Source organism: Microcaecilia unicolor, chromosome 4, assembly GCF_901765095.1.
Source record: "Microcaecilia unicolor chromosome 4, aMicUni1.1, whole genome shotgun sequence".
NCBI classification, from domain to species: Eukaryota; Metazoa; Chordata; class Amphibia; order Gymnophiona; family Siphonopidae; genus Microcaecilia; species Microcaecilia unicolor.
The window spans coordinates 113,948,068-114,236,425 of NC_044034.1; positions in this window are offsets into that span (position 1 = coordinate 113,948,068).

Here is a 288,358-nt window from a genome sequence, read left to right on the forward strand (position 1 = left end):
TGTTTTGGACAACCAGACAGGTGTATAATTGGGTTATGTTGGCAATTCTCTGATCTGGATTTAGTATTGTAGTTTCCACAAAGCTTGGGCCCTGAAAGATTGTGCCTCCCCTTGTCTATCTTTCTCCCTCCCAAATCCAGCAAAAAGACGCAGGAATATGGAGAGAATATAACCTATAAACCTTCTTCCTGACCCAGTGTTCATAAGAAAGGGCACCCCAGGGTTACATTGATGGAAAATTGATTTTTCATGTTTTAAGTGCAGATTCATGAAGATATGAAGACTGCATGGTACTCTTCTGCCCTTGCAACTGCGATATATGTACAGGGTGGGGCAAAGAAAAGTAACACCCTAGAGTTTAGTTTTCAGCAACTGCTTAGAATTTTAATGTGAAATTTTACAGCTTTATTTGTTGTTACTATCTGCATTTATGTACTGAATGGAATTAGATCATCTTTAAGCATGATGAAGTTACAGACTTTTTAGCAAGACCACCCAGCGATTTCCGCACATTGAAAAATGTTGACACTGTAAAACTACCATTATTTGAAGAACCCCCCCCCAGGGTACCAGTTTACTGTTAATGACATCACAGTGATGTAGACCAGCGCTTTTCAACCAGTGTGCTGTGGCACATTGGTGTTCCGCAGTGGGCCGCAGGAGTTGAGGGTCATTAGTAGGCCAGCTTCATTTGTGCTGGAACAAAGTATACCTTTTAAAAGTTTCGTTGTCTCTAGCAGTTGGTGCCAGCGAGCAGCGATTCATACAGCCTGCTTGCGTCAACCCAGGAGTCTTATCTCTGATGTAACTTAATGCTTCTACATATGTAGTAAGTTACATCAGAGAGACGGCTCCGGGGTTGGCATGAACAGGCTGTATGAATCGTTTGTCTGAGGAGCAATCTTGGAGGCCTATCATATTCTCCACTCAAATCCGCAAACAATCATCAAACTCAAGGAATAGCTGCAGATGATCTGGGACAGCCTGCCACAGGGACCGATGGACAAGGCTATTAAGAACTTCCCAAAGTGACAGAAGGCCTATGTTAAAGCCGAGGGTGGACACTTTAAGCATTTACAGTGACTGAAATTCTGACACATTGTTAATTGTATTGTTTGAATGACCATACCTTAGGTTTATTTCTTTCACACCTCTGACTAGACGCACTACCAGCAGTTCATTTTTTGGGGAGGTCTAGGGGTGGACTGAGGGGCTGTGCATTTCCTCCCCTCCCCCCATTGCCACCATACCTTTGCCAAAGCCCTGCCAGCCAAAGAGATCTGCTACCCAAGCAGTCCCCTGCCCCTTGTGCAATCTCAGGAGTGAGGAAGTCAGCAGTGTGCTTTCCATCCATTGGCACCGGCACTCCCTGCACATGTTCAGTGACTGGATATAAGATTTTAAAGGAGTAAAGCGCTGCTGAAATACAGAAGAACTTTTGCTACATTTATTGTTCTGTTTGCCACACGTTAATTGTCTTTGTCACAGTTGAAGTTATAACTGACTTTAAAAGACATTTAGGAATTCGTGGTTCTGAACACCGTCTTTGGAGTAAAATTATTTATTACATGTAGAGTTATAAAAGTCTGAACTGATTATTTGGCTTCCTAGAGTAAGCCATTCCCAGCCTTGGTCCCACTAAAGTATCAAATTTGTGTATCCAGTTCTCACTCCATGGGACAAACATTAGGCAGCCACCTGTGTAGGACAGTTGATCCTGGAGTTGCAGTGGCTTGAACAAAACGTCTTTAAAATGTTCAACTATGTTGTTGTATTTTCAAAAACTGTCAAACCTTTATAAAATGTCTTTTGTCGTACCTCTTCATCCAGCTTCCATCCAAAGTCACCATATGTACATTGGCGTTGGCTTCTTTGAGAATCACCTCATCCAAAATATTTAAATATTTTAAAAATGTGTGGTGTCTTTTATAAATGACGGTGTCAAAATTACAAAAGGTTTCAAAAAGTAATCCACAAATAAGGACAAAGGTTCCCTTAAAGATCCTCTTAAAGACAAAAGTGGACGCCCAGGGGGTCGTTCCAGACTCTTGTGTATTTTATGGAGAACATACAAGACTGGAGTTCTAGGGTGTTTTAAATTCAAAAACAACCATTCTTTTTTAGTCAAAAAACCCAGTTCTAGTCCCTCAGACGTCACAGCTTTTATAATGTCTTGCAATTCTTCCATCGGATCACAGGCTATTTTCAAGTAGACATCAGTAGCCGATAATTCTGTCAACACTTCCTCCAGGTATAAATCTTTGTCAAGCACCACAATCGCTCCACCTTTGTCGGCTTTCTTTATAACAATGGATTCATCAACTGCGAAACTATGTAAAGACCTGCGTTCTTCTTTAGACAAATTTTCCTTCATCCACCCCTGAATACGGAATGATGTAGTGATTTCTCTCAGCAGAACATCCTTAAATATTTTGACAATGGGGTCCAAGGGTCCAGGAGGGGTCTCCGACCGTATTATCGAAATGAAAGATGGACGCCCATCTTGTTTTGATAATACGGGTTTCCCCGCCCCTTCGCTGGGACGTCCTGTGAGGACGTACTCAAGAAAACTTGGGCGCACCTTTCGATTATGCCCCCCCCACATAACCCAGCTTAAATGCAGCCTTTGTAGAAAGGGACTTTTCAACATGTGTCCTTTTAAGTGTCCTTTCTTTTTCCTTGTTTGTTTTTCCATCTTTGGAAGGTTCCCCTTTCTTGGCTCTAGCTTTGCAATAACTCCCCCCCTCCAAAATATTCTGCAGACCAGTATATTAACTTGGACATCTGGTACTAGTGGAAGGTCCAGTGTCATTCCCAGTATTCTTAATGAGTTTTCAAATGAATAAATCAACTCTATTAATAACTATTTTCTTCTTATTATTCACTTCCTTGTGTGAAATACCTAACATTAATAATTTGGTTTGATCTTTATATTTTTCTGATAAGTGAATAGAGGCCCATTGTTCTACTATATTAAAGCATTCTTGAACAATGGAAGGTAGGCTTGTTTGATGGAGTGATTGGTATCAACAGATTTAAGTCATCAGCAAAACAATAAAAGCTAACCCTGAATTTAGACAAGCCTGTACAAAATTTACTTATTAAAAATATTTGAAAGAATTTGGGATACTGGTGACCCTTGGGGGACTCCACATTTTGACTTTCTATGCATAAGTAAAAGTACTGTTTACTTTATAGGTTTTGTTAAACCCAATTTACTTAATTTCAGCAGTAGAAGAGAATGGTCCACCAAATCAAATGGGGAAGGCAAGTCAGATATCAAGATAATTGCCTTTTGTCTTTTACTTCTCAAGGATCTTATATCTGAACCAAAGGGACTCTGTACTAAACCCACTCCTAAACCCAGATTGAGATGAATAGAGAGTATCATACTGCATTAAGTAATCTGCCAATTGTTATGCTACAGTAGACTGGTTTATGGACTTGTTCTTGAAAGGTGCTGCCTGTGTGCCAAGGGGATTTCCGTACATGTGATCTTTACTCAGGGGTGCGCTGCTAAATTTTTAACAATGGGCTGTCTGGGCATAGCCAGCCCTGCAATTTTGGGGGGGCAAGGGTGGACTGGGTGGCGGCTAACACATGCTTCTTTCTCTCTCACCTTTGTGGGCAGGCATACCATTGCTGGCGGGGATTCCAATCCATACCAGCCTATAAATGGACTGCCACCACTTCCCGCTGCTTGTTTCCGGCTCTGAGCAGCATGCTAGGACATCTCACAGATTCACAAGAAGTGTCAGCCTGCTGCTCAGAGCTGGAAACAAGGAGTGGAGAGCAGCAGTAGCCTATTTACTTGGCTCAGCATCCCCACTAGCAAAGTAAAAGAGAATTCAGGAGGGGGCCTGAGCCCATATTTTGGGAGCCAGTTGTTAAAGTAACCATTGGGGGCCTACTTTAACAAACAGCTCCCAAAATTCTTAAAAACTTAATAGACGGCTCTCGTGAGCCCATGAGAGCCCACTCCAGCACACCACTGTCTTTACTCTTCTTCAGGCTCACTGCAAGTCCACCTCTTTTGCATATGCCCATATTTGGAAACTGCTGAAGACCTGTTGTTCAGGGCAGCAGCATTCTCCCTAGTCAGAGGAGGTTAGAGCAGGAGTTAGCCCTCAGTTCTCTTAAGGCACAGGTGGCAGCTTTCTCCTGGTATTGCATAAGATTCCTGATTTTTTTTTTTTTAATTAAAGTTTTAGAATATGCATGTTCAAATACAAACATGAAGCAATCACAAAATAAAAAGTCCTCTAATTGAGGTAGGCAATAAGAATACAAAAAAAAAAAAGAAAATAATTTTAGCCCACATCAATGGGGGAATAAAGAACAGATTAAATTAAAAATAAAAATACAAAAATAGGAAAATCAAGAATACAATCTTTACCAATGAAACTAGATAAACTATATAAACTCTTTATACCTCCACACTTGATTATTTAGAACTATGTTCCTGCAAGAACTTCTTATGATGTGACATATCAAAAAATACATACTGGACTCCCCTGTAAGTGATGCAACACCTACAAAGGAAATCATAAGAAAAAAAGAAGCCCCTAGGGCCAAAACCTTGCTTTCCAGGGCTAAAAAAAAGTCTTCCTCTGAAGTTGAGTGGTATGTGACACATCTGGAAATATCTGAATAGTTTTACCGCAGAACAACATAGATTTCTTCTTGAAGTACATTTTTAGAACAGAAGCTTTATTCCCTTTGTGTAAGAATGTAATCAGAGGTTGATTTTGCTGTGATTAAATAACTGGAATCCTCCAGAAAAGCAGTTAAATCTGCCCTCTCTGCTGAACCCAATTCTGCAAGGTCACCCTGCTGATCTTCCAAGGCTATCTTCTCAGTAGGTATATAATAACATTTAACCAGAACTAAGGAATCTGCATTTGGTAATTCCAGCATTTCTTTAAAATATTTCCTTGCAAGTATCTCTGCTGAGAGGTAATACGTTACCGGGAAATTAAGGAACCGCAAGTTCCTATTCCTTGCAAAATTTTCCATTAACGCTATCTTGCGATGCAAGAAGACTATCTTTAATAGCAGAGACACTAGTATTTTGCAATGAAAAAACCTTACCCTCCAAACTTTTAACCTGATAAGTAACAGTTTCTAATTTAGCATCCATTTATTTAGATTTAGCAATAGATGCAGAGGTAACTTTACATAGCTGAGGCACTTCATTTTTCAGAAGTGTCTCAGTACGAGTAACTACCACCCAAATATATTTTAACATTATATCTTTTGAGGCAACAGAAACAACTGAATACAAATCAGATGAATACGATACCTCCTTGGGGGAAAAAAAACACGCCAGCCACTTCAGATCTTTTGACCTCCAGAATTTGATCTTTGTGGCTAGATGGGGAATATGTCCAACCAGGCTGAGGAGAAGGAGTTCTATCAGAGAACTAAAAGAAGCTTCTTCCAGTGGAGATGTTTCAGATGATAACTCAGTTCTAATTCCTGGAACAACATGCTTATCCATGGGTCCCTTAATAACTGGAGTTGAAATCCCAGCAATCTTCATCTTTTTACCCATCATGAAGCAAATAAAGGCAACCTCAAAAACAAATAAAAAAAGAGAAGAGGCTCACGTCAGCAGTATCCAAAATTGGTCTGTCTGTTACCCCTGTCATGGCGGAGAATGCCCCTTTGGCCACACTCTGTGGCTGTGCCACAGCAGCAGCAGTTCTTTTAAAGGGAGAGATAAGTTGGAGCCTAAAAGATGATATCAGACGCCAGGAACCTCAGCACCCATCAGAAGGGAGTAGATGGCAAGGCTGCTCCAAGATTTCACCTTCCAATGTGAGTCTCCATGTCTCTATCCCCGCCCTCTCTTCAGCAGCAGCAGATATTTTAAAGGGAGAGACAAGTCAGTGCCTAAAAGATGACATCAGATGCTGGAAACCTCATCACTAGTCAGAAGGGAGCAGATGGCAAGAGTGCGCTAAGATTCCACCTCCCGATGTGAGTCTCCGTGTCTCTATCGCCGAGCCATAAGGTTGTTGAAGTTTCAGGTACTCTCTTGAAGGGGTCCATACCTGTCCTTCTTGGAGGACATGGTGTTACTCCAGACAGTTCCCCCCTTTATCACTAAGGTGGCATTTTCTTTCCACTTCAACCAGGTGATGGCCTTTCTAGAAAGATGTGAACCCAAGGAGGGCAAGAGGTTTTATATTCTTTTCTCAGATTGGATAAACTGTTTGTCCTCTTTCAGTGCCACTGACAGGATGACATGGCCTCCAAGTCCATTGGATTAAGGCAGACATTGAAGTGGTCTACATTATCAGGGAGAGAGAGAGAGAGAGAGAGAGACTTTATAGGATTGCTCTGGGAGGTGAGATTTTGCATTAAAGATGATTTGTGAGTTTATTACCATAATCTCAAATATAAAGGACTAAAAAGATTTTTGGGGGGAGGGGGGGGTGGGAAGGCTGAAGGTTTCCCTAGGGTTTCTAATTCTGTTGCACTTGGCTGTGATTCTGGTCTACCGTCTACTTCTTTCCCTCTCACTTCCTTAAATTCTGTTTCTTTTGGCTTCCATTTCCCACTTCTTACACTTTTCAGTCTCCAATTCTTTTTTCACTACCTCTGTCCTCCACCTTTCCCTCTGTCCCACTCCCCCTAGCCTTCATCTGTCTTCTGTTACCCACCTCCACAACTTGAAGCAATTGTTGTTTATTCCATGGGGCTACTGAGAAGAAGATTGCCCATTTTCAAAAGAGGAAAATGTCCAAAAAGTGTCAAAGAGTAGCGTTTGGATGAACTTCGTCTCAAAATGGCCAAGTCGGTATTTTCTAAACCTATTTTGCAGATGTTTATCTATGCAATTCATCTGCAGTGCATTCAAATCACAAGAGGGCATGTTGGGGGGGGGGGCATTTTAGGGTAGGCTTAGGGCATTCCTAACTCTTGGATATTTTATAGCCATATTGGACCAAAATGAAAACATCTAGGACTAAAACCACAAAGTTTTCATCTTTACCTGTTTTTAGAACAAATAAGGCACAACAAGGTGCCCTAAATGACCTGATGACCACTGGAGGGAATTGGGGATGACCCATCCCTTACTCCCCCAGAGGTCACTGATGCCCTCCCACCCCCTAAAATGTGAATAAAAATAGTACTTACCAGTCTCCATGACAGCTTCAGATGTTATAGCCAGTTCTATTAGAGCAGCAAGCAGGTCCTTGAAGTAGTGTAGGGGTTGGTGCAGTGCATATCTCACTCTACCTGTCACACTTATGGTAGAAACTGTGAACTCTCCAAAACTCACCAAAAACCTACTGTACCCACATATAGGTGACCCCTTCAACCATAAGGGCTATTGTAGTGGTGTACAGTTGGGAACAGTAGGTTTTTGGTGGGTTTTTGAGGGCTCAGCATACAGTATAAGGGGGGGGTGATTGGTGAGATGTGTACCGAGGAGCTTTTATATGAAGTCCATAGCAGTGCTCACTAGGATGCACCATTGTTTTCCTGGGATGTCGTGTGTGGCCAGCCTACTAAGGTTGCTGGCTCCACCTACATCCCGATGGCTTGATTTTGTGTGTTTTGCACTTGGACATTTTTTTTTCAAGAATGGACCAAAAAGATAAACACACAGGGCACAAAAACCACTAGCATGAGGCCATTAAAAAAAAAAAAGACAGACCTGTTGCTATTTCAGAAATAGTCAGTGCTTTTTTTGTAGAAAAAAAGGTGCCAGTACTCATTATGGGCGGGGTCACCACATATGGCTCCACCCCTATGATAGCCACACCCACATTAACCACACCCCCTACACCAGCCATGGCGCATATAAACAGACATCATTGAAAATATTACAGTACTATAGGAGAAAAAAAATAACGTGATTTTTTTCATTATAAATAATCTCTGTAAGCTCTTACAGCTCCAGTATACCCAGTGCAAAATAAGACAGCCAATGTAAATTCTCAAATTGGACATATTACAAACACTAAAATGAAAATAAAATGATTTTTTTTCTACCTTTGTTGTCTGGTGACTGTTTCTTTCCATATTGGTCCCAGTCTGTGATTCTGCTTTCCTTTGTTTTCGCTTAACTCTTCTATGCCATTTGTCATTTTTGTCTCCTTTTTCTTTGCTTTCTTCAATATTTTTCAGGCTCTCTCTGTCCAGATTTAATTCATTCTTACTATCCATTCTTTAATTTCCTTCATCTACCTGTGGCTTTTCATCTTTTCCTCACCCTTGTTCTCCCCATGCCCTTCCTCTTATTCTTCAGTCTTTCTCTATTCCCCTTTTCCATCCAGCAGCTCTGCTTTCTCTCCCCATCCTTCCAGTGTCTCCCCTATTTCTTTCTGCATTCTTCCATCCAGCGTCTTCCCTCTCTCCCCATCTTTCCATTTTCCCTCTCTCTCTCCCCATCCTTCCATCTGTTTTCCCCCTCTCTTTCCCCATCCTTCCATCTGTTTTCCCTCTCTCTTTCCCCATCCTTCCATCTGTTTTCCCTCTCTCTTTCCCCATCCTTCCATCTGTTTTCCCCTCTCTCCCCAATCCTTCCATCTGTTTCCCTCTCTCTCCCCAATCCTTCCCTCTGTTGGTTTCCCTCTTTTTCTCTCTCCCCAATCCTTCCCTCTGTTGGTTTCCCTCTTTCTCTCTCTCCCCAATCCTTCCCTCTGTTGTTTTCCCTCTTTCCTCTCTCTCCCCACTCTTTCCCTTTGTTGTTTTCCCTCTTTCTCTCTCTCCCCATCCTTCCATCTGTTTTTCCCTCTCTCTCCCATCCTTCCATCTGTTTTTCCCTCTCTCTCCCCAATCCTTCCATCTGTTTTCCCCTCTCTCTCCCCAATCCTTCCCTCTGTTGTTTTCCCTCTCTCTCTCTCTCCCCACTCTTTCCCTTTGTTGTTTTCCCTCTTTCTCTCTCTCCCCAATCCTTCCCTCTGTTGGTTTCCCTCTTTCTCTCTCTCCCCAATCCTTCCCTCTGTTGTTTTCCCTCTTTCTCTCTCTCCCCACTCTTTCCCTCTGTTGGTTTCCCTCTTTCTCTCTTTCCCCAATCCTTCCCTCTTTCTCTCTCTCCCCAATCCTTCCCTCTGTTGGTTTCCCTCTTTCTCTCTCTCCCCAATCCTTCCCTCTGTTGTTTTCCCTCTTTCTCTCTCTCCCCCCAATCCTTCCCTCTGTTGGTTTCCCTCTCCCTGCCAAGTTTCCCGCGAACGGCGCGAAGTCGCGACGCACGCGGCACCAGCCCCTATTTCCGGCCGCTGCTGCTTCTCTTGTTGAGCAGCAGCGGCCGCTACACAAAGAAAAAGTTTTTAAAAATTCAAACCTGGCTGAAATGCGGCACCCCGACACTGTAGACAGCCATTAGGCATTGGCTGTTGCCCCGCAGCTGCTCCTCCTCTTGCCTCTACGTCACTGCCCCTGGAGGAAGACCCCGGAGGAGCGCAGTGACGTAGAGGCAAGAGGAGGAGCGGCTGCGGGGCAACAGCCAATGCCTAATGGCTGTCTACAGTGTCGGGGTGCCGCATTTCAGCCAGGTTTGAATTTTTCAAAAAAATCTTTTTCTTTGTGTAGCGGCCGCTGCTGCTCAACAAGAGAAGCAGCAGCGGCCGGAAATAGGGGCTGGCACTGCGTGCGGGACATGGACTCACGGGGCGGGGGGAGCAAAAAAAAAAGGTGCCGGTATGCCGTACCGTTGCGTACCGGCACAAAAAAAGCACTGGAAATAGTTATAGTTCCTATTCGGATTTGAGACGTTTAGCACAAAACATCCAAAGTCTGAATTAGACATCATATAGAAAATGCCCCTCCATGTCAGCTTCTCTACAGTTTTTGCAAAGCATGCTCATGATTTTGAAATTAGCAGTGCATGCCAAAATTTGGGAAATAAAAAAACTGACAGCAAAGATATTGTGCATATACTCTCTCACCATCTTCACAGTGTTTGCTACATCTATTATAATTTTAGGGTTTGGGAAGGATAAGGAAGAGGGACAGGTTGCACTTTCTATCTAAAGACTTTTGGGCTCGTTTTCGAAAGAGAAGGATGCCCAACTTTTGACATAAATTGGAAGATGGGCATCCTTCTCACAGGGTCTTCCAAATCGGTATAATCGAAAGCCAATTTTGGACGTCCCCAACTGCACTCCGTTGCAGGGATGGCCAAAGTTCAAGGGAGCGTATCAGAGGCGTAGCGAAGGTAGGACTTGGGCGTGCCTAACTCTAGGACGTCCTCGACCCATAATCGAAAGAAACAAGGACATCCCTGACAAAAACTTGGAGACTTTAACTGGCCCTGTTTTTCTTATGACCAAGGCACAGAAAGGTGCCCGAACTGACCAGATGACCACCAGAGAGAATTGGAGATAACCTCCCCTTACTCCCCCAGTGGTCACTAACCCCCTCCCACCCTCAAAAAACATCTTTCAAAATATTGCTTGCCAGCCTCAGATGTCTTACTCAGGTCCATCACAGTAGTATGCAGGTACCTGGAGCACTTTTAGTGGGTGCAGTGTACTTCAGACAGGTGGGCTCAGGCCCCCCCCCCACCTGTTATGTTTATGGAGGAAACAGCGAGCCCTCCAAAACCCACCAGAAACCCACTGTACCCATATCTAGGTGCCCCCTTCACCCATAAGGGCTATGGTAATAGTGACAGTTGTGGGTAGTGGGTTTGGGGGGGGCTCAGCAACCAAGGTAAGGGAGCTATGTACCTGGGAGCAATTTATGAATTGCCCTGCAGTGCCCCCTAGGGTGCCCGGTTGGTGTCCTGGCAAGTCTGTGGGACCATTGCGCTACAAATGATGGCTCCTCCCATGACCAAATGGCTTGCATTTGGTTGTTTCTGAGATGGACGTCCTTGGTTTTCATTATCGCTGACAATCAGAAACGACCAAGTCTAGGGACGACCATCTCTAAGGATGACCAAATTACAGGATTTGGGCGCCCCTGACCTTATTATTGAAACGAAAGATGGACATCCATCTTGTTTTGAAAATATGGGTTTCCCCACCCCTGGATGGGGACGTTATACGAAGATGTCCTCATCAAAACTTGGACGTCCCTTTCAATTGTGCCCCTCCACATCTTTAGTGTTTGAGCCAAGAAATCCTTCAGTATATCCTGAAGACAGGAGGGGAAATAGATAGCCTAATGATCTCCTGGATAATCCAGAATGATTGGACTTCTTGCACCACTGGCCCTCTTGCTAATCTGATAGGGTATATATTGTATGGAGATAGGATGAGGTGGTGAGTCAGGAATAGATGTGAGGAAGTTGTTCAGTGTTATGGGGTGGGGTTCCATTCATGTGAGAGATGGAGAGAGGTGCAAATGAGTCTGGAGCTTAGCAAATAGAATCATGTCACTGATTATAAGCAGGCAGAGAAGAATTTTTCATGGCACACACAAGAATATAGCTGCTTAAGTCCCAGAGCTCTTATAAGCAGGTGTTTATCACAGTTACATAATGGCATGAAAATACACATTTTAGTTTCTCTGCCTTATGCTGGTAATATCAGGAGGATAGTACTGCATAGTGACTGCAGTAATGAAAGTCATGCATACTGGAATACATCTGAAAATGTGTTGCATGAGTCATCATGGAGGGCCTTCGAAAAATGTGCATAAAGATTAGCTCACAGGGCTTTTCCAAGATGAGCAACACCTCTGAATTGTACTTGATAAACATAGGATAGAATTACTTTAATTTACCAAAAGCAACAAATAATCTCCCAGATGCTATGTATCATGCCTAGTGTTCTGTGCTAAAATCCAAATGTATTCTATAACAATGCGCATAACTTAATTGGCTTAGCAAGCTAATCAGAGTTGACAACAGGTCTTAATGAGCAATAATGAGCACAACAATTAGAATTTATGCACACAACTCGCTAAGCGTATTCTGTAACACACTGTGCCTAAATTGTAACATGTGCAGCCAAAAAGGGGCATAGTTATGGGCGGGAAAATGAGCATTTCGTGGACATTCCTTTAATTTACGTGCACTGTTATAGAATATGCCCCTTCACGCCTAAATCTATGCGCTGGCACCACATTTCCCTTGGTGTAAATGGATGCACGTAGTTTTAGGTGCTGTGATATCAACAATTCTATATACCGCGTCTAAATCTAGGTGCTGTTTATGGAATGCGTTTAGGTGGAAATTTATTCTGCATAGATTTTTCAGGCACCATATGTAGAATCTGGCCCAATGTGCTTAAATATTTCTCAGTTAGTATTTTGGGGAAATCCACCCTGTACTCTCTGAATCCCTCCTGTAATAATTATTTTAGCAAATCTGAAAACTACAGCTGAAAAAGGAAAATCAGTAATGCTAGTCTCTTGTGTATGCTGGTAATTGTAGCCCATTCATTTTTCCTACAGAATCTTTTCTCTCTAGGGAAAACAATGCATACCAGTGATTGTAATATAACTAGGCATACTGCAAGTCATGTTTTGATGCAGGGTAGTAAGTAACATAGTAGATGATAGCAGAAGAAGACCAGTCAGCCTATTCAATCTGTCCTATAATTCTTGCTGCAAGATATCTTTATTCAAAGTTGTTAAATTGCAAGTGTATTATGAGAAATTGCAGGAAGACCATGGCAAGCTGGAAGACTAGAGGGCAACAAAGAGAGCGGAAGAGGAACCAAAATAGACCAGATAAAAACCATAGAGAGTAAGAGCACCAAAGAAGTTTATTAGGACCCTACACGGTCCGTGTTTCGGCCAACCGGCCTTCCTCAGGGGTCTTCAAATTGACGTATGTAGATGTGCCTCCAGGATTCTCATGGAGTGAAAGGCATAAATGCTGGTGCTATCTAGAATCAAACATAAGCGCATATTACAGATTTTGGTGGTCAGACATGTTAAAGGAAAGGGTGAGGTGTGGGACGTAATTGAGGATCCTGTATTTTCACCTATCACATATCTGCAGAATACTGTACAAAGGAAAGAGGCAACAAAAGCTGCCTTGAATAAGGAGAGATATATTACAAAAGATCACTTTCTATGGCTAGGGTTGAAATCTTCTGTTCAGTGGACTGTGGCCAAAAACAAAGCAAATTGAATGTTAGGAATTACTAGGAAGGGAATAGAGAATAAAATGAGAATATTGTAATGCCTTTTTATCGCTCTGTGGTGAGACTGCACCTTGAATATTTTGTGCAATTCTGGTCATGGCATCTTAAAAAACATACAGTGGAAATAAAAAAGGTTTGAAAAGGGCAACCAAAATGAGTAAGGGATGGACGCAATCTCAACATGAGGAAAGGCTAAAGAGGTTAAGGGTCTTCAGCTTGAAGAAGAGACATGTGGGTGCAAATGCAATAGCAGAAAATCACTCTTGTGAATAATGAATCTGGACTTGTTTTGCAAGGTGTATGACTGCACCTAAGGTATCCCTAAGATACTAGTAGCAAATATGGCAAGCAAGTTACAAAAATATACTGAGGATTACACACACATACACACACACACACACGGCTCTAGCTATTCAGTGAACCCCAGTTAGTATCAGGTATAGTCCAATGAGTCCTTGCCCTGCACCAGCAGCTAGGTTCTCGAACCGTTAGAAGCCATAAATAATCAGCTCCTTAATCCTTCCTTGTGCTGAACTTAACACAGAAAGATACAATTCATAGGCGATACTGACAATTCATTCCCTCTCCTCAGAGAGATGCATATGCCGTCAGGTTTTCTTCTCTTCTTCCTCTCCCATCCAAAACTCTCTCCCCAGCCCAGTGTTGGCTCTGCCCCAATGGTCCACAGGTAACAATCTGGGATCAATCAGGAACCATATACATCTGTTCAGTAAGTGATATACATGTAATAGGGGGTTAAAAATAGGGAAAAAAAAATATATATATATATTTTTTTGTACTCACCTCGGGCTCCGGGATGTTGGGGCTGCTCGGGGGCCTGAAAGTGAGGAGGAGCGCTGCAGGGAGCAGCGTTGAGTTTTTTTAAAACCCGGGGACAGTTCAGCACGTCCCCGGGTGGAGGAATTTGGGGCCGGTTGGGGCCGTTCGTTAAAGTGCAGCACTTTAGGAGCGCTGCAGGGAGGGCTCCGTCATTTTTTAGCTCCCGGGGATGTTTGGGCACGTCCCCGGGTCAGATGGGGTGAGCGGGCTGTCCTTCTCCTGGGGGCGCCGTTGTTCAGCATGCCCGGGAGCGCCGAAGAGCGAAGGAGGACTGTTCTGAGGCCCGAAGATTAAAAGAAGATGGCTGACGGGAGAACGCGATGGGCGCGCGTATGCATGAGGCGGCGAGCCTCATGCATCGATCGGGAACGCGCGCCGGACTGGAGCTCCGTTTAGGCCCAAGCCGGGGGCCTAAATTTTTGGACGGAGCTCCAAGGGTTTTTCCGTTTTTTCATTTTTTGGTTCCGTTTTCGGACGGGGACCAGCGGGACCGGAATCGATGGCAGGCGTTTGGTGAGGGAAAAATCCTGAAAAAGGCAAGGGGTCTTTTGACTCAGAATTTCAATTTATTTATTTTTAAAATGTGTAAATTGCGTTTTTTATTTTTAAAAATTCGGGGTTTTGAGTTTTTTAAATTTGGTTTTCAGTTTTGGGGTCAGGGAATTTTGGGGGATTTTTGTGGCGGGTTAGATTTTGAATTTGGATATTTTTAGTGGGGGGTTTTGGTAGGGTGCTGTTTAAAGGGGTTCTGAAAGAGTTAATTTTTTTTATTCGACGGGGTAGGTTTAGAGGGGGGAGTTTGAATTTTTGGGATATTTTTTTAATTTTTGGGGGATTTTTAAAAGGGGTTTTGGGGGAAAATAGTGAGGTATGGGTTAAAAAGGGTTAAATTTAAATTTTGAAATTACAGCTAGGTAGGAAATAAAAGTGTTATTGAGTATGGGAATTTTGGGGTAGATTGAAAAATGTTTAATTGGGTTTTTATTTTAATTATTGATTTCCCCATTATTTTCTATGGGAAATCAGTAATTAAAATGGGGATTTAGCACTGCTGGCCAAGATTCTGCCGGTCAGCAGTGAAGCTCGGAATGTTGAGGGAGATGGCTGATTGGTTGGGAAGGGCTTGGAATGTCACCGAAAGCTCCTTATCCTTGGTTACGGAGTCATTGGTGGTTGGCAGAAGGAGTTGGGACAGCGAAGAGAGCAGATGTGTGTTGGTGGAGTGGATTTTGTGTGAGGTAGAGGAAAGATAGCTATATTAAATTAGACTTGGGAAGGGGGTGATTAGTAAAAAGGGAGTTCAGTGGAAAATTATATTAAGCAAAGGAGTGATTGTGTTATCATTTAAGAGTTTAGGGGAATTTTAGGAAAGTTAGGATTTAAGTTAGAATTGGAAATAGAATTGTTGGGGTGGAGATTATTGGGAATTAATTGAATGAGTGATTTAAAGTGTTGGAATTTATATATTGAATGTTTTGAATGATATGATATAGGTTATGTGTTATCTGATAAGTTTATAAATTAAGAAGTGATTGACTGCATTGGAGTGTGATTGGAAAAAGAATTTATGTTCCTGAAAACTTGTGTCCCTCCTTCAGTAGTATAGGACATAAAAAAAAAAATAGCATAGGGGATCTAGAATAGGAAAATTGAATTATTTTGATTTTAAAGCTAGTTTTGGCCCAGTCTTTCTAAATAAAGAGATCCCTTTAGTAAGGAAAAGAAATCCTGAAATATATGTAAGGAGCTAGGGTTTTTCTCCCATTTAAGTCATTTAAGATAGGTTTAGGAAGAAGATACAGAAGACGCTGCATCATCTAAAAAAAAAAACAACGGGCCCTCACGCAAGAAAGACCTTTGGTGTGAAGCAAGAAGTGGGACTGAGCTACGCACTGAAAGGGAAGTGACTTTCAAAAAGAAAGAAAGAGGGTAGAAAAGAGGGGTACTTACCTGGATCCGTCGGGAGGGTTAAGGGTAATTCTGAAAAACAAAAGGAAGTTGACACAAAGTATCAATTCTTGAAAACTTGGAGAATTTGAGAGAACATTATTCCACATTTCTTTTAGAAAGTAAGAGTTAATCTGATAATACTTATCTGATATCTTGTAGCTGGGAGGTGAAGGGTTAACCTGTTGACAACCAAAGCACAAGTTAAAATGAATCTGACATTGCTGTATAATAATAGCCTGATATTGTAGCATAAATAAGAGGTCTTAATTTAGGGTTTTAAAGAGTTATATTTCACTGTTTTGTTTAACTTTTAAACTGAATAAAACAAATTTATTTTAAACACCGAGGCTTGCTTCTTTCAAATCTGACCGAGCCCAACAAATTAGTTTTTTTCCTCCCATCTCTAGCATAGACTTGGGACGAGGATAGTGAACTGTGTCCTGTCCCTTTGCTCCAGGGTGGGTGACATTCTCTTGGCTCGACTACAGGAAAAAAGGGAACTCTGTCACCTAAAAACTAAAGAGCAAGCTTCCCGGAGCAGGGGGTCCGGATTACATACAGTCACAAAATAATGAGGGACCATTGGGCTTCTAGATGGTTCACCTTATCAAGAGTGCTACAGGATGCCTCACTAATGTGGTATTTAATGAGGATTACCTCATTTCTGTGTTTCTGTGAAACTCTTTCTTCCACAGCTTCACACGAGATAGACTGGAGGGCTTGTGCAGGTGGACAGTATATCCTTGAATGATGTCAGCTAGCACAGTGCTTCCAGGAAGCCATGTAAAATCCATGATGGTTTTGTTCAGAAAAGATAGTTCATAGCCTATCTAGGCCTCAGGCTGACAAAATGTGAGATACCAGGGATACCCCTTCAGATGACTGAGGGAAGATATGATAGAGGTCTATAAAATCCTTAATGGAGTTAAAAAGCAGATCAATTGTTTACACTTTCAAAAAGAACAAAGACTAGGTGAAATGCCATGAAGTTTAAAAGGCATAGAAGAAAATACTTTTTCACTCAAAGTATGGTTGCTGGAGAAAGTGATAAAGGTGCTTTTTTTTTTTTTTTAACTAAAGTGCCCTAAAATTTGCAATTAGTGTGTTTTAACATGAGATTTTACCATGAAGTACCTACAAATTTTATGTAGCACTTCTTAACATTATTTATGCATTTTTATTTTCCAGGTTGTAAGCTAATGTCACTAGCAAGCAGTATCTGCCTTGAGTTAATGCAGGAGCACTTACCACTTCTGATTTAGGAGTCGCTAAATGCTCCTGCATTGTCTGTGATAGCCAGTTAGTGTATGATAAGTATAATGTGCTAGCTGGCTAATGTGTCCACATCCACTCTCTGCCCATGACTCACCCCCTCTAAAAATATTAGTGTACACAAACAGGGATGCCATACAGTAAAAAAGGGTCCGAAAAAATCAGTTAATGTAGCAGGGTTTAAAAAAGGTTTGGACAAATTCCTGGAGGTAAAGTCCATATATTGTTAAAAATGTACCTGGTGAAAGCTATAGCTTATTTTAGGATTAAGAGGCATGGGATCTTGTTACATTTTGGGACTCTACCAGGTACTTGCGAACTGGACTGCTCACTGTTAGAAACAGGATACTGGGCTAGATGCACACTTGTTCTGGCCCATTAGGGCAACTCTTATATTTTTTGTCTTTTTTATGTCTTCCTCTTGTAACAGGACACCAAAACCTTCCCTGATTTGTTAGAATGAGGGAACCTCTGCTCTGAAACTGTTATAGCCTGGTTTTAAAACATCATTATCCCGCATATTCTATATAATGCGACTTAAGTTGCATGCACAAATCCGGTTGTATTCTGCATTTGTGTGCACAACTTAATTATCTAAGAAGCTAATCAATGCCAATAGTTACCAATTAAGCAATTATTGACACTAATTGGCATTTATGAGAATTTATACACACAGTTGTCTAAGTGTATTCTATAAAGTAATGCACATAAATTCTAAGGCGCATAGTTCAAAAAGGGGTATGGCCATGGGTGTGGAATAGGTGGGTTGTGGGCATTTCTAAAAACAATGTGCATTGTTATAGAATATACTCGGTCCACACGTAATTTAGGCATTTACATCAAGTTTTACTTGGCATAACTACCTGTGACTAAATTTAATCATGCGGACAGGTGCTAGGCGTATTCTATAAACTGAGCCTAAATTTAGGCATACTTTATAGAATATGCCTAGGCGTATTTATTTTTGGCGCCAATTTTTTAGGTGTGATATATAGAATCTAGCCCTAAATGTGTATTGATTTTGTGATGTTTTGTTTTATCTTGGTTTTTATTATGTATGTCTTTTGTTAGATGCCTAGATTTGGAGATATTATGGGTTACACTATAAAATATATTTGCTAATATGATGTAATGGAGAATTTGGGAGAGAACTATAACAAGTCCTACATGTAGGAGCTTAGGAATTTCTTTTGTGGATATGTGGTAACAACAGCTTCTTAGCACAGTGGTGTGCTAGAGGGAGGCTGGGGGCTCCAGAGGCTTTGGAGCCTCTCTGATGTCCAACTAGACCTAACCCAAGAAGAAGGAGAGTAGAAGAAACTGGCAGAATATAGGAAGGGTTTGGAGTAAATAAGCCAGCTGTGAGAGATTGTTGAAAGCAGGAAGACATGGGACTCAGCCCTAGTATGCTGAAGGAATCAGACTGCAAAAAGAAACTTTCAGTATCCCTCAAGGGGTGAGTGAGACCTAAAGGAATAGGTACATTCCATCTCAAACCCTGTGAAGTCCAGTTCTGTTTGTGATGAACCCATAGGCGCCCGGTATAAGAGGCTTGGACAGGCTAAGCCTCCCCTGCTGTGCTCTGAGAGGTTTAAATTGTTGATTTACCTCCATCCTCACAGCAGGAGCTGCAGTGAAAGCCCTCTAGCCTTGTGTAACCAATTGTAGAAATTGGTTTATGGTTTGTTTACCTTACTGCTGGGAGAGCAGGGGGAGGGGGTTGGCTGGGTTGCCAGGGAGATATTTAACCAGGATGACTTCCTGACCTGCACTGAGAACAGATAGCAGCAGAATCGGACAACCAGACAACAAAGGTAGAAAAGATCATTTTATTGTCATTATAGTGTTTGGAATATGTCCACTTTGAGAATCAGGTGCTCAACATTAAAAGTTTATATTTATTTACTTATTTATGGCATTTTATCCCACATTAAACATGAATTAGGGTGTTTTGTGGCTCTACATGAGAATTGTGATGATATGATCCCTTGTTTCATATTGTTGACGGTCTGCATTTTCCGTATGGGTGGTATATTGGTGTATTAGGTTCTGCCCAGTGTAATATTTATGGTACAGTAAGGTTCTGAGTGTGTTTTTGCACAAAGTTGTGCATAGTGTTTTGCAGTTGAGCGATTGTGCTTAGAATATGCTTTGAGCAACCACTTTATTCTTTGACATATGATACATATCAAATATCTAAATGTAATAAAAGGTATTAATTGTGACATTTATTTTTATTTATTTATTTTTTTCTGTGTGTTATCAGACAATTATGGATTTAAGCTCCACCCCTGGCCCCACCCCTAACCCCGCCCCCTTTAGCCTCCCCAAACAGTTGGGCCACCGACCACCTATGGATGAACCAGTAGCCCTGGTGCATCCAATAACTCAGATAACACTGACTTTATGAATAACTGTGTTGAGAAATTCCTAGTTTTTCATTTTGAGCGGAGGCATTTTCACTTATTTATATATATTCCCATAGCAGATATTTTATGTAATATGTAGGGGAATAATCGAACAGTGCCGGTGAAATACATGGCCAGCAATGTATTTTGGCGGTGCCGCAAACAGCTGGCCAGACACGTATTTTTGAAAAAGATGGCCGACCATCTTTTGTTTCGATAATAAGGTTCTGGCCAGCCAAATGCCTTGGATTTGGCCAGGGTTTGAGATGGGCGGCTTCGTTTTTTAGCGATAATGGAAAGTTATGTCGGCCATCTCAAACCCCGGCCAAATCCAAGGCATTTGGCCGTGGGAGGAGCCAGCATTTTTAGTGCACTGGCCCCCCTGACATGCCAGGACACCAACAGGGCTCCCTAGAGGTCACTGCGGTGGACTTCAGAAAAGCTCCCACGTGCATAGCTCACTTACTTTGGGAGCTAAGCCCCCCACACCACCCCCAAAACCCACTACCCACAAATGTACTGCACCCACTAAAACTGCTCCAGGGACCTGCATACAGCCTCTAGGACTTATTGCTGCTGTATAACTTTGCACACCAGTTGACACCTGAAGACTAATCTCTTTGAAAAAGTCCTTTATTTGAATAAGCACGTTTACTCACAGTTAACTGCAGATCAGAGGTTATGCCCCACTGGCAAAGAATCCCCTGGTACTAAGATTAGCAGTAGGTCAGAGCTGGCACAATGGTGTACAATGCCCTCTTTCAGCACCATTCGAGGTAAGAACTACGTTCTCTAACATGGGTAACACAGGAAAGGGAACTAAAACTGGCTTACAAAAATGGCCACTACCGCATGGACTACAACAGGAAACAAAACAGGGTACACTCTGACCCAGTAAGCAGGGGGAAAGCACCAGGGGAGTAGAGCCTACCAACTACCAATACCTACACCCACCACAATGCATTGCTGATGTGACTCTGCAGTGCAAATAACAGAAAACGTGTCACACTCACCCCAGAGCCACATCACAAGCAGGAAAAGGCTGTCAGAGGACAGAACACATTCTGCTGTCATGGAGGTGGGTACGGCATTTGAGGCTGGCATACAGGCTGGAAAAAAAGTGTTTAAAGTGGGGTTTGTTTGGTGGGAGGGGGTTAGTGACCACTGGGGGAGTACGGGGAGGTCATCTCCGCTTCCTTCCGGTGGTCATGTGGTCAGTTTGGGCACCTTTTTGAGGCTTGGTCGTGAAAATAAAAGGACCAAGTAAACCCGGCGAAATACTGCATAACGCCGTATTGTTTTTCCATTATCGGCGAAAGCCGGCTATCTGGTAGCCATGCCCATACCCGCCCATGTCCCGCCTTCGCTTCGCCGCCGACACGCCCCTTTGAACTTTCGCCGGTGAGGCGATGGGAAAGCGGCGATGCTGTCAAAAAAAGGAGCTTTCGATTATACCGATTTCGCTGCTTTTGCGAGATTGCCGGCCATCTCCCGATTTGTGTTGGGAAATGGCCGGCGATCACTTTCAATTATGAGCTGGATGATTTTGGATATTTCCATTTTGAGAGTTCCGATGTACTGATACTAAATGAACTTGATCTGAGTTCTAAGGAGGTATTATAGTTTTGGAGGACATTGAGGAATCTAGGGTATCTAGCTTCAGACCCTGATGGGAGAAGAAGAGAGGAGTCCAACCAGGGCCCAGGGAGAAGATTCTACAGGAGGAAGTGTGCAAAGAGCCTACTGACGACCCAGGAACTTCAGATAAGAAACTTTGCTCATTGCTTTTGACTTGTTTTTGTCCTCTACCTGCTCTATTTTTGGAGAATACATCAAATAAAGATGTTTTTATCTGTTTTACATTTATGTTTCTATGAGAGGTACCCTGAGTTACACCTTGGACATTTCTTTCATGGCTTTTGGTGTTTTTTTAAAATTCTGTGTGTGATTCCAGTGAAGGCTTTGAGGCATTCTGTATCTCCTGTCCTTCAGAACCCTTAAATTGTATTTTTTTTTTAAATATTTTGTGCACCCCTCTGGGGCTACCCTCACCTCAGCATGGGATGACCACTAAACTCCTTTGTACTCTTTTTCAGATAGTTAAACATACAAAATCCCGAGTCACTTCCCTCTGGCATCCCACCTTTCCATGTGGAACATAATGTGTAAAAAATTAAAAATAGCCAGAAATGTTAGCATGTTTTGAACTTCCTGCCTTGTAGGTTTAGATTATGCCTTTTTTCAGTTGTACATCAAGATGAGTCATATTTAGGTACGGCAGGTAATTTTCCTGCCCCCCTGGAAATCTTACAGTCTAAGGGCCCTGTTTACTAAAGTGCACTAGCATTTTTAGCGCATACTAACTGTTTAGAACCAAATATTATGGGCATCTACACGGTTAGCGCGTGTTAATGCTTAGCGTGCGCTAAAAACGCTAACACACCTTTAGCACGGCTTAGTAAACAGGGCCTTCAGGTTGTACCTTAGTCAGTGGAGGGTTAAATTACTTGCCCATGTTCACAAGGAGACATTTTGGCATTTGAACTTGGTTTCCCTCGTTTTCAGCCCACTGTTCTAGCTGTTAGTCTACTCTTAGATCTTGCTTTTCATAAAACGTCCAAAATTGGATTCAGATGCCACATTGACAATGCCTCTCCACACGTGTCATGGCATGATCGGAGTAGTAGTGTTCATGTGCAGTAATACAACATACAGGACATACAGGCTCCGCTACAGTAAGTATTTTCACTGACCTTGCAAGTGAGCATTTTCAGACTTCATGAGCCATTTGTGCTGACTTCATGATATGTAACTTCAGCAGCTGGACTTGAGTTTGTTCAAAAATGACCATTTGTGGTATTAGCGATGTGTGGGTGAGAGAAGTGGTGTGTGTACAGTGGCAGGTCTGAGTTGTGTAAATGAGGGGGTGGAATCTATATAAGGATGTATCATGCAAGATACCCCCTCACCCTCTGGTGGTAGCCTGATTGTGCTTGGTGATCATTCTCCTCCCGAGGTATAATTTACCAGAGAAGGGCATCTGGGGAAATAATTTGGAAGAATGGAATCCTGCAGGATGTGAATGTGCACCTGGCTGACAGATGAGTTATTCATGCCTGTCAGGAGAGGAAATGTGCTGGCTGGAGGTTCATAGAACTTTGCTATCAAATCAGCCTTGGAGTGCATTTAGCCATACAAATAATTTAACAAGGGGTGAGAGGATGGTGCTTAGATATTCAGAGGAGGGTGAAGCAGATACAACTGCAGCAGGTGTTTGAATCACAGGAGAGCTCAAAGCATGGAATGAGCGATGCACCAGCAGAGGAGACTTGCTGAATAATTCATTGCTGTCTTACGCACGTCTGCTGCCATACTGTTATTTAGGAGAGAATATTAGATGGTTATTGATTATAGCACTCGCTGATACATTTCATTTGCTGGGAGGTGCATGTGTGGTTTGCATTTCTGACGTTCATAGCAGCTGCAAGCGAAGTTTAAATTGGAGATCAATTAAATTTTAAGAGGCAGTGAGTGTCCTCGTTGATGGCCGGCAGCACTCCAGATGGAGAAAAAAAGACTGTCCAAAGTTTAAGAAGAGTAATAAGCTGTCGTCCTCCTGTCTGCCTCCTCCCCCCCCCCCCCCCACACATATTCGGATTATATATATATATTTTTAGATGATTTGAAAATAGAGTGGCTGAACAAATGAAAGGAAGGAGTTTTCTACTACCCTGAAGACTAAATGCCGACCTGAAGCATTGCTTAAATGCTTTGAAACAGGCCCATTTGTGTGAAAGAAAAAGCCTTCAGTGTGACTGTGATCAGAGTGCCATCCGCTTCCTAGCCTTTCCCCAGAGATGCCCTTTGCAATCACTAATATGAATGGAATTGAATCTTGGAACGGGGTGGCAAGGCAGTCGTTTGGAAGGGACAGCTGAGCCAATATGTGTGACTCTTGAGAGTCTAGCTTCTACACATGCTCCTCTTTGAAAATGATTTCAAAGAGCAGACGGCTTATTCTCTAGACCTCAGCTTTGTGGGTTCTGACTGTCATGCTCTGAAGCATTTCCAGTAGGTATAATTCTCTACAGTTTAAAGAGGAACTGTGGAAACTGTTTTCGTCTTGTAATGTGATGTTGAAAACCAAGAACCATGTAGAGCTTGTGGGTGAAAAATTGAAACATTGAGCTTTTAGAGAAATCATTTCATCAATAGTTTCAAATGAATATTAAAAAATATAAAAAAACTGAATAACCTTGATATTTTAAAAGGCACAGTATGGGGCACTGTTGGAATTCATAAATGAGTATTACTTGTTTTGCTTTTTTTTTTTTCTTTCCTGTGTGTATGTTTTACTGCCGTGGTAAAACAGCAAATTAATGCAATCTCATTCAAGTGCATCTGAACAAGAAAAGGCTCAAAAGAAAAGGCCGGTTGTCTTCCTTAAGTGTCTAAGGGGTCCTTTTACGAAGGCATGCTAAAAGGTAGCTGGCAGTAGTTGCAGCAAGTGATTTTCCCACGTACTCCGGCCACCTCAGCGTAGCTGCAAAAAAGCTGATTTTTCCATTTGTGGCAGTAATAGCCAGGCGCTAATTTCTAAATCAGTGCCTGGCCATTTACTGCGTGAGACCTTACCACCTCCTATTTAGTAGGCAGTAAGAGCTTATGTGCTAACCTGGTGGTAATCGGGCAGCCAAATTTGGTCACATCCATTTAGACCATGTTTTACTTGGCGTAAATCCCCGATGCCTAAATAAGGTGCAGAGTGGGTGTATTCTATAATAACACACATAAAAATGCCCACGCCCCATACATGGCCACACACCCTTTTCAACTATGCGACTTAGTATTGAGATGCACCATGTTACAGAATACACGTAACGAGTTGTGCGTGTAAATTTCAATTAATGCCAACTAGTGCTGATAATTGCTTGTTAACATCCAATTAACAGTGCTGATTAGCTAGTTAAACAATTAAGTTACGCGCATTGTTATAGAATACGCTTCGATTCCCGCATGGAAATTAAGACATGATATAAAGATTTCCATGGATTGTAAAATGAATTGAGCAGAAACATGGAACAGAAACCCCCCCCCTCTCTACACAGATGATGTTTAAGAAATGCTGTAGGACTATCAGAGTTTTAAAAAGATGTATCACTTGTGTCTTTCATCCTCTTTTCTGATGTGCCAAATCTTATATTCCAAAATGAAGCAAACTAAGCATAGAGTGTAATGGCAACAGTTGGCTGCTACTGGTTTCATGCAACTTGATAGACTGACACTCCTCCTCTGCTCCCCTATTAAGGAACTTACTTGTAAAGCCAGTGTTAGTTGAGGAACTCATTTGTAAAGAGGTGATATAGAACTTAGTACTGACAAATGGAGACAATGTCACAGAGCATATGGTAGGGGACAGTTTTCAGCATAAGGTGGTGTGGGTCAAAATAAACATTGGTTCAGAAACATTTTATACTAGAACAGGGGTGGTCAATCCAGTCATTAGGACACACCAGTAACCAATGTTTGCAATGTAAACCCTGGTTCATATATCAGTTAGACGGTTACCTAAAGTATACCCTGCGGAATAGTGATGAGGTAGACAATCACACTTTTTGGTTGAGGGCCAGGGCCAGGATGGTTTGCACTAGGAGGCTGAATAAGCAGTTCAAATGTTTATATACTTCTCCACACAATTACTCAGCTGACTCCAATTTCTTTATCTGAACCAAAACTTTTATTGAAACTTTCTTTAAGTTCACAGCAACAGTGAATACAACAAGTATCACAACAGGATCTCTCAGCTGGGGTTTAACTTTATACACAGTTACTCTTTTACCCTCCTGTAGTATTAAGCTGTTACACTTTATTTCTGAAGTCTTTCTTAAGCTTTATCTATGCAGTATAGCTGACAGTTCACTTAGGAGATGATTATCAGTGCTGTTTACACTTATTCTTTCACCAGACATCAGGTTTAGTGATGGCACCAGTTCATGAGGTGTTAAGCAAGCTCTGTAAGGTGCTGCAATAATTTCTGCTGGGTGATGACTGCAAATGTCCATCAGCCTTTGTAGTGTTTTCTTTTCCCTGGACTGCCAGAAGGCAGTCAGGATGACTAAGGTGTTGCAGCACACGTATATCAGAACCTTTGGGTTTTGTTGCTTCCTCAAGGGTAGAAGGGATTCAGAGGGCTCCCCAAGCCCTTTTAATAAATCCAGGAGGAAAGGCTTGCTGATTCCTGCACATTTCTTTCTCAAATTGCCGGTCTCTCACTTGAAGCTGAAGGGAACACAAGAGGGCTCTCCAAACCCCCTATAACTCCACACTTCTCACTAATAACTATGCCCTTTATTACAGACTTTGGGTGGCTCAGTAAGGCTAAGAGTATCTTTGCAGATTCTACAATAGTTCAGGCAGGCTGGATGGCACTGGTCAAAGGGAGAGATTAGACCTGTTTCTGGGCAGGGGGGATGGGGTGACTCTGCTGCCACCAGAGCCTTCTCACATCCCATATTCTACCAGCTTTTTGAGCTATCTATCCCTTTCTGGAAAACACTATTCCCAGGACACAGAGAGTCCAGCCAAAGAATATAGACTTTCTGACTGCAGGAAATGTCAGTCAGTATGCACTACTCTAATGTACATTATTGACAGCACTGAGGATTCAGTAATAGTCATTAATGCTGAATTTCTCAGTCTGTTACAGCAAGATATTTACAATGAATATACGTAAGATACATTTGCACGTAATACCTCCACTGTATGCAAATCTATTTCATGCATATTTATTATGGGTATACTGAAAACCTCACTGGCTAGGTGTTTCCAAGGACTGGCTTGAGAACCTCTGGCTTAAGCTGAACACATAGATCAAGTTGGTTTGTCAAAATCACACTGAGGGAAAAGGGGATCTTTGACAGCAAGTGCATCTCATCTTTGTATATGACACTTATTTTCAAAAGAGAAAACATCTCAAAAGTGGTACAACATCTAAATCGTAATTTTCAAAAAGGCAGAATTGAAACGATTTTCACTGGGTTGTTGAAATTTATTTATTTATATCATTTATACCCCACAGTTTCCCACCGCTGGCAGGCTCAATGTGGCTTACAAATAGCAAGGGGGGGGGGGTGGTGTTGGAGGTGTGTTTTGGGCAGGACTTGGGTGGGCTTACAATTTGGACATTTTCCTGCAATAATGGAATAGAAAAAAGGTCCAGGGCAGAAAAGAAGTACATTTTTATCTAGATCTGTTTCAGTCATGACTAAGTTAGAAAAGGGTACCCTAACTGACCAGCTGACCAATGGAGGGATGAAGTCATGATACCCCCTTAATCTCTCAGTGGTCACTGACCCCCTCCCACCCCTCAAAGATGTGATAGTGACAGTAGATATCAGACTCAATGACAGCTCCAGATATTATGGCCATTCCTAAGAAAGTAGCAAGCAAGTGGATGGAGTTGAATGATGGTCACTGCAATAGATAGTGAACAATGGTACCCATGTTCAATTCTCATTATAACTTTTTCATTTCAGTACAAATATGTGGGGGCCCTCCTGAAACTACTGCTACTACTTATCATTTCTATAGTGCAACTAGGCGTACGTAGCACTGTACACTAAACATGTAAGAAACAGTCCCTGCTTGAAAGAGATTACAATCTAATCAAAACAGACAAACAGGGCAAATAAGGAATTAGGGAATTACTTATGGTGGGAATGAGAAAACAGAGATGGGTACTGAACAAGTAAATTGGAGTTAGGAGTTAAAAACAGCCTCAAAAAGGTGGGCTTTTAGTCTAGATTTGAATACAGCCAGAGATGGAGCTTGGCATACTGACTCAGGAAGTCTATTCCAGTCATACAGTGCATCAAAATAAAAGGAATGGAGTCGGAGTTGGCAGCAGAGGAGAAGGGTACAGAAGAGAGAGAGAGAGATTTACTCGATGAACAGAGTTCGTGGGGAGGAGTGTAGGGAGAGATAAGAGTGGCGAAGTACTGAGGAGCTACAGAATGAATGCACTTGTAAGTCAATAAGAGGAATTTGAACTGTATGCGGAAATGGATATGGAGCCAATGAATTGACTCGAGGAGAAGACTAATATGAGTATACCTAAATATAAAGTGACCTGCAAGCCTGAGGGCTATTGTAGTGGTGGACTTTTAGGTACAGTAAGTTTTCTCTGTTCCTGGAGGGATCATCAGCATACAATATGAAATGGTTTAGGTGGGATTTGTACATGGGTCCCTTTATGTGAAGTCCACTGCACTGACCACTAGGCTGCTGCTCTGCTCTGCTGGGATGTCTGTGTGGCTAGTTCACTAGGAATGCTGCCAGACAGAAATTGGTACTTATAGCTTGACGTGTTCAGCCTGAAAACGTCTAGCTGAAAGCCATAACTGAGCCAGAAATGTTAACCTTTTTTGGTTTGATTATGGCAGTGTGGATTGAGACATTGCTTTGAGATGTTTTCAGCAAAATGCCTCAATTTGGATTTAGACGTCATATCAAAAATGCTCCTCCATATGCCTGCACAGTACTGCACACATTAGATATTAATTCCTCATTACCTGTAGTTCTTTTTGCTCTCTGCATGTCCAGCTGTGTGTGATCATCACATCTGAAGTAAATATATCGCCAAAGGGAATTATATCTCTTTGAACATTTGTTTTAATTTTTGACTCTCAAACTACCAGAATTGCGAGGACACGGCGAAGGAACTGTCATTGTGCACCAGGGACTCCTTTGATGACGCAAGTCCTGACTGGGTAAGTGCAGGGACTTCTCATCCAGTAGGCTGCCCAGTGTAGGCTTTGTAGGCCTTGTCAATTGAGGCAGTGATTTACTTTGTGAGCCCTAGCTGGAGAGAGGAAAATGAAACATAGGTAGTGTACGAATGCTGGTTGGCAGGGAAAGAGGCAGGGTACAGTTTGATCAGCCTTCTGGTGCGGGAATGTGCCATCCGCGATAGGTGGCCCTGTTCGTGGAGCTGACATCCAATCAAAAGGGAAAAGATCAAACAGTAGTGTTGAAGAGGGTCCTGGGTGTTCCCTCCTGCCCTTTGTTGTTGTCTGCCTATTATTTGGAGCTCATACCTCCTGGGAGAGGGGGGGAGGGTCTGTGGTGCATATGAATGGTGGGCTCTTACCAGGTAGCAGTTTGCAAATGTGTTGTGCAACACACTGGAGGCAGTCGAGGCATCAGTCTAGGGAGTTTTGCACACATTCCTTCTGCAATGGTGTGGCGAGAAGTGCAGATACTGCGGGTTTGGGAGGGGGGATGCAATTAAGACTATTGACAGATGGTCCTCTAGAGGGTTCAAGAGTTATGTAAGAAGAAATTCTATCTCTCAAGGCTAATTAAAAAAAATTAAGTGAGAAACAAGAAAGGCTGAGGCTGAGGGGTCGGCATGTTGGGGAACATGTTGTTTGTTGTTGTGCATGCCTGTTGGTGGTGAGATGCTCTCCATTTCTTGTCCTACGAGCCAGTTACTTGTCTCCCAGTTCTGGCATGCCTTTTCTTTGCCTGATGTGGCATGGTGTTGTGCTTCTGTTATTGATCACCTCCTAATTTTCAGGGGTTAAAGGAATGGGTTGGTGGGATGGAGGGGGGGGGGGGGCAAGTTAATGGATAGAGAAAGGAAAGGTGGGATCTCCATCCAATTAACAACCAAGTGTTCCTTCTATAGCCCTGTAATCATGGGCCCTACACCTGACCAGTAGGTGTTGCTGTTGCACAGGGGCTTGGGCTCCCTTCCTCCTGGGACTGTAATCACTGTCTCTGCACTGGCCTCTACCTGGTCAGCACAAGGAACAGAAGACATGATCCAAGAATCAAATCCAGCTCTTCTGCATGGCAGTGCCTGGCTACTGAACCATGAGGCTGGTCCTAGGAGTGCTTTTTAAAAACATGACAAAGCATTGTTCTTAATTTGGAAACTACAGAACTATTTAGAAAAAAATCCATTCTATTTCTGTGTTTCAAAGTTTCAAGATCAGCCATCCATCCATCCAGACCAGCCAGTCCTTGGAGGTGACTCCTAATGTGGAACCAAACATTATCCAGTGATATTCAAAGCGATTTAACCGGGGGGGGGGGGGGGGGGGGGGGGAAGGGGCCATGAATGAGGGGTTGGAGAGCAAGGGGAGATGCTGGATTGTGATGGGGAGGGGTAAGATCTTGAGCCACCCCGGGTGGGGTGGGGTGGCAAGGTGCACAGTTAGTTTGTCTAGGGTGTCAGATATCATTGGCAGCACTGCTCAATTTATTCCTCTTCCCAATTCAAACAAGTATCTATCCTGTCTGCTTCCGCAGTGTGTCTGAATAAAAATATACTGACATTTGTCATGCTGTCCAAGTAAACAGCACACTGAATTACAGTAGATAAATCTGGTGATTAAGTGCAGATTCGTAAATGATTTGGGACCTATATTATTCAAAGATACAGTCCTCTGACAAGATTTTCACTTTGACATTGAAAAATTAAGAGACTGTGAAGTAGCAATCACTGGGCTGGAACAAATAATTTTATTTGTGCTGAACGGCAGTCCACTCTGGTAGTAGGTTAGTCATCCTCTTATTGCCTCCAACTGAAAGTGTGTGTGTGGGGGGGGGGGGGGGGGAGCAGGACTGGAACCCCTTGAAGATTTTGCTTGCCATGCCCTGAGTATGCAGGAGTAGCACTGTATGCCTCATAAATCGGATTCTTGCATACTTATCATTACACTCTCACAGGCTAGGTCACAGTTTCTAAAAAAAGCCCTTAAACCAGCGTTTCCCAAATGTGCGCTGCAGCAAACTCACAGGGGTGCCACGATGGGAGATGTATAATAAGTGCATGCTGATTGGTCTTCTGATCCTGTGTGCCGGGACCCAGGTTATCGTATGTTAATATGTTAACTCTGTTCTGCTGCTGGCCAGGGGTCGGGTCCTTCTTCCTGTCATAGGAGCAGAGTTAATGCGTTAACATGCAATAACCCGGGTCCTGGCACACAGGAGCAGGAGACAGACTGAGGGAGCACATGAGAAGCAGTAAACTACTGGCACCAGGCCACAGCAACAGCTGAACAAGCCAGCAGCAGACATCAGTGAGAACCAGGCAGCTTTTTCTATGTATAGGGGATTAAAGGCACACTCCCCTATGCAATCTTTTTTCCCCAGAATACCTTTTTTTCGGGGGGGGGGGGGGGGTGCCATGAAAAATTGCATGGACACTAAGGGCACCATGAACCGAAAAACTTTGGGAACCATTACCTTAAACAAAAGCAGAAAAGGTATGTATGCCCTTTCCCTTTCCTCTTTGTGTCTGAAGAGGTCAGCATAGCTCTACTGAGCTCAGTCCTTTATTCTTACTTAGCCCCTCAAGTCTGTGGTCCCTCCCCAAATGTGCTCTGTGGAGAGACCTGAAGCACATATTCCATATCATCAAGCTGATCAATCCATAGACTGGTGGGTTGTGTCCATCTACCAGCAGGTGGAGATAGAGAGCAAACTTTTGCCTCTCTATATGTGGTCATGTGCTGCCGGAAACTCCCCAGTATGTTCTCTATCTCAGCAGGTGGTGGTCACACACAGCAGCAGCTCTGGCTAGGCCTCCAAGCCTAATTTTTAGGTTTTGTTGAGTGCCTGGGGTTGAGGGCTCTTTTGAGCAAGTGCAAACCTGGTGGTGCCAGGTCCCTCCTTTTCTCCCCCCTCCCGCTGGCTCCGTTAAAAAAAAAAAAAAAAAATTTTTGAACGTCCTTAAAGGCGTTTATTTCGACGTTTATTTAAGCGTCTATTGCAGCTACTCACTGGGACACCAGGTCGTTACAACTCGGAGCGGACAGCAGGTAATTTTTTACCTTTTTATAGCGGGCAGGGGGTTCCCCGATTCTTCTCCTCGTGGCATATGGCGTCGGAGGGCGAGGGCGCAAAGGGTCGCTCCCCGGGTCGCTTGAGCGCTTCTAGAGGGGATGCGGGGGTCTTAAAGCCTGATTCGCCCTTGTTGGGTGACAGTTTCGTGACCGATGAATGTCCCGGTCCTTCCTCCAGCGTGGCGGTTTTTCCCGCCATAAACGCCCATCCCCCGCTCCTCGCCTCCGCCATCTTGGCCGGCCACGCGGCTCGGACGGCTTCTTCTTGGGCCGCCCTTGAGGTTGGAGACATTAATGCCATGAACGCCCTTAATTTGGGCGACGGCACAGAAGCGGCTAAAGTTAAGAGCCGTTCTTCCCGCGCGGCTCCTTCGCGGAGTTTCGCGCCGGACGCCATTTTGGATGCGCAGCATGTCTTTCCCCCGCTATTGCGAGCGCCGGTTGAGGGTGCGTCTAGGGCTGTTGCCCAGGCTGCGGAAGTGCACAGTCTGGGGGGTTTCTCCCCCGAGTTTGTTTTGCTGCTGCATCAGGCCTTCCTCATGCACAACGCTGCCCCTGCTCCCTCGTCTGGTAAAGAGGTTGAGGTTCCCAGAGGTAAACGCCCTCGGGTTGATTTCCAGGCCTTGGAGGAATTTGTCTCCTCCGATGTAGATGAGGGCAGCGTGTCTGAGGTCTCCCAACGGTCCTTTGCGGATTCCTTGGAGGAGACGGATCCCCGCTCAGATGGAGCGGATGACCCCTCTGCAGCGCGGCTTTTTAGCCCAGAGGATTTGCCCAACCTGTTGTTACAGGCCATGGACACTTTGAAGATTTCCTCTCCGGAGGACGTCTCTCCCTCAGCCCCTGTTGGCTCTGCCATTATGCTGGGGACGAAGCGCCCGCCTAGAACCTTCCACGTGCATGATGCCATGCACACCTTAATTTCGGCTCAATGGGATGTCCCAGAAGCGAGCCTTAAAGTGGCTAGGGCTATGTCCCGCCTCTATCCTTTGGCTGTGAGTGAACGTGAGGCCTATCTGTGGCCTACCGTGGATTCTTTAATCACTGCGGTGACTAAGAAAACGGCGTTGCCGGTGGAAGGTGGCACGGCCCTAAAGGACGCCCAAGACAGAAGATTGGAGGCGGCCTTAAGGTCGTCCTTTGAGGCGGCTGCTTTAAGTTTGCAGGCCTCAGTTTGCGGCTCCTATGTGGCCAGGGCGTGCCTGACTATGGTGCAGCGGGCTTCCCCCTCGGATCATTCCTTGAGGGCTGATTGGCCGGCCCTGGAATCGGGCTTAGCCTATTTGGCAGACTTGCTGTATGATGTCTTGAGGGCCTCAGCGAAAGGCATGGCTCAGACAATCTCTGCGCGGCGGTGGCTTTGGCTGAAACATTGGTCTGCTGACCACGCCACTAAAACCCGCCTGGCTAGGTTGCCTTTTAAAGGCAAGCTGCTCTTTGGGGTCGAGCTGGACAAAATCGTGACCGATCTCGGCACGTCTAAGGGCAAGAAATTACCAGAGGTCAGGGCTCGGGCTAGTACTCGTCCCGGTACCTCCAGAGGACGGTTGCAGGAAGCCCGTCGGTACCGCCCGGGCAAGTCGGGTTCCTCTGCCCCCTCTTCCTTCAAGAGGAATTTCTCCCCCAAGCAGCATTCCTTTCGCAGAGACCGCCATCCCGGAGGTACTCCCTCTGGTCCTCCCCCAGGGTCTCGTACCCAATGACGGGGTCTTGGTCCACGCCCCAGTGCAGATTGGAGGACGGCTGTCCTCGTTTCTGGGCGAGTGGACCACAATAACTTCAGACGCGTGGGTGCTGGAAGTCATCAGAGACGGCTACAAACTAGAGTTCTGCCGACCCTTAAAAGACGGGTTTGTACTCTCTCCCTGCAAGTCTCCGGTCAAAGCTGTGGCAGTGCAGCAGACCTTGGACAATCTGATCCGCCTGGGCGCGGTCGTTCCGGTGCCAGAAAGTCAGCTTGGCAAGGGACGTTACTCCATTTACTTTGTGGTACCAAAGAAAGGAGGTTCTGTCCGGCCTATCCTCGACCTCAAAGGGGTCAATCGGGCCTTGAAAGTGCGGCACTTTCGCATGGAGACTCTCCGCTCTGTTATAGCGGCAGTGAAGGCAGGAGAGTTCCTGGCATCCTTGGACATCAAGGAAGCGTACCTGCATATTCCCATCTGGCCTCCTCATCAACGCTTTCTGCGTTTTGCAGTCCTGGGACGACACTTCCAGTTCAGAGCCCTCCCTTTCGGGTTGGCTACTGCTCCGCGGACCTTTTCCAAAGTAATGGTGGTCATCGCGGCCTTCCTACGAAAGGAAGGGGTACAAGTCCATCCTTATCTGGACGACTGGTTGATCCGAGCCCCCTCTTATGCAGAGTGCGGCAAAGCTGTGGACCGGGTAGTTGCTCTTTTGAGCTCCCTGGGATGGATCATCAACTGGGAGAAGAGCCAGCTGCGCCCGACTCAGTCCCTGGAGTACCTGGGAGTTCGATTCGACACCCAAGTGGGCAGAGTGTTCCTGCCAGACAATCGGATTGTCAAACTTCAGGCTCAGGTGGACCAGTTCCTAGTAGCCTCTCCCCTTCGGGCTTGGGACTATGTGCAGCTGTTGGGCTCTATGACGGCCACGATGGAAGTTGTGCCCTGGGCCAGGGCTCATATGAGACCACTTCAACACTCTTTGCTGCAGCGCTGGACTCCGATGTCGGAGGATTATGCTGTGCGCCTTCCCTTGGACCCAGCAGTGCGCAAGGCGCTGAGCTGGTGGATGCAGACAGACAAGTTGTCTGCGGGGAATGCCTCTGGTGACCCCAGAGTGGATTGTCGTCACGACGGACGCCTCGTTGTCGGGCTGGGGAGCCCACTGCTTGGGAAGGACAGCGCAGGGGCTCTGGTCTCCTGCAGAGGCAAAGTGGTCTATCAACCTCCTGGAACTCAGAGCCATTCGGTTGGCGCTTTTGGAGTTCATCCCGGTACTGGTGTTGAAGCCTGTACGGGTCCTGTCGGACAATGCCACGGCTGTGGCCTATGTCAACCGCCAGGGAGGTACCAAGAGCGCCCCTCTAGCCAAGGAGGCTATGAATCTTTGCCAGTGGGCGGAAGCGAACCTGGAGCAGCTTTCAGCGGCCCACATTGCCGGAGTCATGAATGTCAAGGCGGACTTTCTCAGTCGCCATACCTTGGAGCCCGGAGAGTGGCAGCTATCTGCTCAGGCGTTCTTGGACATCACGAAGCGCTGGGGCCAGCCGAGCCTAGATCTGATGGCGTCATCGGCCAATTGCCAAGTGCCGCGCTTTTTCAGCAGAGGACGGGACCCTCGATCCCTGGGAGTAGATGCTCTTCTCCAACAGTGGCCGACACAAGAGCTTCTCTATGTGTTCCCGCCCTGGCCCATGTTGGGCAGGGTGCTAGACCGGGTGGCAAAGCATCCCGGCAGGGTAATCCTGGTGGGTCCGGATTGGCCCAGGCGTCCCTGGTATGCGGACTTGATCAGGCACTCAGTCGACGATCCTCTGCGGGTGCCAGTGGAGCAGGGCCTGTTACATCAGGGTCCCGTGGTGATGGAGGATCCCTCCCCCTTTGGTCTTACGGCCTGGCTATTGAGCGGCAGCGTCTGAGGAAGAAGGGCTTCTCAGACAAGGTCATCGCCACTATGCTGAGAGCGAGGAAGCGCTCTACTTCTACTGCTTACGCCAGGGTTTGGCGTATCTTTGCAGCGTGGTGTGAAGCAGGCTCACTTTCTCCCTTCACTGCTCCAATTTCTTCAGTGTTGGCGTTCCTGCAAGAAGGTCTGGAGAAAGGCCTGTCGCTCAGTTCCCTTAAAGTCCAGGTAGCGGCTCTGGCTTGCTTCAGGGGCCGCCTGAAGGGTGCTTCCCTGGCTTCGCAGCCAGATGTGGTGCGCTTTCTCAAGGGAGTTAATCACCTGCGCCCTCCTCTGCACTCAGTGGTGCCTGCGTGGAATCTCAACCTGGTACTAAGAGCATTGCAGAAGCCGCCTTTTGAACCCTTGTCGAGGGCATCTCTGAAAGACCTGACGTTGAAAGCAGTCTTTTTGGTGGCTATCACTTCAGCCAGAAGAGTTTCCGAGCTCCAGGCGCTCTCATGTCGAGAGCCTTTTCTGCAGTTCACTGAGGCAGGAGTGACTATTCGCACAGTGCCTTCCTTCCTGCCCAAGATTGTTTCTCGCTTCCATGTGAATCAGCAGCTCTGTCTCCCTTCCTTTCGTAGGGAGGACTACCCAGAGGAGTACTCTGCTCTTAAATATCTGGATGTGAGACGAGTCATCATCAGATACTTGGAAGTGACCAATGATTTCCGGAAATCGGATCATCTGTTTGTCCTGTTTGCAGGTCCTCGTAAGGGTCTGCAGGCTGCTAAGCCTACAGTGGCAAGATGGGTCAAGGAAGCCATTGCAGCGGCTTATGTGGCCGCGGGGAAGGTGCCGCCTATCCAGCTGAAGGCTCACTCCACGAGAGCTCAGGCAGCCTCGATGGCAGAGGCCGGATCCGTCTCCTTGGAAGAGATATGCAAGGCGGCAACTTGGGCTTCGGCTCATACATTCTCCAAGCATTACCGTTTGACTGTGGCTGCACGGGCGGAGGCCCGGTTTGGAGCTTCAGTGTTGAGGTCAGGGATTTCAATGTCCCGCCCTGGGTGAGTACTGCTTCGGTACATCCCACCAGTCTATGGATTGATCAGCTTGATGATATGGAAGGTAAAATTATGTATAATCATACCTGATAATTTTCTTTCCATTAATCATAGCTGATCAATCCATAGCCCCTCCCAGATATCTGTACTGTTTTTATTCTGGTTGCATTTCAGGTTCAAGTTTAGTCTTCAGTTACTTCAGAAAGACTTCGTGTTCAAGTTTTTTCACTTGGATTCTTCAAGAGTTAAGACGAGTTTGTGTTACAGTGAGCTGCTGCATTCCTCTCCCCTCCGTTTTACGGGGCTGGATTGAGACTTAAAATTCTGCCGGCACTCCCTCCCGCTTCGTGCGGCTGTAGGGCAGCTTTGTACCCCTCCCGCTTCGGCGGTGTTAGGGTCAGTCAGCTCCTCCCGCGGTTGCGGTTGCAGGATAAGCCAGATCCCCCCGCATCGGCGGGTGTGGTGTCCCTCCCCCGCTCCGCGGGGATGAGCTGGACGGATTCCCCTCCCCCACTTGTGTGGGGATGAGCTGGGTTAATTCCCCTCCCCCGTTTCGGTGGTGGTGAGCTGGGCAGAGTGTCCCTTCGTGGGTGTAATTCTCTAAGTGCTGAGTCCTGCGGATGGAGCTTTGATATCGACATACTGAGGAGTTTCCGGCAGCACATGACCACATATAGAGAGGCAAAAGTTTGCTCTCTATCTCCACCTGCTGGTAGATGGACACAACCCACCAGTCTATGGATTGATCAGCTATGATTAATGGAAAGAAAATTATCAGGTATGATTATACATAATTTTACCTTTGAGGGGGGGAGTACTTTTTTAAGGGTAGTCCCTTGTGTATGATGGGATATTATATGGAGGGACCATTAATAAACAAATTTGGACAAGGGCCGGGACTGACAGATGCCAGGAGGTCATAAACAGTTATTCCACATAGTCAGTAAGGCAGACCTCTCCAAGACCAGTTTTCTGAACAACATATTCACTTGAAGTATTTTACATATAAATTTGGATAATAATAGTTGCAGAGACAGTAACTACAGCAGAAGCAGAATGTAAACTATATTCGTAAAGATTTGTATTCTTCTCAACCCTTCTCTTTATTAGAATATGTGAATATTCTCTCCTTAGCTTTCTTAAATATCAATAGTTCGAGTATGTTTCAAAGAAGATTATCACTTACTGTTTTAGAGGTGCAGAGAGACTGAGAGGGGCATAATCGAACAAAAACGTCTATCTCCATGGGCGTTTATCTCCAAGAACGGGTCCGTGAAGAGGCGGACCGAACCGTATTTTCGCAAAAAATAGACGTCCATGTTTTATTCGACAATTTGCGAAAGACAGTTTTTGTCTTTCAGCGATAATGGAAAATGAAAGCGCCCAGCTCAAAAACGAATAAATCCAAGGCATTTGTTCGTGGGAGGGGCCAGGATTCATAGTGCACTGGTCCCCCTCACATGCCAGGACACCAACCGGGCACCCTAGGGGGCACTTTTACAAAAACAAAACAAAAAAAAGGTAAAAGAGCTCCCAGGTGCATAGCACCCTTCCCTTGTGTGTTGAGCCCCCCAAATCCCCCTCAAAACCCACTGCCCACAAGTCTACACCATTATTATAGCCCTAAGGGGTGAAGGGGGGCACCTACATGTGGGTACAGTGGGTTTGGGGGGTTGGGCGACTAATAAGCATTAAGCAGCACAATTGTAACAGGTAGGGGGGATGGGCCTGGGTCCACCTGCCTGAAGTCCACTGCACCCCCTAACAACTGCTCCAGGGACCTGCATACTGCTGCCAGGAAGGTGGGTATGACATTTGATGGTGAAAATAAAAAGTTGTGAAACATCATTTTTTTGTGGTGGGAGGGGTTAGTGACCACTGGGGGAGTCAGGGGAGGTCATCCCCGATTCCCTCCGATGGTCATCTGGTCATTTAGAGCACTTTTTTGGGACCTGTTCGTGTGAAAAAAGGGTCCAACAAAAGTGTCCTAAATTTTCGCTAAAAACGCCATTATTTTTTTGATTATCGCCCTAACGTGTACATCTCTCCTCGGCCGATAACCACGCCCCAGTTCCACCTTCGCCACACCTCTGACACGCCCCCATCAACTTTTTCCGCATCCGCGACGGAGTGCAGTTGAAAACGTCCAAAATCGGCTTTCGATTATACCAATTTATTCGTTTTTGTGAGATAAACGTCTATCTCCCGATTTGGGTCAAAATCTAGGCGTTTTTCTCTTTCGATTATAAGGTGGTGAGGCTCTTAATCTGTGTTTTAGGTAGCTTCGTCCTGATTGCATGGCTCCTATAGAACCTGTAGCTGTAAGTGGTTCATGTTTCTTCAGCCTCTAGAGCTGTTCTGAGAACCTGTGTAGAAGAAAAGTGGTCCTGTTTGCCCTGTTGGGAATTCACAACTCTGTCCACTCTTTCCTTGATTCTAAGAATAGTTGCAACAGGTTCACCATCCCCACTGACCTAGTTACAGTGCAGAGCTTAAGCAACTGCTAGATTCTTCTAGGTTTCTCTTTATAGATAGTCCTGGCTGTACTTGCTTGGGATCAGTTGGGTAAGTTCTTGGGCCAGGTTCATTTTCCCTTCACATGCAGGTTATTGGCCATGTAGGCAAGGAGCCAAAGACACAGATTTGAACTGAACACTGGGTTTTATTCCCCTAGACTGGTTCTTCCAAATTAAATCCCCCCTCATTATAATACCGGTTAAAGGGAAACCTCTTTTTTTCTTTCAACCAGGGATGCAATAGTGAAATCAAAAATATATTGCTGTAGTAGAACCACTAGAGTATGATATCGCATCTCAACACTTTCTTTGCTAGAATAACCACCTGAGCATGCAGGGATAGGAGCAGTACAGCTGGGAAGCCAGTGCCATATGGGATCATTCTTTCCACTGGCATTCCATTTTCAAAAAGTATCCAGTCTAGGTTTTATTATGAATCATTTAAAGTTAATCAGAAGTCTTTAAAGAGATGAGACAAGTGGAAATTTCTAACTGGCCGATATTCAAAACACGTTAACCAGCCGGGAATGTCTGCTGACTGTTTAACTTGCTTATCGGTGGCTATCCGGTCATTTTCTGTGCCACTTAACCAGTTATCTTTGCTAAAAATCAAGTGCAAGCCAGCTAAGTCGAGGGTGTTCTGGGAGCATTTTGGGAGTGGAGTCCAGTTAGCTTCTGATGTTCAGAGATAACTGGTCAGTGTTGGAGCATAACCAAGAATAAATAGCAGTCCTGTCTTTATGCACTAAGAAATGTGGCGGTTACTGGCAGTTACTGCGAATATCGGGTTACCTAGGCATTTGCTAGCCGGCTTTTAAAAAATGGATATTCAATGTAGGCAACTGGATATGGCCCAATACTGAGTATGTAGGTTAAACGCCAGCAGCAGACATTAACAGTACTGCCCAGCTGAACATCGGTTGGGGGGGGGGGGGGGGAGTAATAGTTCTCAGAGTATGAAATAGTAAAGTCACTGTTCAGGTTTACATTTTTTCTCTGTTCTTAGGTTGAACAATTCCTCCTCTCCTTGGAATTCTTCACAAGCAAAGGAAAATTTAGTCTCTTCTAAACACCGGTCAAATAACTTTGCATTACTGGGGACTGGACAAAAGCTCAGCCAACAAGCATCTGTTCCTGGGCTCTTCTGGATCCAACTCCTAGGATTTTCCTCTGACCTTTCTTTCTCATCCAAGACCAGGGAACCCATAGCTCTTCTTTGCCCTGCATCTTCCTTCAGCCTTCTCATTATAATTATTTGTTTATAGTGGTGTTTTGGCGTAGTGAGCCAAAGACACAAAACTGCCCTTGGGCTGTAATATTTAAACCCTTCAGATTTCCATCCAATTCTAGGAACTCTTACTACCATTACCTTGCTAGTGAGGAAACCATTCCAGTACTGGAAATATCTGAATTTTGTAAAATCTCTCCTCCTATGCCCAGTACAGTCCGTAGATGTCTTTATAGCAGGGCTGTCCTGACCAGCCTATGGCATACCTTTGACAGGCTCTCTCTCTTTCTCTTCATAGGCATGAAAAATTATTTCTCCTTCACAGCTCTCCAAGGCCTCAGGCTTTTACCTTAATTCAAGCTCTTCTGTTGCAGACTATTAGTGTTAACATGGTCACCCTAACAACAGCAGTGTTGGTGGGGTGACCATATTAACAATAACAGTGTCCCCCCAATCAAAGAGAATGGCAGTGTTCTCTTTGATTGGGGGACACTTGTCCATGTCTCTCATTTCCCCTAAAATTACTTTTTCACATCCTTCATATCTGCATCCTCAAATCTTGATGAGTCCAGAGAGTTGTTCTGACTCTTCCTCTTTTAGTTTTGTTTCCTTTTTGACATCTTCTCACTTCACAGTTTGTTTGTAGTGACTTTCCCATGCTGCTTTGCTGGTGTACTAGACTGGATGTTTGAGTTTTTCTGATCCTACAGTTTTTCTGTGGGCAACAGACAGCATATCATACTGACACAAGTGCAAATTTGTAAGCATTTGCGACAGTGGTATGATATAGTAAAAGGAGGCATAGGAAATTTAAATGGAGGAGTAGACTAATGTTTAGAGCAGCAGGCTAAGGTTCATATCTCAGTGCAGCCCCTTGTAATCTTGAGCAAGTCACTTAAACCTCCTCTGCCTCTGGTACAAACTTATGAGCCCTTCAGGGACAGAAAAATACGCACTGTACCTGAACGTAATCCACTCTTTGAGCTGAAACTGAAAAAGGCATGGGCAAAATCCAAAATCCCTTGTCTTAAGTTATCCAGGTTTCATTTGCAGCAATGATTTTTCTGTTAACATTATCCCTGCATTATTGCATTCTTCCTCTGGAGTCACCCAGTTCTTTTTCAACTTACATACATCATGTAAGGCTCATTATCTTTATGTGGTCTTGGTCACTGCCAACTTAATGGTGTCTTCTTGTCTAAAGACCTGAGAGAGCCTTCCAAAAGAGGAATACATTCTGTACCCCTCATTAAACGAAAACACTTTCCTCATGCAGCACCACTGCCTTCTCTTTTGTTCTTTTGTTGTTCTTAAAAGAAAGGAAATGTTCATACTGCCGCCAGGAGAATAGGCCCTCTTTGGTTTCGCTTGTGCATGGCAAAGCTCAGCATGCAATGGCGATATCATCAATCATTTTAGATCTGGATATGTTTCTTGAGAATGCTTTGGTCTTTGATATCCAAGCAAACTTACTGTAATCACAAGTTTAAGGGAATATTCCCTTATCTGCAGAGACCCTGATTTTGATCAATTTTATGTTGTCACTAAAATGAGAGGAGGAATCGAGCCTGTGCATGTTAGCCAGAGAGAAAGCGAATTTTGCTGTATGGTGAATGTCAGAGCAGAACACATACTACAGCAATTTTTTTTTCTGTTCAAGGCAAGTGTCACATATTGGCTTAGTATACAGACAGGTTCTTGAGAACAGTTGGTTGCTATTTTTGTAAACTTAAATAGAACAGGGTTAAGCAGAGAGTTGTACCAGATAGCAATCCATTACTGCATGACTAGGAAGCAAGCTGTGTCACATCACCAGTAAGGCAGGATGTTTTGTACTCTTGATGCAAGACTGCAGTTATAATTCCAAAGGGCACGAAAAAGACACTGTTGGACCTCCATAATAGGCCAATTACATAACCTTTGAAATTAATGCAGTGGGATCTGACAAAAATACAGTTTAATGAAAAAATATAAAGCTGAAAGTACATGCATACTTTCATTGAAAACTATGGGGGGGGGGGGGGGGCAGGGTAGTTATTAAAATGCAGTAGAAGTCAGGCTTTTAACACAGTAGCTCAGTACCACAGGTTAGTCAATCCAGCAGCATATGAACAGCACTTTTAGTGATCAACCTCCTAAGCAGCGTTATTCAAACAACCTGGGAGCATGTACTAAGCCATAGCCTGATGCTCCTGGACTGTTTCTTTTAAGAGGCTAGCCAAAGAATCAGTGCCCCCCATCAAATTCCCTTTTCTGATGCCCTCTGAAATCACAACCTACCTTTTGAGCCCCTTCGATCACAACCCCCTTCCTGATGTCCCCCAATCACATCCCCAATACTCCAATTAATGTTCCTCCATCCTGAAATCTCCCAGTGAATTTTCCTCCTTCTCTAGACCTCCCAATTAATTTCCCCCTGCTCTGAAGACCCCTCCCTTTCTCCAAAAGCTTCTTACTCTCCTGTAAGGCCTCCCCAAGCCTACCTTGCAAAACCCCAAGTGTGTAAGGATCTGGGCAGATGCAATCCCCAGTCGCTCCTGCCATTTGCTGGTGCTTGGTTTATAATGGCTTTGTTGACTCGTAGTGGTACTCTTTTGGTACTGCCACTAGGGGTAAAGCTGCCATATACATCTTTACCCCTAGTTCTAGTACTGTCAGACTAGAGCTATGGGTCACTGGTGCCATTTTGAACCTGGCGTCACTAAGGGGAGGAATGATTACCTGCTCAGACCCTACTAGAAACCAGGGAATTTGCAAGGTCATTAGGGGAGGCTTTTGAGAAAAAGGGGACATAAGTGAGGGGCAAAATGAGCACCCTGTATGATTTAAGGAATTTTGCATTCCATGAAATCAACTTCAGCAGAACCTTAGATTGTTCAATTTATTTTGAATTTGCAACCCTGGGAGGCAAGTTGGACACATTTCTGTGCAGTTTGGATGAAAATTGTAATTTTGGAAACTCTACCCTGTGAGAGTGAAAACCTGGAAGTTTGGTTAGTTCAATAAATAATATGTTGCATGTTAGACCCTCTAACTGGTGTAGAGTACTATTTTCTGTGGAGGAAACTTCATCTATCCTTTTCAGTACTTTCCAAGAGGCGGAAAAGGACTGGGAGAACCAGAAACATGTCCTTTATGGGCAGAGATATTTAGAAGAGAGTACTGTAGGGAGGATAGTAAAAGACCCCTCCAGGAGAGCAACTGATCCATGAGCACTGTTAGGGGCCAAGGCCCTTCTATGAGGGTGATCATCAGGACCTGGATTATTGTGAGAACACCCTATGGGGGTATGATAGTGTGTAGTCCAGAAGATATCTATCTATCTATCTATCTATCTATCTATCTATCTATCTATCTATCTATCTATCTATCTATCTATCTATCTATCTATCTATCTATCTATCTATCTATCTATCTATCTATCTATCTATCTATCTATCTGTCTATCTACCCTTATACCAGCAATATTGAGCCACTAGTCATATAGCTAAGTAATTTAATTTAGGACTGCCATTTTGCAGGTTTAAATTGAACCTCTTTTCTAGAAATATAGTGGCTTTTTTATTGCCAGCTATCCTTATAGGTGGGCAGATTGCCAGCTTTCCACTCTCAGTCTGCCCTAGCACTATCAAGTACTGGGGCAGTCTGCAAGAATTTTTAGTGGCACTATAAGTTTAGTGCTGCTGAAAATACATGGATAAGACACTTATATGTTTTATGGTCATTGTTGATGCCTGGACATGAACTGGCATTCAATATCTGGGTCTAATTCAGCCTTTGGCTCTCAGTAGCATTAAAACCACTGGCCACTGCAGGCTGAATATATTGTCCTGTTGGTCTTTTTAGCTGCATTTCACCCAAACAATGTCTCCATCCCTCTGTCTTTCTCCATCTGTATACATAGGCTTAATGACACACACAAAGGCGTACATATAAAGACAAATGCACACAGACACAAACACACATATAGACACACAAAGACTCCAAAACACACATACAGATATCCAAAACACATACATAAACACAATACGTATAGAAACATACACATACACACAAAGACACCATAGATATCACACACAAACACACAAAAACACCCACACATGTGGACACACAAAGACAAAGGCACGCGCACATGTACACAGGGACACACGTACGCACAAAAAGACACATGATTTATACAGCCCCTGTCATCCTAACGAGACACACTTTATCATATCTTTTCACACTCAATTCCCAAACAGACATGCATGAGTTTGGAAATGGAGAAAGAGAAAACACAACATTCTGTTATACTATAAGGGGTCAATTCTATAAATGCCATCTGTGTGCCCAGATTCCCTTATAGAATTAAATTGGTATTTTCGTGCCAGCATTTAGGAATGTCAACCTACACCACGTCAATAAATGTGATAACTTAGCACATAACTTACAACATTCTGTAAGCTACGTGCATAAATGTGGGGCCCGCCCATGTCCTGCCCAGGCCACACATGTTACATAACACTATTGAGCATGCAGCTAGCACTTATGCATATAACTGTAACACTCACACATGTACCATATATGCTCAAATATAAATCCATCCAAATATAAACCAAGATAACATTTTTCTCCAAAAAAAGGGGGGTGGGGTGGGAGAGGATGTTAACTTGAATATAAATCGATGGTTATATTTAAGTAATCCTTTCCCTCCTTCCCTGTGTAATCCAGCATTCCTGCCTTCCCTCCTTTTTCTGAGGTGTCCTGCCATGGTCAGCTTTACCCCCAGCCCCCATCCCCAATTGGAATCTCCCATTGCTCACGCCTTCCATTGTAAAGAGGACATCCCTGCTTTCGAACCCACCGTAGGTCATCTCCAGGCAGGGGCGTAGCCACGGGTGGGCCTGGACGGGCCCAGGCCCACCCATTTTCCCTCCAGGCCCGCCCATCCGCATTGCTGTCTCTATCCCTTTTGTCCCACGGAGGCAGCGCTTCCTTCCTGCCCTGTCTTCTCCAGAAGCTCCGCTGCATCGATCCCTCCCTGCAAGTAGAATCCTCCTTCGCCGGTCGCGCTGCGCTGCCATGCAATTGCACACGCAGCTACGCTCCTCCCCCTGCCGCGTCTATCTGGCCCTCTGTGATGCACTTCCTGTTTAGGGCCGGATGAACGCGGCAGGGGGAGGAGCGAAGCTCCATGTGCATGGCAGCGCAGCGCAACCGGCGAAGGAGGATTCTACTTGCAGGGAGGGACCGAGGCAGCGGAGCTTCGGGAGAAGACAGGGCAGGAAGGAAGCGCTGCCTCCGTGGGACAAAAGGGATAGAGACAGCGCGAAGGATGCGGATGGGCGGACCAGGAGGAAAAATGGCTGAGCTGCTGGGACATGGGAGGGAGAGGAGGAAGGGGCTGGAGGGAAGGGAGAGAGTTGCTGGGACATAGGAGGGAGAGGAAGAAGGGACTGGAAGGAAGGGAGAGAGTTGCTGGGACATGGGAGGGAGAGGAAGAAGGGACTGGAAGGAAGGGAGAGAGCTACTGGATATGGGAGGGAGAGGAAGAAGGGACTGGAGGGAAGGGAGAGAGCTACTGGATATGGGAGGGAGAGGAAGAAGGGACTGGAGGGAAGGGAGAGAGCTGCTGGATATGGGAGGGAGAGGAAGAAGGGACTGGAGGGAAGGGAGAGAGCTGCTGGGACATGGGAGGGAGAGGAAGAAGGGACAGGAGGGAAGGGAGAGAGCCGCTGGACATGGGAGGATGGGGAGAGAAAGAGGGGAGATGGATGGAAGGATGCAGAGAGAAAGGGGAGAGACTGGAAGGATGTGGAGAGAGAGAGAGGGGGGAGACTGAACAGAAAAGGGTAGAGAGATAGAGACACTAGATGGAAGGATCAGGAGAAAGGGTAGATGGGTGGAAGGATGAGGAGAGAAAGAGGGAAGACACTGGATGGAAGGGTAGGGAGAAAAAGGAGACGCTGGATGCAAAAGAAAGAGGGGAGCTGCTGGATGGAAAGAGGGAGAGGACAGAGTAGGGAAAGACTGGAGAATAAGAGGAAGGGGCATGTGGAGAACAATGGTGAGGAAAAGATGAAAAGCCATAGGTGGTGAATGGACAGGAAACCCTGGCAAGAGAAAGACGAAGGAAAGCAGAATCTAGAGACTGGGAGCAACACAATGAGAAAAAGCAAATGGCCATACAACAAAGGTAAAGAAAATAATTTTATTTTAATTTAGGATAAAGTAATATGGTACCTGTGTTAATAAAGTTTCAGAGACCAATACTTCCTTCCTTAGGTCAGGAGAGGATACCATAACTGCGTTATGCTGACCTGAGGCAGGAGGTTTTGGCCTCTGAAAGCTCATTGAAAAGGGTGTTAGGCTTTTAAATAAATTTTCTGAAACCTGATGCACTGAAAAGCAGCACTTTACCCCTATGTGACAAATGCATCTGATTAGTGTGACTAAATTTTGCTGGGGAAGGGGGAATAGAGAGAAAATTTTGTGCCCACCCACTTTAGGTTCAGGCCCATCCAAAATTGGCAGTCTGGCTACGCCACTGTCTCCAGGTCTACCTTACAGCTCTGGTGTTCCAGTGGTGAGTTGGGACAGGTGCGATCCTCCTATGCTCCTGCCTCTGCAGTCTCCATACTGAAAATGGCTGCTACCAGTTTCAACAGCAGTCTTGCAAGATTGCTGTGGGAACTCACCACAGCCATTTTCGGTATGGAGACTGCATGGGTGGGTGTGCAGGAGGATTGTTCTTGTCCCAGCTCACCACTGGATCACCAGGGCTGTAAGGTAAGCCTAGGAAGGGGGGGGGGGGGGGGTAGACTTCTTTTCAACAGAGTGAGCACTGGGAGTTTCCAGTTGGGGAGGGGGGATGGGGTAGAGCCAACTGTGATAGGACACCTTGGGGAATGGAGGGAACAGTGGATGCTTTGGGATAGTAGTGCCAGTTATTAGGTGCAGGGCCGCCGAGAGACTGGTCCGGGCCTGGGGCAAGGCTGCCCCTGCCGCTCCCCCCTCCACCGGGCCGGGCCCCCTGCATTGAAATCACAGTGCCTTTCACCTTCATGTGAAAGCGCTGCAGACAGCAGGGCAGCAGATCACTTCCCTTCAGGCCTCCTTCCCTCCCTGTGTCCTGCCCTCATGGAAGTTACATCAGACGAGGGCAGGACACAGGGAGGGAAGGAGGCCCGAAGGGAGGCGATCTGCTGCCCTGCTGCCTGCAGCGCTTTAACAAGGAGGTAAGAGGTGCTGTAATTTCAATGCAGGGGGCCTGGCCCGGTGGCAGATGGTCGACGACGGAGGGTGGGTGGGACTGCGGCACCGGGCCCCCTTTGGAGGCCTGGGTCCGGGGAGTTTTGTCCCCCCTGCCCCCCCCCCCCACTCGGCAGCCCTGATTGGGTGGGGAAGGGAGGACAAAAGTGCTGGTTATTGGGTGGGGACTCAAATATAAACTAAGATCCCCATTTTTGGGCCATTTTTTATTATATATTTGAGTATATACAATAAATTTTATAACATATGTGTGCAATTGGTGTGTAACTTTAGGCAACCTGTTACAGAATGAGGGAGTAAGTGTGCACTTTGTATCTTGTATAAGTTTACAAAGTTTGTGCAAATTAAAGCTAGTTAGAATCAGCTTTAGGAACTGTGTTTTCCATTTTTATTCTGCCTGTTGTATCAGCCTCACTCCCCTTCTTGTGCATGCTTTACCAGTGATTTGTTTCCTTCAGAAAAATACTGAAGAACATTGGAAGTCCATGCAGCAAGAATGGTTAGGCCTCCTGATCTATCCCTTCACTGCTTGATGAGGTTTGACAGGATGAAATGATAGTGAATTCATTTCTTCAGCTAATAGTGGGGAGGACTATGAATACGATACTTACAGCATGCTGATAAAAAGTGACTGAACAAAGCTGCCTCCTTGATACACTAGAATAAGCTGGACTTTGATTGATTTAACAATAACTCTTTGAATACTGCAAAGTAAAACTCTCAGGTTGAGGAGAAGGTGAATAAGCTGTCCCTTTAACATTATCGCAAAAAATATATGGTCCAATATTCAAAAGCACTTATTCGTAGGCTATCCCCCTCATTCTATAATCTTGCACACAAATGTATACACCTTAGGCATGCATTTGTGTGCATAAATTAACTGCCTAATTAGGTGCAAATTGGAACTAGCAACCAAAAATGGGCAATAACTGGAGTTAATTGACAGTAATTAACACTAATTTGCAGTTATGTGCATAACTATACCTAAGAACCATTCTATAACGTTAGCGCCTAAATTCTATAGTGTGTAACTGTGAGAGGGGTGTGGATATGGGAAGGGCATGGGTGTGGCAGGGGCATACCAAACAGTTACCTACTAACCCCCAGATTCTATGTAGCACAACCTAAGTTGGGCACACAAATCTAGTTGTATTCTGGATTTGCGCGTGCAACTTAGTTAACAAGCCAATCTGCGTTGATAGTGGCCACTTAACAATCAATTATTGACACTAATTGGCATTCATTAGAATTTGCACACAGAACTGTCTAAGCATATTTTATAATGTGATGTGTGTAAATTCTAAGTCGCATAGTTGAAAAGGGGATGTGGAATGGGCAGGTCATTTACGTTTCTAAAATCTATGCACGTGGTTATAGAATACACCCGGTCTGTGCATAATTTAGGCTTCTGCATTTACACCAAGTTTTACTTGGCGTAGCTGACAGCAACTTAATTTAGTCGTGTGGACAAGTGCTCAGCATCTACTATAATAAAAAGCATCTCCAGCGTTCTGAAGCTGACTCCGTGTCAGTGAAGGGTTTGAAGTATTCCTGCTGCCAGTAAGTCTGTACCCATCTCCTGTGCTGACGTTAGCATGCTTCCTGGTTCTTCACAAGCAGCACTGACCAACCACATGAGGGGACACTGCAGAGTTGCCAGGCAAAGGAACGCGACGGGGGGCCAGGGGAGAGAGGAGAATCGCTGGGTGACTGGAGGGGGGGCAGGGGAGAGAGGAGATCACACACACTCTCTCTCTCACAGATACACTCGCACCTAGTCTCACTCTCTCTCTGCCACACACACACACATTCGCACGGTGCTGCCAACCACACAGAAGGGGGAGGGGCAGGGGGTCCTGAGACCAGAGGGGAGGGGAACGCAGAGGGGAAAGGGAGGGGGAGGGGATCCTGAGACCAGAGGGGAGGGGGTCCTGGGAGGGAGGTCCTGAGACCAGAGGGGAGGGGAGGGGGTCCTGAGACCTGAGAGGAGTGAGGGAAGGAGGAGGAGGGGGAGGGGAAGGGGGGTCCTGAGCCCAGAGAGGGAGGGGGAGGGGGTCCTGAGACCAGAGAGGGAGGGGGGAGGTATCTCTGTCACACACACACTCTCTCTCTCTCACACACACTCTCTCTCTCACTCTCACAGTCAGTGTCTTTCTCTCTCTGTCTCTCACACACTCTATGTCTCACACTGTATCACATTCACTCTCTATGTGTCACACAGTCACTCTCACACACTCTCGGTCTCACAGAGTCTTTGTGTCGCACACATACTCTCTCACACTGTCTCTATCTCACACACAATCACTCTCTCTCTCTCTCTCTCTCACACACACACTGTATCTGTGTGAATCACACTCTCTCACACTCACTGTGTCTCACATACGCATTCACACACACTCTCATTCTCACACACACACTCTCACACACACACTCTCTCTCTCACAGACACACTCGCACCCAGACTCACTCTCTCTCTGTCACATAGATACACTCGCACATTCACTCTCTCCCTCTCTCACACAGTCACTCTCACACACACTCTCTCAAACATAGACACTCCGAGGAAAACCTTGCTAGCGCCCGTTTCATTGGTTTCAGAAACAGGTCTTTTTTCCTAGTATTCTATAAACTGCATGGAAATTTAGGCTTAGGGCCTTATTCTATAAAGGTTATGCTCCTAAATTTACACTCCTAAAATTTATGCTCCTAAATTTATGAGCCTAAATTTACGCTCCTAAGTTACGAATGTAATCTATTCTGGAGCATAGATTAGGCTTGTCATTTAGGAGTATAAATTATGCTCTATAGTTAGGTGTACTTTATAGCATATGATATTTTGTTTTGGCGCTGATTATTTAGTCGTGATATATAGAATCTAGTCCTAAGCTTTTAGAATAATGTCATTTCTGCATGTAACTGCCGCATTTAGGCACAGAGCTACTGTTACTGCTCACAACTAAAATTCCTAACTCAGACTCACTCTAATATTCTATAAAGGCAATTATGTGCTTAATTGCTGTTATAAAATACATACTTAGTGCACACACTTTAGGTGCCTAAGTTTAGGTGACCTGTAGAGAATTACCGCTTAACCCCCAATTCAATACATTTGTGCGTGCAATTTTATGCTTAGTGCACAGAGTTCTGTATGCAAGGTATGGAGTAATTTTACTTGTACATATAACATAATAGCATAAGTACCTGCTAATTGACATTAACAACCAATTATTGGCTATAATTGGACTTAATAGGTGATAATTGGCACTAATTAGCCAGTGTGCGCAGAACTGCTGTTAGATTATATTCTATAAATTGTGCACACAAAATTCAGAGCATGCAAATGTAAGGGGGTGTTGACCTGGGAGGGGCATGGGTGGATCAGTGCATACCTAGCACTTATGTGGGTTAAAAAATACTAGCATTTGTTCGGATATCTATGCAAGCATTTATGTCAGCTATTGAGCTAGCATAAGTGCTCATGCCTAAAGTTAGATGCATAAATATGAATTTACACTAGTACTCTATAATAAAGATGTAATTTGCTGCCCCTATAAGTAGCAACTGGAAAAGAGTCAGAGCTTCAGGTGGATGAGAGAAGTCCAGCCTGGAAGTAGGACCGGGACAGGGGAAGCCTGTCTAAGGCCGGAGTACAGCCCAGCAAGGTGCGCTGCTGGAAGGAGGACAGACTACAGTGTCTGTGCCTGAAGGAGTTGGATTGATATCAAATGCAGGAGGAGCAGTTTGGGGTTATTGCTGGCACAACAGGATTAGTAAAGGACAGGAGTTGGTGTAAGTATGTACAGCTATGAACTACCTTCAGAGGGAAGAAGAGGGGTCAAGATTACCACAAATGGTCTTAAAAGGAACTGTGTACAAAAAGAGTATGTAGTGTTGACTGCTGTTTGCAAAAATTCCAGTAAAGTTGGTTTGCATTCTATCAAACTCCTGGAGTGCAGAGTGATTTTTGTGGAGAGAGTGAGAATGTTTTTTCTTGGGCTGAGAGTAAAGCTACACTACAGAGTTCTTCTCAAGCTCCCAAGACCCCGGATCTCTATTCCGGACCATTTATCCACACCCAGGTTCAACTTCAGGCGAATTGGGACTTCAAGTGCTGTATTTTTGTGATCCCCTGTGACCCGGATCTGGATTGCTTCAGACCTGAGTTAGTAAAGGGCAAAACCTGGGTTATATAAGGAATTGATTTAAATGCTGTGGCCTGTGTCCTGACTGCAGTGTTTGAGCAGATAAATCAGTTTTAATCATCAACAGGTGTTCTAAAATCTAAGCTAAAAGCCTACCTTTTTGATGCTGCTTTTAACTCCTAACCCTTGTTCACTTGTTCAGAACCCTTATTTTATCATCCTCACTTTAATATTCTCTTAGCTCTTGTTTGTCCTGTTTGTCTGGCCTAATTAGATTGTAAGCTCTGTCGAGCAGGGATTGTCTCTTCATGTTCAAGTGTACAGTGCTGCGTACGTCTAGTAGCGCTTTAGAAATGATAAGTAGTAGTTGTAGTGGTTTCTTAAGAGTGCTTTCCCTCAACGTATTGTCAGTAGTAAGATCTCCAGTTTTATAAGGAATTTATCTTACCTTTAGCTACTAGAGTTCTGTATTATTAGCATTTGCAGGGAAGAAGAAGTAAAGGAAGAATGAGAAAAGAGAACAAGAAAAGTGGGTGTTAGGGAACAGAGAAATGGAGTTTACCTTTCTTCAAAGGTACATGGAGGTGCTGATTGATCTTGTGGTGTGGGTAATTTTCTTTAATTAGCATATTGATTTTTCTTTTTAAATTTTTTTTAATTGAGAAAAATAGCTGGCTTGGCCCCAGAAGGGACTGTCAGAGCTGTAGTCACCTGTAACATATCAGCATTTAAGCATTAAAGAAACATTGCATTTGCTTGCAGTCACATTTTACACATGCAGAACATTTCTTCCTCAGGAGAGGAAACACTGCACCTAAGCTGCATCAATTCATAGGAATATGAAAATCCTCTAATTGGTCCCTAACCGTTTAGAAAATGAGATGTCTCCTGCCTGGAGACTAACATAGCCATGCAACATCTTGTTATGAGTTGCTTTTGCTCCTATGGATGTAAGGAAGCTGGATAAGAGATAAACAAGAAGTCAAGCTGTAAAATTAATAAAAATGAAGAATGATAAAACCAAATGAAGGAGATATGTATTTAAGGGCTTGTAGACCTGTGCATCGTGTTTATAAATCCCACAAGTCATTGAGAGTCACAAGCTCACATTTGAAAAGATAGAGCTGCATTTCAGTTCTGAGCTCAACTTTCCACTAGGGACCACTAAAAAGTCTTTCAGGAGAAAAGGCCAGGATCAGCAAAACACAAAATCATTATAGCTGCAGACCTTTTAGCCCTACTTTGCATTGCCAACCTTAAAAAAGAAGTAGAAAAGGACATATGATGAAAGATACAATGAATTTAACCTGCTTGTTTGTTGTGTGAGAGCACCGGTGTTCGAACAGTGAGTTTGCTGAGCACAGAATAGTACAAGACTTGGCCTGCCCCTGAGAAGTTATCTGAAATTGAGCGTTGCAGTTCTGAGAGTATCAAGCAAGTTGCAAATACCTCACTTATTATCTTTGTTGAGGGCTGGTCAAACCATTAGGTAGGACTAGGTGATCACCTAAGGCAGCAGCTTCTGGGCTGGGCGGGACGGGGGGGGGGGGGGGGGGGGGGTGGGAGCAATGGGGCAGCTGGAGTCAACACAAAACAATAGGTCCTGACAACCACACAAACTCAAAGAAACAACAGGGGTTACTTTTACCAGCAAGGATGGTGGGCAGTTTTGAAATGACTCATGGGCAGATGATCAAAAGCGCTTTAAAAATAGTGCTGGAACAGTGCGGGGCTTTACCGGCCCTATGATCAGAGATAATAGCATGCAAATTTAAGCACGCTATTATTTCTGATCATAGTGTAAAGTGCGGGAGGATTCTGCCTGAGTATGCGCTCAGGCACAATCCTCCTACACTTGTTTGACAGGTCTGGGCCCTGAAGGTCCATGGGACCACCAGACCCCAAACAGCATGGCCCTGGTGGCCTAGTACCCCCACCCCAAACCAAGCGACACCTCCCCCACAAGTTCAGGGAGGGCTGCAGATCTGGTGGGTCTCCAGCCCCCTAACTCCCCTAGCATCCCCTCAAATAGAGCCCTGGTGACTCAATGGGCTGTGAGTCAATCCTCCCCCGGGCTGGAGATCCAGTGGGTCTTCAGCCCCCCTACCCCCAGCATCCACTCAAATAGAGCCCTGGTGGCCCAGTGGACCTCAAATCAATCACCCATGACCTGGTGGTCTAGTGGCCCTTCCCTACCCCTTACCTTCATTAGAGGAGGAAGGTGGCATCCCTTCTCTTCCATCAGCGCTGCCTCGAAAATGGAAGTGCCCGCACAGCCCTGCCCAGTGCATCCCATTTTTGTGATGTGCCGATGGAAGAGGAGGGAGGCCACCTCCCTCCTCCAATGAAGGTAGGGGGTGGGGAAGGGCTGCTAGACCACCAGGTCAGGGGGTTGACTTGCAGCCCACTGGGCCACCAGGACTCCATTTGAGGGGATGCTAGGGGGGCTGGAGACCCACTGGATCTCCAGCCCCCCTGGTCATGTGTCGGGGGGGGGGGGTTGGGGATACTGGAGGTCCACCAGACCTCCAGCTCTCATGTTGCTGGGGGGGGGGGTCAGGTTGGGGTTCCTGCTCCTGCATGGGGGACTGCTGTATTGGGGGGAATGGGGGGGGGGCCTGCTAGCATGCAAATGCATGCTGGATAGGGCTCACCATTCCTCTCCAATGGTCTGCAAGCCCTAATGCCAGCTCCGAGCTGGCATAGGGTTTGCCGAGGACAGTGCACCAATGTGTGGCACACTGCTTGCTGATCATTGGGGAGAAATACATTTAGCATGCATTTGCATGCTACTTGCGCAAAGAACCCTGTTTTGCATGCATTTGCATGCTAGTTGTGTTCAGAGCCCATGAGCGTGTTGTTTCACATGTTCAGGGGCTGCGCTAGTATGGCGTTAACAGCCTCTTGCGCCTGCGTTTGCTTCTGATCATCAGCCCATCTTTTAACCAGATTGCCAGGATTAGGATGATCATGATTATTGGAGGGGTCAAGGAACATAAATTTAATTGGAGGGGATTAAATTGAAGGTTTGCCTAGGACGCCTAATACCTTTACACCTCTGTTATACTGAAAAGAAGGCATGAGGCACTCTGATTAGTTTCTCCAGTTCTAGGCATGGAGCAGCTTTTCAGTATGTTACATCCTGAGAAAAGGGAGGTTTTCATTACTTCCTTGTTTTCTTTTTATAAATCAGTGGTTCCCAAACCTGGTCCTGGAGGCACTCCAACCAGTCAGATTTTCGGGATATCCGCAATGAATATTCATAATAGATATTTGAATATGCATTGCCTCTACTGCATGCAAATCTCTCTCATGAATATTCACTGTGGATATCCTGAGAACCTGATTGGCTGGGAATCACTGCTATAAGTACTTGTGCATCTTAGCATAGTCCTTTATGACAGTGCTTGTCAACCCAGTCCTCGGGGCACACACAGTCAGTCAGATGTTGAGGATATCACCAATGAATATGAATGAGATAGGTTTACATACCAAGGAAGCAGTACATGAAAATCTAACTCATGCATATTCACTGGGGATATCCTGAAAACCCAACTAGCTGGGTGTGTCCTGAGGACTGGATTGAGGTAAATTCTATGTGGTGCCTATTCTATAATGTCCCATTGGTGCCTACTTTCCTTTATAGATTACATGCTTATGATTTAGGTGTGAGCACTTACATCAGCCATTCTATAATTCTGTCCGCCTAATATTCAGACCGCAGGAAATAGCCGGGCTGTCTCCTGCAGTCTGTGCAAAATGTGGATATTCAATTCTGGGCCGTTTCCGGTGACTGGCATTGAATATCTGGTTTAACTTTGGCCAGGTCAACTTTAACCAGACAAGCTGCTATTGAGCTTTGAGCGCTAACCGGTTAAAGTCAGACTGGCCAAAGTTATTCTACCTATTGTTGCTGCCAAATATGTCCACCAAACTTGGCCAGTCTGCCTTTAAAAATTGGTGGAGAGCTGGTTGTATCGTGTGATATAACTTGCTATCTTTAAGCGACTAACCAGCAATATTCAGTGCCAGCCAGATGGCTATCCAGCACTGAATATCGACAGATAGCCACCTAAATGACGTTTTAGTGGCCATTTAAAAAAAAAATATTGGGCGGGTCATGCCTAAATTGTCTCGTGTGCAACTCAAAAGGGGCCATGGCCATGGGAGGGACATGGGCAGGTTGAGGCATTCCAAAATATTTTGTGCTGTGCTATAGAATACTGGGATTATGACCCAACTTGCTCACCAGGATTTACATCAGGCTTCAGCAGGCACAAATCCTCATACCCAAAGTTGGGCACGGGAATCCAAACTAAAGGCAAGATTCAGTAAATGGCACCCAGTGCTATTCTCTAAAGGGTGCTGTGGAATGAGCGCTCTTTATAGAATAGCATTGGACACTGAATTTTGTGCCCAACTTTGGGCGTGAGGACTTACACCAACTGAAACCTGGTGTAAATCTTGGCATGCAAGTTGGTCATGCATCTGATATTTTATAATTCTGCACTCAATTTTCTGAAATGCCTCTCTCTTAAGTGTGGATACACTTAGGCGCTATCCTATAACTGGGTGTGTAAGTGTATTTCCATGCCGAGCTAGTGTTTCAGTTTCAATTCAGCACCTTGCATCTGCTGGAATGCATTTCCTTGTGGAAGTAGCATGTAACTTTAGCCTCCATTTATAGAATTCCCCTCAGTGCTATTCCATAACGGGCACTCAATCCGGAGTGCCCTTTATGGAATAGTACTTGCCTCCAGGGCCGCCGAGAGACTAGGCCGGGCCCGGGGCAAGGCCGCCCCGCCTCCATCCCCCTGCCGCCGCTGCTCCCCATCGCTCCCCCTGCCTTTGCCACCCCCTGTCGCTCCCCCCGCCGCTGCCACTCCCCATTGCACCCCCACCGCTGCAGTCCCCGGTCTCACCTGCCTGCCGCCACGGCTCCAGGCCCCCTGCATTCAAAGCGGCAGTCGCAGATTGCCTCTCTTCCGGCCTTCCCTCCCTGTGTCCCGCCCTCGTCTGATGTAACTTCCGGTTTCCGCGAGGCCGGGACACAGGGAGGGAAGGCCCGAAGGGAGGTGATCTGTGACTGCCGCTTCGAATGCAGGGGGCCTGGAGCCGAGGAGGCAGGCAGGTGAGACCGGGAACTGCAGCGCCAGTGGCCTGACCCCGGTGCCGGGCTCCCCTTGGAGGCCCGGGCCCGGGGAATTTTGACCCCCTGCCCCCCCCCCCCCTCTCGGCTGCCCATCTTGCCTCAGATGTTTCCCAGTGCCTGAATTTGAGTGCCATTTCCTCAGTCTGCAAGTAAATGTTAGTGCATACTTTATAGAATTACCTCTCACATTTTTGACATAATGGCTTTATTATCTGACTCCTCTGAGTTTTGATTCCTGTGAAACGTCCAAAAAGGTAACCATATTATAAATGCAACATAAGGGTCTATCTGCCTTTAAAAAAATAGATTCATGCTGTGCACCCTTACTAGTACTAGGAAACAGACAAACTCTTAGCTCTATTGTTCTTCGAATCTCCATCAACATTTGACAAATTAGTCACACAGCTAGTAGAGGTATTGCATTCTCACTGCTGAGTTTGATGGTGATAATCTACGTACATAATTGAGCATTCTACCTATTGTCATCCTGAACTGCACCTCTGTGCATACCCACTGGCAGAGTACAAACCAACATACTCCAAAGTGGTCTTATGGTTTTAGTCCTGAATATATGTGCCCACTTAGAGAATTACCTGCATAATATTCAGTGGAAATATATGATGTGGAATTCCCTGATGTAGATGATCATAGATCACTCTGATCTTTTCTATATTCTTAGAAAGCTTATACATATCTATTTTATAGAAAATATGGAATGTGTAGGGGGACAGTATTGGATAGAATTTACCCTGAGAGAGGGATTTCTCCTAAGGGACCAATAGTTTTTCATTATTGAATGAATGTGAAAGCCTGCATTAGCCATTTATACATGTGCAGAAGCACCCGGCAGAATATTAGAGAGTGATGTGTATTCATGCATATGCATTAATTTACATTGTAATAGATTCCATTCTCATAGTCAGGGCCATCAGAATGGTAGAGTGAGATAGACATCTGTCTGAGCTGCCATGCTGGGGGAGGGGCACTGACATGTTTGCACAGGGGGTAGAGTGCCCGCATACCAGGCAGCTGCTGAGGTTCAAGAGGTAAACTTGATTCTAATTATGGCATTATATGCATGTTATTTTTAAAAAAAGAGATGTTAAATTAATGTCTTATATTCTAGATTCAGACTGTAATGGTTTGCCTTTGAATTGTTATTAGGCACAACTTGATTGATCTGAAATTTTCTTGGCTACCGTTGAAATCCAACCCAAGAGCAATGAAAGAAATGGATACTGTAAATATTTATTATTATTATTATTATTATTATTATTATTTATGTATGATAACTATGGAACTCAAGTGTGTTGTGCTGTATATACACTGCCCCCTGGATTCTATATACGGCGCCCAAATATGGACACAGTGTCAATATATATGTTCAGATAAATTGGTTAATGGCTCTTAACCATCACTAATTGGGTGCTAATGACCAATTGTTCATGTTAATTGGCAGTCATTAAAATTTGCATGTAATTAAAATTTAAATCCGATTGCTCTGTTCTATAAGGAGGGTGCCTTAACACACATAGTACCAATCCCAAAATGGGATGTGACCATGGGCGAGGCATGGGTATGTCAGGGGCATTCTGAAAAGTTATGGGCCAGATTCTATATATGCTGCCTAGAAAATCCGCATGGAAAACATTTCCGCCCAAGTGTATTCTATAAGCAGTGCCTAGATTTAGGCACGGTATATTGAATACACTTAGTTGATATCCTAGCGCCTAAAACTACGTGACTCCATTTACACCAACGAAAATGTGGCATAAATCCCGGCACAAAGATTTTGGCGTAGAGAGTAATATTCTATAACAAGGCGCATAAATTTTGGAAAGCCCATGAAAAATACCCGTTTAACCATGCCCCCTTTTGTCTGCATGCATTAAAAGTTAGTCATGGTGCATTAAGAATACATTTAGGGAGTTGTGCACGTAAATTCTAATTATTGCCAATTTGTGCTCAATATTGTTTGTTAAGTGCTGTTAACAATTCTGAATGGCTTGTTAAGCCGATTAAGTTACGTGCATTATTACAGAATAGGCTTGGATTTCAGCGTGGACCACTAGGAGCGCTATACAGAATCTGTGGACATGTGCATAATAATAGAATACTGCCTCAGCATGTCTAATTTAGGCACCAGGCAAAAGTATGGCGCCCAAAGTTAGGCACAGAAATCAGCGCTATGTGCGATTCTACTTAGCACCAATTGTTTTCTGGCACCCAGTTTTGAATTTTATGTATACATTTCCCCCCTTACGCCTACATATACGTATATATATATATATATATATATATATATATATATATATATATATATATATATATATATATAATTTTTTTTTTTTGAGAGGAAGATTATACACATATATAAAGTAGGATAAAAGAAGCAGAGTCTATCATTACAGTTAATAGAAGGTTTTTAAGGGGGCAGTGTTAAAGCGATATGCTTATATGTCAAATCTATGGATTTACCTCAGTTTTTAAAGGGAAAATTTTCCCTTTGCAAACTGACTGAGGAAAGTACATGTACAGATGTGATCCCATTATTTGCGTGGGTACTATTCGAATGAAAATGCATGTGCATACTTTTGGAAATCCAATTATTTGCCAGAAAATGCAGTGTCTGCCCTCAGCCCTGCCTCCAGAAACACCTTCCTGTTGTCAAGATACAGTTGTGTGCCTATTGTAAATACGTGCAGAATTGTATCCATGTACGTGGCATGCAGTTCTGTGCTCTGTATATACGGTTTGGTACAAAAAAATATTAAAGGATAATGTAGTGTGTTAGGAATGTGCTGCCACCTGTAACCTGCTGGTCCTATAGCAATCAGTTATACCAATGTTATTACACTGTGAGCAAAAAAGAAGAAAAAGTGATGCACTAAGGGGGTCTTTTACTAAAGCTTAGCTCGTTATGTGCAGCAGGGCCCATTTTATTCCTATCGGCCTTGCTGCAGATAGCTCGAGCTAAGCTTTAGTAAAAGACCTCCTAGAACAAATACTGTAAAATGCAGAAAAAAGATTTTAAAATATGTCTCAAATCCACTCATTGAGAGGACATGGTTGTGGTTTGGCAACTATGCCTGTGTCAGGAGTCTTTCAACCTTCAAAATGAACCAGGGTTGTAAACCATCCTAGTGTAAACTAAAGATATTAAGCCCAGAATCTACAAATCAATGAACTCAGCAAAAGCACAACCCAACTGCTGCAAAATGAGCAGCATCTCTAAAAGACAGTCACAAACACAAGGAAAAATACTCTACTGAAAAGGGGGCACCAAAAAATATATAGAAGAGTACAGCAACGAAACTTCTCACAGCTGATGTTCAAACCAAAAATGTATTCAGACCCATGACCCATGGAACATGACCCATGTTTGGTTTGAATATCAGCTGTGAGAAGTTTTGTTGCTCTACTCTTCTATATATTTTTGGCATCTCTAAAAGAGACATAGCCATGTCAAGTACTCTCAACACTTGGATTTCAGACCATTTATTAAAAAAAAAAAATTTCTGCATTTTATATTGTTTGGTCTTGCATGTTTTGGTGCCTCAGTTTTTTTTTTTTTTTGCAGCTGTAGACTCATGAGCATCTCCTCTTTTTTTTTGGCATTACACCGTGAGCCCCATCTTGCATAGGACATCAAGGGAAGAGTTGAGCTCAGGATGTGCTCAGTTATTCCAGTATTTTACAAAAGGCTGCAATGCCTAGTGCCTTTTGTAAAGTACCTAATTTGTTGGCAAATATAAGGGTACTTACAGGCATACTCAGAAGAAGCAGCAATTTAAAAAAGCTGTACATGGGTGAAAAAAGAGTGTTATGCTACTACCTCTATGACATTCTGTAGCTTTTTATTGCTCTGCTTCTGAAACAAGGAAACCCCACCACTTCCTTGAATCCCTATTCCCAAGAGCAAGGTATCTGTGTCACCCCTCCTCCACCCAAACAGCATCTCAATCCTCTACTTTGTCCAATCCCACCCTACCAATGTGTTCCCTGGTAGCTAGTGGTAGCGGCAGGAATAATCTCCGGACACTCCTTCTCTATAAGTATAAGGGTTCAAAATGGCACTAGTCAGCTTTAATGGTAGTGACCATTCACTAGACACCAGTGAAACCTCCCATATGTATCGTGGTGGTATCGGTGGACATATGTGCTTTCCAGGGCAAATAAGGGGGTGTCAATATTGTTGGAGGGGTGCTGCAAGATGGAGGGAGTAAATTTTGTTTTGCCCTACCCTTTGGCATTTGTGTGGGTTTGGGGGTAGGTGGAAAAGCCAACAGGAAATATTTATTTGTTACATTTGTATCCCACATTTTCCCACCTATTTGCAGGCTCAATGTGGCTTACATAAAATATTTTTAAATAGACATATTAAATATAGTAAATGACGGCAGATAAAGACCTTTTCCATCATCCATGGGGCCTTGTACATATAGGACTAGATTCAGTTAATGGCAATCAAAAATGCCGCTGGAAAAAATCCGCACGGAGCACTGTTCTATAAATAGCACTCTGAGCTGGATGCTGTTTATGGAAGAACAATTAGAGCTGCTGTTCTAGAAGTTGTGTGTGACAATTCCATCATGCACAATTTCTAGGGGTGTGAATGTGGGAGGGGTATGGGTGGGTTGGGGGTGTGCCCAGGAGCTAGGTACACAGGTTATTGAATATAAGTAGATATGGCAGGATTCTATATATGGCGCCTAAAAAATCCATGCGGAAGACAGTTCTACCTAAGCATATTCTATAAGCAGTGCCTAGATTAAGGTGTGGTATATAGAATATGCTTAGTTGATATCACAGTGCCTAAAACTACATACATCCGTTTATGCCAATGAAAACATGGTATAAATCCCAGCACGTAGATTTAGGCGTAGAGGGCCATATTCTATAACAACACACGTAAATTTCAGAACATTCACGAAATGCTCATTTCCCTGCCCAAAGCCATGTCCCTTTTTGCCTGTGTGCATTAGAACGTAGGCACACTGCGTTATAGAATACACTTAACAAGTTGTGCACGTAAATTCTAATTATTGCTAATTAGGGCTTATTAGTCATTAAGTGCTGTTATCAATGCTATTTTGCTTGTTAAGCAGTTACATTATGTGCGTTGTTATAGAATATATCTGGATTTTATCACGGATCTCTAGGCGCGATATATAGAATAGGGGATATGCGACTAACTGCCAATGGTTAGGTGCAAACACTTAGATCAGCCTTTGACATGTCATAACTGTTCATGCCTAAAGTTAGGCACAAACTGCAGACTTATGTTACTATTGTATAATTGCACTTTTGCACGGAATTGCTCTTATCATGTTTGACATGCATCATCCTGGCACCTAAATGTTGGCGCTTTTTCTATAATCTACTCCATTGTGCTCTGTGTAGAGCAAAAGAGATGAGGTGAAGGCATTCCAGAGACATTGCCACAAATTCATGTGGCAGTGGTAGATATAGGTGCTGATATTCATCCTCATATGTACAGATTATTTGTTTCGCTCACCAGGCATAGCTAGCGCCATCTGAGTCAAACATATAATTTATCTGTTGAGTGACAATAGTTGGGGTCTTATACATATATCTTATATATAGAGGCCTGAATATTCAGATATTCAAAATGTATTTATATGGTAACCAAGAAAATAATGGCAGATAAAGACCCATATGGTCCAATCAGTCTGCTCAACAAGGTGGACAGAGGTTCATCTGCCACTCTGTGTGGGACACAGCCATCCATACTTAAACAGTGGTTGGCAAATCTCCACCATGCCAACCACATATAGGCAGCCAAACATGATGAAGTCTTGGTTACAACCATATATAATCCCCAAGTATTGCTGACAGTATTCAACTTTCTGGTCAAGATGTCTTTCCCTCTCTCCTAACCTGCACAGCACCCTCACTCACCCCATGTATCTACAAAGTGATCTACAACACTGGAGTTGCCAAATCTTCATCAATCTTTTGTCATTTGCAGGACACAGATCTTAGAAGTCTTCTGGTTTCAGCCTTAGTTCCCACTACTTTTGCCTAATATAACACCTCAACCACCATTTTGTGTTTATATGTATATTTACTTTAAGAATTTATACTTGCATATTTAGCAGTGCTAGCAAAATATGCAGGTCTCAGTTCAATAAAGGGCACTAAGGGGGTCTTGTACTAAAGCTTAGCTTGAGTTATCTGCAGCAGGGCCAATAGGAATAATATGGGCCCAACTGCACAAACAAAGCTTTAGTAAAAGACCTCCTAAAATGTAGACACCAAAAATCTGGCACTAACCGCCAATTCTATATTGACAATATTGCACATAGTTTCCATCATAGGATACTAGCGTATGCCTGCATTGTGCTGCCTAACTGTAGACCCAAGCACTTATGTCTTGTCAATGGCAATCCCAATAAATAAATAAATAAATGTACATGCCCAAATACTAACAGTTACCCTTTTCAATGGGTGTTATAAGTGTTCACGTCCAAATACTTAGTTAAAAACAGTGTGAAATGGACTACAGCTATCCAAGGACTAGCAGAGACATCTTTGGTATTTCAAAATGAGCGTTTATTGATGACTGAAGACTGGACTCGATACAGTACTGTACTTCATCCAAGAAGGCCTGCCTCAGGAGTCTCAACACTGTATTTGGTGGCAATATGTCCAAAGATTTTGATGTAGTGTTGGACATCAAGAGGATATTAGATAATTGGTCTTGAAAAAAAACAGTAAATCTAAAAGATGTAGCGATTCTCTCCTGCTAGTGCCAAAATGCCGTCTGAGAGAACATTCTGCCCAAACACAGTCAGTTACCCATGTAACTGTCCTACCTGTGCCCCTCCCATATCCATGCCCCCTTGGAGGGGCATGCCATAGAAATTAGGTGCTATGTTTATAGAATGGAGGCGTATGTTATTTATGCATGTAATGACAAATTAGTGCAAACTAGTGTTTGTTGAAGCCAATTATTGGTACTTAATACCAAATTAGCACATCAGCTTATTTATATATATATATAAATGACCCCTACGTGTCCAATTGCGCTCTTAATTTTTAGTGCTCCTTACAGAATTTGGGGGATAGTACTTCTGAGTACAGAAATAATTTTAAACGTCTAGATTAGGTATTTCCAGTCATTCCCTTGATATTTTACTGACAATTGACTGGTATTTCTCCCAGGGATCTATACACACAAATAGTGGCTTTATACTTAAGTGCTGTCTACACTTGTAAATGTTGCTGTTTACATATGTAGATCCTTCTAAGATGAGAGATTAGGGTATCCACGTTTTGGTTTACTCACTGTGTGCAGAATGCCAAAGTGATTGTCCAGTGAAGCTGTATATTTTCTATTCATCACAATCCATGGGAAGCTAGCAGAGGATGCAAACCACCAATGAAACCTACCCAGGAGTCATTAAAGAGAGCTAGGGAAGGTGGCCTGTAGACAATGGAGGGAGCTGTGATGCAATTAGGCTAGCAAAGATTATACTTACCTGTCTACAAAAGAGAGTTAGGTGTGATATAGGTATGCGGATGATTGGGGAGCTGGAGGAGAGAGAGTATTGTGTTGTACAGTACATCTGCAGTATTTTTCATTAATGCTCTTGTCACTTGTTTTTTCATTTTTTTTATTACTAAAGTCTAATTGTAAAAGCATCCGATGTGATATAAATAATGATGAGTGGATACAGAACTACAAGTTGTGCGTCTTAATGACTTATGTGAGTAAAATCTACTGTGGACATTTTTTGTAAATAAGAACATTAGCTCATTTTTATGATGCGGTACTGCAGAATGGCATATCGTCAACACATTCCTAGTCTGGAGAAGAATGGCTCTTCCACGTCTTCATGAAACTTTTGTTAGGAAGGCATCGGAAAGATTTTTTGCTGCAATTATGATAAACACAGGTGGCTCTGTCTCTAAGACTGTTCTGACAGCTGTTAGAGTACTACAGCCAAGACAGCATACAGCCAAAGAAGTGCATCTATTTACCATGTGATTCCTTCTTCAATTACCAGCTTTGTAACACCTGTACAATGAAGAAAACTATAGATACCTTCATAGTGTTGGTGCTGCTTTGAAATCAGTTTTCTTCTTGATTGTCTCATCCTCAGTTCTGCTGTGATTCTTCTGACAAATATGTTTAGAATACTAGCATATATGCATATATATGGACACATCTCTCTATATAAAAAGCAACACCAATGTTCTATGAAGCCTCCAGCCGGAAGTGTGAAGGGGGCGAGATATCCGGTTTCCCTATGAGTGTCTGCCCCGCCCTCTCTGTAACACAGTCAGAGAAGGAAAACAGCAGAGCACGAAATCAAATCGCTGGCTCTGTAATAGTGAAGGACTCAGAGGGGGGAGGGGAGAGAGGCCAGAGGGCAGGGACACACACACTCCCACATGCACACAGAAGAAAACATTGCTAGCCCCCGTTTTATTTGCATCAGAAACGGGGCTTTTTTACTAGTCTTCATATAAATGGTGAAAAGCCGCCTATGCGTTATTCTGTAAATATGCACATATATTGTATATTGTTTGCTTTATGGATAGGTGTACACATAGGCAGAGTGTGGGCAGAGCATGGGAGAAATAACACTCATTTGGAACAATATAAGTTATCCCCTTAATTCTATAAAAGTTGCCAAAAATTGTACATGAAAGTTTGGGCATTACCCAATTTGCGTGCACAATTTAATTGAATAATGAGCCCATTAGTTCTAATAATTGGCTTTTAAAACAATTATTGGTGCTAATTGAAATCAATTAAGATGTACGCATGTAAATTTAGGTGTGTGATCTGTGCCTAAATTTTAAGCACATCCCTGAAAAGGGGGCACAGAAATGGGAGGGTCATGGGTGTTTTGGGGTAAAACATGGGCATAGATGCCAGTTACGCGAGCAATTATACAATAAGGAGGTTCTGTGCATAAATTTAGGCAGGGGCATTTGCACCACATTTTTGTTGGTATAAATGGACATGCCTAAAGTTACACGCGACCCTTGAGCTTAAGCATTATTCTATAAACTGTGTTTAACTTTAGGTGTGGCTTATAGAATAGTGCTTAAGCATTTTTTTCCCACTGATTTTTTTGGTGTGATTTATAGAACTCATCCCTATATGTGTATCTCTGACAATTAGGTGCTCTATGACTGGTGTAAGTGCTCACACTTATATGCCCAGTTATGCTAATATCCTATAAAGGAACATAGGTGTCTATTCTCCTTTGTAGAATATGCTTCTATCAGGCACCTTCTAGGCACCTACTGTATATGTAGTCACAAAGTTATACAATTATCCTCTATAGGCTGTTATTTTGAAGAATACACTTGTGCAACTATTATAAGATTCATAGAAAGTGGAGTGGATTTTCAAAGTTCACAAGTGGCTAAGTCTTGATACTTAAAATCTTTCCATGTAGGCATGTAAGAATTTGAACAACCAAAAGAAAATTTAATTTTCAAATTCCTAGGTGCTTAAATGTTAAGCATCTTCATGAATGAACTTATACATACAGGTCCTTAAATGAGTATATTTCCTAGCCAATGTAAATCTTGAGTAAAACTTTGTTAAGGTGACTAAACAAGCCATGCAAAATTAGGCAAGGCTTAGTAAGCACTGAGTCTTATAAAAGACATTTAGCTAAATGGTGACACATACAACTGGAAGGATTATTTCACAAATGTACATGTTCAACATAAACAGCAGCACAAGAGGAACATCTGCATATGGATTATAGATGTATATGTGAGGAGTTTACTGCATATAGTTGCATGTGCTGGCAGATTTTGTAAACCTGCAAGTACAAGAACAGTCAGTAAGTGAGCTACCCAAACCTAACTTTGTCATTATATAATACAGAATACATGTATACTGTGAAGAACTGTCAAGAATAGGCCCAAAACACACCTAGAGGTTGCGGCAGACATTTTAATCAGCAAACAAGTGGGTATAATTTCCCCTAGACCACCAGGGACCCACAAAAGTAGGCCTGGAGAGATGCCTGTGGGGATGGGGGATGGGTGTGAGGGCAGATCTTAAGAGGGAAACTCATGTTCTGGGGTGTGGGGGGATTGGGAGGGCAATTGGAAGTTGCCAAAATTTTTTATGCAGCTACTAGCCGATATTCAGATGGATCTCACATTAGTGTTTTATGCAGGTCCTGGCTGAATATTGGCCAGGATCCAAATAAGACAGTTAGCCCCAGAGTTAGCAGCCAATTATTGGCTTGAAGCCAATGTGCACAATTTCTATTGTGCGCAACTTTCAGGGGGCATGGTTGTTGGAGGGACACGGGCAAGTCAGGAGTGTTTCTATGAATTACACACACAGGTTATAGTATACTAGAGGTTATGGGCATTATTCTAGTCTCATAAATTTAGGAGTGTAATTTATGCTGCTAAATGTATGAGCATAAATTTAGGAGCATAAATTTAAGAGTGTAAATTTAGGAGCATAAACGTTATAGAATAAGGTCCTATCCCCAGATTCTATATAGCGTGCCTAGAGATCCGCAATGAAATCGGTGCAGATTCTATAACAATGCGTGTAACTTAACAAGCCTAACAAGCTAATGAGTGCTGATATCAGCACTTAAGCAATAATGAACACTATCAGGCTTATTTTTGAAAGAGAAGGACGCCCATCTTTTGACACAAATCAGAAGATGGGCGTCCTTCTCACAGGGTCACCCAAATTGGTATAATCAAAAGCCGATTTTGGGCATCCCCAACTGCTTTCCGTCGCGGCGATGACCAAAGTTCATGGGGGTGTGTCGGAGGCGTAGCAAAGGCGGGACTTGGCCGTGCCTAACACATGGGCATCCTCGACCCATAATGGAAAAAAAGGGCGTCCCTGACGAGCACTTGGACGACTACCTGGTCCTGTTTTTCTTGTGACAAAGGCACAAAAAGGTGCCCAAACTGACCAGATGACCACCGGAGAGAATCGGGGATGACCTCCCCTTACTCCCCCAGTGGTCATTAAACCCCTCCCACCCTCAAAAAACATCTTTCAAAATATTTTGTGCCAGCCTCTATGCCAGCCTCAAATGCCATACTCAGGTCCATCACAGCAGTATGCAGGTCCCTTGAGAAGTTTTAGTGGGTGCAGTGCACTTCTGGCTGGTGGACCCAGGCCCATCCCCCCTACCTGTTACATTTGTGGTGGTAAATGTGAGTCCTCCAAAACCCACCAGAAACCCACTGTACCCACATCTAGGTGCCCCCCCTTCACCCATAAGGGCTATGGTAGTGGTGTACAGTTGTGGGTAGTGGGTTTTGGGGGGGTTGGGGGGCTCATCACACAAGGTAAGGGAGCTATGTACCTGGGAGCAATTTCTGAAGTCCACTGCAGTGCCCCCTAGGGTGCCTGGTTGGTGTCCTGGCATGTCAGGGGGACCAGTGCACTACGAATGCTAGCTCCTCCCATGACCAAAGGGCTTGCATTTGGTCGTTTCTGAGATGGGCGTCCTTCGTTTCCCTTATCGCTGAAAGTCAGAAATGACCAAGTCTAGGGACGACCATCTCTAAGGACAACCTAAATTTCAAGATTTGGGTGTCCCCGACTGTATTATCGAAACGAAAGATGGACGTCCATCTTGTTTTGATAATAGGGGTTTCTCCACCCCTGGATGGGAACGTTTTGCAAGGACGTCCTCAGCAAAACTTGGGCGTTCTTTTCGATTATGCCCCTCTAACTGCCACTGATTAGAATTGAGGTGCACAACTTGGTAATGTGCGCAAGCATAAAGCGGCATGGTTATGGGTGGGGTAATGGGCATTTCGTGGGTGTTCCGAAATTTACACACATAGAGAATATGGCTCAGTATGCCTAAATCTATGTGCAGGGATTTACGCCAAATTTTCATTGGTGTGAATGGATGCGCGTAGATTTAGGCACTGATATATCAACTAAATATATTCTATATACTGCATCTAAATATAGGCACTGATTATAGAATATGTTTGATTTTTTTATACGCTATATATAGAATCTCCCCATATGTGCTTAATTGCCAACAGTTAAGCATGAGCACTCACAGCAGCCTTTCAAATGGTGTAAATGCTCATGCCCAACATTAGGTGTGAAACTGCTGGTATTCTATCATGGCAGCTCCACACAGAGCTGCCATTATAGAATCTGAATTCATCGGGTATCATCCCAATGCCTACATTTCAACACCATTTATTAAATTTGCCCCTTTATGACTAAATCTGGTTCATAGGCATTTCATGTTAGTGCAGAGGTAAGATGTGGGAGTTGTAGTACGTTCTAGGTGAGGAAGTGAAAGAAGAATGGAGGTTTACAAGAAAGGATAAAACTGTTTTATGGGTCAAAGAGCAATGTGGGAAGATGTGGATGGGGACAGAAGGGAGCCATTAAGATAGAGACCTAGGGAGAAATCCGACTGTTTTGCTGCATTTTTTTTTCAATGCGATCTGCGGTATATCAAAACTTTGCAAATAAAATAAAAATAAATTAGAAATGAACTAGAATTTGACCTTTCTTCCCTCTGCCACAATCCTTTAGTTTAAGCATCACAGTAGTTGCACCACAGAGTTTGCTGCTACCTCAAAGCTGACAGACATGACCTCTGTTCTCAAACCACAAATTTTGCTCAGCTGATAAAATTTTCTGAAAGACTGCTTTTTAGCCTTAAGCTTCTGAATGCCTAAAGTGATCTTTGGCTACACAAGCAGTCAATAACAATAATGACTTTTGCCCGCTGGGAACCTATTACTTTGAAATACATTTTTCATGTAAAGAAAAAAGAAGAAAAAAAAAAGGTATGTGTCAGTGGGTCACCCCCTTTTCTATCTGTCATTTTCTACCTTCCCTCAAAGTTTTCCCTCTCTCCCTCATGGGAGACACCTTATATTTGTGACTAGCCAAGGGATGCTGTTCAGGATGAAATTTCTGAGTTTCTGAATGTCTGCAAATTTGGTGGCCAGACTAATCACAGCAATTGTGATTGCCTGTCAAGAAATGCCTGATTACTGATTTGAAACCATTTTGAATTTGCTTGCTTTTTCCTATTGTAGTGGAAGGTGGAGGGTACCACTGGCTTCAATCTGTTACTTTTTTTTTTGTTTAAGAAAATTACCATTGAGCAATGTTCCTAAGAATTGTGAAATTTGAAATGTGGAGCATTACTTGAAGAGGCTTTGTGATGTGTCATTGCTTTGTTAGGAATGATTTATATTTTTGTACAAAAATATGCATTTGTGTAAGAATTTGTTTTTTAAAAAATGTGTTTTAGTTATGTTTTCTTTGGACAAAGAGAAGCGTGGTCAAGTTTATTCATTCCCAAGAGAGTATCTGCATAATATTTAGCCCGTGGCGGTAAGCTGTGTCTGAGCCCTTCACAGCCATGAGCTGAACTCACCCCGGATATTTAATGCCAGGGCATATATGGTGCCCTGCATTGAATACCTGGGTATCAGCGGTCACCTGGAAGTTAACTGGATACTGACCGAAATTCAGACCAGTGCCCAGTTAACTTTAGCATATAAAGTTAGGACAACCTTTTTCTGTCCTAACTTTATTTGGTTACTTAGCTGGTTAGCAGATTGAAAATTGCCACTAATCAGCTAAGTAGGATCTCTGCCCATGCTCTGCCCTATCCCATTCATAATCTAACTGGTCAGAAGATGGCTGATTAGCAGCAATATTCAGAGGCACTAACCAGTTAAGTGCCACTGAATATCATGTACTGGGTAGCTCAATGCAGTTTAACTGGGTAGGAGCCTCTTCTGCCTGGTTAAACCCTTTTGGAATATCAGGCGGTATGGGTACTAGGGGAAGTTGAATAGCTTTTTTGTGGTGGTGGAAGTGAGGTCAAACAAACCAGCCTCTACCTTTGACCCCTTCCTCAAACACCCTAGTTATTTGGCATTGTATTTTGTAAATTGTTGGATTTTTATTTTTATTTATTTGCTGCATTTGTATCCCACATTTTCCCACCTATTTGCAGGCTCAATGTGACTTACATTATATAGCAATGGCATCACCATTAACAGAGTAAGAGTAAGGTGGCCCACATCTTGAGGTCTAGGTGTATTTTTAATAAATCTTGCATAAAACATCTTTTGACGTTTACCTTGGGTTACTTGGATGAGCAAGTCCACCCTACTTCTTGGTTTGTCTGGATGAGCCACATCTCCAGTGGCCCAACTTGATGTGCTGCCTAGGATAGATGCAGTTGTACAGGAAGATCTACTGTCTATGGCCTTTATCTTTCAGACCGTCTCAAGAGTATGTTCAGTTTGGTGTGTTCATGCTATTAGCTTGCCCTCATTAAGTAAAATGCTCATATTAGAGCAATGTAACTGTAAGGATGGAAGATATCAATGTGGACTACTGTTAAGTTGGGCTATTTTACCACAGGTTGGGCTATTTTATGCAATGAGCCTCTGTGGTCAAACAACCCAACTTGTAGAAACATAGCTCAACTTAACAGTAGCCCATGTTGATAATACCCCAACTCCCTAAACCCTTACAGGTATTAAATACCATCAGGTTAACAATCTCTCACTAGATAGTGTGGAGGGTGATTGTGCCATGCCCTCCCATATTCAGTGCTATTTAATTGGTCAGCAATGGCCACTGACAGCTTAAATAGAGTTTATCAGGCTAACTGCAAATATTTAGCGGAAGATAACCAGTTATCTCTGCTGAATATTCATGGTTAGCACAAACCTGGGGATTCTATATAGCATACCTAGAGATCCGCTCCAAAATCCAAGCAGATTCTATAATTGCATAACTTAACAAGCTTAACAAGCTAATGGGTGCTGATATGCATCCAGCTTCTCCTACATAAGCACGCAACTATGGAATGCACTACCAATCGTCTTGAAAACAATGCACGAACTAATAAACTTCTGGAAATCATTAAAAACCAACTTGTTCAATAAGGCATGCCAAAACGATCCAACCTAAACACCTGAACCCTGCAATACAACAAAACTTATACCAGAACTGGACAAAACTTGACTCTTCCTCTTTGACTACCTAATTTACTTTGTCACTCTTGAACTGTAACGCAATACCACTCTGTATTTCTCATACCGGAATCGGCGATCGCCATCACGGTATTATGTAAGCCACATTGAGCCTGCAAATAGGTGGGGGAAATATGGGATACAAATGCAACAAATCAAACATATAAACGGCAAGTGACCGACTCACCTGCAAATGCGCAGTAGAGTCGGAACGCTGAGAGTGTAGAAGTCCAAGCCCCGCCTCCACCAGCAGTACAGCCCAATAGGGAGAAGGGCTTGGATATGGGCGTGGAAATCAGAGGAGGAGGGAGCAGGGAGGGAAGGAGGGGGTGGAACTGAGGGAAACAGATGCTGGAGGGAGGGCAGGGGAGAGAGCAGGGTTGGTGGACGGGGGGAGGCCATAGGAAAACAAAAAACTAGCCCGTTTTTACGGGCTTAACGGCTAGTAAATAAATAAATGATAGCACTTAAGCAATAATGAGCACTAATTGACTCTGATTAGAATTTAGGCACACAACTCGCTAAGTGTATTCAGTAACAATGTGCGCTGACCTTCTAACATACGCAGGCAAAATGGGGTGTGGTTATAGGCGGGGGAATGGGCCTTTTATGGTGTTCCAAATTTGCATGTGTAGTTATAAAATATGGCCCAGTGTGCGTAAATCTATGCATCAGGATTTATGCCACATTTTCATTGGTGTAAATAGATGTGCATAGTTTTAGGCGCTGAAATATTAACTAATTGTATTCTATAATCAGCACTTAAATCTAGGTGCCAATTATAGAATTTTTTAAGGGACCATATATAGAATCTCCCCATAACAGCTAACTGGCTATATCACGTGATATAGCTGGTTAGCGCCGATATTCAGCACTGGGTCAGGCGGTTAGCTTAGCGGAGTTTAAAAAAGGTTTGGACGGCTTCCTAAAGGAAAAGTCCATAGACCATTATTAAATGGACTTGGGAAAATCCACTATTTCTGAAATAAGCAGTATAGAATGTTTTGTTCTTTTTTAGGATCTTGCCAGGTATTTATGACCTGGATTGGCCACTGTTGGAAACAGGATGCTGGGCTTGATGGACCTTTGGTCTTTCCCAGTATGGCAATACTTATGTAATTATGTACTTATGGGTTGCGCAGTTAAATAGGACCGCATAAATAGCAGGAATTTAACCGCTAGGAATTTAACCAGTTAACACTGAATATCGGCTAAACCAGTTTTGTTTCGGCAGCTAAAAATGAAACCAGATATTCAATGCTGATCCCCAGAAATGGCCTAGCATTGAATATCCAGGGTCAGCACCAGCTTATGTGAACTGCCTCGCACTGGCTGAGCCCCATGCTATTTAGTGTGAGCTCAGTAACTCTCTATTTTGCATATTTGGACTTGTGCTTATGTTAATATCCTTTAGGCTATCTTTAGTGAGCACAATAAGACCTTCTTCACTATTTTTTTGTTTCACCAGGATCCTTAGCATGCACACTCAGATTTATTGCATAGACCTCCATATAAGAATAATTTTATAACAGGCTGCCTAGGTTTGCAGGGCAAGAAGCCACCTATTTTTAGGATGTTTTGTCCTCTGAGGGCAAGCAAAAAGAAGCAGCAGTCAAAATGCAAGAATAGATTTTGACAGTCACACTAACTCAAAGAACCATAAGCATATTCTTTTATCTGCAGAAAGGATGAGCACTTTTCTATTGTATTGTTTACCTTATTGCACATGTGCTCACACACACAGATATGCATACTTTTTATTTATTTTATTTTTATTTATTCATGCTTCTATCCCACAATTATCCAAAAATGAGTTTTGGTTCAATGTGGCTTACATTTAACAGCTGTTAGAGATTACATTGATTCAATTACATTTACAAGGTTGTATGAGATTGTGTTTTACAGTGGATAACTTTTACTGCATATGGAATAGTCAGAGGGTTTCTTGAGAAGATATGTCTTAGTTCATTTCTTAAATGAAAAGATACATTACAGTTAGAGGTTGTGTTGTATATTGTTGTTCTAGAATGATTAGTAAATATTTTCCTCATTGAATTTCCTGAAGAGGTAGGTCTTTTCTGAACTGGAGGTAGTTTTGCAGTTGGGCAGGTGAAGTAGTAGATAACCTCTGGTTCCTGGGTTTGTATTTCTTGATTATAGTTTGATCATGTCTAGCATGTAGTCCACTGACATGCCAAACATTATTTTGAAGATGATTGTGCTGGTTTTGAAAAATAGTCTGGCCTTGATTGGGAGCCAGTGTAGCATTATGTGTGCAAACCTTCTTGTCACCACACCCCTTGGTAATTTTATAAAGCACTTTTACACACATAAAAAGGGCTTTATACACAAAAATTCTATATAAACCCTATATTAATCAAGGATTTTTTTGACATTTTCAATAAAATTCCTGTCACTTAATTCTCCAATGTCTCAGGTACAAACTTACATGTCCTTTTACTAAGCAGTGGTAAGCACTACCTCATTCTTCCTGTATGCCAAAATTCACTATTGTAGGCATGCTCAGGCGTCCTGCGGTAGTTCATGCATTTGCATATACTTCTCCAGCACTAAAAACTACTTTTTAGGCATGCCCAGTGCTAATTGGTTAGCGCAGCTACATTGCTGCACTAAAAGTGGTCTCAGCATACAGTGGTGGAAATAAGTATTTGATCCCTTGCTGATTTTGTAAGTTTGCCCACTGACAAAGACATGAGCAGCCCATAATTGAAGGGTAGGTTATTGGTAACAGTGAGAGATAGCACATCACAAATTAAATCCGGAAAATCACATTGTGGAAAGTATATGAATTTATTTGCATTCTGCAGAGGGAAATAAGTATTTAATCCCTCTGGCAAACAAGACCCAATACTTGGTGGCAAAACCCTTGTTGGCAAGCACAGCGGTCAGACGTCTTCTGTAGTTGATGATGAGGTTTGCACACATGTCAGGAGGAATTTTGGTCCACTCCTCTTTGCAGATCATCTCTAAATCATTAAGAGTTCTGGGCTGTCGCTTGGCAACTCGCAGCTTCAGCTCCCTCCATAAGTTTTCAATGGGATTAAGGTCTGGTGACTGGCTAGGCCACTCCATGACCCTAATGTGCTTCTTCCTGAGCCACTCCTTTGTTGCCTTGGCTGTATGTTTTGGGTCATTGTCGTGCTGGAAGACCCAGCCACGACCCATTTTTAAGGCCCTGGCGGAGGGAAGGAGGTTGTCACTCAGAATTGTACGGTACATGGCCCCATCCATTCTCCCATTGATGCGGTGAAGTAGTCCTGTGCCCTTAGCAGAGAAACACCCCCAAAACATAACATTTCCACCTCCATGCTTGACAGTGGGGACGGTGTTCTTTGGGTCATAGGCAGCATTTCTCTTCCTCCAAACACGGCGAGTTGAGTTCATGCCAAAGAGCTCAATTTTTGTCTCATCTGACCACAGCACCTTCTCCCAATCACTCTCGGCATCATCCAGGTGTTCACTGGCAAACTTCAGACGGGCCGTCACATGTGCCTTCCGGAGCAGGGGGACCTTGCGGGCACTGCAGGATTGCAATCCGTTATGTCGTAATGTGTTACCAATGGTTTTCATGGTGACAGTGGTCCCAGCTGCCTTGAGATCATTGACAAGTTCCCCCCTTGTAGTTGTAGGCTGATTTCTAACCTTCCTCATGATCAAGGATACCAAACGAGGTGAGATTTTGCGTGGAGCCCCAGATCTTTGTCGATTGACAGTCATTTTGTACTTCTTCCATTTTCTTACTATGGCACCAACAGTTGTCTCCTTCTCGCCCAGCGTCTTACTGATGGTTTTGTAGCCCATTCCAGCCTTGTGCAGGTGTATGATCTTGTCCCTGACATCCTTAGACAGCTCCTTGCTATTGGCCATTTTGTAGAGGTTAGAGTCTGACTGATTCACTGAGTCTGTGGACAGGTGTCTTTCATACAGGTGACCATTGCCGACAGCTGTCTGTCATGCAGGTAACGAGTTGATTTGGAGCATCTACCTGGTCTGTAGGGGCCAGATCTCTTACTGGTTGGTGGGGGATCAAATACTTATTTCCCTCTGCAGAATGCAAATAAATTCATATACTTTCCACAATGTGATTTTCCGGATTTAATTTGTGATGTGCTATCTCTCACTGTTACCAATAACCTACCCTTCAATTATGGGCTGCTCATGTCTTTGTCAGTGGGCAAACTTACAAAATCAGCAAGGGATCAAATACTTATTTCCACCACTGTACATGGAAACCCATGCACTAATCATAGTGCATTGCTACTTTTAACGTAGCTTATTAAAAGAGCCTCTTAGGGGTATGTTTACTAAGGTGCATTAGCGTTTTTAACGTGCCTATAAATTTAAGGCACATTAAACGCTAACGTGCCTATACATTTCTATGGGCACATTAGCGTTTAACTTGCGTAAACCATGTACGTGCATTAAAAATGCTAATGCGCCCAGCGCACCGCTTAGTAAACATAGGCATTAGATTGTAAGCCCTCTGAGGACAGGAAAATACCTACTGTACTTGAATGTAATTTGCTTTCAGTTACAAATGAAATAAGCATGGGCTAAATCCAAAAGCCCTTCTCATCCCTCCTGCTCCCCATTGTCTTGTGATTCCTACTCCTCTTGGATTCAGTAAGAATAAATTCCTTTTCACATTTTTACTCGCACTCATCACTGAAGTCACAGCAAGTTCTCTTTTCTTTTTGAACTTATGTTTGAACACTAGCCCTGCTCTTTTCTTTATTTCCTGCATCCTTAACACTGACTCTAAGTCCAATCTCTCCATACACATTGATTTACTCACAGTTTAGCAGATACATTCTCTCTTCAATGTACTTGGATCCCATCTGGCACATTCATTCTCTTTACACTTATAGGTCTCTTGGGTCTCAGATTCACACACAACCTCAGCCTGAGGCATCACCTCCCTCACTTGGCTGGCCTTCTCCTCTTAATATTTCAGCTCTCTGAAGTTGATACTCTATTTCTCCCTTAGGGGCACCACTCTCTTGTCCCTTTCTGAGTATCCACCTTTTAGGATGCTCTTTTTTCTTATTCCCCATGTGTCTAGAGTGCAGAAAAATAGAAAGAGACAAATCTTTTTCTTCCCTTAGTGCTTGTATTAAGGCTTGATTAGTGCTCAAGATCCTACTTTATTTCTATTATCCAAGGCCTTTTTCAGTACCAAGGACCCCACTGACTCAGGAACTCTATGCTCCATCTTGCCAGCCTGTTTATTTGCTTGGAGTATATCTCTTTTTCATTTTCTCCATGACTGGTTTAGTCCTTAGGGGTCCACCCTCCATAGGGCTTGAGGCTCCTGGCTGCTGAGCTCCAAGCCTATTCCCAAGAGGCAGAAAAAAAGTGTAAAAGACCCTTTTCCTCCAAAATTCTGGTTGACCTAGGAATCATCAAAACCTTTGCAGCTGAAGGTGAATTTTCTCCTTCATGCCCTTTCAGGGATGGAACTATGCTGGATAGACCATATGGGATTAAAAGCCTAGAATTGTTCTGGCTGGGTCCCCAAGTGACATGTGCTCAGGGCAGGAGTTTGGTTGGTTCCTTAGATTATTCAAGGCCCAAGCTGGAGTGTCTTCAAAGAAGGTACGCTACCACATTCAGTTGCTCCAAAGCAGTTCAGTAAAGTTGGATTTTCAGTTACGCAGCAGAATGTGAAGTAGATTTACTTCTTATCCATCTTCTCATCAAGGATTGGAAGACAGCAGAAAAATGGACCCTGAAAGGGTAAATATATAACACGATGCCTATATTTAGGTGTCTGGAGAACGCCTTTACTTTCCTTTATAGAATGTAACTGTGTATATATGCCTATATGCGGTTAGGTCAAACAGGATAGCCTTTATGGTAGTATAAATAGCACATAATTGCTGCTGTTAGCATATCAATGTTAGCGTCTATGTTACAAAATTGCCTCTTGAGTGGGTATTTCTGTAGGGCCTTGGAGAAGGGTCTCCCCCTTGTACTCTTGACTTATGAATATATACATTTGCTCTCTCACCAAACAAATCAGACTCTGAATGGGGGGGAGGGGTCACTGGGGCCCCGCTACACTAGCTTTTATGACCTTTGGGACATTTTAGCCCATTCCCTGGTTTCTGCTTTGAAGGAAACCAGCTGGGAAATTTCTAGGGGTATATGCATCTATGCTGCTAGCAGAACAGATGCTAGCCATAAATTATTATCCAAAAAAAGTATCCTGTTGCTAGGGCCATTAATGACACCAAGGATACATATATAAACAAGATAATTTTTGAGTAAAACATCTGGAGACTAATTTAAAATTATTCCTATATTCAATGAATAGAGCTGGTAAGGGGATCAAGTTATTCCCCTCACCCTAACCTTAAACATCAGTCATTCACTGTACCCTCCAACATGACCCTCCTGCCATCAAGCATACCTCTTTCTCACCCTCTCCAAAATGCCCCAGCTCTTAACAGGGGTGTCCCTGGTCTCCCTGGTATCTAGTGGGGGATAGTTGACTTGCCAAAAAACCTGAATTGCCTCATCCCTTCTGTCTAAGAGATGGATTAATTTAAAAATCCACATATGCTTGCTTATCTTTGCCCTGCAACAGCAAATTTATTGCAATAGCTCACCACTATAAAGAAAGTTGTAAGCAAACATACTGGCTGAATGTCCCCTGTGACCTAAAACTGCTGAGAAATTATCTGTACTAAGTAGGGAAGTAAAAATGTTACTCACCCTAATTGCTTTTCGATCTTATGGTTTATGATGTCACCAAGATCCCTCAGCAGTGATACTGTCTTATTTCAAGGTTTCTTTACATTTTATTCATTACGATATATAGTCACATATTTACTGGTACATTATAGTACTATAGCCAGTGTTATGATACTGAATTTCACAAGTTTAGCATGAGGATAGCTAATAATGTTGATGTAAGTAATTAGTTTGCGCTGAAAATGACTTAAATCTTACTTGATAAGTATAGCCTTTCTTTTCATGTTATTAATGTTCTTAAACACATTTTGTTTTAATTAGTTTTAAGTCTTTTCTGTGATAATTGATGTCTCGAAACCCTTCCATCATCCCCATCATGTGAAGACATCCTAAGGGACCGGCTCATAGTTTGTATTGTCCATCAGTAAGGTATGGGAAGCAACGTGCCTTAGAGATTATCTGCATTCAAGAGCCTCGGTGGGAAACTGAAATGGTACAAGGAGGTCAGGATGTCTGTGGAGTACCCAGACTCACCATGTTAAGGACAAAAGCCTCAAAATTTAGAATTGGAAGGCAACTGGTTATGAACATCAGGCTCAGTGATTATTTTTCTGTCTGTACTTTCAAGTTCTGAGTATACTAGTCATTTACAGTATGTACATATGTGAACATATACATGCATAAATAACAATAATCCAACCTCACACTATTCTGTAACTACATGCATATCTTGAACAGCAAGTAGTTTGCAGTTGAGCATGAATATGGGTGGAGTCTGGGCAGTGCTCACACTTAAGCTTTGTACATTATAGAATACTATGCATATCTCCTGAATCTAGGTTTCAGATCTAAAACTGGCATCAGTGCTTGCGCCTAAACACATACCTGGAATGTCCTCCCATGAGAGGTTGTGGAGATGAAAATGGTAATGGAATTAAAATATGCATGGGATAAGCACAAAGGAATCCTGTTTAGAAGGAATAGCTCCAAGGAAGCTTAGCGGTGATTAAGTGACAACACCAGTAATTGGGAAGTAAAGCCAGTGTTGGACAGACTTCTACAGTCTGTGTCCTGATCTTGGCTGAATAGATTTAGATGGGCTTGAGTGGGGCTTTTGAAAGGCTTTGATGATAACTTCAGAAGTTTTAGAACAAGGACAGTGCCAGGAAAACTTCTATGGTCTATGCATGGAAAATGGCAAGGACAAATCAAGACCAGGTGTATAAATGAAGTATCGCATCATACCTTGTTGAACCTTTTCTTGTTGAGCAGATTGGATAGACCATATAGGTCTTTATCTGTCATCATCTACTATGCTACTATACCCCTCGATATTCAGCGCTAACTAGTTATTTCCTGCTGAATATCTCAGTTAGCGGTTAGCTATATTGTGCAATACAGCCAGTTAGGCATGGATATTCAGTGCCAAATCAGCTATGTTGAGCAGTCAAAATAGGACACTTAAATAGCAGGCTTATCTGACTGCTAAAAAATTAACTGGCTAGTGCTGAATGTCAGCATCGCCGGCTAAATTTTTAACGGCCAAATTAAAACCAGATATTCAATCTTGGTCATCAGACATGGCCCGGCATTGAATACCCAGGTGTAATACTGGCAGTGGACAGCAAATGTGCTTCCCACCGCCAGCTGAATATCAGACCCATTTGGTTTAAAATTCTTTATTTCACTCATAAAACCTGTCATTTAGGCACTCCGCTCTACCTTTTATCAGTAGGAATTCCTTATACACTACTTCAATCACTTTGATCCATGGATGTTAACCAACTTGTTTTACTCTCCTCTAAGTTTGCATGTTATGAGTAAAACCAGAAATTCTACCTTTTTTAAAATGGTGTCTACATCATGGAATAGTCTTCTTCCTGCCAATTAGATTTGAACCTTCTTTTTGCAAATTTAAAATTCTCTTAAAAACTCATTTTTAAAAAAACTAGCTTTTAGGGTCAGTTACCAACTTAAGAGGCCCTTTTACTAAGCTGCAGTAAAAAGGGCCCTGCACTAGTGGCGGGGGCTGTTTTTGCCACACACTGAGGCCCTTTTACAAAAGCAGTTTAGAAGGCCGAAAAAGACATGGCAATACGAAAGATTGCTCTTACCGCATGGCCATGCAGGGATGAGCACTTACCACCACCCATTCAGGTGGTGGTAAGGGCTCCTGCGCTAACCTGGCAGTAAACGGGTAGTGCACGGCGCTGACTGATTACCACCAGGTAACCCTCTGCAGAAATATTTTTTGAATATTTCTGCTAGCAACAGAAATGCCATGCGCTCGGGGTGGAACTACCGCTAGCACCCGCATTGAGCCGGTGGTAGCTCCAGATTGGCGCATGACAAGCCTGCGGTGGTCTTACCATCACTTAGTAAAAGGGCTCCTAAGTTTCTTTGCCTGTGCCATGGCCATGAGTTCCACATTTGTTCTGTTAGGACTTTTACTGAATGTATTCTTTCTAAGGTATAGACGTTATCTGTCCTGTAAGATATTGGCATTCCCTTTAATTTTCTCATATTAGTTTTCATTGCTTTTTGTAAAGCGCTATGATCTGTGTGTCAGAAACAGCAGTATATAAAAAAATGTTAACATATGCACATGTGAAGAAACAATGTGTTTTAAGTCTGTAAAATGTATTGGATATTTTCCTGCCTAAATTAATTCTGAAAGGTATTTCTCTAGTTTGGCCAGCAGATGGTGCATGTTTCTGCTTAAAGTTGTTACAGAGGACTGACTTCTCTTTGTTTTAGTTAGTACACAGATAATGGGAAGTGCCTGTAGTGATGTAACAAGTTTTTATCTCAAACTTGACTGTTCAGGGGTCTGATTGCCCTGGAGTTTGAAATTACCCAGTAGATGCTGGCTGTTGCTTCAGTCTTAGCCCAGGAGGAAAGAGAGACAAATCTCTTTGCTAAGGCTTGGTGAATTCGAAATTCAAACATGTGTGGGATAAACATAAAGGAATCCTGTTCAGAAGGAATGGATCCTCAGAAGCTTAGCCGAGATTGGGAGGCGGGGCTGGTGTTTGGGAGGTGGGGCTAGTGCTGGGCAAGACTTCTACGGTCTGTGCCCTGAAAATGGCAGATACAAATCAAGGTAAGGTATACACAAAAAGTAGCACATTTGAGTTTATCTTGTTGGGCAGACTGGATGGACCGTGCAGGCCTTTTTCTGCCGTCATCTACTATGTTACTATCAGGCTTATTTTCAAAAGTGATCGCCGGCCATCTTCCGACATAAATTGGGAGATGGCAGGCGATCTCTCAAAAGCGGCGAAATCAGTATAATCGAAAGCGGCTTTTTTGACACCATCGCCGCTTTCCCGTTGCCGCGCCTGCGAAAGTTCAAGGGGGCATGTCAGCAGCGTAGCAAAGGCGGGACATGGGCGTGCATGGACGTGGCTACCAGATGGCTGGCTTTCATGGATAATGGAAAAAAAAAAGCGGCGTTAAGCAGTATTTCGCCGGTTTTACTTGGTCCTTTTATTTTCACGACCAAGCCTCAAAAAGGTGCCCGAACTGACCAGATGACCACTGGAGGGAATGGGGGATAACCTCCCCGTAGTCCCCCAGTGGTCACCAACCCCCTCCCACACTAAAAACATAAAAATAAAAACCATTTTTACCAGCCTGTATGCCAGCCTCAAATGTGATACCCAGCTCCCTGACAGCAGTATGCAAGTCCCTGGAGCAGTTTTTAGTGGGTGCATTGTACTTCAGGCAGGCAGACCCAGGTCCATCCCCCCCTACCTGTTACACTTGTGGTGCTATGTGTTGAGCCCTCCAACCCCCCCCAAAAAACCCACTGTACCCACATCTAGGTGCCCCCCTTCAGCCATAAGGGCTATGGTAATGGTGTAGAGTTGTGGGGAGTGGGTTTGGGGGGGATTTGGGGGGCTCAGCACCCAAGGTAAGGGAGCTATGCACCTGGGAGCTATTTGTGTATTTTTTAAACATTTTTAGAAGTGCCCCCTAGGGTGCCCGGTTGGTGTCCTGGCATGTCAGGGGGACCAGTGCACTACAAATGCTGGCTCCTCCCATGGCCAAACGCCTTGGATTTTGCCGGGTTTGAGATGGCCGGCATTTTTTCCATTATCGCTGAAAAACAAAACCTGCGATCTCAAACCCGGCAAACTCTGGCATTTGGCTGGGCTAAAGTATTATGTAAAAAAAAGATAGCCAGCCATTTTTTTCGATAATATGGTTCCGGCCAGCTGTTGCGCCGCCGCCGCCAAAATAGATCGCCGGTGACGTTCGATTATGCCCCTCCATGTTTACTATATGTCCTGATCTTCTCAGGTACTGTTTAGACAGTATATAGATGTTATATACAGTTAGTGTTATAATTGATCCATATTTCAGTTACCTGTTATTATTTGCTGATTGCACACTTTTTGTTCATTGTTCCAGTGTGACAATAATCTGTTTGGTTTGTTGACTCTGCAGAGTGCTGGTGGTTTGTGTATTGAGTCTGTGAGTGCTTTCTGGGGATTGTGGGACCATTGGGAGTGTGGCCCCAGTAACCTAGAAATCACTGAGGATAATTTGCGAGTGAGAGACTTGCTCAGATGCAGTTGTGACCCAGTCAGTGGGAGTAGGGTACAAGTGTAGAGCACAAGCAGCAGGTGCAGGCAGACCTGAGCTGTTCTGGGGATAGCCCCTCTGGCTGTGGGGTAACCCTAGGTGGGTGACTGGGTGTTTTGTGACAGCACATATACAACCAGCTACACTAATATTGTATAAAGGAAGGTAGACACCTACTTTCCTTTTGTACAATAAGCTTCGCATAGGTGCCCCTTTTATAGAATTGCCCTCCAGTGGATACCTGAAGCAAAATGGGATCCATTGAGTCTCTAAGGTTCACAATGGGTGTTAGTGGAAGAAGAAAGTTTGAGCACTCTTATCTTGTTTTTCTGTAGGCCACTCCTAGTCTAATCTAAAGCTCCCTGCTGCAGTGTAAGCCTATTTTGACTGACCCCTCTGTCAGTGAAGATGGGAAAACTAGTGATCACTATTCTCACTGAAGATCCTTCGAGGTATTTGATGATTGCTATAGAATCACTTGTGTCTTCTTTCTAGTCTAAATAATCTAGAAGCTTCCATCTTTTTCTCATAGACTGTTATTGAGGCCTCTAATCAGTATAACAGGATTTTAAGCAGATTCTCAGGGTCCTGTCTGCTATCATTAGCATGTTCTAAAATGTTTGCACACCTACTGTAGGTGTGCAAACATTTTAGAACATGCTAATGATAGAGACACCCATATTTACTTATTTATGTATTGTCACATTATATTTTATTGTCTGATCTTTTATTTTTATTGTTTTTACTTTTTATTTTATATTTACTTGTTTATTCATTTCTATAGTGTGTGTATTTTGTTGGTTATTGGGGAAATGCTGGCCATCATTGGTCCTGGGGGGATTAGTGTGGATGAGAAGCTGGCTCGCAAGAAGTCCATTGAGGTAAGTGTGATGTTTACAAGGATATGCTTTAGTTACTGCACTATCTAATTTTTTGACATTGTTTGGGTGCTGGTTTTTTTTGGACATTATATGAAATGGAAGTTTTTTGCCGATGATGAAGAGCAGATCAGATTAATCTTTTCAGCTCTACAGATCGTTTTTGCTTGGCGCTGAGGCTTTTCCTTAGATCAGAAACAGTTCTGTTACTGTTGTAGAGATTTGTTCTCTTTAGTATTTGAGTAGAACACATTGATATAGAGTTTATGTTGTTGTGTACCACTTTGTGATATGAAAAGAATAGAGGGAAGCTTTTGATGAGGTGCCAAGAACTTGTAAAGAGTAGAAGAAAAGTCAACTTGTGCCACTGCAGAATAGGATCTGTAGGGTAACAACTAGACACTCATTGAATCATAGGTAAACCAAATTCTAAGGTTGTTAGAAGCTTCTCCAATAATACAAAGTAATGCAATAACTCATTGCTATGGCTTCATTTCAGTGCTCACATTTGGAGAAAATTGACACCCTAAAATTTTATGCTTGATTTCAAATAAAACAATATATGTACATCTTTTAATACATGGTATAACAAGATAGTTATTTCTAGATAGCACAAGGTGACATCAGAGTTCATGTTTGTCTCTTTAAAAATATGGTGCCTGGAAAATTGAGATAATTAATTAGTAGACTAACCAAAAATTGGTGCCAAGTTGGCTACTGTACAGTAAGTTTATTTAGTAGCAGTATGTTCTGGTCTGATTCATATCAAATCCAGATAGCATAGACTTGGCAAGGTTAAGAAACAGTTTTTGAATGTTAAGGGTATTTGTGAATGCTTTCACCTTCTAATATACACAATTTCTAGGAGCAGAAATAGCCATGATTTTTATACATGGAGCAAGATGCTACAAGTTCTTTTCCATTTAGCTCCAGCACTGGAAATAGATATTGTTTTCAGATGTGAATCTCTTTGTATGAAGAGACTTATTGAAGCAGAGTTTTTTTTTAAGGTTCTATTCATTTCAGAGCTTTGAGTGACCACAGAGTAGCCTAATATTTACAGGACCTCAGAAAATGTTCAGTATACAGAAGGGAGAAAAAGTCTAACTGCAAGAGTCTATGTAGGCAAGAAAGAGGAGTGGCATACCAGGTTGTCAATAACTTTATTCTAAAAAAAAGGTTTATATAGATTAAAATAAATCATGTCAGCCCATTGGGGAACTAGACTCACAGAAGTCCAGTCAAGGATTAATTCAAGCTAGTGCCTAGCATATTTATTTTTCTGTTCTGCCTGCTTTAGAGACACATAATTCAACTAATCAAGATCTGGAAATCAAGCAGACAAATCCCTGGCATGAGAAATGACCAGTATAAGAACAATGTAAGAAAAGAAGGGGACAGGAAGAGAAAAACACAAACCAAAAAAAGTAAAAGTTAAGAATTAAAGTAATATAAAGAAAAAGGAAAAAAAAAGGATTTACCTTTATAATCAAGGCACCAATAAAAACATAAACACTCCAGTTGGGCTGCCAGCTAACATAACTTTTGCCCTTAGTTGTTTAATTTTTAGGTTATCAAGCTTTTTACCTCATCTTGATTTATCACTGGAGTCACCAACCTGTGGTATCAATACTGAAGGTTGCTGACTGCTGTGGCAAATCACAGGCAGCATTATACCAGCATCCTGAGAGCATCAGGTCTCAAAACCATGGCCTGATGTTTTTAGGCTGCATCTTAAAGGGACCATGGTCCTACCAGATAGTCCCTGGTAGTGAAGTGGATCCCCGGCCATGAACGATCCCCAATGTGTATATCATTTACGATCCTTATTCGACCATAATATCACCTTCTATCTGTTCATACCAGAATTGGCGAATGCCAACATGGTACCATGTAAGTCACATTGAGCCTGCAAATAGGTGGGAAAATGCGGGATACAAATGCAACAAATAAATAAAATATAATATTTTCTATCCCTTTCCTAATAATTCCTATCTTTCTGTCAGCGTTTGTGGCCACTGCTGCAAACTGGGCAGAAGATTTCAATGTATTTTCCATGATGACACCTAGATCTTTCTTGGGAGGTGATTTCTAAAGTGGAATCTAGCATTGAGTATCTGTGGGGTCCTTTTACAAAGGCACACTAGCTTTTTTAGTGTGCGCTAAAAATAAGCGTGCGCTAAACATTAGATATGCCCATATATTCCTATGGTCAAACCAAAAAGATAGAAACACTTCCCTATAAATACTCTGGACTAAATGTGCATATATTCCTATGGGCATCTCTAGTGTTTAGCGTGCACTAAAGACGCTAGCACACCTTTGTAAAAGACCCCCTGTTTTGGATTATTCTTCCCAATGTGCATCACTTTGCACTTGTCCACATTAAATTTCATCTACCATTTGAATACCAAGTCTTCCAAATTCCTAAGGTCCTCCTGCAATTTCTTACAGTCTGAATGTGATATAACACTTTGAATAGTTTTGCGTCATCTGCAAATTTAAACATGTCACTCATCATCCTTCCTCCATTAAGAGAAATGGCCTTTTAACCCTGTCCTCTGTTTTCTCTTTTTTAATCAATTCCCAGTCCACAACAGAACATTGCCCCCATCCCTTGGCTTTTTAATTTTCTCTGCACGCTTTCACAATAATCTAGATACATTACATCGACCAGCTCACCTTTATTCGTGTTTATTCATGCCTTCAAATAAATAAAGTAAATTGGTGAGATAAGATTTCCCTTGATTGGATCCATGTTGACTCTGTTCATTAAACCATTTTTGTCTATGTGTTTGGTAATTTTATTTTTTTAAATAGTTTCTATCATTTTGCCTGGCACTGATCTCCAGTTTACTAATCTGTAATTTCTCAGATCACCCCTGGAACCCTTTTAAGATAATTGATATTACATTTGCTGCCTTCCAAACATCAGGTACTATGGTAATTTTAATGATAAGTTGCAGATCACTAATAGCAGATCAGCAATTTCATGTTTGAGCGCTTTCATCATCCTGAGATGTATACCACCTGGTCCAAATGATTTACTATTCTTTAATTTGTAAGTTAGGCTCAGTATGTTTTCCAGGTTCACGAAGATTTGTTTCAGGTCCTCTGCACCGTCACCTTTGAAAACCCATTTCTGTCACAGGTAGATCTCTTACATCCTCTTCAGTAAGGACTGACACAGAGAATTCATTCACTTTCTCCGCTATCGCCTTGCTCTCCCTGAGTGCCCCTTGTACTTCTTGATGATCTAATAGTCTCACTGATTCCCTCACAGGATTTCTGCTTCTGATATACCTGAAAAAAGAAGTTATGCCTCTACAGCAAGTTTCTCTTTATATTCTTTTTTAGCCTTTTTTTTTTAATCAATGTATTTCATCTAACTTGCCAATGCTTATGCTGCTTCTTGTTTTCTTCGTTTGGATCCTTTATCCATTTTTTTGAAAGACGTTCTTTTGGCTCTAGTAGCCTCTTTTACTTCATCTTTTAACCATTCTGGCTATCATTTGCACTTCTTTCCACCTTTATTAATACGTAGAATGCATCTGGTCTGGGCTTCCAAGGTAGAAGTCCTGCCATTGCAGGCACTTTCAAACAAAATGATTCCCTGAGTTGTAGTCTCCTATGGAAATATGACCCCTAGTATTAATACTTCGAGACTATTACTAGGGGCACCATTTTGTCTGAATGCACTAGCAAGGGAAGGAGTAACTGAGATTCACCCCTGCCTCGTGACCCACTACACTACCAGGAGCTTTTTGGTAGGACCACACAAGTCAGGGGGTATTATGGAGGAGGGGGGTATGGATTAAGATTGTGGGGTTGGGGTGTTGATCAGGGGGGTTGGGGATTTAGATCAGTGGGTTGGGGTAATAATCAGGAGGATTAGGGATTCAGAGGGTGGGGGGTTGGAGTGATGATCAGGGATTGAGGGGACAGCACTACAGCCATTTTAAGATGTGGCCAGGGCAGGATTAAGACTAGGCATGTGCCTAGAACATTTTGGAGGGGCCATCTCCAATGTGCTATTTCAGTTGTTCCCAAGAGAGATTGTTGCCCTGATAAGTCAGCTGCTAGCAGAAAGAAGAGCTGGATGGGGGAGACAAGAGCAACTGCTGCCCAGAGTTATTCTTCCTAACCCCTGTGCATTGTCCTCCAGATGCCAGAAGGCATTTGTGAGCAGCGCTTCTTACTTGCTGATTTCTCCGGTGTTGGTTTTTCTCTGAAATTGGAATCATAGGAAGAAGGAAGCATTTATGGGAATTTGAGCCCACCCACCCCCCTTCAAAATACATATATATTTTCAACCTACTTCGTTGCCTATAGCCCACCAAAGGTTTAATGTTGTCCTAGATGTGACCCTAGAGAATCAGACTATGGCTTTGAGGCCCAGTTCTCCCAGTAAGGTAAAATAACCTCAGCTTTTTGCTGGACTATAACTCCACTTCTGTTGTTCTTTGTCAGTTGTGTTATAAACTTTGCATAGTAATGAGCTTCTTTACACATATTTGCATATTTTGCATCTCATTACTATGTACTCCTTAAATAACACTGGGTTATGGTTATTTACTGTGCATTAGTGCCCTTTAACCCATGCTAAAGTGCAAATAATGCATGATATTTGCTAACTTATCCTCTAAGAGGAAAGGAAAACTAAAAGACAAGAAAATAACTTTTTCTACTATCCACTATAAAGGCCATAATTATAGTACTAGCCTCCAAAGAAGAGTGAAAATACCTTTTAGAAATTATGAAATCCTTTCTCTCTTTTTTTTTTTACATTTTAATTTTATTGGAACTTTTAAATTTATTTCTTCATATTGTTTTGATTCTTAATTTTTGTTTTAAATTTTCTCTCTTTTATTCCTTTTTTTCTAACACAGTTCTTGTAATGGTCGTTTCTCATGCCAAGACTTGTCTGCTTGATGTCCAGATCTTGATTAACTGAATTATGTGCCCTTGAAGCATGCAGAGTGCCAAAATATGCCAGGAATTTATTGTTAACTTGACTTTTGTGATCCCAGTTCCCCAATGGGCTGACAGGTTTTATTTTAATCCTTGTTAAAATTTTTACAATAAAGGTTCTTGATTATTGATAGCTGGTATCTTACTGCTCTTTTTTGTTCTCAAAGAATGATCTACATTCATTATTTTCCCCAACTTCTCCGAGTTCAGTATAGAATCTAGAGATAAAGGGTCATGAGAAAATAAGAACATACATGTTGCCATACTGGGACAGACCAAAGATCCGTCCAGCCCAGTATTCTTTTCTAACAGTGGCTAATCCAAGTCACAAGTACCTGGCACTATACCAAAAGAATAAAATATATTTTATGCTGCTTATCCTAGAAAAAAAGCAGTGGATTTTCCTAAGTCCATCTTAATAATAACTGAACCAATGTTTGGATTCTGTTGGTAGATTACAAAATAAAACCTACATATAGATTATAATAAACAGAAAGGACCGCATTTACTAAGGCATGCTAGTGTTTTTAATGCTAGAGATACCCATAGGAATATATAGGTGTCTCTAACATTAGCGCATGCTAAAACTGTTAGCTCATCTACAGCACGGCTTAGTAAACAGGGTCCTAAATCTTCACTTAGACATAGAGCCAAATGAAGAAAAAAGTGATAAACAGATTTTATTTTTTAAATGGAATATCACTGGTATAAAGAGTGCTGCAGCCTGGAACTTGTCAGTGTTTCTCTGCCTCCAGCAGATGGTTCAGATTGGACTAGTACAACAGGATTCTATGAGGGGCCTAACTCCCTAGAGTGCAGCCTAGGGCCTACGCACATGGGTTGAGTCCATTAACTGTATTTAGACCTCAGGGATCGGTCTATGGACCTTTGCCCTGATTGAACTTGAGGGGTTATTTCTCTCCAGTGCCCTGATCCTTGTCCTAGTGGCTTTGGTATTCTGATGCTGCCATGTTCTGCATCTCAACAGTTTAGTAAATCAACTGTGAATGCCAGATGCATTACTAGTATAAAAACCAGCAGGTAATTGTTGTTATGTCAATGTTAATGCAGTTAATACAGAACCCCTTGAATAATGTTTTTCGATGGGGTTGTTCCTGAAAATGTGAGGATGAAGACACAATCTTCCTGCAAGTCAGCTTCAGTTCTCCCAGAGCTCCTGTATCACATGCAGTCAGCAACAGTAATTACTGCTCTCAGGGGATAGTTAAGATTGTGTGTGTTCCTTCTAGACAATGCCAGTAGTCCTTGGGGGTTATACAGTACACATTATGCAGCACTCTGTGGACAGCCCTCTCAGCTTATAGTGACTTTTCCTTTAAATAGCTGTGTGTTCTAAGAGCCAGCTGAGAAGCTGAACGAAGAGTATTTTTATAAACTTGCAAGATTTCATGTACTTAGACTAGTCCAGTGATTTGGATAGTAGTCTATTAACACTCACAAGATTTGGACCGGTTTCATCGTCAGTAATAATTAGAAATGTGGGAAGGAACTGACTGCGGTGACGCAACAGCACCAGCTGTGAGATTTGTAGCAGAGTGGGATTAAGGCTGATTCAAAGAACAAGGTGTTTACCGAACTGCTGAGTTGAACAGGTCAGGGTGTGTTGTGTCTAAGTACTTGGGAAGTCAGCATCAGGTGTATTCACTACATTGAGGAAAATTAGCAGGCTTTTAGATTAATATCAGGTCTGGAGGTTTTCTGTCTTTCATGTTTCACTGTACTAACAGTAGGACCAGAGGAGGCTGCCCACTGTTAGTGCTTGATCTGGTTTTAGTAGTGTAGGGTCTATACATACAAATGATTGAGGGGAGACAGACAACAGAGATCACATTGGGAGGTGGTAAAAAGCAGACAGATGACATATAAAGGTTTAATAAAGGAGTTCTTTTACTAAGCTGTGTTAGGCGCTAAGGCGTAACTAATGCAGCAAAAAATGGAGTAATGCAGGACACACTCGGGCATCTTGTGGTAACGTTGAAATCTGCACATCCTAATTCTGTACTAAAAAAATTTTCAAATTTTTTGGCGGGGCCACCATAGCAGAGTTTGGGTATTCCTTTGCTAACCATCTATATCACCACACCTTGTATATGTGTGTGTGTTTGAAGTGTGCAGAACCTGGAATCTATCATTAATATCTGAGGACCATGGGTCAGTTTTAGCAGGCAGTGGAAAATGTGTGTGTGCCTTTTATAGTATTGTACTTAGCACCAATTCCCTAACTTTGGGTGCCACTCCTAGGCCTGCTGAAACATGGTGTACATGCTGGCACTCAAGTTGGATGCACTGACCCATTATTTGATAACAATGCATGCAACATTTCAGAACACCCTTGACACACCACACCCATGTCCCTCCTATGACCACACCCCCTGTTGAGTTGCCAGCTATGGGATTTGGTTTGCAAGCATCATAGAATAGAGTGCAGCCTGATGTGCATGCAATACCAAGGATGCCAATTAACATCAATAATTGGTAAGGATGGGCAACAATAAAAAATTCTAACCGTGATTAACTGTATGATTAAACTCTCTAATCACGTGATTAATTGTGATTTTAATTTTAATCATTGCCCATTCCTACCAATTATTAGTGCATTTTGGACATTTCTCTTGCCCTTTCCTACTGGCTCTCTCCTATTGAACACAATCATATTTCTCTCACCCTCTTTGTTTCTTTTTCTCATGCCCCCTTCATCAGCCTTCACCCAGAGTCTCTCATGCCCCCTTCACCAAGTTTCTCCATGCCTCCTCCCAAGCCTTCACCCAAAGTCACTCATTCCCTCTTCACCAGCCTTCACCCAGATTCTCTCATGTTCTCCTTCCCAGCCTTTACCCAGATTCTCTCAAGCCCCCTCCCCAGCCTTCACCCAGATTCTCTCATGCTCTCCTTCCCAGCCTTCACCCAGATTCTCTCTGTCCCCTTCACTAGCCTTCACCCATATTCTCTTATGCCCCCCTCTCCAGCCTTCACCCAATTTCTCTTATGCCCCCTCCCCAGCCTTAATCCAAATTCTCTCATGCCCCCTTCACCAGCCTTCACCCAAATTCTCTTATGCCCCCTCCCAAGCCTTCACTAACATAAATTGTAACATAGTGAATGATGGCAGAGAATGACCTATTCGGTCCATCCAGTCTGCCCAACAAGATAAACTCATTTTACATGGTATTTGATACTTTATCTGTATACCTCAGTTTGATTTTTACTTGCCATTCTCAGGGCACAGACTGTAGAAGTCTGCCCTGCACTATTCTTGTGCTGAAAGTTCTGAAGCTAACGTCAAAGCCCCTTAAAATCCATATCTATTCAGTCATGATCAGGGCACTAAGATGCTCTCATGCTCCCCTGGATTTTTTAAACCCAGACCCCTTCCTGTTTACCTCAACAACTCATGCTCCGGATTTTCCCTTCTTTCACGCTGCCTCAGAGTCCTTTTTTTCCCCTGCACAGCCGGGCTCTGCAGCTATGTGAGCTGCACTGTGCAGGCAGTTGGGGAAGTCTTGCAGGACTTGAAACCATAAGTCTTCCCCAAATTCCTGCATGGCACAGCTCATGTAGCTATAGATCCTAGCTGTACAGGGGAAGAAAAAGGACTTTGAGACACCGAAAAAGAAGGGAAAATCTGGAGTCCAAGCTGTTGCAGTAGATGCGGGATGCGGGGCGTAGGGCGGATCCACATTTTAAAAATCAGCTGGCATTAAAATGCTATTAATGCGTTAAAATATTATCGTATTAGTAGCATTATTAACGCATTAATTGCCCACCGCCTAATAATTGGTTGTTAGCATCCAATTATTGCTTGTTAATGGCTTGTTAGCCAATTAAGATGCATGTGCATCTCAGCAGTGTACCCAAATCTAAGCACCATATATATACTCCAGGGACAGGGTCCTAGTTGCTAAGCTATGTTAGCACCCACTAAAAGCTGCATTAAATACCTAAAAGGGAGACTGACATGGGTAGGGACTGTGCCTCACTGTTAATGTGGAGATTACTATCTTTTATTAATTGCTATTGTGACAGATAATACGGAACGTTTAGGGGTCAGGCACTGTACAGTAGAAGCACCAATGCAAGAACGAGTGGGGCTCACTCTTGCTTCCTCTGGGGGGGGGGGGGGGGGGAACCACTAGGTTGGGTAAGTGGGGCTTTGAAGGGACTGCTTTATGTATTTGTAACTCCCGGCTGGGAGCTTTAACCACTGGTGCTGCTGGCTCCTTTAGCTATTATTGCCACTGTGCAACAGGTAGCCCCTGTAGGGAATGTGCAAAGTTCCTGGCTGTAGCAACATATAAGAAATACGCATCCTAAAACAAAATCTCACAAAAATGGACACTAAGTGACAAATATTTGTGGTTAAGTATTTAGCCGCTTTGCCTGTTTATTTTTTTATTCTATCGTACTAGATAAGACTTTGTAAGAGCACTGAAAACCTCATCCCAAGTAAGAAAAATATTAATGTTTATTTGATCTATCAGTGTAATTGTCAGGAAAAAACCCCACAATTGTCAGTAGTGCTGTTCAAGGGTCTATTTTGAGAAACCACTTTAGCAAATTCTCTTACAATCTCCATCACATTATAAACAAAAAAGGGATTTTGCTATGTTTTTTGTTTTTGCCAAGTGCAATTATTGTTCCATATGAGAGACTGATTGAATTTGCATGCAAATGTGAAATGCTCTGAATAAGGGTTATGTCTAAAAAATATTTTAAAAATCAGTGTGCTCTACCATGTAACTGAATATTAATAGAATGAATGCAGAGATTTTTATCCAGTTTACGATCAACGATGCAACTGTAATAGTTCAGTTATGCAGCCACCTCTGAGGTGGAACCACTGGCAGCTTTATTGTTGCAAGAACTATATGACAATCATAGGAAGGAAAAATATGAAGCTGACATAGCAGCACAATGCTAAAAATGAATTCTTTAACATCACAGTGAAAAGTGAGTGTGACAGATATGACATTTGAAAGGCATCAATTTGTTTTGATTTGTCTTTTGATGAGAAACCAGCAGTGGCTTTTTTGATGGTAAGTAACTTTAGTCATTCTGCAAGGGCAATATGACATAGTCAGAAGAATGTTTTATCTTCTGGAGAAAACAGAACGATTCTTGGAAGGCAGAATTGCCGTGCTGGCTCAGACTGAAGGTCCATCAAGCCTAGCATCCTATCTCAATGGCCAATCCAAGTCTCAAGTATCTTGCAGGATTCTTCTGAAACCCGGTGTAAAGGAGTGGGCTTCCCAGGTCCACATTGGGATTTCTGTCAGGTAGTCAGCCTCTGGCCAACTCATTCATCCATCCACTTTCAGTTGGTAAATGAGTATCTGGCCATAGCCAGTGAACAAAGAAGACTGGGTAAGGCAATAGCAAACCACCCCACTAATAGTCTGCCAGGAAACCATCATGCAAGTGGCGGCCTCCATAAGTCATTCATAACTTGGTACTTAGGCACCTTTACCTTCTTCCCAAGACTAGCTGGCTAATAATGGTTCATGGATGTCTTCTCAAGGAACTTGTTCAAACCCTTTTTAAACCCAGCTAAGCTAACTGTTTTCACGAGAACATTTGGCCACAAATTCCACAGTTTAATTATACAGTGAGTCAAAAACTGTTTTCTCTGGTTTGCTTTAAAAATGTCACCTGTTACATTCATAGAGTATCCCCTAAACCCAATACTATTTAACAGTGTACATAACAATTTCATAGTTACCTGTTCCACCTAACTCATGAAATTATAGATCTCTATTAACCCCCCCCCCAAAAAAAAAAAAAAAAACACACACAGATCAGATCAGTGATAATAAAAGGAGTGAATTATTAAAACAGTTACCCAATGTGGCCACGTTTTGCCCACAGGCTGAGTCAGGGGTAAAACCAAAACAAGACATATATTACAATAAATAACGAAAATTTAAATCAAATCACCGTAGTCAATAAATATCAAAGAATAAAAATTTTAAAATGTAAAAACACTTCCTTAAGGACAAGCATAGGTAAAAATGTGCTTTCACTTCATCTACATGTGCATTTGAAAAATAGAAACGTGAATAAAAAGTATAAAATATTGAATACATATGTCAGTGTGCATCTAAGTTCATGTAACATGCCATCCACAATTACTATTTTAGCATAATTCTGAATTCATGAAGGAATAAAGTGAGCATTCAACAAGCTTTGGACACACAATGAATACAACTATTGGAGACACAATGGATTCTTTGATATTTATTGACTATGTTGATTTGATTCAAATTTTTATTGATTATTTATTGTGATGCATGTTTTGTTTTAGTTTTACTCATGACGCAGCCTGTGGGCGAAATGTGGTCATGTCAGCTAGCCATTTTAATAAACCACTCCTTTTATTATCACTGATCTGCTCTGTATGTGGTTTTCTATTGTTTGTTGGCAGTTGTGTGCCTCTTTTTGTGTTGCTTCATTATAGATCTCTATGGCATTTCCTCTCAGGTTTCTCTTCTTTATGCAGAAGAATCTTAACTTGTTTAGGGGCCTGTTTACCAGACTGCAATGCCAACACTCTAACTGATTTACGTAGATGTGCCCACTTTCTGCCCACAGATGTGTTCCTCTCTAGGAAAAAAAAGTAAAAATATTTTAGCGTGGGGGATGTATCAGCGCATTCCTTGGTACACCATTTTGAGCTGTGGTAAGCACACATTAATGCTTAACACAGCTTTGTAAAAGGGTCCCTTATCCTTGTCTCATAGGGGCGTCGCTCCATTTTTATTGCCCATCTCTAATGACTATATTTAATTTAATTTAAAATGGCATTTTATGTTGCTTATACTGGAAGACTAGTTGAAGGTGGTGTACAATCACAAAATTAAAATTATAATAATACACATTATAAAGTAAACATTCAGTAGCAGAAATAACACCTATAGGGCTACTTTCCTTACATGATACCTAAAAATTCCACACAGGAAAAAAGCACACCTAGGCGTATTCTCTAAAGAATGACTGTATTTTATAGAATAGGCTTAAAGTTGTGCATGGTATATAGAGAGGGGCATAATCGAACGCGGACGCCATCTCCGAGGACGGGCCCGCGAAGGGGCGGGACAGACCGTATTTTCAAAAAAGATGGGTGTCCATCTTTTGTTTCGATAATACGATTGGTGCCGGGCAAATGCATCGGATTTGGGCAGATTTGAGATGGGCGGTATCGGTTTTCAGTGATAATGGAAACCAAAGCAGCCCAGCTCAAAAATGAACAACTCCAAGGCATTTGGTCGTGGGAGGGGCCAGGATTCATAGTGCACTGGTCCCCCTCACATGCCAGGACACCAACCGGGCACCCTAGGGGGCACTTGTAAAAAGTAAAAAAAAAAAAATTAAATACCTCCCAAGTCCATAGCTCCCTTACCTTGGGTGCTGAGCCCCCCAAATCCCCCCCCAAAACCCACTCCCCACAACTCTACACCATTACCATAGCACTTATGGGTGAAGGGAGGCACCTATATGTGGGTACAGTGGGTTTTGGGGGCGGTTTGGAGGGATCCCATTTACCAGCACAAGTGTAACAGGTAGGGGGGGATGGGCCTGGGGCCACCTGCCTGAAGTCCACTGCACCCACTAACAACTGCTTCAGGGACCTGCATACTGCTGTCATGGAGCTGGGTATGACATTTGAGGCTGGCATACAGGCTGGCAAAAAAAGTTTTTAAAGTTATTTTTTTTTGGTGGGAGGGGGTTAGTGACCACTGGGGGAGTCAGGGGAGGTCATGCCCGATTCCCTCCGGTAGTCATCTGGGCAGTTGAGGCACTTTTTGGGGACTTGTTCGTGAAAAAAAGGGTCCAAAAAAAGCGGCCCAAATTCTCGCTACTGCTGCCCTTTTTTAAAAAGTAAAAAAAAAATTAAATACCTCCCAAGTCCATAGCTCCCTTCCTTTGGGTGCTGAGCCCCTCAAATCCCCCCAAAACCCACTGCCCACAACTCTACACCATTACCATAACCCTTATGACTGAAGGGGGGCACCTACATGTGGGTACAGTGGGTTTTGGGAGCGGTTGGGAGGGCTCCCATTTACCACCACAAGTGTAATAGGTAGGGGGGGGTGGGCCTGAGTCCGCCTGCCTGAAGTCCACTGCACCCACTAACAACTGCTCCAGGGACCTGCATACTGTTGTGATGGAGCTGGGTTTGGCATTTGAGGCTGGCATACAGGCTGGAAAACAAAGTTGTTAAAGTTGGTTTTGTTTTGGTGGGAGGGGGTTAGTGACCACTGGGGGAGTCAGGGGAGGTCATCCCCGATTCCGTCCGGTGGTCATCTGGTCATTTAGGGCACTTTTTTGGGACTTGTTCGTGAAAAAAAAGGGTCCAAAAAAGTGACCTAAATTCGCGCTAAAAACGCTTTTTTTTTCGATTATCGGCTGAAGGTGCCCATCTCTCCTCAGCTGATAAATATACCCCAGTCCCACCTTCACCACGCGTCTGACATTCTCCCGTCAACTTTGTTCGTTCCCGCGATGGAGTGCAGTTGAAGACGCACAAAACCGGCTTTCGATTATACTGATTTGGGCGCCTTTGTGAAATGGGCGCCTATCTCCCGATTTGGGTCGAAATCTGGGTGCCCATCACTTTCGGAAATAAGGTGGATAGACACACTTGTTGGAGATATTTGATAATTTTGATAAGCTTCAGGCCCATTGAAGTAAAAACTAGAGTGAAAAGTTAGATTTCATGGAGTGAGGTCCATCTCCCAGTTCTTAAGGGCTGCAAAGAGGTCAGGTTTTCAGGATTTCCTTGATGTACATGTATGAGATATATTTGTATATGGTGGAGATAGTATATATGCAGATTTATCTCATGCATGGTCATTAGACATATCATGAAAACTTGAACTCTTTTCGGCCTTCGAGAACTGAACTTGTGCTCCCCTAATGTATATAAACCACTGAGGAGCAGGACAATTATTGGATCACTTCAGGGCAGCTGGATTGAATTTCCCCTGGTGGTAAGAACAAGTACTATGCTACTATGCCACATCTCCATCTCTGCCTGCCTTATAGATGTTTTGAGTCAGGCAGTTTGTTCACAATGTTATTTTGAGTCATGAACACCAGTAAGACTACTCACAGGCAGACATGAAATGCTGCAGGTATTGGATTACATTGATGAAGCAAATTTGATTGATATACAGTATGACAGGCAGTGTCAGAAGAAAATCCTCCTTTCAAATCTGAGGTTATTTGATTTCTTTTCTGATTTGACAGAAATCCTATACAAAACTAGAAATGGCAGCTGCATGGATTGAAAAATAAAAAAGCTCTTTAGTGTAGGGAAAATAATACACAATGCACAGTCTATAACTCAGCTATTTTAATAGAATTTTTTAATGCGGAAGTTGATCCAAATGTATATTTATTTATCCTTCACAGCAGTTTTGTCTTTGATGTCACATTATTAACACCAGATATTGAGAAACTTGACCCTTTATTTTGACTGAGAAAATTAGACTTCCTTGCAAAATCGCCTTCTTCTTATTAATGCTATCACAAATGTTTATTCATGTTAAGCATTCACTTATTATCATAGATTTTGTGTTAAAATTACTGCAAGATAGTGTATATCATTTAAGCATTATCACAGGTAGTTAATGCACATTAACAATGATTTTAACATGAGTTCACCACCTGTGATAGAATGGAATGGCAAGATGGTTAGAAGAGGCTGTAGTCTTACTTTTTCGCAGTGCTATCAAGGAGAAATTGGTGACAGAAGTTCTTAGCCTGACTGACATTTTCCAGCATTCATAGTCTCCGTGGTTATCAGTTACGTATTCTTTGATTTATCTAGGTTAATTGGTCAATCTCAAATTTGAACCATATTTTACATCCCCTCAAATCAGAACACTAGAGAGGCACATGAGTTTCGGGGGTGGGGTTGGATTGTTATGGGCAGGGGCATTCATTGCTGGTATGTGAATGATGCTGCCGGCAAACTTCACTCTGTCAGTCCCAGATTTACAAGTCAAAAGATGTAGTTCATGTTATTACTTGTACTTTTTTTTCATATGTTCATCCAGATATTAATATAACAGACAAACAACAATATATGGAAAATGACAAGAACAAGTAAATACAATAAAACCACTCAATATACTCCAGGAGCTGGATGAGAAGGCAAAACCTTTCAAGTGCGCTTTGAAAGAGAAATGTCTATCTCATGTGTCGTTTGGTTATTTCTACTACTACTATCCCACTGCTGCTCCTTGTGATCTTGGGCAAGTCACTTAACCCTCCATTGCCTCAGGTACAAACTTAGATTGTGACCCCTCCTGGGACAGAGAAATATCCACTGTACCTGAATGTAACTCACCTTGAGCTACTACTGAAAAAGATGTGAGCAAAATCTAAATAATTAAACTCTATCACAGGTGGTGAACTCATGTTAAAATCATTGTTAATGTGCATTAACTACTTGTGATAATGCTTAAATGATATACACTATCTTGCAGTAATTTTAACACAAAATCTATGTTAATAAGTGAATGAGATGCAAACCTATGCAGAATCCCTCATTTGTTGAGGTAGTGATTCACTGATAGAATGCTTCACAGATGCATTATTTGAAAAACAAAACTTTGAAAGATCTCAGAAAGGTGTAATTACATTTTTGTGATATTCTACCACTTGTACATGGAATGGAGGAGTAGTCTAACAGTTAGTACAGTGGGCTGAGAACCTGGAGGAGTGGTTTTGATTCCTACTGTGGCTTCCTGTGATCCCGAACTAGTCACTTAGGGGCACTTTTACTATAGCTTAGCATGCGCTAAAGGGCATGTGGCGCATAGATATAAAAATAGGATGCACAGCAGTTAGCTCATGCTAATGTCCATTAGCACAGGCTAAGCTTTAGTAAAAGAGCCCCTAAACCCTCCATTGTCCCAGCTACAAAAGCTTAGGGGCCCTTTTACTAAAGTGTTGCTGTGCAGCAATCTGGAACTACCGCCGGCCCAACGTGGGTGCTGGCGGTAGACCCTGCCCCACAGGCGACATGTCCCACGCTAGCGAAAATATTTCAAAAATATTTCTGCAGGGGGTTACCAGTTACCACTGAGTTAGCAAGGGAGCCCTTCCCGCCACCTCAATGGGTGGTGGTCAGTGTTCCCTCCAAAATGGCCCCATGGCAAGTGCGAACTTATGCTGTGCCATTTCTTTTTTGGGGGGCTTTTTACCCACTGTGGCAAAAAGGGCCATGGTGTGCGGCAAAAACGGCCACTGCCAGTAGCACTGGGCCCCTTTTACTGCACCTTAGTAAAGGGGTCCCCTAGATTGTGAGCCCAGTAGGGACAGATAAAGTACCTGCATATCCTATATAATAAAAAGCACCTCCAACATTCTGAAGCTGACTCTGTGGCACTGTGGCAGTGTAGGGTTCGTAAGTCTGTAGTTCAGCGTTTCATTGGCTCTCACTGTCCCCGCCCTCATGTCATGGAAACGGAACGCTGCATAGTTGCCAAGCAAACAAATGCGACATCACAGGAACGAAGAACTAATCAGACAGAACGGAACTTGGAGGAGGGAAGTGGAGTGGATTGAATCTCTAACAAACAATCATATACAGGGAGGTATGAAGATCAGTGGAGGCAAGTGCACAGAACGGAAGGGAAGACAAACATTTAATCACTTTGCCACTCAAACACATACACACACACACACACACACACACAGACATCACACACACACACACACACACACACACACACACACACACACACACACACACACAATCACTCTGTGTATGTCTCTCTTACACTGTCTGTAAAACACACTGTCAGTCTCCCACATGGGCAACTGTATGTTGCATTCTCATGAGTAAGGAGCTCTTCTGATGTGATTGTTAAACTGATTGAAGGGCCTGAACAAGGAAAACTTTTACCACATTGTAACACAGTTTATACAAAAAATATTGTATATAAAGAAATCTTACACATGTAAACAACAATTATATTCAGAATACAACCGTGGAAACATTAATGGCAGGAACTCATTACATTGCTAGCGCCCGTTTCATTGCGTTAAGAAACGGGCCTTTTTTTACTAGTAACAAATATAAATTGCTTTGGTTGTACCACACAAAGGCAGTATATCATATCCATGACCCAATACATATATTTTAGCATCTGTGGTTAATGTATGTCATATATATGTCTCATTAAATAATTAATTAATTTATTTCCTTTTATGTGATATACCACCAGTTGCCATGTAGCAGCATGGTGATTAACAATAAAAAGCTCAGGATGAGCAGTAGGTAAGAGAGGGAGATGAAGGGAAGAATAAAGTAGAGAAAAAAGAGGGGCAGCTAAGAAGTGTGAGTCTATTCCCTGCATGATTAGGAAAGGCGTCATTGAAGAGCAAATAATACATTGGATAAATACCACTTGTATTAATGCACTTTAGTACGCCAGTATCCAGGAAGGACTGAGGCACATTAAGGTTTTGTAGACTTCTAAATAGAATGTAGATATCAGAACTGAAGTGTCCAGGTTGGGACATCTGAAATTCCGCTACCATTTTAGAAAAAGATGATGTAGAGCCTTTTCTAAAAAGAATGCAAGAATGGACATGTATGTGCTGGTGGCATGCAGTGGCAGCACCAATTTTGCAAATGCTAACATCAATAATATCAAGGGAGGCAACTCAGCATAGAGAGTATATTGCCCTCTTCAATGGACAATAGCTTTTTCCCATATACAACCGGTTGGCTATGGAAGTGGTACCAGGCTGCTTATGTCCCCTTTATGTAGGTTTCAGCTTCTTTCTCCATCTCAGTCTCGTTCAGTGTCTTCCTTTGAAGTCCACTTCATCAGCCTATTCTAGTGGTTCTCAATCTTTCTTCTGTTGTTCCACATCTGAAAGACCATGTTCATCTGGATGGCACACTGAACACTACAGTCTGCAGTTGAATAAAAGAAAGAGCCCAAATATAATTTTATTATTGTTAAAAATAATGCAAGGAAATTATTAACTATTTTTAGCATAATTTACTTTTTTCCCTCTGTTGCCAGTTTCCAATCCAGTTTACCACTTTGGGTCCTATGTTCAGCCCTCTGTTATTCAAGACTCTTCTGTGAGGAACCATATCAAAGGCTTTGCTGAAATTCAAGTAGATTACATCTAGTGCATATCCTTCATTCAGCTCTTTGTTCATCCAGACAAAGAAATTAATCAAATTTGTTTGGCAGGATCTTCCTTTGGTAAAGCTATGTTGCCTTATATCCTACAACCCGCTGGATTCTAGAAAGTTAACTACTTTTACTTCTTTTCCTACCATCGACATGAGGCTTACCGGCTGTCTCTGCTTTTGTGAAAAGGGACCACATCCGCTCATCTCCAATCCTATGGAGCCTCTTCCGTCTCTAAAGGTCTATTAAATAAATCCGAGGTCATGCCAGGATTTCTCTGAGCTCCCACAATATCTTGAGATGTATCCCACCTGATCCCATAGCTTTGCCCACTTTCAGATTTTCAAGTTGTTTATAAATGTATTCTTCTGTGAACGGTGCAAAATCCACTCCATTTTCAGATATACCTTCGGCAGTCCACTTCTCCAGGATTTTCTTCCGTGAACACCGAAGAGAAGTAGTTTTTTATTTATTTATTTATTTATTTTGTTACATTTGTACCCCGCGCTTTCCCATTCATGGCAGGCTCAATGCGGCTTACATGGGGCAATGGAGGGTTAAGTTGTTTAGCACATTCACTTTATCCTCATCACATAACTGTTCTCTGCATCTTTCAGTCTTACAATTCCATTCCTAGCTTTTCTCCTTTTCCCAATATATCTGAAAAAGTCTTGCCACCTCTCTTTATATCTTTAGCCATTTTTTCATCTGCCTGTGCTTTCACTAGCCGTATTTTCCTCTTCACTTCTTTGAGTTTAATCCGGTAATCTTTTCCGTGATCCTCTTGTTACATTCTTCTGTATTTCTTGTTTGCAGCCTCTTTTGCCTTTATTTTTTCCGCCACTTGTTTGAATAGCCATATAACCCAATATGGTCACATCCCATTCATGGGAATCATTGAACCATGTCTGTGTAATGGCAACAATATCCAAGTCTTCCTCAAACATCAGGGCTTGCAAATCTTGAACCTTTTTACTTAGGCTATGAGCATTTGAGCTCATTGCTTTCCATGTGTTATTAAATGAGTTTGGTTAGTTTGGTATATTAACATTATCTTACCCATTGCAGTCATGTTTTTCCTAGGGCTGATTTTCTGAATTCCCTTGTTTCCTTTTGTCACCCCCACCCTCTAGTTGAAATGCCTAAAAACATACTATCTGAATTTCTCCCCAATGATCCTTTTTCCTGTCACAGAAAGAAGTAGCTTATCATTACAGTACAGCCTGCTATTTTCCCATGTACTGCCCCATCCTCCTATATACCTAAAACCTTCTTTTTCACACCAGGCTTCACGCCACTTATTGAACTCCTTTATTTTAAGTAGTCTTTCCTCCCCCTTTCCATATGCAGGAATAATTTCAGAAAACCCAGATTAGAGATTTAAATTTAGTTTTGCAGCACAGCTTAATTTCCATATTATAAAACTTTAAAACCTGAACTTTCTACCATAGCCTACAACATTAACAGATGGCACAGCAGGGCCTAGTTTAGTCTTCATTCCCACCCCTCCTCCCCAACTCCCGCCCACCCCTAGCACAACTCTTCATTTATAGTTATTCAGTTATTTATTTCAGTTATTCTAATTAGGATAACAAGGGTGGAGTCCTCTTACAGGGTTTTAATTACATTTCATTATGTTCTAAGAAGAATACACTAAATAAATCACACAATATACCATATAAGCTACAGACTTTTTATTTTAATATTAGATGAATGTCCTTAGTACCTTAGCAAGTTTTAAATTATTGAAAAACTCAAAAATACTGGAGACAACAGTCCAGCTGTGAGAGGGGTGCCATCCAGTCTTTTGCACTGAGTGTCACATGTGTGATTATCTCCCAGTTGATGAGTGGTTATATGTGTGTGCCCAATGCAAAGAGCTCCTAGCTCTCTGAGAACAGGTCCATTCTCTTGAGGCTAGAGCAGCAGACTTGGAGGATCTGAGGGAGACAGAGAGGTACATAGAGGAGACCTACAGGGACATTGTAGAGAAATCCCACCTCCAGTCTGGCAGCCGCTGTGCTGCCTTGGAGAAGGGAGGTCTCCTAAAAGGAGAGCATCACCCTTGTGAAGTAGGAATTACTTCTATAGCCAGGACTACCCATCAGGGGATGCACTATCCTCTCTCACCAAGGATATGTCTCCAAGAACTTCTGCCAGGCCAGAAGGGTTAGGACATCTGTTGTAGTTGATGATTTGATCATTAGGCATGTAGATAGCTAGGTGGCTGGTGGATGTGAGGATCGCCTGGTCACTTGCCTGCCTGGTGTGAAGGTGGCAGACCTCATGCGTCACCTAGATAGGATCTTAGATAGTGCTGGGGAGGAGCCATCTGTCTTGGTACATTTGGGTACCAGTGGCATAGGAAAATGTGGGAGGGAGGTTCTGGAAGCCAAATTTAGGCTCTTAGGTTGAAAGCTGAAGTCCAGATCCTCCAGGGTAGCATTTTCAGAAATGCCACCCATTCTACACGCAGGACCCAAAAGGCAGGTAGGGCTCTGAAGTCTCAATGCATGGTTGAGATGATGGTGCATGGATGAGGGATTTAATTTGGTAGGAACTGGGCAACATTCTGGGAAAGGGGGAGATTGTTCCGAAAGGATGGGATCCACCTTAACCAGGGTGGAACCAAGCTGCTGGTGCTAACTTTTAAAATGAGCTAGAGCAGCTTTTAAACTAGAATTGGGGGGAAAGCTGACAGTCACCCAGGAGCTCACAGTTTGATGTGGAGTATCTCTGAAGGATACTATTGAAACAGGACATTTAGGGAATCCCAGTAGAGAGGTTTAACAATGCTGAAAGTAAGCCAGGTATGCTTAGTGAGAGGGAAGGATAAAAGATGCACATTATCCCCATCAACTTCTAAGCAGCTTATAGATCCAAGGAAAAAACACAATTTGAAGTTCCTGTATACAAATGCTAGAAACCTAAAAAATAAGATGGGAGAGTTAGAATATATAGCACTAAATGATAAGGTAGATATAATAGACATCTCAGAAACTTGATGGAAAGAGGGCAAAAATGGAGCACTGTGTTAACTGGGTATTTGAAATGATAGAAAGGATCAAATTGGAGGGGGGTTGCACTATATGTTAAAAATGGAATTGAGTCAAATAACATAAACATTTCAGATGAATCAGCATCGTGGAATCATTGATAAAATTTCCATGTATGAAGTGAAGGAGTATTCTTGTAGGGCTGTACTACCGTCTGCTGGGACAGAATAAACTGATAGATGAAGAAATGTTTACAGAAATTAGGAAAACTTGCAAATTGGGCAACACTATAATAATGGGTGATTAAAATTACCCCAGTATTGACTGGATAATTGTTATATCAGGGAGTAACAGGGAGGTAAGATTTCTAGAAGTAATAAAAACGATTACTTCTTGGAACAACAAGAGGGGGAGCCATTTTGGATCTGGTCCTTGGTGACATGCAGGGCATAGTGTGAGAGGTGGCAGTGTTGGGTCCCCTGGGAAACAGTGTTCATAACATGATCAAGTTTGAGCTACTATCTGGGATGAACCCACAAAGGAAATCTACTGTAGCTGCATTTAATTTTTGAAGGGTCAACTATAATAAAATGAGGAAAATGGTTAAAAAGAAGCTAAAAGGATTGGCTGCAAATATTAGGACACTAAAATCAGGCATGGCTGTTATTTAAAAATACCATCTTGGAAGCCCAGTCCAGATGCATTTTATGTATTTGCAAAAGTATAAAGTAGAGAAAATGACAGCCAGCATGGTTAAAAGGTGAAGTGAAAGAGGCTATTATAGCAAAAAAAAATGTCTTTCAAAGAATGGAAAAAGGACCAAAATGAGGAAAATAAGAACCAATATAATCACTGGCAAGTCAGATGCAAAGCATTCATAAAGACTGCTAAAAGAAAATACCAAGAGAAACTTGCCGCACAGGCAAGTACTTTTCAGAAGCAGAAACCTGTGAGGGAATCCATGGGTCCATTAGATCACAAAGGAGCCAAAGGGGTGCTCAGGGAGGAAAAGGCCATAGCGAAGAAACTGAATGAATTCTTTGCTTCAGTCTTTATGGAAGAAGATATGAGATCTGACTGAACTGGAAATGGTTTTCAAGGGTGATGATGCGGAAATCTCGGTGAACTTGGACGACATACTGAGCCAAATCGACATCCAAGGGTACTCAAAGAACTCAAGCATGAAATTGCTGATCTTCTGTTAGTAATATGTAACCTGTCGTTAAAATCATCCGTAATACCTGAAGATTTAAGAGTGGCCAATGTGACACTGATTTTTAAAAAGGGTTCCAGGGGAGATCCAAGAAATTACAGACCAGTAAGCCTGACATCAGTGCTGGGAAAAATAGTGGAAACCATTATAAAGAATAAAATTACAGAATACATAGACAAATAGGGACAGAGTCAGCTTGGGTTCAGCCAAAGGAAGTCTTGCCTCACCAATTTGCTTCATTTCTTTGAAGGCCTGAATAAACATGTGGCTAAAGGTGAGTTCGATTGATGTAGTTTATCTAGATTTTCAGAAAGCTTTTGATAAAGTTCCTCTTGAGAGATTCCTGAGAAAATTAAAGAGTTATGGGACAGGAGGCAATGTTCTGGAGTGGATTAGGAATTGGACCAAAAACAGAGGGTAGGGTTAAATGGTCATTTCTGTCAATGGAGGAGGGTGAAGAGTGGAGCACCACAGGGATCAGTACTGGGACCAGTGCTATTTAACATATGTGTAAATTATATGGAAATCGGAACGACGAGTGAGGTGATTTAATTTACAGATGACACAAAACTATTCAAGGTTGTTAAAACACATGCGGACTGTGAAATATTGCAGGAAGACCTTAGGAAATTGGAAGACTGGGCATCCAAATGGCTTTAATGTGGAGAAATACAAGGTGATGCACATTGGAAAGAATAATCCGAATCAAAGTTACCTGATGCTGGGGTTCACCTTGGGGGGGCAGCAACCAAGAAAAAGAACTAGGTGTCATTTTAGATACTACACTGAAATTTTCTGCCCAGTGTGCGGTGTCGGCCAAAAAAGCAAACAGGATGCTAGGAATGATTAGGAAAGAGATGGTAAAAAAGACTGAAAAAATAATAATGCCTCTGTATCATTCTGTGGTGTGACCATACCTTGAGTATTGCGTTCAGTTCTGGTCACCGTATCTCAAAAAAGATATAGCGTAATTAAAAAGGTTCAAAGAAGAGCAACCAGAATGATAAAGGGGATGGAACTCCTCTCATATGAAGAAAGGCTAAAGAGGTTAGGGCTCTTCAGCTTGAAAAAGTGATAGTTGAGGGGAGATATGATTGAGGTCTATAAAATCCTGAGTGGTGTAGAACGAGTAGAATTAAATCGATTATTTTACTGGTTCCAAATGTATATAAAAAATAAGGGACACTCAAGAAAGTCACATGGATATACTTTTAAAACAAATTGGAGGAAATATTTTTTCACTCAATAAATAGTTAAGCTCTGGAACTCTTTGCTGAAGGATGAAGTAACAGCGGTTAGTGTATCTGGGTTTAAAAAAAGGTGTGGACAAATTCCTGGAGGAAAAGTCCATAGTCTGCTATTGAGACATACATGGGGAAGCAACTGCTTGCCCTGGGATTTGTAGCATGGAATGTTGCCACGATTTGTGTTTCTGCCAGGTACTTGTGACCTGGCTTGGCCACTGTTGGAAACAAGATGCTCTGCTAGATGGACCATTGGTCTCACCCAGCATGGCTAGTCTTATATTTTTATTTAAATGTTGCAGTCCGAACCAAAGATTTGAGGCCCTACCTAAGCTTCTGGAATGCTCTCTGTGCTTCAAACTTGCTATTGTTGACACGGTCATTTGTCCCCAGATGAATTACAATATCGGTATTAGAATCTTTACTCTCTTTTTGGATCAAATTCAGTATTTGATTAATTGTTCTGTAGTAGAGGATCCTAGAAAGCATTTCACTAGATTGGGACCCTGAACTGTGTTCCTTTGTTAATGCTTCTTATAATGGAGTCTCCTAGCAGTGCTTTGAGCTGATTATCATTGTTTTTTTTGAATTGAGTTACATTCCTTGCCTCTTGGTCCACCTTAGTTCTTCTTTTATCATCATAATGTTCCAATGCAGCAAAGGAATTACACAGGGGCAAAGGTTGGGAGAGTGAATGTCTCTGTTACACAGGTTGTAATCTACCTGAGCATACTGTGACCCATCTATTCCTCTGTTGCTTTATGCTCTGTGGCAGTGCTGGTGGGAAATTGGCGGGGAATTGGGTAGTCTTGGATGCTTCCTTAATTTCTGCCAATTCCTTCTTTAGTTTGTTGATTTCATCTTTCACAGCTGATATTTGGAGACAGATGGGGCAAGCTCTAAGGTTGCAGATGATTTGCCTCAGGAGTAAGGAACAACAAATATTGCATTGAATGAAGTCATGCTGATATGATTAATAAGTGTGAGAAGCTGCATTTTGTTAAGGGCTATCAATGAACAGGAGTGTCCAATAGAGCGTTAATTGAAGATAATTGTCTTTTTGTTTTTCTCTGTAGGGAGAGCTAGCCTGGGGGTGGGTGGGAAAAACTATAAAATCAGCAGGAGGACAGAAGTATAGCAGCAAACAGCTCTGCAAGTGAGAGGAGAGGACATTTTTTTCCTTTATAGAATAGATAGAGGTAACTCAGCAATGTTCTAGGAAGAAATTAGAGAGAGACACACAGGTAAGAGAGCAGTATAGAGTCTATGAGTCAAACCAATCTTAAAAATGGGAAAATATATAACGTCAGAAAAGCGTAACTTTCAGGTTTGTAGTGCTCTGGAATTCCCAACTCTCCTATTTATAGGCACCCAATTATAGAATTGTCCCTTTGCAACACAGCAAAACCAAAGCTCATAATGGACACTATCCAACTTATTTTCGAAAGAGATTGCCGGCCATCTTCCGACACAAATCAGGAGATGGCTGGCAATCTCCTGAACCCGGCCAAAATGTTATAATGGAAAGCCAATTTTGGCCAGTGCCAACTGCTTTCTGTCGCGGAGCTGGCCAAACTTCAAAGGGGCGTGTCGGTAGGGTAGCAAAGGCGGGACGGGGTCGGGATGGGGCGTAGTCAGGAGATGGCCGGCTTCGGTCGATAATGGAAAAAAGAAAGCCGACCCTGAGGAGCATTTCGCCGGCTTCACTTGGTCCCTTTTTTTCAGGACTGAGCTTCAAAAAGGTGCCCCAACTGATCAAATGACCACTGGAGGGAATCGGGGATCACCTCCCCTTACTCCCCCCCAGTGGTCACCAACCCCCTCCCAACCAAAAAAAAACAAAAAACTTTTTTGCCAGCCTCTATGCCAGCCTGAAATGTCATACCCAGCTCCCTGACAGCAGTATGCAGGTCCCTGGAGCAGTATTTAGTGGGTGCAGTGCACTTCAGGCAGGTGGACACCAGGCCCATCCCCCCCTACCTGTTACACTTGTGATGGTAAATGGGAGCCCTCCAACCCCCCCCCCAAAACCCACTGTACCCACATGTAGGTGCCCCCCCTTCACCCCTAAGGGCTATGGTAATGGTGTACAATTATGGGGAGTGGGTTTTGGGGGGGATTTGGGGGGGTCAGCACCCAAGGTAAGGGAGGTATGCATCTGGGAGCAATTTTTGAAGTCTAATGCAGTGCCCCCTAGGGTGTCTGGTTAGTGTCCTGGCATGTCAGGGGGACCAGTGCAGTAAAAATGCTGGCCCCTCCCACGACCAAATGCTTTGGATTTGGCCGGGTTTGAGATCGCTGGCCTCTGTTTCCATTATTGGTGAAAACCGGTGCCAGTCATCTCAAACCCGGCCATCTCTGACATTTGGCCGGCCCCAACCGTATTATCGAAACAAAAGATGGCCGGCCATCTTTTTCGATAATATGGTTCGGGACTGCTCTTTGCGGCACTGGCCAAATAGATGGCCAGCCATCTATTTGGCCGGCGCCATTCGATTATGCCCCTCTATATAACCTTACCCCTCCTCATCATCCCCCATTGTAACTGAAACACATGTACCTTATCCAACCACAATATCACCTTGTATTTGTTTCTCTACCGGACTTAGCAAATGCCATTACGGTATTATGTAAGACACATTGAGCCTGCAAATAGGTGGGAAAATGTGGGATACAAATGTAACAAACAAACAAACAAATAAATAAATAATTATACGTTTATGATATTTTAACTGAAAATGCATAGGAAAGATATGTGAATGGGCAATGGCTTGGTTGAAATCTTAAACAGAAAAAAAGCAACACTGGGCCTTCAGGATGGAGATAAATGTCATCCTTTTTATTCTGAAAATGACCCAACACGGGCCGTGTTTCGGTGTACAAACGCCTGTCTCAGGGGTCAGAAAATTCTTATAAGTATATTCATGGAAATTTGGAGATAACCAAACAATAAGGATATATTGCTCAGAACGTAGTGATTATCCGTACAGTCAGAAAAACGCTGGCCGTGTTTGTACCGACAGTGTTTTTCTGACTATACAGTTCCCAACTTCCCCTTTTCATATCTAGATATAATGTGGTTTAAAACTGTATAGAACACAGTAAATCTTGACCCAAAGATTAAAACAAGTCCAAATATACATTAAAGTTATCTTAATTGCAATGGACTACTCTATATGTACTTATCTACTAAAAACTTGTAACAAAGTTCATAGTCAATAAATCCTTAAGCTGTCTTGTACAGTATCTGGCCCTAGACATGCCCTTAACATTGGTCAGCAAACATATGGGAAAAAAACCCAGTTTTTAAAATTCCATTCTCGTGATGCACCTCCCTCCCCAAGATCTTCTATAACCATCTCGACGCCCACACACATCTGTCTCAGTGAAGGGTCCTCTTCTCTCATCGCTTGCCCAACAAATCACGCTAAATGCGTAAACATGTTTTTGGGTCCAGTCTAGTCAGGAGGAGTGTGGGTCACATGGCTGGCCTTGCACAATTTCATAAGTCTATCCTGCAGCCTGATTTAGTTTGCAAGGATTGGAAACAGCACACAGAATAATTAGGGGGGGGGGGAATGAAATAAATCTTAACATTAGAGATATGAGCTCCCCCCCCCCTAAGTTCTCTACAGAGCTTTTATCCTCTACATTCTACAGAAACAACCCTTGCAAAAGCCTTTTGTGACCTGTTCCTGCCAGATCCAAGTGCATTAATCTATTCTCATCCTCCTCGATCTATCTTCTGCTTTTGGCACTGCTGATCACCACCTTCTCCTTTATACACTGTCCTCACTTTGATTTTGAGGCTCTGTTCTGTTTTGGTTTTCTTCGTATCTGTCCTTTTTACGTTTTAGTGTATGGTTTATCCTCTTCTATTGCTATTCCATTTTCAATTGTTTACCTCAGAACTCTGTCTTAAGACCTTTTCTCTTCTCTCTGTATACTTGTTTCCTTGGTGCTCTGTTCTGTTCCCCTGGTTTTCAGTACCATCATTACACTAATGACTCCTGGATCTACCTCTCTACACCTGAAATTTCACTGCAAATTTTAGCCCATAAGTTAGCCTGCTTATCTGACATTGCTGCCTGGATGGCTCACTGCCATCTGAAAATGAACATGGCCAAGAAATAACTTCTTTTCTTTCCCCCTAAACCCACCTCTCCTCCTCCCCATTTTCTTTTTCTGTAGATAAAACTATCATTCTTCCTGTCTCCTCAGCTCATAACTTTGGGCTTCTCTTTGACATCTCTCTCTCTCTCTCTCTCTCTCTCTCTCTGCTCTTGTCCAACTGACTGTTATTTTCCCTATGGCATTACTAAAATTTATCTCTTCCTTTCTGAGCTCACTATCAAAAACTTTATCTATGTTCTCATCACCTCCCACCTAGACTACTGCAATATGTTCTTCACAGGTCTCCCAACCATCTTTCTCCCCTTCAATCTATTCAAAATCCTGCAGCATGTTATCTTCTACCATTGTCATTACACTCACATACCTTTTCTTCTCAAGTCACTTCAATGGCTTCCTATCCATGTCCACTGACATTTCAAACTTTTCTTACTGACTTTCAAAAGTATTCATTCTGGAGCACCTCAGTACAACCTTCCTTGGGAACTTTGTTTATCAGGTAAAGCAATCTTATCAGTGCCCTTCTCTTCCATCCCACTCCAGACTTCCATCTTGCTGCACTGTGTGGCTGGAACAAACTTCCTGAGTCAGTACGTCACACTCCATCTCTGGCCCTATTCAAATCCAGTACAACAGCCTACCTTTTTGAAGCTGATTTTAAATCTTAACCTCTTATTACCCATGCTGTTTTAATTCTTCTCATAATAAATGGGTTGTGTACAGGGCTGCATATGTCTAGTAGCACTACATGAATGATTAGTATTAGTAAAGTCTAGTGAATCAGTCCAGACTATGTTAATTTGAAGCAGTGGCACCATTTAGTGGACAGGCATAAAAATGTGCAAGTTTGTGGGAATGCTTCTCAGGGAAATATACTATATACTATAGTGCCTGGCTGCACGGAGTTCTGCCTCACCTTATCGACCCGTGTCTACTGTCGGCAACCTCCCGGTTTCCGCTTCTTCACTGCAGCTCCCTGCTGAAATCGCCAGCTCTGCTCCTCGCTGCTGATCCCTGCGTGGCCTTTGACTTCCCTGCACAGCGGGCCGCCCCGGTGATGCCCGCCTTTGTCTCTTCATCACAGCTGATTGCTATCGGAGTCTCGCCGTCTGTGAGTGTTGTCCAGCGCCGCTTCTCTTCTATCATGGCTGTCTTTGTGCTTCAGAGCAAGAGTCCCATCTTGCCGCAGGTTAGCTGTTCTCTGCCGGCAACCTCCCTCCGCTGGGGACTGTGGAGAGTGGACCAGAAGGCCATGGCGTGTGATGGATCCGTTGGTGAAGTGGAACATCTGTTACTACCCTCCCGGCTTGCTATCCTGTTTGCCTGCCTTCCCAAGACTCAGCTACTTCTATCTTCCTTCCTCCTCTATCTTGCTTTCCTTTCCCTGCCTACTTATTAATTTGCTTTCAGATTGTATTTATATTCCCTTCCTCCCTTCCTTTCCTTCTCTTTGTACTTAATTTATTTTATTAGTTCATTGTAAGCCGCTTTGGGGCTGCGCATCTGTGGCAAAAGGCGGGGTATAAATGATCTAAAATAAATAAAAATAAATAAATAAATATTGACCCAGGATGAACTATGAGGTCAACAGCTTGTTCTGAAGCTGTAGTGGTGTTTTTCTTCCCTTTATGTTGCTTACTGTTGTCAAACAGAGAACAACAATACATTACTGGCAAAACTTTTCCAATCACCTAAAGCAACAGGGGTTGTGGTTGGTGAGTTGAAAAAGACAATAGGTTTCCTGCTAATGCTGAATCTATTGATGTATTATTATATCTGGAAAATAATACCTCTAGAAACCTGTTTCCCCATTTTATATAGACACAAAAAGGGGCTGAAGATGCATAAGATTGAAACTTATCAGCAGTAGAGCAAGCTGTCAAAGCTTCCACCCAGCCATTGCCTGTTCACACATCTTAGAAGTACATAATGGGGGCAATTTTATAACTGAGAGCCTATACATAGGTACACAGAGGATGCCTGGTAGGAGTCTATTCTCTAAAAGATTGTAGCATAACAGCAAAAATACACACCTATAATTTAGGTGGGAGTACTTAGTCCAGCCATGGAGCAAGTTTGAATCTTGCCCACACTCCACCCATGGTGAAGCCTACCTGTAAAATCCATGCTGGGTAAGATATGTGCATATTTACAGAACAACCCTTAGGTGGAATTTTGGCATAGACACTTAGATATGTGCATATATACCATTGTTCTAATGTAACCCTTCACGTGTGTTTTATAGAATTGCCCTGCAAATGTTTTTAAATTGAGATTCTACTGCTCAAGATTTTAAAACTTGTTCAACCCTTTTTTATGTCCGTTATATTGTGCGTCCAATACTACATACGCACAGGATGGTATACGAATCCTATAGAATGCCCATGATATTACAAGAAAACCTAAGAAAAAAGACTCATGGAGCTCAATTTTGTATGGGTCAGTGGGTAGGAAAATGAATGGCCATGCTGGAATGTTCAAAATATGCAGGGTGTTTTATCAAACACTTATTGAACCCGGAACCTTTTGTAAAATACTTATGACTACAGGAAAAAAGGTGTATTTTAGTGACACGTACAGTGGGATTTCCCATTTTACAAAGAAGCATAGAGTCACACCACCCAGGGCTCTGAATGTGTGAATGACAGAACTTATTGCAAAAGTAGGTGGCAGATATTGCAGTCTCTATGATTAGGTGCTGCAATTTATATATTTAAGGGACAGGTTTTACCAATCTGCACATCCATGGAGAGGCAATTAAGGATTCAATCTCCAAAATTCTATTTTGAGGTAGTTTCAAATGCCCTCAGTCACTTCCAAACACCAGGTCCAAATGAATAGATATCTATAATTAACATGTGCCTTATATAAGCATGTATTTTATTGCAAAATGGAAAATACACATATACTTTTCAAGACCTGCCTAAATAATACCCATGGAACAAAGTACTGTGTATGACACATCTCTGTTATAAATAATAATATAGTAAAATAAGAGGAGCTTCCTCAGATCTTTTGTTGAACCCACATAATAGTCTGTTAAGACTTTTCTTTAGTGGGACATAGCACTTCTTTCATTGGGAGCTCACTCTCATAGTGATGTGAATGTGCTTTTCGTGCTCAAATGAAATGCAAAACACTTAAATACTTATGTGCTGAAAATGCGCTTATTAGTGTCACCAAATTTGCTAAACTACTAACTAGACGGAACAGTTAAAATATGAACACTGAAAGTGTGATATAGTAACTGATAATTTAAGAGTCCTTATCTGGTGAGCCCGGAAGCTCCCAGCAGTAAGATGCTGTAACTGTTCCGTTCAGAGACAAAACACTGCTGAAAGACCGCTCTTCCCTGGAAAAAACGCCTGACTCCGTGGGTTTCACAAATTTCTTCAGGTATGTGGGTTTCTATGATTTACCAGTGAGCTAAGGATTGATTCATTTGCAGTTTTAAATAATACCCATAATATACTCCCTAAAATGTGCATGCCACGAAGAAGTCACTACTTGCGTGTATATGGCTATTTACACTTGTGCAAATGGCACCTAGCGCTTCTAAAGTAATCTCTATTATGTTACTTTTTAAAACACTTTTTTTAAACTGCCATATATTATTTTTCTTTAATTTCATCTGTATTATTAGGGATTTGAATTTCTATCCAGCTTATTTTTGAAAGAGAAAAACGCCTATAGTGCGACCTAAATCGGGAGATAGACGTTTGTCTCGCAAAGGCGCCCAAATCGGTATAATCGAAAGCCAATTTTGGGCATTTCCAACTGCACTCCATCACGGAAACGAATAAAGTTGACGGGGGCGTGTCATAGGCATGGTGGAGGCGGAACTGGGGCGTGGTTATCAGCCGATGAGAGAGGGGCGTCTTTAGCTGATAATCAAAAAAGAGACATTTTTACCGCGATTTTGGGTCACTTTCTTTGGACCCTTTTTTTTCACGAACAAGTCCCAAAAAAGTGCTCCAACTGCCCAGATGACCACTGGAGGGAATCGGGGATGACCTCCCCGGACTCCCCCAGTGGTCACTAACCCCCTTCCACAAAAAAAAACCCACTTTAAAAACTTTTTTTCCAGCCTGTATGCCAGCCTCAAATGCCGTACCCACCTCCATGACAGCAGAATGTGTTCGATCCTGTCACAGCCTTTCCCTGGGTCAGATGTGGCTCTCGGGTGCAGTACAGGGTCACATCAGCATTGCATTGTGGTGGGTGTAGGGTTTTGGGCTCCGTGATTTCATTAGCTTCTGTTACAGTCTCAAGATGTTGGTAGTTGGTAGGCTCTTCTCCCATGGTGCTTTTCCCCCTGCCTACTGGGTCAGAGTGTGCCCTGTTGTATTTCCTGTTGTAGTCCATGCGGTAGTGGCCATTTTTATAAGCCAGTTTTAGTTCCCTTTCCTGTGTTAGCCACGTTAGACAACTTAGTTCTTCCCTTGAATGTGGCTGAAAGAGAGCATTGTACAGCATTCTGCCAGCTCTGACCTACTCCTCATCTCAGTACCAGGGAGACTCGTTGCCAGTGGGGCACAACCTCTGATCTGCAATTAACTGTGAGTAAACGCGGTTATTCCAATAAAGGACGTTTTTGGAGAGATTAGTCTTCAGGTGTCAACTGCTGTGCCAATGTTATATAGCAGCAACCAGTCCTAGAGGCATGCGTATATGCAGGTCCCTGGAGCACTTTTAGTGGGTACCGCAGTGCACTTCAGCCAGGTGGCCCCAGGCTCATCCCCCCCACCTGTAACACTTGTGCTGGTAAATGGGAGGCCTCCAAAACCCACTGTACCCACAAGTAGGTGCCCCCTTCACCCCTAAGAGCTATGGTAGTGTTGTACATTTGTGGGTAGTGGGTTTTGGGGGAGGGGGTTGGGAGCTCAGCACCCGTGGTAAGGGAGCTATGCATGTGGGAGCTTTTTCTGAAGTCCACCGCACTGACCTAGGATGCCCAGTTGGTGTCCTGGCATATCAGGGGTCAGTGTACTACCAATCCTGGCCCCTCCGACGACCAAATGGCACGGATTAGGACGTTTTTGAGCTGGGCATTTTTAGTTTCCATTATCGCAAAAAAAAACAAACAAACGCCCAGCTCAAAAACGTCCATTTTTTGAAAATACGGTTCGGCCCGCCCCTTCACAGACCTGTTCTCGGAGATAAACGCCCATGGAGATAGGCGTTTCTGTTCGATTATGCCCCTCCACGTGTACTAGGATCACAATACTAAAATAATGAGCTTACTTCTTAAATCACTCTTTACAAACCAGCATTTATGGCATTTCAGATACCTCACTGCCCTTTTACTAAAACTTAGCATGTACTAAGGGACATTAGTTAGCACTAAGGTGTCCCTTTACTAAGCTGCAGTAAAAGGGGGCTAGTGTCAGCGTATGTTTTAGACTCACGTTGAGGCCCCCTTTTACCGCAGCATGTAAAAGGCTATCTGTTGTTCTGGAAAAGAACTGGGCATGCGTTGCAGCCATTTCGGGGGGGGGGGGGGGGGGGGGAGGTGGTGATAAGGGCTCCCATACTAACCCGGCAGTGCTCCCATACTAACCCGGCAGTAACCGGGCAGTGTGCAGCACTGCTTGATTACCACTGGGTAAGCATCGATGCTATAAAAATGGAAATATTTTTGTAGCGCCGGAAATGGCGCAAGCTGGGGGGTGGGAACTACCGCCGGTCTCCTGCAGTAGTTGGTGGTAGTTCTAGATTGGCATGTGGCAAGCCTGTTGCCTCTCACCAGTGGCGTAGCCACAGGTGGACCTGGGTGGGCCTGGGTGAGCCAGGACCCACCCACTTAGGGCTCAGGCCTACCCAACAGTAGCACACATTTAGTGGTAGCTGGTGGGGATGCCAAGCTCCGCCAGCTGAAGGCTTCCCTCTGATGGTAAAACAAACTCTACTCTCCATGTTACCAGCACCTGCACATGCTCAGTTTTCAGCGCATGCTTGCTGCAGACTTGCCAAGGTGGAAAGAAGTGTTTTCTCACCAGCTGAGATATTTTTTTGGTGTGTGTGTGGGGGGGGGGGGGAATACTTGGTGCCCACCCAGTTCTTGCCTAGGCACACCCAAAATCTGTTTTCTGGTTACGCCCCTGCCTCTCACCAACCCTTTAGTAAAAGGGCCCCTAAGTGCCATGTGGCCCATAAGTATAAAATAGGATGTACAGCATTTAGCATGCACTAATATCTGTTAGTACACTCTGCGCTTTAGTAAAAGGGCCCCTAAGGTTGTGACTTATGATATCATTGTAGCTGGTTCCTCCACTTAATGGGGCTGAAGGTGACTCAGAGGCAGGTACAGGTGTTAATGTTAGTGTCTATGGCTATAACATTAACATTTCCTCCACCATTCTCGTTCTATGTACACAGAGCTCAATATTCCCTAAACAGTTTCTTGATGTGGACATGCATCCCACATTGGAAGAATCACTTAGGGCTCCATATACTAAGCTGTGCTATAAAGTGGAGGAGTGGCCTAGTGGTTAGGGTGGTGGACTTTGGTCCTGGGGAATGAGGAACTGAGTTTGATTCCCACTTCAGGCACAGGCAGCTCCTTGTGACTCTGGGCAAGTCACTTAACTCTCCAGGTACAAATAAGTACCTGTATACAATATGTAAGCCACATTGAGCTTGCCATGAGTGGGAAAGCGCGGGGTACAAATGTAACAAAAAAAAATTACTTGGGTCTTTCCCGCACACTAAGGCCATTAACAAAAATTAGAATATTGTGTACAATTCTGGAGACCATACTTTCAAAAAGAAACAGGATGGAGCTGGTCCAGAGGGAGGCTTCTACAATGGTCAGTGGTCTTTGTCGTAAAGCGTATGGGATCAGACTTAAAAATCTCAATATGTAGACTATGGAAGAAAGGCGGGAGAGGGGAGATACCTATGCGGCATATATGCACAGAAGGAGAGTCGCTTTCAATTGAAAGGAAGCTCTGGAATGAGGGGGGCATAGGATGAAGGTGAAAGGGGATGGGCTCAGAAGTAACCTGAGGAAATAGGGAAAGGATGGTGAATTAATGGAACAGCCTCCCAGTAGAGGTGGTGGAGATGGAAATTGTATTGGAATTCAAGAGAGCTTGGGAAAAGTACATAGGATCTCTAAGGGAGTGATAGGGAGAGCAGGTGGCATGAATAAGCAGACTGGATAGGCTATATGGTCTTTATCTGCCTTCATGTATCTATGTAAGGTATGTGTGTATAAAAAAGCACAAAGGCAGACGGTCTGCAAACTCTTGGACCCTCCCTTTTGGGCATTGTTAAGCCTGTTCTTACAGGTATGTGTGTATTTCTCATAGGTAAGAACTTGGGCAGAGTTTTGGCACTTGTGTGTAATATGCACACACACACGCATGCACGCACGCACACACAGACACACACATATGCCATTATTCTAAACATGTCCATGCACAATTAGTGCCCATTTTATAGAATCACCCCTGTTGGGCCAGATTCAGTAAATTATGCCCAAAATTAGGTGCCGTTAAGATCCACACTTCTTTGTTCCGCCAGTGTCGTTATGCTCATATTAGCCCTCTCCTCAAGTCACTTCACTGGCTTCCTATCCGTTTCCGCATACAGTTCAACCTCCTCTTATTTACCTATAAGTGCATTCACTCTGCAGCTCCTCAGTACCTCTCCACTCTCATCTCTCCCTACATTCCTCCCGGGAACTCCGTTCACTGGGTAAATCTCTCTTATCTGCTCCCTTCTCCACCACTGCTAACTCCAGACTCCGTTCCTTATACCTTGCTGCACCATATGCCTGGAATAGACTTCCTGAGTCGGTTCGTCAAGCTCCATCCCTGGCCGTCTTCAAATCTAAGCTAAAAGCCCACCTTTTTGATGCTACTTTTAACTCCTAACCCTTATTCACTTGTTCAGAACCCTTATTTTATCATCCTCACTTTAATATTCCCTTATCTCTTGTTTGTCCTGTTTGTCCTAATTAGATTGTAAGCTCTGTCGAGCAGGGACTGTCTCTTCATGTTCAAGTGTACAGTGCTGCATACGTCTAGTAGCGCTTTAGAAATGATAAGTAGTAGTAGTAGTAGTACTATAAACTTTTATAAAGGTCACTTAGCGCTAAGCAATCTTTATAGAATAACGCTTAGCATGGATTCCCATGTCCAACTTTGGGCACAAGGACTTAAGCCTGTTGAAACCTGGTATAAACGTTTCCACCTAACTGGTGGCAGTTGGGTATGTAAATCCAAATAATCTATAACATTCTGCCTAATTTCTGGGAATGCCCCTATCCCACCCATGCCCCTGCCAGGGCCACACCACCTTCTGGGTTGCACACTATGCAGTTTAAGGTGTAGAGTAGATGTGCACATAACTCCTAATTACTGCCAATTATGTGCCAAAAAAACCCACCAACTAACGCCAATAATTAATTCTTAGCACCTAATTGACTGATTAGGTTATGTGCACATCTGGGATCTGCGCTCAACTTTGGGCTACCTATATAGAATCTGGAAGATTATGGTGATGATTAGTGCATTCAGTGCATTTCTCTTCTCTCAACTGTACTATGCTTTCAGAAATGAGGCGCGATAGAGAAAGATCTTAAAAAATGATCGTGGCAGCAAAATGGACAGAATACTACATTTTGCTTGTGGTATTGTGACACAAGTAATTATTTTCAGAAGTAAAACCTGCATTTTTAACGAAACGTTATATATATATGATATAATGAAATCCTTGTTGAGGTGTGCTCCTCTACTGCAGGTTAATAATGAAGTTTTCAATAATGCATCAGATACAGATGATACTACATTAGTTCTGTCAAAGAGCTTCTGGTATTCTCTACTGTGTTCTGCCCTCCTTACATCTCTTTTGTTACTTGTCTGTTATTAAATATGCTGGTCTGCATTGTGCCTACTTACTGCTCCATTCAAGCATAAAAAAATGAAAGAGGCCAGGGGAGAGCAGAGCTGCCATTTAGTTCTGTGTGGCCTATCTCTCCTCTGCTTGTTTTTGCCATCAAACAATGATTTATTGTTTGTTTTATATAGCAGGTATATGGATTTTGATTCAAACCTATCTTCAGTGTCGGAGGGCAGGTGGTAAATATTTTAGCACAAAATAGGTTAAAATCAATTGTTTTCTATTATGTATTATCCATGCAATGCTTTTAGTATCTCCAGTTCTGTACCAGTGGAATAGCTACACGTGGGTCTGGGAGGGCATAGGCCCCCCCATTCTTGGCTTAGGCCAACCCTACCTGGCATCCAAAACAGTTCAGTGGCAGCCACCTCATTCCTCAATCTCTCTCCTCCACCCTGGACCTGATATTTGCACCGTGTCCATGGCCCAACGCACCCCCTCCCTCTCTGAACCTTTCCCCCTGCTCTACATCAGCATCTTTGCCAGTGGCAGCTGCAATGCGCATCCCCTGCCTGGATGGGCCCTGCATGCTTCACTCTGCCACATCCCATCCTCATTGGCATCACTTCCTGTTTCCTGTCTGGTGGGATGTAGCAGAAGGAAGTCTAGGCAGCGGACATGCATCGCTTCTGCCATCAGCAAAGTTGCTGAGATAGAGCCGGGGGGGGGGGGGGGAATTGCCGAGTGGGTTGGAAGCAAAAGCTGGATGGAGGAGAGGGAGAAAAATACAGGATGGGGGGAGGGGGTTAGTGTGGAAAGCCCATCCATCTTAACTCTGGGCCTACCCAAAAAATCCGAAATGTCAGGTTGGTTACACCCCTGCTCTGTACAGGTGTGGACACGGTGAGCAGGAAAACCCCCCACAAAAATTCATGTTTTATCATTTGCAGATAGCAGTATGCATTCTTTTGAGAGAATGCACACTATCCTCAAGATTCTATACATGGTGCTTTGAGTTGTGCATGTAAATTTGGACACATGCCCAATGTGCACGCGCTATTTAGTTGATTAACGAACCAATCAATGCTGATAATTAGGCAATAACAAGCAAATATTGGCACTAATTGAAAATACATGCACAACTTTTTAGGCGTATTCTATAAAGAGATGCGCATAAATTTTAGTGTGCAGATCTAAAAAAGGGGCATGGCCATGGGAGGGGCATGGGTGGGTCAGTGGGGAGGGGGGCATTCCTAAAATTTATGCACGTTGTTATAGAATTAGCGGGATCCGTGCCTAATTTACACATGGGGATTTACACCAGGATTTTTTCATTTGTGTAAATTGTTGCACCTAAATGTAGTCTGATTCCTGGCACTAAGCGCTATTCTATAAACTGCGCCTAACTGTAAGTATGGGTTATAGAATAGCACTAAGCATTTTTTTCGGTGCTGATTTTCTCGGCGCCATTTATAGAATCTAGTCCTATATGCAAACATGGTGCCCTTTGTGCATGCACATACTATGACCCATGCACTTTTTCAGAAAGATTTACACACTCAGGGGCCCTTTTACAAAGCAGCTGTAAGCCCACCGCAGGCTTACCGCACGGCAGTCCGGAACTACTGCTGGCCCAACATTGGCGCCAGCAGTAGTTCCACTCCCAGTGCAAGGCATTTCTGGCACTAGTTGAAGTATTTGAAAAATATTTTCACAGGGGGCTACCTAGCAGTAATTGGGCAGCGCTGCGTGCTGGTCGGTTACTACTGGGTTAGAGCAGGAGCCCTTCCAGCCATCTCAATGGGTAGCGGTAAATGCTCCCCCCTGCATGGCCATCTTACCTCATGGCCATTTTTTCAACCTTTTTACCCGCTGCGGTAAAAAGGGCCTCGGCACATGGCAAAAACAGCCACCACCGCTAGCACAGGGCCCCTTTTACTGCAGCTTAGGAAAAGGGCCCCTCAATGACTTTGCTCCTATGATGAAATAATGGCCAAATGAAACCTTATAAAACAAATATTCCAGGAAACATGAAATGAAAATGTTAGAGGAACCATGAGCATTACATGCTAGAGGAGCCTGCTCCAGAACATGCTGAATGTCTTTGACAAAATGCTGCAGTGAAGTCTTGCACAGTGAGCAGCAGGAATGGCAAACATGTGAATTAAAACTGCCAGCATCTTTAAGAAGCATCTTTTTATTTCTCTTTGCTTTTGTTTGAGAACATACTGTACTATCCTTGGCAAAGATATGCCTTTTCTGCACAGTTGGGTGCTAACTGTGCATATACAGGGCAAGAATGTTGTTCAGAACTCAGAGGCTGAATGCATTTTAATGAGCAATTTATGTGGAAAAGCTGCTTGTGTGGGGTGGTAGAAAGTGGAATTTCAGGCTTGCTGCAATTCATTAGTACTCTTTTGTTAGCTTTTTTTTTTTCCCCCTGGTTTGTTTTGTTCAATCTAAAATCCATACATTTTAACTGTGTTTCTTCTCTGGTAGGTTGTGGTGAATTCGTGATCATTTTGGACTCTATATTTGCAACACTGCTACAGCTGTTGTTGTTGAGATTTCACGTAGGACAGATTGAAGGTGATAAAATGTATGGCGAGACCAGATTCTGGTGTTATCCATAATTGGTGATGAAACAGGAAATATTCAATTTTAGATTTTGTATTTGAGGACATCCAGTGGCCAAAGGTTATTTTCTGCAGGGTCATGCCAAGCTGCTGACCTGGAGCTGTTTTGTTGCTGGAATGGGTGGGTGACATTTTGCAATGAGCTGTCAATTACTACCGTGATTTTAACACAGCACTAACTTGCATGCTCGTTGCTCCCAGCATGCCATGGTAGAGCTGTGGCTCAACTGCATGGCTGTCTGCATCGGCCCCAATGTAAGCAGATAAAGGGTCCTGTTTACTAAGGTGTGCTAGTGTTTTTTATCACGTGCTAACACTAGAGATACCCATAGGAATATATGGGGTTCTCTAGCTTTAGCGAGCACTAATTTTTAGCACGTGCTAAAAACAATAGCGCACGTACAGCACGGCTTAGTAAACAGGGCCCAAATTTAGAAGAGAAAAAAGGCTGTCCTTACTTTATCTGTTGTGCTAACCAGGAACCAGTATAAATATCGGCCTATGCTCAGTTAACTTCCAGGTTACTGTACATACCTGGGGCCATCAGCAGCTTAAAAACCATCACAGGTTGAATATTACCACCGACATATTTATTCCTCTGCATCCCTATATATACATTATAAAGGGTTCTACATTCTGAAAATCTTTTGTAAGATACTGTATCTGGGAAATTTTGAATGCCCCAACTTGACCACCACTGGACCCCCCCTAACAGGACCAGCCCCCCTCCCAACTTTAAAATTGTTATGGTGTCTAGGGCAGCCCCCAATCATTACTCTTCCCTCCCCCAACTAATTAAAAACAATTCCCTGGTGTCTAGTAGCACTCTTCCCTCCCCCCTCCCAATCTGATTTATTTTAATTTTTTTTATTCCTGATGCTTAGGCTCCCCTTCAGATCCATAATACTTCTTATGTTCTTATCTGAAGGGAGGGCCTAAGCAAGAGGTCAAGGGTCCCCACTAGACACCAGAGCCTTAAAAAAAAAAAACAAGTCAAGGTGAGCAGGTTAAATGGGCAGTATTCTCAATGGAGGAACCCGAATTATAGCTACGTAATGCAAGGTTCCATGTTAGGAGTCACCGACCAAGAAAGGGATCTAGGTGTCGTCGTTGATGATACGTTGAAACCTTCTGCTGTGATGGCGAAAGCAAATAGAATGTTAGGTATTATTAGGAAAGGAATGGAAAACAAAAATGAGGACATTATAATACCTTTGTATCACTCCATGGTGCGACCGTACCTCGAATATTGTGTTCAGTTCTGGTCACCGCATCTCAAAAAAGATATAGTGGAATTAGAAAAGGTGCAAAGGACAACAAAAATGATAAAGGGGATGTGACGACTTCCCAATGAGGAAAGGCTAAAGCGGCTAGGGCTCTTCAGCTTGGAGAAAAGATGGCTGAGGGGAGATATGATAGAGGTCTATAAAATAATGAGTGGAGTGAGGTAGGGGTAATGGGTAGGGGGTGTCCTAGACACCAGAAATGTTTAAAAAAAGTAGTGGCGAGGGGGTTGGGTGGATGCAATAAATACCAGGTCAGGTGGGGGTTGCCCTAGACACCGGGGAATGTTGGTCCGGTCTGGCAGAGGTGGGGGAGAGAGTGATGGTGCACTTTTATTGTGGATTACAGAAAGCCCTTGTTGCATTTCACTTAACCAATTGTATTTTACGTGCTTTTAACCTTTTTTATGTTGTTTGATTCATTGGATGATTGTGCATTATAGATAGAGGCTTGGATTCCTGATGGAGGCAGTTGTACTGAAATATGGTCCGTGTTGGGTCGTACCTCTGACTGCACTACACTTGGTTTGCACTGGAATAAATATTATGGACTTTTAACATTTGGTTTCCTTGGACTATTTTTCCTCGCTTCTGTTTTTTGATGCAGAAATCTAACCAGGCAGGGCGATCAGGTAGGACTGCACTTGCCCTGGACCTGGTGAAAAAATTCACATGGTAACTATGTGTTATGTTTGCTGCTTGATCTAAACCTGCACTCAATCCCTTTTCTGCATGGCTCATACGCATAAAACACCGTGGTATCCATGCGTCTGAGCTGGTAGTAGCTGTCTGCATTAATCCCATAGCTGGTTAGCGGACTGAATATCACTGCTAACTGATTAAGGGGCCCTTTTACGAAGCGGAGGTAAGCCCATCGCGGGCTTACCACTCGCTAAAAGGGAAGCACTGTGGGGCTACTGCAGTATTTCCGGCGCTGCAAAATATTTCAATTTTTGTAGCACTGGTATGTACCCGGTGCTAATCACTGCCTGGTTACCACTGGGTTAGCACTGGAGCTCTTACTGCCACCTCAATGGGTGGCGGTAGGTGCTCCCCCCCCCCCCCCCGAAATGGCTGCACACTTGCTGCATGGCCATTTCCTAAAAAGGAAACAAAGACCTGCCTTTTACCCACTGCGGTAAAAGGGGGCCTTGGTGCCTGTCAAAAATAACACGCTGACGCCAGCGCAGGCCCCCTTTTGCTGCATCTTCATAAAAGGACCCTTAAGTACTCGATCTGCCCAAGATCCACCCATGGACCACCCCTGCACTAATTGGGCAGTGCAGCGGTGGTTAGTGCTGATATTTAGAGGCATTGCTCAGTTAAGTGCTTCTGATTAGCAGGGGGTAGGCCAAGACAGGTGATTTTAACTAGGCAGGAGACTCTCTGACCCAGTTAAATTGCTTTGAATATTGACTCCGTTGTTTTATTATATCCAGCAGAAACAAATAATTTAGTAAGAAACACAGTCAAAGAAAGAGTGGCATCACTTGGGATTCTACTCTTCTAACTGCCAACATATTGAATATTCATGTAAGTTCTGGATTTTGCAAAACTGGACATCCAGGTTCAGTTAAAGAATCGAGCAAAATAACTCTTTTTGCTGAGTTTTGAGGGTGGTTTAAACACCAAAGAGAAAAGCACAACTGCCCAGAGGCGTAGCCAGAGCTCAAATTTTGGATGGGCCACTGGGCAAACTGGGTGAGCACTTGCAGTCTCTACATCCCTTTCAGCGCCAACAAAAAACATTAATATCTAAGCTGGCTGGGATCCCTAAGCTCCACCAGCAGCAGAGGTACTCCAGAGGCAAGAACAGCTCTCTTTCATTCTTGCTCCAGCTGCACAAAAACTGAGCGTGTGCGGCAGGGGGAGGCCAGCGCGACAGCAGCACATACACAGTGCCACCGGCTGCGGCAAGTAGGAAAGGGAGCTATTCTTGCCTCTGGAGGACCTCTGCAGCTGGTGGGTCTTGAGGATCCCCACCAGCTATAACAAGGACACTAGAATTTTGGGTGGACCTGAGTACAAAGTGGGTGGGCAACTAGGGCAACCGCTCTTGGCTCCTGACCAGAGAAGGCCCCAAGCCTGCTTGAAGCTGAAAAAAGTGCAACCTGTTAGTGGGCTTTAGATTCCCCTCCCAAATTTCTGCCCTGAGACACTGCCATGTGTTACACTAACTCAGGCAAGATGTACATTTCAAATCTGACATACTATAATCACAAAACAGAAGAAAATATATATGTTTTTACCCTTTGTTGTCTGGTCATTTTATTTGTTTAAATCATGTTGGTCTCAGGTTCTGGTTTCTGCTTCTCTTAATTCATCAGTTTCTCCTGTCCATGCCCTCCATCCATCTCCATTTTACTTTGTATGAATGATTATTGTTGATTGGTCTTTTGCTTTCCTATTTTACTTTGGTGTTCATTTCTCCTTAATTTCTATTGCATCCCTGTGTCCAACTTCTCTCCCTCTCTTCCCCCACTCCTTTCAACATCTGGCTCATCTGCCTGCCTCCTTTCCTTTTCTCCTTCCTGCTGTGAGTTCAGTATTTGACTCCCTCTTCCTTCATCCCCTTGGTCCAGCATTTCTTTCCCCTTTCTTCCAGGCCCTCCCTTCCTCCCATGGGTCCAGCCAGCATCTCTCTCCTTTCCCCCCAGTCTCCCCTCCTCCTCCCATGGGTCCAGCCAGCACCACTCTTCTTTCTCTCCAGCCCCAGCCCTAATCCTGCCCCCCTCTTCCCTTGAGCCAAGCCCAGCCCCCCCCCACCTCTCCTTTCCCTCCCATGGATCCAGCCAGCACTTTTCTCCTCTCCCTTCCTCTTCCCCAAGGGTCTCACGTTCAGGTTCCTGCAGCCGACAGTGATTCACAGTCAGAAGCCATCTCTATGGCCTAAACTGGAAGTTGCAGTAGAGAAGGAGGGATGTGGCAGGAGGAAGGCTATGGAGACAGCCTTTTACTGTGAATTGCTGCTGGCTGCTGGAAAGATGCTATATGTGAGACCTGCGGGGAGGAAGACGGGAAGGGAGGAAAGGATTTTTTGCTGCAGGAACAAAATTTTTACTGTTTCCTGGGGGGGTAAAAAGTGTTTTTTCTCGCATCTGCGGTGATTGTCGGTATGACAGCGCCCTCCAAAGGCCAGCGCCCCTCTGCCATGCTTACATGGTTGCACCGGCCCTGTGGGCATCTTAGTGTTTATTCACGCTAGTTTTTAGAGTGCACTAAAAACTCTAGTGCGCCTTTGTAAAAGGGGCCCATAGTACTTTAAACATCTAGCAATTTGGACACACGTTACATTGCAGTAGTCTGCTATTTAGCACACTTGTTACAACCAACCATGTGAATCTAATAGATGTCTTTTGGAAAAGTTAGCTTTGCATGTTTTCCCTTTAGCAGTAGTTTTGTTGTAAAATGCTGAATAATATGTAATTATCTATTGCTATCTGCAGCCATGAAGTTTTTATACGAGATATAATTGTTTAGAAACACTTTATGTGAGATTTACTGAAATCATAATGTAGCCCTAAGTGACATGCATGGTTATTGGAAAGCAGCAGTACCAGGGACATAATTAAATAAAACTGTCAGCTGGCACAAGAACACTCATGAAAACCCTACTTTCTACTTAATGTCTTTACTTCACTCCTGAGGAGATTATTAGCGTGGGAAAATTTTTGAAAGCTCATTCTAGTTAGCCACTTCCTGTCATTATGACTGTAGGCACACAGGAGTACTGCTGCTTGCAACCTTGTCAGAAACCCATGCATGGAAACAGCATTAACAGCTGCGAGGGGCAATCAGGGATGGGCAATTTTTTTGAACTTTGAAATAGTGGCAGTAAACAAAATGAAACTTATTAAGTCTTAAGATAAAGAAAGCCTGTATGGAAGAGAATGGTGAACAGCCAGAATGAAAGAGAATGATATGCTGGTGTCTCTAATTTGTAGTGGGAGTATGATTACAGAGATGTAAACAGTAGAAGTGATGCGAGGGAGATCAACCAAAACGGTGTAGGATCTGAATCTTAAGCATTATATGCTGATGACATAAGCATGTATACTGGGGAGGAAAAATTAGAATTGAGACTTTTCTTTACCTATAGAGGTATTTATGTAAACGGATGCTTATTTTATGAATGCAGCTAGGTACAGTACCTAGGCTGAAGGTGTGAACATTATGCAACAGTAGGTGTAAATGCATGTGCATATAACATGCGCATATTTTATAAAATATGCATATCATTTGTGATTCTGCCTATGCTCCACCCAGACTCCTCCCCTGAGCATGCCTTGTATATAAATACACTCCAGCTTGCACAGTGTATATTTTAAGCATAACCTAATTTACTCATGTAAATGATTTATATAATTACCCTGTGGAGGGCAATTCTGTAAAAGGCTGCCTAGCTTGAGTCTATTATATAAAGGAAAGTAGGTGCCTATTATCCCTTATTGAAAACTAGTGTAATTGGTTATATATGTGCATACACCTTTAGGCACGAGCACTTATGTCAGCTATAAAGCAGATGCAAATGGTCACCCTGAGATTCCATAGATATGCACATAACTGATAGTATTCCATAAGTTATGCACATAAGTGTGCACCCAGCCCACACTCTATCCAGGCTCAGCCCTTGTGTACACCTACCTGCGAATTATGCACTATTGAAGATATACACATAGGGATATTCAGACCATGGGAGTTAACCACACTGACTCTTGTGGTCGGTGCTGAGCCTGGATATTCAATGCCCCAGTGACCAGCATTCAGGGCCGCCGAGAGGGGGGGCAGGGGGGACAAAATTCTCCGGGCTGCAGTCCACTCCACCTGCCCCCCTTCGTCCACCAACGGGCCGGGCCCCCCTGAATTCAAATCATAGTGCCTCACCTCGACCTCGCTCCATGTGAAAGAAGCACAGCAGTGGCAGTCTGCAGATCGCCTCTCTTCAGGCCTTCTCTCCCTGTGTCTCGCCTTCACGCAAGTTACGTCAGACGAGGGGGGGACACAGGGAGGGAAAACCCGAAGGGAGGCGATCTGCAGACTGCCGCTGCTGCGCTTCTTTCACATGGATTGAGGTTGAGGTGAGGCGCTATGATTTGAATTCATGGGGAGCCGGCCCAGTGGTGGACGGAGGGGGACGGTGACGCCACCCTAGGGGGGGGGGGCAGCGGCTGGGCCACCCCGGGCCCGGCCCAGTCTCTTGGCGGCCCTGCCAGCATTGAATATCCGGGTGTTTTTTGGTCAGTTTCAACTTAACCGGCCAAGGCAATATTCCAGTACTGGCTGGTTACATTGAAATCGGCCAAAGATAGAACTACTATTTCAGTAGCCTAATTTTGCCGCCATACTTAGCCAGGGATACACTGAATATCGGCAGATAGCCAGTTATATCGTGCAATATACCTGGTTATCCGCTAAGTGCTATCCGGTAATATTCAGTGGGAGATAACTAGCTATCTGCCACTGAATATTGCTGGATAGCCGGTTAAGTGTCATTTAACCGGCCAGGAGCCATTAGTTCATATTGATTAGTTCATATTCTCATAACAGAAGAGCTTTCCAATGTTTTGTGGCTTTGATCTATTTGTTCTACTTGTTCCTCCTTTTTCTTATGCTATCTTTATCTTATGCTATCTTTACTTTTTCTCTGCGTCCTACTTTCTTTTAATTTTCCATTTATTCTCTCTTCAATCTGTCACCACTAGAATGCATTGGTGGTAACATATTCCAGCATGTTTTTGTCTCCCCTTGCTGGTATTTTGATGCATACGTTTAAATTGCGTGCTTGGTCACTTAGAATTTGCAGAGCTGCAGTTAAAGATGCTCTGGTGCACAGTGCTGTTTATTGCAATATCTGGTGTTATTTTCTAAGCTGCAGCCATTGTGAGGGTTGAGAAAAAAGAAGCAAGCTTGAGACCTAAATGTCAATTGAGGAAAGAGACAGGAACCTACTGAGTCCTGTGAATGAGAAAATTATTTCAAGCCAGGTCTTTGTGGCTCCATATTGCCATAACTTTGATTAACCTTGCAGTGTTTCAGCACTGGGTCATGCTCTCCCGTTGACACTTTTCCTTTGAGGTGTCAGTCACATTTCAATAACCGTTCGGTGTGGGCTTGTAGGTCCTGTCTCTTTACTGACTCTGAATGAGGCAGGTTGCTTATGCATGCAGCATGAAGTATCACTCAGAGATTTTGTGCATTATGTTATATCTGATTGGCAAGTCTGGAGTGGCGGAAAATTTCAAGGTACCCATCTGTTCCAGTTTTGACAAGAAATGTCCTGCCACTTAATTTCCATCCCTGAAAACTCTCCCACACCCTGGTGATGATAATCGGTCTTTGAGAGTCTTTTAGTTCATGATTGGATGCACAAAGAGGGCTCATCTTACAGGTGTATTAGCTTCCTTAATTCCCAGAAGAGTGTAGGATAACTGATAAGCACTGTCACATCGAAAAACATATATGTGTATATGGTAACATTCTAGAATAATTGCAATACTGGCTTACTAAAGTACTGTACAGCGATGACAACAAAATTGTTAATCAAAAGGACCCTTATTAAGGATGCAGTTGGCAAATGCATGTTATTATATAGAATGCTCACTTCAGGATGTGTCTGTAATTATATCTGTCATTTATTCTTGCTCTTCGACAAAGTCTTGTTTGCTTATGCAAGTTAAGAGAACTAGTAGACAGGTAGAGGTCAGTGTGAGGGAAATAGGGTTTTTTGTGCTTTTCTAAATAATATTATTAAATGAGTCTCTATAGGGTGCCTGTAGTTTTTGTTCACTTTGTGTGCTTTAATGGACAGAATGTTATCACTTATGTGCCTAAGTCAGTGGTTCCCAAACCTGGTCCTGGAGGTACCCCAGCTAATCAGGTTTTCAGGATACCCACAATTTATTTATTTATTTGTTGCATTTTTACTCCACATTTTCCCATATATTTTCAGGCTCAATGTGGCTTACATAGTACCGCCAAAGGCGTCTCTCAAGACCTACTTATTTGGCCAAGCTTACCCTAAAGATCCAGTCCTGCATCCGTGATTCCTGGACTACAAATCCTATAAAGACCTTGTGAACTCAATTACTTTATCTTACCCCCGTAACTTTACGCTATCCATATCCCTTTCACTTTATTGTACTTTACTGTTTGTTTCCTAAATTTTGTAAGCCACATTGAGCCTGCCAGTGGTGGGAAAATGTGGGGTATAAATGATATAAAATAAATAAATAAAATAAATTTGTCATGTCTGTGGATAACAAGTGACATTGCTTCCAAGAGCTATCAAATTTCATTTACTGCTAAATCATTTAAATGATTATGAAAAGGTATTCTTTCAATTTGTTTCCTTTTAATAAATTGGGATACTAAGAGGGGCATAATCGAACGTCACAGGCCAAATAGATCGCCGGCGATCTATGTTGGCGGCGGCGCTACAGCTGGCCGGATCCGTATTATTGAAAAGATGGCCGGCCATCTTTTTTTTCGATAATACGGTTTAGCCCAGCCAAATGCCGTGGAATTCGCCGGGTTTGTTTTTCAGCGATAATGGAAAGTTATGTTGGCCATCTCAAACCCCAGCCAAATTCAAGGCATTTGGCCGTGGGAGGAGCCAGCATTTTTAGTGCACTGGCCCCCTGACATGCCAGGACACCAACCAGCCACCCTGGGGGTCACTGCGGTGGACTTCAGAAAAGCTTCCACGTGCATAGCTCCCTTACTTTGGGAGCTGAGCCCCCCAAGCCCACTACCCACAAATGTACTGCACCCACTAAAATTGCTCCAGGGACCTGCATACAGCCTCTAGGACTTATTGCTGCTGTATAACTTTGGCACACCAGTTCACACCTGAAGACTAATCTCTCTGAAAAAGTCCTTTCTTGAAATAACCACGTTTACTCACAGTTAACTGCAGATCAGAGGTTGTGCCCCACTGGCAAAGAGTCCCCTGGTACTAAGATTAGCAGTAGGTCAGAGCTGGCACAATGGTGTACAATGCCCTCTTTCAGCACCATTCAAGGTAAGAACTACATTCTCTAATGTGGGTAACACAGGAAAGGGAACTAAAACTGGCTTACAAAAATGGCCACTACCGCATGGACTACAACAGGAAACAAAACAGGGCACACTCTGACCCAGTTAGCAGGGGGAAAAGCACCATGGGAGTAGAGCCCAGTACCCTACACCCACCACAATGCATTGCTAATGTGACTCTGCAGGGCACCTAACAGAAAAGGTGTCACACTCACCCGAGAGCCACATCGCAACCAGGGAAAGGCTGTCGGAGGATACAACACATTCTGCTGTCATGGAGGTGGGTATAGCATTTGAGGCTGGCATACAGGCTGGCAAAAAAAGGTTTTTAGTTTTATTTTTTTAGTTTGGAAGGGGGTTGGTGACCACTGGGGGAGTATGGGGAGGTCATCCCCCATTCCCTCCAGTGGTCATCTGGTCAGTTGGGGCACCTTTTTGAGGCTTGGTCGTGAAAATAAAAGGACCAAGTAAAGCTGGCGAAATACTGCTTAACGCCGCTTTTTGTTTCCATTATTGGCGAAAGCCAGCCATCTGGTAGCCACGCCCATGCCCGCTCATGTCCCACCTTCGCTAATCTACCGACATGCCCCCTTGAACTTTCGCTGGCGAAGCGACGGGAAAGCGGCGATGCTGTCAAAAATGCCGCTTTTGATTATACCGATTTTGCCTCTTTTAAGAAATCGCCGGCCATCTGCCAATTTGTGTCGGAAGATGGCCGGCGATCACTTTCGATTATAAGCTGGTAAATGTGTGAAGAGCAGCTTTTGAGGCCAGGGTTGACTATGAAAACAAAAGAGTGAAGAAGCATTGTTTATATTATGTAAAGAAAAGAGACAAGAATGCACCGAAGGAAGCTGTTAATGCCATCTTTGACCTATGAAGGCATAGATCAGTGTTTTTCATCCATAGTTTCACAGAACCAAAGGGATTCATATAATTTTATAATTACAGTGGGAGAGGACCTTCAAGGGAGAATGGAATGGTTCATCATTTTACAATATTTGTTTTCTATATTCAATTACAAAGGTGAGACACAAAGTCAAGTACAGTTGGTAGGGCTTTATTCATTAACCTGCATTAGCATGTTAACACATTATTTAGCATTCATTGGGACCTCTGCTTTCGAATGGACTACCTCTAAGAATAAGAAAGAATAAAGGCATGAATGAATTCAAGAGAGAATTAAAAACCTATTTGTTTATACAGGCATATTCAAATGACCAATGAATGAACTTATGTTCTTATGTTCTAATGATAGCTTAGGCATATCTCTCAGAAGGATTTGAGAAGCACAGAAATAGGTAAAGCTAGTGTGTCTGTTTTTGAATTTTATTGTACATGAAGCAATATTGATTAAATATGTGCATCTGTGATCCGCCAAGGACCGTGGGATTGAGTGGAATTCAAAATTTTAAATAAATAAATAATGCACACCCCATTATTGTTAATGGAGAGCAATCCTGTAACAGTGCACCTATATTTAGACACAAATAATGTGTGTAAATGACCAGGATAACAGCATATGCATGTGTATTGCACTCATATGCACATAAAAGCCAACATTCTATAAACTGGCATCTAAATCTGAAGATGGGTGTACACTTGGGCAGAATCTAGGAAGAGCATGGGCAGGGTGCACAATTATGTGCATAAATTATAGAATTGTATAATTTATGTGGGCTTTTTGGCATTCTAGGTGGGAACATTTACACCCTATGGCTGGCTTAAGTGGTTGTGCCTGAAATATATGTGCATATTTGCCTTGATACACTAGTATTCTAGAAAGAAAATTGGGCGCCTACTTTTCCTTTACAAAACAGGCTTACAAGTGCGTTCACTCTGTAGTTCCTCAGTACCGCTCTACTCTTCTCTCCCTATAGAGATGATAAGTACTAGTAATAGTAGGCTCCAAATAAATGTCTTCTTGGTGTCTGAATATAGGCACAATATAAAAGACTTACCCCTTAAGAAGGTGATTTATTACAGGTCGCCTGGACTTGGGAAGCTAAGCAGGCACCTATTTTTATCCTATTTTATAAAGACACGTAGAGGGTCATTTTCAAAAGGACGTCCAAGTCAGAATAAGGACATCCACATCGGAACATCCTAAACAGATGTCTATCTCACATGAGTGGAGGAGTAGCCTAACAGTACAGCAGCCTGAGGAACTGGGTTCAATTCTTACTGCAGATCCCTGTGATTCTGGGCAAGTCACTTAGGAGGTCTTTTACTAAGGTGCACTAGCGTTTTTAGCTCTAAATGCTGAGATGCCCATTATAATGGGCATCTCAGCATTTAGCACCAGCTGATTTCTAGCATGAGATAAAAATGCTAGCACACCTTAGTAAAAGGCCCCATTAACCGCTTTCAAAATTGTAACTCAGGATCACATTCACCGCATAACGTAGTAACCACTAACACACAATTGTGAATGCTGTTTGTTTTTGTATTTTTATATTCAATATTTTTTTATTTTAAAATTTTATGTAGAAGAAAAGACTACAGAAATCGGGGGTAGATTCAGACATTTTCTTCATATCAATATCACCAGATAAAACGTAATCATAGGTCACAAACCATGCACAAAAAAACAAAAAAAAAACAACAAAAAAACCCAGTGCTCTAAGTGCAAAAATACATTCTTCTCTCTCTCTTCACTGTTCTTTATCAATTTTTATTATGTGAATAAAAGCACTTATCTTATTTTTAATTTATTTGTAGCATTTATACCCCGCTCTTTCCCGGTCAATAGCAGGTTTAGTGCGGCTTACAATGTATGGGTACAAAGTATCCTGATACTCATAGTTATAAAGAGTAGGACAAGAGGAAGCGATGTGGGGGGGGGGGGGGGGGGGGGGGGGGGGGGGAGGATTGAGGTATGGGTAATGTAGTGGAGTGGATTAAGTTCATAAATTAAGTTGGGTCGTTTGGATATTGGTACGGTTTCTGGAGTTGTCTCAGTTATATAATATATAATATGTAAACCACTTTGATTGTATTCACAGAAAGGTGGTTTATCAAATACTTTCTTCCCCCCTCCCCAATCCCTATCCCTATTTTTGCACAGAAAATACATTGAGATTTCCTGTCGAAAATACATAAGATGGACTCCTGTGCTGTAAAGGTCCAGCATGAACAGCCATTTTCAAATTATGAATGGGGGAAACAAGGGCCATGGGCATCTATGTGGCAGCAATCTTAAAAAATGGTCACACAGCTATTCACACAGAGCAGAGGGGAAGCCTAGTGGTTAGTGCAATGGACTGCAAACCAAGTTAACCAGGTTCAAACTGCATTTTATTTTGCTGTTGTGAGCCCTTCAGGAACATAAAAATACCTACTGTACACCACTGCTATAGCTTTCAGGCTTGCAGGTTGTTGATATATTTATGTACAGTAGGTTTGTCTGTCCTAATTAGATTGTAAGCTCTGTCGAGCAGGGACTATCTCTTCATGTTCAAGTGCACAGCGCTGCATACATCTAGTAGCGCTATAGAAATGATAAGTAGTAGTAGTAGATTTGAACCAGGGTCCTTTGGTTTATAGTCTACTATATTAACCACTAGACTACTCTGTAAATCTGCATAGTGTTTTGTTCAGGATACCTATAATACCTGAAGGTGTCACAGAGCCTGGTATTCCTTTCTAGTTTTACTTTCAGAGGGGGAGGGGGGAAGAAGACAGCAACCACTGGGAGGATTAAGGAGGTATCATGCTTTCATCCCTTCAGTGGCCAGATGCTCAATGGGAGCACCTTTCTGTACCCTAGGTGGAGATTCAAATAGGTCTAACTAAGGACATCCTTCTTTTTACACATGCGCGTTTCCTTCTCTTCGGTAATCACTGTTGGATGTCTTGATTTTGGGCCCACCCTAGTCCCACCCAAAACACACCCTCAACATGCCCCCTTACTATTTGAATATATGTGTCAGATGTCCAAATCCTGACTTTGCAAAATTAGGATTTGGATGTTTCAAACACATAGATATCCATTTCAGCATTTTGGGATGTCCATATGCTTTGAAAATAAGTGCCGCGAGGCACCTCATGTGTCTTTATAAAATAACCCCAGAAAAAGATGCATAAATTGCACCTTTGATATTTACATCTGCTTGAGAGCAATGTGAGGGAGTAAATGGTGTAACGACAGATGACCCCCAAGACCACTCCCTTACCGCTGGTACTGTTAAGCCTCCTTATAGCAGGTGATGCTAAACAGCAGTCTCAGAGACTGAGTCAGAAGGGTGGGGCTGTGCAAAATTCTAATTTGCATAGTTGAAAAGTGGGCATGGCCATGGGCAAATCATGGGCATTTCTAGAATCTATGTGTGTTATTATAGAATACACCCGGTCTGCGTCTAATTTAGGCACCAGCATTTACACCTGGTTTTACTTGGCATAACTGCCCGTGACTAAATTTAGTCATGCAGACTCACACTTGGCATATTCTATAAATCAAGCAGCAATTTAGGCTTATTCTATAAAGTATGCCTAAATTAAGGCATACTTTATAGAATGTGCTTAGGCGAATTTCATTTCGGCACCAAAGTTTTAGGCGTGATATGTAGAATCTAGCCTTATATATGGAAGAGAGTAACCATGCCAGAGACAGACTATTGAAAATGAGAGTGTGTTTGAAAGACTTCCATGAAAAGTATTGAATCTGTGAGGAAACAAGCTTATTTCCTTTATACGTGGAGGGGCATAATCGAACGGGGCGCCCAAGTTTTCATGAGGGTGTTCTCGCAGGACAGCCCAGTAAAGGGGCGGGGCAACCCATATTATCGAAACAAGATGGGCGTCTATCTTTTGTTTCGATAATATGTTCGGGGACGCCCAAATCATGAAATTTAGGTCGACCTTAGAGATGGTCACAAAAAAATGGACCAAGTAAAGTCGGCCAAGTGTTCGTCAGGGACACCCTTCTTTTTTCCATTATCGGCCGGGGACGCCCATCTCCTAAGCACGCCCCAGTCCCACCTTCGCTACACTGCTGGCACACCTCCGTGAACTTTGGTCATCCCCGCGACAGAAAGCAGTTGAGGGCGCCTAAAATCGGCTTTTGATTATGCCGATTTGGGCGACCTTGTGAGAAGGACGCCCTTCTCCTGATTTGTGTTAGAAGATGGGCGCCTTTCTCTTTCGAAAATTCACCTGATAGTAACAAAGCAGTAGTAGTAGTAGTGGTAATCAATTAAGATGTGTGTGCAATTTGACTGCATTGCCAAATTTGCATGCAGAACTTTAGTCACCATATATAGAATTGTCCCTTAAGAAGATAATTCTTTAACAGTGTGCCTATTTTTTGATGCCAAGAAGGTGCCTATTTGGAGCCTGTTCCACAAAGAAATGTATCCCTCTATTTTTCTTTATGGAACACTAGCATAATAGGCTGAATACGAGCAATATTTTAGGGGCGACAAACTTATACGAGTCACTGGTGTAAATGTTCACACCTAGATTGCTACTTAATATGTGTAAAATCCACTAATGTATATGCTCACCTTTAAGCTATATGCCATCACATTAAAGCACCAGATTCCAATTGGAATATTTGCTGTATGTGCACATGTATGCCAGTATGTGTTCTTGGTGCCTAGAAATAGGTGCACTGTTATAGAATTATTCCCTAAGGGGGGTAATTCAATTATAAAATCTCTAATATGGCACATCAGATATGTTAGTACAAGGCTAGAATACTGACATATGCACACATATGTACACAGAAGATATATCTTCTATAACACATATTTTACATGGGTGGAGTCTAGGTAGAGTGCTAGTGAGACTCATACACATAACTTACAGAGTACTATAAGTTACATTCATCTCCAGAATCTATGGCTGGCATAAGGGCTCAATCCTAACCATATACATCTGTATATACCTGGTTATATTAGTAAAGTAGGTGCCTAATTTCCTTTATAGAATAGGATTCTAATAGACATCCTCTAGCATAGGGGTGGGCAATCTCAGTCCTCAAAAGCCGAAACCCAGTCAAGTTTTCAGGATTTCCCCAATGAATATGCATGAGATATATTTACATGCACTGCCTCTATTACATGCACATAGATCTTACTCATTGTGCATTGTGGCCCTCAAGGACTGAGGTTGTTCACCCCTGCTTCAGCACTGTTTTATATAATTGCTCTGCACTTACTTAACACATTTAAGAAAATTAATTGACATGTCCAAGATCACAAGGAGCATCAGTGGGAGAACTCAGGATGGGATCCCTGGCTTTCATGTTTCCGTCTAACAACTAGGCTTCTCCTACAATTCAGTAGTTTGAATACCATTGCCAGAGATATATCACTGGGTTATTTGGAATGAGCATTTAGGATTCTATTGAGGCCTTAGATGGATTTAATAGTTTTTGCTTTATTTTGGTTCATGGACAAGTACATGTGTTAACTGTCTCTAGAAATGCTCTGCATACCTTTTTCAAGGCGTCTATAAATATATTTTAGGATAATTGAAGACAGTTCATTTTTCCACTTGGAACTGATTTATAATTGGTTTGCAACTTGTTTAATGAAGAAAGTTTTCTTATAACTATATCTGATAGGGTTGAAAAGAAAATCCCTTAAGAGATATCTCATATACTTGAAGCAGAATGTGACAGCTGCTCTGATTTTTATTTCTTCTGCTTGAGGATAAGCACCATGGTAAGAAGAAAATGAATATTTTCCACTATAGCTCACCAAATAAACTTTAGTCATAATGTCTCTTTGGGTATATTACTGTATTACTAACTATATTTTGTAGAATGCATTTGAATTTCACATGCTGTGCCTTATTGCAGAACATTTTTCTGTATGTTCCAGCGTGAAAACCTGGGTCGTAATCTATGTGAATCACAATGTTATTATGAATGCATAAATCAAGCTTTTGCACCCTCAGGCCTTTTTGAACTCTAGGCAGGGTTTTGAGTGTTTTTAAAATTTCTCCTCCCACCCCCTCCCAATAAAGTACTCTTCCTGACAGCTATAAATTTAAATATCAGGTCAGTGAATGTGGGAGGCTGAAACGGAAGATCTGTGGTGTATGGTGTCGACCAAGCGTGAACTGCCATTTGGTGTTGATTGAAATTTGTAGCAAGATTAGAGGTTGCTTTAAAAGTGTTTTAATGAGAAATGTATGCAGATTTTTTTTTCAATATTAGTAGAATGTCTAGAAAAGACATAAGAATATCTGCCAGTAATAGCATATTAGCCAATGAAATTAAGCTAAGCTGTGGTCACAGTATGCAGATACTGTACAGTAAGAGAGAGTTTAGGTAGCCTGGTAAGACCTTTATTGAAGAATATGTCAAGTTCTTATTTGGATATACTTATCGATTAATCATCAATCTTCCCTTTATAGGGAAAATGGTTGAACAGACAATGTTACAACTGTTGAATAACTTTTCATTGAAAATTATGTTCTGGATTCTTGTCAGTAGCATGGAGACATTTCTGATGCCCCTCATGGGTTTTCTTTCAAGGGCTTGGATACAGCAAATTCATTTGTATTGTTATTTTTAGAGATGTCTTCTGCTTTGATTGCCTTAGATTGTTGGGTGGGGGCAATTTCCTAATTGATTTCATTCATTTCTTTGAGACAGGATGGACAAGTGAAGGTGGAACAAAATGATTCTGATTTCCTGTGATAGATGGGGTAGCACAAGGCTCAGCGGTATATACTGAATGTTTTTTTTTTTAATCTGATTGACAAGTTTCTTTCCAGTTTGGGAGAGGGATGCCTTCTAGAACTGGAGAAATGGTTCAATGAAATAGGTTAGTCTTGAATCAGGCAAAACTAAGTCTCTGTTGGTTAGATGTAAGGAGGGTATGGAATTTGAATTTATATTACATTATAACAAATTTCTACGCTGTAACTACCTCCCAGGTTCAGAGCGGTTTACAATGAAGTGAAAGAGACCAAGACAGTTTCTTGGGAATTAGCAAAAAGATTTTAAAAGTTACCTCATCAGAAATTCCTTAAAAAGCATGGGTTTCAACTTCTTAAAATTAAGTAAATCATCCTGAAAGTTAATATGAAAAAGAAAAGAATTCCAGGCCCTAGGAGCTTGTACTGCAAGTACACTATCATGTAATCTGAATCTCTTTATTCCTTTATTTGATGGAAGAACAAAAAAACATTTATGGCAAGATTTTCTTAATTATTAAATATACATTCCAAATGATTTATAATATAAACTGGATACCACCCCTTAAAATCTTATATTATAGACAAGAAAATTTGAACAGAATCCTCTCTTCTATGGGTAACCAATGAAATTCAACAAAACAATATGAAATTTTATATTTCTTCTTTAATGAAAAAATGAGTCTGACTACAGTATTTTGTAAAGATTGTAGTCTATGAAATATTTGTTTAGAGGCACCCAAATATATCAAATTACAACAGTAGCGTACCTAGCGTATTTGTCATCCGCGGCTGATCATTTTTTTAACACCCCCCCCCCCCCCCATCAGTGATGGTAATGATGTATATATGTCCCCTAGTACTGTGCAAAATATAAAGATAGCAGATGTAAATTTGAAAAAACTAACAAATACCAATCACCAATCTACAAATTAACAAATAGAAATAAAACAAATATGGAAAATAAGATAATACCATTTTATTGGAGTAATACATTTAGCTTTCAGAGACCAAAATCTTTTTCTTCAGGCCAGTACAGTATACTGCTGTTACAGTATCCTGTCCTGACATGAGGAAGGGGGTTTTGGTCTCCGAAATTTAGTCAAAATGTATTAAAATTAGTCCAATAAAAAGATTACCTTATTTCCATTTTCTATTTATAAATGTTTATTAATACAACTACAATGATACTGTATCCTAAAGCAAAAAAAGAAAAAGAAAATGTAATCTATCTTTGTTGTTTCAAATTTCTGCTTTCCTTATCTGCTCTTCATTCTCTCCTTTCCATCTAGCATCTGCCCTTTCTCTCCCTGCCCCTTCCATCCAGCATCTACCCCTTCCATCCAGAATCTACCCCTTCTCTCTGCACCTTCCATACAGAGTCTGCCCCTTCTCTCTGCACCTTCCATCCAGAGTCTGCCTCTTTCATTCCAGAGTCTGCCCCCTCTCTGCCCCTTACAATCCAGCATCTGCCCTCTCTCTCTGCCCTTTTCCATCCAGCATCTGCCCCCTAAATCCAGCACCTGCCCCCTCTCTCTCTGCCCCTTTCCATCCAGCTTCTTCTCCTTTCCATCCAGCTTCTGCCCTTTCTCTGCCCCTTTCCATCCAGCTCCTGTTCCCTTTCTCTGCCCCTTTCCATCAACTTCTGCCCTCTTTCTCTCTGCCCCTTCCATCCAGCCTCTGCCCTTTCTCTCCCATCAGTTTCTTTCCCCTCTCTCTTCCTCCTCCATCCACCATCTTCCCTTTCTCTCCCTTCCATCAGCGTCTTCCCCCTCCATTTAGTGTCTGCCCTTTATCTCCCTTCCATCAGCAACTGCTCCCTCCATCCAGCATCTGCCCCCTTTCGGTCCCTTCCATCTATTGCTTCTGTCTCCCCTCTCTCCTTTTTATATTTCATGTCCCTGTCCCATTCTGTTGCTCCTGCTCCAAACTAGCAACAGCCAGCAGCAGCAGCAAAAAAGTTTTTTTAAAAAGCCAGGGCACAGGATAAAATATTAAGATCGTGGGGCCTAATTACCTGTGGCTGCTGGCTCTTCTCTGGAGCTAGAAGTGACCTCAAAGGAGCAGAGTTGGCAGTCATGGGTAGTGTAGAGAGACCCCGTGATCCAAGATATTTACTGTTTGCCAATTTGGCGCTGCAGCTGCTTCTCTGACAGATTAGCAGAGATGGCAACCCGGTGGGGGGTGAAAGCCCAGGCTGGAGGAAGGAAAGAGATGGAGAGGAGCCACCCAGAGGAAACGCAGCAGTGGCGGCCTGGCAGGGGTAGAGGTTGCAGGAAGGTGAGGGCTGTGGAACAAATTTAAAGTTTCAGGACTGATGGGGCAGTGGGAGAGGATTACCCTCCTTTGGTCAGCACCCAGGGGGTCCACCCCAACTATTTCGCCCTTGGTACGTCACTGAATTCGATAATCTAGTTTAGGTAAAAGCAGTGCTTGCGTCAGTAACCTAAACTGATCAAAGTGAAATAACTTGATTTGTTTCAAATTTCTTAGGACAAAAGCACTTTTAATTAGGACTTTAAGGTGTGGTTCTAAAGAAAGAGTTTGGTCTATATGAACCCTCAATATTTTAACTTCTGGAGGTAATGTATATGTTGTCATATTTAAAATAATATGATCTAATTGTGGATCAGGGTTCTTGTCCAGTAATAAGAATTTGGTTTTATCATTAACTTTAATCTATAACGCAGTGGTTCTACTACTTAACATTTCTAAAGCGCTACTAGGGTTACGCAGCGCTGTACAATTGGTTCCCAAACCTGGTCCTGCAGGCACCCCAGCCAGTCAGGTTTTCAGGATATCCACAATGAATATTTATGAGAGAGATTTGCATACACTGCTTCCAATGCATGCAAATCTCTCTCATGAGTATTCATTGTGGATATTCTGATAATCTGACTGGATGGGGTGCCTCCAGGTCAGGACCAGGTTTGGGAACCACTGCTATAACATAACGTCCAAGAACTGATTAGAGTTAGACACTTTTCCACAAAAGGCAGTACTTGAGTTATGGAGGAATTAATGTGAATCAATACAGTGATATCATCAGCTTAGCTTTAAGAAACAAAGCCTTTGTGAGTTAGTTCTAGACCCAAAGAATATAAAAAAATGTTGAACAGAGTGGGAGATAGGGCAGAACCTTGTGGAACTCTTCAAGGATTGCTCCAACTGTCTGACAGTGACTCTATTTAACCTTATGAGATCCATAGGCTAGACATCCCTTGAACCATTTCAGAACATTTCCATTTGTGCCTAAATGATGTAATTCCAAAAGCATAATATCGTGGGCAGAGTCTAGGCGGAGCTCGAGTGGGACCCACATTGCACATGTAGGGCCTGTTTTACAAAGCCACGCTACCGATTCTCAGTACGGCAAATGAGAGGAAGCCCATTCAGTTCCTATGGTCTTCCTCTCATTTGCCACGTGGTAATCACTAGCACGGCTTTGTAAAAGAAGCACGTAGAGAACAGAATGCTATGATATACAATGTAATCATTTACAGCCATTCTATGACTGATGTAAGTGATCACCCCATAATTATAGGCACGTTTTTGACATGTTATACTTGTATTCTACACAGAAAAGTAGGTGCCTACTTTTCTTAATAGAAAAGGCTCCAAGCAGGCACATTGTAGATGCCAAAATATAGATACAGAATTACCCTCATACAGGCTCCTTCTCTGACCATGGTTGCAATAGCATGTCAATCCTGGCTGTACCACACTCTTTGTGCTACTGAATCACTATGGAGACTTGGCATTCTGATGAGATGCCATCAAATTGAAGACTGGAGCTCCCCAGTCCACCACCAGCTGGAACACCGAGGGGTTTAGCTCTGCTAAGTGAGCCACTGAGAGCACCAGCAGACTGTTCTCTGCCCAGTTGATCTCCTGTTCTATTGCTGGGCCCTTGGTGTTCCTTTACTTGTTGACTTGAGTCACTACTGAGGCATTGTGTGACATCACTTGGACAACCTTCCCTTTTACTAGCCCTTGCTTCAAGTCAGTCAGAGCATGCAGATATTCAGTAGCACTTTCCAGCTAAGTACTGCTGAATATCCACTCCTGACCCAATACAAGGCTACTTAACTGGTCAGCACTCTGTCCAATTACGTTATACTGAATACCGACCCTACAAATTTCTTCCTATCTGTAACATGAAGGAAGAGAGGCCTAGTGGTTAGAGCACCAGTCTTGACATCCGGAAGTGGCCAATTCAAATCCCACTGCTGCTTCTTGTGCTCTTGGGCAAGTCACAACCCTCCAGTGTACCTTAATGTAACTCACCTTGAGCTATTACTGAAAAGGCGTGAGCAAAATCCAAATAAATAAATAAACTTTAGTGCAGAGCACTTTTCTTACCATGCATTAACTGCATTTCAGACAGATGTGCCTAGCTACATTTATTTTAATGGCATGAAATGTACTGTATTAACAGTCAGTATATAGCAAATACCTCTTTGATAACTGTAAGGCATAGTCCTTGTCCATCCTCCACCCATTCTCCGTCAATTCTCTACTCTCGTATGTTAATTGCAAAGGTGCCAAGTTAGCAGCTATACATGTAGCTAGCTACACTTATTTTAATGACATTAACTGTACTCCGTTAACAGTCAATATACAGCAACTACCTCTTTCATAACTGTGAGGCCCAGTCCTTGCCCATTCTCCACCCAGACTCCATCCATCCTACACTCTTTTAGTGTTAACAATTAGTGCAGAAATTAGCATATGTTAATTACAAAGGTGCCACGGTAGCAACTATACAGCATAGTAAGTAGACCCCCTTAATTAATCACATATAAGAGGCCATTTTACAAGCATTCACAGGTGGAAATAGCAGCATGTACATAAGTATGTTGACAACATGTATAGTTGACAAATTCAGAAACTTGCTATTTATATGTGTGGATAACAAGGATGCAGGGATTTCCAGGTATTGTGATTTGAGTGAGCCCAAAAAGCATATGTGTATTTTCTATTCTATAGCAGGAATATATGTGTTGTTGTTTTTTTTTTTTCTGTTGGATTTTGTACCAGTTCTGAGGCAAACATAGGTTTCATCAAAGTGCTCTTTTCAGCCATGCATTCAAAGAAGTGATAGAAGAGGTAATTGTGCTTACCTTCTGGGGGGAGGGGGGGTTGAGTTCAAAATCTTAAATTTTACCTTTTACATTTTTGCATTTTAACTGATGGCACATCCATGTATATTTTTTCTGAAATAGGGCCCTTGTAAATATAGTTACTGGCACCTATATGTACAGGTGTCCAATATCAGTTCATGTGTAGGTTTTCAAAATAGCTGCTTCTGCTGATGTGCTGGCAAATACATGTGCTTTTCCTGGTGACTTCATACATATTTTATAAAGGCTCCCTGTTTGCAGAGCATTTTGTAAAATACCAGAGGATATTCCATTTCCTTCCTCCAGGTGCTGAGCAAAAAGGGACTTCACATGTCAATTTTGTTGACAAAAAAAGAAAAAAGAAAAAGCTGTTCCACTATTAATTTCAGATTTTTAATTGATTTAGGGGTCCTTTTACAATGATGCACTGAAAAATGGCCTGCGGTAGTATAGTTGTGTGTTTTGGGTGCGCACAGAATTATTTTTTAGCGCACCTACTGCTGCGCATCTATTTTGGGTCTGAGACCTTACCGCAAACCATTGACCCAGCAGTAAGATCTCATGTGGTAACCGGGCAGTAATGATCTACGCGCGTCAAATGCCACTTGACGCGTGTAGCTGCCGTTCACCAGAAGATAAAAAATATTTTTCAGATCCACCTAGCAGACGTGCTCCAAAATTGAAATTACCACAAGAGGCACGTGGTAACTGGGCAGTAACTCCAATTTGGCGCACATAGGCGCCTACGTGGCTTAGTAAAAGGGCTCCTTAGTAAGGTGAGTTGTTAAGTTCTTTGTCTATGCCACACGATTCTGTAGGTCTGTTCATAAAACATTGAAGCCTAGTATAAAACATAGGATTTTTAAAATCAGATCTATAACAGATCTGGAGGATTTCATCAAAGACAAACTGAGGTCCCCATTATTTCATTGTTTAGTCTTCCTTCATTTACATTTGACCCTCCTTAATCTCCTAAGAACAGGTATTTCTGAAGAATGCCTAGGTACAAATGTCTTTGAGGAGATAATTTAACTTTTCTTCTATGGAGCTACTATATCATAACCTAGGCACTCGCACATTGCACTCTCATTTATACTGAAAAAATACACAGAGAAAATTATGTGTGACATAACTTGCCGCAGTTTTATCCTCTTATGAACTCTTTATCACAACATAAACATCTCCTAGAAATAGCCAAATATAAACTCGCAATGCAGCCTTTGTCAACCTTCAACATATTTCAACCCCAAACCCTATCCACAATTCATCTGGCTAAATGGTGATGTACTAACCAAGATACTGGAGACTATTTCCCCTTGTGAATGTCTTCACCCCCACCTGGAATGCAGTACCACCAGACCAGGCCTCAAATCACCTCCCTCCCCTTATGTCCATGATGGTGATGCACATGGGCCAAAATTCATTCCCAAAACAGCTGAATTTACTGGATGTGTTCTGAACTATGCCTGCTGTGATAAATAACTTCCCATAACCCTGTGCCCAAATCCAACTTCCCTGTAACATGGGCGGGTGGGCAGACAAAACCAACCCTCACCCCCCCAAATTTTTCCCCAAATGATTTTTCCCATAAAAGATTCCCACCTAACTTAGCTGAAGTATGTCTTTTTCTGATTAGCTGTTCCCCTCTCACTACTCCCTCAGCCTTCCACACACCCGACCTGCTCATCCACTAGCCTAGGTTGCCTCCCCTACCTCCCAACCACCCTTTCTTTATTTTAACTTTTTATCACCCCTACCTCTACCAAGAGTGCTGGCTCGGTCATGTTATGCAGTACCCCGCTAAATATGGGATACTACAGCATAGTTTTAGTCAGAAATTGTTTCCAAGAGTTAACATTTTAAGCAGTGCCTAAAATGAAAAAATAATACTTATAAACTAAGGGCCTGATACTTAAAATGATTTAAACAGCTAAGAGAAGCTCCTAGCCATTTAAATTGCCTATCCAGGGACAACCAGGAATTTTCAGTGACACTTAACTGGATAGTGCTGTTGAAAATGCCTGGTTAGCTTCCAAGCCAAAACTGGTTATTTTGTGGCCATTCCATGGGCGCAGTCAGTACTTAGTTGTTTCATTGCCGATTTTTAGTACTAAACTGGCTAAGGAAACCACATAAATTTCACCTCATAAAAGTCAGTCCTGTCTTTATGTGATTCACCATAGCCGATTAAGTGCTGGATATTGCAGTTAACCATCTATGTTTTCACTGCTTCCATATACCCAGAAATTCAAAGATGGAGCCCGGACATGGCCCAGCATTGAAATTCCAGAGTTAATGCCAGTAGCAGTCAGCAAAATGCCTGCTGAGTATCAGGCCCTAAGATGCCAGATAGAGGAAAACATTCTTCCATATTCAATAGTGTATTTACCCTAATTGTACAACATTGGGAGAAGATGTAACTGTGATAATTTACTTGACACAACTTAGTTAGATGTACTGGATCATACTTTATACTTTGGAGTTAAATTCATTTACCAGGAAAATGAAACCAAAATGAAACTTCTAAATGAAGCACAGCTGGTCTTAAAAAGTAAAACTTCCTTCTTGCATGCCTGTATTGCATACAACTTCCTTTCACGCATAATCAGAATGGATATGCAGAAGATGGAGTGGAGAAGTAACCTAATGGTTAGAGCAGTAGGCTGGAAACCTGAGGGGTCAGGTTTAAATCTCATGGTGGCTCCTTGTAGACTTGTGAAAGTCACTTAACCCTTCATGCCTTGGGAGAAATCAATGGCAAACCACTCCTATATCATACCAAGAAAACCAGGAGGGTCCCTCATTGTGTGGTCAACAGGAGTCAAATCTGACTCAAGGGCACATCTGGATCCAGAAGGACAGGCTTGGGAAAGACTGCTATAGAGACTTTCTGTTATGTCCATATTCTCTGATGTTTTGTGAAAGATCATCCACCATGGAAAAAGGAATGATTATAAAACTCAAGGCCTGATTCAATATGTTTTTCCCTATAGACACAGCATGGGAAAAAAAGGCCTAGCAAATTAGACCCCAAATTTGTTTCTTATCAAGCTGCACATACATTTCTCTGATGCTTAATTCTTCTTGAAAGCTATTTTTTTCCTTTCCACCTCAAAACTGTAGCATTCTGTCTTTCACATTTAAATAGAGAGCAATTAAATGACACCGACAGCTGGATGATTAGATTCCAAAACAGCCATAATATACAATAAGTAGTTTTTTTCTATTTTCCTGTAGCATAATAATATATTTCAGGATTATGATATGGAAGAAAATAAAAACACTCTGTTCATTAAAGGTATGAAGGATCCAGGTCTTACAAAATATCCTTGAATGGTTCAAGGCACGGCCAGATTTATGCATATTGCTGATCCTAAGCTGTAATATTTAAGAGGTCCCTCTCACTTAAGTAGGAAGTAAATTTAAGGTTTGATAGCTTTCCATGCTAGTGAAGCATGAGGCCTTAAACTGAAGCTTGTCTAGCTTATTATATGTATATCTGGCCCTGGTTCAGAGCCAGTCAAGTGTACTAGGCACACTAGATGAACCAGGTGTGCTGTGCACTTAACACACACATATAATTGAGAAATATTACTCTTTGGAGCTTACAGTCTAGTCACAATAGGCAAGATACCAAACAAGAAGCAAATAATTCAATTTCTTGTCCCTAGCTTTCCCTCTTACTGTGATTTTGGTAATGAAAGTTAACAATCATGATAACCGCTCCTCCCAGAACAGTCCTATGAAAATCTATAATAAATAGGGATCATACTTCTAAATATTAAAACTTGTGGGGGTGTGTATAGCAATAGGTATTCATATTTACTCTTCCCCTTTCATACTGTCAAAATGCACTAGTGCTGTGATAGTGGCAAGATAAGACCTCAGCTTCTTTATTAACAAATAGTGATAAATAACACCATTTCCAAGAAAACTTCCTATCCAACCTGATCTTTGTATTGGTCCATAACACAAACTTCCCTTTTAATTTTGCCAATGACATACATCAATTTCTTTCTTCACTGACTAGTCAGTAACAATCCAACCACAGTGGCGTTCCATGTACGCTGCTGAAAAGCATGTAGCAGTGACACAAGTCTGTAAAATACTTCCCCATTCTTCTATGGCGGTGTTGCGGAGTCAAAAAACACAACAGGAGAAAAAACCCCCGCTATATCCAAGGTTAAACACCAAAAGTACAGAGTAATGGCAGACCACGGAAATCCACTAAGGAGACACTAGAAATAAATGTTATAAAATCTTTAATAAAACAATCAAAGTAAAAGACAAAGGTCCCACATACAATGTCCACATACAAAATACCAATAATCATATAGGTGTCCACAGAGGATATTAAAGTAGTGTAACTTGTAGGCCTCATCCTTCTGTTATCAACATGAACTCCACTGTTATCCCTCATCTGGGCAATTCCAGGAGCAGCCAACATTTAACTACTGCTATGCTGCACCACCATGGGAGGGAAGGCAAGGCAAACTGCTCAACATCCCCCTCACTCTTCCATACAGTTCTCAGTGCTCCAGAATGCCAGCTCTTGAACTCACTGGCTCACCTGTCATTGGCGCCTATTAAACCTCCCTGGGCCAATGACAGTACCTATGTGTATCACTAGCTTTCAGGTCACCTTTTACCAGGACCAGGGAAAGTGGATGGAATGTGATGCTCAGCAATGTTAAGGCACCCTTCCATTCATTCTTATAAAATAGTCTCCTAGAATCACAAAACTTCATGCACAAATTCACTCTTGCAATGAAAGTGTATTTGCGTATTTTCTAAAATCTAGATAATTATCTCAGCTCAACCCTGCCCATTCCAGACTACACACTCAAGAATGCCTACATGTAGCGTATATGTATCTGCCATCTTGTCAGTGCATATAGTTAAATGCATGTATAGAGCTAGAACCGTTTCCATGTGTACAATATGCTTCACACATAGTGAGTGGGTTGTAAAATTACCCTCAATGAGGCTAGATTCAAAAAGGACTGTTTGAAACTCGCCCGCTGTTTTTGTGGGTAAAAGCATGCACTAATGGTTCTTTGAGTTAACGAGGCTGTCAGAATCTGTTGTTTTACACTTTGCTTCCTCCTCCTGCCTTTCTCCCCCCAACCCCAACCCAGAAGTTGCTGTGCTGAGCTGCCCCTAAGTCTGCCTAATGGTGAAGTCAGCTGAAAGGGTCTGCTGATTAAAAAAAAAAAAAACTTTTAAAAAAGTTAGACTTCAGAGCTGACAGTTTAATGACATAAAGCCTATGTTAATAAACGGTCTTAATTAGGTTGTATTAAGGAAAGTGCATTTTTTTCTCCCAACATAGCTATTCATCTATGAAAGTGGACATTTATGTTATTGCCTCAAATAAGATTTGCTCTCTGAAGTTCAGAGTCTCTGATGCATTTAGCAAGCATAATTTTGCAGCATGCCTACTTAGACAACATTCATAAATAGCTTTCAGTGTAAGCTTGCTTTCAGACCATAAAATTATGCACTGCCTTTCTCTCTCCTTTCCTTCCCCATGAGTCTGCCTGGCAAATGAATGTTAAATGGGTCCTTACTGATACTTGTTACATTCAAATTCCACTGGGAGGAGGGAGAGAAAAACAAGGGTCCTGAATTCCCCTTCTCCCTTCCGCTTTTCATGCCTGGCTTCTACTTGGACATGCAGTGCAACATTCACAGTGAAGTTGGCAGAGATCCTTGAGACAAGAAAGGGAATCCTTCAGCATGGACAATACTGCTTTTCTTCAGCAGCAGAAAGAGAGAAGCAAAAGGAAGACAATTAAAGTTCCCACTTTTTCCCTTCAATGGTTTAATTCAGTCTTGCTCATTTGCCGTTATTTCGCTCCTTAGATTCTGGTGATTGACACAAAGAGGTATGCTTGAAAATGAATGCCTTGCTCAGAAGAACAACTTACTTAGTTTTAACGTGTCAAAATTGCTGACAATTGGCATCAGTAGAACCCAAGTACAGATATTTCAGACACTTGTGTTTATTGTTCCTCAGATTGTTGCTGATACCAGAATCCATGCTTCAATTTCATTTCCTTCCATTTAACTATGTTTTTCAGCTATCGCAAAATAAACATGGTATTTCCACTTATGGACTTTATTCAGAAAGGATGATTTCCCTTTTCTGTGCCTATGGACACTTTTAAAATTATATTTGGGAAAATTAATTAGGTGACCTTGAAATATCACCAAGATACATTGTTAATAGAAGCTTAACACAATCGGTTTGCCAGGGTGACTAACCAGCTTATTTTCGAAAGTGATAGCCGGCCATCTTCCGACACAAATCGGGAGATGGCCGGCCATCTCCTAAAACCGGCCAAATTGGTATAATCGAAAGCCGATTTTTGGACACACTCGCCGGCATTCCGTCGCGAAGGCGGCTAAACTTCAAGGGGGCGTGTCGGCAGGGTAGTGAAGGCGGGATGTGGGCATGCTTACGAGATGGCCGGCTTCAGCTGATAATGGAAAAAAGAAAACCGGCGATGACAAGCATTTGGCCGGTTTTACTTGGTCTATTTATTTTCACGACCAAGTCTCAAAAAGATGCCCAAACTGACCAGATGACCACCGGAAGGAATCGGGGATGACCTCCCCATTCTCCTCCAGTGGTCACCAACCCCCTCCCACCCAAAAAAAACTTTAAAACATTTCCTTCTTAGGAGGGGAAGCCAGTCGGCCAGCTCGTAAAAAAAAAAAAAAGGATCTTGCTGATCAGTTATGTTATGACTTACTTGTTCTGGAGTGCTGTATTTTGTGATACTGTTTTGAGAAATGTTCAAGAAAGACTTCATACAAATTAAAAAAATCCCTGCCATTCATTTTCCCTTGATGGCCGTTCCCTGACGTGCACTTCTCTTAATGGCCGGCTTTCTCCCCAAACAGGGAAATCAAAACAGTTTTTGCTCACAGTTTTTTTAAGTAGTAACAGTGGGATTTGAACCAACCACCTCTGCATTATAAGAGCCATGATGTAACCACTTTGCCACAGCTCTACTTACTTGGCTGACCCTCCCTTTTGATTATACCCCTTCAGGTCTCTCTCAGCCAATCACAGTGCTTTAAGCTGTCTGTGAGTGGCTGAGAGAGACCTGGAGGGGTATAATCAAAAAGGAGAAACACCCAAGTAAGTGGAGCTGTGGCCAAGTGGTACCATCAGTGGTCTTGTAATGCAGTGGTGGCTGGTTCAAATCCCACTGTTACTACAAAAAAGCAGTGTGCAAAAACTTTTGATTTCCCTGTTCAGGGAGAAAGACGGCCATTAAGAGAAGGGCACTTTCGGAGAGAAAGACGGCTATTAAGTGAAGTGCACGTCAGGGACGGCCATCAAGGGAAAATGCACGGCAGGGACTTTTTTCATTTGTATGAAGTCTTTCTTGAACATTTCTCAAAACAGTATCACAAAATACAGCACTCCTGAACAAGTAAGTCGTAACATAACTGATCAGCAAGATCTAAACATCCAGAAGTACCAGTGCACTACGAATGCTGGCCCCTCCCACGGCCAAATGCCTTGGATTTGGCAGGGTTTGAGATGGCCGGTTGCAGTTTCCATTATCGCTGAAAAACAAAGTCGGCCATCTCAAACCCGGCGATCTGTGGCATTTGGCTGGCCCCAACCGTATTATCGAAACAAAAGTTGGCCGGCCATCTTTTTTGATAATACGGTTCCGGCCAGCTGTTGCGGCGCCGCCAAAATAGATCGCTGGTGATCAATTTCGCCGGCGCCGTTCAATAATGCCCCTCTTTGATACCTTCATGGTGTGTTTTTGGTATACTCCATGCACTGATACTGGAGAACAAGGCCAGTGCTGGGCACACTTCTATGGTCTGTACCTTGATCGTGGCTGGGCAGATTTGGATGGGCTGGAGTGCGCCTTTGATGACATCTTCAGAAATTGGAGAACAAGGCCAGTGCCAGGCAGACTTATACAGTCTGTGCCCTGAAAATGGCAAGGACAAATCAAGATCAAGTATACATATGTAGTATCACATCATGCCATATGCTATGAGTTTATCTTGTTGCACAGACTGGATGGACCATGCAGGTCTTTATCCGCCATCATCTACTATGTTACTATGTATTGGGATAATTATGTAAGGAGCTGTCTAGTTTTACATGGCAAGAACATGTGTAAATAAATGCAGATGCATGCAAATAGACTCTTATACAGAACCCATTAGTGGAAAAGTACATGCCATGGTTTGATGGTATGTACTTTGGTAGTGGACACGGGCACGGACAGAGTTTAGGTGGAACATGGGTTGAGTGCACAGGTACATGGGTAAATTATCGAATACAGTACTTTATGCACTTTCAGGCATACACCTAAGTGTGGGGTTTTACACCAGCTGTAGGGCTGGTGTAAGTGGTTACACCTAGATGTATGCTTCTTCTCTGCCACTTGTTTTAATATTTTGTAAAGAAAGATACAATGCCTTTTGTAAATGTCCTGTTGGGTGTAATTCTGTAGGGAGGAAAGCAACATATAGTTGGACATAATCGAACGTCGCCGGAGAAATAGATCGCCGGCAATCTATGTTGGCGGCGGCGCTACAGCTGGCCGGAACCGTATTATCGAAAAAGATGGCCAGCCATCTTTTTTTTTCGAAAATACGGTTTAGCCCGGCCAAATGCCGTGGAGTTCGCCGGGTTTGAGATGGCCGGGTTTGTTTTTCAGCGATAATGGAAAGTTATGTCGGCCATCTCAAACCCCGGCCAAATTCAAGGCATTTGGCCGTGGGAGGAGCCAGCATTTTAGTGCACTGGCCCCCCTGACATGCCAGGACACCAACCAGCCACCCTAGGGGTCACTGTGATGGACTTCAGAAAAGCTCCCACGTGCATAGCTCCCTTACTTTGGGAGCTGAGCTCCCCAACCCCTCCCCCAAACCCACTACCCACAAATGTACTGCACCCACTAAAATTGCTCCAGGGACCTGCATACAGCCTCTAGGACTTATTGCTGCTGTATAACTTTGGCACACCAGTTCACACCTGAAGACTAATCTCTCTGAAAAAGTCCTTTCTTGAAATAACCACGTTTACTCACAGTTAACTGCAGATCAGAGGTTGTGCCCCACTGGCAAAGAGTCCCCTGGTACTAAGATTAGCAGTAGGTCAGAGCTGGCACAATGGTGTACAATGCCCTCTTTCAGCCACATTCAAGGTAAGAACTACGTTCTCTAACGTGGGTAACACAGGAAAGGGAACTAAAACTGGTTTACAAAAATGGCCACTACTGCATGGACTACAACAGGAAACAAAACAGGGCACACTCTGACCCAGTTAGCAGGGGGAAAAGCACCATGGGAGTAGAGCCCAGTACCCTACACCCACCACAATGCATTGCTAATGTGACTCTGCAGGGCACCTAACAGAAAAGGTATCACACTCACCCGAGAGCCACATCGCAACCAGGGAAAGGCTGTCGGAAGATACAACACATTCTGCTGTCATGGAGGTGGGTACGGCATTTGAGGCTGGCATACAGGCTGGCAAAAAAAGTTTTTAGTTTTATTTTTTTAGTTTGGAAGGGGATTGGTGACCACTGGGGGAGTATGGGGAGGTCATACCCCATTCCCTCCAGTGGTCATCTGGTCAGTTGGGGCACCTTTTTGAGGCTTGGTCGAGAAAATAAAAGGACCAAGTAAAGCCAGCGAAATACTGCTTAACGCCGCTTTGTTTTCCATTATCGGCGAAAGCCAGCCATCTGGTAGCCACGCCCATGGCCGCCCATGTCCTGCCTTCGCTAATCTACCGACACGCCCCCTTGAACTTTCGCCGGCGAAGCAACGGTAAAGCTGCAATGCTGTCAAAAATGCCGCTTTTGATTATACCGATTTCGCCGCTTTTAAGAAATCACCGGTCATCTCCCGATTTGTGTCAGAAGATGGCCGGCGATTACTTTCGATTATAAGCTGGTTAGGTACCAAGAATGTGTGTAAATGACCACAAATGTTTATGGTTTATGTTTTGTTAAAACTGTATATACCAATACATTTTCACAGCACATACCCCCCCCCCCCCCTTAATTCTATAAAGGTTGCCAAAAATGGTATGTGCAAATTTTCATGCACAATTTAATTGAATAATGAGGTAATTAGCACCAAGAACTGGCTTTTTAGCCTGCAATTATTGGCACTAATTAGATTTAATTGGCATTTATGCATGTAGATTTAGCCACGGGAACTGTACCTAAAAGAGAAAGTGGGCATGGAAATGAGAGGGTTATGGACATAACTGGGGCATTCCTAAAATTAATGCACGTTGTTATAGAATGGGAAAATGTGGCATATAAATGCTTTAAAATAAATAACAGGGATATGTGCCTAATATAGGTGTGTACATTTGCACCACGTTTCAGTTGGTGCTAATGGCCATGCCTAAAGTTAGGCACTATTCCTGGGTGTAAGCACTACTCTATAAACCGTGCCTATAGAATATCACTTTTTTTGGCACTATTTTTTTTTGGTTTCATCCAAATTTCAGAAACCCCTATAATTGTTATCTCAGATAGATAATCTAAACAAACTTATTTAATGTAATTGTGATAAGTGCTCAGTTTTTGGTGCATTACACAGACCGGAGTCATCTCTTTTGTAATATCACCAAGTCACCATCATAGCACCATTGTCCATCCTTACCTCCCTAGGTTCATATTCTCTTGTCTCATTGTTCACAACTTGAATTATCTGTTCAATAGTAAATAATTGCATGTTATAAACAGTTCCACTTATCTGTAATTGCTATGCTCTTCTTGGTGTGGTGATACACTGTTGCCGGTTAAAGATGAGTGAAACGTGTTATACTCTCGGACAAACTATAAGCCTCATTTTACAGAGAAGGTAGAGATTGAAACTGAGACACCAGGCTCAGGATATGCTCGATTCTGGTGGTATTATGGAAAAGGATCTGCTGACTTAGGGCCTTTTCCGAAAAACATGCAGGAGTGCATATGCATTTAGTTTGTGTGGGTGACTGTGTTGATATATGTCTATAGATGGATGTGTATGTGTGTTTTCATGTATCTATCTATCTATCTATCTATCTATCTATCTATCTATCTATCTATCTATCTATCTATCTATGTCTTTGTATGTGTGTTTTTTTTTCTGTGTGTAGGTATATATATCTGTGAGCAGGAGACAAGAGTGGAGTGGGGAGATTTGAAAGGATCAGTTTCCTAAGACTTTTTTCAGTGTATCAATATTTCTCTACTGCAGCACCTGGAAGTGCCTGTCCCACACAAATTAATTGGGCCATTTATTTACGACTTTTTCTCTGGAACCCCTCTTCTGATCTGGTTCCTTTGTGAACTCAGTAGGTCTTTTCCTTTTTGCCACACCAAATTTGGCCCCATTCTATTACAATTTGGAAAGCTATTTAACCCCAGACAGATATACCTGTTCCCTTATGTGTAATTTTTTTCCCAAATATTCTGTTGGAGTAGGAAAGAATAAATCAATTCAGCTGCCAATGTGATATCTATCAAGCTTTGGGCCCCGTTTACTAAGCTGTGCTAGAGGCGCATTAGTGCTTTTAGAGCACGCTAACCATTAGCACGCGCTAACTGTGTAGGTGCCCACAATATTCCTATGGGTGCCTACACAGCACGCGATAATTTTGTACACGCGCTAAAAACACCAGCACACCTTGGTAAACAGAGCCCTTTATGAGCTACGGACCTATTGAAATTATGAAATCCTGCATGGAGTCAATAGAGAAAAAAAAAATAAAAGACGGTTCATCCATAAAAGTTTTCTCAGACCCCCTATGTGGCTAAAGCAGCCCTAAGAAATACATTAAAAATAAAACAAAACAGCACCAGCCAAGCACAAGCATAGAGCTGCTTTTTGTGGCAAACCTTTCTATAGGCTCTTAGGGGTAGACAGTGAGAAAGGCATACTCTTACTCCACTTGGGAGCCTGATTGGAGAAATAGGCCTTTCTTTGATTCCTTAGGAGTCCATGAACAGCTACTTGGAGCCAGTTGAAAAAGGTTGCAGACCTTCAAAAGCCTCTTAAAATCATATTCCAAGGTTTTAATCAGTTGCACAAAGGTTATTTTCTTGCCTATAATAGGAACTCGGGGGGTGGGGGGGGTCTAACACAGGGGAATAATATATATTTCTCTTGGTTCTTTGTAACATTTTACAATTAAGTAAGCACGCAGGTGTTGATGTGTCAAAATGTTTTATTCATATTGTATACAATACATTTAATACTGAAAGCATTCATGGAAGGTGTAGGCTCTTTGTGGACGTTCATTTAGAAATGGGATGCTCTTGCTTGTGGCTCTCAGGATAGGAATGAAATTATTAGTTACCCTGTTAGTGACAGATTCTAATGATGCTAAGACGTTCCTCTTGCTGATTTGTTAAGAGTCCTACCAGTGTTGAGAGAACCATACTTCATTTTCCTGGGAATTGTAATTAAAGAATGTAATTTACAAGATTAAGATACAAAAAAAAATTCTTCCTGTGACAACCTGCTGTTAAGTTCAAAGCACATTTTGGAGTTACAGGAAGAATTAGATGGAGAAGATGAAGTGATTGCTTGCTGTGAGGTTTCTGTGCACCAGACGAACACGCCGATGTTCAGAAGTTTTTGTTGGCAGAGTAGATCCTTTTTTTGGCACGAGAAAGCAACATTTATTACAGAATGTGAATGCTTAATGATGAAAAGAAAGAGCCAAGTAGGGTAAACGATGACTAATGCACTATGAATTACAAAGGTATTGAAAAATAGTAGACTAGACTTTCCTCTTTTAAAATGTTTCTTGAAGGTCATATGAAATTTATAACCTGAAATTCATCCCTATTTTATGTGTCAGGAAATAAAAGAATGCTTGCCACTAAGGGGTCATTTTACTAAGCTGGCCTGCATTATCAAGGCTGTCCCGCATGCTGATGCCACTTTTAGTGCAGCTGTAAAAATGGCCATATTTCCCATTTTCTGTATTAATGGCCACATGCTTATTTACCAATTAGTGCATGGCCATTAGCGCAGAAGCCCTTACTGCCACCTATTTACTAGGCAGTAAAGGCTCATGCCCTAGCCATGTGCTAATCGGTTAGCGCAGCGGCGTAGCAAGGGTGAGGAGGTGGAGGCAGTCTGCCCCGGGTGCACGCTGCTGGAGGGTGCAGAGAGCAGCCGTGTGCCTGTCAGCTCCGCTGGTTCCCTGCTCCCTCTGCCCCGGAACAGGTTACTTCCTGTTCTGGGGCAGAGGGAGCAGGGAGCCAGTGGAGCCGATAGAAACGTGACTGCTCAGTCATTGCGCTGGGGGGGGGGGGGTGGGTGTTGTGCTGCACCCTGGGGGGATGGACGCCGCTGCACCTGAGGGGGGGGGTGCGCAGTGGCGATCCGCCCCGGGTGGCAGCTGACCTAGGATTGCCACTGGGTTAGCGCACGGTGATGCAGCTATGCTAAATGATTAGTGCTGGGCAACCTAATCTCAACCCCCAAACATGCCCCCAGGACTAAAAAATATTTTCTATTTTTTATCACATGGGCGGCATGCGCCAAACACAAAACTACTGTGGGATGCCTCAGCACACCCTGCGGTAGTGGTTTAAAGGCAGCTTCAATTGATAAATTTTATTATCAAAATGCAAGAACTCACTGTAGTAAAATAGCTAAAAATGAGCTTTGGCAGGATCAACACATCCTGCCCTGCTCCTGGGAGGGAGGCACTATGCCAACAAGAGAGAAATGAAAAAGGGATTTCCCTCAAACACAGACAGAAGTTTTTCCTAAGCACAGCCTAGGTCAGACCAATGGTCCATTTAGCCCAGTATTCTGCTTCCAACTGTGGCCAATCTAGGCCAAAAGTACCTGGCAGAATCCCAAATAGCTGCAAGATTCAATGCTACCAATCCCAGGGCAAGCAGTGGCTTCCCCCACATCCAGCACAGGATGAGGCAGTTGAGGTCCTTTCTTATTAATAACGTATTGGGCTGAATATCATGATAGGTCATCTTACAATCAGGCCAATAGAGTAGTAATGAAAATTACTGCAACATTTAATGAATTCACCTCTTCAGTGAACTGACTGCATCCTTTTCAGTTGTCAGCAAAAAGCCGTAACAATTTGAAGCATGTGATACTGCACTGTAATGCTTTATATCTGTAAAATACTGGAAGTATTCTTTTCAGGTGACAGTTCGGTGGAGAGAGCCTCTGACCAGGGCCGGTCTTAGCAAGTGTGGGGCCCTATGCAGACCAATTTGATGGGGCCCCACCCTAGCCCTGCCCGATCCTAACTCCGCCCCCACCCTAGCTCCACCCCCACCCTAACTCCAGGGCCGGCCACCCCTCCCTCCGAGCTCCTGGGCCGCTCCCTCCGAGCTCTAAGGCCCCCAGCTCCAGGGCTTCCTCCCCTAGGGCTCCCAGCTCCAAGGCCCCCCTCCCTCCCTCCCTCCCCCCCCCCCAGCTCCAAGGCCTCCCTCCCAGCTCCAAGGCCCCCCTCCCTCCCTCCCGGTCATTTTTTAACAGCCCCCTCCAAAATCCAGTACTAGGTATGCCGAGAATACAAAACACTCAGGACCTATAGAGCAATTCTACCATACCATAAGCAGTCATTTCTGCAAATCATACAAAGCAAAGGAAAACATCTTAAAACACTACAGTGAGCACTAGAACATCAATTCACCTATTGTAAAATGAAACCAGACAGAATTGTACAGATCGTCGATCCTGCACAGTCAATGCCAACTGAAAGCCATGTCTTTTTCACAAACACAGATACACCCTAATCCACTATAGAATAAGTAGTAATATTTAAACTTTCTATTTAGACAAAAATTAAACTGAACCCCCAAGATGCCAGACTCTGCATACAATGCAACATCACACCACAGAAACAGAAAATGCCCCCTAGTACTGTGCAAAATATAGACAGCAGATGTAAATTTGAAAAAAACCTAACAAATACCAATCACCACTTTACAAATTAAGAAATAGAAATAAAACAAATATAGAAACTAAAATAATACCATTTTATTGGACTAATAGATTTAGCTTTCAGAGGCCAAAACATCCTTCCTCAGGTCAATATAGTATAGTACTGTTACAGTATCCTATCCTGACCTGAGGAAGGGGGTTTTGTTCTCTGAAAGTTAGCCAAAATGTATTAAAATTAGTCCAATAAAAGATTACCTTGTTTACATGTTCTATTATAAACATTTATTAACACATCTACAATACTACTTTATCCTAGAGCAAAAAAATAAAAATATATATTTTATTTACAGTTTGTTGTCTCTGGTTTCTGCTTTCCTCATCTTCTTTTCCCTGTCTTCCTTCCATCTGTCTTCGGTCTCTCTCTGCCATCCAGTGTCTGCCCTCTCTGCTGTCCCCTCCATCCAATGTCTGCCCTCTCTCCCTGCACCTTCCATCCACATCTGCCCTCTATCTTTGCCCCTTCCATGATCCATCCACCATCTGCCCCTGTCTGCCCTCTCTCTCTCCCCCATCCATTCACTGTCTGCCCGTTCTCTCTGCCCCTTCAATCCACAATTTGCCCTCCCTCTCCCATCCATCCAGGGTTTGCCCTCCCTCTCGCTCCCCCATCCAGTATCTGCCCCTCTCTCTGCCCCTTTTTTTCAGCCCCCAGTTCCAGCTCCACTATCCCACCAGTCCCCCATTTCAGCCCCAGCCCTTTTCTTCCACCAGTCCTGAGCTTCAGCCCCCCAGCCACTTCTCCCTGTCCCCTTTTCAGCCCCCAGTCCCCAGTTTCAGCCCCTGCCCCTTTTCAGCCTCCAGTCCCAGTATTAGCCCCCTTATCCCACCTACCCTCCTTTTCAGCCCCCAGTTCCAGCCCCCTTCATTCACATGACTTGTATTAGGGCCCCCCTTTTCAGAACCATTCTCCCTCCTGACCCACGCATGCCCCATTTTCCCATATGGCCAGACCCCAGTGCCAGTCCCCTTCTCCCATCCGAGAACCCCAGTCCCCTCCCCACCCGTCCCCTTCAACCATCCAAGAACCCCCTCCCCACACCCTTCTCCCATCCGCGAACGCCCTCCCCACCTCATTCCCCTTCTCCCATCCAAGAACACCAGTCCCCTCCCCACCCGTCCCCTTCAACCATCCAAGAACCCCCTCCCCAACCCATTCTCCCATCCGTGAACCCCCTCTCCACCTCAGTCTCCTTCCCATTTGAGAACCCCCACCCCACCCCACCCCACCCTTCCCCACCTGAGAACCCCCACCCCACACCCTTCTCCCATCTGAGTCCCTCCCCCCCGACCCACCTACCAGCTCCATTCTCCTGCCGACCACCACCCTCACTGCCTTAAAAAAAAACAATTTCGAAGCGCCGGAGTGACAGGCAGCGCCTCGTGTCTACCCTGCTACTAAAAATCTTTTCGACGTTGTTGGGCCTTCCCACATTGAGTCCCGCCCACCCTCGCGGTAATTGGGGAAGTTACCTCAGAGGAGGGTGGGACTCAATGAGGGAAGGCCCAACGACGTCAAAGAGATTTTTAGTAGCAGGGCAGACGCAAGGCGCTGCCTGTCACTCCAACGCTTCGAAATTGTTTTTTTAAAGGCAGGACAGGGTAAGATCAGCGGGAGCGGAGCACCCCCCACCCGCTGACATCCGGGGCAGACCGCCCCCACCACGCCGCTGTCGCGCACCATTCGGAGGGAGGGAGGGAGGACTGGAGCTCGGGCGGTCGGTGCAGGGCGACCTCAGGCGCGCCGTGCGGGGCCCCCCTGAGTGCGAGGCCCTATGCAGCCGTCTCGGTCGCCTCGCCTTAAGACCGGCCCTGCCTCTGGCAGTGGGCTACTGAATTTTGGGCTACCCTCAGAGTTTGAATACAAATTTAAAAAGCTGACAAGGCATTAGGCTATTAGTATCAAACAGGAGGCTAGTAGGTTTATATCCCCATTAATAGATTCCTAATGTGACCTATAACCCGGTAGTTTAACATTTCTGTAAAAGAAATAAAATAATTTACACAGTTTGCAATTTCTACAAACTACATTGTTTTTCTAATCCACAATTAACTTTATTTATTTAACTTTTAAGTAGCCTATATCCAGCAGGACCCTAGGCATGGCTGTTTGTGAAGTTACATAAGTAAAAACTTAAATATCGTTAAGCATCCTTTACTTCCCTTAGTAACTGTATAGTCAAACAGGATACTGACAATGGTGGCCTGATGGCTCTGGGGTAAGGGTTGTGTACTGCTGTGCTGGATCTCCAGGGGCTACACCTAGAGGCTGGATTAGGGCCCATGATTAAAGAGTTTTGAAAGAAGACCCACTGCCAAAAACTGAACCATAAAGACTGGATTAAAGTAATTTTGAACTGAATATATAATAAGAGAAAAATCACTGGGATAGCTTCAAATGATAGCGCTTGATGGCAGAGTTCCAGCCCTCGTTCTGAAGGAGAAGCAGTCAGAAATGATAAATAACAAGTGGAGAAAGCATGTGGAGCATTGGTCATGGTATTCTGTACAGCCTGTGCATGTGTGTTTATGTATGTATATACGATTCTGTTTTTGTGTGCACGTCTGGCACTGCTGGAAGAGGAGGGAGTCTATCTCCCTCCTCCAATAAAGGTACGGGGGAGAGGGAAGAGGGCTGCTAGACCACCAAGTGGGGAGGGGGTTGATTTGCACCCCACTGGGCCACCAGGTCTTTACTTGGGGGGATGCTAGGGGGGTTAGGGAGGCTACAGACCCTCAGATGTCCAGCCCCCCCTGAACTTGTGTCAGGGGGGTCAGGGGGACTGGAGGTCTGCTGGACCTCCAGCCTCCATGTCACTGGGGAGGGGTTGGTTAATGCGTGAGACCTTACCGCTAAGTCAGTGGCTGGCGGTAAGGTCTCAGACCCAAAATGGACGCGTGCTAATTTTCATGTTCTACAAGTCCATTTTTGGCACACTCCCCCCTCCCCCAAAAGGCATTTTTTACAGGTGTGCTGAAAAATGATTCTGGGCGCGTCCAAAACACGTGCCTACACTAGCATAGACCATTTTTCAGCGTAACTTAGTAAAAAGGCCCCTCGGGGCTGTGAAAGTATAGCAGCAGAGTTAGACATAGTTGACGAGCATGGCCCAGAACAACTTTCAAGCGCTTAATAATTGGAAGCTATAATCTAGGAGTGGAGACATGCATTGGTTAAGACTAACTGTTATTACTGTAGACTCCATATGGTCTGCCTTGACCATTTTGGAAAGATCTTTATTTAAACTCTTTCAGGATGTGTTGGAATTATCTAATACCTGGCAAACAAAGCAGCTCAGCAGGATGGAATGCCGGCTGTGCATGCTGGCAAATCAGCTATATTAGAACATGAAGCGGAGACCCTGCAAGCAACTGCTTATTCCCTGGTTCTCGATAGAGAAATTAGATAGTTTTTGAAAACCAAGTAAAAAAAAAAACCCTATAAACTGAAACATTTGAACTTTCTCCTGTAATTTCATCTAGAGATATGCTCAGCAGATGTCATATTGAAGTCCTTGATAATTTCTTGGACAATGTGACATCTCTGAATAATATGTAGAGTCCTAAGGATTAGAGATGCCTCAGCTGTCAATGGGCAGGTTTGGATCTTGCTGGTTTGCACGAGTGAATAGATTAAATTTACACCTCGTCTAGTGACATTTGTGTTCCAGCAGTATGAGAAGTTAATCTTTTGCTTGGTTTTGAACCAGATGGAAAAGTTAGTTCTTGGATATGGATTTATCTTGAGATTACTAAAAGCACACAAGGGCATGAGAAAATGTTTATTTCTCTGAGACAATGGGTTTATTTCTCTTGAAGCTCAAATATTTCATAGATACCTATAATTAGTAAGATGTACATTTGTTAGCACATATTTGTGGGCCCTTTTACTAAGCTGTGCTAAAAAGTGGCCTGTGGGAGCTCCAGCGTGGTGCTTCCCCATGCACTAAGACCATCTTTAGTATGGCAGTAAAATGGCCCTATTTTCCATTTTTTCTATTAAAGTCCACATGCTAATTTTCCCATTTAGCGAATGGCCATTAGCACATGAACATTTATTGACACCTATTTTCTAGATGGTAAGGGCTCATGCGCTAATCCTGCGCTAATTATTTAGTGTGCGGCAATATAGTTACGCTAACTGATTAGTGCAGAACATGTCTACTCTCCACCCCCCAAAACATGCCTCCAGTGCTAAAAAAGAAAGGGTCTCTTTTATCAAGCTGCGCTAGCAGTTCCCATGTAGCAATGTCGACAAAGCCCATTCAAAGTAAATGGGTTTTGTCAGCATTAGCACACCGGGAGCCACTAGCGTGGCATGATAAAAGAGGCCCAAAGAGTATTTGTTAACAATGAAAACGTGGCATAAATCCCAGAGCTTAGATTTTGTTGCACCGGGCCATACTCTATGATAAGACGCGTAAATTTCAGAATGCCCATGAAATGACCATTTCCCCGCCCATAACCACACCCTTTTTTGCCTGCTTATGTTAGAAGTTTGGTACAAATTGTTACAGAATACACTTAGCGAGTTGTGCGCCTAAATTCTAGTGAGTGCCAATTAGTGCTCATTCTCACTTGTTAAGTGCTGTTATCAGCACTTGTTAAGCTTGGTTAAATTGCATGCATTGTTATAGAATCCATGCCAATTTCCGTGCTGATTTCTAGGCGTGCTATATAGAATCAGGGGGTAAGTAATTCTGGTGCATAGGCTATAGAATAGCACCTAGCACTTACACATGTAATTGCCAATTATTGGAAGGCTATTATTTTATAAAATCATGCTCTCTTGGAACCTAACATTAAGTGCCAAGTTATAGAATTTCCCTTTATAAGTTTTCCTGTGGTATTTAAATTTTATATAATTATATATTTTTTAAATGCTTTTTTTGCTAAAGATGTTTTTCTTTATGAAAATTTGCCATGTAAGAAAATTGCACAAACAAAAATTTGGAACAGGCAAGAAAGCTGATATTCAAGTGGGTTTTTTTTTTGGCAAGCAGCAAATGCATAACTTATCTACCCACAGATTTTCAGTTATTGTACATAGAATCTAGCTGTTAAGATGCTAAGGGGTCCTTATACCAAGCTATAGCAGGACAGGCTTATCCACTGCTACCCTAGTTAAGATAATGTTCAAGCACCTTTCTGACCTCATTTGCAACTTTCTTTAAACTAGTCACTTGTTTTCTTATTCCTGTTACTTTATTTTATTTATCTATATGTTCCATTTTTGCTTACACCCTATGCTAGCTATTAAAATGTTTTATTGTGTATTATGTTGATGTGGAGGGGAATAACCGAACATCACCAGCGAAATAGATCGCCGGCAATCTATTTTGGCGGCGGCAGCGCAACAGCTGGCCGGAACCGTGTTATCGAAAAAGATGGCCGGCCATCTTTTTTTTCGATAATACGGTTTAGCCCAGCCAAAAGCCAGAGTTCGTCGCTTTTGAGATGGCCGGCTTTGTTTTTCAGCGGTAATGGAAAAAAATGCCGGCGATCTCCAACCCGGCGACATCCAAGGCATTTGGTCATGGGAGGAGCCAGCATTTGTAGTGCACTGGTCCCCCTGACATGCCAGGACACCAACTGGGCACCCTAGGGGTCAGTGCGGTGGACTTCTTAAAAAGCTCCCACATGCATAGCTCCCTTACTTTGGTTGCTGAGCCCCCCAACCCCCCCCCAAAACCCACTACCCACAAATGTACAACACTACCGTTGCTCTTAGGGGTGAAGGAGGCAACTACATGTGGGTACAGTGGGTTTAGGAGGACTCCCATTTACCAGCACAAGTGTAACAGGTGGGGGGGGATGGGCCTGGGTCCGCCTGCCTTAAGTGCACTGCGGTACCCACTAAAAGTGCTCCAGGGACCTGCATACATGCAGGCCTCTAGGACTTGTTGCTGCTGTATAACCTTGGCACACCAGTTGACACCTGAAGACTAATCTCTTTGAAAAAGTCCTTTATTTGAATAAGCACGTTTACCTGCAGATCAGAGGTTGTGCCCCACTGGCAAAGAGTCTCCCTGGTACTGAGATTAGCAGTAGGTCAGAGCTGGCAGAATGGTGTACAATGCCCTCTTTCAGCCACATTCAAGGTAATAACTAAGTTCTCTAACGTGGGTAACACATGAAAGGGATCTAAAACTGGCTTACAAAAATGGCCACTACCTCATGGACTACCGGAAACAAAACAGGGCACACTCTGACCCAGTTAGCAGGGGGAAAAGCACCATGGGAGTAGAGCCCACTACCCTACACCCACCACAATGCATTGCTGATGTGACTCTGCAGTGCACCTAACAGAAAAGGTATCACACTCACCCGAGAGCCACATCACAACCAGGGAAAGGCTGTCAGAGGATAGAACACATTCTGCTGTCATGGAGGTGGGTATGGCATTTGAGGCTGGCATAGAGGCTGGCAAAATATGTTTATAATTGTGTTTTTTAGTGTAGGAGGGGGTTGGTGACCACTGGGGGAATACGGAGGAGTACGGAGAGGTCATCCCCAATTCCTTCCGGTGGTTATCTGGTCAGTTGGGGCACCTTTTTGAGGCTTGGTCGTGAAAATAAAAGGACCAAGTAAACCCGGCAAAATACTGCATAAAGCCGCTTTTTTTTTCCATTATCCGCGAAAGCCGGCCATCTGGTAGCCACGCCCATGTCCCGCCTTTGCTACGCTGCCGACACGCCCCCTTGAACTTTCGCCAGCAAGTCGACGGGAAAGCGGCGATGCTGTCAAAAGCCGCTTTCGATTATACTGATTTGCCTGCTTTTGATAGATCGCCGGCCATCTCCCGATTTATGGCCGGTGATCACTTTCGAAAATAAGCTTGATTGTAAAGTAGCATACTATGCCATATTTTGTATTGTTGTTTGAATATTATTACTGCTGTAATTGTCTATTGCTTATGTTTGACTTATTCTTGCTGTACACCACCTTTAGTGGCTGACGTATCAGTACGTGGGTTTTCTGAACTCTGCAGTCAATTTTAGCATGACAATAGAATGGCCATGTTGCCATATTTTCTTATAATGGCCACAAATTAATTTCCCTATTAGCATGTGGCCATTACCACGGGAGCCCCTACCCCCACCTATTTAGGAGGAGGTAAGGGCTCCCACAGTAATATATCCATGCTACCCGATTAACGCAGGTATGCCTACTCTTTGCCCATGGCCTCGCCTCCTGTGCTGGAAAAAAAACATTTCCAGAGTGGGATTAGCGTATGCTGAGTGGGAAGCTACCATGGGACGCCTCAGCGCATCCCTCGGTAGTTCCTTTTCAGTGCACAGTAGGCCCGCATTAGGCCTACCGTGCCTTAGTAAAAGGGTCCCTAAGAGAGTAATTTTATAAGGACCCGCTTAGTTTTAGGCAATGCGAACATGCTCAAATGCAGCATTTTAGTCATTCACACACATGACCACTGACACATTTAAATGGACTCTTATAAAATACCAGCTAGTATTAAAGGTACACACATAAGGTTCATGGTGCGTTCTTTCACTGTGGGCGTGCATAGGGATGGAGTGTGGGTGGAGTCTGCATTCCCACACATATATGTTAAAAAAAGTTTCTTAATTTGTGCATATATGTGTTGAAAGTACACTCAAATGTTTACACCAGCCTGGTGCTAGTGTATTAGTACTTGAATGTGCACACATTAATTCGCATCTACACTAGTATTTTATAATGCAAGTAGGCATGTACTTGAGTTTATAAAACAGGTGTAAAATAGGCAAGTGAAAACACCTACTAACTTAGCACAGCTTTATGAAGGATATTAATGGTGCATATTAGCTTAATGCAGGTTAGTTTAAATTACCACAGGATACGTACTAACGAGATGCAAAACATGCAAATGCATTTAAAACAACTGATTAGCATTCCAATTCAGGGCTCCTTTTACAAAGCTGTGGCAAAAGGGGGCCTACACTGGCATTGGCGCGTGTTTTTGACACACGCCGAGGCCCCCTTTACTGCAGTGGGTAAATGGCAGGTTTCCCTTTTCTTAAAGAAATGGCCATGAGGCACATGAACCACTTCGGGGGGGGGGGGGGGGGGACGACACTTACCGCAACCCACTGAGGTGGTGGTAAGGGCTCCCGTGCTAACCTGGTGCTAACCAATTACCACTGGGTACCCACCAGTGCTACCCAGGAGAAGTGGTCCTCATCGCCCCGGATTGGCCCAGGATGCCTTGGTATGCGGACCTCCGACAGATGCCACGGTTTCTTAGTGGGGTGCTTCGGCTCCGGCCTTCCGTGCGAGCACCCTGTCCAGCTTGGAACCTGGGGCTAGTTTTGAAGGCCCTGCAGGCTTCTCCTTTTGAGCTGCTTCGGCGAGCATCGGAGAAAGATTTGACACTAAAGGCCGTTTTTCTTGTGGCCATTACTTCGGTGAGACGGGTGTCAGAGCTCCAGGCGCTGTCCTGTAGAGACCCATTTCTGCAATTCTCAGAGTCCGGGGTCACGGTTCGGACCGTGCCTTCCTTCAGGCCTAAGGTGGTTTCAGCATTTCACTTAAACCAGCCTATTTTCTTGCCCTCCTTTGATAAGGAGGAGTTTCCAGAATCTTTTGGGCAGTTGCACCTGTTGGATGTGCGCAGGACTCTGCTGCAGTATCTGCGAGTTACTATCTCTTTCAGGATCTATAATCATCTGTTTGTTTTGCTATCAGGTCCTCGCAGAGGGTCTCCAGCGTCTAAAGCCACTATTGCCCGCTGGCTCAAAGAAACTATCTTTTCAGCTTATCTGCTTGCCGGCCACCACAAGCGCAGGGCCCTTTTTACCACAGCTTGGTAGAAGGACCCCATAGTTTGTTCCTCCTATTTACAACTTTCCCCGCAGTTGACAGTGACAATTTGCAGTCTTTAAAATCTATCTACTCTTTATTTAAAGACAACCGAAGAGGCATTTTTGATATGACAAGTAAATCGAATTTTGGATGTTTTGCAGAAAACGTCAAAAAATCAAGTGGTGAACATGCCTATTTTTGAACCAGGAAAACCTCTATCTTTTTGTTTTAAAAATGGCTACTTCCTAAATGTTTTGTGCTCAATGTGTTTTACTTTTGTGACTATTTTCAAAAAAGAAATGTCCAAGGGTAAAAACGCACAAAACCAAGCCATTGGGACATATTGGGGGGGAGCAGCATTCTTAGTAGACTGGCACCACAAGCATCCCAGCAGTTTAATGGGGCACCCTAGGGGCCACTGCAGTAGACTTCACATAAAAGGTCCCAGATCCACATCTCACTGTTATCCCCTTTTATTGTACGCTGAGCCCTTGAAAATCCATCAAAAGCCTACTGTAGCCAATTGTACAGTACTATGATTGCCCTTATGGTTGCAGGTATCACCAATATGTTGGTACAGTAGGTTTTTAGTGGATTTTGGATGGCTCACACTTTCCACCACAAGTAAAACAGTTAAAGTGAGATATTGGCCTGGGTCCCCTTATGTTCAGTGCACTTCACCAAGCACTAGGCTACTCCAGGAGTCTCCTTACTGCTCTAATAGGACTGGTCATAACATCTAATGCTGTCATAGAGGCTGATATATACTGTTTCTTTTACATCTTTGGGGGGTGGAAGGGGGTCAGTAACCACTGGGGGAGTAAGGGGGATTAGTAGTGATTAGTAGTATGTTTTAATCCCTCCAGCTACCATCTGGTCTTTTAGAGCAACTTTTTGTGACTTATTTGTGTTTGAAACAGGTCTAGACCAAAGCATCTAACTTTTAGCCCTGGACATTTTGACTTTGTTGTATTATGGCAGAAAAACATCCAAGTTCTGGGAACGCCTAAATCAGACCTTCAACATACCTCTGTGATTTGGATATACTGCATAGAAAAGCATCTTAAAACGTTTTTTTTTTTTTTTTAAACAGCAATTTTGGATGTTTTGGTAAAAAATAAAAAATAAAAAAAAAATCCATCTGCCACTTTGTGCTGGTTTTTGAATGATTTTCTCTTTCAAAAATGAGCCTCCTGGTCTACTATGGTCTCTACTGCAACCTCCCAAGTTACACATGCACACACTGTACACACATATCTTTACTTACATGTTGGATACATATTTTTATAAACACCTATTTCACTGCATAAAATGAGCTTTGCATGCAGTAATGGCTTTTAAAATTGCCTTCTTTATGGATAAGCATGGTATAATGGACAAGAGCCAAGATGGATTTATTATATGAAGGTCAAGCCTTATTAATCTATTAGAGTTCTTTTAAGATGAAAATAAGAGCAAACTGGTTGATATAGTTAATCTGCTATTCATGAGACATTTGATGAAGTCTCTCATGAGAGTTAAAGAGCCATGGGATAAGAGGCAATGTTCTGTCGAGGATTGGTGGCCGGTTCTATGATAGGCAACAAACAGTACAAACTATGTTTTCAGTTTTCCCAATGAAGAGAAATGATAATAGCATGCCCAAGGGATTTCTACTGGGACAAGGGCTACTTGACATATTAATTAATGTTCTGGAGATGGGAACTGCCAGTGAGATGATCAGTTTTGCAGATGGCACAAATGTTCACAGTACTTAAAACATTAATAGACTGAAAGGGATTTTGGGAGCACCTTGGAAAACTGGTGGACCGGACATTTAAATGTAACATTGAGACACAGTAGATGACTGCAGAAAATGCAATCCAGCCCATCCAGTTTACCAAATATTCCATCTGCATGGCAAGGGATACATCATTTCATGGGGTTGTAGAAAGTGATGCATGTGGGAAAAAATAATCCCAATGATTGTTTAATGCTGGAGTAGTAGTAATTCAAGGAAAAGACCTGGGGTGATATACAATGAAATCCTGAACTCCACGTGCAAAAGTGGTCAAAACAGAAAAAGAACAGCATCAACCAGACACTACTACTACTACTATTTAGCATTTTTATAGCGCTAGAAAACGTACGCAGCGCTGCACAAACAGAAGAAACAAAGAACAGAAATAGAAGGCTATTAATTGTTGAATGAAATGTAAAATTAAAACTGTTATTATTGTAATGCTTTCATATACAGTGGTGGAAATAAGTATTTGATCCCTTGCTGATTTTGTAAGTTTGCCCACTGACAAAGACATGAGCAGCCCATAATTGAAGGGTAGGTTATTGGTAACAGTGAGAGATAGCACATCACAAATTAAATCCGGAAAATCACATTGTGGAAAGTATATGAATTTATTTGCATTCTGCAGAGGGAAATAAGTATTTGATCCCCCACCAACCAGTAAGAGATCTGGCCCCTACAGACCAGGTAGATGCTCCAAATCAACTCGTTACCTGCATGACAGACAGCTGTCGGCAATGGTCACCTGTATGAAAGACACCTGTCCACAGACTCAGTGAATCAGTCAGACTCTAACCTCTACAAAATGGCCAAGAGCAAGGAGCTGTCTAAGGATGTCAGGGACAAGATCATACACCTGCACAAGGCTGGAATGGGCTACAAAACCATCAGTAAGACGCTGGGCGAGAAGGAGACAACTGTTGGTGCCATAGTAAGAAAATGGAAGAAGTACAAAATGACTGTCAATCGACAAAGATCTGGGGCTCCACGCAAAATCTCACCTCGTGGGGTATCCTTGATCATGAGGAAGGTTAGAAATCAGCCTACAACTACAAGGGGGGAACTTGTCAATGATCTCAAGGCAGCTGGGACCACTGTCACCACGAAAACCATTGGTAACACATTACGACATAACGGATTGCAATCCTGCAGTGCCCGCAAGGTCCCCCTGCTCCGGAAGGCACATGTGACGGCCTGTCTGAAGTTTGCCAGTGAACACCTGGATGATGCCGAGAGTGATTGGGAGAAGGTGCTGTGGTCAGATGAGACAAAAATTGAGCTCTTTGGCATGAACTCAACTCGCCGTGTTTGGAGGAAGAGAAATGCTGCCTATGACCCAAAGAACACCGTCCCCACTGTCAAGCATGGAGGTGGAAATGTTATGTTTTGGGGGTGTTTCTCTGCTAAGGGCACAGGACTACTTCACCGCATCAATGGGAGAATGGATGGGGCCATGTACCGTACAATTCTGAGTGACAACCTCCTTCCCTCCGCCAGGGCCTTAAAAATGGGTCGTGGCTGGGTCTTCCAGCACGACAATGACCCAAAACATACAGCCAAGGCAACAAAGGAGTGGCTCAGGAAGAAGCACATTAGGGTCATGGAGTGGCCTAGCCAGTCACCAGACCTTAATCCCATTGAAAACTTATGGAGGGAGCTGAAGCTGCGAGTTGCCAAGCGACAGCCCAGAACTCTTAATGATTTAGAGATGATCTGCAAAGAGGAGTGGACCAAAATTCCTCCTGACATGTGTGCAAACCTCATCATCAACTACAGAAGACGTCTGACCGCTGTGCTTGCCAACAAGGGTTTTGCCACCAAGTATTAGGTCTTGTTTGCCAGAGGGATTAAATACTTATTTCCCTCTGCAGAATGCAAATAAATTCATATACTTTCCACAATGTGATTTTCCGGATTTAATTTGTGATGTGCTATCTCTCACTGTTACCAATAACCTACCCTTCAATTATGGGCTGCTCATGTCTTTGTCAGTGGGCAAACTTACAAAATCAGCAAGGGATCAAATACTTATTTCCACCACTGTAAATATATAATTTTTTATTCAGTAAATCAGTATTCAATTATCATCAGAATTTTATTCCTGCAAGGGTGTGGTCAAAGCTAGTAGCATACCTGAGTTTAACATCGTTTGGACACATTTCTTGAGGGTTCTTTGATTAATGATTTTACGTCTGAATTAGGATTTGCACCTCTTAAAGCTGGGAGGGACCAACAGGAAATGGATCTCCTGTTTTGATTCTTCTGGGGGCTTCCATGTGACTTGGACAGACCACACTCTGAGACAGATTGTTGGGTTTGATGGACCATTGATCTGAACCAACAAGTTTCTCTTGTTATATTTTTATGTGAGACTTCCTTTTTCAAAATTGTGATCATATTTAAAGCAAACATTTTATTACTCTTTTGCAAACATAGCTTTTAAGTGAAACTATCCTGCTTATTTTTGAAGGAGAAGGGCACCCATCTTCTGACACAAATCGGGAGATGGGCGCCCTTCTCCTAAGGGCGGCCAAATCGGTATAATTGAAAGCCGATTTTGGCTGCCCTCAACTGCTTTCCGTCGCAGGGACGGCCAAAGTTCAAGGGGGCGTGTTGGCAGTGTACCGAAGGCGGGACAGGGGCATGGTTAAGAGATGGCCGGGCGTTCCTGATGAGCATTTGGCTGACTTTACTTGGTCTATTTATTTTCAGGCCCAAGCCTCAGAAAGGTGTCCGAACTGACCAGATGACCACCGGAGGGAATCGGTGATGACCTCCCCATACTCCCCCAGTGGTCACCAACTCCCTCCCACCTTAAAAAGAAATTAAAAACATTTTTTTGCCAGCCTCTATGCCAGCCTCACATGTCATACGCTCCATGACAGCAGTATGCAGGTCCCTGGAGCAGTTTTAGTGGGTGCAGTGCACCCAGGACCATCCCCCTTCCTGTTAACACTTGTAGTGGTAAATGTGAGCCCTCCAAAACCCACCCAAAACCCACTGTACCCACATGTAGGTGCCCCCCCTTCACCCATAAGGGCTATGGCAGTGGTGTACAGTTGTGGGTAGTGGGTTTTGGGGGGCTCAGCACCCAAGGGAAGGGAGCTATGTACCTGGGAGCAATTAATGAAGTCTACTGCAGTGCCCCCTAGAGTGCCCGGTTGGTGTCCTGGCATGTGAGGGGGACCACTGCACTACAAATGCTGGCTCCTCCCATGGCCAAATGGCTTGGATTTGGCTGGTTTTGATATGGCCGGCCTCGGTTTCCATTATCAGCGAAAACCAATGCCAGCCATCTCTAAGATCGACCGAAATGTTGAGATTTGGCCGTCCCCGACCATATTATCGAAATGAAAGATGGCCACCCATCTTGTTTTGATAATACAGTCGGGAACACCTCTTTATGGGGCCGTCCTTAGAGATGGGCGCCCCCGTTCGATTATGCCCCTCCACGTGATCCTCTATGGATTTTGCTTCCCAATGGTCATGCTTAGTAAGGGAGGGTGTACCCCATTTTATTGCTGTGACAAAATCCCCCTGTTGAATAAGCTCTTTCAAATTGGATTTACAAAAGCTGATATAAGTACCAGTATGTTTGCCTTCTTTAAAAAAATGTTTTGTTTTACTAGAATAAGCAAATCTGACCTGTCACCTAGTTTTGTGGAATCATAATTCAATGTGCAGACTCTGCAGATTAGGGGAGGGTCTGGCAGCTCTATCCTGAGAAGATAAGAGGGTTTGATTGGTTATACATAAACAATAAGAAGCACTCATCTTATCAGCATATGGAAGAGAAAAGTAATTAGTGAGAATGAAAGGCGAAGCAAAACAATTAGTTTTCTTGTTCTTTATCAGGAAACAACCTGCATTTTTCAGCTTTACATTTCGCTTGTTAAGTGTCACAATAGAGTCTGTGGAAATGCCCAAGAATCAAGGAACAGGATTTTCTTTTATTCTAGCCATCAAAATACAGTAATGAGCTGTTGTGCATCTAAAGTGCTGTAGCTTTGGGGATGTATATTCAGTTTATTGCTGTATTATCTTCTGCCCAAAACCAAAGAGCAGTGTGACAAAATGATCTCTTGTGTATGCATTTTTGTTTAACTTTTTAATAATAATTTATAATAATATTTTGCAATTTAGATATAATATAATTATCATACGAATCACTGCAGCCCAAATTGCTAAAATATGTTCTTTTTCTTCTATCAGTAGGTGAAACATTGTTTCTTATTGAAGCCCAAAGTTACAAGAGGGTTTGAAGATTAAACTGTACAGGTTGATAATTTTGATATTAAGAGCAGTTGGACATTAACAAAATACATTGGAGGTTTTTTTTTCTCCACCGATGATCGATTCTGTGTACTGTGGTATGTACAATATTGTAATCCAATTAGGGTGATCACCAAATTGTTGTTGTGTGTAACAAACCACAATCTGCTGAGGTCCGTTTTCCTCCTTTGCTCATTTTTTACCTTTAGTAAAACAATTTGGGCTGCAGTGATTCGTATGATAATTATATTATATCTAAATTGCAAAATATTATTTAAATATACAAAAGTGCATACACAAGAGAGAATTTTGTCACACTGCTCTTTGGTTTTTGGTATTTTTGCTTACACATTTTTGAGTGGTGTCTCCAGTGTTTTTTTCTACTTTATGTATTACCTTCTGCCAAATGTGCACACACTTTGGTGGAGATTCTATATATGGCATCTAAAAAAATCAGCACAGAAGTCAGTGCTGACTAAGCATATTCTATAAGTGGCGCCTAAATTTAGGCATGGTATTTAGAATACGCTTAGTTGATATCTAAAACTACATGCCCCCATTTACACCAACGAAAATGTGGTGTAAATTCAAGCATGTAGATTTAGCTGCAGTGGGCCATATTCTATAACAACATGTATAAATTTCAGAACGCCCATTAAATGCCCATTTCCATGCCTATAACCACGCCCCTTTTTGCCTGCATGCTTTAGAAGTTAGGCATACTAAGAGGCCCTTTTAGAAAGGCGTGCTGAAAAATGGCCTTCGGTAGTGTAGATGTGTGCTTTGGGCATGCGTAGAATCATTTTCCAGCGCACTTGTAAAAAATACCTTTTTTAAATTTTTGCCGAAAATGGATGTGCAACAAAATGAAAATTGATGCACGTCCATTTTGGGTGTGAGACCTTACCACCACCCATTGACCTAGTGATAAAGTTTCACATGTTAACCGGCCGGTAATGACTTATGTGCATCAAATGTCACTTGATGGGCATCCGATATGTGTACCCAAAAGTAAAATTTATTTTTTGGATGCACGCCAAAAATGAAATTACCACAAGAGCCACACAGTAGCTGGGTGGTAACTCCATTTTAGCATGTTGGGCACGCATAGATGATTACGTGGCTTAGTAAAATGGCCCCTTAGTGAGTTGAGCACGTAAATTCTAATTATTGCCAATTAGTGCTCATTATTGCTTGTTAAGAGCTGTTATTAATGCTGATTAGCTTGTCAACTCAATTAAGTTACACGCATTGTTGTAGAATACATTTGGGTTTCGGCACAGATCTCTAGGTGCGTCATATAGAATCCAGGGGTTTATAACTAAGCAAACACATGCACAGATTATAAGCACACATTTGAACCTTCTGAGCAAGTGTGAATCCATGCTCTGGTTCTGGGTGCTTAGTTTTAGAAAGGCCCATAAGAACCTTTATGAAACATGCATACAATTTTATGAAATATGCATAAAATAGGATCTTATTGTACTCTGAGATAAACATCCTTTCATAAAATTGTGTCCACAAGATCCAGTGCTTTTGTGTGTGGATAAGCTTCATGAAGAAGGAAAGCATCAAAGTCAAGAAGATTATTGGACTTGAAGAAAATCTTCCAGAGCCTTGACCAGCTCAAGCTAATAAGGAGGCAGGGATTCATTTATATCAGCTTCAAATTCATTTTGCCATGTAGCTCACTGAAGGGGGTCTTTTACAAAGCTGCACTAGCGTTTTTAGCTTGCGGTAAAAATCACCTGATGGCAAATGCTGAGACACTCATTATTTTCCTATGGGCATCTCAGCCTTTCCAGCCAGCTGATTTTTACCGCAAGCTAAAAATGCTAGGGTGGCTTTATAAAGGCCCCCTGAATTTTTGGTGAAATTAAGTCTGTAAGATATCCAGTGCCATCCTTATTTTTTCTTACTGCAAATGAGAAACCAGAACTTCTGTGGACAGCATTTGAGAAACATGGATATGGGCTAGTTTCCTTCCATCACTTGTTTTACAAGCAGCCTTAAATTAACTCTAAACACCTTTCACATGGATACATGTTGCATTTCAGTTTCCCCTTGCCTTGCAGCTATAGGTTAAGAGAACTGAAACATTGTATTTTATCACTCAAAAAGTCAAGGTACCATTTCTATTCTGGACTGGTCAGCTCAGGGATGGTTTTGTCTGTTGTCAAGATAAAACACTAATTTTAGGGAGCAGATCATAAAAACATCTCAAACCCCTGTCTCTGTTCAACCAGCCTATTTCCATGTGGTAAAGCATATCTTTATTTGCAGACTGGCATTGTCAGTGATAAAATACATTTTACTCAGGTAAAAGTTTTTTCACAAAATACATAACCACCTTCATAATGAAACCCACTACACTACTTGAATTATATGGTGGATTTTTGTATTGGATGAGTGAGACCATGTTCATCCATTTCCTAAATGTCCTAATTTAAGCAGACAATAAGTCCTTTCCTTCTACCATCACACTTAGAACAACATCAGTTTTCACAGTTGTTAACGTTGCCTATTTTAATTTCAAATTAATGATGTTTTAATGCAGTTGTGAAAAATACCATCATACCCTTGAGGCTCCAGAGAACAGCAAACTCCTTGGAGATGTTGAAATTTAAGTCAACTGCACGGATAAAAGATTAGAAGCTGTGATAGGTCACTTACATCAGTACTTTAATTAAATGCAAAATAAGCACGTTGTTCCTGTCTGTACGTAATAATACTTGGAGAGACTTACAGAACAACAGACATTTTTCTTCTTCGCTTAACAAAGTCTCCATCTGTCCACAGTTTAGCAACATAGAATTTGGCATGAGTGGATGACAGATTCTCTTTAGATTTTTGCTTTTAAGTCTGGTGCTGCATTGACAGTCCGCTTTCATGTCTTGCTATTTCTCAGATCACACGTTTTCTTGAAGAACAACATATTTCCCTTTGTGATGAATTTCAACATATCGGCAAATATTCTGTTCCTTAAATAAAGACACAGACTACTGACAAGTAGATAAATGGCCTTTTCCCTGCACTGGTCAAAGAAATAATTATTTTTTCCACTCTTAGTTAAACATCTTGCACTCAGATTCTATTTTTCTCTTCTTATTATCATGACGTATAGGATACCCTCCTAGTCTCCCTGTTGTCTTTTTCATGCCTGATTGCCACTGGGAATACTGTTTGAGGGGGAAAGAATTTACCTTTGTAGCTGATTATGCACCCCTTAAATGGCTGCAGCAGGAGAAGGGGAGACTATAATTATCAAGAGAGAATATCTCAAGGTTTGAAACCCTTCACAAGAGTGCTTAATTCTGTTCTTCCCCAGGACAGGCATAGAACCCCTGGAAAAGAGAAAAATCTGGCACATCCTCAGAAGAGGGGAACCTTCACACCTGCAGTGCCTTCCTAAAGGGAAAGGAGTCACTCCTTAAGGAGGAGCCAGTGTTTAGATTCAGTCCATTTCCCCTGGCTCACTAAACAGTATAGCTGAGAATCAAAGCAAGGCTGAGGAAAGGAGAGGGACTGGCCCATCTCTCAATGAAGACACCAATATAGAAAATAAGCCAAAGCCAGAGTAAAGGAGGGAGAAGGACGCTTCCTCACAGAGAACTGGCTGCAGGTATAAATAGGCTACCCAACCCGATGAAAGGAGGACCCCAATGTTAATGCAGAACCAGAAAGCTGGGGAAGAGAGAGGAACTGGAGCCTGGTCCTCACCAGATACAACACTGTCATGAGACAGGGACTGACCTGCCTGAATGAATAGAATTTGTTCTGTAAGGGGAACAGTTGCCAGTAGAGGAGATATGGGAAAATATTTCCTAGATAATCCAGAACTTCAGTTCAGGTCTGTGGAGTTTGCAGAAACTGTTCCTGGCAGTCAAAGCTCGCAACTGGGATCAGGTTAGCGAGAATACTTGGTGAGTGGGAGGCACACAACTCTAGGCAGTGTCCTGGAAATTGTGGTTAAAACCTATTGGAAGTGTATGAGCAGTCATACTCAAACTGAAAGTTTGTTGCTGTAAGTAATGTTAAACCCTTCTTGATTTGTTTTGCATAAATCCTTTTGGTGCAAAGCCTAGTGAAAGCAGTGAGTGATGTGCTCAATAATGAACTTGCTGTTATGAACCTTTTTGGGCTTTTTCCTTTTGAGTCCTGAGCCAACATGTTATAAGGACTTGGGTTGTGCTTTGAGACACACAAGCCTAGGGTTAACATATGGCTCCAAAAAAGGAGGACAGATTGAGTGTTTCAATAGCTCTTCAAGTAGTAAATACTTTTTTAGCTTTCCAGCTGACTCTCACTAAAGGTCTTTTTCAAGACCACCAGTGCATTACAAAAACTATCTACCGGAATTTTACTTATTCACGCAGCTTACAAAGACTCATGAGGCAGGCCTGTGGCCGAACCACAGATCTATGTTGAGTCGACAATAAATGTTATTTTACTGCTAACCTGGGTTATTAGTAACTAGGCTTCATTATATAAAATGGGACCTGTACTAAAACAGCATGAGTTAGTGGTAAAATAACCCATCCATGTTGATAACGTCCCCCTATATCCAAATTTCTAAAGCTGAAAAAGTGAATATGGCAAAGAAGGTGTGGTGTGAGCAACTGTTGGGTAAAATTAGGGCAAGCCTAAAAAATCGACATGTATTCCTCATTTCAGAAGGAGAATGCACATCTATGTTCAAAAAGATCAATATAGGGATTTACACATATTACCCAAGACATTTAGGTTTCAGAAAAGTGTTTGTCTTGAGCAGGCTCCACTAGAGCAGTGCTTCTCAACCCAGTCCTTGAGGCATGCCTAGTCCCATCAGGTTTTCAGGATATCCACAATGAATAGGCATGAGATATTTTTGCATGCACTGCATCCTTGGTATGTAAATCTATCTTATACATATTAATTGTGAATATCCTGAAAACTTGATGGGACTAGGTGTACCTCAAGGATTGGGTTGAGAAACACTGCACTAGAGGAATTAGAGGTTTCAAAATGGATGCTACCACTGCATGTATAAATAGGCTACCCAACCCGATGAAAGGAGGACCCCAATGTTAATGCAGAACCAGGAAGCTGGGGAAGAGAGAGGAACTGGAGCCTGGTCCTCACCAGATACAACACTGTCATGAGACAGGGACTGACCTGCCTGAATGAATAGAATTTGTTCTGTTATTGGAGTCCCAAATACTGGAACACATTACCTCGTCACCTTAAAACTCAAGAGGATCATGCCCTTTTTAAGAAGTTGTTAAAGACATTCCTCTTTGCTAAGACTTACCACTCAACTTGCCATGTTGATTAAAGTATCCCTTGTCCCTTACCCTACCTAGTTCACGTTGTTAGTTTCTTCCCTCCAACCTACTTCTTATGCTTGACTAAGCTATTAAGTTTGTACTCTTATTTAATTCTCTGTGAGCCACATTGCGCCTGCATGAGTGGGAAAATGTGGGATATAAGTAATAAATAAATAAATAAAATAAATAAATAAATGTAACTGGTGCATATGCCCATTTCTTCATGTATTTTAGAACAGGTTCTATTGTGTATCAGCAAATCATCTTCTAAAATACCAATAGCACTCCTGACCTGGAAGTCTGAATTGCAATTTCTACATCCTTTTTAAAATGTCATTCTATATCAACTGGCTAGCTTTGTCTACTGGATTATATTTGATCTGGGCTTCCAAGAAGCTAGTTTTGAACACTGTCCATGCCTTATATAAACTCTCAACTTTTGTAACTGCTGCTCTTCTTAGGTTTTTCTTTTACTGTTTTTCTTATTTAATCATAGTCTCTCTTTGAAAGTTAAATGCAAATGCAGTAGATTGCAATAGTATCCTCCGAGTTATTAAATCAAATTTGATCATGTTATGATCACTGTTGCTAAGTGACCCCAACATTAACATTAACAGTATAGCTTTTATTCCACTAATACCTCGGGGTTCTAAGTGGATCACAGTTTAGAAGAGGCTGGACATTTCCAGGAAATACAAAATAAGAACAATAATACTGATACCTTCTATCTATCAGATTATAACACAGATTTCCTAAGTAAGGTTTTAACATGCTTTCAGAATTGAAAATAAGTAGATGTAGACATTAAGAAATTTTCTCTGTCTTTATTGAGACATTCCATCTGAAACAAAAGGAGGTTGTCTAAACGCCTTGGTCTTGCACTATATTTTTAAGCAGGAAAAGTAAATATAGCAGTTTTATATAAATAGCAGTTTTAGTAAATATAGAAACTTTTCCGGAGATGGGAAGGCAGTAGAACTAGAGGACATGACTTGAGGTTGAAGGGGGGCAGACAGGACTAATGTCAGGAAGTATTTTTTCATGGAGAGGGTGGTGGATATGTGGAATGCCCTCTCGCGGTAGGTGATGAAGATGAAAATGGTAATGGAATTCAAACATGTGTGGGATAAACACAAAGGAATCCTGTTTAGAAGGAATGGTTCCATGGAATCTTAGCAAAGATTGTGTGTTGATGCCAGTAATTGGGAAACAAAACGGGAGCTGGGCAGACATCTATGGTCTATGCCCTGATCGTGACTGGATAGGGATGAGCTGGAGTATAAATTTTAAGGGGCTTCGACATTAGCTTCAGAATTTAGTACAAGAACAGTACTGGTTAGACTTCTATGGTCTGTGCCCTGAGAAAGGCAAGCACAAATCAAACTCGGGTATATATATAAAGTATCACATACCATGTAAAATGAGTTTATCTTGTTGGGCAGACTGGATGGACCGTACAGGTCTATCTGCCATCATTTACTACGTTACTATGTTACTAAGTTGTTCTAGTGATCCTTAATTTTTGAGAAAAAACAAAATGGGTTGTGAGATATGTAGCACTTTGTAAACAAGACAGACAAAATTTAAACTATTACCTTTCCTACCAAATTCTGCATTACAAAAAGGACTAAGGAGGAGGAAGTGACGTCATCGGAGAACATGGCCGCTTAAGTGCCGTGCTCCCGACTGCCCACCGCAATAATTAGCGTTTTCGAGCGTGAAAGCCCAACGTGCAACCGGGAAAAAACAGTGGCAGAACTAGCGGAGGGGAGAGATCCCGTCAGGGCCATGCAGAGGCGGGCGGACGCCGTCGATCTTTCACAGTTCGCATTCGCGAACGACGGGTCCAAAAAAAATATGGCGCCTCAATCGCTAGAGGAGACAGCGGACCAAATGGCAGCGGAGATCCCGTTTTCGGGGGACTTGTTTGCAACACAAGGCCGCGGAGACTCGGAGGGCGCTGGACTACCAGAACTCTGTGGCTGGATTCAAGAGATTCGCGCCGATTTGAAAGCGATGCGCTCAGAGCTGGCTACTCTTGGAAACGATCTCAGAGGAGAGATAAAGGAGCTGGGCCACAGAGTTGAGGAAGTGGAGAACAGCCTGGATGACCATGCGGAGACTCTGGGCTCTTTGGAGAGACAAATAGCCGATGAACGGCTAGGGCAACAAACAATCAATGATAAACTGGAGGACTTGGAAAACAGGAGTAGACGCCATAACCTCCGATTTCGTGGAATACCTGAGACCCCGACTTACCAAAATAGTGAAGAGGTGGTACAAAAGATTGTGAGTGCTATACTAGCGGACTCAGCTGACCCGATCCCACCAGAAAATGTAAACCTGGAACGGGCCCACCGGGCACTGGGAGCCAATAGACGAAATCTCGCTAAGGACATAATTGCATGTTTCCAGGACTTCAAATTAAAAGAGCGAGTATTAGCTGCGGCTCGAAAAACAACAGACTTCCAATGGGACTCGTACCCTATAGAAATTTATCAGGACCTGGCCGCGATCACATTAAAGCGTAGAGCAGATCTTAAGCCACTTACTACCAAATTGAGAGACTTGGGGATTCGCTATCGTTGGAGATACCCGTTTGCGATAGCATTCTACAAAGATGGACAACAGTATCAAATAAAATCACTAGCAGAGGCCCACGAGATTCTCCAGGGAGATCAGCAGGCAGATCCGCTGTCCACGCCAGCTGCCTCACGGCCAGTCCAAGGTCAGCGAACCCACCCGAAATGGCAGAGAGTAGGCCAGAGGCGTCTGCAACGCCAGAAGTCAGCGGGACGCCTCACCTGAGAGATTTCCGGTTTGCGAGAGGCTGGGTGAAAGATGGCCGGCTGAAGGCTAACGATACACTCGAGGAGGCGAGTGGAACTGGCTGTCTGTTTAACTGTGGACATATGGTTGAAAAGTTAAGTTGGGTCGAAGATATTATGCCCGGGGTGCTTAGAGGGCTATTAGATAAAAGTTAATGTTTGGCTGAGTTTGAAGGTGGAAGAGGGCAAGAGGGTCACTTCCCCCCATCTAAGTTCCGACCTAATTGTGGGATCGGATGTTAAAGTTATGGGGTAAGGTTGAGGGGAGGGGGGAGGAGGGTGGGGAAGCTGAAATTGGTTGGGGTATTATGCTATTGGAGGGAGGAGGGTGGGGAAGAGAGGGAAAAGGGACTATCATCTTGGTACACGTTAAGGTTCTCAGTGAATTAGATATCATATTACTATTCTGCCATGTTTAAATATGTTACCATAAATGTACGGGGTTTAAATTCCCCGCAAAAGCGCAAGCAGATGTTCAGAGAAATGCTGCGCCAAAAGGCAGATGTGGTGTTTCTACAAGAGACCCATCTCAAAAGACAACATGAACACCTAGTAAAGCATAAACACTATCCCAACATAATCAGTGCATCCAGTATAGAAGATAAAAAAAAAAAAGGGGTTTTGATTGCGCTCTCGAGTTCTCACCCGTGGATAATACATAAAACAGTTAAAGATAAGAAGGGCAGATATTTACTGCTGATAGTCTCTAGAGGTAATGTGTACTACACACTACTGTGTGTCTACGCACCCAATGAGGGCCAAAAGGTGTTCCTGGCAGAACTGGAGCGGGTCCTACGGGATCATGTCAAAGGCAATTTGATTGTGGGAGGAGATTTTAATTTGACAACTAACCCACAATTGGATAATTCGGGTGGTGCAGAAAGCTATGCCAAAGGAGAGCGTATGGCCTTTAGGGCATGGATGGCAAGATGGGGACTCATGGACCTATGGCGAGACACTCATGGGTTAGAAAAAGACTACACTCATTATGCACCCACGCATAACACATACTCGAGAATTGATTATTGGTTGGGTGATGTGACCATGAGATCCAAAATAGATAAGGTGGAGATAGAAACATGTACCTGGTCAGACCATTCTATGGTAGTACTAACAATGCTATCAGATACTCGGAAGAAAAGGCGAAAGCCCTGGAGATTAAATGAGGCATTGTTATTGGACCCACAAAATATACCTATAATAGAAAACTATATTATGGAATATATAAAGTATAATGACACGGGAGAGGTGCACCCAGCCCACGTGTGGGAGGGCATGAAAGCGGTCCTGAGAGGTCAATTAATAGCTTTACAGTCCCATACCACCAAAAAAAAGATAGAGCAAGAGGCTGACTTGCGAAAAAAGATAGAAACCAGTGAGAGAGCACATAAAAGGGATCAGACAGATACAAAAATGTTGCAGGAATTACAACAATATAGGGCCCAGCTTAATGAGTTGCAATTATTAGATATAGCACATCAGATGCAACAAGCCCAGCAAGAACATTTCGAATTTGGGAACAGAGCTAGTAGACTGTTGGCCAACAAATTAAAAAAGCAAGTTCAGAGGAATTATATATCGAGTATATATGACGACACGGGTAAACTGTTAACTCAAGCAGAGGAGATACAAACAATATTCTGGGACTATTATGACCAAATATATAAATCAGAGCAGGAAACAGCCCAGGGAGATATAGAGAAATATCTACAGGAGGTCAGGCTCCCAAGACTATCTGAAGAAGCGACTGAAACCTTGTCAATCCCCATGACATTAGAAGAAATTGAGACAGTGATCAGGAAAATGCCTACGAATAAAGCCCCAGGGCCGGATGGCTTTCCCGCACGTTTCTATAAAATGTTTGCCAAATGGTTGGGCCCCTTGTTGCTGAAGGTAATAACATCTTTTGATGAGGCAGGGGAGTTACCATATTCCTGGAGACTGGCTGAAGTAGTCTTAATACAGAAACCGGGAAAAGACCCCATGAGCTGTGGCTCGTATAGGCCCATATCGCTATTAAATATTGATTATAAAATCTTCACTAAAATCCTGGCAAATAGGTTGCAAAAAATGTTACCACATATTATACATGATGATCAGGCGGGATTTATTGAGGGCAGACAGACGTTTGATAATATCAGAAGCCTCTTGCATATCATCCAGCAGGCGTCTGATGAGACAGAATCAGTAATTTTGTTCTCGGTTGACGCGGAAAAGGCCTTTGACCGAGTGGAATGGTCCTTTTTATTTACAGTCTTAGAACAGATAGGAATGGGAGGGAGGTTTCTAAAGTGGTTACAATTATTATACACAAGCCCTATGGCAATGCTAAAAATAAATGTCTCCCACACGAAATTGCTGAACCTGGGAAGAGGGACGAGACAGGGTTGTGCAGTTTCTCCTCTGCTTTTTGCACTCTCAATTGAACCCTTAGCTAAGAAGATCAGGGAGCATGGGAATATACGGGGAGTAATTAGAGGGAAGCGAGAGCATAAGATTATGCTCTTCGCTGATGATGTGCTGATGACATTGGCTCATCCTGCACAATCGCTTGGGCAGGTGATGGAGGAGTTGCAACAATATGGGAAGATGTCGGGATTTAAAATAAATGTAAATAAATCAGAGATACTTAATCTTACCATGCCTCAGGATGAGGCCCAGAGGTTGAAAGCATTATATCCAATTCAATGGGCAACCAAAACAATCAGATATCTAGGCATAATGGTCACATCTAGGATTGAGAACATAGTCCAGGAAAATTTCCCAAAGAAACTGAGGGAGTTGTTCGAGGAGCTGGACAGATGGGAAGGCCTAACAATAACATGGCTAGGTAGAATTCAGGCCGTAAAGATGATGCTTCTACCTAAATTGCTGTACTTGTTTCTGGCACTCCCATTGCCGATTCCCCGAACCTTCTTTCAACAATTAAATAAGAAAATGTTTGCATATATTTGGAGAAAGAGACCACCAAGGGTACGAAGGAGTATGATGTTTCAAACTCCAGCAAAGGGTGGAATGGGAGTCCCTAATTTTTATCTGTATTACCAGGCAGCACAACTTAGGATTCTAGCGGGGTGGGATTCAAGGAACAGCAAGAAGTGGCTACATTGGGAAAGAGCGTGGTTGGGGACCCGATACCTGAGGGACATACTATGGGGCCCGGGAAGGGAGATCTTAGCAGCAGCAGGGAAAGTCCCGATGGGTCTCAAACACTTACTAAATACATGGCTCCAAGTTAGGAGAAAGGTGTTTCCAGATAGAAAGTACTTTCTACAGACGGCTATACGAGGTGCACCGGGCTTCCCCCTTGGAGAAGAAGAGAGAACGTACTCAATATGGGCCAAGAAAGGGCTTGATAGACTAGGACAGCTATGGAGTAATGGAGAAATAAAATCCTTTGAAGATTTACAGGAAGAGTTTGATCTAGAGGAAAGAGATCTGGTATTTTATGTCTGCTTAAGGAGTTACATTTTGAAACGAGCCAGGGATGAACTAGAACTGACTGAGACAGGGTTGGAGCAAGCGATGAGAGGGGGAGATGGGAAAGGTAGCATAACACGACTGTATAGAGCATTACTCCTCCTCTCGTCGCCCCAAGGCTTTTATACGAGGAGATGGGAGGAGGATCTCCGGACACAGTACTCGGAGGAGTGGTGGGCGGTTGGATATAGACATCTGTTGAAACTGACCGTGGCCCAGTCATTGGCAGAAAACGGATATAAAATCTTGTATAGATGGTATTATACGCCGATGCGACTACATAAAATTTATCCACAGATTACAACAGACTGTTGGAGAGAATGTGGGGGACGAGGGACATTTTGGCACATCTGGTGGGATTGTCCCCGGGTTCAGGGGTTTTGGACCGAGATTCTAGATATGATATTTGACATGTTAAAGATAAAATACCCAGCTCAAGCCCAGTATTGCTTACTGAATGCACGTCCGGGGAAGAGCCCTATACATTGCCATAAATTGGTTATCCATCTCCTGGGAGCAGCTAAAATAGCGTTAGCTCAAGCCTGGAGACAGAAAGAAGTCCCCAAAATGCAGATAATAAAAGGTAGACTGCACCATCTCTATCAAATGTCAAAGTTGACAGCTATCCGTAAAGGGCAAATACAACAATTCCAAAAAATATGGCATGTGTATGAACAATGGAAAGGAATTTAATGAGGATATGTTCTGTACCGATGATGGGTGGGGGGAGGGGGGATAAGGGGAATTTAGGGGATCAAAAATATCTGATGTAATTGGAGGCTGGGAATAGTTATGTTATGTTTAGGTAATGACCATCACATTCTAGTGAAGAGCATTTATTTTGTATGTTAAGGAAAATGAAAAATTGATGTTAATATACCAAATGGTGTATACTGTTGGCTAAGGTGTATTGAAGTTACAGAATTTGGTTGTTATTTGTGATATGCACTTATTCATTAATAAAAAGATTACATAAAAAAAAAAAAAAAAAAAAAAAGGACTAAGGGGGTATTTTAGTAAGCCAGAGTAGCGTTTTTATCTCATGGTAGAAATCAGCTAGCGGTAAATGCCAAGACCCCCATTATAGTCTTATGCGTGTCTCAGTGTTTACCGCCAGCTGATTTCTACCACAGCTTTGTAAAAAGATCCCTATGTCTAAATGAGCTTCCCCTCGTGTCGATTCCTGAACCAGCTGCTCCATGAAGCAGTCATTTACAGTATTTCATCTAGGAACTCTACAATCCTAGCATGTTTTGATGTGACATTTAGCCAGTAATTATCGGGGTAATAGAAATCATTCATTATTATTTTGTTGCCAAACACGTTAGCTTTCCTTATTTCTGTTAACATTTGGGGATCCTTTTACTAAGCTATGGTAAAAACCAGCCTGCGGTAGTGTGGGCGTGTTTTTTAGTGCGTGCTTGGCCATTTTTTTATCTTGGCTGGGAAAAAAGGCTTTTTTTTTAATGGGGGTAATAAATGGCTGTATGTTAAAATGGCTGTTGACTGCCTGAACTCTTACCGCCATCCATTGACCTAGCGGTAAGGGCACATGTGCTACACACGCGGTACTCAGGCAGCACATGCCAATGTGGCCGTGCTGCCGATTACTGACGGGAATGCCCCCTGCGTTAGAAAATAGAAAAATATTTTCTACCGTGGGAAACAACGCGTGCCAACTTCAAAATTACCACTGGGTGGGCTTGCTAACCGGGCTGTAGTGTTGATTTTAGCACATGCTACACACATGGTAGCCCTACCGCTGCTTTGTAAAAAGGCCCCTTATTTAGCTATCTGTTCATTCTGGCTAGGTCATACCACTATTCTGTTTCCCTTCACACATGGAATTTATATTCATAAAGATTCCTCAGTTCATGCTGTTTCTTGCATAACTTTTATTCTGTTTAACTCAATGTCCTCTTTAATATATGGCAGCACCAGTTTTATCTACCCTATCATTGTAATCTGCAATCTCCCAGATTCTATGTAGTTCGCCTAGAGATCCGCACCGAAATCCAAGCAAATTCTATAACAATGTGTGTAACTTAACAAGCTTAAAAAGGTAATGAGTGCTGATAGCAGTACTTAACAAGCAATAATGAGCACTAAATGTGATGAGTTTAGTGGACTATAGAGGTCTTTTTGTGGCGTCATCTAATTTAATTGGCATTAATTAGAATTGAAGCACACAACTCGCTAAGAATATTCTGTAACAAAGTGCACTGAACTTCTAATGTGCGCAGGCAAAAAGGGGCATGGTTGTGGGTGGGGAAATGGTTGTTTCTTGTGCATTCTGAAATTTATGCACCTAGTTATAGAATATGACCCAGTGTGAGTAAATCTACGTGCTGGGATTTACTGATTGGACAAATGGAATACCTTAATTCAGCTATTGTCCAGTTATAAAGGCAGAGAAGAATTCCATTTTTGAATTTTAATGTGGTTAAATCTTTTGGAATCTGAACTTAACTAAACCCAAATCTTTGGAACTATTCGTTGTTCTATTACATACATAGTAAATGACGGCAAATAAAGACCTGTATGGTCCATCCAGTCTGCCCAACAAGATAAACTCATTTTACATGGTATGTGATACTTTATATGTATACCCGAGTTTGATTTGTGCTTGCCTTTCTCAGGGCACAGACCATAGAAGTCGAACCGGTACTGTTCTTGTACTAAGTTCTGAAGCTAACGTTGAAGCCCCTTAAAATTTACACTCCAGCCCATCCCTATCCAGTCATGATCAGGGCGTAGACCATAGAATTGAATTTGAAAGTGAAACTCATCTATTGTACTTTCCTGTGTTTTGTGTCTTGTTTGAACACTGCCTGTCTCAAAACACAGCAAGCACCATGAGAAACTGTCAGTTGTTTTGTGAAATCAAGTTATTGCTTGGCTGGTGCTATACGATTCCCTACTTGAGGTCCAATTTGTTATTATATATAGAAAGTTCAGATTTATGTCAGCCTATCTGACTTTAAATCAACCCTGGAGAAACCATTTTTATTGAATTAACTTAATATATTTATGACCAGCTTTCAAGAGATATGCTCTATTCAAGTTTCAGCACTAACCTGATGAAGGGAATGAAGCTCTTGAAATGTGTCAAGTAAAAGATGAATCATCTGTTGACCTTGTTGCTGTGCATCCAAGTGGACCATATGGTACCCACATCACATTACACTTAGAACCCAGAATACACTGGGGCTCTTTTAGTAAAGCTTAGTGCTGCACTAACAGCATTAGTGCGCATTAAATGCTAAGATCATTTTATATCTATGGGCTTCTTGGCATTTAGGGCTGGATTCAGTAAATTGCATTCAAAATTTGGTTACCAATTGAATTGGTGCTGAACATTATTCTATAATGGGTGTTCTGGGATTGGCACCTTTTATAGAATAATGTGTAGCATCAGGATCCATGCCCAGCTTTGGTCAGGAGGAGTTTCACCAACTAAAACTAGGTGTAAATACCGGCACGCAAGTTGGGCATGGATCCATACTATTCTATAACACTGTGCACCTTTTAGGGGAATGCCCATGACAAGGCCCCACCCATGGCCACATCCCTTTGCAGATCCATGTGGAAACAGGCACTATTCTACAAATGGGCGTGTAAGAGTGGTTTAGCTCTGATGTGCCCCATTTTGGCACCTTGCATCCATTAGAACACTTTTCTGTGCTGAAAATTTGGTGCAGAAGTAACACCTAATGTTCAGCATCATATACAGAATTCCCTCTTAGTGCACAGTAATGCCGTTAGCATGCGCTAAGCTTTAGTAAAAGGGCCTGACTGTGTTTAGTTGTGGCACAGGTGCACTTTAAAATTCAAGTATGCATTCCACTTTCATTGTTATCTGTTCTAAATTCCTTGTGATATATTGTTCACTATCATATATTTTCCTTTACGTGCAACTGTTCAGAGCATCCAGGGTTGGACTTAGGCAGGGGTGACAGGGGTAATCACACAGGACCTCGCGCTCTCAGGGGCTCTGCGGTGGCCTTGGCATCTCCAATCTGTTCCCTTCTTCAGCTGTTATTGCCGTCTTCTGTTTAGAGAGCTGCTCAGGAGCGGGGATGGTGGGATTCCCCTTCAGGTCTGTGGGGATTCTGCGGAAATGGACCCGGGTCTGCGGGGATCCCATGGGGATGGACCCAGGTCTTGCGGGGTCCCTGTGGAAATGCATGGCGATCTGAGCTTTGCCTCTCCTCTTCCGAGCCACAGGGTGCCCTCCCGGCACATAATTCAAGCCGCCCTAGTGGTCTAGTGGATTCTTCGAGGCAGGAAATATCCCCAGTCTTTCCTACCCACTGCCACTAACCTTTTTGCTACTGCATCACTGTTCTAAAATGGCTGCCGAGACTTCCTTAGCATCCTTTTTGATTTTTTGACCATCACCGCACACTGAGCAGAAGATTTCAGCGTATTATCTACAATGACACCTAGATCTTTTTCCTGAGTTCTGACCCCCAAGGTGGACCCTAGCATCAGGTAACTATGATTCAGATTATTCTTTCCAATGTGCATCACTTTACATTTGTCCACATTAAAGTTCATCTGCCATTCGAATGCCAAGCCTTCCAATTTCTTAATGTCTTCCTGCAATTTTTCACAGTCCGCATGTGTTTTAACAACCTTGAATAGTTTTGTGTCATCTGCAAATTTAATCACCTCACTTGTCATTCTGGTTTCCATATCATTTATAAATATGTTAAATAGCATCGGTCCCAGTACTGATCCCTGCGGTACTCCATTATTCACCCTCCTCCATTAAGAGAAATGACCATTTAACTCTGCCATATAAATGGAATCATGACTTGAAAATTTGTATGGTGGGTTATTATATGTGGCCCTAGTCTTTCAGTAAGAAGATCACAGTGTATCTCAGACTTTCTATCAAAAGCAAGAAAAAGATCACTGTTCCTCTTGGGTACCCATGAAGGTGCCCCCAAAAAGTCCCCAGTCTTTAGATATCAGTTGTCCCATTTCTTTCTGTTGGGTGCAGTCACTTTATGAGTTATTCTATTGCTTTTCGGTGTTCACAAAAATACTTGGCCAGAGATGAGGAAGATGTATGTTTTTTTCTGTCAGAATGCTTGCACAACCATCCAGGCATGTCTGCCAGAAGAAAATACTAAAATGGAAATTAAGGCGATACATTTTTGACTAGCTTTCAGTCCTGGTCTGAACTCTTACAATGTCTGATCTTATACCTTTTAAATGCATTTGAACAATCCCACTCTTAACTGAATGAATGTCTCTTTTACCACTGCAACCTTATTGCTATTACATAATCACATGACCACTATCATTCACACAGCTCCACAAGAGATCCAGAGAAGAAAAGGAGAGTAGAATTTGAAAAATCCAAGGAAAAAATATAGGGGCCTTTTTACTAGGCTGCAGCAAGCACTAACGCATGCTTACCACAGGGTAAAACAAGCACTGCCATGGAGCATGCTTAAGTGTCCCTCAGTAGTTTGGAATTGGCACATGCTACCCACTCTCTAAAAAATAGAATTTATGTTTTAGCACTAGGGTGTCTTTAGGGGGCGGAAGAGTAGGCGTATTCTGTGCTAATCTGTTAGCCCAACTACATCAGCACATACTAACTAATTAGGACAGTATTAGCGCTTGAGCCTTTACCGCCTAGAAAATAGGTATCGATAAGTGCTCACTTGATAATGGGGAAATTAGCATGTGGCCATTAATGGGAATAATGGAAAATAAGGCCATTTTACTGCTGCGCTAAAAGTGGTCTCCACTGGGGATAGCAAAGGCCGCTTTTTAGCACAGCTTAGTAAAAGGACCTCTTACCCTGCTGTGCTAGTGGCTGTCAGTGCAGTAATGCCGACACAGCCCATTTAGTTTGAACGGGCTGTGTTGGCATTGCTGTACGGCAGCCGCTAGTGTGGCTTAGTAAATGGGGGGGGGGGGGGGGGGTTAAGTTTCAGTTATTTAATAATGCAAAATGATCCCATTAATTCCTTGCCCGGTTTGAGAAGTAAAGGTGTTATTTGTCATGCTTCCTAAATTTACCTGTATTGTATTCCCTTTTATTTGTCATGGTTCCTTCTATAAGAATTTGTCTTCTTTTAGGCAGTAAAGACTAGATTCAGCAAATGGCACCAAATTTGGGCACCGAAAAAATGCGTGCGAGCGCTATTCTATAAATGGTGCTCCGAGTTGGGTGCTGTCTTACAGAATAGCGCATAGCGCAGGGATCCATGCCCAAATTTGGGCACTAGTATTTATACTTACTGAAATATGGTGTAAATATCTGTGCGTAAATTAGACGTGGATCGCTGAATTCTATAATACTGCATGCTCCTGACCCTCCCATACTTCTACCATGGCCACGTTCCCTTTTTCAATTGCACATTAAGGGGCCCTTTTACTAATCCACATAAGCGTCTACGTGTGCCCAACGTGCACAAAAATGGATTTACTGCCCAGCTACCGGGAGGCTCTTGCGGTAATTTCATTTTTGGAGCACATATTTGACGCGCGCCAAATGACATTTGATGAGTGTAGGTCATTACCGCCCGGTTACTGCGTGAGTCTTTGCCACTAGGTCAATGGCTGGTGGTAAGGTCTCAGACCCAAAATGAACGTGTGCCAATTTTGATTTGGCTGCACATCCATTTTTGTCAAAAATTTTAAAAAGGCATTTTTTTGCTGGCGCACTGAAAAATGGATCTGCGCACGCCCAAAACATGTGCCTACACTACCTCAGGCCATTTTTCAGCGCACTTTAGTAAAAGGACCCTAAAATATTTATGATAGTAAGATGTGCACACAAATCCAAATTGTTGATAATTATCACCAATAATTGAAGATCAGTACCCAGTTATTGGTAGTAATTGGTTCATTATTTAAATTTACGCACGCAATTTATGCCATGTATAGAATCCCAGGGAAAAGGAGGAAGCTGTTTTTAAACATTATCTTTAATTGCATGTCATTACTATGTGCTATACATTTTCTACTGTCTACTGTACATATAGACGGTGAGCAGTCGATTTCCACAGTTCAAGTAGCCTATCGGTAATTACTAAGCTGGAAGATTAGATGAAATTTCAGCTATTGTGCTTGTAATTGGAAAATTGTTAAAATAAAATGTTTTTGTTATGCTGGAGCTTACACATGATTTGTTATTGCCACTAAGTCACTGTACCAGTTAAATTTCGTTTACAAGATTATGAAAACTGCATTGCTTAGAGGACCTGAATGCTTTGGAAGCATTTAATTTTGAGTGTGTCGCATATTTTATTAATGGTTTATAGCAAATATAGGGGCCCTTTTACTACAGCCTAGCGCATACTAACGGACATTAGCATAGACTACTTGCTGCACGTCCTATTTTATACCTATGGTCACATGTCAGTTAGTGCACGCTAGTAAAAGGGTCCTTAAATGTAGCAGAAAACATTATTTACAGGAAACATACACAGTGAGTCCCCCTAGTTTTGGATCCCTCACTTGGCACTCTTCAGTCTGTGGGGAGACCAGGGACACATACTTCAGGGGAGACAAGACTCTCAAACTCGGTGTTGCCACTCATTAAATTGCAGGATTCTTGACATCGGGTCCAGCTATCGCTGATGGCAGTTGAGCCCTGGGATTACTCATTCTGCCATTTGCTTCCACTTCTACAAACTCACAGTCTAGTTCAGGATTTGTTCTGAACAAATATGAAAATAAAAATAATCATAATCAAAAAAGATGCAGAGTTAAAAAAAAAAAAGTATTAGAAAAATGCAAGTCACCATTCTCTTGATTTTCCTTTCTGAGATAGGCAAATATTCCTCTTCTGCCCCTAATGTGATCATCCTCCTCTCTTCCACTTACTCTATAATTTTAGAGATGTTAGAGGTAGATCACAAGCTACAGGAGCTTTTCCCCTTAAACCCTGGGCTTTCCTAGCAGGGTTGTCCCAAGGATTGTGTGAGTCATGTAGCCACACTTGGTTCAAGGGATATGGGGGTACAAACATTGCTCCCTGTACATCATCTCCCTGGATCCACCTCCTGTGAAATACCTTTTCATCTCTGAAGACTGGACTCAGATGTGGCCTCAGGCACCTCCTTCCTTGAATCCTAGCCTTCTTTGTTTCACTCCTGAAATTGTCTTCTAAATCTCCTCTTTACTTCCAGGATCAGTAGAAACCTTTTATTCTCCTTTTCTCAGAGGCGTCCTCTGACTCTTTACTGTACTTAGGAGTATATTGGTATTAGATTTGCCTACTTAATACACAACACATAGTACTTGCTTTAGCATAGCATTTGTATTTGTTTATTACATTTATATCCCACATTTTTCCATAACAGGTACAGAGGAATCAAATCAAATATAACAAATAATTTATAAACATTGCTATTCAGGATGAAGAAAGGAGATTGAGAACCACAGATGCACAACCCTAGAAATAGTAGGACAGGCAATAGGGAAGGGAAGCAGGGAGGAAACATAAAGAAAGTCATCAAACTGGAGAAAATTATGACTCGTATTCTATTAACAGGAATTGTTTTTTGAAGTGAAAGGACTTCATAAATTTGCAGAAAACTAGGTAATTATGCTGAGATTGTACTGTTTCAGGTAAGGAATTCCACCACTTTACACCCCGATATGTAAAATTAGCAGAATAGATTAACTTGTACACTACTTTCTTACAGCTCGGGAAATGGAGTCATAAGTAACCTCTAGCTCCAGAGGTTGCATTGCATGATGGGAGATTAATAAGGGGCTGCATATAGTCTGGGACAGTATTTATTTATTTTATTTATTTGTTACATTTGTACCCCACATTTTCCCACCTATTTGCAGGCTCAATGTGGCTTATATAGTACCGTAGAGGCTGTTGCCAATTCGGTTAATAACAGATACAGAGTAATATTGTGATCATATGAGATAGGTTGGGTCAGGTAGCAGGGTTGAAAGTACCATATAAGAGTGTGATAATAATCCTGGCTGTAAGGGAAGCCAGTGTAATTGAATCAGCAGTGGAATGGCTCTGCCATTTAGCTTTCCCTCTAGTATAAGGTCTCTTCTTACCATTATCTAACTACAGCGAAAAAGTGTGAGCTGAATCCAAAATCCCTTCCATTTGAAAAGAATGATGTTCACTGGTAATAGTCTGCACTGCTGGAAAAGAGTGTGCAATATGGGCAGAATTCTGTAAATGGTGCTCAAAATGGGTACCAGAAACGTTCAACATTAAGTGCTACACTATAAAGAGCACACTGGTTTCCATGCCCAACTCTGGGCACCAGACTTATGCCTGTTGAAATCTGGTGTGAATCCTGATACCCACGTTGGGCACGGAGACAGATTATTCTATAACAGTGCACAAACCCTTGGCATGCCCCTTTTTGGGTTGTGTGCTATGGGATTTAGGCACCAAGCATTATTGAACAGTGCACAACCAGATACGCTTTCAAGTTCTAATTGGTGCCAATTAATGTCAATAATTGGTTGTTAGCATCCAGTTGTTGATGGTTAACAGCTTATTAGCCAATGAAATTGTGAATACGTCTCTTCAGCATGCCCGACTTTTGTCTCCTCTGCTGTAGATACTCTTGCTCCTCCCTTTCCCTGTTCTGTAAGGTGTATCAAACCCCAGCCTTGGCTGACTGTTAGAATCCGCTACCTACATTCCTGTGCCCAATTTACTGAACACCTTTGGTTAAAATCCCATGCCCATGCTGACTTCATACATTTCAAATTCTTGCTGACCTCCTTCAGTCTGCTCCTTCACTTGCCAAGCAAGACTACCACATCCATTTGACAAACTCTTTTGGTTCAAAGCCTCTACATTTATTTACCATACTGAACTCTCTACTCAAAGTGCCTTCACCTCCAACCCCCTCACTTTCTCCCCAGACTATGACTGAGTAATTCCATAACAATGTTCACAAGATTAACCTTGAGTTCTCAACTAAGTCACCTCCACCTCTCCTTTCCCTGCCCTTTCTATCAACCCTCCTTCAACCTCTGCCACCTTTTCTTCCTTTTCTGAAATAACTGAGGAGGAAACTGCACATTTTCTTTTCTCCTCCAAACTGACTACTTGTTCCTCTGATTCTATTCCCACTCTTCTATTCTGCACTCTCTCTCCTACTGTCATCCCTTCTATCTGCCATATCTTCAATCTTTCACTTTCCACTGCAACTGTTTCTGATGCCTTCAATCATGCTGTTGTTACACCACTCCTCAGAAAAACCTTCATTGGACCCTACCTGCCCTTCTAATTATCGCCCCATCTCCCTCCTCCCTTTCTTATCCAAGCTATTTGAACGTGTTCACTGCCATTGTCTTGACTTTTTTTTTCATCTCAAATGTTATTGTTGATCCACTTCAATCTGGCTTTCACTCTCTACATTCAACTGAAATAAGCCCTTGCTAAAGTATCAAAGTATCAGTTCCTGGCCATATTTAAAGGTCTGTATTCTATCCTCATCCTTCTTCTATCTGCTGCTTTTGACACTGTTAATCACCACCTATTCCTTGATAAGCTGTCCTTACTTGGATTTCAGGGCTCTATTCTTTCCTGGTTTTCTTCTCATCTCTCCCATCGCACTTTTAGTGTGTACTCAGGTTGATCCACTTCTGTCCCACTATCATTTGGTGTACCTCAGGGCTGTGTCTTGGGCCCTCTTCTTTTCTCCATCTATACTTCTTCCCTTGGTGTTCTGATTTCCTCCCATGGTTATCAGTATCATCTTTACACTGATGACTCCCAGATCTACCTCTCCACATCAGAAATTTCAGCGGAAATCCAGGCCCAAGTCTTAGCCTGCCTGTCTGACATTGTTGCCTGGATTTCTTACTGCCATCTGAAAGTATACATGGTCAAGACCGAGCTTCTTATCTTTCCCGCTAAACCAATCTCTCCTCTAACCCATTCTCTGTCTCTGTGGATAACACTCTCATCCTCCCTGTCTCATCAGCTCATAATCTTGGGGTCATCTCTCTCTCTCTCTCTCTGCACATATCCAACAGACTGCTAATACCTGTTTCCTTCTCTATAATATCACCAAAATTCATCCCTTCCTTTCTCATCACACTACCAAAACCTGTATCCACACTCTTATCACCTCTCGCTTGGACTACTGTAATTTGCTTCTCACGTGTCCCACTAAGCCATCTCTCACTTCTTCAATCCATTCAAAATTTTGCTGCATGACTTATATTCCGCCATTGACATTACACTCATATTAGCCCTCTCCTCAAGTCACTTCATTGGCTCCCTATCCATTTCCGCATACAGTTCAAACTCCTCTTATTGACTTACAAATGCATTCACTCTGCAGCTCCTCAGTACCTCTCCACGCTTATCTTTCCCTACACTCCTCCCCAGGAACTCTGTTTATCTGGTAAATCTTTCTTATCTGTACCCTTCTCTTCCACTCTCAACTCCAGACTCTGTCCCTTTTTACTTGCTGCACCGTATACCTGGAATAGATGTCCTGAATCAGCATGTCATGCTCGGTCTCTGGTCATATTCAAATCTAGGCTAAATGTTCACCATTGCTTTAAACTGCTATTCACTTGTTCAGTACCCATGTCTGTTTTATCATTCCCACCATAAGCAACACCCTAATCCCTTATTTGTTCTATTTGTCGAGATCAGATTGTATGCTCTGTTGAACAGGGACTGTCTCTTAAATGGTTAGTGTACAGTGCTGTGTACATCTAGTAGCGTTATAGAAATGATAAGTAGTAGTAGCACCCTAATCCCTTATTTGTCCTGTTTGTCTTGATTAGATTGTAAGTTCTGTCGAGCAGGAACTGTCTCTTACATGTTTAGTGTACAGCGCTGTGTACATCTAGTAGCGCTATTGAAATGGCAGGTACTAGTAGTAATAGCAGTAGTAGCACCCAAACCTGGGAGCCATATATAGAATCTGGGGTTATGCGCACACAGTGGCACTTTTATTAAACAATGTGAACTGTTTGTATGTACCCCTGAGCTCTACAAAGGTTACTAAAAATCGGATGCACAAATTTTGGTGCATGCCCAATTTAATTGAATGAGACAATTAGCACCCATAATTGAGATCTTAACAAGCAATTATTGGTGCTAATTGGATTTAAAATTTATATGCAGAAATTTTATACGTGGGTCCTAAAAGGAGGCGTGGTCATAGGAGGGTCTTGGGTAGATCAGGGGCATTCCTTTAATTTATACACGTTGTTATAAAATAAAGGGCATCCATGCCTAAGTTAGGCATGGAGATCTACACCAAGAGTTCATTGGTGTAAATGGTCGTGCTTAAATATAGTCACGGTTCCAACCATTCTATAAATGTTAGTTAACCTTAAGCGCTATTTTGTTTATTTTCTAGGTGCCATTTTTATAATTTAGTCCATAGTGCACACTCGTTCCCAGTTGTGCATGCACACCTATGTATGATAGTTCATGCCTGCATGGACTACAGGGAAAGAGTGCAGTGTCCCCCTAATTCTGTAAAAGTCACCAAAAATTGTGCATGTGCCCAATTTGCGTGCTTAATTTAATTAATGAGCCAATTAGTGTCAATAACTGGCTTTAACAAGCAAATATTAGTGTTAATTGAAATCAGTTAACATGTATGTGCCTAAATTTTATGCACATCTCAGAAAAGAGGGTGCAGAAATGGGAGGATCACGGGCATTTTGGGGTGCAACATGGGCGTGGATTTTAGTTAAGTGGACAGTTATAGAATAAGGGGGTTCTACTTGTTTGTTGGTGCAAATTGACGCCTAAATTTATGTGAGACCCCTGGCTTAAGCTCTGTTCTATAAACCATGCCTAACTTTAGGCATGGCTTGTAAAATAGTGCTTAAGTGATCTTTTTCCTTCCCAATTTTTTTTTAGGCATAGTTTATAGAATTCACCCCAGAATGTACAAATAGTGCAATTCTCTAACAAAAATAAACACTATCTCCAAAATTCTACATTTAGCACCCAGATTTGGACATAGTCCCAAGATGCTCTTGCAACTTAATTGGTAACAAGCCATTAATGAGCAGTAATTGGATGCTAGCAACCAATTATTGACATTAATTGGCATCAATTGAAATTTGCATATGCATCCAGTTGTAATGTTGGGCACCCAAATCCCATAGCTTGCAACTCAAAAGGGGTTGTGGCCATTGAGGGGCATGATTGTATCAGGTGTGTTCCAAAACGTTATGCGGATTGTTACAGATTAATGGGTCAACTTGGACGCCAGCATTTACACCAGGTTTCAACAGCCATAAGTGTGGCACCCAAAGTTAAGGCACAGTAATCAGTGCTAAGCAAGATTTTATAAAGGGTGTGCACCCATTTTTGATTACCATTCATAGAATTCATCCTTCTGTGCACATACCTCTTAAGTTCTATAAATGGGGCCTAGAGTTAGGTGCACAAATGTGTACCAAGTTATAGAATAGGGTTCATTTTATGAATAACAGAATGAGCTAATTGATGCTAACTTGGCACTTAATTAGAAATAAGTACCAACAATTGTTATTAATAAGCACTAATTGGCACTAATTTGCAGTTGCACATGTAAGTAACTTGTGCAACTTACACCACTATTCTGCAAACTGAGCGCCCAACTTCCCTCCCGTTTAACTGCAAAGGGGCTGTTAATGTGGGAGGGGAATGGGTGTATCAGGGATGTTCCCAGAGGTGACCCAAGGCAAGATGCCACCCCTCCCAGGCTAAGTTCTGACATCTCCCCCCTTCCCCGAGTTTATCTTCTTTCACCATTTTCCAAAAGCCGTCGGTGGCAGTGATTCCCATATGCTGTCCTGCCACCAGCACCGGCCTCTTCTCTACTGTGGCCGCCTTGAGGAAATGGGCCGCAGTAAAGAGTAGAGGCTGGTGGCAGGGCACGTATGGGAATTGCTGCTCCCATCAAATTAAAAAAATGTAGAAAGGAGGTAAACTCGAGGAATGGGTTGGAGGAAGGAATGGGGAGATGCTGTTCAGGGAAGAGTGCAACCTGAGGACCCCGCCTGAGGTGGCCTAATGGTCGGGCCGCCCTGTGTGTTCCAATTAATCTTGCATGCCCTTTATGAAATTTTTGCTTTAACATGTGCAACTGCCATGTTTAGGTACCACTATTTACAGTAGCCATAGACATGGCAGTGGCGTTCCTCGCCTGGCTGACACCCGGGGCGGATCGCCGATGCGCCGCCCCCCCGGATGCAGCGCGACCCCCCCGGGTGCATTTTTACCTGCTGGGGGAGGGGGTGCCATGCGCCTGTTAGCTCCGAGTCCACTCGTTCCCTCCCTGCTGCTTCCTCTGCCCCGGAACAGGAAGTAACCTGTTCCGCGCAGAGGGAACAGCAGGGAGGGAACGAGCGGACTCAGAGCCAACAGGCGCGCGACACCCCCCCAGCAGCGTGCACCCGGGGCAGACCGCCCCCACCGTCCCCCCCCTTGGTACGCCACTGAGACATGCTGTAAGTGGTGGTGTCTAAAGTTCAGCATGTGATTGTGGATGTACACTATATCCTATAACATATTTGATGTGCAATTCAGATGTTATAGATTACTAGCTTAGCATTCAGTTTTTTAGCACTTAACATTTACCCCCTAATTCTGTAAAAATCACTAAAAGTTATGTGCACAAAGTTGGCTTTTTAACAAGTAATTATTGTACTAATTAAATGTAATAGAACCTTTATGTGCCTAAATTTTACATGTGATTTGAAAAAAGGGGTGCGGAAATTAGAGGGGCATGGGTAGAAAAGGAGCATTCCTAAAATTAGCACACACTGTTATGGAATAATGGGGATACATGCCTAATGTTAGTGAATTTCAGTTGATGCAAATGGCCATGCCTAAAGTTATACGCGATTCCCAACCATAAGAGCTATTCTATAAACAGCGCCTAACTTTAAACATGGCTTATAGAATAGCACTTTTAATTGGCACCATATTATAGAATCTAGCCCTTAGTAGCCTTTAATGAACTGAGCCCATAGTGCCCATTATTGACAACATTCATTGACAACAAACAAGAAAAATATAGAAAAAAGCATGCAAAATTTGTGGCTGCCCATCCCTACATAGTTTATATACAATCATTAGGCAAACCACTAGAGGTCTCTGCACGCCAAACTGTTCAATCCTTAGGGGTCTCTATTCCAGTTTTTTCTTCATGTTCATCCCATTCAGGATTCCTTAATGTTGACCAGTGATATTAGCTATACTTCAGCCACAGGAAAGAAGTTACAAAAGAGGCCTCTGATATTGTTGGATTTATTTCAGTTTTCAGACCCCAGTGTTATTTTTTTCTTTGTTTTGAAAGGATTTGTGTGAATGTCTCTAAACTAAACACGGTGACTTAATGTAACTTGCAATACAAACCGTGCCTGTGAGTGTGGGATGTTCAGATTTAAACAGGATATTGGATTTTACTAACTCAGCATGTTACAGTGCTTGCAAGATAAACTGATGCTGTCATTTACAAACATTCTTTGAAAAAGAAAACTATTTCCTACTTCACTGCATTTCATTTTTTGAAAATGAATCAGGGATTTCTACCTGTCTGTGGTCCTGTCCTTCAAAGGGTTGATTCAAAACTTTTCTGGCAACATAATTTGCCTATTGAAGGGATTTTTACAAACTATGTTAAGCCAAATTGAGAAATCTAAGAAGCCAATCTTTTTCGAAAGTGCAAACTCATTTATGCAGGTGACACACAGCAAATGAAATGTTTGGTTTTCCAACAAAACTCTTTTCTCTGTTTTGTGATTCTTAATCATTTTTTGCTGAGCAAACTGACACAAGGAAACTATTTCTTAACTAACAACAGTCAATCATGAGCTTTAGGTCCTGATTCTTCAGCTCCTTGCATGAAACAACTTTAAGATTTTCTATGCCGCAGTTTGTGTTGACAATGCAAGATAGCAGAACTCAGTATGGTGAGTAGTGGAAGTTGAAAAACCCAGAACTGCTGCAAAAAATGATTTACAAATAGGAGCTTTTGGGTGGGGGTTTGGTTTGACAGCCTCCTTCTGATTTTCAGTACAGCCACAGGTGGCCTTTTCTGGAGCCGTAAGCTTTAATTCACAACTATGTGGGTTTTCCCCTCATTTTTTATTATTCCTTACTTAGCTCGTCCTAGCTATAGCTGCTCCCATAAACCAGTATAGATGCACCCCAAGGGCCCTGTTTACAAAGGCACGCTATCATCTTTAGCACGCACTAACTGTATAGTTGCTCATAATATTCCTATGGGTGTCTATAAAGGGCGCGCTAAAAACGCTAGTTTGCCTTTGTAAACAGGGTCCAAAGTCTGATCAATAAATGTAGACATCAAGGCCTATGTACAACATTACAATAACATGGGCTGTTAAGGCTCAATAATTGTTCATATTACTTGCCTAAAAGTGGTGGTTGATAATTTGTGCATGTTAAAATTCTTGTGATGTCACTAGAAAAAAATCTATACGTGTTTTCTGAGATATAGTTAAGGTTCTTGTGATAATGTATATGTTCATGTATTGTAATGTGCATTATTTATGAATGTGATTATAGTGACTGAACTTATTTACAAAATTATCTAATTTTGCCTAGAGTTTGCATCAGCGTTCACAATTGCTAAATAATGCTAGCTAAAATGGCAAATAACTGCTCACAAACACAATTGCAAATACTGGGCTTCTTTCACAAAGCCGCGATAGTCATTACCACGCACCAAATGCAATGAAGTTCATAGGAATTGAATGGGCTTTGTCAACATTTGGCATGCCACTAATCGCTATCGTGGTTTTGTAAAAGGAATCCATTATTTGCTGTTTTAGCATTCATTAACACAATAGCCATCAAAATGTTTCTACCTTAAATTGTCTTCTTGCTACAAAGATAAGTTGCTCTATAAATTCATTAAATTTGATATAACTTACAGGAAGTTTTTTTGAGCACTGTTGAGCATTGACATTGTCAGAAGGTTTTTGCTAATGATGAAGTTATGATCTGTTTGGATCGCTACTGCTCCGTAAAACCCACCAGGGTCTGACCGTCTTTGAGGCTTTTCCTTCCTTTTAAAAGGAAAATGTTTTTCAATATTTATTGGAGTTTCATAGGAATATTTGTGGATTGCCTTCATGTTATAGCTTCAGCATTAGTGATTTCACACCCCTTTGGTTGTTTCTTTAGTTGTATATAATTCCTTCCCATTAGATGGTTACGTTCTCTAGCAATTTCACTTTCATTTAGAGAGTAATTTTATAAACAAACTTTGTCCATTGATGGGCATTAATGCTAATTAATGCATGTAAACTGACTTATAAAATTAGGACATGTCTAAAAGTATATATTGCGCAAGCCGGCACATACTTGCACAGTAGGCATGCTTGGAGAAGCAGTTTGAGCAGAACATGGATGTAATTGCAGTTTAAATACATTTTATAATAAAATGCACACAATCACACAATATATTTACTGTTGTTCTAATAGGTGTAATGGGTTAGTTTCTATATATGGCGCCTGAAAAATCCATGCGGAAAAAAAAAATACTCCAAGACATATTCTCTAAAGTACACCTAAATTTTATACTATGGGCTTAAATTTCCACATGGCACATGGAGGGGCATTTTCGAAAGGGACATCCATGTTTTGATATGGACGTCCTCGCAAAACGTCCCGGCCCAGGGGCGGGGAAACCTGTATTTTTGAAACAAGATGGACGTCCATCTTTCATTTCGAAAATACCGTCAGGAACGTCTGAATCCTTAAATTTAATCGTCCCTAGATTTGGTGCTCCCTAGACTTGGTCATTTCTGATTTTTGGCGATAATGGAAACCAAGGACATCCATCTCAGAAACGACCAAATGCAAGCCATTTGGTCATGGGAGGAGCCAGCATTTCTAGTGCACTGGTCCCCCTGACATGCCAGGACACCAACCGGGCACACTAGGGGGCACTGCAATGCACTTCATAAATTGCTCCCAGGTACATAGCTCCCTTATCTTGTGTGCAGAGCCTCCCAAAACCCACTACCCACAACTGTACACCACTACCATAGCCCTTACGGGTGAAGGGGGGCACCTAGATGTGAGTACAGTGGGTTTGTGGTGGGTTTTGGAGGGCTCGCTGTTTCCTCCACAAATGTAACAGGTGGGGGGGATGGGCCTGGGTCCCCCTGCCTGAAGTGCACTGCTGTACCCACTAAAACTGCTCCAGGGACCTGCATACTGCTGTCATGGACCTGAGTGGGGGAGGGGGTTAGTGGCCACTGGGGGAGTAAGGGGAAGTCATCCCCGATTCTCCCTGATGGTCATCTGGTCATTTCGGGCACCTTTTTGTGCCTTGGTTGTAAGAAAAAACACGACCAGGTAAAATCGTCCATGTGTTCATCAGAGACGTCCTTGTTTCTTTCGATTATGGATCAAGGACGTCCAAGTGTTAGGCACGCCCAAGTCCCGCCTTCACTATGCCTTCGATACGCCCCCTTGAACTTTGGCTGGCCCTATGACAGAAAGCAGTTGGGGACGTCCAAAATTGGCTTTCAATTATGCTGATTTTGACGACCCAGGGAGAATGGTGTCCATCTTCCGATTTATGTCAAAAGATGGGTGTCCTTCTCTTTCTAAAATGAGCCTGATAGAATACACCGAGCATCTCTCCACATGACCAAATTTGGTTGTGTCTATTTAGGCCATGTTTTACTTGGCATAAATCCCAACACCTGTATTAGACACAGAGTGGGTGTATTATATAATAATTTGGATAGATTTTGGAAACAACCATTCCATGCCCATAACCACGCCCCCTTTTCAACTATGTGACTTGGAATTTATGCACACCACATTACAGAATACACTTAGCAAGTTGTGTGCGTAAATTACAATTAACACCAATTAGCACTGATAATTGCTTAACTTCCAATTGATAGTGTTGATTAGCTAGTTAACCAATTAAGTTACATGCATTGTATTTCTGTGCAGAAATTAAGGCATGATATATAGAATTTGGGGGAATGTCCACACCTTCAATTTAGGTGTGATTTCTGCAGGATTTGTGTTAATATATTGTAGACACATGGGCAACTATCAGGCTTATTTTTGAAAGAGAAGGGCGCTCATCTTTCGACACAAATCGGGAGATGGGCGTCCTTCTCCCAGGGTTGCCCAAATCCGCATAATCAAAAGCCGATTTTGGGCGTCCTCAACTGCTTTCTGTTGTGGGGACGACCAAAGTTCATGGGGGCGTGTCAGAAGCATAGCGAAGGCGGGACTGGGGCGTGCTTAACACATGAGCGTCCTCGGCCAATAATGGAAAAAAAAGGGCATCCCTGACAAACACACACTTGGCCGACTTTACTTTTTTTTTTTTACGACCAAGCCACAAAAATGTGCTCTAAATGACCAGATGACCACCGGAGGGAATCGAGGATGACCTCCCCTTACTCCCCCAGTGGTCACTAACCCCCTCCCACCCTAAAAAAATGTTAAAAAAATATTTTTTACAGCCTCTATGCCAGCCTCAAATATCATGCCCAGCTCCATGACAGCAGTATGCAGATCCCTGGAGCAGTTTTAGTGGGTACTGCAGTGCACTTCAGACAGGCGGACCCCCCTTATCTGTTATACTTGTGGTGGTAAATGTGAGCCCTTCAAAACCCACCACAACCCCACTGTACCCACATCTAGGTGCCCCCCTTCATCCCTAAGAGTTATGGTAGTGGTGTACAGTTGTGGGGAGTGGGTTGGGGGCTCAGCAAACAAGGTAAGGGAGCTATGCACCTGGGAGCTTTTTCTGAAGTCCACTGCAGTGCCCCCTAGTGTGCCCGGTTGGTGTCCTGGCATGTGAGGAGGACCAGTGCATTACGAATGCTGGCTCCTCCCATGACCATATGGCTTGCATTTCGTCGTTTCTGAGATGGGCATCCTCGGGTTCCATTATTGCTAAAAATCAGGGACAACCATCTCTAGGGACGAACTAAATGTTGAGATTTGGGCGTCCCCGACCGTATTAAAGAAACGAAAGATGGCCGCCCATCTTGTTTCGATAATACGGATTTCTGGCAGAGCTGGTGGGGGGAGGCAGGGCTGGTGGTTGGGAGGCGGGGCTAGTGCTGGGCACAGTCTGTGCCCTAAAAATGGCAGATACAAATCAAGGTAAGGTATACACAAAAAGTAGCACATATGAGCTTATCTTGTTGGGCAGACTGGATGAACCGTGCAGATATTTCTCTGCCATCATCTACTATGTATCTATGTATAAGTCCTGCGAGGACGTCCTCAGGAAAACTTGGGCACCCCGTTCGATTATGCCCCTCCACTTGTTTTTATAAACTAGATGCCTTCCTGCCCTATTAACTGTTTATGTTGTTATATAATTGCCCTCATATAATTCTTCCTGTGATTATATCTCAGGTACAAACCTAAACTTTAAGTCCTCCGTGGGACAGGAATATACCTGTAACTCACCTTGAACTTCTAAGAAAGATGTAAGCTAAGAACGAACGAACGAACAAACAACCAAATAAATAAATAAATAAAGATTATGCAAGCTGCATGTTTGCTGTGCTGCCTCTGGTAATCAACTTACTGTTCATACTGTATGGCTGTGTACACAACTTACATATCAACAATAATAACCTTGCAGGACTGGGAAAACATATTTACCAGATGCATCTAGGTGATGTTAAAAACATAGGCGGAACCTAAACAGCACTGTGAACAAAGGCAATATGATATGTAGAGGCTAGGATATGATGCTTATGTTTATCATCAGTATATTTAATACACAGCAGTATTATATTGTTTGGAAAAGTGATTCTACCTTTTCGTAGAAGATGGAGATAGTTGGGTTAGAGGGGACAGTACTTCTTTTTTACACAGGCTGTGGATAAGTGACAGCACTGCCATCTCTTGCCGCCATGTCAATACTGAAGCCTCATTAAATCTCACATCAGGCTCGCTGCAGCTACAAAAACTCAGATTTTTTTACAGGAAGCTCCCCTGTCTTAATAGCCGTAGTTTCTAGACTGTGAAAGTTAATGGGCCATTTTCCAGTTATTAGTTGGTTCTGGATTCTGGGAAAGACAGAAACATCTGTATGCATATAAAGGAGGTGGGAATCTTTCAGGTTTGTGTTGACTTTCACAGTTGTGTGCTCCCTATGCCGGATGGCCCCAGTTGGAAAAGTCCCGCCTGGTAGAGAGAGGGGTTAGAATGTGAACAGCATTTTCAGATTCTATTAGTGAGAGGAGTAACACAGCATTATTTCTAGCAGCTGTTAATATTTTACCTCATCCCAAGTTGTACAGTTGTTAAAACAGAACATGTGAAGGGCAATTCCATAACCATGAGCCCACATTTCCATGCTGTTTGTGCGCTAACCACAAAAGGGCTGGTGTTCTATACATTAACCCTTTAATTCTATGTATGGCACTAAAAATGGTGTGTGCAAATTGGGCACACACTCAATTTCTGTACACAATATAATTGCATAATGAGTTAATTAAACACTGGGCAATCAACTGGTGCTAATTGGCATTAATTTGAATTTATATACTCATCCTTGAAGTTGCTAAAGATGCGTGAGTTGAATTTTAATTGCAGTTCCAAAAAGGTGACCTGGTCATGGGAGGGGCATGGGCAGGTCAGGGTCATTCATGGAATTTGCACGCTGTGTTACAGAATTGAAGATCTACGCCTAATTGAGATGCAAGGCTTTTCATCAAGTTTCAATTGGTGTAAATCTTCACACCCAAAATTGGGCATGGATCCCAGCACTAAACGCTATTCTATAAATGGTACCAAACTCAGAGTGCCATTTTTAGAATAGCACTTAGTGCTCATTTTTTTAGTGCTGAGTTTTCTGTGCCGTATATGGAATTTAGTCCTACGCATATAAGTGGCAGCGTGGAGGGGCATAATCGAACGAAAACGTCTATCTCCATGGGCGTTTATCTCTGAGCACGGGTCCGTGAAGGGGCGGACCGAACCGTATTTTCGAAAAAAATAGACGTCCATGTTTTATTCGACAATTTGTGAGCTGGGCGTTTTTGTTTTTCAGCGATAATGGAAAATGAAAGCGCCTATCTCAAAAACGAATAAATCCAAGGCATTTGTTCGTGGGAGGGGCCAGGATTCGTAGTGCACTGGTCCCCCTCACATGGCAGGACACCAACCGGGCACCCTAGGGGGCACTTTGACAAAAACAAAAAAAAGGTAAAAGAGCTCCCAGGTGCATAGCACCCTTCCCTTGTGTGTTGAGCCCCCCAAATCCCCCTCAAAACCCACTACCCACAAGTCTACACCATTACTATAGCCCTAAGGGGTGAAGGGGGGCACCTACATGTGGGTACAGTGGGTTTGGGGGGGTTGGACGACTAAGCATTAAGCAGCACAATTGTAACAGGTAGGGGGGGATGGGCCTGGGTCCACCTGCCTGAAGTCCACTGCACCCCCTAACAACTGCTCCAGGGACCTGCATACTGCTGCCAGGGAAGTGGGTATGACATTTGAGGGTGAAAATAAAAAGTTGTGAAACATCATTTTTTGTGGTGGGAGGGGGTTAGTGACCACTGGGGGATTCAGGGGAGGTCATCCCCGAATCCCTCCGGTGGTAATCTGGTCATTTAGGGTACTTTTTGGGGCCTAATTCGGGAAAACACAGGGTCCAGGAAAAGTGCCCTAAATTCTAGCTACAAACGCATACTTTTTTTCCATTATCGGCCAAAGGCGCCCATCTCTGTTCGGGTGATAACCATGCCCCAGTCCCGCCTTCACCACGCCTCCGACACGCCCCCGTCAACTTTGTATGCTTCCGCGATGGAGTGCAGTTGAAAACGTCCAAGTCCGGCTTTCGATTATACTGCGTTATTCGTTTTTGTGAGATAAACGTCCATCTCCCGATTTAGGTCAGAACTTGGGTGTTTTTCTCGTTCAATTATAAGCAGGAAAGTGACAAAGTGATGCACTGTATGGGATGCATAAGTGGCATAGCATGTAAACGCAAGGTGACGTTCACATGGGTGGAGCATGGGGGGCATGGGTGGAGCTGCCACTTATATTCACAGCTTACAGAACACTGTAAATTATGTGCACTCTTGCATCAGTTCTATGGCTATTGTAACTGTGGACATCTAAATTTTAGGGGTCCCAAGGGTTACCCTAATATTTTGTGCTGGAATCTGGGTGCCAAGATGATGTTTAGGCTTTCGCCATGAGGCATTGGGTCACTGAAAAGTAGGAGCCCCTTTGGTGTGCCAGTTCTGGGTTACTCTAATATTTTGTACAGGAATCAGGGTGCCCAGATGCTGTTATAGGAAAGGTTTTCACCATGAGGCACTTGGGTACTCAAAATGAGTAGCTCTTTAGGTGCCCTTATGCAAGTTTCCCCTGATATTTTGTACAGGAATCAGGGTGCCCAGATGCTGTTATAGAAAAGGTTTTCACCATGAGGCACTTGGGTACTCAAAATGAGGAGCTCTTTAGGTGCCCTTATGCTAGGTTACCCTAATAGTTTGTACAGGAATCTGGGTGCCCAGATGCTGTTATAGAATAAACTTTCACCATGAGGCACTGGGGCACTCAAAAAGAGGAGCTGGGTGCCTGATGCTGGGTGATGCTAGTATCCTATAATGGAATCTGGATGTCCACGTGTTGTTATAGAACAAGCATGGCATTAGGGCACCTAAAAGGAGGTGCCCACTTATAGACCTGACCCCTAAGTGGCACAGTTTTAATGCATTTGGGGGTCTTTTACAAAGGCTGTCTAACGTTTATAGCTCACGCTAAAGGCACTTTTAATGTTTTTCGCACACACTAATGATTAGCATTCGCTAAACACTAGAGATGCCCATAGGAATATATGATCATCCACTAGTTCCAGAATCAATATTATATTTAATGGAGGGGGTTCTTCATAGGTAATCTTTTATACCCAACTCCAAGTGTTTCTGAACAATATTCTTACATAGATTTCAAAGAGATTTAAGGTTATCAATAGAAATCAAACAAAATAAAACATGGAAAAGAAAATAAGATGATACCTTTTTTATTGGACATAACTTAATACATTTCTTGATTAGCTTTCGAAGGTTGCCCTTCTTCCTCAGATCGGAAATAAGCAAATGTGCTAGCTGACAGTGTATATAAGTGAAAACATTCAAGCATTACTATGACAGTCTGACAGGGTGGGAGGAGGGGGGTGGGTAGGAAGTATGCATGGGGACATCAAAGCATATCATTGATATTCTAACAGGATGGGTGTGGATAGGTGAGGGGAGGGGAGGGTGATCAACAGAGACATACAGCTTTATGGTTTATAATGGGCTAGGAACCCCAGATCCTTGTTAAGTCCTTTCTGTTGGGTGTTAAAATATTTCTTTGTGGATGACTTTGGGGTCCTGTGAAATAAGATATTCAACATAAAGGGATCTTTCACTTGCTCATCTTCCAATGTGGTATATATCATTCAGTGTAAAAAATGTAACGAAGGATGCTATATTGGAGAAACAGGCCAGATGCTTAAGACAAGATTCAATTTACATAGACATCATATGAACAATACTGGTGCCAGCAGGGTTCCCACGCCTGTTGGTCAACATTTTACAGGACCAGGACACTGTACCAGTGACTTCACAGTGAGAATCCTGAAAGGTAAATTTAAAACCATACAAGAACGTAAGACCTTTGAAGTCAGAATGATTGAATATTTTAACACCCAACAGAAAGGACTTAACAAGGATCTGGGGTTCCTAGCCCATTATAAAGCATAAAGCTGTATGTCTCTGTTGATCACCCTCCCCTCACCTATCCACACCCATCCTGTTAGAATATCAATGATATGCTTTGATGTCCCCACCCCCCTCCTCCCACCCTGTCAGACTGTCATAGTAATGCTTGAATGTTTTCACTTATATACACTGTCAGCTAGCACATTTGCTTATTTCCGATCTGAGGAAGAAGGGCAACCTTCGAAAGCTAATCAATAAATGTATTAAGTTATGTCCAATAAAAAAGGTATCATCTTATTTTCTTTTCCATGTTTTATTTTGTTTGATTTCTATTGATAACCTTAAGAGTGGACTAACACGGCTACCACACTCCTCTACTTAAAAGGGATTTAAGAAATGGATCTGTCAGATAACCATGTCACCACCATTCAGGCTATATATATGAGCCAGGCATTTTTTCTTATGGTGGGCATGTATTCCTCATTGATCCATACTTTTTAATATTTAAACTTTCACCCATCATTTTAAATCTTAAATGTTCTATCTGGTAGTACAATTACATTTAGCTTATCTGAATCTTCCATTCTTTTTTCTTTTTTTGTTTTTTTCTTATATAAATTGAGTTTGGAGATGTTCATTAATCCGACATGAACTCATGTTTTGCACAAACTGCTGTGTCAAGGTACATCTCCTCTACATGAGCTAGAAAAATATCCATAGCTCTCTCTCAGCATTTCAAAAATAGCCGCAGTGTTCTTCTGCTTTTATTATCAGTAACTCTAACTTGACGTGCTTAGGCGATTACCGCACGGTTAACGTATAGGAATATATGGGCATCTCTAGCATTTAGCGCATGCTTATTTTTAGCTCACGCTAAAAACACTAGCGCGTCTTTACAATAGGACCCTCTATTATCTATTGTAATACTGTTAAATGTTATTTTATAAAATAGAGCAGTTTACATGTTTTGGATAAGCAGTTTCACAAAATCTATTGCTTCTCAACCTTTTGGCTAAGAACAAGTGTAGTAAGCGTCGTATCTCTCTTATTTATTTAGGGATCTTTTTACAAAGCTGCAGTAAACACTAATGCATGCTTACCACAACTGAAAAGGTCCTACTGTGGGATGCACTGAGGCATTCTGTGGTAATTTTACAAAGTACGTGTACAAACCACTTGCTAAACCACTTTCACTGAGGGGGCATGCCTCATAAGTACATAAGTATTGCCATACTGGGACAGACCAAAGGTCCATCAAGCCCAGCATCCTGTTTCCAACAGTGGCCAATCCAGGTCACAAATACCTGGCAAGATACCAAAAAAGTACAAAACATTTTATGCTGCTTATCCCAGAAATAAGCAGTGGATTTTCCCCAAATACATTTTAATAATGGTCTATGGACTTTTCCTTTAGGAAGCCACATAAACCCCGCTAAGCTAACCGCCTTTACCACATTCTATAGCAACGAATTCCAGAGTTTAATTACACGTTGAGTGAAGAAATATTTTCTCTGATTCGTTTTATGTTTAAATCATTTTTATTAAGCTGATGCCAACAGTTACAAACAAAACTTTGCAGATACATATGATCTCAGCATTAAGACCTCCTTCCTACTACTTTGCAGCTCCATTGTATGCCCCCTAGTCCTAGTATTTTTGGAAAGAGTAAGCAGATGCTTCACGTTTACCCTTTCCACTCCACTCATTGTCTCAGGGAGCATTTCTGTGCTTATCAGTTAGTTCATCTGCATTCTCGTGCACTAACATTACCACATGGCCATTAATTCAGAAAATGGAAAATTAGTCGTTTTCTGGTTGTGCAAATATAGCCTTAGCACATAGGAAAGACCCACGTAAGGGCATGCTAAGACCACTTTTTAGCACAGCTTAATAAAAGACCCCTTTAATCATTTATCTCTCTATATAAAAGGCACCACCAACGTTCTAAATGAAGCCTCCAGCCGGAAGTATGAAGGGGGAGAGATATCCAGTTTCCCCATGAGTGTCTGCCCCGCCCTCGCTCTCTCTGTAACACAAACAGTGAAGGAAAACACAGCAAAGCACGAAATCAAATCGCTCTCTCTGTAACAGTGCTCAGAGGGGGGAGGGGAGAGAGGGCAGAAGCCCTCACTATCTCTGTAACACAAACACAGCAGGAAACAACACTGAAGGACTCGACTCCCAGGGGGGAGGGGACAGAGAGCAGAGGGGACAGACAGCACACTCCCACATGCACACAGAAGAAAACCTTGTTAGCCTCCGTTTCATTTGCATCAGAAACGGGGCTTTTTTACTAGTTTATTTATAAATTGTCAAATAATTTATTTATTATTTACCTGCCTTTTTGAAGGAATTCACTCAAGGCAGTGTACAGTAAGAATAGAACAAACATAAGCAATAGGCAATTACAGCAGTAATAATATTCAAATAACAATACAAAGTATGGCATGATATACTACTTACGTCAAAAAATTAACAAAACTAAACAATATGCTCTAAATGGCTCTGTGAGTTAACTGTGTCATTATCAATAGATACATATTAAATGATTTTAGCAAAGAGGCCTCAATAGCCAAGGGTACCAATTCAGTGGACACACCTGATAGGGCTTTTATCATGGGCTGACAACCTCCTCCGAAAAACCTACAGAGTGAAATTGCTCCTACCATATCTCTTACTATATTGTTATTTTACTTAATCTTACTGTATGTGAGCCACATTGTGCCTGCATGCGTGGGAAAATGTGGGGTAGACATGTACTATAAATAATAAATAAATAAATCCGTAATAAACAAGATTATAAACACAGTTAACCTCAATAAAGCTTATTAATATAACAATGTGTGTTGGAAGAGAATAGAAAACTTATCTTGAGAAAAAGGTGACTAAATATAATTGTAAAAGCTCAACAATAGCTGGAGTACTTAGCTTCAAACCCAGGAAAGAAAAACTCCACTTCTGGGAGACCCCTCCGGTAGAGTAATTTTACAAACCGTCAATTTCTTGATCTCTTTAAATTTTAATTGATAGTGAAGGGTAACGCAAAGATGTAACATATAGAGGGTCTTTTACTTACGTTTTTGGGATGCACTAAAATTGTAGGCTCGCTAAACGATAGAGATGCCAATGCATTCCTATGGACATCTCTAATGTTTAGCACGCCCACAATTTTAGCAAGCACTAAAAATGTGAGCGCGCCTTAGTAAAAGACACCAATAGATAGGTAAGAGAGTAAGAAGAATTAGAAAGTATACATATAGGGCTAGGTTTACTAAGCGGCGCTATGGGCGCATTATCATTTTTGATGCGTATAAATAGTGTACACGCATTAAATGCTAACGTGCCCATAGAAATGTATAGACGCATTAGCATTTAATGCGCATTAAATTTACAGGCATGTTAAAAACGCTAACACACCTTGGTAAACATACCCCATACTGTATAAATATGCAAACCAAGTAAATATAGACTTGTACAGAAAAGGTGTAAAAATGGAAAAGAAAAAAAAATACTAAAACATTATCCTGAGGAAAAAGTTAATCAGGTCAAGTTAATTATTGTGAGGATCCATTATTTAACAAGTCATAATTAAATAAATTAAAACATAGGAAATACAAACCACATACAAGCTGGTATTTAGGAGAAAATCAAACAATAACCCATAAACAGTCCTTGGCTTCACCCCAGAAGTCATTTTAGTAGCCAGAAATGTGGTCAGATGTGAAGATTTCCAAGAAATCATATTTAGAAGACAGGTAATCATACATTTTCAAAAATATTTCACTCCCAACTAAAGAATTCCTGGTCAGAGCATTAAAAATTGCCTGTGTCATTTCTGATTCTCACTAGAGACAACTGGCCAGGTACACACCGGCACTACAAAAAAATATTTTTGTAGTGCCTGATATTACAGCACACTGGGGGGTGGTAACTACTGCTGAGCTGCTGCGGTAGCCTTTTTAGCGAGCGGTAAGCCCACATTGGGCTTACCGCCGCTTTGTAAAAGGGCCCCTTAGTGAGCATGCACCATCACTTATTTAGCAGATGGTAAGAGCTCATGCAATAATCCTGCGCTAACTAGTTAGCTGTAGCTACACTGGGTAGCGCATGAATGCCCACTCTCTGCCCTAGACACACCCCCTCCAACAAAAATTTTAAAATATTTTTGGTGCACGATTACTGCACACTGATTTAGAACTTAGTAGGATGCCTGAGCGCATGCCGTACTAAACCAGTTTAAACTGTGGTGAGCATGCCAGTACTTGCCACAGATTAGCAAATAGGCCCCACTATTGAGAGCATAAATCCTCTACATATTGAGTCCAATATTCTTATTAGAACACGTGGCTTGAGAGTCACTAGACAATACCTACAATGCTAGTGGATCTGTGAATGAGAAAAAAAATTCTGATATTGTGGATTACATTCTCGCTGTCAGTTTGCCATATTACTCAACACAGGGATGATCAGTGGCCCTTTTAAGCACTGTCCTGGGCATCTGCTTTGATTACTGCAGGGATGTGGATGCCTTTCTGCTTGCCCTCATTACTTATTAAACTTGTTGAACACAGAGAGCTTTTTTGTGTGGAGCTACAAGTAAGAAGTCTAGTGATCTGCTTTTGCAATTTATACCATCCCCTTGCATTAATCTGGAGCAGCCATATATATAAATCACAGTCGTGATTGCCCTAGTCTGTCCACCTTTGATTCTGGTAACACTGTCAAGGATTTCAAGCTGAAGCGCTTTCCCAGATCGAGGCATTTGTGAGTGGGGAGGGAAGCTTGAAGGGATTAAGAAAAAGCTACACAATGATAAAATATTTATTAGCACTTTTAAAGGCAAGATTTATTTTTAAGATGATAGATAAATATGTTATTGCCTTTTGCCTTTTTTTTTTTTTAAGAATTGTAGAAGAAATGCCAAGCATTGGCCAAGAGAGTTAGATGATGAGTTTTTGCTGGAGATTTTTTTTTTCCTGTATTTGAGTGGGGAAATAGCTCTGGGAAACAGAGCAGTTATATTTCATCCAATCAAGCCTCCTTCTGTTGGCATGCAGTGGTTTTCTACTCTGATAAACATGGTTAAAAATCCTCTGACACCCTTGAAGGTATAATGGGGATTCATTCCTTCATGCTTTTGACACGAAGGAGACATGTACCCATTTTTCGAATCATTACTTCCCTTCCCCCCTGGTATTCTTGCTCAGCTCCTTTCTTCAGCTGTGTCACTCGTTAGCAAACTCGTACACCCATGGAATTTTCCAGAGCTGCACTGTGATGAACCTAAAGTGCAGCTGTTCTGCTACAGCTAAACGGGTTTAAGAGAGTGAAGAGATTCGAGCAGTTTGGGAATCACAAAGCAAAGAGAGAAATGTGCAAGAAGGCAGTTGAAGTCAGCAGTTTTACCCAACAGAAACAACAACAAAAAAAAACAGAGTGGAAAAGGTTGTATGTGGCAGTAATTATTTTAAATTACACCAAAAAGCATGGGCCCAGCAAAAGTGCTTTATTTTTTTCACTTTTGAGTTCGATAGGTGTATAGCAGGACCAGTAGAGTTCCTGGGGGGGGGGGGGGGGGGGGCAGTGGGGGCGGTCTGCCCCGCACGCCGCTGGGGGGGGGGGGGTGCCGTGCGCACCTGTCCGTCATTCGTTCCATGCTCCCTCTGCCCCAGAACAGGTTACTTCTTGTTCCGGGGCAGAGGGAGCATGGAACAAACGATGGACAGGCGCGCGCGGCACCCCCCCAGCGGTGTGCACCCGGGCGGGGGGTTCTTTCGCGGGGGGGTGTCCTTTCGCTGTGGGGGGGGTCACGCTGCATCCAGGGGGTGCTGCACCCGGGGGGGGCGGGGCGTATCGGCGATCCGCACCGGGTGTCAGCCCCCCTAGGAACGCCACTGAGCAGGACACAATAATGTAACCTCTATACAGTAAAAAAAAAAAGAACATTTTGGAGGTCTTTTCTTCAATCCCACTGAATTGTATAATTCATGGAGGTTGGGCTTGCTTGTCACACTTGTGGCAGGGGGCGTCTCATATTGGGGGTCTTTTACTAAAACTTAGCTCGAGTTATCTGTAGCAGGGCCCATAGGAATAAAATGGGCCCTGCTTCAGATAACTCAAAGCTAACTTTTTACAAGCCATACACTTGTCATTCAGAAACACAGTAGAAGCCAAAGCAAATAGAAGAAACATCTTACATCAAATATAAAGTCAACTTTCCTAGTCCACCATAAGTAGGAGCGTGGCTAGATAGTAGGAGATTATTCATAAGGAATACAAAATATAGACATAAAGGCTACGTGTGATTACCTAACCTATATTACTATTTCCAACATTATTTTAACTTTTTTAAATCTAGAAAAGCTTTTAATTGCTCTGGGGAATAAAAAATATATTTTGTCTCTCCAAATTGGACCAAACATTTACATGGGTATGCAAGAAAAAAAGTTCCTCCTAATTTCAATGTTTCCTGTTTCATAGCCAAAAACATTTTTCTCCGTTCTTGAGTTAATTTAGTAACATCTGGATAAATCCAAATTTTTTCTCCTACAAAGAAAACATTTGAGTGTTTAAAGTAAAGCCTTAAAATGGCATTGAGATCTTGTTCAAACACAAAAGAATCTAGGAGCGTGGCTCTCTCTGAAACATTTTCTATCGATTGTTCCAAAATGACAGATATATTGTTCATATCAATATTTATATCTTCTCCGCCTCTGTGTTCTCCTTCTTTCTTAGGCAGATAGAAAATCTTATTGATAGAAGGAATAGCATCCTGTGGTATTTTCAAGTTTTTAACCTAATATCTTTTAAATAAATCCATAGGCAGAGTCCCAAGGACTTTAGGAAAATTCAGAAGGCGAAGATTCAATCGCCTATTAAAATTCTCTGTCTGCTCTATCCTTTTATGGAGATCCAGTTTATCTTTAAGCGTAGTAAACTTGAAATCCTGAAGTTGCGTCACTTCATATTGAATTTGCTTGACCCGAGTGGAGAGATCTTCTTTCACTGACTCAACTGTCTTAACCAGATCTTCAAACTTAAGATACAAAGCTGTTACCTCACCTGAGGATTTCTGAAGAGTTATGTCCATCTTATTGAGCATCATCCAAATATTTCCAAGATTCACCTCCGCAGATGTATCTGAGACTCCGGTGTCACGGTTGTGCCCAGGTCCCTGGCTCGCAGTCACCTCAGTCCTCGGGGTTTAGACCTGGGGAATGCTGCGAAGTGATGGTTTACCGTTTACCGTGTTCCAGAAGATATGCTGGTCCGGTCCGGATCTTCCAGCTCTCCAGATTGTTTTGGGAGTTTTTTGGAACCAAACCGCACCCATACCTGGTGAACTCCCTTGTGACCTGCCTTTATTAACCACCTGCTAAGGTTCCTAGTTGCCTTGCAACAGTGTTCTTCAGAGGCATTCCTTTGGCGTGAAGTGTTGCAGTGCCTTTGTGCTTTTCGTGTTGGTGACTTTTACTCTGCTTGTTTTTTGGACTATTCTTCTGCCTGCCGCCTGCCCAGACCCGGATTGTTTATTGGACTATTCTTCTGTCTATGTTACAAGAAATTATTTATTTGGGGGAAAGAGCTCTAGAGCACTCGCTACTGTTTATAATTTAAGAGCAGGCGCTGTAGTTATACGTTTTAGGATATTAGTTTCTCCACCAATCACCAAAGGTGATAATTGCAATAAATTAAATAAATTAAGTATATATAAAAGATACCATATACTCAGAACACAAAGAGACCATATTTTTAGCTTCAAAAAGGTTGATTTAATATACAATTGCACACGAGAGGTAGGTTTTAAGAGATCTTTTACAGATGATCTGTGCTTAAGTAAGGCAAAGTAGCAGGTCTAGATCAAAAGTTATGTTACTTACAAGTCCTTGTTACACAGTATGAACAGCATTAGGTAAGCACATGTTTGCAGGACAGGAGAGCTTCTGCAGTGAGTGGATCTGAGTTGCTTGCAGTTGAAGAGAATCTGACTCTTGGGAAACAGCTTTTGCTTTTATATCTTGCAAGCTGCGGGAGGATATGCCATGTGGATCTTTGTCCTGGTTTCCTGGTTTCCACATGACCCTTGGGCATTTGCAAAGCATTGTGGTACCTTGGTCTCATGTCTTATGACATCACAAGACTTGCTGTCTGGATCTTGCTGACAAATGGTCTTTTGATATGAAAAGGCTTCCTGCTCAGTCTCTGGAGCAGATACACATTACAAGTCCTTCCTTTCTGCACATGTCTGAAAGCTGATGGGAGGGGCAGGTATACCTTTGACAAGCAAATGTCCTGTTTATGCTTTTCCTCTGAGTTCTTTGTTTTCAATGGGGTATTCAGGTGCCCACCTTAGTCAAGCTTTTGTTAGGTGGGAGGGCAGAGGAAGCTCTTTTGTCTTTGTTAAGTGTTTGTAATTGACTATCCCTGCTCTCAGAAGTTCCCAGAAAAAGGGATGGGGAGAGAGGGGCTTGAAATGAAACTATTCTCTCTGCTGCAGTGTCAAATATATAAAAGCTGCACAAATATATTGGTGTATATATAATCCAGCAAAATATCATGCTACACATTTAATTCTGATGATTGGCTTATACCATAACATCTACAGCCTGCCCTGACCCGGCTTGTTTCTGGATTGTTCGTTTGCCTGCTGTTTTTCCTGGAACCCAGCGTGTTTCTAGTGTTCTTGTTATTTGTCAGCCTGCTGCTGTGTCCTGCCTTGTCCTGCAAGTCCTACCGGCCGCCTGAAGCCCAGAGCTCGACTCTTGGTGAAAGGTGGCCAAGTGTAGGTGAAGCCTTACTCCAGTCCACTGTGTTCCAGTTCCGGTCTGCCTTATCTGGTGTTGGGGTGATTCTCCTGCCGCTGCTGCTCCTCGGCAGTGGCCCAAGGGCTCACAAACCCAGGTTCCTGCTGTGTATACGTGACATCCGGTCATACCCTGGGTCCTATTCTCCAGGCTCTTTCGCTGCGATGCTGGACCCTCACTAGAGACCCCGCACGCCACACTTCCGGAAATGTGCAAGCTATCTCCCAGCAAAGCAGCCGACACCGGGCACGGAGGAATGTTGGAAGCAGAGGGGGGAGAAAGAGATGTTTCATGTCCCAGCAGAGGTTTTGCTGCTCCGATTTCCTCCACAGCAGGACTCACCTCCCTTGATTTACGTGGAGAGGCTTCGGCAAGGAAACGATCCAATCTTTGGTGGATTGGGGATGACGCTGAGGTAGGGGGGGAACAAACCTCATAGTCCCTTTTCTCTTCGTATGAGGCATATTTCAAAGGTAAATAAACCAGGAAAAAAAACCCAGCAAAAGATCAGCGTCTCACACACCACCCGGATCACACCGCCATCTTGTCATGCCCCTTGAATCCTGTTTAACATATTTATAAATGATCTGAATATTAGAACAAGTGAAGTGATTAAATTTGCAGATGACACAAAACTATTCAAAGTTGTTATAATACATGTGGACTGTGAAAAAATACAGCAACACCTTAGGAAACTGGAAGACTGGGCATCCAAATGGGCAGATGAAATTTAATGTGAACAATTGCAAAGTGATGTATATTGGGAAGAAAAATCCAAATCATAGTTACCTGATGCTAGAGTCTACCTTCGGAGTCAGCTCCCAAGAAAAACAATATGCTGAAATCTGTGCAGTATGTGGTGGCGGCCAAAAAAGCAAACAGGATGCTAGGATTTATTAGGAAAGAGATGGTAAATAAGACCAAGAATACTATAATGTCTATCTGTTGCACCATGGTGTTCCTACGCTTATATAGAAGGGCATAATCGAATGGGGTGCCCAAGTTTTCATGAGGGTGTTCTCGCAGGACGTCCCCGTGAAGGGGCAGGGAAACCGTATTATCGAAACAAGATGGGCGTCCATCTTTCGTTTCGATAATACAGTCGGGGGCGCCCAAATCTCAACATTTAGGTCGACCTTACAGTTGGTCGACCTAAATGTTGAGATGGGCGACCTTAGAGATGTTTGTGGAGGAAAAGTTCATAATCTGCTGTTGAGAAAGACATGGGGAAGCCACTACTTGCTCTGGGATTGGTAGCATGGAACAATGCTACTATTTGTGTTTCTGCCAGGTACTTGTGGACTGAACTGGCCACTGTTGGAAACAGGATACTGGGCTGTATGGACCATTGGTCTGATCCAGTATGGCTTTTTATGTTCATATGAATGCCTCTAATTAGGCACCAGGGTGGCTTATGTTAGGATTCTAGCTTTTAATGGAAAGTAGGCACCTACTTTTCTTCATAGAATACTAGCATAACAGGCATTAGTGTGTCTAACATTTATCTAATTAATCCTAGGGGTGGAGTTAGGTCAGGAGAGCAGCGTGTGCACATTGACATTCAGAGTAAAGCAACATGCATACAATCAGCCACCTACAAAAACCTGGAGCTGCAAAGTGTGCATGCCATTTGTAATTGTATACTTCAGATTTTATTCAAAGTGAAACAGTTCAGGTAGTGACCCTTTAAAAGTCAGTCACATGACTTGAGTTTATGAAAGTGCACACAGGCTCCTTGCAAGTAGGCAGTTTATTACACATGACTGCTATATATTTAGTCAATCTGTGCTATATATTGTACAAGTATTTTCCATAGAGAATAATTTCTCTCTGTTCCTAGTCTTTTCCGTACAGAATAATTCACTGAAGGGATTTGGTCTAAATTAAATTAATGACAGCTTGTGAGGATGTCAGCATATCCCTTGGATTTAGATTTACACAGATTTAGTCCTTGCTTGATCCTAGTTAATGAAAAACAGCCTTTTCCCTGACCAGTAGTCACTAAGGACCTGATTTAGCATCAGTTGTCAGCACTTTGATGTGCATGTCAGCTTATACCTAATGATTCATAAAATATAATAACTCACGTAATAATATATATTCAAGGAACTAACTCCGTTGTACTTGTTCTCCCAACAGCCCAATAGTATATTGGTTGTAATCTGCCAAATGTATGCTCCTACTCTTATGTAAATTAATTGCATAGCAATTTTGACACAGCATAATAATGTATTAAAAAAATTAGGATGCTCACAGCATAGGTATTTTTACATCATATGATGGTGCCTATTTTTGAGGGTCCTTCTGTGGGTATGCACATCTGTTCATACACATACTTTTTTTGCATCTGTGCTTACATACAGTAGGTATACGTATTAGAACTCAGAAGAGAATGGAAAGCAATGTGAGATGAATGGGGAGTCCAGATGCCCCCCTCCAAAAAATTCTGGAGGAATCAGTGTCCGGTATCAATTGATAGCATCCTTCTCTTCTTCAGGCTGGCAGGAACCTGGGATAAGTGGACACTGCCTAGCTTGGCCCTCAAATCCCATCCAGCAGTACTGATTCAGCCAGATATGTGGTGCTAGAAGCACTGCACTCAGCCTGGGGAGACATGGGAGGAAGGTAGGAGGATAATGAGAGACAGCAAGGAAGAGGAGATTATAAAGGGGGGGGGGGAGTCATATATTGAAAGTATATGCAAACATCTTCATCCCCCCCCCTCCTTGTCATCAAGCAGATGAAGCCATTACGTATGGGTTATGTCCATCAACCAGCAGGGGAGATAGAGAGCACTCAAACTTTCACAGTGCCCTCTTGGCCAGCTAGCTCCACTGCCTCTTCAGTATTCAGTGTTGCCAGGTGGGCGGTTTTACCGCCCAATTGGGCGGTTTTCCGCGACCCGCCGCGGGAAATTTTTGCCCGCGGCGGGTTGCGGTTTTTTGGGCGGTTTTTTAGGCTTCCGGGCGGCTTTTTGGGCGGCTTTTTGATTTTTTTCGGCCGCGGGGGGCGGGGTTAGTGACGTTTTTGGGCGGGGTTAGTGACGTTTTGGGCGGGGCCGATGACGTGGGAGGCGGGGCCGATGACGTGGGAGGCGGGGCCAATGACGGGGAGGCGGGGCTGATGACGGGGAGGCGGGCCCGATGACGTGGGAGGCGGGGCTGATGACGGGGAGGCGGGCCCGATGACGTGGGAGGCGGGGCCGGTGACGGCGGGGGCGGGGCTGGTGACGCGGGGGTGGGGGTGTCAGGGGCGGGGTTTGTGTTTGGGCGGGTTTTGGGCTGGTTTCTGGCCCGGATTGGGCTGGAAAAAAAATTTCTACCTGGCAACCCTGTCAGTATTCTCTATCTCCCTTAGCAGGGTGGCTGCAGCTTGTTCGAGCTCCAGAAAAATCTGCCGGGAGGTGGTTCCTGGCTTGCCAATTGTTAACCGGGGTGTTGGAGGCTATAGCAGCTTCACTTTAAAGGCACATAGGTTAGCCCTTTCCCTGCCTTACCCATACCTCTGTGGATGTGGACATATTGCCTTGCTTTCCCTGTCCTTACCCACCAACAGTGGATGCAGGCATATAGGTTCGCCCTTTCCCTGCCTTTCCCACTCATCTGAGCCTCCGGAGTCTTCAATACCTCTGCTTTCCTCACAGCTTAAAAAAAAAAAAAAAAGAACAGAGGTTTTTGACCTGATTTTCAGCAGGATCGTAGTTGTACACTAGATCCTTTGAGGTAAGAGTGTTTTCCAACTCCTCCGGGGTGGGCCCGTGATCGGGGCGATTTTGGCGCGAAACCGCCATTTTGGATTTTACCGCCGTTTTTCGGCGATGGCTGCGGACAATGTAAAGCGCTGTTCCACTTGTGGCAAGCGCAAATCAGCAGCAGGGCTCTGTAAATCGTGCTGTACTGGCGTAGGAGCCGGCCCGAGCATGGCGAGCGATGTTTCTTCCCGCTCTGAGCTGGCAGTGGGCGCCATTTTGCTTACACCGCATGGCGCGGCCTCCGTGGACACGGAGAGACCTGAGCCGGGTGGGGCACCTCGAGATGAGGTTATTTCAGGAGTGGCTAGCACCGGACAGGATTTGGGTGCCCAGGGTGAGATTTTCTCCCCGGATTTTGTGATTTTGCTGCATAAAACATACATGATGAAAAGAGCCCTTCCTCAAGAAAGGTCGCCTGAGGCTCCTCTGATTGCCCCCCCGATGGCTTCTGGCCTGGGACTGCCCAGTGAGGCTTTTTTCCCGGATGCTTGGCCTAAAGATAAGCGTAGAAGGGTTAATTCCCCTTCAGATTGTGGTGCACCTTTTTCCCCGCCGTGGTCGGGGTGTGAGGATTCAGAGAACTCTGACAGACGTTCTTGGTCTGAGGAACCAGAGTCAGGTGCGGATTTACCACAGGATCTGGATGATCCCTCCGCGGTGAGGATTTTCCACCGTGATGAGCTGCCAGCGCTTATTTCAGATACCCTGCAGGCCCTCTCGATTGAAGATCTTGACAGTGGCATGGCCTCCTCGGGTAATCCCAGGATGGCTAGTACCAAGAAAGCTGCTCGGGCCTTCCCTTTGCATGACTCCATCCTAGAGCTTGTTTCGGCTCAGTGGGCTGCCCCCGAGGGACCTTTGAGAGTTTCCAGGGCTATGGGGCAGTTATACCCTCTGCGTGAGGGACATATGGCTCGTTTTCAAATGCCTACAGTGGATGCCCTAGTCACTGCGGAGACAAAGAGAACTACCCTCCCTGTTGAAGGAGTTGTTGCCCTGAAGGATGTTCAAGACCGTAGGCTGGAAACAGCATTGAAACGGTCCTTTGAAATTGCAGGTCTCACTGTTCGGGCGTCTGCATGCAGCTGTTATGCTGTGAGAGCCTGCCTAGCTTGGCTGCAACAGGCAGTGGCTCAGCCCGGAGATGGAGCGGAGCCCTTCTTGGATGTGGCTCCGCGGATGGAGGTGGCCTTGTCCTTTCTGGCTGATGCCCTTTATGACCTTGTCAGAGCTTCGGCTAAACAAATGGCAGTAGCAGTGGCGGCTCGCCGTCGTCTGTGGCTAAGACACTGGGCAGCGGACATGGCCTCTAAGCAAAGGTTGGTGAAGTTGCCTTTTCAAGGACTTCTCCTATTTGGTGAGGAGTTGGAGAAAATTGTGAAAGGCCTGGGTGATCCAAAACCCCAGCGCTTGCCCGAAGATAGGCAGAGGCCTTTCTCTAAGGGCTAGGCGGTCCACTCCTCGTACAGACCTCGCTTCCGTGAAGCTAGAAGGTACCGCCCAGGGCGTTCTGCTGGGTTCACTTCACGTGCCCGTGGTCAGCAGAGGAACTCCTTTCGCTCGGACAAGCGTTCCGCAGCCGGTGGCTCAAGACCAGGAGTTCAGGGGCGACCCTCTCAATGATGGTGCGCCGGCCCTCTCCTTGATGCCTGTCATCGGAGGACGGCTTTCCCTCTTTGTCGAGGAGTGGGCCAAGATTTCCTCAGATCAGTGGGTTCTGGACCTGATCAGAGATGGATACAGAATAGAATTCAACGCCCCAGTAAGAGACGTGTTTGTGGAGTCCCGATGCGGTTCTGCCGTCAAACGGGCGGCGGTGGAGGAAACTTTACAAGGTCTGATTCAGTTAGGGGCAGTGACCCTGGTGCCTCCCGCCGAGCAAGGCTGCGGCCGATACTCCATCTACTTTATGGTGCCGCGAAAAGGTGGGTCCTTTCGCCCTATTCTGGACTTAAAAGAAGTGAACAAGTCCCTGAGAGTGCGGCATTTCCACATGGAATCCCTGCGCTCCGTCATTGCGGCGGTTCAGCCAGGAGAGTTTCTCACGTCTCTAGACCTGAAAGAAGCTTACTTGCACATACCGATTTGGCCCCCGCACCAGACGTTTCTGAGGTTTGCGGTGTTGGGAAAACATTTCCAGTTCAGGGCCTTGCCTTTTGGCCTCGCCACAGCTCCCCGAACCTTTTCGAAGGTAATGGTGGTAGTAGCTGCTTTTCTCAGGCGAGAAGGTATCAGGGTTCACCCGTACCTAGACGACTGGCTCATCAGAGCAGACTCTGCAACAGAGAGCTTACAAGCTACAGCCAGAGTGGTCTCAGTACTGCAATCTCTAGGCTGGGTCGTCAATATGGCCAAAAGTCACCTGTCCCCTTCACAATCTCTAGAGTTTTTGGGGGCCAGGTTCGACACAGTCTCGGGCTATGTGTTCCTACCCGAGCCAAGGCGGTGCAAGCTTCAGAATTAGGTCCATCTGCTCCTGAGGATGCCCCGCCCGCGAGCTTGGGACATTGTCCAGCTGCTGGGATCGATGACAGCCACGATGGAAGTGCTACCCTGGGCGAGAGCGCACCTGAGACCTCTACAGTATTCCCTACTCCGGAGATGGTCTCCTATTTCTCAGGATTACCAATGCAGACTTACTTGGCTCCCTGCGGCCCGTCTCAGCATGGAGTAGTGGCTCTCGGACAGCATGCTGCGGCGAGGAATGCCGCTGACGCTCCCCGTTTGGTGCCTAGTGGTAACAGATGCCAGCCTGAAGGGCTGGGGCGCACACTGCAAGGGGAAGCATGCCCAGGGTCTATGGACACCCGAGGAGTCGGAGTGGTCCATCAACCGCCTAGAGTTGAAAGCGGTGTTTCAGGCGCTTCTGGCCTTTCAAGTGACCCTGGAAGGATTGGCTGTCAGAGTGATGTTGGACAACATGACAACGGTGGCCTATATAAATCGACAAGGCGGAACAAGGTGCAGAGCACTAGCCGCGCAGGCCGAACTGATTTGCCACTGGGCCGAGCTGCATCTTCAGTGTCTGTCGGCAGCTCATATTGCAGGTCAGAGCAATGTGCAGGCCAATTATCTGAGCAGGCATCAGATCGATCCAGCAGAATGGAATCTGGCAGACGAAGTATTCCTGCAGATCTGTGCCAAATGAGGCAAGCCCGTGATGGATCTAATGGCGACAAGTGCCAATACCAAAGTCCCGTGCTTCTTCAGCAGACGGAGAGATCCTCGCTCGGCGGGGTTGGATGCCTTGGCTCAACCTTGGCCTCCGGGTCTACTTTATGTGTTTCCCCCATGGCCCTTGATAGGGCGCCTGCTCTTGCGGATTCGGCTGCACCCAGGAGAAGTGGTCCTCATCGCCCCGGATTGGCCAAGGAGACCTTGGTATGCAGACCTCCGACAGATGCTCCTGGAGTCTCCTCTGCCATTACCTCTGGTACCGAACCTGTTGTCTCAGGGACTGGTAGCCATGGAGGACGCCGGCCACTTTGGTCTTACGGCATGGCTATTGAGAGGGCGCAATTGAGGGATAAAGGTTATTCCAATAAAGTTATTTCCACTCTCCTGCAAGCCCGCAAGCAGTCCACTTCCGTGGCTTATGCCAGGATTTGGTGCCTGTTTGAGTCTTGGTGTGCTTCCAGAGCCATTGCTCTAATGCGGGCTCCTGTCTCGCCGATTCTGGACTTTTTGCAGGAAGGTGTACAAAAAGGCTTGGCCTATAATTCCCTGCAGGTGCAGGTGGCAGCGTTGGCCTCCCTACGTGGTAAGGTGGAAGGCATGTCTTTGGCTGCTCACCCAGATGTGGCACGGTTTCTTAGAGGGGTGCTTCGGCTCCGACCTCCAGTGCGAGCACCCTGTCCAGCTTGGAACCTGGGGCTAGTTTTGAAAACCCTGCAGGCATCTCCTTTTGAGCCGCTTCGGCGAGCATCGGAGAAAGATTTGACACTGAAGGCCATTTTTCTGGTGGCCATTACCTCGGCGAGACGGGTGTCAGAGCTCCAGGTGCTGTCCTGTAGAGACCCATTTCTGCAATTTTCAGAGTCCGGAGTCACGGTTCGGTCCGTGCCTTCCTTTATGCCTAAGGTGGTTTCAGCCTTTCACCTAAACCAGCTTATTTTCTTGCCCTCTTTTTCAGAGGAAGAGTTTCCAGAATCTTTTGGGCAGCTGCACCTTTTGGATGTGCGCAGGACTCTGCTGCAGTATCTGCGAGTTACTAACTCTTTCAGGACTTCTGATCATCAGTTTGTTTTGCTATCCGGTTCTCGCAGAGGGTCTCCAGCGTCTAAAGCCACTATTGCCCGCTGGCTCAAAGAAACTATCTTTTCAGCTTATCTGCTGGCCGGCAGGGTTCCGCCTGTAGCCTTTAAGGCACATTCTACTAGAGCGATTTCTTCCTCTTGGGCTGAAACTGGAGCACTCTCTCTTCAAGAGATATGCAGTGCAGCAACATGGGCTTCTAAGCTCTCCTTTGCCCGACATTACAGGCTGGATGTGGCTGCCAGGAGGGATGCGCGTTTTGGTGTACAAGTGCTAGCGCGTGGTGTGGCTTGTTTCCACCCTATCTAGGGATTGCTTTGTTACATCCCATACGTAATGGCTTCATCTGCTTGATGACAAGGAAGGGAAAATTAGGTTCTTACCTTGGTAATTTTCTTTCCTTTAGTCATAGCAGATGAAGCCATGAGCCCTCCCTGTATGATTGTCTGTATGCTGTGAATCTGTTTTTCAGGTTCTGTTCTAATTTCCTGAAGTTCCTTCCTTGGGAGAAAGTTGGAAAACAATCTTCAGGATTCATGTTCAGTTTAAATTTAGGAGGATGTGTTCATTCCCTCCAGCATGTTTTTTTTGGAGGATGTGTTGATTCTCTCCAGGAGGCGCGTGTGTTCCCCTCCAGTTCTATAAATAGGAGGATGAGTTCATTCCCTCCAGTGTGTTGGGAGGATGTGTGATTCCCTCCAGGAGGCGCGTGTGTTCCCCTCCACTTATACAATAAGGAGGATGAGTTTATTCCCTCCAGGAGGATGTGCATTCCCTCCTTTATGAGTTCATGCCCTTGTGATGGGCCATCGTTCGCTGTGAGGAAAGCTCTTGTGATTCCCATTGCGGTTTGCCATACTGCTTTGGAAGCTTCAAATACTGAAGAGGCAGTGGAGCTAGCTGGCCAAGAGGGCACTATGAAAGTTTGAGTGCTCTCTATCTCCCCTGCTGGTTGATGGACATAACCCATACGTAATGGCTTCATCTGCTATGACTAAAGGAAAGAAAATTACCAAGGTAAGAACCTAATTTTCCCTTCCGTATAGAAACACTTGCATACACAGACACCGACCCCTCAACACTCCACACACACTACATCAAGCATAACGGTAAGCTGATAAATTGTCCATTTACTTCTGTATGGGAGATGGCCACAAGTAATATAGTAATATAGTAACATTGTAGTAACATTATAATATATGCAAATATGGAGTGAAACATACTATATTAGCAGGTCAATGTCCAATCTCTGTGATCGGAGTTTTATTTAAAATCTAGCTGTAATATTTGAAGTTATACCTGAATATTCAAAGCTGGCCACTATCTGGATATTGGCACTGAAATCCAGATATAACATGCACAGTCACATTTACCAGGATAATGCCAATATTCAGATATTTTCCTGTCTTAAGTCCTCTGGCTCATTATCTTGATAACAACACTGAATATCTTTGGTCGCCAGTAATTATGTGTTCGGTCCAGGCTCCATCCCTGGACTACCTTGGAACTGTACGCACGCAGAAAACAGTAGTAAAAACAATGGTGTACAGCTGGCTTTAATGGTTGCCTTCAAAAGTGACTCAACACAGACCGTGTTTCGGCTGTGTGGCCTGCATCAAGAGTCTGCAATCATGCCTGATTGGCAACTACCGAACATCACGATGAACTTGTACATCCAAAACAATTGGATTATTGTACACCAAAGCTTTATAAATATACACCTAGGCAGTATAAATATGTGATCCTCAATTGCAAAAAAAAAAAAAAAGCATTCAAAGCTCAACTGCGACAATAGCTGAAACAGTTCACAGAAATTTTCAAAGGTAACAAAAATTAAAACACAAAAGAAAGTATGATGCTTTTTTACTGGACTAACAATACATTTTTGATTGGCTATCAAAGGTAACTCGTCTTTTTCAGATCAGAAATGAGTACGTGAAACACAACAGCATTCCAATGACAGTCTCACATGAAGAGGGTAGGGTAGCTTAGGTGAGAAACAGGTTGGGTGGGTGAGTGACAGGGAGAGATGGATTGATGATAAGAGGGTGACAAAGTAGTATAATTTTATGGTTTATAATGGGACAGAATACCCAGATCTTTGTTAAGTTTTGTCTGATTGGTATCAAAGTTTGAATTTATGCCCTATAGGATTTACACACGGAGTGTTATAGAGTATGATCTGCACATAAATCTCAATAAAGGCCAATTCATGCCAGTAATTGGTTAATAGCCAATTATTGGTGCTGATTGGCTCATTAATAAATTAAGTTGTGCATAGAAATCAGCAATGCGTGCTAATACACAAATCAGCAATACGTGCTGATATATGCGCAGAACTCTAGTCGCCATATATAGAATCCCCCAGTTAGGGGGGAATTGTATAAATGGTACTCAAAAATGGGCAAGGCTGGTGCCATTCTCTAAAGGGTGTCAGCCTTTTATAGATTAATTAGATTGTAAGCTCTGTTGAGCAGGGACTGTCTCTTCATGTTCAAGTGTACAGCGCTGCGTATGTCTAGTAGCGCTTTAGAAATGATAAGTAGTAGTAGTAGTAGTGCTTAGTTGCAGCTCCTGCACCCAACTCTGGGCACCTGACTTATGCCTGCTGAAATCTGGTGTAAATCCTGGTGCCCAAGTTGGGTGCGGAGACCCGTTATCCTATAACACTGCACGCAACTTTTTGTAATGCCCATGACCTGCCCATGCTCCTCTTATGACATAAGCACATAAGCACCGCCATACTGGGAAAAGACCAAGGGTCCATCAAGCCCAGCATCCTGTCTCCGACAGCAACCAATCCAGGCTTCAAGAACACGGCAACCCCCCCCCCCCCCCCCCAAAAAAAAAAAAAAAAGTAATAATGTTGAATGGACTTTTTCTTCAGGAATCTGTCCAAACCCCCCTTAAAATCCGTAAGGCCAGCTGCTGTCACTACATTCTCCGGCAACCACATCCTGTTTGCGGTTACACACTATGTTATTTAGGTGCTCAGCATTATAGAATACCGTGCAGCCAGATATACACATAAATCCTAATTGGTGCCAGTTAACATCAGTAATTATTTTTGACGCAATCTGTCACGTTTAAATTAAGTGCCAGTGCCATCGGCAGTGCGCTCTCCACTCCTCCTGCGGCCTCAACCTGACTGCACTTCTGCCATCTAGGTATTCTCCCCACCTCCTATGGCTATAAAAATGGGCGCAGGGAGCATCAGACTGTATAGCATCTTACCTCCTGATCTCCCCTTCCCCTTGTACCTTCCTACCCTCTCTAAAACTAGTTGGAGGAGGATATACTCTTAACTTTTACTGACTTTGTGTCTTTCTTTGCTGAAGACAGTTCTGTCCCACAGGCTAGACAGGAATGGGAATGTTGTAGTTACAGAAGCAGTATATCATGATACGGCTGCACAAGAACAATATTAAGATTACAAATACTTAAATCTTTCTTTTAAATCTTGCATTCAAACTACAAAGGCCATCTTAAACACATGCCAACAGGGAATGGGGAGAGCTGAAAGGTGAAGAAACAGTAACAGAAAAAATAAGATTTACCAGAAAGATACTGCAAATCAGATCAATTGTGAACATGACAGCACTGTAAACAATGATATCCCATGGTGTAGTCAAGATAAGAAGGGAAGCTAGTTACATTGTAGATGGGCAGACTAGATAGGCCATATGGTCTTTTCCAGCTGTCATGTTCTATGTTTCTGTTTGAACACAAAGAAATGTGTAACACTGAGCTGCAGAATGAAATACCCAGTCACCTACAGAAACTCAAAGAAAACAATGTTTATGCTTTGTTTTCTCCTCATGTGAGGTTTGCCCTCCTGGACCTTCCAGTAGTTAAGGGGGGCATCTCTTTGTGTTGCTGGTCTTGGCCTTTGTGTCTGGAAGCAGGATGCCTCAGTTATATTTCCATCAGTCCATTGTGCTCTGCTTTGCTGTGTTTTCTAACTTGTTTATTGATTATTTTTGTTTGATATCTGTTAATCTGAGCACTAGATTTAAAAACTGCTATAACTCTGTATTGGATCTTTTTTTCTTTTTCCTTAAAGTGTGCTGAGCCCTTCCCCTCCCCCATCTGTTTTCTTGTAGACAGTTTTTGTATAGCTTAGGTGTGGCTTTGAGAGAGCTGAAGGCTACCACAAGGTCTCTTGACTCCTGCCTGAAGGGCTGAAAGCTCACAGATAAGACTTGTTCTGGCTCTGGGTTATCCCTAACTCCATCCAAATTACAACTGTTTCTGAAAAGTAAACCATTCATTATCACAGTATATCCCCGGCCTTCTGCTCAGCATCAGGGGCCTTCCTACTCTATATAAAAAGGACCTCTGTTAACATATCCATCAGTTGTTATACTCATTATATATCATATAGGATACCAATTTACCTTCTCTTCCTTAAACTTGTTCATCAAGCTTCTCTCACTGTTAGCAGTACTGTATATAGCAGGATAATCAAAAAATATTTATTAATCAGCTATACCCATAGATCAGGATCAGATTTATTCTGGGACTTTACTTTGCAAGATTAATCCATTGAATTAGGTCTACAACCAACCATTATATCAGGGAAAGGAGAGGGAAAAAAGGAAAAATTAATACAAATACCCTGAAGGAAAAAGCTCAATCAATGAATTTAAAATAGTCAGATACATACATTGAATTCCACCCACACAGTAAATCTTAACAGGTTCTCAGTTCTAAAACTACACATTAACTACCTACCCCCTATATCCCATAGAACAGGAGTAGGAGAAAGAACAGGATTGGTAGTTGTGTGACAGGCTATATATTTTATTATCACAAGTACAACAGCCTCTATATTTGGAACTATGGTAAAGAAACAAAGAACCCCTAAAACTTCTACCACTGCTTCTACCACTGTCAAGACCAAACCCTTGGACCAAGACAAGATTCTGGTTTCATGTGATAAATGTACATATATGGAGTCCCTCATGAAAGAAGTACAAGAACTAAGAGAAGAAGTGGCAAGACTAAGAAACATCTGGGACAACCAGAAATTTGTCCCGGAGACACAGGTCAATACATTGAGGACTTCCAGCAAAGGGAGAGAAGATCTTGGGCAGACACACCACAGCTGGCAGCAGGTCACCAAGACCCACACGATCAATCCTCCAACTCCACCTTCTATTCAACTAAAAAATTGGTTCACAGCCCTGGAGGTAGAAGAGCTAGAAACATCTAAAAAACAGAAGGAAACAATGACCAAAAATGCTATCTGAGCCAGACAATTGACCCCCCAAAAAACAAAACATAGTGGTGGTTGGAGACAGTGCCGTAGCGAGGGTGCCTAACACCCGGGGTGGGTCGCCGCTGCGCACCCCCCCCCCCGGGTGCAGGGCACGGCTCACCCCCCCTGAAACGCACCCTACCTTTCAGCGGGGGGGGGGGCAGGCGGGAGGGCCGATCCGCCCCCAGTGCACGTCACTGGGAGCCGCATCGGCTCTGCTGCTTCCCTGCTTTCTCTGCCCCGGAACAGGAAGTAACCTGTTCCAGGGCAGAAAGAGCAGGGAACCAGCGAGCCGACACCCCCCCAGCATGTGCACCCGGGGCGGACCGCCCCACAGCCCCCCCCTTCCTATGCCACTGGTTGGAGATTCACTTTTCAGGGGTACCGAAGTGCCCATCTGCCGGCCAGATTAGAGGGGCATAATCGAACGGAAACGCCTATCTCCATGGGCGTTTATCTCCAAGAACGGGTCCGTGAAGGGGCGGGCCGAACCGTATTTTCGAAAAAATGGACGTTTTTGAGCTGGGCATTTGGTTTTTTTAGCGATAATGGAAACTAAAAACGCCCAGCTCAAAAATGTCCTAATCTGAGCCATTTGGTTGTGGGAGGGGCCACGATTCGTAGTACACTCGCCCCCCTGATATGCCAGGACACCAAGTGGGCACCCTAGGTCAGTGCGGTGGACTTCAGAAAAAGCTCTCACATGCATAGCTCCCTTACCACGGGTGCTGAGCTCCCAACCCCCCCTCCCCCAAAACCCACTACCCACAAATGTACAACACTACCATAGCTCTTAGGGGTGAAAGGGGGCACCTACATGTGGGTACAGTGGGTTTTGGAGGCCTCCCATTTACCAGCACAAGTGTTACAGGTAGGGGGGGGGATGGGCCTGGGTCCACCTGGCTGAAGTGCACTGCGGTACCCACTAAAAGTGCTCCAGGGACCTGCATACACACAGGCCTCTAGGACTTGTTGCTGCTGTATAACATTGGCACACCAGTTTACACCTGAAGACTAATCTCTCCGAAAACGTCCTTTATTGGAATAAGCACGCTTACTCACAGTTAACTGCAGATCAGAGGTTGTGCCCCACCACTGGCAACGAGTCTCCCTGGTCATGAGATTAGCAGGTCAGAGCTGGCAGAATGCTGTACAATGCCCTCTTTCAGCCACATTCAAGGTAAGAACTAAGTTCTCTAACATGGCTAACACAGGAAAGGGAACTAAAACTGGCTTACAAAAAATGGCCACTACCACATGGACTACAACAGGAAACACAACAGGGCACACTCTGACCCAGTAGGCAGGGGGGAAAGCACCATGGGAGAAGAGCCTACCAACTACCAACATCGTGAGACTGTAACACAACCTAATGAAATCACGGAGCCCAATACCCTACACCCACCACAATGCAATGCTGATGTGACCCTGTACTGCACCCGAGAGCCACATCTGACCCAGGGAAAGGCTGTGAGAGGATCAAACACATTCTGCTGTCATGGAGGTGGGTATGGCATTTGAGGCTGGCATACAGGCTGGAAAAAAAGTTTTTAAAGTGGGTTTTTTTTTGGTGGGAGGGGGTTAGTGACCACTGGGGGAGTCCGGGGAGGTCATCCCCGATTCCCTCCAGTGGTCATCTGGGCAGTTGGGGCACTTTTTTGGGACTTGTTCGTGAAAAAAAGGGTCCAAAAAAAGTGACCCAAAATCGCGGTAAAAATGCCTTTTTTTCCGATTATCAGCTAAAGATGCCCATCTCTCCTCGGCCGATAACCACACCCCAGTCCCGCCTCCGACACGCCCCCATCAACTTTATTCATTTCTGCAATGGAGTGCAGTTGAAAACGCCCAAAATCGGCTTTCGATTATACCGATTTGGGCGCCTTTGCGAGATAAACGTCTATCTCCCAATTTAGGTCGCACTATAGGCGTTTTTCTCTTTCGAAAATAAGCTGGTTAGTGGCATTGGGTCAGAGGGTGAAGCATCTAGGTGCGCAGGTGGTGTTCTCATCAATCCTCCCTAATGAAGGTAAAGGTCGAATAGGAGTGTCTTCAGCAACAGGCTGGCTAAAGTACTAAAGATGGCTTTAAACTAAAATTGATGGGAAAGGGTATAAAAGGCCACAAAGCCATAATTAACCCCAAGGAAGGTAGGACATCTAATGCCTCTATAGAAGAGAATAAAAGGAGTAAAATCTGGAGAGCCTTGTATACCAATGCCCGTAGTATGGGAAACAAATTTCTAGATCTTGAGACTACAATGATGGAAGCAGACTTGGATTTAGTGGCGGTCAGAGAGACGTGGTTCACGGGGAATCATGACTGGGATGTTGCTATACTTGGCTATAAGCTGAAAAGATAAGGGTAAGGAGGCTAACCTTTGCACGTTATAAGATGACTCAGAAAGATGAAGACAGGAGAGAATACCTAAATAAGCGAAGAGAAGCTGGAAAAACTAAGCGGCAAATGGAGGAAAAGATAGCTAATATGGTAAAATTGGGGGATAAGACCTTTTTCAGATATGTAAGTGACAAGAGGAAGTGCCATAATAGCATTGTGAAGCTCAAAGCTGAGGGAGAGAAATATGTGGAAGATGATAAGGATAAAGCTCTGTGTTCACGAATGAAAGACTGGGGGTAGCGCTGCAGAAAACAAAGGCTAAAGGGGATGGATGTATGGTAGACCAAGACCCATTTATGGAGGACTGTGTTCGTAAAGAGCTTGGCAAACTAAACGTAGACAGAGCGATGGGCCAGATGGGATACAGCCGAGGGTGCTTAAGGAACTTGGAGAAGTTCTGTCGGCTCCGCTGATGGACCTCTTCAATGCTTCCTTAGAAACTGACTGGTCCCGGTGGACTGGAGAAGGGTGGATATGGTGCCTTTGCACAAGAGTGGAAGTAAGGAGGAGGTTGGGAATTACAGACCTGTCAGTCTGACCTCGGTGGTGAGTAAGCTAATGAAAATGCTTCTAAAGAGGAGGATTGTGAGATTTCTTGAACTAAATGTTATCAATAGAAATCAAACAAAATAAAACATGGAAAAGAAAATAAGATGATACCTTTTTTATTGGACATAACTTAATACATTTCTTGATTAGCTTTCCTGCTTATTTCCGATCTGAGGAAGAAGGGCGACCTTCGAAAGCTAATCAAGAAATGTATTAAGTTATGTCCAATAAAAAAGGTATCATCTTATTTTCTTTTCCATGTTTTATTTTGTTTGATTTCTATTGATAACCTTAAGAGTGGACTAACACGGCTACCACACTCCTCTACTTGAACTAAATGGAATGCGGGATTCAAGGCAGCATGGCTTCACTAGTGGCAGGTCATGTCAGATGAATCTGACTGTCTTCTTCGACTGGGTGACCAAACAGTTGGATGTGGGAGGGGCGCCTGATGTGGTATACTTGGATTTCACGGCTACCACACCTCTCTAGCAAAGCCTTTGAAACGGTACCGCAAAGGCAACTGATAAATTATGTGCCCTTGGTATGGAACCTAGAGTAACTGATTGGGTTAAAAAATTGGTTGAATGGTAGGAGACAGAAGGTAGTGGTAAATGGAGCTTGCTCTGAAGAAAAGGATGTTGTCAGTGGAGTACCACAGGGATCGGTCTTAGGGCTGGTTCTTTTTAACATCTTTGTGAACGATATTGCAGAAGGGCCGTCTGGTAAGGTTTGTCTATTTGTGGATGCAGGGCAGTGCTGATGCAGTAAGCGCCGCAGGGGGGCGCCACTGCCCCCCTGCCCTGCTGTTCGTCTGCTCACTTGCAAAACCTTTCACCTGAACTTGTGATTCTCCTATCTCCACTGCCCTCCCCTTTTCATGCAAAGGAGCAGTATTAATTGAGGCAGACACCCTCTTCAAGTTATGTGAGACTACAATTAGATTGCTATTTATGCTTCAGTTTGGGGCTAGCTCCTCAGTCAGGGTGAGTTTCAAAGCTTGAAACAGCATTCAAATTAAAGAGAACCTGAAATTTTAAAAGTGCTAAAAATAAGTTTTAAAAGTATTTGCCTTAAATCTAATTGCAGAATTCAGGTGTTGGGAGTCTGTACTTGGTTGTCATATGCTCAGATTTGTTTAAATCATATGCAAATTAGTCCGGTGTTTTTCACTAAACATTCCCATGAGTGTCTGTATGTTAATCTGCATTCAAATAGAGCTCTCTGATTGGATGATCAGCTTCTGTTAAGAAATCTGCCCGGGAAGTGAACAGAGTGAGAGCTGTCCTTTGCCAAGAGAGACATCCAGCTGTGACTTCCTGTGTTTGTTGACTGAAGTTATAAAAGAGTGCCTGATTGTGGTAAATGAGAAAATATAAGTGAAAAGAGATTGGTGGCGATTGAAGTTTCTCTAGTGAGAAAAGGAACTGAATATTTCAGGATTACTTGAAGTTTATGAAGAATAGAAAAGGGTGAATTTCAGTTTAAGAGTGTTTAAATCCTATAAGCTATATAAAGGCTAGGTAGATTTAAGTGACTGTAAGCAAGGAAACCTTAATATTTGATCTGAAATAAATATTTGATCTGAGATAGTTGATCAGAGATAAATGTTTGATCTGAATTATATCCTTTGGTGCAAAGGAGATTAGAATGCAATAGAGTATTTCTTTCTGTTTACCAGTACAGTCAAATAATTCCATTCCATTTAAATAATTTTTTGTTATATATATGAGGGAGTAGTATCTGGATTTATTGTAAATCAAATTAATTCCATTCACAGGAATTCATATTCACCTTCATGCATTCATCCGATATTATCTTTTAAGGATGAAGTTTTATTTTATGTTCACTCTGTCTCTTGTGAGCTGAGCACAGTTAATTTCCTCGGCTGGCACGACTATATATTAGAGGTATTTTGATACTGTGTGAAATTTTACCACAGACGGGTGACATATATAAAACATTCTCCTTGGATAGGATGTGATATGTGAAAATACATTTTGCTTTAATGAAATTGCTAAACTTTAGAGTCAGAGACTTATCAATGAGGGATACATACAGTGCTATTTTTTCCTGAGGTCCGGCTTACTTGCCTGCTCCCTTCTGTTCCTGCTCTGCTGGACGGGGAGGGGGGGCGCCAACCAATAGACTGCAGGGGGGCACCAGAGACCCTAGGCACGGCCCTGTGGATGATACTAAACTCTGCAACAGGGTGGACATCCTGGAGGGTGAATGACATGAGGAAGGACGTAGCGAAGCTGGAGGAATGGACCGATATTTGGCAACTAAGGTTTAATCCCAAAAAATGCAGGGTCATGCACTTGGGTCGCAAGAATCCAAGGGAACGGAACAGTATAGGGGGTGAAGTGCTTCAGTGTGCGAAGAAAGAGCAGTACTTGGGGGTGATTGTGTCTGATGATCTTAAAGCTTCCAAACAGGTAAAAAAAAAGCGATGGTCAAAGCCAGAAGGATGCTTGGGTGCATAAAGAGAGGCATGACCAGCAGGAAAAAGGAGGTGATAGTGCCGTTGTATAAGTCTCTAGTGAGGCGCCATTTGGAGTACTGTGTGTAGTTCTGGAAACCGCACCTACGGAAAGATATAAACAGGATGGAGTCGGTCCAGAGGGTGGCTATGAAATTAGTAAGCGGTCTTGAACGCAAAAATTATAGGGACAGGCTTATGAACCTCAACATGTATACGCTGGAAGAGAGGAGGGAGAGAGGAGACATGGTAGAGACGTTTAAATATCTCAAGGACATTTATGTACAGGAAGAGAGCCTTTTTCAAATGAAGGCGAGCTCTGGAATGAGGGGGCATATGACAAAGTTACCAGGGGAATATGCTTAGGAGTAATCTAAGGAAGTACTAGTTCACAAAAAGGGTGGTGAAGGCATGGAATGGCCTCCTGCTGGAGGTTGTGGAGTCGAGGCCTGTTCCAGAATTTCAAAAGGCATGGGATAAGCATGTGGGATCGCTTAGGAACAGGAAGAATTAGGGGTTACAGAGGATGGGCAGACTGGATGAGCCATATGGCCTTTATCTGCCGTCATGTTTCTATGTTAGTCTTTAATGCAAAATTCAGTAACTCATGAAAACATGATAACTCTGAATGGAGGTTTATAGAGGCCTTCTTGAGGTTGAAATTGTCTTGGCATGCTGACATACATCCAACACAGATGAACGCAGGAATTTAGAATACCTTTAAATCATGAAAAAGTACCATCGTAGCATGTACCTCTGATTGTGTTGATGCTGTGATAGAGCTGAGAGAGAGAGTCTGTAAGCCTGTTATGTGTCCCTGTTTTAATATCGCTAGGGACCCATGTAATTAGATACCAGTGTCCCAATACCCTCCTGTCCCAAGAAAAGATTGAAGCCTGTTATGAGCTCTCAGTTGCCCCCGTCCCGACTCCCCCACCCTCTTTATCCCATACCCCCCCAGACCTACCTCAAATGTTCCTGGTGTTCTAGGGGGGTCATACCCATATGTTTATCCCAACTCTACCATAGCAGCCTCTCTCCCCTATTATTTATTTATTTATTTATTCATTCATTCATACTTGTATCCCACAATTATCCAAAAATGAGTGGATTACATTTTACAGTTCTTAAAAATTACTTTGATTCAGTTACATTTACATGGTTGTATGATGCAGTGTTTTACAATGGTCGGCAACATAACTATTAGTGCGTATGGAGTAGTCATTGTATATAATTTGGATTTCTACTCCCCAAGTGCATCACTCTGCATTTCTTCGTATTAAAAATTTTAACTACCAAACATTAGACTCTTCTAGTTTTTGTAGATCACTTCTCATGTTGTCCATTCCTTCAATGATGTCTGCTCTGTTGAAAATTTGTGTTGTCAGCAAAATTGTAAACATTTTCTTTTAAATCTTAAGCACATTTTCTCACAAATATACTGACTAGAATTGGCCCCAGTGCAGCTCCTTGAGACACTCCACTGCTCACTGTTCTTTTCTCCAATTGAATTCCATTAACCACCATACTCTGCCTTCTGTTGGTCAATCAGTTTCTAATCCAGTTTGCTACTTGGGTCCTAACTTCAGCCCACTCATTTATTCATGAGCCTCCTATGAGGAACCGTATCAAAGGCTTGCTGAAATTCAAATAGACCACATCTAGCACATGTCCTCGATCAAATTTTCTGGTCACCTAGTTAAAGAAAATTAATCTGATTTGTTTGACATGATTTTCATTGCCTTGGATCTAGTAACCTGCTGATTTCCAGGAAATTCATTATCCTTTCCATCAGCAGCACTTCTATTACCTTTCCAACCATTGAAGTGAAGCTTGCCAGCATGTACTTTCCCACTTCTTCTGTATCACCATTTTTGTGAAGAGAGACCATATCCACTCTTCTTCAATCCCATGGAACCTCTACTCTGTCCAAGGATCTATTAAACAAATCTTTAAGATGACCCATCAGAACTCTGAGCTCCCTAAATCATTGGATGGATCTTATCTGGCCCTATGGCTTTATCCACTTCAGTATTTTAATAACATGAATGGTGCGATATCTACTCCATTCCCATACCTTTATCAACTGACTGAGGTCCTTCTTCACAATGTTTTTCCATGAACACTAAACAAAATCATGTGTTTAGTATATCAGCTTTTTTCGCATCACTCTCCACTTAGAACTAGATTCTAAAAATAGCACAGAGAAACCATCACAGAAAAAATGTAAGTACTGAGAGCTATTCTATAAAAGATCCACACCCTTTATATAATAGTGGCTAAGCATATAAATGGCACCAAATTTAAGGCACCAGCAATTACTCAGGTTTAAAGCAGGTATAAATGCCAACATCTGATTTAGGCACCGATTGGGCCTGTTCTGTAACAGTCTGCATACATTCTGGCAACACCCCTGGCCATACCCCCCTTGAATTTACGCACTATATGATTTCTGCACACATCATTATAGAAAATGATGCACGTGTAAATCCCAATTAAGGCCAATTAACACCAATAATTGGTTGTTAGCAGCCAATTATTGGTGCTAATTTGCTCATTGGTCAATTAATTTGTGTATACAAAGTGCCAATGCACACTGAAATGCGTGCACAAATTTGATTGCGAAATGTAGAATACGGGGGATAGTGGTACTCAGCATCTTTTAGACTTACAATTCCATTTCTAGCCTTCCTTCTTTCTCCAATGTACTTGAAAGTCTTGTCATCTCTTTTTACATCCCTATCCATTTCTCTTCCTCCTGTGCTTTTGCTAGACATATTTCTCTCTTCATTTCTTTGAGTTTTATTCAGTATTCGTTTCTTTCTTCTTCCTCCTGCATTATTTTCTTAAATTCTACTTTTGCCTTGATTTTTTTTCAGCCAGTTGTTTGGAAAACCATATCATTTTCCTTTTCTTATTGCTTTAATTTATTTTCCTTTATAAAGATGCATTGCCAGTTTTTTAGTTCCTTTCAGCTTGTACCACTGTCTTTCAGCTTCTCTTATGGCCTCCCAACCCCTCAGTTCTTTCTTCCTGTACTCACCATTATGCTGAAGTCAGCATGTTTGAAATCTAGGATTTTGAATTTTGTGTGTTTAAAGTCTGCTTTAGCTCTTATATAAAACCATACTAGCTAAGTAGGCACCCACCCAGTTATTAGATATACTTTTCCCTATTTGCGATCACTAGATCCAGCATTGCCCCTTCCCTCATGAATTCCATTACCATTTCTTTGAGCACAGCACCTTGAAAAGCATCTGTGATCTCTCTACTTTCTGATTCCACAGATAGGACTTTCCAATACACATTTAGCAGGTTGAAGTCTCCAAACAATAGCATTTCTCCTTTTATTCCCAACTTTTCCCTGGAACCTGTTCTTTTTTTAGCTTCTCCATTTGTGTTGGAGGTCTGTAGCTAACACCCGTATGGAGAGAGGTTCCATCTTCCTTTTCAAAGAGAATCCATATTGCTTCCTCCTTCCCCCAGGCCCCCTATATTTCAACTGCTTTAATTCTGTTTTTCACATACACTAGTTCTCCAACATTTTAGCTATCCCTATCCTTATTAAATCGATTATAGCTCAGTTTGGTTGTGTCCTGTTCATGTGAGTTACTGAATCAGGTTTCTGTGATAGCGATAATATCTGCATCTAACATCAGGTCTTGTAGATCTTGCACTTTGTCGCTTACACTGTGAGCATTTGTGCTCATTGGTTTCCAACTGTATTTTATCGACTGTTTTGTTGTTCTGTATATCTTTTTACCTCATCCCCATTTTATAAGTTAGGAACCCCAAACCATGTCTTGTACAACACATTTACGCGGGCTTGCATGTTGGTGTATTCTGAGTATAATTTTGAACATGTCACTTAGGATGGGAGGGCAAGCAGTCTTCTATTTTGGGCATAATTTTTAAAGCCACATAGGTTCTTGTGGTGCTCATTTTTTGAGCAGATGGACATCTTCAAATGGCCAAAAAAGTCCATCTGCCAAAAACATTCAAATTGCAATTTTTGAAAAGGCAGAATTTGGACATTTTAACTGCAATTTGTCCAAATAACAAGGGGGCGTGTTGGTGGCAGGTGTTGGACAGGACAAGGGAAGGCCCAAAATTAGGACCTCTTTCAGTGATAATGGACTTGGAAAGCAATTTTGAAGGCAAAAAGAAGGATGTTTTTTTTTATCTAGACACAGCCTGGTTATTATAAGGTACCTTAATTGAGGAGCTGACCACTGGAGGGATGAAGGCATGATTCCTCCTTCATCTTCCAGTGGTTAATGATCCCCCACACCTCTAAGAAATGAAAATGACTATGGACATCATTCAATATGACAGCTGGTAGCAAGCAAATGCAAGTAGTAGTCTAGTAGTCAGTGCAGTGGATTTTGAACAACGGGACCCAGGTGTAACTCCCACTTTAACTCTTTTAGTTCTATACAAATATGTCAGTCCTCCTGGAACATAGAAATACCTACTGTGCCAGAATTTATAAAACTCCTGCAAGTGTAATGGTGTACTTTTAGGTACAGTATTCCTGGAGGACTCACAACAACATATAAATTAATTAAGGTGGAATTAGTACCTGGGTCCTGTTGTTTAAAATCTACTGCACTGACCATGAGGCTGCCCCTCTGCTCTACAAGGATGTCTTTGTGGCCATTTTTGTACAAATGATGCCAGACAGACAATTTTGTGCCTGCTTTTTGGGCATCTATATTTTGGACATTTTATTTTGGAAAATGGCTGATCATTTTGATGTGTTCAGCACAAGAACATCCTTCTCACACATTTTTGGCCAGGAAATCCTGTTCAAAAATGTCTGTGAATTGGGCATTTTTGTTTAGATGTTATGAGCAGGATGTCCCAATTCTGACCTGGATGTTATTTCGAAATACCCCTTTATATACCTTTATAAAACTGCCCCTGAAAAGCTGTAGAAGTCGCAGCTAAAAGGAAGCTTGAGAGCAGGTGTAAATGTTTGTGTTTATAGAAGGCATGTAAATTACAACTGCCACCTATGCTCCACCCACACTCTGCTTCTGAACACCCTACTCCAGAGCTTCAGTACAGATCTCACCTTCTTGTCACTATGCATACTTTTCTGCAGAACTAATTTATAAGCAGCATTTAAAGCATGTATACTGTAATTTATTTATTTATTGCATTTGTATCCCACCTATTTGCAGGCTCAATGTGGCTTACAGTTTTCCGTCATGGCATTCGCCAATCCGGAGTGAAGATTCAATTGGTATTACATAAAGAAACATGGATGACATAATAAAATTAAGCTATTAGGTATAGAGAGAAAACATTCAAAATATCAGATAAATGGTGGTGCGTTACAGTTCTTATTATGGATCATTGTGGTATATATGTGCAAAAATACCTTTATAAAATTATCCTCATGTGTGCACATTTTATAAAATGCATGCACATAGAATGCATGCACAACTCTACCCTGTTCCACCTATACGTGCTTTCTCTCCTGTTTACTAAGCCGCGTGGCAATGCTAACACAGTCCATTCAAAGTGAATGTGCTGTGTCAGCATTAGCACGTGGCTTAGTAAGCGGAGGGAGGGTTGTCTCTTTACGTACTTATGTGCATATGGCACCATGCAATGTTATATAACAAGGGAGTTTTACCCTTGTGTGCAAAACATGTTCAAAATCATTTATACAATTCCCCCTCCCCCCCATATGCAGGCATTATAATTTCTTTCATCTACTTTTGTTTATATATACCTCAGGGAACTTTACAAGAGCTTGCCCATTTTTCTACATTGTCACGTTGCTTATGGAATTACTCCCTTAATACTTCTTCTGTTAATTTGCATGATAAAAATCTGAAATTTCAACACTTAGGCCCTGTTGATGACATTTAAAATTGAAGATGAAAATATAAATCCATTCTAAAACAAATCATAAAGGGAGTTTATTCGGTTTCCATAACATAAATAGATCCTCTGGGTTGTCTTTTTTAAAAATAGGATGCAATTATTACTACTTGCCTATTGTTAGCAGGCGGGTTAGAAATCAATAAACCATAAACCATAATTTTCTGCTTGACATATTTCTAAGTTGCAATCCTGAATAAACCAGGTCCAGAGTAGATAAAACCTGCTTCATATATAGCTCTGGCAGTCTATAACATTCACATATAACAAAGCTTAGGGGACCTTTTCCATAAGTGTAATACAGTTTTGCATGTACCATGCAGAAAGTGCAAAGCCTTTGTGTTAACTGTTGGGGGTGATCCTAGCATCTTCTCATACAGTTACCATACAGAAAAGCTTTTTACCACATAAGTGTACTGACAGAGCAGATGCTTTCTTATTTAGGAGGCAGTTATTGCATCTATGCTTTCTGCACTAGTGACAATAGGTGACCACATACTGACTACAAAAAGCAAAAGAACATAAGTGTTGCCATACTGGGACAGACTGAAGGTCCATCAAGCCCAGTTGTCAATCTAGGCCACAAATACCTGGCAAGATCCTGAAACAGTAAAACAGATTTTATACTGCTTTTCCTAGAAATAAGCAGTGGATTTTCCCCCAAGTCCATCTTAATAATGGCTTATGGACATTTCTTTTAAGAAATTATCCAAACCTTTTAAAAACCTTGTTAAGCTAACTGCTTTTAGCACATTCTCTGACAACGAATTCCAGAGTTTAATTACATGTCGAGTAAAGAAATATATTTTTTGGTTTGCTTTAAATTTACTACTTATTATTATATGCTCCCTAGTTCTAGTATTTTTGGAAAGAGTAAACAAGCGATTCACATCTACCCATTCTAGTCCACTCATGAATATTCATTGCGGGTATCCTGAAAACCTGACTGGCTGGGGTGCCTCCAGGACCAGGTTTGGGAATCACTGGTTAAAGGGCTTCTTTGTCTACTATAAAGGAGCAAGATATAATAATAGATCCTTCATGAATATGCATAAGATGGATTTGCATGCACTGCCTCCATTATATGCACATGCATCTGAATATTAAGAGTGTTCCGAAAAGCAGACTAGTTTGTAACCCCCTAGGATTGTAGCTTGACACCCCTGTTCTACTCCTTTCTCACTCTTCAGATGCCATAGCCAGGCAACTTAAGGAACGGGCCTGATGGCTGGAGGTGTGCGTCCGAAGAGGCATGCCCATTTCAGCAGCACTTTATGACTGGCAGAGCCTGCCATCGTGGTTGTAGCTGTCTACCCTCCCTTCTAGGGACTCACAACTCCTTTGGTGTACCCGGTCCCAACTTCGCTGATATATGCAAATGCATGGTCAACCATCTCCTTCTATACATTATAGATAGTTAAATTGCTGGAAGAAACTCATTGATATGTCCGTTCATTTTAGGAGATGACTAGGAAATGTGAACTTTTGGGAATAACACTGTTGTGCCATGATCCAATCCAAATGACTTTACACAGTCTGCCATTAGATAAAAACACTGACACTAGGCAGGATATTATCAGATTTTTGCAATAACACCCGACAGAATGAACGTTACAAGATTTTGATGTTTGGCTTTATGCCACCAGAATATTGGAAACATATCACAGTCATGTAATGTAACACTTCCCATGTGCTAGTGCACTCAGAAAATGACTGTGAACTGGAGTTTTACATTTAAGAAAAGCAGTTATGCGGCAAATGAGAATGATGTTTATGCATGAACTAGAAGAAAAAAGTGCTCCTCTGAGTGTGGCACATCAAGTTGAAATATACCTGTATTTAAGATGCAGAGCCTCCCATCCCATTCTAATACGATTAATTTTAAATTTGCAGATTTTTCCAACATCTCTGGAAATGCTTCTGTTCTTTCTTTTCTTCTCCTGCAGAAAAACTGATTTTTTTTTCTTTTGCCTGCTGACATTTTTGAGCCCTAACTTAAAACATAAAGTGAAAGCTTGTCCTGAAGGTCTGGCCTTCTCCTCTAACATAAATGTATACAAAGACTGACCATACTGCTGGGAGCTTCTGTTGTTTCTCAGATTCAAACAGAGCTTGCCCCTCCCCCTACCCTTTTTAATCCAAACTGTGACTGTAGCACTGAACTTGCCTTCATAGAGTGAAGCTTTTCTTGAATTTTTAGCTGTGAAATCACACTTTGTACTCTGTTTGTTGGAGATGATACAGAACTCTGACCAAGGCTCTGAAAAATGCGAGCATCATCCTGCAGCGGGAGAGCAAAGAAAAAAAACCCCAACAAGGTAACAATCTGAAAGAAGGGTCTTCCAACCCAGTCCCCTGGGCACACCTAGTCCCATCGGGTTTTCAGGATATCCACAATGAATATGCATGAGATAGATGTGCTTGAGTAGGTATGCCACGAGGACTGGGTTGGGAATGGCTTATATATAATATTCAGAATTTCATTTTAGTAGATGTCACTTTTGGTCCTTCAAGATAGGAGGAGAAAGCCTGTTGCACGATGTTCAGAGATGCAAGGAAGAAACTAAGAAGAAGTTGTGTTACTGTTTTTCTTTGTTTGGATCTGTGCCTGCTGATAGCAGATACTTTGATTTTGATATACCTCTAAACTATAGTACATTGAAAGTAATTATACTGTGTCTACAGTATCACTGAACCTTAACCAGCTACTTACATGTTGGGCTACACGGTGTTCTCAAACCTTGCAGTCTAAATTGTGTTAGAGGGAAGCTCATGTTCTTATAAGGGGCAATAACTTCTGGTTATCTTAAATCATATTATGGAACAGCGTCACTGAAGGTCCTGGCCATGTTGTAGTGAATCCATCATGTTCTAATGTAGAGATTGACTGGTGTGTTCTGTCTTCTGCTTGCTCCTTTAGATTTTGGGGTTTTGTTTGAAGGGCAGATGAGAGAGTATTCCTCACTCAAATCTTGATGTACGTTCCATAAAGTTCATCACACAATGACTAGAACAAGTGTCTAAAAGTTCATCAAGGCCACACTGAAACCAGGCATGCTGGCTTATGTTAAGTGAAAAAAATAGAAACATTTAATCATTTGGCACAATAGACAATGCAGACTGAGTTTTCGTAGATATGATGGGGCTGGGCCATGCATTTTCATGAAAAATCTGCAGAGCTTTGAAGTAGAAATTTGTCTGTTTTATGTAGAGAACAATTACATCTTTCACTCAGAAAGAAGTGGTTGGGGCAGGGTAAGAGCTGTGGAAAAGGTTATGGGCCACATTTTCAGCCAGCTCAGTGACTATTCTGAGTTAAGTAACTTAGGTCTAAAATTCACAGGCCTAAACTAAATGCATAATGTATATGTAGAGCAGCTAAAAATCACCATTATCTGGAACACTTTTTCGCCTACCTCTGCCCCACCCCATCTCTTTGTTTGTACAGATAGTATTAGGTCACCAAATTTGAGGACAGGGATCACTCTCATGTGTGTGTGTGTGTGGGGGGGGGGGGGGGATAGTTTTTATCCACATTTCTCCATTCACTTGGGCTCCAAGCATTACCTATCCCCAGGTCCTTTGCTTTCTATTATTTTAGGGGTAGAAATTCATCTGACAGCACCCAGTGTTTTGTTGACCGCTGCCACAGTTATCCCTGGAAATTCAATGCCAGGTCACATCCAGACTCTAGCATTGAATTTCTAGGTATATGCAAATGGCAAAAACATAGTGGGATATTCAGCACTTAAACACTATGGTGAACTGCATAAAGACAGGACTGTGTTATATGCAGTCCTATTTATGCAGTTATCCTACCTATTTAAGTGCTGAATATCAGCACTTAACCAACTAAGTGCCAAATCCACCTTGGGAATGCCCACAAAATAGCCAGTTCCAACTTAGGTGCTGACTGAACATTTTCAGCAGCACAGTTTGGTTACATTCCGCTGAATGTACTCAGTTAGCCCTGGACAAGTGATTTAGATAGTCCGAAACTGTTTCTGGATGTTTAAATTGCCTTGAATATCTACCTCTTATACTTTCAATCAGCTCACAAACATATTAACAATGCCCTATCTCAAACATACTTTTGCTCTCTCTCTCACACTTTAAACCTCCACTATAGATACATGCTTACTTCCTTACATACCACCAAACATACTGCCTGACATAAATATGTGTACCTAAGAGCTGGTGATATGCATGCAATTTATAGTGTTCAGTAAGTTACTTGTGTAAAAATGTGTGCTCACACATGTGCAAGGCACATTTCCCTCTAAACTGAACAGGACTCCCCCACCTACACAGTCTTACCCATGGGGGTGCTGTTTCACTATATACATTTTCAATAGTGAGGGACAGGACAAGTTTTGCAGGACTCCAGGTAACTTGCATGTCTCTAGCGATTGAAAACACAATATTGAAGCCCCCCCCCCCCCCCATGACAGTAATGCAGTTGGAGGGAACAGTGGTTGAGTTTTGGTGCCAACACAGTTCAGAGTTCAGAGCTGAGACCACGAGCGATAATTTACATGGGATTTTCTGATATTGCAATTTTTCAATTTGGTTTAAGTGTTTCAAAAACTTCTTTGATTTTTACAGATAATTTGGACTCCTGATGCAGGCCATTAGGCCGAAACACAGCCCATGTTGGGTCTTTCATTGTTTTAATACAGAACTGTTTTAGCACCCCGATTGCATACTACACTGTGGGAGTAGTTTGTCTGCTCTCACTGTTTGGTTTCTCTCAATTGTTTTGTGGAGTTGTGATCTTCCTGGTTTTTTTTGGTTGCATGGTCACCTATAAAATATGCACTATCACAGATATGTGTATTGAGAGAGCAGCACATAGGCATATATGGGGCATTTCCGGTATGCAAAAACCTGAGGGGAATGGTACAGTTTAGAGGGTGAAGAACATTTGTGCACAAAAGAGGAGTGTGACTTGGGTGTAATCATATATGATGATTTTATGGTGGCCAAACAGGTAGAAAAGTCAATGGCAAAAGATAGAAGGATGCTTAGGTGCATAGGGAGAGGAATGGCCAGTAGGAAAAAGGAGATAATGATGCTCCTTTATAAGACTCTGGTGAGACCTCATTTAGAATATTGTGTACAATTCTGGAAACCACACCTTCAAAAAGATATAAGCAGGATGGAATTGGTCCAGAGGACAACTACTGGAATGGTCAGTGAACTTTGTTATAAAGTATATGGGGACAGATTTAAAGATCTCAATATGTATACTTTCGAAGAAAGTCAGGAGAGGAGAGATATGATAGACATGCTTAAATACCTATCCAGCTTATTTTCGAAAGATGGCCGGCCATCTCCTGAACCCGGCCAAATCGGTATAATCGAAAGCCGATTTTGGCCGGCGCCAACTGCTTTCCGTTGAGGAGCCGGCCAAACTTCAAGGGGGCGTGTCGGCAGGGAGCAGAAGGCAGGACGGGGGCGTGGTTACGAGATGGTCGGCTTCGCCCGATAATGGAAAAACGATGGCCGGCTCTGACGAGCATTTCACCGGCTTCACTTGGTCCATTTATTTTTACGGCCAAGCCTCAAAAAAGTGCCCCAATTGACCAGATGACCACCGGAGGGAATCAGGGACCACCTCCCCTTACTCCCCCAGTGGTCACCAACCCCCCTCCCACACACACAAAAAAATTAAAACATTTTTTGCCAGCCTGTATGCCAGCCTGAAATGTCATACCCAGCTCCCTGACAGTAGTATGCAGGTCCCTGGTGCAGTTTTTAGTGGGTGCACTGCAGTTCAGGCAAGTGGACCCAGGCCCATTCCCCCCCCCCCCCCACTACCTGTTCCACTTGTGGTGGTTAATGTTGAGCCCTCCAAAACCTCCCAAAACCCACTGTTCCCACATGTAGGTGCCCCCTTCATCCCTTAGGGCTATGGTAATGGGGTAGACTTGTGGGTAGTGGGTTTTGGGGGGGATTTTGGGGGGATGAGCACACAAGGGAAGGGTGCTATGCACCTGGAATCTAATTTTGTTTTTTTTTAAAGATTTTTTAAGTGCGCCCTAGGGTGCCCGGTTGGTGTCCTGGCATGTCAGGGGGGCCAGTGCACTACAAATGCTGGCTCCTCCTACGGCCAAATGCCTTGAATTTCGCCGGGTTTGAGATGGTCGGGTCCGGTTTCCATTATGGCTGAAAATCAGAGCTGGCCATCTCATCTAAACCCGGCGATCTGCCGGCGATCCTGTTGCAAACCTGGCGAGCAATTTGACCGGCGCCAAGCATATTTCGAAAATACACTTGGCTCCGCCTGCTCATGGAGCCGGCCCCGAAGATGGCCGGCCATCAATTTGGCCGACGCCATTCAATTATGCCCCTCTTATGAATTCTATAGGGAAGTTCTCTTTGGCAAGCAGTAGCGGTAAGTTTGAGAGACTGAGATTATACTCCGTATACCCTACTTTAGGAGTGAGGTTCATCCCTGTCATTCTATATGCAAAACTAACCCATTTGGAGAAATTGTCCCCTAGCAAAGTACCTCAAATACTAAGAAATGGAATCCAAGTCAAGAAAATGTGGTAAAAAGATACTGATTTTTTTCCTGTTGGTTTGGGTGCCACAGGCCTGATTTAAAGGAATTTCCATGCATACGTATATAAGTTGCCTATACATGCATCATCTGATGAACTCCAGAAGCAAGCTCTCTTAGGCCTGATGCAAGTCCTACAGATCATAATCCACATAGGGCCTTGTTTACTAAGGTGCATTAGCATTTTTAAAGGGCCTACAATTAGCGCATGTGCTAACCATCTAGGCGCCTATAGGGATATTGTAGGCATGTACATGGTTAACGCGCATTAAAGATGTTAACGCGCCTATAAAGTGGCTTAGTAACAGAGCCCATAGTCTGGTTTAAGAGTGAGGTTCATTACTGTCATGGTGTACACAAAAACAACCTATCTGGAGACATTACCCCCAGGACACCAACGTCTAACTATTTTTCTGAGGCAAGAGTCACCAATTCAGGTAGCAGCATGTTTGCTTTGTTGGATTTGCCAAAATGGGCCTCAGCAGTGAGGGGAAGAAAATGTGAGAAAGCAAGTCTGGATTGATGTGTTAAGAAATATCTGTAGCCATATCAGTTCTTAAAGGGCAGCTTCCTTCACATTCTAAAATGAAACATAAACTGTGCACAGTGCTGGTTGATGGAGAGCAAGCCAAGCAAGGCAATGTCCTCGTGCTGATTATATTATTTTATAAGTGTGCAGCAGGGTAGTTGGACATTTTGCCCATTTGGCTATTTAGTGTAAATGGAAGTCACATCCCTCTTGGTTGAGATCATATATGTATACCAATTTATAGGCACTTTTGAAGTTTAGGCATGCACAAGTAGCACAGCAGAAACCCTTAATAGCAAGAGAGAAAATGTTCTCAGTCTGAAAATGCCATAGGTCATCAGCCTGAGAATTCCAGAGATACAGGCCGGAAAATCGTGACAAGCTGCATCTCTGATGTGAAGGTATTTGTTTGACTTATGTTCCTACTTTTGTAAATGATGACTGAAAGGTTGATCAGCTTGTAATTAGAAAAAAATTGTAAAACTGAGCAAGGCAGTGAAGTTAAATAAAAATATATATTTTGTGAAGATGGAAGGAACATTTAAATTGCTTATGGTGCCATATGAAAGCTTTGATACTGTGCTACTTTGAAAATTAATTGGAGATGAAATTGAAATTTTTAATCTGATAACCAAGGCCTAGAATGTATAATGAATATGGGTTTTTCCTCAAACATTTATTTGTTTTTGTTTTTATATCAAAACTATCAAATATAATAAATACAGGAGCATCCAAAGCTAGAAAAAAACACCTGTGTGACACGTTTCTAGTGCTCCCACCCCCACCCTCTAATGTGTCACATCTAAGCAGGGGAGGCAATGGACAAAGTGTAGTTTTGGTGCCCCCACCTCCTTTGTTCCGTGTGCAACCTCACTGCCCATATATAGCTTGCTAAAGCCCTGGATAAATATTCTGAAACTATAACATAGTGGGGGGGGGGGGGGGGGGGGAGAGAGAGAGAGAGAGAAGAGGAAAAGGTCAGCAGGACCATTCAGTCTGTCTGGTTATTCCTGCCCGTACTGTCAAGGATATATCCCAGCTGCCAATCATAAGGGTGAGTTAGCATGCAGTCATATCACTTTCAATAATATAAAAACACAAAATCAAAGATTCTCACAATGATTGAGTCACTTAGTAGGAAACTGGAGCTTCTTTTGGTTCTCAGCAGCCTTTTGTTTCTTTGAAACAGGTATCCCTAAACTACCACCCACAGAATGAATCCAGCCCCATGGATCATTTCTTAATGGCCCACCTTGAGTAAAGTAGTGTGGTAGCAGTGTTAGTTCACTTTTAAAGTGAACTTTTTTTATTGGACTAACAATACATTTTTTGATTAGTTACCTTTGAAAGCTAATCAAAAAATGTATTAAGTTAGTCCAATAAAAGGTATCATCTTATTTTCTTTTCTATGTTTTGATTTATTTCTATTTCTTGCCTTAATAGCCCACCAAACTTTCCCTCCCTTTCCCCCATGGTCAGTTATGCCAGGAGACCAAGGGTTAGGATTTTTGCATGGGTGGAGGCAATGTATTTGCTGCCAATTCTCAATGCTGCCAAACAAGATTTGGATTTTAGATGTATTACTCAGCTTTTCGAAATCTGAGCTTGAAGTGAGTTAGGCATTCAGGTAGAGAAGTTATTTCCTTACACAGATTGGCTTATAGTTTAGTTGTAACTGAGACAATGGAGGGTGAAATCATTTATCGTTTATTGAAACTTGCTCTACCGCCTGGCTTTTGGTGATCATAGCAGTTTACAACATGCTTATATCTATTGAAAAGATAGAAAGGAACGCTGAACATGCACCTACAGCAGGATGCCTGAGCATGTGTTATTGTTTACCATAGCTTAATAAAAGGACTCTTTAGTATGGCACTATCCAATTAATGCGTGCTAATACAAATGCCCAAACACTTCCATGCCTCCCCTAAAAAAAGAACAAACAAAAAACACCCAAAAAATAATAATTAGTGTGCGATTACTGTGCATGGATAGGCAAATTACCCAGCAACACATTTTGTGGTAAGCCCTTTTTCTCCACATTAAGCATGCTTTAGTGCTTAACACGGTTTAATAAAAGGGCCTTTTAGATAATTCAACTAAATATCTTTATGTGACTTAGATTAAGTTGGATTTCAACATTTGATTAACTTCACAAATATCCTAGGAACAGACATTAAATAAATGTCCATATGTGAAAAATAAACACATTCCTTCAATTGTCTAACATAACACTATATTTTGGAATAAAACTGCATCAGGAATGTATTCACACTTAGCTTAGAAGCTCATAGATGTTTTAAAAAATTAATCTTTCTCAGATGTCCTAAAGGTATATTGGCAGAATTGTTTTTTTTTTTGTCTCTCTCTCTTTTATTAACTTGGTAAATTTATTTATTTATTTGTTACATTTGTATCCCACATTTTCCCACCTATTTGTAGGCTCAATGTGGCATACATAATACCGTAAAGGCGTTCACCAAGTCCGGTAGAGAAACAAATACATGGTGATGTGGTCGATTAAGGTTCAGGCACAATGGGGATCAAAGAGAGGAGAGGTTATATGGAGGGGCATAATGGAACAGAAACGCCTATCTCCATGGGCGTTAATCTCCGAGAACGGGTCCGTGAAGGGGCGGGGCGGATCGTATTTTTTAAAAGAAAAAGACGCCCATGTTTTATTCGTCAAGGTGTGAGCTGGGCGATTTTGCTTTTCAGCGATAATGGAAAATGAAATCGCCCAGCTCAAAAACGAATAAATCCAAGGCATTTGTTCGTGGGAGGGGCCAGGATTCATAGTGCACTGGTCCCCCTCACATGGCAGGACACCAACCGGGCACCCTAGGGGGCACTTTTACAAAAAACAAATAAAAGGTAAAAGAGCTCCCAGGTGCATAGCACCCTTCCCTTGGGTGTTGAGCCCCCCAAATCCCCCTCAAAACCCACTGCCCACAAGTCTACATCATTACTATAGCCCTAAGAGGTGAAGGGGGGCACCTACATGTGGGTACAGTGGGTTTGGGGGGGGTTGGACGACTAATAGCATTAAGCAGCACAATTGTAACAGGTAGGGGGGGGGATGGGCCTGGGTCCACCTGCCTGACGTCCACTGCACCCCCTAACAACTGCTCCAGGGACCTGCATACTGCTGCTTGGGAGGAGGGTATGACATTTGAGGGTGAAAGTAAAAAGTTGTGAAACATCATTTGTTGTGGTGGGAGGGGGTTAGTGACCACTGGGGGAGTCAGGGGAGGTCATCCCCGACTCCCTCTGGGGGTCATCTGGTAATTTAGGGCACTTTTGGGGGCCTTATTCGTAAAAAAACAGGGTCCAGGAAAAGTGTCCTAAATTCTAGCTCAAAACTGTTCCATTATCGGCGAAGGGCGCCCATCTCTGTTCGCCCGATAACCACGCCCCAGTTCCTCCTTCGACACGCCTTCGACACGCCCCCGTCCACTTTGTCCGCATCCGCGACGGAGTGCAGTTGAAAGCGACCCAAATTCGGCTTTTGATTATACCGCGTTATTCGTTTTTGTGAGATAAACGCCCATCTCCCGATTTAGGTCGGAACTTGGGCGTTATTCTCGTTCGATTATAAGCAGGATGGTGTCCATTACGAGCTTTGGTTTTGCTGTGTTTCAGAGTGTAGGCATTTATGTTGGATCGGTAGGGTATGCCTTTTTGAACAGGTTGGCTTTTAGTGATTTCCTGAAGTTTAGATTGTCGTAGGTTGTTTTCAAAGTTTTTGGCAGTTCACTAACTTTTTCTTCTGTCTCATTTAAACCTTGTGTTCGGATCCACGTGCCATAAATCTTCCCTTACAACTAGCCATTATATTTTTGGCCCATTTTAATAGACCCTCACCACAAGTCATCCAGCAGGCTTCTGGAACCATGCTTCATGGGATCTTATACCAGCCACCAAGTGTCACAATCCCAGCTCCAGTCACCCTATGCTGCAGTGGCATAGCCACAGGGGGCCAGCCCTTCCCCTTACTTTGGGCTCAGACCCCTTCTATAATTACAGCACTCTTGAATGGCTGGTGAGGATACATAAGCCTCGCTATCTGAAGAGACCTGTTGCTCTTCTCCTCCCCCTAGTGCTACCTCAGCAGCAAGGAAGTCGGTGATGTGCTTTCAGATGTTGACTCCAGTATTCCTCACAAATGCTCAGTTCTTGTGTGAACTAAGCATGTGTGAGTGTGGAATCAGTGGCTGGAAAGCACACTGCTCACTTCCTCACTGGTGAGGCAGCACAGGTATGTGTGTGTGAGAGGGAGGGAGGGAGGGAGGGGGGAGTTGGGTATCTGATCTCTGTTGCTATGGAGCTTGGGCATTCCCACTAGCAAAAGTACGATTTTTAATGCAGGTGGGGAGGGGGGGAGCAGAGAGGAAATGTTTGGCTTTCCTGGTGAATCTCTGGGTCCCACCCCCAAAATGGGTTGCTGGCTTCACCCCTGCTGTGGTGTGAAAGTTGTCTGAAAATTGAAATAGGGATTCTCCTCATGGAAGTGCATAATATTTATCATTGATGTACCAGAGTGGCCTCTGGCCGAATTCTTGGTTTGATATCAGCAATTTTTTAAAATATATCTAGAAATATTACCAAATAAATTAGGGATATTCTATAATTAGATTGTAAGCTCTGTCGAGCAGGGACTGTCTCTTCATGTTCAAGTGTACAGCGCTGCGTACGTCTAGTAGCGCTATAGAAATGATAAGTAGTAGTAGTAAGAAATGGCAGGAGCTGAAATATGGATAATGTTGCTTAAATTCTGGGTATCAACTTGGAGTGTGGGACATTTCCAGGTAGGTGCAGTTCCTACATGGATTACTCCCGCTGAATATTGACCCCTTTAAAACCAGCAATCATTATTGTAGTAAAGGATTCCATTATTAGGGAAAAGCAGTGTCGGCAGTAGGCATTCACTTTTTTTTCCCCATCCCAACAGGAAGTGATGGCATCACATTCCATTTATCATGAAGAAAGCCTAGAGCTATGCATAGCCCTCAACCAGTTCAAAAATTGCTCATGAAGCCAAAATACTGCAGCTCTCCGAACACAAAGGGGTGTTTGACTCTAGCATTTTATAGAGTATTGCATGAAAGGAAAGAGAACCTGCGATAATCCCCAACACCTTCTCAAACTGATACAGAATGCCTCCCAAGCATAAATCCAGTTTGATCATTATGGATAATCATTATGGATGATTTTCCAGGTTATCTCATAATATTGTAATCAAGGAGATATTGAGGGATATCGATTTGCAGGTCTATCATTCTTACAAATCTGAATGATTGTCTGATATATTGAGTCTTGCAAGGCCACCAGCTGCACTGTACTATCAAATAATCTCACTGGGAAGAATGACAGTCTATCTTTCAAACATTTATAGAAACGGACACTGAACACATCAGCTCATTCAATTAAGTCAGATTCAAGATTAAAAATAACTTAGCAATCCTCAGAGGCCATTATCTGATCTTATAAAAGTAGTTTATCTTCCTCACTTAAATTAGGAAATGGTAATCTTTCAAACGATCGTCGACCTGATCAGATTGGGTTGTAACTAAAAATACAGTCAATTCTCTAGGAGCAAACACATTTTTCCTGAATTTCCTCAGAGAAGTTGGACATACCTGTCATTTTAAATGTCCTTAGTATTGTTTCTCATATGTCAGGGCTGCCTCGTTTAAATGCCATTTATTTGATGCTCCTCACATATCATTTCCTTTTGGTTCACTTTATTCAAACTCTGCTTTTATGTACTACATTCATGTGCCCTCTTAGGGCCCTGTTTACTAAGGTTCGTTAGTGTTTTTAGCTTCCCTACACTTAGCGCACACACTAACCATGTAGGCGCCTATAGGGATATTGTAGGCACGTACATTGTTAATGTGCATACGTGCTTAACGTGCGTTAAAAACGTTAGCATACCTATAATGCTTCTTAGTAAACAGGAGTATGATATGCTCCCTCTAGGGTTTTTGTACCTGTGACACTATTCTTATACTGCTGCATTCTGTCCTTGCTGTTCTCTTTTCTTTTTAATGTCTTGCCAGCTTCCTATAGTGTTGTTCACTCTGGATAAGGAGGCTTCCAGCTCAGTTTTTCCTAGCAAAGATTTTTAGCAACTTGTAGTTTATACAATTGTCCTGACGTAGATTTTTATCCTGAAATGTGGCTGCATTTGGGCTTTGGGTTGTCACATGTATGATTTTAATTGAAGTGGTATAGCTAGAAACACTTTTTTGGGGTGTGAGGGGAGCGGGATGGTTAACATGGAAAGCACCAGACACCTAGCATCCTATTCACTTTGCTTCTCTTTTCTTTCCCTTTCTTCTTCCCTCCTTCTCCCTACCCCCCCCCTCAAAATTCAAACTACAAATACCTTAGCTGGCGGGAATCCCCAAGCCCCAACAGCTGAAGATATCCAGAGCCTGCCCCGAGTCAGCTGTATAGGGCAGTGTAGTGAAGAAGATGACAGACAGTGGCAGTACCGAGAGCCGCTGTCACCTGCATCATCAGCATATCACATGTTGGCAGCTATAATTCCAGCTGCAGGATTTTTAATTTTAAATTAAGGGCTTTTTTTCCAAGGGGTACTCAGGAGTAGTGAGTACCAGCACCTTTTTCCACTGCCTGCTAAGATTGACCCATGGTCCCCAACTATTGATGAAATAGCCCAGGCTCAGTATACCGATTCTGTCTTTCCATAGATACTGTGGCTGGTTGCAGGGGCCCTTGCTATTCCTTCAGTGAGGACCTCACCAATGAAAGATGACCTGACATTTGAGTACCAGCACATTCTTTGGTTTTGTCTCTCTCTCTCTCTCTTTTTTGTTTTCTGAATTGACATTCACATATTCCTGTTTTATTTTGATTTTGACTACCTTTCCAGGAAGATCGAGGCAATATACAAATGCATCAAGTAAAAGAACCAGTAAACTAAAACTATTAAATACAACAAAAATGATATAAAAATTATAGAAAGCACAGTAAAACTTAAATAAAAACATAACAAATGCCATACTGAGTCTGCCATACTGAGTCTGCATGACTAATAATGATGTGTGGACTTTTCTTCCAGGAACTTATCTAAACCCTTTTTATATCCAGGTGCACTAAATATAGCATAATATGAAAACCCAAAAGATTACTAGTAACAACAACAACAAATCATCTTTGCATTTGTAGCTGCTGGCTGTCTGGTTAGGATTTGAATGGAATGGAGCAGTGCACACATCTTCTGTTGGTCATTGGCTACAGTGGTGGGGAGAGGTATGGATTCACCACCAGGGCCCTATTTCACTGGAAATACTCACTGGCCCAGTATCACACCAGTCAAGGTAGTGTATCACACTTTCCAAAGAACTCAATTCAGTGTGACTTAAAACCAGATCTAATGAATTCATGTGGTAAAAACTCACAAATGAAAGCAATAAGCAGGGCTTTTATACAGAAACAAATTTTGATTACACAGATGTCACTCTGCTTTTCTCCTCTATTCCTGTGACTTGTCTCCAAGCTTCAACAGATTTTGCTGTCTAGTTGGTGGCTATGGATGGTAACTGTATTCTCCTCTTCTGTTCCTCACACTTTTTTTGTCTGTCTTCTGTATGCAGACTGTCTGATTCTTTTCCTCATGGCCTGTGGGAGACACAGATCTCCAACCTCATCTTTCCCTATAGGCAAGGCCCCAAGCACTCTGTCCAGGTGGAATGGCTTGAAGGACAAACCCCATTCTTCATGCACATTTTACTCTTTGTTGTGTTCCTCTCAAAATTTCATACATGATCCTTTAGTCTTCTGCAAGGTGTTATACATTCATCATTGTATCATCTTTATATCATCCTAACTCTTCACGTTTAGGACATGATGCGTTAGTGCTCCAGTTCTTGCTTTTTCATATCACACATGGCAGCTAAAGAACAGGGTGTCACAGATTGGTACTTAGGGAATTTAGGGATATGGACCACACATCCTGAATAAATTACCTATCAAGTTGTGTAACCCCCTTCTACCCTGCCTATTTTGAACAGTATAGTATAATGGAGCTCAACACTTCAGTACCTGCATTTTAGAGCTCTGCTTGGACAGTAGACCCTTCCTGGTTTGAATGATTCCAAATGCATTTCCTTTCTAATTCCAGTTCTGAGTGAAATTTGTACAGTTTACCTCTTGTTAATGGTGAAGACTTTTCTTATGGAAGTCCTTATGTGACTGTTCTGACTTCAGACAGGATTGGGCTGTATTCTATAGCTAGAGAAGTCTTAGCAGTCAAATACTTTCTCTCTGTTGAAGCTCTGTAGCAGTTCAGCTCTGCTCTCTGGCTTGGAGGCCTAGCCTAGTGGTTAGTGCAGTAGACTTTTATCCTAAAGAACTGGGTTTAATTCCCTCTGCAGCTCCTTGTGACTCTGGGCAAGTCATTTAACCCTCTATTGCCCCAGGTACAAAATAGGTGTGTATAAATATATACAGTGGGGGAAATAAGTATTTGATCCCTTGCTGATTTTGTAAGTTTGCCCACTGACAAAGACATGAGCAGCCCATAATTGAAGGGTAGGTTATTGGTAACAGTGAGAGATAGCACATCACAAATTAAATCCGGAAAATCACATTGTGGAAAGTATATGAATTTATTTGCATTCTGCAGAGGGAAATAAGTATTTGATCCCCCACCAACCAGTAAGAGATCTGGCCCCTACAGACCAGGTAGATGCTCCAAATCAACTCGTTACCTGCATGACAGACAGCTGTCGGCAATGGTCACCTGTATGAAAGACACCTGTCCACAGACTCAGTGAATCAGTCAGACTCTAACCTCTACAAAATGGCCAAGAGCAAGGAGCTGTCTAAGGATGTCAGGGACAAGATCATACACCTGCACAAGGCTGGAATGGGCTACAAAACCATCAGTAAGACGCTGGGCGAGAAGGAGACAACTGTTGGTGCCATAGTAAGAAAATGGAAGAAGTACAAAATGACTGTCAATCGACAAAGATCTGGGGCTCCACGCAAAATCTCACCTCGTGGGGTATCCTTGATCATGAGGAAGGTTAGAAATCAGCCTACAACTACAAGGGGGGAACTTGTCAATGATCTCAAGGCAGCTGGGACCACTGTCACCACGAAAACCATTGGTAACACATTACGACATAACGGATTGCAATCCTGCAGTGCCCGCAAGGTCCCCCTGCTCCGGAAGGCACATGTGACGGCCCGTCTAAAGTTTGCCAGTGAACACCTGGATGATGCCGAGAGTGATTGGGAGAAGGTGCTGTGGTCAGATGAGACAAAAATTGAGCTCTTTGGCATGAACTCAACTCGCCGTGTTTGGAGGAAGAGAAATGCTGCCTATGACCCAAAGAACACCGTCCCCACTGTCAAGCATGGAGGTGGAAATGTTATGTTTTGGGGGTGTTTCTCTGCTAAGGGCACAGGACTACTTCACCGCATCAATGGGAGAATGGATGGGGCCATGTACCGTACAATTCTGAGTGACAACCTCCTTCCCTCCGCCAGGGCCTTAAAAATGGGTTGTGGCTGGGTCTTCCAGCACGACAATGACCCAAAACATACAGCCAAGGCAACAAAGGAGTGGCTCAGGAAGAAGCACATTAGGGTCATGGAGTGGCCTAGCCAGTCACCAGACCTTAATCCCATTGAAAACTTATGGAGGGAGCTGAAGCTGCGAGTTGCCAAGCGACAGCCCAGAACTCTTAATGATTTAGAGATGATCTGCAAAGAGGAGTGGACCAAAATTCCTCCTGACATGTGTGCAAACCTCATCATCAACTACAGAAGACGTCTGACCGCTGTGCTTGCCAACAAGGGTTTTGCCACCAAGTATTAGGTCTTGTTTGCCAGAGGGATCAAATACTTATTTCCCTCTGCAGAATGCAAATAAATTCATATACTTTCCACAATGTGATTTTCCGGATTTAATTTGTGATGTGCTATCTCTCACTGTTACCAATAACCTATCCTTCAATTATGGGCTGCTCATGTCTTTGTCAGTGGGCAAACTTACAAAATCAGCAAGGGATCAAATACTTATTTCCCCCACTGTATATACTAGTATAAAAGGCCCGTTTCGGTAGGCAATGAAACGGGCGCTAGCAAGGTAATCCCCCCCTGCAGCGTCCTTCCTGTCTCCCCTGCCCCTCCTGCAGCCACCCATCTGGTCTCAGGACCCCCTCCCCACCAAACTTCCTCTGCTCCTGCAGCAACACATGTGCAGCGGCCCTCCTCTCTCCCCTGCTCCCCCTGTAGCCACCCATGTCCAGCGACCCACCTCTCTCCCCTGCCCCCCCTGCAGCCACCCATGTCCAATGACCCTCCTCTCCCCCTGCCCCCCCTGCAGCGTCCCTTCTGTCTCCCCTGCCCTCCCCGGCAGCCACCCATCTGGTCTCAGGACCCCCTCCCCATCTCCCTCTTCCCTGCCCCCCCTGCAGCCATCCATGTCCAGCGACCCTCTTCTCTCCCTGCAGCCACCCATGTCCAGTGACCCTCCCCTCCCCCTGCCCCCTCCAGCCACCCATGTCCAGCGACCCTCCCCTCCCCCCTCAGTGCATCACCCAAACCCCTATCCCCCCCAGCGCATCACCCAAGCCCCTACCCCCCCCTTGGGCACATCAACCCCCTCGCCACCCACAGTCGCCAATACTAACGCTGTCTGGCCGCTGCTGCGTCTCCTGTTGAGCAGCAGCGGCCAGTACAAAAAGAAAAAAGACAAAAAAACATTTTAAACCTGAAACACGGCTCCGTAGACAGCCATCTTGCATTGGCTGTCATCTCTGCAGCTGCTCCTCCTCTCCCCTCTGACGTCGCTGCGCTCCTCCGGGGTCTTCCTGCAGGGGCAGTGACGTGAAGGGGAGAGAAGGAGCGGCTGCAGTGACGACAGCCAATGCCAGATGGCTGTCTACGGAGCCGCGTTTCAGGTTAAAAATCTTTTTTTGGCTTTTTTCTTTTTGTACCGGCCGCTGCTGCTCCACAGCAGCAGCGGCCGGACAGCGTTAGTATTTGCGGCTGCGGGTGGCGAGGGAGTTGATGTGCCTGAGAGGGGGGATAGGGGCTTTGGTGATGCGTCGAGGGGGGTAGGCGCTTGGGTGCTGCGCCGGGGCGGAGGGGCTTGGGTGTTGCGCCGAGGGGGGAGCACTGAGAAATGATTGATAGGCAGGGGGAGGAGTAGGGAAACACGCTCCGCGTGTTTCCCTACTCCTCCCCTTGCCTTGGAATCAGCTGTCAGTGACATCACTGACGTCAGTGCATTCTAAACTGCCTAGCAGACCACCTCCGAGGGAGTCACGGTCCCAGGCACATTAGAACGTTGGAGGTGAGAATTATTATATAGGATATATATATATATATATATATATATATATATATATATATGTATTGTAACATGGGTTAAGAGTGGGGAATTAAAAAATAAAACATACCTACTTACCTGGGTCCGTGTTGAGGCTTTGGGCCTCTTTTGGGGTGTTCTGGGGTGGATCCGAGGGCTGATTGGGGTTTTCGGGGCGTCGGGAGGTCATGCTGGTGTCGGGAGCGCAGGAGAAGCGCTCTGGGAAGGACAGTGTTGCCCGTGATGTTGGGCCGATGGTGCAGTTGTTTTGAAGGTTCAGGGTCGATCGGGCATTCCCCAAATACGGAGATATGCGGCTGGGTCAGATCGGGGCCGAACGGAGTTCGCCGTAGTGTTTGTGAGGCGAAATGAGGAGGCGCCGTGGAGTTTTCAGTCTCCTTTGTCAGGTCAGTGTCTGCTGTCGGCGGGGGTCGGGAAGCCACAGACGCTGTCGCATGGCCCTCCGGTGGAGAGAGAGTGGCGAATCTGGCGAGTCAAAGATCTGGAAGGAGCCAGCGTGGGACCTGTTTTTGGGAGGAGACAGAGGAGGACGTCGTGGGAGCGCGCCTGCTCGCGTTTTGTTCGGAGCTCCAGCGAGGCCTAGAAGCCTGGGCCTCGATTTTGAATCGGAGCTCTGGACAAAATGGTGGTTTTTGGGGTGATTTTTCTTTTTACCTCCGTTTTGGCTCCAGGATGATCGGGACAGAAATGGATGGTAGTCGTCATGCGAGGGGAAAATGTACAATAAGGTAAGGGGTTTTTTAACCCGAAATTTTAATTTATTTATTTTTAAATTGTAGAAATAGGGTTTTTTATTTTTTAAAAATCAGAGGTTCATCAGATTTGGATGGGGTTTTCATATTTGGGATCTGTCGCGTTTGACGCGCCTACCTGCTCTCTCGGCCTCCGCGGCGTGGGAGGACGGCTGAGGGATCTCCGCGGCGGGGCCGGCGCTGCCGCGGGGCTGGCAGGCCAGGTTGGGACCGGCGGCCAGCGACGGCGACCGCCGGTCTCTCGGGTGGAGGCAGCCGGGACGAACTTCGTGCTGCCGAAGATGGCGGCGCTGGGAAGCGGGGGCCGAAGTCCTCTTCGCTCCGTAGCCAGGGGGCTCGGGAGCTCCGCCTACCGGTTCCGGATTGGAGGACCAGGGGATGACTCCGCCTGGGGGATCGGGCAGAGCCAATCTGAGGGGCCCTGCCGACTCCCAGGTCCGGATTGGCGGGTTTCTCCCGTGGGGGCGGGGTGGCGCAATATTTATACTCGGGAGCTAGCTGACCTCGGGGCTTCAGGTTCTGTTCCCGAAGCCAGTGTAGTGGATCTGTGAATCGTCTTGGTGCCAGAGACTTTACTGATCCTCAGCTACAGATTGCTAGCCGTCCATGCTAGCCGTCTATCCAGAGACTTTACTGATCCTCAGCTACAGATTGCTAGCCGTCCATGCTAGCCGCCTATCCAGAGACTTTACTGATACCCAGATACGGATTGCTAACCGTCCATGCTAGCCGCCTATCCAGAGACTTTACTGATACCCAGATACGGATTGCTAGCCATCCATGCTAGCCGCCTATCCAGAAACTTTACTGATACCCAGATAAGGATTGCTAGTCGTCCATGCTAGCCGCTTATCTAGAGACTGTACTGTTACTCTCCTGCCCAGGGCGTGTCCTGTGCCGGACTGCTGGTTGCTGATTGCCGTTACCGCCCTACTCTAGCCAGGCCAGTCCGTCAACCCCGCGGTTCCAGCAGTCCTGCTGGCCGCCTGCAGCTGGGGGCTCAACCCTTGGTGAATGGCGGCCGCCGCGGGTGAAGATTTGGGGTTGCACGGCTGTCCTCTGAGGTCCTTCGGGGCCTTGTGGGACCTAAGGGCTCACCGACGTAAAGACAAGACAGGATCAGGACTTTTTTGTGGATTTTTCTGGGGGGTCAGTTTTGTGATTTTAATATTTTGAGGGGGTGTTTTGGTGGAAGGTGGTTTTGAAGGGGTTAATAAAGTGTTAGGGAGCTGAATTCGACGTAGTGTGTCCGGGGGGAGTTATTGGAATTTTTGAGAGGGATTTTAAATTTTTTGGGAATTTTTACGGGGATTTTTGTTAGGTTGTTGTAAGGCGGGGGTTAAATGTTGGGATTTTTATATTTTAAAAATATGGTTTAATAGGGGGCGGAGAGTTTAATTAGCATGGAAAATTTGGGGAAATTTATTAAAAGTTTAAGGGTTTTTTAGGTTAATTGAAGAATTTCCCATTGATTCCTATGGGAATTTTTCAATTAAAATGGAGATCCAGCAGTGCTGCTCAACATTCCGCTTGTCAGCAGGAGAGCTCGGAGTGTTGAGCAGGACTTGGGATTGGTTGGTCGGGTTTAGAACCCCAAGCTCAGAGCTGGTCTCCTAGGTAACGGTGACTCTGGCAGTTGGCAGAGTGGTTTGGACGGTCAAGGTGGAAGGAAGTGTTGTGTGTGGTCAGAGCAAAAGAGGTGATTTGAATGTAAAAAATTAAAGTTAAAAAGGGATTTAGAGTGAGTATTAATATAGGAGTGTAGTAATATTGTAAGGATAGTGTTGGGGGGAAAATTACATTAATTTATATAGGGTTTAGGAATTTGGGTATAGGGGAAAGTGTTTGGGAGTGTTCATTGGTGAGAGTATACAGGTGTACAGGTGTTTGAATAAGGGGGCTGTGTGTGTGTTAAAATTTATTTTCAGGGAGAAATACAATTTAGTGTTAGAATTTTAGTCAAGGGTGATTAGGGAAGGGAGAGAAAAAAATAGAGTGATGGAATGTTGAGACAGGGGGATATCTGGAGTGTGGTGTGAGAGGTGCTGAAGGAGAAAGACAGTCCAACACTCTTTAATTTTAGGGAAAATAAAAGTTCAATTAGAGGTAGGTCTAATAGAAAAGGGAATTTTTGATTTTTTTTTATTTTAATAGTTTACTTGGGCCACAGTCTTTATTAAAAATCTTCCCCAGCATAGAAACTGTTCCAGCCAGTCAGGAAGATAGGGTTTTGCCTACATTTGAGTTTATTAAGAATAGGTTTCGGAGGAAGAGTTTCGGAGAGAAGATCTGCGGTTCGTCAGAATCATCAAGGGCCCCACCGCAAGAAAGTCTGCATCACATTTTGGAGAGAGGAAGAACTTCAGAAGCTAAGTGACTGTGTGGGACATAAGGGAAATCCTAAACAAAGAAAAGATATCAAGGATAGTGGGAAAGGGAAAGAAATTATAAACTTACCTTAGAGATCCGGAGAGGTGCGGGGTGAAAGAAACCTGAAAGAGAAAATTTGACACAAAGTATCAATTCCTTGTGATTGATAAGTAAAGTAATTAAAAAAAAAACACTACATGTTAGCCTAATTAAAATTTGACATAATACTTATCTGATAGATCCTCTGGTGGAGGGAGAAGTATCTGAAAAAGAAAAAGAACATTGAATTATTTTTTTTTTGTTTGAGTTAATTGTTACAAACTTGGGTTCTTGTTATATGAAAAGTGAATGGTTTTCTTGCATTCATTAATTGGTAATTCAGTAAAATCATTATAATAAAATAGTCATCATTTTTTAAAGAAATCTTGAAGTGGTGTATTCCTCAACAAGAACAAATTGGGAAGAAAGTCCTAAATTAGTTTATTTTTCCTCTTCCGCTCTTTGAGAGCGGAAGACGTGGTTAGTTTTTTCCTGCATCACTCCCGGAATTCTGAAGTGCAGACTGGCCTGACTACCAACATCTGTCCTGAGGCACTTTAATTTCATCCGGAATTTCGGGGGTGCATGACAGAAAGTATATATGTATACTGAAAAAATCTGGACAGTTGGCAATCCTAGCTTCCTGAGTCCTGAGCATATCTGACTGGGACCCTCTGAAGTTTTGGGGATTCATATATCCATTGAAGGACCTGTGAGGCGGGATTACTCCTTTGCACCAATAGTGTTGTCTGCTCTGTTGCTGACAAAGGAAGGGACCAACTGGGTCAAAGGTAAAATAGCTTGTTGGTGGTGCAGTGCTAGGGCCTGGAGATTCTGTGAATACCTTGAAGGCCCTGACTGCATGCTACTGCTTTTCCCTCTCCTGCTGTCTGAAATCCCTGGGAATCAGAAGCTAAATCTTGTGAATTTCTGCAGACCAGCTTCACCACTTCCAATCTCTTCTTTGGCTCCCTCTTAACTCCCAATTGACACTCTCCAGATAATTGCATCAGAAACCAGAAGGGTTCAAAGCAGCCCATGGAAGGTTAACTTTGTTACTGCTGGTTGGGGCAGTTGTTCCCAAACCTGATCCTGGAGGCACCCCAGACAATCAGATTTTCAGGATACCCATAATGAATATTCAGGAGAGAGATTTGCATGCACTGCCTCCACTGAATGCAAATCTATCTCATGAATAATCATTGTGGGTATCCTGAAAATATGACTGGCTGGGGTACCTCCAGGACCAGTTTTGGGAACCACTGGGTTGGGGGAATGAGTGAGATCAGCAACTTCCTGGCCTGTTTAAAAGAAATCCATTTCAGGTCTTCCCTTATCTGGATGGGACTCTTCTAGAGTCCTAAGGCAGACATCACTGCCCCTGCTTATGAATTCTATCCCAACTAAGGAGGGAAAATTCCAGAAACTGGTGAGAATTAACAGCTCTTTGTAATTTCAAGAGGACTGGAACTTCTTTATAGTGAATTTCCCCTCATGGTTGCAAAAACACTAAAAACATATATCACAAAATATACTAAAAATAGCTTACCAGACAATTTCCCCTCATTGTTGCAAGAACACTAAAAAATGTAGCAGAAAATATACTAAAAATAACTTACCAGACAAAAAAAAAACTATTTCACATAACCATGTGGCAAGTATTCAAAGTGAAACGTATGTTCACTGGAGGCTGGTAAATATATAACTTTGTCACAATCAGAACAAAAAACCTCCACAGATGAAGCAACCAAGTGCAAAACAGTAGAGGAGACCCAAAGAAAGGAACCTCTCGCAGAGGTATCCAAATTCTCTTTATTGATTCTTCCAAAAAAAACTACAGCAAAGAAGACCCGATACGACTCATATTTCAGCTGTACTGGCCTGCATCAGGGGTCTAGAAAAAATATCTAATATAATAAAACGCACCGTGAACGTTCTGAAGACAACGTTCTGAAGCCACTCAAACACTCCCTGTAGGGTTCGTGGATTCATGGTGTGAAGCCAGCCAGGCTGCCAGCCGTCTCTGCCCCGCCCTCGCGTCAAACGTCATGATGTCGAGGGCAAACGTCATGATGTCGAGGGCGGAAAAAAAAAAAACAAAGCGCAGCGTCAGGGAAGGAGGCGGTGCTCCCGACGTCTCTAGCTTTTCCTTTGCTGTGTTCCACCTTCTTCTGACGTCAAGGATGACGTCAGAAGAAGGCGGAACACAGCGAAGGGAAGGCTAGACGTCGGGAGCGCCACCTCTTTCCCTGATGCTGCGCTGCCAGAACCGCCACCGAGGTAAATTTAAAAAGAAAAAAAAAGGGATGTTGGGGAGAGAGAAGAGGGTGGGCAGTAAAGTTGAACAATGGGAGCGGGAGGGCAGGGGAGAAACGACAGCATGGATGCGAAGGGGGGGCATGGATGCAAGGGGGGGGAGAAGAGGGCGGGCCAAGCTGGGACATGGGAGAGAGAGGAGCATGGATGCGAGGGGGGGTCATGGAGGGGAATTGCTGGAAAAGGATGAATGGAGGGGGCAGGGGACAGAGGAGCATGGATGGGCATGGATTGGGATGTCAGGGCTCAGGGAGAGAGGGGAATTGCTGGAAAGGGATGAATGGAGGGGGCAGGGGACAGAGGAGCATGGATGGGCATGGATTGGGATGTCAGGGCTCAGGGAGAGAGGGGAATTGCTGGAAAGGGATGAATGGAGGGGGCAGGGGACAGAGGAGCATGGATGGGCATGGATTGGGAGGGCAGGGCTCAAGGAGAGAGGGGAATTGCTGGATAGGGATGAATGGAGGGGACAGATGGGCATGGATGGATATGGATTGCAGGACAGGGCTCAGGGAGAGAGGGGAATTGCTGGATAGGGATGAATGGAGGGGACAGATGGGCATGGATGGATATGGATTGCAGGGCAGGGCTCAGGGAGAGAAGGGAATTGCTGGATAGGGATGAATGGAGGGGGCAGGTGACAGAGGAGCATGGATGGGCATGGATTGGGAGGGCAGGGCTCAGGGAGAGAGGGGAATTGCTGGAAAAGGATGAATGGAGGGGGCAGGGGACAGATGGGCATGGATTGGGAGGGCAAGGCTCACACTCTCTCTCTCATATACAATGTCTTTCTGACTCTCACTCTCACACACTCTGTCTCACACTGTATCACATTCACTCTCTATGTGCCACACAGTCACTCACACACTCGCTTGGTCTCATACACTCACTCTCACAGAGAATCTGTGTCTCACACACACTCTCTCTCTCGCACACACACACACACACACACACTCTCTCTCTCACACTGTGTCTCACATACACACTTGCACACACTCTCTCTCACACTGTGTCTCACATACACACTTGCACACACTCTCATTCTCACACACACACTCTCTCACAAACACACTCTCACCCAGACTCACTCTCTCTCTCACACACACACACTCACACTTTCACTCTGACTCTCACACAGTCACTCTCACATACACTCTCCCAAACATACACACTCCGAGGAAAACCTTGCTAGCGCCCGTTTCATTTGTGTCAGAAACGGGCCTTTTTTACTAGTACATAAATAAAACATATATAAAACATGCATATAAAAATATAAATATATACAAATATAAATATTTTTGTGAAGACATCCAAATCAAAATGAAATCATACCTAAAAACTTGTGATATGATTCATATCTCCAGTAAATCCTCAAAACATTTTGGTTTGGATGTCTCTTCTACTGTTTTGCACTAAATATATAAATTTCCCATCCATAAATTTTTAGCCAGTGAAGTAATATGTATATTCAGATACACTGACTGTACATGTTTAATCAATGACCATCACTTTTAGTTTAGGCCTGCTATATTTTAGATGTAACAGCTGACCCCAGCTCTGTGCATAATTGTAATTCTGTTCACCTTAGACAGGTGTGTAACTAGATCATTAATGGTCATATATATGTATTTTGTATGCTCTGTTATCCTAGAGCAGGGGTGGGCAACCATGGTCTTTGAGGGCCACAATCCAATGGGGTTTTCAAGATTTCTAAAATAAGTATGTATAAGATTGATTTGCGTGTACAGCTTCCATTGCATGCAGATTGATCTCTTGCTTATTCATTGTAGAAATCTTGAAAACCCGACTGGGTGATGGCCCATGAGGATTGTAGTTGCCCACTCCTGTCCTAGAGGTTTCTCTTGGTAGATGTTTTTCTTCTTTGTGTTTGAAAAAAAAAACACTCTCCAGTTATAATAGGCACAGCACCATGAATCATGTTCAGAAACAAATCATGGAAATCTATAAATAGATTGAGCTGAAACTACTAATTAGCTCTGATGGTTCTCTTTCTCTCTCAGTGTATTGAACCTGGGCCTCATAAATGCCGTACCCTGAGCTTAAATCCTGCTTATTTCTGATATGCATTGACTGGCTATACTACAGTGCTTGTCCTTTCTCATACTGGTTTCATTCTTTTTATTTTTTTGTATTCAGCACTTTTCTATATACTGTACTCAGAAATAGTTTGTTTTCATACCAGTAATATTCTGCTGTTCTAGGGTTTCTCAAATGCGCATCTTTCAGTTTCTACCGACTGTAGGCATTCATTTAGTGTACTTTGCAGTACATAGCCAATTTTAAATGTGCTTATTCTGTGCCTTGTGATTTTCATGACATATTTGTACATCTTCTGATTATAGTAAACTGTCTCAATTTTCACTGTACTCTGAAAGTGTCATTTATTTTGCTTGTATCTTAGTGGATAGATAACTTCACACATCAGACTATTTTTTAAAGCTTCCTTCTGATCATACCAATTTTGAAATCCATACACACATCCTATCACCTCTGTGGACTTTTTTTTTATCACACACTTTAGTATTACCTATGGTGATTTCATATAGGCCACTGTATTTGCAGTCTTTGATGTACTGAATTTCTAGCTAAAAAAGATTCTAACCCTCTGTAATTCACATAATTGTGCAATGATCTTATTGTGAGGTATTGAAAGGCCCATAACTAAAGTGCGCTTTTATGTTAGCTCAGGAACTTTCCTTGCAAACAGTTTTAAATTGAAAACTCTCTCTCTTTTGTAATTTTACCATAGTCATCCTTTTAGTTTACTAAATTTCATTAAAAAAATTGAATATAGTGCTTTTGAGATAGGCAAGGGTAGGAAAAAACAGTTTTTAGACTTATTTTATGGGATGCAGTGATGAACTGAGAAATTCAGTGTGAAGAATTGAGGTTAGGTCAAATCTGAAAAGAAACAAAATCTCACTGATTTAAGCTGATTACTTAAAAAGCAAAGTTCTTAGTGAAGTTTTTATTTAAAAGGAGGAAAAGACTTCAGAACACAAGGTAGAAACCAGTGACTGCCACAAGATCTGAAAAATTTGTAATTTACCCATTTAAAAGTGATGTAATGTAAAAAGGGGGGGGGGGACAGGTTAAAGAATAAAAATTTCATAATACATATATCTCCAAATATTTAAAAAATGTCCAAAAATGGTCAAGTAAAATCTAAAACAAAACAAACAAACACATCATGGCTACATGATGGATAAATTCTGCTGTGAACAAAAATTATTACACTATGGTGCTAATTTTCAAAAGAAAAACATCTCAAAAGCGACACATGAACATTTTTCTCGCAAAAGATTTTCAAAACTCAGAATTGAGATATTTTACTCCACAGTTCATCTAAATCACAAGGGGATGTGTCGGAGGTGTGTTTTGAGCGAGACTTGGGTGGGCTTAAAATCTGGATGTTTTTCAGTGATAATGGAACAGAGAAAATGGTCCAGGGCAAAAAAGTATGCTTTTATCTAGACCTGTTTCAGTCACAACTGAGTCAGAAAAAGGTGCCCTAACTGACCAGCTGACCACTGGAGGGATTAAGGCATGACCCTCTCTTTATCCTCCAGTGATCCATGACTCCCTCCACCCCCCCCCCCCCCCCAAAGATGTGAAAGTGACAGTAGGTACCAGGCTGTATGACAGTTCCAGATATTATGACCATTCCTAAGAAAGTAGTAAGCAATTGGATGTAGTAGCCTAGAGGTCAGTGCACTGGACAGTGAATAGGACCCATGTTCAACTCCCACATTAACTCTTTTCAGTACAAATATGTGAGCCCTCCTGGAACATAGAAATATCCCCTGTACCTAAATATATAAGTGACCTGCAAGTCTAAGGGCTATTGTAGTGGTGGACCTTTTGATACAGTAGCTTTTCTCTGTTCCTGAAGGGCTCACCATAGCATGTGAAGGAGTTTAGGTTGGATTTGTTCCTGGGTCCAATTATGTGAAGTCCAAATCTGTATTTTTGAAACCTTTTTTTCAGATGGTTTTCTATGCTGCTCATCTGCAGTGTATCCAAATCTCAAGGGGGTGTGTCAGGGGGTGTGATGGGTGGGATTTGGGCATTTCTAAGACTTGGACGTTTTTCAGCCATAATGGAATAAAACAAAACTGTCCAGGACTAAAACTAAGATGTTTTGAGCTAGACCCGTTTTTATAACGAATAAGGCACAAAAATGTTCCCTAAATGATCATAAACCATTGGAGGGAATCAGGGATGACCCCCTCCTACCCCCCAAAAATGCGATTAAAAATATTACTTACCAGCATCTATGCCAGCCTCAGATATACTCAGGTCCATTAGAACAGCATGCACGTCCCTGGAATAGTCTACAGGTGGGTGCAGTGCACTGCAAACAGGTGCATCCAGGCCTATACCTCCCTCTACCTGTTACACTTGTGGTGGAAACTGTGAGTCCTCCAAAACTCACCAGAAACCCACTGTACCCACATATAGGTGTCCCCTTCACCCATAAGGACTATTGTAGTGGTGTACAGTTGGGGCTAGTGGGTTTTGGGATGCTCAGCAGACAAGGTAATGGAGCAACGGTGAGATGTGTACCTGGGAGCATTTATGTGAAGTCCACTGCAGTGCCCCATTGATCTCCTGGGATGCCTGGGGGACCAGTCTACTAAAAATGTTGGCCCCTCCTACATCCCAATGGCTTGATTTTCTGCATTTTTCACTTGGACTCTTTTTTTTCCCCCAAAAATGGTCAAAAAATGTACAAAGCACAAAACCTTGTTCAATATGGTATTAAAAAAAAAAAATAGATGTTTTCCTTTTTTGTTTTTCCAAAAATGACCTTTCCTATTCAGATTTTGGATGTTTTGTGCAAAATGTCCAAAGTTGGACTTAGATGTCATATAAAAAATGCCCCTCCACATAACTTTGTAAAGTCGAAGTGCTTTGATAATGAGCCCCTATGTCATTGAAGAATCTTTACAATGACCATATTAGAAAATGTCTTCTACCAATTTCCTTCTAATGTGAGAAATATTTATTCAAGTGCAGTCATTCAAAAGGGTAGAACTATTCATTCAACTTTCATGCTGTTACAGAAGCTATCAGGAGATCTTGATCCTGAAAACAAAATGGACTTCCATTATCTTCCAGTGTTTGTGAATCACTTTGACTATCTGAGGAGAAAATTGAGAAAACAACATACACAAGTAAAACGATTTTCAGTATTATGAGGGAAAACAACTTCTTCTCTGTTGCAACTTAAGGCTGGGGGAACTCCAGCCAGTCGGGTTTTCAGGATGTCCAATATCCATGAGATTGATTTCCACACATGCCTCCTTGATATGTAAATCTATTTCATCCATATTCATTGTAGATATCCTGAAAGCCTGACTGATTGAGGTTCACCCAGGACAGATTTGGGAACCCCTGAATTAAGGTTTGTTTTTACATTCTTTTAATGGGTTCTCTAGGAGGGCTTCTCAAATCTGCCCTGGGGATCCCACAGGCAGTCAAATTTTTATGATATCCACAACGAGTATGCATGAGATAAACTGCTTAACTTTATAGCCAGTGGATGCATATTGTTGCTGTATGTATAGCTGGCAACAGCAACCACATACTTGTAGTCAGAGCTCTTTAACGCTGCTTTTGACTCCTAACCACTACTCACTTGCCCTGTACTCTTTTATCCCCTCCTTTAATTCCCTTACCTCTTAGTTGTTCTGTCTATCTGTATGTTTGTCTGTCCTACTTAGATTGTGAGCTCTTTGAGCAGGGACTGTCTTTTTATGTATGATGTACAGCGCTGTGTATGCCTTGTAGCGCTATAGAAGTGATTAGTAGTAGTAGTAGTAGTAGAGTTGCTTCTTATCTTGATAGCGATGCTAGATATATATGTATTTTATTGCATTTTTTATGCTGTGGATAGTGTTTCAAAATACTATTGTCACCACTGCTGCAGAATATCAACCCAATAATTTACTGGATGACTCCAATCTTATTTCATCTGTTGAGCTCGACAAAAAAGAAACAATAAATACATACATTCATACATTATATAATAAAAGTTAGAAAAATGTAGGGGCCCATTTACTAAATCATGTTAAGCACTTAACACAGGGTTTACCACGCAATAACTACTAGCACAGAGTGGTAAACCCTGTGTTAAGTGGTAATTTAGCAGTTATTGCGTGGTAAACTGTGTGTTAAATGCTTTTTGCATCAGGGGATAGAGGATGTGGCATGGGAAGAGAGGGGGCATGGAAAATATGTGGCAGTTACTGCACGCTGAGTAATGTGGAGTTAACACGGAACCACTTACTGCTTCATAAATAGTAGGAACAATAGTAGATGCTAAATGCTTCCACATTAATTGGGGGCAGGCACCCTATGTTAATGCAGGAGTTCTCAACCCAGTCCTTGAGACACACTAGGCCAGTCTGGTTTTCATGATATCCAGAATGAATATGCACGAGATAGATTTGCATGCACTGCCTCCATTGTATGCAAATGTATCTCATGTATATTCTATGTTGATATAATGAAAACCTGACTGGATAGGTGTGTCCCGAGGACTGGGTTGAGAACCCCTGCATTAATGTGAATATTAACACACAACCTAGAAAATACTGGGTATACCCCCAACAGGCACTGCACTAAGGGGTCCTTTTACAAAGTTGCGCTGAAAAGTGGCAGTAGTATAGGCATGGGTTTTTGGTGCGTGCCGAATAATTTTTCAGCATGCCTGTAAAAAAGCCCCCCCCCCCAAAAAAAAAAAAAATAGACGTGGGGCAAAATCAAAATTGCTGTGCGTCCATTTTGGGTCTTTGACCTTACTGCCAGCCATAGACATAGCGATAAAGAATTTGTTGGGCGGTAAGGACCTACGCGTGTCAGATGCCAATTAGCATGCGTCTTCTACGTGCATCCAGAAACATTTTTTCAGACGAGCATAGTGGATGTGCGCCAAAAATGAAATTACCAGAAGAGCCACAGGGTAGTCAGGTGGTAAGTCCATTTTGGCGTGCATTGGGCACGCGTAGGACCCACACGGCTTAGTAAAAGGGGCCCTAAATTTGCTTTTTTTTTGTTACATTTGTACCCCGCACTTTCCCACTCATGGCAGGCTCAATGCGGCTTACATATACAGGTACTTATTTGTACCTGGGGCAATGGAGGGTTAGGTGACTTGCCCAGAGTCACAAGGAGCTGCCTGTGCCTGAAGTTGGAATCTAACTCAGTTCCCCAGTTCCTCAGGACCAGAGTCCACCACCCTAACCACTAGGCCACTCCTCCACTACTGCATAGTAAAGTAGTACATTAAGCCACAGTAACTGCACGTTTTATTTTGGTTTAGTAAAAGGGCACTAGTAGCTGAGGCACATAATTAAGGTTTATGGAACTCTTCTTACCTTAGGGGTCCTTTTACAAAGACGCGCTGAAAAACGGCTTGCGATAGTGTAGACACGGGTTTTGGGTGTGCGCTGATCCACTTTTTAGCATGCCTGTAAAAAGGCCTCTTTTTTTTTTTGCTGAAAATGGACGTACGGCAAAATCAAAATTGCCGTGCGTCCATTTTGGGTCTGAGACCTTACCATTAGCCATAGACCTAGCGGTAAAGAATATGGGTGGTAATCACCTGCGTGCGTCCATTACACACGCCAAAATTGAAATTACCGCAAGGGCCACACGGTAACTTGGCGGTAACTTCAATTTGGTACACGTGTAGGCGCCTATGCGACTTAGTAAAAGGGGCCCTTAGGCAGAAAATGCCCACTCATACTTCAACCCAGCACTATGTAGAGAGTATTGCACTGTTGAGAAATTTTCAGCAACATTATCTATATAGTGCCGCTGAGGCACCCCGACAAAATAGCCTTGAAACAAATAAATAGCTAAATTTTATTAAAAGGAACAGTGTTGTACATTCTCCTAATGCTTTTATATCTCTTTCTCACTTCTTCAGCACCCATATCGTTATTTTTTAAGTGTACTAAAAATATGGTAAATGCTATATATTATTATGACTGAACTTAGATACTTTTCTGACCGTTTGTTCAGGAAGGTTGTTTTCATAGTATTAAACCACATTTTTCCGACCAAAAGAAGTATAGCTTGTGGGAGAATTTTTGAAGGCGTTTGGGTAATGGACATGATAGAGAATTACAAGAGAAAGCACAAGAACATAAAAAAGGAAAATGAAAAGGTTTCTCTTTCTCTTCTGTCCTATGGCCTCTTTTTTTTCTTCCTATTGTTTTCTTCCTCTGTTCACCTGTTATTTGATTTTTTTCCTGTCGTCCTTTTCATGTCTTTGTTTTCTCTTCTCCCTCTTTTACTTTCATATAGTTGATGGAGGCCTATGGAAGTTGTTGCTTACACACATCAGGAGGAAAATTGAATAATCTCTCTGTTTCTCACCCCTCCCCCACCTCTACCTTTCTTCATAAGACTCTCATTGTATTTATATTTCACTTACTGAAACTTGTCATGTTTTGCTCATTTCTGACCTAAAGAAGAAGAAGGCATTGCCTTAAGAGCTAGTTAAAAATGTACTGTTTTTTCAAAAACAGAAAAGGTATCATCTTATCTTTTTTGCTTTGTTTTATGTCTATTTATTACATTAAAATGGACAAACGTGGCAACCACACTATTTTATCCAATATGCATCAGAGAAACGGCGCTATGCCTTCTGGACTCGGCAGAAAACCCTGGTAATATTTTACTGCAAGATTTGTTCATGCAACTGATGTGGGTAGCTGGTACTGAAATCTGGAAATTTGTTTATTGTTTACTGGCTGTCTGACCAACAGAAAACTGTATTTCCCCAAGGATCAAGGAGACATTACCTTCAGTGGCCACTGTCCTTCTCATCATTATTCTGCTACAAAATGCAAGTGGCAGTCTGTATTGATGTGTTCATCAGTGCTAAAAACCTACAGAGAAAAGACACATTGTGCATGCCTTTAACTAAAGCTGGCTATAAGGTTGTCAGGCCAGTGGTCAAGAATTTATTTATGTGCTTACCAATACCAATACAGTTAGCACGTGCTTATGCTTAGTGCACGCTAAAAATGCTAGTGCGCTTTTAGCACACCTTAGTAAACAGGGTCCTTTGGTTTTATTGGAAGTTGAATCTTATCCATGCACAAGGACACTTTTAATCATAGGATCTTGGATGATCAAATGGATGAATAGAAAGTTTAATTTGAACAGTGTAGATCTGATATAAGGCAAGTAATGTTCAAATATATTAGGTTTCTACTTGCTTACTTTTTTTTTTTTTTTGAGAGGTGGTGAGGAGATTATGGAGCTAATTTTCAAAAGAGAAAAATGTCCAAAAAGTGGCATAAATCTGCATTTGGACGTTTCTCACAAAAAACATCCAAATTGGTATTTTCAAAACCAATTTTTAGATGTTTTTCTATGAAGTCCATCAGAAGTGCATTCAAATCACAAGGGGGTGTGTCAGGGGTGTGTTAAGGGTGGGATCTGGGCCAAAATATAACAAAAGAAAACTGTCTGAGACTGAAACTACGATGTTTTGAGCTAGACCTGTTTTTATAACGAATAAGGCACAAAAGGTGCCCTAAATGACCAGATGATCACTGGAGGGAATCAGGGATGACCTCCCCCCTTACTCTCTCAGTGGTCACTAACCACCTCCTACCCTCCAAAAATGTGATTAAAAACATTACTTGCCAGCCTCTATGCCAGCCAGCCTCAGATATTATACTCAGATCCATTAGAACAGCCCATAGCTCTCCCTACCCACATATATATGCTCTCTTCACCCGTAAGGGCTGTGGTAGTGATGTACAGTTGGGGGTAGTGGGTTTTAGGTGGGTTTTGGGGGGCTCAGCAGACAAGATAAGGGAGTAATAGTGAGATGTGTACCTGGGAACATTTTATAAAGTCCACTATAATGCTCCCTAGGGTACCCTATTGCTTTCCTAGGATGTCTTGGGGACCGGTCTACTAAAAATGCTGGCTCCTCCTACATCCCAACGGCTTGATTTTGTACGTTTTGGACTTGGACATTTTTGTTCGAAAATGGACCAAAAAATAAAACTTCCAAATCAGAAAACCTTGTTCAAAACAGTATTTTCGGAAAAAAAAAAAAAAAGACGTTTTTCTTTTTTGAAAATGACCTTCTTTCCTATTTAGATTTTGGACGTTTTTTTGCAAAACGTCCAAAGTCAGACTTAGACGTCATATCAAAAATGCCCCTCCACGGGGCATGTACTCAGTATAATATGGGAGGAGCAGTGAGTAGCATGTATTAGAAGACATACCTAGTCAATCTTATTTATTTATTTACAAGACTTTCTAATCCACTCTAACTGACGGGCAGAGTAGAGCGATGTACATTCTGCACGAGGAAACAAGAAAGGAACTCCATTAAAATATAGGAAATCAAACAGTCACACCAAGGGGGAAAATAAGAGAGGGGAAGAAAGGGAGAGGGGAAAAGAGGGTAGGTAGCCCATGCAAATACACTGTTTGTCCATAAGCTATTTTAAAGAGCCAAGTATTAAGATCTATCTTAAAATTCCTGAAAGAGAAATTACTAGAGAGTTAGAAGGAGGTTATTTCAAGTATGGGGTGCTAGAAAGAAAAAAGCAGCATGACATGTAGATTCCAAGTAGGCAAGTCTCAGGCAGGGCAGAACTAAAGTGTGGTCGTTTAGGGAGCCAAAAATGAATTGATTGTTTTTTCCGCATATTGTGTTGTGTATTGTTTGGTTAATGCTAACATTAACAGTGATGGCAATGTAGAGGCTAAGGTCAGTAAGCTCTACTGTAAGTGTAATACTAATATAGGGAAACATATTGGAAACCCATTTTTTAGTGGCCTAGTGGTTAGAGTGGTGGACTTTGGTCCTGGGGAACTGGGTTTGATTCCCACTGCAGGCACAGGCAGCTCCTTGTGACTCTGGGCAAGTCACTTAACCCTCCATTGCCCCATGTAAGCCACATTGAGCCTGCCATGAGTGGGAAAGCGCGGGTTACAAAAAAAAATAATAAAGGTAACATGGCTTTATTTATGGGGTTTTTTTTAAGTGTCTGCTTTCTGAGGTGAGCTTTTCACAGAATAGCTTCTCTTGTCAAAAACTGAGGACAGCACATTCTGATGCAGTTTTCTGGAATGCACTCAATTTTCAGCTATTTCAACACCTTTCCTTAATTTTGCAGGGTTCATTTTTGAATATAAACGTCAGTGGATTTGTATATTTGGCAAAAAGAAATAAGCATGGGAATATCTCTAAATGTGCAACTGTATGCATTGCCTACATACCATCAAGTGAAGCAAATGTTTTAAAAATACTCTCATGATTTTGTTCTTCATTGACATTCATTTAAAGTAGCTGTTTGCTTCTAGCTATTAAACATTTCATGGATGTAGCATTTCCTCCTTTGGTTTTATTCCTGTCACCTTGATCTTTTTATTTTTTTTATTGTGGTCCTTCCTATTTTCAATAAATGGGGTTTAATTGTGGCCTTTCAATATTTTATATGCTTTCTGTGCCACAAGTGCCTAGGACTCAGATGTTGCTACTATTTGGGTTTATAACTGAGACCTGGTTACATTCTTCATTAGATCCAGTTTTAAATGATATTTGTCCATTGGGTTATAAGGTAGTCTCTCTAGCTCATACTGAGGAACGGGGAGGGGGCATTACTTTGCTATTCTGAGATATATTTACAGTTATGTACTGGAGTCATTCGTGTAACCTAATTTGGAATTTCTAGCATGCCATTTTAAAGATGATACTCTAAAAGATGTTTTTACAGCTATCTTATTTTATTCTCCTCCAGACCACTGGCAACAGCCTAAGGATATTATTTATTTATTATTATTAGGATTTATTTACTGCCTTTTTGAAAGAATTCACTCAAGGCAGTAAATAAATCTTAATAATGAATGAATTTTATGAATTTGTTCTTAAGAACTCGGGGGCCCTTTTACTAAGGCACATCTAAAAGTGGCCTGCACTGGTATAGGCGCGTGTTTTGGATGCGCGCAGGTCCATTTGCTCAGCTTAGCTGGAAAAAAAGGCATTTTTTGTGCCGGAAAATTGACATGCAGCAAAATTAAAACCAGCATGCGTGCATTTATGGGCTGAGACCTTACTGCCACCCATTGACTTAGTGGTAAGGTCTCATGCGATAACCGTGCGATAAGCGGCCATCAAAAATGGAATTACCGCCCAGGGCACGCGGTAGTCAGAAACTAGTGCCAATTTGACGCAAGTTGGTGCCTATGTGCCTTAGTAAAAGGGCCCATCGATTCATTCCCAGTTTAATATCTTGCTTAGGGATTTTAATATTCAGTTGGAGAATATAACTGACCCTAAGGTAAAGGGAGAAGTATATGTCTAGAGGGAATATAGACCCAGCTACTTTTTGGACTGCATTTTAGCAATTTCCAATAGCTGGCTCTTCCGAGAATTTTGATGTCGCTTGGAGTTGGTTTTGTGTTAAGGTTTTAGATGAAATTGCACCATTGCACCATTGATTCAGAATGACTTGAATTAAAACATATTTGTAGGAAGCTTGAGAGGAAGTGGCAGAAATCTTTAGATGATAAATTAAAAAGAGAGTGGAAAAAGGCAATTGCTATTTGTAAAATTGTGTTGAACACAAAAAGAAAGACTTGGTATTCTAAGATGATAGGAACTGATGTATCCAATGTAAAAGCTCTTTTTCAGTTAGTTACTAGATTATCAGATATTTCTAATCTGACCCACCTGGATGAATCTATGGGGCCCTTTTACTAAGGCATGATGGCGCCTACGCACATCCAACACGTGTCAAATTAGTACTGCATGCCATGGGCAGTAATTCCTTTTTTGGTGCGCGCCCAAAACACGCAGTAGAAAATATTTTATATTTTCTGCCGTGTGGCGCTTACCCGGCAGTAATTGGCAGTTTACGCTCATTGAACCCTTACCCGCCCGGTTAGTGCGTGAGATCTTACCACTAAGTCAGTGGATGGTGGTAAGGTCTCAGGCCAACTATGGACACGCGCTGGTTTTAATTTTGTCGCATGTTCATTTTCAGCCACAAAAAAATGCCTTTTTTTCCATGCGCGTTAAGGAAATGGACGAGTGTGTATCCAAAACATGTGCCTACACCAGTGCAGGCCATTTTTAGGTGCGCCTTAGTAAAAGGACCCCTATAGCACCTACAGCTACTGAATTATCAGTCTTTATTCAGGATAAACTTTTAAAGGCTAAAGCTTTGTTTTCTAACTCAACACAGATTGAGAGATGTGAGTTCTTCTGAAACAGCTGCTGATAGGTGTTGGACGGATTTTTTACCTATTGGTTGGTCGCTATTCAAAATGTTTTTAGAAATACTCTAAATCTCATTGTATATTGGATCCTTGTCCTTCTATGATGAATACAGCTCCTTCTGAATTTTTGATTATGTGGTTTAATTGGATCCAATATTTACTTAAGTTAGTTTTTTTCCAAGAAAGATTGTGAAAAATTATAATTATCCCCATTATAAAGGACATGAAAGAGTCTAGCAGTTTAACAACTAATTATAGAGCGGTTGCATCAATACCTTTCATTGTTAAATTAATGAAGGGTTTAGTTTGTAACCTTCTTAACTCATATTTGATGCAGCACAATGTTTTACATTTCACCTAGTCCGGTTTTCATACTTGGCACAGTACGGTAACTGTTATTGTGTCCATCTATAATGCTTTTGAACTTAATCACAAACGAACTGATGGTAATGTTCTGAAATGGCATAGACGTTTTCTGGTGTCTAGGTCTTATAGAGTGAAACAAAAAAGGGGAGCTATCAAGTAGCTGGACAAATCCTTGTGGAGTCCCACAAGGATCCCCATTAACACCTAGGTTATCTAATATTTTTTTAAACTCTCTGGGGTTGGAGTTAACCAAAGAAAGTTATACTACATATAGTGGACGCTACTAAGCTGCGGTAAAAGGGGGGCTTTTACTGCAGTGGGTAAGAGGCTGGGGTTTTTTTTTCTGGAAAAGAAATGACTGTGCAGTAAGTGAACCACTTGCCATGCAGCCATTAAAGGGGGAGCACTTACACCACACATTGAGTTGGTGGTAAGGGCTCCCGCGCTAACCCGGAGGTAACCTAATTACCGCTGGGTAAGCACCGGCGCTACAAAAATAGAAAATATTTTTGTGGCGCCAGAAATGGCATATGCTGGGGGTGGGAACTACCGTTGGGCTCCTACAGTAGGCTTGCCACGCGCCAACCCTTTAGTAAAAGGGCCCCATGGTTGCGCTGATGAAATCACTGTTTTGATTTGAATATATTCATCTACAATTTTATATAGATGTTTAACATTAATCAGTTCTTGGATGTTATGATATCATCTGATGTTAAATACTGATATGACCAAATTTTTGCTTCTTGACAATAATCCTGACCCTCAAGTGGATCATATACTAGTAGGTCAAACTAAGTAACCTTTACCCCCTGTAATGAATATTAGGGGTTTATGTTGACCAAAATTTATCTCTTGATTCTCAAAGTAATGCTCTGACAGAGTGCTTTCCTCCTCATGCAAAATTTAAGATACATAAGAAGATTCTTTGAATTTGAACAGTTTAGATTAGTTGTACAAGTGTTCCTTTTGTCCAAATTGGATTACTGCAACCTTATCTACTTGGGTGCACCTAAACAAGTTATTCAGTTTATGCAAACAATTCAAAACCTTGCAATAAGATTGATTTTTTCTTTTCTTTACAAGAAGCTGGAAAAATTCTCTTTATACTTCATTGAATTGCACTGGTTGTCTGTCGAGACACTGATTAGGTTCAAATTCGTCTGCATTCTTGAATGGTGAATGTTCAAGCTGTTTGATAGATCTCTAAAACTAGAGACAGAGGAACGTGCCATAATTTACCTTTTGCTTTTCCTTCTATTAAGGGTGTAAAGAGATGTACAATATTTGATAGCAGTTCGAGCATTTAAGGCCCTGTTTACTAAGCAGCGTTACTGTTTTTAGTGCATGTTAATGATTAGCACGCGCTAAATGCTAAGTCGCCCATAGGAATATATGGGTGACTCTAGCATTTAGCGTGCACTAAAAATGCTAGTATGGCTTAGTAAACAGGGCCCAAAGGCTTTTGTGATTATTTTATTGTACAGTCATCTTACTCTCACTTTAAGAAGAAGGGGAAAACCCATCTTTGGAAGAGGTTTATATAGAGTTAGTTCAATGTCAGTTATTTGAGTTTGTATTTTTCTTCCCAAGGTATGGCTTTGATTTTATTTTACTTATTGTAAACCGCTAAGAACTGGTCATTTTAGCGGTATAAAAATATATTGTAATTGTAAAAAACATTCTGCCAGGTACTTGTGACCTGGCTTGACCACTGTTGGAAACAGGATACTGGATTGGAATGGCTCAGGGCCCTGTTTACTAAGGTGTGTTAGCATTTTTAACGTGTGTTAACCATTTATGTGCATTAACTGTGTATGCGCCTACAATATCCCTATAGGTGCCTACATGGTTAACGCACCTGCTAATTATAGATGCGTTAAAAATGCTAATGTGCCTTAGTAAACAGGGCCCTCAGTATGGCTATTCTTATGTTCTTATGGTAGCTTCAACCCCTTTTTGCACCTTGATAATGGTAGGAGTGACCTAAGGCTGCCGAATGCCATGGTCTGAATTTAGCCCAGATAGTCAATACCAGGGCTATGTCCAAGAACAGCAATGAATATCTAGGTCAGCTGCCAGCCTGAAAGTTATGTGGCTGCCAGGTAATATTCAGTGTCAGCACCCACATAGCTAAACCTTCAAAGATAAGACTGCCTTTTGTGCAGTCCTACCTGTCCAGTTAGCTGTGTGGGCACTGTACTGAATATGTCAGGTGCTCACATTACTGCCGGCTTCTCCCCAAATCCTTCCACAGACTACCTGGCACTAATCACACAGTGATGTGGTGGTCAAAGAGCAGGGGCAGACTGACAGGGATCTGGGCCCTCGGACATGGGCCCCTACTTATCAAAAGTAGTTAAACTAGGAGAGGCTAGGAGAGAGTAGGTCCCCTACTGGTGTGGACCTTTGGTCACTGCTCTGTTATCCCAAATTCAGTCCACCCATCAAAGAGGATATTCACCTTCACCATGCTGTTAATTGCCACTGAATATCTGGAGATAGCCTTCTGAGTAGGGTTTCCCCTTAGTTTTTCTAGGAACTGAATTATTTAGATATGGGTTTCCCAAACCTGGCCTGGTGATCTATGAATCAGTCAGATTTTCAAGATATTCCCAACGAATGTGCATGAGGTCATTAGTATTTAATGGGTCTCCAGTGTAAGCATAGTCATTGGGATATCTATTTATTTATTGGGATTTATTAACAGCCTTAATGAAGAGATTCACCCAAGATGGGGACATGCTGGGCACACCTTCAACTATTACTCAAGAATTCAATCTGACACTATGGTTTTAATGTTTTTATATTATGTATGTTTTTTTATTGTAAGCTACTTACCCTCAGATTCTATATATGACGCCTGAAAATATGCACAGAAATCGAAGTGTGTTCTGTAACAGTATGCATACCTTAATTGTTTAACTAGTTAACCAGTGCTGTGAATTGGATGTTAACAAACAAATATCAGCACTAATTGGCATTAAGATTTACATGCACAACTTGCTAAGCGTATTCTGTAATATGGTGTGCTTCAAGTCACGTAGTTGAAAAAGGGTGTGGCCATGAGCAGGACATGGGTGTTTCTAAAATGTGTGCATATCATTATAGAATACACCCACTGGGTGCCTAATTTAGGCTTTGGGATTTACGCTAAGTAAAACATGGCCTAAATAAACACGATCAAATGTGCTCACATGGAGAGGCGCTCAGTGTGTTCTATATAGAGTTTGTAACCTCCCTACACTGACTACATAAGTTGAAAGTTACCTACACTGACTACATAGTTTGTAACCTTTAGATTGTAAGCTGTCTTGAGCAGGGACTATCCTTCCCCATGTTAAACTTGTACAACGCTGCGTAACCCTGGCAGTGCTATAGAAATGCTAAGTAGTAGTAGTAGTAGTAGTAGTAGTATACTGCGTGCAAATTTAAACTTAGTCTATCAAATTTTGGTGTACTTTACAGTATACGCCTAGATGTATTTTCTTACCATGTGGATTTTTCAGATGCCATGTATAGAATCTGGCCCTTAGTTTTTAAAGGCAGATTATACATTTTAAAAATAAATAAATACACAGCCTTTGCACTTAGTGCAAGTTAATTTTTGCTGTTAAAGCACAGTTAGTGAAAAAGCTTACCGCACTTTACTAAAACGACCCCTTAGTACACACTTAGGGCCCTGTTTATTAATCCATGCTGTAGGCACGTTAACTTTTTAGCATGCGCTAACGCTAGAGACACCCATATATTCCTATGAGTGTCTCTAGCAGGGCACGCTAAAACGTTAGCGCGAATAGCGCAGCTTAGTAAACAGGGCCCTAAACCAACTTAACATACGATAACCAATGACACATGTAAACTTGGTTAAGGCATCAATAATTTCCTTAAAAGTAAGGAACCTGTTTATCAAAGTGCACTAATGTAACTGTTAGGGCACAAGTTCAGAAACTGTTACCATGGAGGCAAGACATCACATACTAATTCATCCACTAACTGCATACTGTGTTATGGGGTGCGATCTGGGCAGGTCATGTGTATTGAGTGGGCATGAACTGCGCATTGAGGGGCCGATGCTTAAAGCCGTTCACAGAAGTTGTGTGCAGATGTCCCCACTACAACAGCAATGCAAAAAATAGCACAGTGATATTGCCTTTAAATGATACATCAAACAGAAAACTTTGAAGAAAAATCCAGAAAACAATAGGTCAAAAAATCACAATGAAATACCAATAATTATTCAAAGCTGTCTAGTCCATACCAGAAAAATCTATCTAAACCAGTTATTCCCAAACTCTTTCCGGCCTACCACCCCCTTGGTTCCATAAATTGATTACAGCGCTCCCCCCCACCCATATGAGATTGTAGTTTTTTAGCGGTTCAAAATTTTTTCTGCGGCAAGTAAATGTTCATCTGCTTGCACTTATGCTTCAATACTTAACCAAGCTAACCAGCTAGAAATACAAATATAAGACATCTGCTCACAGTAATGCTTTCAACACTTACCCAAGTGGCAGCTCATACTACTGACTTCTCATGACTGATGCAATGCTTTACATGTTTTATTTGTGATGGTGCAAACCGTTGACACCAAGGGATTACAATAAAGTATAATGACCTGACCTTGTGGATTGCCTTGTGCTCTTTAGCAGTGGATTACAGCACACACATCAGCTAAAGGGCCAAGGGACTCAAGAGTCTCCCAATGCAGGAGACTTTTCCAAGAGTCTCCCGGTGGTGGAGACCTTACACTATGTTAAGCTTTTCCTTAGGAAAAAAATCCTGCAATTGGATTGGATCCCAAAAGCATAATTGTTTTCACCATGTTTAACAAGTCATTTACAGGGAAATGTAGTAAAAAAAAGTGCCTCCTTCTTCCAAAGACGTGGCCTTAGTTGCAGGAAGGCTCTCCTATGAAGCTGAGTCTGTCTTGCAACATCTGGGAACACAGTCACTTGCTATCCACAAGAAGAGATCTGACAGCAAAATAAAGTTTCATAAGTTTCCTCTTTTTTAATTACATCTAAAAAGTTACCATTAATGTAGCTCTGCTAGTTATTACATCTTTAGAGGCTTCCAAAACCTGTAAAAGCTATCAGGAGAGGCCAATTGATCCATGCTTCCTTCCACCCCCCCCCCCCCCCATCTTCTTTACTCCCCTAGGAAGATAGTATTAAAAAGATAACATTTATCCACCTCAAGGTACTTCAAAATATTCCTGAAGTACATCTTAAATAATTCAAGAGGGGAAAGGTAATGGGGAAAATGGGGAAAATTAAGAAAATGTAAATTCTTAGCTCTAAGAGAATTCTCATGGATTTCAAGCTGAAAATGAATTCCTGCACTATCGTTTATGCTAGAAATTACAGCAGAATGCTGCAACAGACTGGTTCAATTTATGCTGAGTATTCTCTACTTCAACCAATTTTGGAGTCAAACTCCTTCATCTTTATAACCAAATGTTGAGTAAATTGGCATAACTTAGGTAACATCTGTTGAACAAAAGTATCAGCTCACGCATCCATATGGGTTCTAACATTATCTTAGAGCTCTGTGAAGGCCCTTTTGTAGATGAACTAGAGATAGCAGAAATCATTTGTAGTGGTTCAGGAAATGGTGCTACAGAAGAGAGTCAATTTTGTGGACTACTCTTTGGAGTCCACCTCAAAAAAAGTATCTTGGCAATTATCATTTCCCAGTTCTGAGGGAACTTTTACAACCCCTGAATCGGTAGAAATAGGCTGAGGGGGTGGAGTTCTCACACCCGAAGACAAGGAGACTTCTGGAGAGGATATAATGCTTAAGTTTCAGAGGATGCAGGGGCAGATAATACTTGCAAATGTTGATCCATTGGTCCTTTTAGCAGCAACTGCTCTTTTCTTATTCTGCCTTTCCACTTCCCCATTCAGATACTGTAGGTGATAATTTCCTACTCCTGTGTGGCTCCCAAGGGGTGTGGCATGCCCCTTCAGCCATTTGCCTGCAGCTGCATTCCACGGTAGGATGCTGTGAAAATAGAATCCAAAGAGGCCCCAACAGCTGATTTAATGCAGCAGATGTCCACAGAGATACCTGCACTCTCCGAACCCATCAAATACACTCCTCCATGTTCAGATGGATCTTTAGCAAACCATATTTAAATTGTATGTGTGGTTAAATTGTTCTCTTAAACCAAAAGTAGGGTGAAGAACGTGCCTGGCACATGGAATTTTTGCAAGGTTCATATTTAGTCACAGAAGAACAGACTCGAACATGTGCTCATGTTTGTTACTTCCTGTCTGTCTTTAAAACTTCCATGATCCTCCTTCTGCTTGTGAAGGACGACAAAGACAGCAATTCAATCTTAAAAATTAACAAGAAATTCTCTCCTCAAAACCCTCTATGTTGCCCCTAGTGAAAACCTTTCA